The sequence below is a fragment of the Tursiops truncatus genome, chromosome 3 (genome assembly GCF_011762595.2).
Source record: "Tursiops truncatus isolate mTurTru1 chromosome 3, mTurTru1.mat.Y, whole genome shotgun sequence".
NCBI lineage: Eukaryota > Metazoa > Chordata > Mammalia > Artiodactyla > Delphinidae > Tursiops > Tursiops truncatus.
This window is the reverse complement of record NC_047036.1, coordinates 127,585,238-127,873,595: the sequence shown is the minus strand read 5'-3', so window position 1 is coordinate 127,873,595 and position 288,358 is coordinate 127,585,238. Positions and strand designations below refer to the sequence as shown.

At 40.5% G+C, this 288,358-nt stretch overlaps 1 long non-coding RNA gene across 1 annotated transcript; it reads right to left on the bottom strand.

Annotated features, from left to right (window-relative positions):
- Positions 1-175,124: 175,124 nt before the first annotated feature.
- Positions 175,125-273,135, bottom strand: LOC141278347 (uncharacterized). The gene is made up of 5 exons (XR_012330924.1): positions 272,167-273,135; positions 246,613-246,662; positions 205,508-205,612; positions 177,014-177,171; positions 175,125-175,243 (listed from the first exon to the last, which is right to left on the bottom strand). It is a non-coding gene; the product is annotated as an uncharacterized lncRNA (long non-coding RNA).
- Positions 273,136-288,358: the final 15,223 nt, after the last annotated feature.

Sequence of the window (288,358 nt, the reverse complement as noted above, 5' to 3'; positions counted from 1 at the left end):
TAATGCTGGGGTTCACACTCAGTGACAGTAAGCTTGAGATCAAGAATTGGATCCCATTTGGACCGGTTTGACTACTGTCTCCCTTGACTGGACACTGACTCCCAACCCTGACCTCCCACTCAGCCCTGAGCATGACCACAAACGGAGCCCTGCTCCCACTCAAAGAGTAAAACCTGACCTCACCTACAAACAGCCAGACTTTGTCCTGAAACTAGTCACAGACTGCCAGCTAAACTTAGGCACAGAATTAGCCTTAACCCCAACCAACACTGGGCTCTGATCCTGACCACAGAGTGAAGCAATTCATTAATTCTTTATTCAATAACTATTAAAGTGCCTAATATGTGTCAGGCTCTCTGCTGGGCAATAGGGCTATGGTAATAACAAAATATCCATGTCGCACAGATGAAAAGTCAATTAATTGCAATTTTATAGGTATTTACTGTGATGATATAACTCCAAACATAAATCGACTCTAGACCTTGGTCACAGATCAAGTCATAACCCTCAGGCACAGACAGAGCCAGAGCTGAGACTGAGTATCTACGCCACGAGAGAATTTGGAGGAATTAGAGGAAGAGCTTCTGAAAACCACTCCAGGCAATACTGGGATTAGGTGCCCAATAAAGACCTGACAAGCTGCAAAAGCAATCATTCGGTGTGTGGTTATGTGGAGAAAAGCCAATAAAGTTTCCCAATGATATTGAAACAGATAGAAACAAATGCACGTGAAGACACTCTCTAGTTTAGTAGCATCTGCCAGGAGTCGGTGATAAAGTCTGCTGTGTACACGTTAATTATTAGTGGAGCACAGAGAACAAGATGGAGGCAGAGGATGGAGAGAACATAGGATCTAGAGTAATGTGTGCAAAACTATCTAGGAAGGCAACGGGATTTGAAGGGTCAAGACGTACGGATAGAGAAAAGGGATTCCTTGTAGAGAAATCAGCACATCAAGCTTGGAATGCACACACTGTGTTTAAAAGGTGAGATGGACATCTTTGGAGGAGAGGAGCCTTCAGAGGAATGTAAGAGTGAGTGGAGCCACTTTATGGTCAGACTTGAATGCCAGGCAGAGGCCCCCAACAGCAAGGGAACACGCTTATATATTCAGTTCAGTGTGGAAAACATTTATTAAGGATCAATTGTGAGCTTTTTATTCATTTTTGCATACCCAGAACTTAGTTTTCTTTTAGCAATACTCAATTAACATGGAAGGAACAAGAACAAGAGGGAATAAAGGAAGAGAAAAAAGCAAGAGAAGAAGATGAGGTTTTCCGGACAATTCTTCATCAGTGAAGCCATGATAGTACCATCAAGAACTTGGAAAACTCTCTAGAAAAGGAGCTCAATGATTAAACCACCTTGAACTAGTCTCACAAACACCAATTCTCCAGCTTCCACACTGGGATAATCTGGAGCTGTCTTTTTGGCCTCAGGCCTCCCCACATTTTCAGAAATCCTAAAGCAGCAGTTGAGTCTACGAGGTTGAAAGATAGAGAAACTTGTGATGAGAGGCTGAGAGGTAAGATTTCCTCACCTCTGAACTGAATCCCCCAGGGTATAAAAAACAGGCAAAGGTCACTTTAAAAATTCCTTCACCAGATTTCTTTAACTCCAGAAACTTAAACCTGGGCATTTTACCCTCTGTCCTACCTGGCTCTGCCAGACAGCCAAGTTACAAGAAAAGGAAAGAAAAGGATAAAAAAGAGAAACTAATTCACTGCAATTGGGGTTAATCCCACTGAAAGCCTCAATCCACGTTAGCAGCTAATCCAGTTAGTACAGGCTTTCATGGCAAGCTCTGATAAATGCTTTAGCCTCTGCTGGAACACCAGGCCCCCGAACCGCTCAGCATTCATGAGGAGACCCATCAATAATGCAGCAGATCTGGCACATGTCCGGCTCATCAACACATTAACCCACACTGAGACCCCACTCAAGGTCAGAGCCTTCCCAGACACCACTAGCCCTTCTGCTAAATCTCCCCTACTCCAGTACTTCACAGTTTTAAATCACCCAACCCAATCTTGCATTTCTCATCAGTTGCCTTACGTGTGATTAAGCTGCTGTTCCCAACCAGATTATAAATCCTTGAGATTAGGAATTATGCTGTAGATTTCTACAGACAACCCCCAGAAATGCCTAGAACAGAGTTTAGAATAGAGTAGGAGCTCAAAAAGTATCTCCTTTATTGGTTTATTGATAATGTCACCCTCTTAGATACCAAGGCTCAATGCATATACCAATGACATGGAGTTTGACTACTGGTCTCCCTCTCTCTGCTAGGTTACCCTGATATGCTGTGTTGCTTTCTTGCGCCTCTTATAATTTCACCTTGTAACTGGGAATCCAAAGTTTTAATATACCACTCCTAGACAAAAAGTGCAGATCAAATATCAACGTAACATATCCAATCCATTTTAAAATATTTTTATTGTGGTAAAATGTATATAAACTAAAAATTACCATTTTAACCACCTTTAAGCATACAATTCAGTGATATTACACGCATTCACAATGTTGTGCAACCATTACCACTATCCATTTACAAAACTTTTTCATCATCCAGAAACTCTGTACCCATCAAACAATAACTCCCCCTTCTTCTCTCCCCCAGCCCTGGTAACCTCTAATCTGTTTTCTGTCTTTATGAATTTGCCTATTCTAAGTACTTCACAGGAATAGAATCTTACAGTATCTATCCTATTTCGCTTAGCATAATGTGTTTAATGTTTATAAGGCTGGAGGACAGAAAGCTCATGTTGTAGTATGTATCAGAATTTCATTCCTTTTATGGCTTAATATTCCACTGTAGGCACATTTTGTATATCCATTTATCTGTTGATGGAGACTTGGGTTGTTTCTACCTTTTGGCTATTGTGAATCATGTTGCTATGAACATTGGTGTACCAGTATCTGTTTTTAATCCTTTTGGGTATTTACCTAGAAGTGAAATTACTGGATCACATGGCAATTCTATGTAATTTTTTCAGGAACCACTAAACTGTTTTCCTGAGCAGCTGAACCATTTTACATTCTTCACCAGCAATGCAGGAGGGTTCCAATTTCTCCACACCCTCACCAACACTTGTGAGTTTCTAGTTTTTTGTTTTGTTTTGTTTCATAATAGCCATCCTAATGGGTATGATGTGCTCTCTCATCGTGGTTTTGGTTTTCATTTCCCTAATGATGTGGAGCATCTTTTCCTGTGTTTACGGACCGTTTATATATCTTCTTCAAAGAAATATCTATTCAAATCCTTTGCCCATTTTTTAATTGGGTTATTTTTTGTGGTTGAGCTGTAGTAGTCCTTTATATATTCTGGACATTAACCATTTATCAGATATATGATTTGAAAATATTTTCTCCCATTTTATAGGTCTTTCTAATCTATTTTTAATGCCCCTATCCATGCTATCATTATCCCCATTTGACAGATGAGGAAACTGAAATTCAAACTGATGACAGAATGAACCGAAAGGTTTTCCTATTAGCATTTATCCATAGAAGCTCTCTTATCAGAAAAGATTATATCAACTAATTCACACTAAAATGTTAAATGACTTACGTCTAACCAGGCTTTCTACACTATTAAAGGCTGTGCATTTATCCAGTGGAATTTCTTTCATGGTAGAAGTTTCAGGTGACAAAGTCAAGGATAGTTTAGGATTGGTTGGGACAAGCCAAATTATTCTAGGTAGGTAACTGTTTATTTTGCTCATAAGGAAGCACAATTCTTACAGAAGCCTCCTGACTACCAAATAGGTAAAGAAAAAAAGAGCCCTTCTTGACAAACTCAGCCAAATGACTACCCACCAGTGGGAAAGAACAAAACAAGGTAGGATGAATGAGCAGCTCTCTCAGATCTTATTCTAACTATGTGACCTTGGTCATTTCAGATGTTACTTGGAGACCAGTGTTTAGCTGTTATGGACTGAATTGTGTCTTCCTCCAAATTTATATGTTAAAAGTCTTAATCCCTAATGTGATGGTACTTGGAGATGGGGCCTTTGAAAGTAAATTAGGATTAGATGGGGTCATGAGGATGGGACCCTGGTCCAGTGGGATTGGTGTCCTTATAAAAGAAGGAGGGCCACCAGAGCTCTCCCTCGACATGCACGGATCAGGGAAAGGCCACATAAGGATGTAGCAAGAAGGCAATCATCTGCAAGCCAGGAAAAGAGATCTCATCAGAAATCAAATTGGCTAAAATATTGATCTTAAACTTCTAGTCTCCAGAACTGTGAGAAAATAAATTTCTGTAGGATAAACCAACCACTCCATGGTATTTTGTTATGGCAGCCCACACTGACTACATTAGCTAAACAATCTTCAAGGTCTTTTCCTTTCTTCCAGGACTTATTTTTCTGTTAGATGACTATATAATGGCATTCCAACTACGGGTCACCTAATGCTACTTCATCTGCCTAGTAAGCAGTTCTACCTCTGATAGAAGGATCAATGACTTAACACAGCCCAATGGGTGAAGTCAGGAAGACACCTGGTCTGCAAGCTGTGCACATGTTTTATCAACACTGACACAAGTAAAATACCTGGGTCATTGCAGTGACTTCCCTCTTTGGCTACTGTATAGACTGAAAAAACACAGGATGGGCCTACCACCAACATGTTGAGTTTTGCCCTGAGGTCACATGATTTTTTCATTCTTTACCTTGAATTACTATGACGCCGAGGACTTTAGATTTACAAGTAAAATTACAGGTTTTAAAGTCAGACCCTGGGGCTTCCCTGGTGGCGCAGTAGTTGAGAGTCCGCCTGCCGATGCAGGGGACACGGGTTCGTGCCGCTGGGCCCGTGAGCCATGGCCGCTGAGCCTGCGCATCGGGAGCCTGTGCTCCGCAACAGGAGAGGCCACAACAGTGAGAGGGCCGCGTACCGCAAAAAAAAAAAAAAAAAAAAAAAAAAAAAGTAATATCCTGTACCACTAGCAGGCTGGATAACTTCAAGAAAGTAAATTAATCTCTCTTAGCCTTATTTTGTTCATCAGGAAAACCCTGGTTACAATAACTGGAATATATTAATATAACAAAATATGTAATGTAATAATAGTAGAATATTATTCTATTATAAGAAAAAATATAATAACTCATAGAGTCAAAAGAAGTTCTAATTCCAATAATAACAGAGTAGCTTGTATTGCACTAACCCAGTTACAGATGATGATAACTAAATGAAATGTTTTAAGGTACTGAGAGTGATCAAAAGCAGGCAGAAATTGGAGTGTGCTCTATCCATGAAAGAAGAAAACAACATGGGACAAGATCCATATTCATTTAGCTTTTTTCCTGAGGGCATTCGCTGGTCTACACGGTCCAGACTGGTTAATAGTCAAGCAGAACACTGCAGTCTCATTGGCTAAAGGTGTCTGAAGATTTCAGTGACACCAGAATGGCTACAAATGATGGAGAAAATCCAGGAAAGCAAGAACTTATGTAAGAGGAAGCACCAAAACCTGAATATAAACACCTCTCAAATCTTTGGCCAGCTCCAGAATAGGACTTGTGAGGAGCTCAAGCAGAAATCAACAGTGGAAGGCAATATGCCTAAAGTGATATTTCAGCTTCTGCTCACTTCAGAGGAGACAGAACTTGCAGGTTTAACCATGCCATGTTAGAAATGCTTGATAAATGACTTGGCTTTCCATTAATGCTCCAGAAAACCTGTAACACAGGGTAAAGGTAATTTCTCAGGATTAAGGGATTCTCTCCAGGATTAGGAGCAAACCAGAAACATACATACCCTACAAATGTATAAAATCAAACCCTCACATCTGAAAAAGAATATATATATATATATATATATGTGTGTGTATATACATATATGTGTGTGTGTGTGTGTGTGTGTGTGTGTGTGTGTGTGTATGAACAGAATCACTGTGCTGTACACCTGAAACTAACACAACATTGTAAATCAACTATACTTCAATAAAAAAAATTTTTTTAATCGCTCACAAGTTTAACATGATTATTCAGTAACTTAACTGCCTGGTAAAACAAATTCTGATAAAGGAAAATATTTTAAATATAGAATATACAATGTATCATCCACAATATCCAACTTTATTATATGTGAGAAGAAAGAGGAAAATGTGACCCATAGTCAAGGGAAAAGGCAAGCAATAGAAATAGACCCCCAGCATATCCCTGGTGCAATTATCAGACCAGGACTTTAATGTAAATATTAGAAATACGTTACAAAACTTAAAGGGAAAAAATGGTGTTAATGAACAATGAGAGGGGATTCTCAAAAGAAAAATTTAAATTACAAAAAAGAACCAAGTGATAATTCTAGCACTGACAATATTAGATATGAAATATTCATTTAATGGAATTAACAGCAGAATGGAAACCAAAGGCAAAGGGGTTAATGAAGTTGAAAGGCGATCAATAGAAATTATCCAACTTTAAGAACAGAGAGAAAATGACTGGGAAAAATAAGAACAGAGTCTCAATGACCTGTGGGAAAACATCTAGCAGCCTAACATGTATAATTAGAGACTCATAAGGAGATAAAAGAAAAATGAAGAAAACATATTTGAAGAGATACTGGCTGAAAACTTCTCAAATACTATGAAAAAAGATCAAATCAGAGATCAAAAAAATTACTACAAGTCCCAAGCAGGATCAATATAAAGAAAACCACATGTCAGAATCAAACTGATAAAAGTGAAAGATAAAAAGAAAAATCTTAAAAGTAACCAGACACAAAAGGCACATTACATAAAGGAGATAAAAATATCATGATGGCTAATTTTTCATCAGAGGTTATTAGATACACCAGAAGCCAATGGAATGACATCTTTAAAGTTCTGAGGAAAGTAAAACTGTCAATCTATAAATCCATATCCAGTGAAAATATCCTTTAAAACTAAAGATAATTTTTTTTAAAATTTCAGATAAATAAATGTTTGGGGAATTAATTGTTAGTAGATCTGTGCATAGAAGTGGCAAAGGAAGTTTTTCAGGGTGAAGATAGATAACACTGAATGAAACCTTAGATTTCTAGAAATACAGAATCCCCAAAATGGTAAATACATGGATAAAAAATGAAATCTAGATGTTTATCTTCTAATTTATTTAAAAGATAATTGATGAATCATGGATTAAAATTTTAAACTATAATATAGAAAAAAATTCTTTGCAACTTGAGCTAGGAAAAGATTTCTTAGATACAACATGAAAAGCATGGTTTATACAAGAAAAAAAATATAAATTAGATTTCATTAAAATTCAAAACTTCTGCCCTGCAAAGGACACTGTTAAGAGAATGAAAAGACAAGCCACAGGCTAGAGGAAATATTTGCAAAACACATATCTGACAGAGGACTTGTATCCAGAATACATAAAGAGCCTTCAAACCTCAATAAAAGTGAATGAGCCATTTTTTTTTCAATTGGACAAATGATTTAAATAGGTGTTTTGACAAAGACATATGGATGGCAACTAAGCACATGAAAAGAGACTCAACATGATTAGCCATTAGAAAAAATGCAAATTAAAACTACAATACAATTCTACTACACATCTATTAGCATGACATTCCTACCCCCCCCCCCCATAAAAAGGAAAAAAGAAAAAGAGTACCCACAACAGAGAACAACTACAATTCTCAAAGGTTTCTGGTAGGAGTGCAAAATGGTACAACCATTTTGCAGCAGAATTTGTCCGTTTTTTATAAAGGCAAGCATACACTTATCATACACAGATACTTACTATAAGACTCCAGCAATTCACTTAGATATTTACCCCAGAGAAATGAAAATTTATGTAGACACAAAACCTCTACAAAAATCTTTATAGCAGCTCTTCATTCATAATAAGAAAAACTCCTGATAGATGCAACAATATGGATGACTCTCAAAGGTATTTTGCTAAGTGAGAAAACTGGTCTCAGAAATTAAATATGTTACTCCATTTATACGACGTTCTGGAAAAGGCAAAACTATAAGGAGAGAGAATACATCAGTGATTGCCAGGGCTGGAGTAAGAAGAAGGTTTGGCTGTAATAGGGCAGCACAAGGAAATTTTTTCAGGTGATGGAACTATTTGATATCCTGATAGTGAGGTAGTTACACAAATCTACACACAGTTAAAACTCACAGAGTTAGGGGCTTCCCTGGTGGCGCAGTGATTAAGAATCCGCCTGCCAGTGCAGAGGACACGGGTTCGTGCCCCGGTCCGGGAAGATCCCACATGCTGCGGAGCGGCTAGGCCCGTGAGCCACAACTACTGAGCTTGCGCGTCTGGAGCCTGTGCTCCGCAACGGAAGAGGCCGCGACAGTGAGAGGCCCGCGCACTGCGATGAAGAGTGGTCCCTGCTAATCGCAACTGGAGAAAGCCCGCGCACAGAAACGAAGACCCAACGCAGCCAAAAATAAATAAATTTATATATATAAAAAAAACTCAGAGTCATACACCAATAAAAAGTCAATTTTACTATATGTAAAGTTAAAACAATTTTTTTTAAAAAAGGAAAAACACACTTATATACCACTGCATACCTACTAGAATGGCTAAAATTAAAAATATCAACAACACCAAATATTGGCAAAGATGTGGACCAACCGGAACTCTCATGTGTTGCTGGGTAGGAATATAAAATGGTCCAACCACTTTGGAAAACTAGTTGGCAATTTCTCAAAAAGTTAAATATATCCCTACCTCATGACCCAGCAGAAAAGAAAACCCATATCAATCAAAAGACTTATACAAAAAAATGTTCAACTTTATTTGTAACACCCCCAAACTGGAAACAACTATCAACAGGTGAATAGTTTTAAAAAAAATACGGTTACATTCATACAATAGAATATACTACTTGGAAATAAGAAACAAGCTAGTAAAACCTACAATAATATGGATGAATCTCAAAAACATGCTGATTTAAGGAAGGCAGTCTCAAATTCTAACACACTGTACAATTTCACATATGTTTAGTCTTTGAATAGGCAAAACGAATATATGATATTAGAGAGCAAAGCAGAGATTTCCTCTGAGGGGAACGGAGATCGACTAGCGTGGGGCACACAGGAACTTACTGGGGTGATGCAAATATCCTCTCTCTGTATCTTGATTGGGATGATGGTTAACTGGAGATTCGATAGCTAGCTAGCTAGCTAGCTAGATAGACAGATAAAAACTTATCAAATTGTACACATAAGACTTGGGGATTTCACTATATGTACCTTTTATTTACATAAAAATACAAAATAATACGCGTAGAGCACCCAGCCCCAGTGCCTTGGACATTCAGTGAATGCTAACTACTTTGTTGGCGTTCTTTGTCTATCCCTGCCACATTCACAGCTGAGAAATGGGAACTTCTGAGGATGGCCACATGATCTCTTGACATTTGCATTCACATTCAGTGTCTAGCATAGCGCTGACACTCCAAATGATATTTGCTGAATGAAAGAATGGATTCGATTCAGGCAATTATAAGCGAAGGTTTTCCATCCAAACCTCCCACTCAGTGCATAAACACTCACCCCTCTTAGCCTTCTTGCATGAAGTCATCTAATCTGGGTTTTACTTTTACCATGGCAGGGCAAGCATCATTTCATAAAGCAAACTAGTATTTCATTGTTGTCCAGCTTATGTTGAGCAAAAAAAAAAAAAAAAAATCCCTTTCGCTAATATTGACCTGTAGGCCTACCAGGGACCTGGCCGTGCAATTATAGCCTCTCTTCCTTACGGCAGGGGTGCCGTTGGTCCCTGTGGACCAGGGAACAGGGCGAGGACTAGTGTGAGGTACGGTATGTGCCTCAGGTGCAACATTTAAGGAGGAGCCCAAAACTCAGTAATCAAGATAAATAATATTTTAACACAGTATTTTAAGAAATCACACAAGCAAACGACAGCGCACAGAACAAACCACAGCCCATCAGGGCAAACCTCGAAAAGCTTAACGAAGATTTTCTCTTAGGGCTAAACCAAAGGATTACATTTCAAGCTTCACCAAACCATAGCCTATTTTTTAAGGGATGTTTTTGTTTGTTCTTTAACAACCCAGAAGCTAAGGCCTCCTATGCAGGAATAACAAATGAATCCACCGCCCAGGGTGCCCTGAAGGCTGCTTTGCCATCAAGCAAACTTGTAGTCAGTCTCTGAGCAATAAAGCAGCCTCAAGAACGATAGTTTACTGTTTTTGGGAAAGTGACAAACAGACCTCCTGGAGCAAAGACGTACTTAACCGGCTGTGATCTTACCTGGCCATTTCAGGAGAAGCAAGGTGAAGAGAGGTTAATGTCAAGCTGCACTTGATGCTTCATTGCTCTCCCTGTCCTTTCATTATTCTCTTCTCTCATTTGTAAGCATCAAAAGCTCAGCTCTCCTCAGAGCTACCATTTCCTCAGTACCTGCCGAGTGCTGGGGATGGCGCCTGGTCCTTGTTATAGATATTTCTCAATCATCACAACGGCCTCACAAACGAAGTATTATTCGTTATTTCTCTCTCTCTGAGACTCAGAGATATGGAGTATCTAGCCCAAGGTTACACAGCTAACTTTGGTGGCAGGACTAGTTGTCGAATCTGCATTTCTCTGAGGTCTTTTCAACATGCCCCACACAATGGCCTTGGACCCAGTTCCTGCGGCAGTATTTCTCCAACTTCATCTAATCGTTGTCGCCTTGATTTTTGTCCTATCTGTGTACTATTACCATCATCTGCACTATGATGTGCATAAGATTTTTTAATAAATCAACTCATGTTTATGTAAATAAATTCTGAAAAGAACTTATTTTTAAAGAAGTGTTAGATCATCAGGTGAATTGAAAATGAATATGATTTGTCATGTGTGCAAATACACATAATGAAAACAAAACAGTGTTAATAAATTCTGGCCAGGCACTCTTGCCTACCACAAAGCACTCTTGCCTGGCTCACATGCTGTGAGCCTGAGGCCTGCACCCTCTCCTAAATAAGGGAAATTGGCAAGTGCTAGACAGGCGGTAACGTCAGATTCGAATCCAACAGAGACTTTCCCTTGAATGCAATCAGAAGAGTTTTAAGGGAATTAAAGAGAATTACCTTCTCAGAGTTTGCATCAATGTTACTTAATTTCAGGTCTCAAAGACACCAAAGTTCACTTTGAGTACCACCCATGGCTGCTGTGCCTCACACTCTCAAAAGTACTACAGAATTACTTAGAAGGTCATCTCAGTCACCACGATGAAAGGCCTTAGGGTGACAGGAAGTTGGAAGACCTATATTCTTGCCCAGTCTCTACCATAGGCCAGAAATGGGATCTGACGCAAATTATGTCAACTTTCTGAACCTCAGTTCCCCTACCCAAAAGGAAGAGAGCTATTCGTTCTTTTATTTTACAATCCTTTCCAGAACTAAAATTCTCTAACTTTAGTTTCATCTTCCCTGTTTATATTGTTTTCCCAAAATCCAGTTACTTAAATTTTATTTTTGTGAATTAAAGCTCTATTGTCCCTGTGTTTAACTGTGGTATAAGACAAATATAATATGTAACTTAACAATGGTAAGAGTTGAAAACCTTAATGGTTATCAGTCTGTCACATTGCTTTAGATTTTTACTTAGGTAGAAGGTCCATCAGTTTAAATTCACTATTTGATTCAAGTGTGACACCAAAAAACTATCCAGGGCCAGAAAGATGAATTCTAGAACTGGTTCTGTGCCTTACACGCTGTGGGTCCTTAGGCAAGTATCTTAACCTCTCTGACCCTGTGCCTGTGTTCATAAACCTGGTTAAACAATTCTTATCCTCTCCCATTTTATAGAGCTGTTGTGGGAACAAAGTGATCTCACTGATGAGAAAACACTTGGAAAAACCACCCAAGTTTCATGTGTCACAGGATGGTTCTTACTGTCAAATGAAATAAGAGATGTGAGGGCACTTTGATAGTCATATAAATTGTCAGTTGACCTTGTACACGTCAGTTAGTCTCTCCTGGCCTATTTTCTCATTTAAATGATAAGCCCACTTAGGCCCCTTTTACCACTGAAATGTGACGATTCAAGGATTGATTTATTGTCATGTATGATTACTGTTCCCTCACAACCTATCTGCCAGGATCACAGAAAAATAGATGATAAAGAAGGACCAGAGCCTAAAACAAAAGGAGCACAGGATTAGAGGCAAAAGTTCCAGGTTTACGCTTCAGCTTTGCCATATCCCAGGACTGTGGCCTTAGGCAAGTTCCTTCCCCTCATAGAGTCTCCACATCCTCATGAGTGAAAAGAAAAGTTGGGTTAAATTAATGTAAAGCAGTCCTTTGTTACTTATGCCTCTCTAGTGTCTATGCCTCCCTTTTCGGTAATGACTCCCCAGTATTCCTCTGGGGAGCCAGCCCTACCTAGTCCTCATCCAGGAGGTTCATGTGGCACTGACCTTATGCCCTGGAGCTCCATGATCCCTGGAACAAATGATCAAGGCCTGGCCAAGGCTGGTTCCATTTTCCTGGCCATGGTGATTGACTCAGGGATGAGCACTGACCCAAAATGGTCCAAGGAAACCATATCCCTGGCTCTGCTGGAACTATTAGGAAGGAGAAGCTTTCTCCTAACAGGATTACTGGCTATAGAGATGATACAGTCTTCCTGGTGGGCATCTGTCTCCCACGTGGGAAGAGGCTTCCTGAGAATAAAACCAACTCAGAGAAAAGCAAAGAGTGATGGAGATCCCTGATGACAACATCTGGGCTCCTGGATCCAGCCCTGTCTGAGGACATATACCCAGAGTTACCTAAACCCACAAACTGTCTTTTCAGCTAAAGCGAGCTCAAGCTGGGTTTCTGTCACATGCCACTGAAGCGTTCTGATGGATACAAAGAAGTTTTCAAATTTGCCATGTAGAGTCCCTAGGGGTGCCGTGATGGCCACTGAAGCAAGGCTAGGGCAGTCCAAACTAACTGGCAGGGATATTAGGCCCATGGGCCCCATTTAAACAGAGAACCTTCTCCTTTATTAGTTTTATGTACTGGGATGCATGTGGCATTTGCTTTGAGGACAGGCTCCAAGGATACTAGACCTCATGGTTTCCTTGAGATCTCTCTTCCTAGAACCCAAACTAAGAAACTCTGAGGGGCAGGCGTTCTTGATCTTAACCCCTCTGAGGGTAAGAGACAAAATTCAAAGGCCTAAAAATGGGGGGGGGGGGGTGCAGTGTCGACAACTGAGGAGCCTTTTCCATGTTAAAAAAAAAAAAAAAAAGCACAGCTCAACCCAGATGATGGCTGCCATGTGAGCCCAAGAGTGCCAAACATTTCAATTTTTTAAAAGAAGCCAGATCCCCGGATTTTTATGTGGAAACTTCTGATTTTGTTTTTGAGAAACTAACTTAATAAAATTTTAAATTGCCTTTAAGCCAAGCAAGATACATCTGCAAATTAAATTCAAAATATAAATGACTGTATCTCTTCCTTACTACAAGCAGGGACACTTTGCAGTGGGTTTCTGAGTTCCATGATATCATGTGACAAACTTAATGTGAATGTGTATATATGTGTTTTCCCGGGAAAAGGTCCAGAGTTTTTAATTAGATTCTTCTAAGGATTTCCATAACCCAGAAAAGGTGAAAAATATCTGATCAGGAGAAGATTATCCCAGAAATGTTACCAACTGCATGAGCATGTCTATGCATGTGAGTGTAAGCATGTGTGCGTGTGTATTTTGATGGGACATTGTCTCTCCAATCTTCTTTTCTTTCAGAGCTGAAAGGTCAATTCCTCCTCTCTTGTTTCCCTCACTCTCCCCCCATCGAGAGAGAACATTATATTACCATCGATATTTACTGTGCTCAGCCAGGAGAGAAAGCAGCCATTCACGGGCCATTAATCCAGCTTTAACCCTCGGCAGAATTGACTTCTGCCCACCCTGGGACAAGGCAGGTCATGGAGAAGCATACTTGTTCTTGTCTGAGGTAGGGGCAGGGCCGTTACAGGACTGGTACACAGCATCTGGCTTGAGGGAGTTGGTCCTATTTGCTCTTTTTCACCACGAGCAACTGATACCAGAAGAGACTCATTTGTTGGCTCACTCTTTTGCTCATTCATTCATTCATTTATCAAATGAGCACACTGAGGACCTCCTATAGACAGAATTGTGTTGCGGCCCAGGAATACAGAGATTCTGTCCCTACCCTAGAATTCATAGGTAAGTTTAGAATGGATGGACGGATGGATAAATGGAAGGGAGGGAGGGAGGGAGGGACGGAGGGAGGAAGGAAGGAAGGAAGGAAGGAAGGAAAGAAGGAAGGAAGGAAGGGGGAGGGAGGGCGGGAGGGAAAAAGAAAGAAGACAGACCTCTAGATACATGTTTTTTTCCTTTATCTTTACAGGGGGAATTGTCAGATTCAAATGAAATCATGCCTGAGATGTTTTTCATGCAAATAGTATAATAATAAGTTTCATACATGTGAAGAGATGCCTAATATGAGACCCTAACTAACTAAAATCAAAGCATCCTGCAGTTCATGAAGCATAGAGGAGAAATCTCTATTAGCACAGGTAACCCAGGGGCAAAGAAAAGACCTATACTTTACAGATGAATAAACCCAAACTCCATGTCAAGCTCTTCTTTTTGCTAAAAGGCTGAGGCTAGAGTAGGGCTGTTATCCAGTCTCCTGAAAGTCATTTTCATTAAATAATCATTGTGTCTCTTAAGGGGACTTGGGGGTGCTATTGTTACTTTGGGTGAGACCTTTTTTGATGTGTAGGGCAGGACTGTTCTGTATAATATAGGAGAAATGGCATCCCTGTCTACTAAATGTCAGCAGTGCTCCCCTGCAACTGGGACCAACCATATGACCACACCAATTCCAAATGTCCCCTGGGGGCAGGGGCAACACTGCCTTAGAATCCTATTAGAAACAGACTCACAGACTTAGAGAATGAACTTAGGGTTACTGGGGGGAAGGGCAGGGTGGTGGGGGAGGGATAGACTGGGAGTTTGGGATTGACATGTACACACTGTTATATTTAGAATAGATAACCAACAAGGACCTACTGTATAGCACAGGGAACTCTGCTCAGTGTTCTGTAATAACCTAAATGCAAAAAGAATTTGAAAAAGAATATATATATATATATATATATATATACACACACACACACACATATATATACACACACACACATATGTATAACCGAATCACTTTGCTGTACACCTGAAACTAACACAACATTGTTATTCAACTATATTCTAGTATAAAATAAAAATTAGAAAAAAAAGAACCCCTGTTAGAAAAAGGGTTATAAGAATGGCCTATGGTCATTTCAAGATTTTCATTACAAGGCCCCTACCCACAGGAACAACCTTATCCCAACACACCGTATTTCCCACCCTACCCTTACTCACTCTGCAAATACTCCCTGGTGAGCCCCATGTGCCAGACACTACTCTAAGAGCTGAAGACATAGCAGTGAACAAGACAGACAAGATCCCAGCCCTGTGGATATTATAATCGAGTCAGGAAAGGCAGCCTAAAATAAAGTGAACTAATAAATATATTCTTTCAGGTAGTGCCACGTACAAAGAGAAAAAATAAGAGAAGTAAAAGAGTGAGTTACCAGCTGAGGGAGGGGAGACAATTGTCACTGACGTGGGTGTCAGAGGAGGCCTCTCTAAGGAGGTGGCATCTGAGTCAGGGAAGCGGCCATGCAGAGAACTGAGGAAGAGAGTCCTAAGAGAGGGAAGCACTAACACAAAAGACCTGAAGCAAGAGCGGCGTGGTACGTCTGGGGACTGGCAGGAAGGACAGTGTGGCTACAACAGGGTAAACAAGGCAGAAGTAAAGGAGAGGAGGTCATAAATGTTGGCAGGGGCCCAATCATGGAGGGCCTCATGGTTTCCCAGGCACTAGCTCTTCCAATCTCCCTGGAATGCCCTTCCCAGTTTCTGTAATTTCCTCCAGAAAGCTTCCCTTGGTCTCCCTAGGTTACAACCAACTATAGCCTTCTTTCTTGCTTCTACTATACTTTATATATATTGTGCTTGATGGCTAAGGGAATTGGTTCTGGAGCCAAACCACCCACTGTCACTAGCTCTGTATCCTTGGGCAAGTTACCTGACTTCTCTAGGCTTTGGTTTCCTCCTCTCCAGAACTGGGGAAAATACTAGTGCCCTTGGGTACTACTGGGTTAGGATGAGGATTAGGTGAGTTAGTATGAGTGCTTAGAATAGGGCCTTACACATAGTAAGTGTTCTTATTTCATCTTCATAGCAACTCAGTGAGCTGGCAGAGAAAGAGTTGCTTGTCCCACTTCACGGATAGGAAAGTTGAGTCCCAGAGATGTGAATGACCCACTCTTCACAGTGAACGACTGAGCCCAGAGGGCTCTCACCGTACACTGACTGCATCTATGCCTGGATATCCTCACTGGCAACAAAATCAATAACGGGACTTCTTCTGTTTGTAAAGGGCTTTATGTTTATGAAATACTTTTAAATCAATATTTATGGGAGCTTCACCACATTCCACTGAGGTGGGCAAAGTTGGCTCTTTCCATTTTCCAGAAGAGGGGATCGGCATCCAGAAAGCTTACACCGCCCATATAGTTGGCATCAGTGCTACAACTAAAGCCCAGGCTTCCTGGCTCCCAGTCCAGGGCTCTCTCCATTCCAGCGCGATCCCCCAGGCCGAGGGACAAGCGACCCAGGCATGTGTTCCTAGGGCAGGGTCTCAATTTGTTTGGACTCCTCTTCCCTAACTGTTCGGGCCTGTTTCCTCAATACTCATAGTCCATATTCATTAAAACAGAGAAAAAGTATTCATTGTCTAACAAATATCTGGGTGATGTTCAAAAACGGTCGGAACTCTGCTCCTGTGCCAATTTCTATTCTAGGCACAGTCAGTGACTCACTGGTGACCTTGGACGAAAAATAGGTAACCTTTATTCCTCTGACGAGTTTCTGTTTCTCAGAACCCAGAGGCACAAGCAACACAGTTTCTGACAAGATCTCCCCATTGCCCGAAGTCTGAACAAGCCCTCCAGAGATCACCAATCCAGCCCTCTACCATTTGACAGATTTTGACAAACCAATTTCAGGCTGAAGCCACCAGCTGCAAGGATCACCTGAGACTGATAAGTACATTGAGTTAACATTTCAGTGGCTTTCCCAAGATCTCTTAGCCAATGAGGAGCTGGGGTGTGACCAGGACACACCTCGTGATTCTCAATGCAATGCTGATGGCAAACTCAGTGTCTTTGCTAGGTACGCCTAGAGGGAAGTATACAGAATCTTCTGGATCTTCCATATACCAAGGGATCACATGCCACAGAACCCTGTATTGGTCCAGTGGGAAAAAGGGTCAAATGGGCTTGACTTGTCCTCTTCTCAGTACGTGAAGAAACTACTCCAGAATGAAATACTGTAGGCAGGCACAACATTCAACCAACATTGACTGAGTGTCTATTGAATCAAGTATGGTGTTAGGTGACAGGCAAATGGCTTTGAACAAGTGAGTGCCTGCCCTCTTGGAGCTTACAGTCTAGTGGCATAGGCAGACATCAACCAGACAATCACACAAACGAGTAATGAAATATAATTGGGCTAGATGCTGTGAAGCACAGGAGTGAAGAGAGCCTATAACAGGGGACCTAAGTCTGGAGGATCAAGGATGGCTTCCTTGAGGAAGTAATGTTTAAGCTGAGCCCTGAAAGGTAAGATGGAAGGAAAGAGCTTTCTAGGCAGAGGGAGAAACACATCCAAGGACCCTGAAGCATGAAGAAGCATGGAACACCTGAGAAATTGAAAACAGATCATCTCTATGGATGGAGAAGCATGGAGGTGTAAGGAGGGGTGATTGACAGGCAGAGCACAGAGTTTGCAAGGCTCAGTAGGTAACAGTAAAAAAAAATTGGCCCTACTCTTGACTATGTCTTCCCATCAGGTTGCCCACCCCATGTGGAAACATCTGGAGGAAACAGGGCCTGAGCCCACCTCAAATGCACTCCATGGAGAGTGATTCAGAAGGCACTAGAACTCATGCGCTTGAGGAATATAGAAGAAGAAATTTCTAAGCGCCCCTTCGTTATCTTTCCTAAAGCCAGAGAAAACAAAGTATTCAGTGCAATGGCTTGACCTATTAAGAGCCTTCATTCACAACCAACTCGGCGATGCAAAGCCCAAATGCTCCACAATCCACAAAGCCAAAGAGACAAGTGGATCTTTGTTGGTCCTTTTTGCTATCATTTCCCGATCCCTAAGACACAGAGACACTTTACTTCTGTTTGACTTTGAATGATAATTACAGAAGATCAGATTAGGAAAGACTCTTAGAAGACTGATGATGATAATTTCACAGACCAGTGTTTTATAGATATACATATAGATATACACGTATATATACACATATATACATACACACTCACATATACATATATGCTTTCTCTTAGTGAGGGTCTGATCTAGTGTTCCCAGTAATTTATTTTGTTAAATAAGGACATTTTAAAAACAAAACCAAACATGTTCCATCTATGTGTCACTACCACTTAATTTAAAGGGAGGTGCATTCTGACCAAAAATTTTAGGAGAGAAAGGAGATAAACTTGAATTAAGGGTAGTCTTTCCTCAGAAAGAAGAAATGATAAATTTATACCAACAGTTTCACCACGGGCAGGCAGGCAGCCCAACACTGAAACCACTGCCCTAGAGCTCTACTGTCCAATACTGTAGTCACTGACTACTCGTGGCTGATGAGTACTTGACATGTGGTGAGTTGAAATTAAGACACGAGGTCTCAAAGATTCAGTAAGAAAACTGTAAAATATCTCATTAACATTCCTACAGTGATTGCATGTTGAAGCCATATTTTGGATATACGGGTGACACAAATTATTAAAAATTACTTTCACTTGTTGATTTATACTTTTTTTAATGTAGCCATTAGGAAATTTACAATTATCTATGGGGCGTATGGTGTATTTCTATCAGACAGTGCTGGCCTAGAGCAACTCTTCCATTATACAGGTGGAGAAATTCAAAGAGAGCGTCTTTGTGCAAAGTAAACAGCAAAACAACAACAACAATGCGGACAGTGGGATAGGGATATAGTTGAAAGGGCATCACGTGGAAATTAGGAGACCAGGGCTCTGGTTGTGCCCTGCCCCCCACATCTACTGCGTGAGCTGAGGGAAGTGGCTCTCCCTCTCTGGGCTTCAGTCTCTTCACCTCTAAGATGAGGGAAGTGGGTGGGGTAGAAGCTGAGGTCTCTGCCACTCTGACCCTCTCCCCCTTCCGCCTCTGGGCAGGCCATCATTCAGACTGCCCAGGATTGGAGGCTAATTTTCCAGCTTCACAAGAATCCCCAGAGAAGAAGCCCTGGAGAACCCTGTGGCTGACACATGTCAGAGTGTCACAATATGGATGATGTTCTCTGAGAACACAGAGGCCACCTGCCTCCAGAGCTGAATGTGCATACGTGTAATATGAGCTATCGCCGAGGCAAAGCTATCAGTCTTCTTCCTCAGCACCGAGCTCTCCTTTGACAGCAGAGGCTAAGGAGTTGAGGAAGAAGGAAGAAGGAAAATATTTAGTGAGCGTTTACTCTGTACCCAAGACTGAGCAAAGTTCTTTGTTATTGGTTGAATTATGCACCCATCAAAAAAGATATACTGAAGCCCTAACTCTCAGTACCTCAGAACGTGAGCTTATTTGGAAATAGGGTCTTCACAGAGATAATCCAGTTAAAAATGAGTAGTTAGAATGATCCATAATCCAGTATCACTGGTGTCCTTATAAAAGGGGGAATTCCGACACAGACACAGACACACACATGGAGGGAAGATGATGTAAAGACACCCAGGGAGAAGACAGCTTTGTGACTAGAGTAATGCGTCAACAAGCCAAGGGACATCAAAGATCGCTGGCAACACTGGGAGTTAGAAGAGGCAAGAAAGGATTCTCCCCTAGAGCCATCAGAAAGAGCATGGCTCTGCCGACACTTTGATTTTGGACTTCTAGCCTCCGGAATTGTGAGACAATAAATTTCCCTTGTTTCAAGTTACTCAGTTTGTGGTCCTTTGTTAAAACAACCCTAGGCAATTGATACATACTTTAAATCCATTACCACATTAAATCCTCCCAACAACCCTATGTGGTGGGTACTACTGTTACTGTGTACTTTGCTGGTAGGTAAAAGAGGGTAAGTAATTTGCCCAGATAATGGAGTTAGTGGGGGAAGGAAGCCACAATTGAACCTAGTCATCCTGACTTTTAGCTACTCTACTCTACCGTCTCCAGTAGATTGGAAAGAACATGGAATAAGAGGACCTAGACCAGCACTAGATCTTCACTGTGTGGTCCTGAGAAAGTCAAGTCACTTCTTGGGCTAAAAGAAATGATACCATGGGTTCTAACTAGGATCATCGTTATAAGACCTGACATGAATTAATGAAATAAAAATCTATAGATGTTGATGGATTAAATGTGGTAAGTGACAAGGAGGATGAAAAGTCAGACAGTTCTCTATTCTGACTAACCAGTAGATGATCACTGACCACCACAAAAACCACCACTGTCACCACTTCAGCCACTTCGGTCTCCTCTACCAACACCACGACCATGACTGCAGCTTCCACTCTTGCTACCAGTGCCTCAACCTTCTCATTACCCCCACATCATACATCACATTTACTGATGGCTTATTATGTGCCAGGTATAGTTGTTATCCCCATGTTACAGACAAAGAAACTGAGGCTCAGGGAGGCTGAAAAAAACAGGTCACACAGCTAATAAAGGGAGGACTTTGAAAAGAAGGAATTCAAAGTTTCTTGCTATTCCTTACATCAGCTCCCTCATTACTCCTCTCTAGGGTTGAGATCAAGGACAGGATATTCCATCCACAGAAAGGAGGAACGCTGATCTGCTCAATTCCAGGACTCTCTATGGTGCTCCAGTCTCAGGGAGCAAGCTTTCAAAAAGATATGATGCTGCAATTTAGACCAGTGGGCTCTTTCCCTTTCAATCTCATTCCATACAGCTAGAGTCTGGCTAAACCTCTTTTTCCCAAGAGCCTGGAGAAAGACACGTCTACTGGAGACTGCTCTTCTACGAGAAAGTCCCGCCATGGTTTTTTTTTTTCAGTCTCTGTCTCTAGAGCATCTAGGACCTAGTTTGTAAAAGCTTAGGGCAAGTGAGTTCAAATTTCTACACACCTGTATATAGCTTGTCGTATGAGATGAGGGATTCAGCTTGGGCACTGGGGTATAAATAGAATAGCTCTTTCAACCTACCTTGTTTCAAGGCCACTCAGATTCATCAAATGGAGACATGAATCCTCCATAAGGCAAACTTGATTCACTTTCAGTTCTATATCAGGCGTGGGGTCCAAAACCATAGCTAATAATCAGATTATTCCCGTTGTTTTGCGTTAAGTCTCCTCTGAGGACCTTGTGGGGACTAGTGGCTGACTGAAGACAGGTTTCTCCTTCTCCCACATAAGCAAGCATCATCATATTATTATCTTAGTCTCACTATAACCTCTAATAGTTGTATTATGCATGGACACAGGAAATGTAGTAAAACAAGCAATTCTGGTGATGGGTTATGATGGGAGTGGAGGCCAAGTTTAATTCTGAGATGCCAGTGGACATCTATTGGGCAACTGAATAAAGAGAAGCTCAAAAAGAATTCTAGGCTGGAAATATAGATTTGGTCATGAGTATATATAGATAGTGACTGATGTCATATAAGATGATGCAGTTTCTTAGGGACAACATATATCATGAGAAGGCAAAGAGCTATAAGAACATAATCCTGGGGAACAGCTTCCTACCTTTCTAAGACTCACTTTTCTTGTCCATAAAATGAGGATTAAAAATAGTTCCCCTCACATAAGGTGTCTGGGAGGATTGAATAAGCTAATACATGTAGACAATCTGTAGTGTCTGATTTATAAAATGGGCTAAATAAATGACAATGGTTAATTTTGTCATTATTCTACTGAGATGGCAGGGAATGAGCTAGGGGTAGAAGTTAACAAGAAGTGCAGATAGCCAGAGAAGTCACCATTTGATGACCTCTATTCTCCCTGTGAAGGAGATGGACAAGCTACCTTTCAACAGTGAAGGCAGGGTGGTAGGACTGGAGGCTTGGAGATAGTGATGATGATTGGTAAAAACTTATCTGTGCAATGAGGCCCTAGGGACAGGGAGAAGCGTGTGGGCAGCATGAGACAGGAATCTGCAATAGGGCCTGAATTTGCAGAACAAGAAAAATCACAATTGTGCCGTGGGATTTTTCTCCTACATCCCCCACAGCCCTAACGGGGTGAGCCAGGCGTATGGATTAGCACAGTTGATTAGTTAAATAACAAGAAGGTTTGGGAGTTGAGGGCACAGGTGGGTAAACAGACGTGGTGGGTTGTTTTGCAGTCCACATTTCTGGAATAGATTATAAATACCCAAGTACACTCTACCAATGTTTTGACTCGGAACCCTGGGGGTCACTTCTTCCATTCCCAACCTATACTTAGCACTTCCTGGTCTCCACATATGCTGATTCATTTCCTTATTTCTTCCACATCTCACTGTGAAGGCCCTGAAGGTAGAATAGCACCCACTTCACACTCTGCACATTGTCAGTGTGTTGTACTTCTAGTAACTCACATTGGGTCAGAACATGTGCTCTGGTGCCAGGCTGCCTATGTTCAAATCCCAGCTCCATCACTTACCATCTGTGGGACCTTGGCTGAATGATTTAAGATTGCTAAGCCTCAATTTCCTCATCTATAAAATGGGGAATCCTACTTACTTAATAGAGAAGTTTTAAGGTTTAGATAAAACGCCACGCAAAATGCTTAGCCCAGCATTTGGCCATAACAAAGATTTCAACAAATGTTAGTGGTTGAAATAAATATGACGATTTTAAAGCAGGGTGGAGCATGTTTGTTTGAGGTGTTGGATCCAATGAGTTCTAACCCAAAAGGGAATGTAGTAATGCAAAGTGAGTGGTGGAGTTGAGAGAGGACATAAAAAAAACATGAGGGCCACTACAAGCTGGAGGCAGGTCTCCCCACTGAGCACTGCCTGAGGAAAGGCTGCTGGCCAGGGCCTCTGAGCTCAGACATCTTCTCCAACATAACTGAGAAATATGTTCTTCATGCATTCCTAATTGGAGTAGAGTAGATGGTAGAGGCATTTGGTTAATGAAATATGTCCATTCGATTAAGCTGGGCCATTGGGGATTTAGAACTTCAATACAGTCTCATTGCTATCCTTCCTCTTTGGAGACCAGGGAAGTTTCAGAGATGGATTAAAGATTGGAGAGGGAACAGTGCTAGTGGAGGAGTCTAGAAACCCAGAGCTAATCTTCTGAGTTTCTGGCTTTATCTACATTTTCATCTGTGGCAAAGAATCATTGCATGGAGTGTCTTACGTGAGACCTGGGTGTGGGTGGAGCACAGAATCAATCAACCAACCTATTTGTGAGCCAAGCAAGATTACACGATTGGGGTCCTCCACACAGAGGCTACAAGCTTCCTCCTCTGTGCCCTGCTTATGTTAGTCCTTCTGGTTGAGATAACTTTCTCGCCTATTTCCATCTGTTCAAGACTCTGCGTGTGTGTGTGTGTGTGTGTGTGTGTGTGTGTGTGTGTACGTGCACATGAGCATAACCTCCACCATTGAAGACTTCCCTACTTTCCCATCAGAAAGAAAATACAAAAACCCTCAAGACACTTATCTGAAGCTCTTTAATGACACATTACTTTCTACTTTGAATTATTTCTGTTCATGTCTATACAAGACTTTCTTGAGAAATGCTGTTCTCCTTCCTCAAAGGTGAAGGTCACAGAGGGGGCTTGCCCTTAACAGCTTTGGCTAGTAAGCTCAACAGGTTCACAGAGAATGAAAAGACAAAGGATATAAGGGGAGAAAGCCCCAAATCCCCTCTCCTTGACTTTCTGTGCAACCTGTACCTCTACTTCCAACCAGGGAGGAGCAACAGTCCATCTGATTTGAATCAATTTCTTCCCTGGGCTTCTGGGATACCACACGCTCATCCTTTTCTTCCAGATGCACTTGCTGCTCTTTCTGAGTCTCCTTTGGTCAATCTTCCTTCTCTTCCATGTTTCTAAATGTTGCAGTACTCCAAGTCTCTGTTATCAGACCTCTTTTTATCTCTCCCTACTCTCACTCCTTATGTGATCTCTTCCAGTACCATGACTTTAAATACTATCTAATGTTCTGAGACACCCAAATCTATAATTCCAGTCCTGACTATTCCCTTGTAATCCAGGCTTAAATATCTAACAACCTACTCTACATTCACATGAAGAAGCTGCAGACAAATAATAAATGCTGGAGAGGGTGTAAAGAAAAGGGAACCGTCTTACACTGTTGGTGGGAATGTAAATGGGTACAACCACTATGGAAAACAGTATGGAGGTTCAAAAAACTAAAAATAGAATTACCATATGATCCAGCAATCCCACTCCTAGGCATATATTCAGAGAAAACGCTAATTAAAAAAGATACATGCACTGCAATGTTCATAGCAGCACTATTTACAATAGCCAAGACATAGAAACAACCTATATGTCCATCAACAGATGAATGGATAAAGAAGATGTGATATATATATATAATGGAATACTACTCAGCCATAAAAAAGAATGAAATCATGCCATTTGCAGCAACATGGATGGACCTAGAAATTATCATACTAAGCAAAGTAAGTCAGAAAGAGAAAGACAAATACCATATGATATCACTTATATGCAGAATCTAAAATATGATGCAAATGAATATATCTATGAAACAGAAACAGACTCACAGACATAGAGAACAGATTCACAGACATAGAGAACACACTTGTGGTTACCATGGGGGAGGAGGGGGTTGGGAAGGGAAGGATTGGGAGTTTGGGGTTAGCAGATGCAAACTATTATATATAGGATGGATAAACAACAAAGTCCTACTACATAGCACAGGGAACTATATTCAATATTCTGTGATAAACCATAATGGAAAAGAAAATGGAAAACAACATATATATGTATAACTGAGTCACTTAGCTATACAGCAGAAATTAAACACAACATTGTGTATCAACTATACTTTAATAAAAGTTTTTTACAAAGAAGTTGTAGACATCTCGAATATAACATGGCTAAAACAGAACTATGGATTTTGCTCCCCACCACATATAACTGTCCATCCATTTCTCAGGTCAATAATCTAGGAGTCATCCTTTGTTCTTCTCTTATCTTCATTCCCCTAAACCTATCCATTAGCAAGTTACATCAATTATACCTACAAAATGCATCCTGAACCCCACCATTTCTCATCATCTCCACTGCTAACAACCTGGCACAAATCACCATCATCTCTCGCCTTGGAAAATATCTCTCCACCCATGCCTCCCTAGACTTTATCCTTCACATGGCAGCATAAATTAGTTCACATATACCCCCCCCTCATTGGAATCTGTCTGAGCTTTCTATCACACTTAGAACAAAATTTTAAATCCCTTGAATGGCCATTTAAAGCCCTAAATGACCCAATGTGCCTCTCTCTGACATCAAGTCCCAACACTCTCCCAGCCATTTATTGTGGTTCAATCATGCTGGTCTTCATTTTATCACTTAAACATACTGAGCTCACCCTTATAGTAAAACTTTTGCACTTACTGCCCTTCTGCTTGACACACTCTTCTCCCAGCTCTTGGCACGACTGCCACCTTCTCAACATTTGGGTTCAACATCATCTTTCCATAGGAGAAGCCTTTCCTGACCACCTCTCCATATTATTTTCGGATCTTAGTTTCTTTGAAACACATAGTGGTACTTAAAGTATCTCACTTAATCATTTGCTTATAGGTTTAAATTTTGACTCACTGGAATGTAAACTCCTTGGGGACACAGTTTCTGACTATCTTGTTCACTGCTTTGTCCACAGTGCTGGCACAGAGTAGACAAACAAGACATATTTGTGGATTAGCTGCCTTGATTTAGATAATATGGCTAGAAAGGGGAAGAGCTTGGACTGTAATCCAATTACCTGGCCTCTTAATGTGTTTATCTCCTTAACTTCAATGACTTTTACCTTCACTCCTTCCTGGCTATGTCAAGGCTGTCCCCAGAACTGTTTCACTCACTACGTTCAATGCAAACACCCTTCACTATGTCTAGGTCCACCCATCCTTTTAGTTCTCAAGGACTCCCTCCATACCTGTTCTTCCTCCTTTGAAATGTCCAGCCCCCGGACCCTTCTGTCAGTCTCTTCCTATACTCTCTTCCATAGGTATCCAACTAAGCTTGTATGATTCATCACTTAAACCTTGATTTTCAATCAAGGTTCTAAATTATATTTGCTCATCTGAAGACTCAACCTTGAGTTAATCCAGCAGGTGGCCTCTGTTTCTTCTACATCAGGGCAGCTCTGTCTACTGGAAACATTTCTGGTTTAGCATCACTACAAATTCACTGTCTCAAGTGCTGCCTGGCAATTCCCCTATGCCTCCTATGTTTGCTCAGTGCTCTTTCCCATTTAACACAGAGAATGTTGCAAACGTTCTTTGCCCTCCCAAACCACCTACTCCATCACTCTTCCTGACTCTCAATCAAAGCAAACAACTGTATCACCTATGACAGACAAAGGAAGGCTTTGCATCCCATTCTCACTTGTACCCCTATGGATTAACCCTTCTCTCTTCTGTATTATCAACCCCTGCTTATCTCTTAAATCCATTCCAGCAGCATTTAGACATGTAAAAGTCTCTTCAACTTTATTTTAAAAGCAAAAATTCTATCCTCATATACCAGACAACATTTTGTTTCTCCCTTCTCCTTCATGATCCAAGCTTCCTGAAGGATTTTTCTACACTAGCTATCTCCATTCTTTTACCTTTCACTCTTCCATTCACTCTTCAGCACCTTGTAATATGGTCTTCTCCCCTGTTACTACATTCAAATCACTCTTGTCAAGGGCAACAATGACCTATGTCAGTAAATCCAAGGAGCAAGTTTTAGTCCATTTCTAAGATCAGTCCTTAATTCTCTGCAACACTGAACACTTGATCATCCTTTAAATGGCTTTTTTTTTTTAGATCTCCAACATTATAAACTCCTATTTTTCTCACCCTTATCCATCCGGCTATTTCTTCTAAATATCCCGCCAAGTCTCCTCTTCCTCTGCCCACATAGTGACTTTTTTATATCCATTATGGTTTTATCTTTGGTCTCTTCTCTTCGTGCTACATATTCTCTTTTCTTTCTAAGGAACCTCATTTAATAACTTGACTTAAATGATCACATATGAGCTGGTGACCATCAAAATCTCTGCCCCAGCTCGGACACTCTTCTCTCTTTTTCTCTATACCTACTTATCCTTTAAATATCCTACAAACACCTAAATTTTAAAATGCCCAACACCTAAACTAAAAAATGCCAATTTGGGACTTCCCTGGTGGCCCAGTGGGTAAAACTCCACACTGCCAATGCAGGGGGCCCAGGTTCAATCCGCAACTAAGAAGCCCGCATGCCGCAACTAAGAAGTCTGAATGCTGCAAATAAAAGATCCTGCATGCCGCAACTAAGACCCAGCATAGCCAAAATAAATAAGTATTTTTTTAAAAGTGCACTGACGCATACATATAAAAAATTATAAAATAAAAAAAAAATAAAGTGTCAGTTTACTACCTTTTCCTTTTTCCAGGTTTCATCTACACCCAACATTCATTCTCTTGGTGAATAGCACTGAGCTATGCAGTCACTCAAACACTAGAATCTCCCTCAACATCTTCACCTTCCTTACCTCCTCAATTTATCATGAAGTCCTTCTGATTGCACCTTATTATTAAATTCATCTACTTAGTTCAGATCCACTCACCACGTTTATAGAATCAGCTGCATTGCTGGTCTCCTTATCTCTAGGCTTTCTCCTCCTAAACAAGTGTCCTGACTATAGCAAGACAGATCTTCCAAAGCACACACTTATTCACAACATTTCCATGCCTTGAAACTTTTAACAACTCCATGTTACCTTTAGAATAAATTCCCAATTCCTCTTCATGATACAGAAAGTCATGATGCGTAATTCCTGCTTATCTCTCCAGCGCTCCCTGTCACTTCTTGTCATTCCCCCTCATAAGCTGAGCTCTAGAAAAACTAAACCACTCGACCTCTTACAGAATATAGACCATGCACACTCTCAATTACCTTCAGCCATTTGCTCACATTGTTTCTGTCATGTTTCCATCATTCAGTCCTATCTTCCTCCACTCATTCTCCAGGTATCCCTTATTCATTCTTTACGTCCCTGCTTAGATACCACTTTTTCTAGAGGTCCTTCTTGTCTCTTTGAATTTGGGTGTCTCTTAAGAGTTCCCATAGTACCTTGAATTTATCCCTACCTTGGCACTAATTATGCATGCTTTAATTTGCCTCCTTCCAAACAGCTTTACTGAGAATATAATTTACGTACCATAAATTGACCAATTTTCAGTGTACAATTTAATTAATATTAGTATATTTACAGAGTTGTAGAACAATCCCCACAACCTAATTTTAGAATGTTGCCATTACACTTCTTCCTAGCACATAAGCAGCTTGAGGGAGGTGTCATTTTTTGTTATCTTTACATGCTTAGGGCATAGAGTAGTACCTGTCACCAAATAAGCATTTGTTGAACAAATATAAAATAAATGAAAGGAAAAAAATGAATGCCAAAACAATGACATATTTCATTTCTCTTTATCAGATATGGCAACTTCATTTTGAAGCTCTCATTTTCATACACACTCTCTATCATCTGACATTTCAACAACTTCCCCACATGGCAGCCAATGATGAATTTACTCTGACAGAGAAAACAGAACTTTAAAATATCCAAGAGGCCAGGAAAGTCAGCACTGTTCATTTACAGGTGATTCAAGGCATGTCTAGAAACTCATATTTGCCCAAAATGAAGTTAGGTTTGCTCCCCAAACACTTAAGATTTCCTCCAGTAAAATGGGTTAATGTAAAACTCCTGCTTCTTGAGTTCTATTCTCTTTATTTTCTTCTGCCCTTCTAAAATCTTCAGGCTGAGAGTACAGTGATCTATGTTCTAGCCATAATTGTGTCAACAATTTACCAAGTGACTTGAGATAACTCATTTCGAATCTCTGCACATGAGTTTCCTTATAATATCCATCTTATCTCTCCTTACTCTGGTTTAGTGAAGATGAAGTAAGCTAGAAGGTAAAACAGCACTTTCAAAGGTGAAAAGCACCATGTAAATGCAATAGATTTGAACTAGCTACCATTCTCTCTGATTTACATCAATCACTTCATTTATTGAAAGACACCTTTGTGATGACTGGAACTATTACTACTAACCAAAACTCATGTTCAAAAATACAAAATTTTTCATGCATAAAGCTGATATACTCTGTTAAAGGAAGAGGGTTTCTGATCTGCCTCAGAGACTGCTCTCCATTCACAAACAATTCTAATGAATGTGATTATACTGTTTCCCAAACCACAGCAGATTAGAAATAGAAATGAAAAGGGCTAGAGGAGCAGGAATACCCTGGTGGCACAGTGGTTAAGAATCCGTCTGCCAATGCAAGGGACACGGGTTCGAGCTCTGGTCCAGGAAGATCCCACATGCCGCGGAGCAACTAAGCCCGTGCGCCACAACTACTGAGCCTGCATGCCACGACTAATGAAGCCTGCGCACCTAGAGCCCGTGCTCAGAAACAAGAGAAGCCACTGCAATGAGAAGTCCGTGCACCACAACGAAGAGTAGCTCCTGCTCACTGCAACTAGAGAAAGCCTGTGTGCAGCAAAGAAGACCCAATGAAGCCACAAAAAAAAAAAAAAAAAAAAACGGCTAGAGGAGCAAACACACTGAGGATAGGAAGGATGACAGCTGACTAAAACAGAACAAAATAGCAACATTATATAAGTAGACATAAGGACTCAAAAAAGTAAAGCCAGGGTCCATTCAGAGTACAGGCATATAGTCTGTCCTACCCAATGAATCCTACAGAGCAAAAGATCAGTGTTCACGAGAGGGCAGACAGCAGAAGGAAGAAGAACTACAATCCTGCAGCCTGTGGAACAAAAACCACATTCACAGAAAGATACACAAGATGAAAAGGCAGAGAGCTATGTACCAGATGAAGGAACAAGGTAAAATGCCAGAAAAACAACTACATGAAGTGGAGATAGGCAACCTTCCAGAAAAAGAATTCAGAATAATGATAGTGAAGATGATAGTGAAGATGATCCAGGACCTCAGAAAAAGAATGGAGACAAAGACTGAGAAGATGCAAGAAATGTTTAACAAAGACCTAGAAGAATTAAAGAACAAACAAACAGAGATGAACAATACAATAACTGAAATGAAAACTACACTAGAAGGAATCAATAGCAGAATAACTGAGGCAGAAGAATGGATAAGTGAGCCTGGAAGACAAAATGGTGGAATTCACTGTTGCGGAACAGAATAAAGAAAAAAGAATGAAAAGAAATGAAGACAGCCTAAGAGACCTCTGGGACAATATTAAATGCAACAACATTCGCATTATAGGGGTCCCAGAAGGAGAAGAGAGAGAGAAAGGACCAGAGGAAATATTTGAAGAGATTATAGTCGAAAACTTCCCTAACATGGGAAAGGAAATAGCCATCCAAGTCCAGGAAGCGCAGAGAGCTCCATACAGGATAAACCCAAGGAGAAACACACCAGACACATAGTAATCAAATTGGCAAAAATTAAAGATAAAGAAGAATTATTCAAAGCAGCAAGGGAAAAACAAAAATAACATACAAGGGAACTCCCATAAGGTTAACAGCTGATTTCTCAGCAGAAACTCTACAGGCCAGAAGGGAGTGGCATGATATATTTAAAGTGATGAAAGGGAAGAGCCTACAACCAAGATTACTCTATCCAGCAAGGATCTCATTCAGATTTGATGGAAAAATCAGAAGCTTTACAGACAAGCAAAAGCTAAGAGAATTCAGCACCACCAAACCAGCTCTACAACAAGTGCTAAAGGAACTTCTCTAGGAAGGAAACACAATAGAAGGAAAAGACCTACAACACTAAGCCCAAAACAATTAAGAAAATGGTAATAGGAACATACATATGGATAATTACCTTAATGTAAATGAATTAAATGCCCCAACCAAAAGACACAGACTGGATGAATGGATACAAAAACAAGACCCATATATATGCTGTCTACAAGAGACCCACTTCAGACTGAGGGACACATACAGACTGAAAGTGAGAGGATGGAGAAAGATATTCCATGCAAATGGAAGTCAAAATAAAGCTGGAGTAGCAATTCTCATATCAGACAAAATAGACTTTAAAATAAAGACTATTACAAGAGAAAAAGGAGGACACTACATAATGATCAAGGGATCAATCAAAGAAGAAGATATAACAATTGTAAATATTGATGCACCCAACATAGGAGCACCTCAATACATAAGGCAAATGCTAGCAGCCATAAAAGAGGAAATCGACAGTAACACAATAATAGTGGGGGACTTTAACGCCTCACTTCCACCAATGGACAGATCATCCAAAATGAAAATAAATAAGGAAACAGAAGCTTTAAATGACACACTAGACCACGTAGATTTAATTGATATTTATAGGACATTCCATCCAAAAACAGCAGATTACACTTTCTTCTCAAGTACACATGGAACATTCTCCAGGATAGATCACATCTTGGGTCACAAATCAAGCCTCAGTAAATTTAAGAAAATTGAAATCATATCAATCATCTTCTGATCACAACGCTATGAGATTAGAAACGAATTACAGGGAAAAAAAGTATGAAAAACAAACACATGGAGGCTAAACAATACACTACTAAATAACCAAGAGATCACTGAAGAAATCAAAGAGGAAATCAAAAACTACCTACAGACAAATGACAATGAAAACACGACGATCCAAAACCTATGGGATGCAGCAAAAGCAGTTCTAAGAGGGACATTTATAGCAATACAATCCTACCTCAAGAAACAAGAAACACCTCAAATAAAATATCTAACCTTACACCTAAAGGAACTAGAAAAAGAAGAACAAACAAAACCCAAAGTTAGCAGAAGGAAAGAAATCATAAAGATCAGAGCAGAAGTAAATGAAATAGAAACAAAGAAAACAATAGCAAAGATCAATAAAACTAAAAGCTGGTTCTTTGAGAAGATAAACAAAATTCATAAACCATTAGCCAGACTCATCAAGAAAAAGAGGGAAAGGACTCAAATCAATAAAATTAGAACCAAAAAAGGAGAAGTTACAAAAGACACCACAGAAATACAAAGCATCCTAAGAGACTACTACAAGCAACTCTATGCCAATAAAATGGACAACCTGGAAGAAATGGACAAATTCTTAGAAAGGTATAACCTTCCAACACTGAACCAGTATGAAATAGAAAATATGAACAGACAAATCTCAGCTAATGAAATTGAAACTGTGATTAAAAATCTTCCAACAAACAAAAGTCCAGGACCAGATGCCTTCATAGGTGAATTCTATCAAACATTTAGAGAAAAGCTAACACACATCATTCTGAAACTCTTACAAAAAATCACAGAGGAAGGAACACTCCCAAACTCATTCTATGAGGCCACCATCACCCTGATACCAAAACCAGACAGAGATACTATAAAAAAAGAAAATTACAGGCCAACATCACTGATGAATATAGATGCAAAAATCCTCAAAAATACTAGCAAACAGAATCCAACAACACATTAAAAGTATCATACACCATGATCAAGTGGGATTTATTCCAGGGATGCAAGGATTCTTTAATATACGCAAATCAATAAATGTGATACACCATATTAACAAACTGAAGGAGAAAAACCATATGACCATCTCAATAGATGCAGAAAAAGCTTTTGACAAAATTCAACACCCAGTTATGATAAAAAAAACTCTCCAGAAAGTGGGCATAGAGGGAACCTAACTCAACATAATAAAGGCCATATATGACAAACCCACAGCAAACATCATTCTCAATGGTGAAAAACTGAAACCATTTCCTCTAAGATCAGGAACAAGACAAGGATGTCCACTCTTGTCACTATTATTCAACATAGGTTTGGAAGTCCTAGCCACGGCAATCAGAAGGACAAAAAATAAAAGGAATACAAATTGGAAAAGAAGAAGTAAAACTGTCACTTTTGCAGATGACATGATACTATACATAGAGAATCCTAAAGATGCCACCAGAAAACTACTAGAGCTAATCAATGAATTTGGTAAAGTTGCAGGATACAAAAGTAATGCACAGAAATCTCTTGCATTCCTATACACTAATGATGAAAAATCTGAAAGAGAAATTAAGGAAACACTCCTATTTACCACTGCAACAAAAAGAATAAAATACCTAGGAATAAACCTACCTAGGGAGACAAAAGACTTGTATGCAGAAAACGATAAGACACTGATGAAAGAAATTAAAAATGATACAAATAGATGGAGAGATATACCATGTTCTTGGATTGGAAGAATCAATATTGTGAAAATGACTATACTACCCAAAGCAATCTACAGATTCAATGCAATCCCTATCAAATTACCAATGGCATTTTTTACAGAACTAGAATATAAATCTTAAAATTTGTATGGAGACACAAAAGACCCCAAATAGCCAAAGCAGTCTTGAGGGAAAAAAACGGAGATGGAGGAATCACACTCCCAGCTTCAGACTACACTATAAAGCTACAGTAATCAAGACAACATGGTACTGGCACAAAAACAGAAACATAGATCAATGGAACAGGATAGAAAGCCCACAGATAAACCCACACACCTATGCTCAACTAATCTATGACAAAGGAGGCAAGGATATACAATAGAGAAAAGACAGTCTCTTCAATAAGTGGTGCTGGGAAAACTGGATAGGTACATGTAAAAGAATGAAATTAGAATACTTCCTAACACCATACACAAAAATAAACTCAAAATGGATTAGAGACCTAAATGTTAGACCGGACACTATAAAACTCTTAGCGGAAAACATACGAAGAACATTCTTTGACATAAATCACAGCAAGATCTTTTTTGATCCACCTCCTAGAGTAATGGAAATAAAAACAAAAATAAACAAATGGGACCTAATGAAACTTAAAAGCTTTTGCACAGCAAAGGAAACCATAAACGAGATGAAAAGACAACCCTCAGAATGGGAGAAAATATTTGCAAACGAATCAACAAAGGATTAATCTCCAAAATATATAAACAGCTCACGTAGCTCAATATGAAAAAAAACAAACAACCCAATCCAAAACTGGGCAGAAGACCTAAATAGACATTTCTTCAATGAAGACATACAGGTGGCCAAGAAGCACATGAAAAACTGCTCAACATCACTAATTATTAGAGAAATGAAAATTAAAACTACAATGAGGTATCACTTCACACCAGTAAGAATGGGCATCATCAGAAGATCTACAAACAACAAATGCTGGAGGGGGTGTGGAGAAAAGGGAACCCTCCTGCACTATTGGTGGGAATGTAAATTGATACAGCCACTATGGAGAACAGTATGGAGGTTCCTTAAAAAACTAAAAATAGAATTACCATATGACCCAGCAATCCCATTACTGGGCATATACCCAGAGAAAACCATAATTCAAAAAGACACATGCACCCCAATGTTCTTTGCAGCACTATTTACAATAGCCAGGTCGTGGAAGCAACCTAAATGCCCATTGACAGATGAATGGATAAAGGTGTGGTACATATATACAATGGAATATTACTCAGCCATAACAAGGAATGAAATTGGGTCATTTTTTGAGACGTGGATGGATCTAGAGACTGTCATACAGAGTGAAGTAAGTCAGAAAGAGAAAAACAAATATCGTATATTAACGTATATATGTGGAACCTAGAAAAATGGTACAGATGAACCGGTTTGCAGGGCAGAAATAGAGACAAAGATGTAGAGGACAAACGTAGGGACACCAAGGGGGGAAAGCGGCAGGGGGTGGGGGGGGTGATGAATTGGGAGATTGGTATTGACATGTATACACTGACGTGTATAAAATGGATGACTAATAAGAACCTGCTGTATAAAAAAATAACATTCAAAAATTTAAAAAAAATAAAAGAAATGTAGGTAAAATTCAATTTGTATACTAAATTGTTAGGCTATGTCTTAGAATGAAAAGATAGAACAAATATAATTTTTTATTGTTGTGCCTGGAACTCTGAACACAAGAGTATAATGAAGAAAAAAAAAAAGATTTAGATTCAATTGCCAAGTTCTTCCTGGTCTCCAGAGCTAGCCTGGAGAAGGCAAGCCCAGAGTAGTACCCGCTCCTGGAGACAGTACTTGGTGAATGGTAGAATGCCTTCAAAACTGAGGCTTTTTATTTCCTCTCTAAAGCAAATTCTGAATGAAAGCGAGTCTTAACAAATATGAATGTGATCAAACAGTAAGAGAGATGTTGTGTTACTATGAAAGATGGTGCCAAACCATTTTATTTGAAAAAAGTAGTGATTTGATATTTTCATTCAAATCCAAATTGTTTCATTGGAAGAGGAGACATTATTGCTTAAATTTTCTTTTACAAACAATTTGTAGAATAAAGTCCTTGTCTGAAGAAATTAATATGGTTTATTTTTTCCTTTAAAAGTATAATTTATAGAGCATGTTGTGTAGTGTGCTCGAGTTATACCAAGTGCTTTTATACTGAACTTTAACTCATTAAAATACTTAAGTATATTTATCTGCCATGTGACTATTCCATTTCTTTCAAATATTAGAAGATGCCATATTATGCTCAACTAATTTAATTAATGTGGAGATAATTTTTCCTATAAAAAAGATCAGTGTTCACAATGATGATTCTGAGTCACCAGAAGACTTTAACACAAATTAACTCCTGCTCTTTCATTCTTAATATAGAAATGAAAACAAATTATGTTTGATCTCTAAAATATTAAATTAATGATTTTGGTAATAAAATGACATTGATTTTTCATGTTATACCCAAGACCATTCACTGAGGCTACTTTACTATATTTTCTGACCCTTTTGAGAATAGTTGAGAAACAAGTTTTTCCTAGGGAACACAGAATTACTTAGAGAAAGGACAACCCATAAAATTTACTGAGTATATGTCAGATGACCTAGGGACTCATTCCAGCATAGATAATTTATTATACAACTTCCTAGGACTTAATACAGTTTGTAATCATACATTTATGTCTGTGATTATCTGTTTTAGTCTCATTCTCACCACTAAACTGCAGGCTCCACATAAGCAAGGATAATATTTGTTTTGAACTCACTACTGTAGCTCCAAAGCCTAGTAGAATGCCTGGCATATAGAAATTACTCATTGCATGTGTGGTGTTATTGCATAAATTAATGCCATGGAAAGCACCCCACCCACCTTATGAGTAGCATTATACTGTAGAAAGAGTAGAAAGAGTAGAAAGAGTAGAAAGAGTAGAAAGAGTCACCTTCTTCATTTCTTCACTGTTCAGGGAAGATAACCCCAGAAAGTAGTAAATTTTTAAAAAGTTAGTACAATATTTCATTCTTGCAGATATGAGAACTGTGCTAAAGAGAAAGTCATGTACCATATGTTTTGCCCACTGAGAGATGGGCCGTGGATTCATTCTCATGTGCTTCTTACTATTCCATACTTGGAAAGAAATTGATGTGACACAGACCTGAAGATTTCAGGTAGGTTTTCTAAATTATCTGCGGGAAAGTTCTATTTATAGATGTTCAAACAGAGAGACAACATAATGCGTTACTTAGAAGGGAGAAAAAGTGAGATGGGCAAACAATTTCTTCCTAGAACTCTCTCTGACTCTGGGTATTTGGTCCACTAGCAAAATTGTTTACAAGACATTTTCTGTATTTGGTCCACTAGCAAAATTGTTTACAAGACATTTTCTAAGTCCCTGGAGATGGTTTTGGTTCAATTAAAACCTGATTATTTTGTCCCCAGGATCTGAAGTAAGCTATGAAATTAAGAGAATTGACTTTGTCAGGTTTCAAGTTTCCTCCCTTCTCAGACCCAAGAAATTAACTCCTCATTGTGCTGACAAATAACTGTGGCACCTGGCATCATTATTATAAATTTGTGCACCTCCATAACTGACCTTTCTAAGGAACCTGTGTTGTTCAACCTCATGGTCAGTAATGTTGACAATCTCTACCTAAGACAGTAACTATTACATAGTAGATACTCATTTGTTGAAGGAAGGACTATGAATGGACAGATGGATAATTATGTTAATATAAGTTATCAATATTCTTAGGATACAGATGTGCAATGTGTCAGCCACAGCAGCAGCCACTGTTTACATGTAACTAGCATTATGAAATTAATATACATTTATATGCCAAAAGAAACCCTCCACCCCATGTTTACTCAACATGGATTATAGACCTAAATGTTAAACTTAACACTATAAAACTTCTAAAAGGACACATATGAGAAAATCTCCGTGATAGTAGATAAAGCAAAGATTTCTTAAACACAACACCTAAAGCATGATCTATAAAAGAAAAATCAATGAGTTGGACATGATCAAACTCAAAACTTCTACCTTACAAAAGACACAGTTCAAAGAATGAAAAACCACAGCTGGGAGAAAATACTGGCAAAACACATATCTGACAAAAGACTTGTCTCCAAGATAGGTCAAGAATTCTCAAACTTGATGCTAAGTAAAGAAATCACCCAGTTTAAAAAAAATGAGCAAAAGATTTGAAAAAGTACTCTAGCAAAGATATACTGATGGCAAATAAACACATGAAAAGATGATCAACAACATCTGTCATGAGGGAAATTCAAATTCAAACTACAGTGAAATAACATGACACACCTATATAAATGCCTAAAAGTTAAAAGATTGGTCATACCAAGTCCTGGGGAGAAAGTGGAGAAATTGCAATCCTCATATTTTAGGATGTAAAATGTTAGTTACTTCGGAAAACAGTTTGAGTCTCCCCAAAACACACATTTATCCTAGGGCCCAGCAATCACACTCCTAGTTATTTACCCAAAAGAAATGACAACTTATATTTACCTAAAACCCTGTACACAAATGTTTATAGCAACTTTATTCGTAATTGCTCCATACACACTACAAGCACACAAATGTCCTTCAGCTAGTGGATAGAATCGAAAAACAAACTGTGGTATATCTGCACAATGGAATATTATGCAGCAATAAACAGAAAAGAAACAATGATACAGAGATAGAGCTAGAGATGGAGATATAACACAACGTGGATGAATCTCATGAATTATGCTAAGAGAAAGAAGGCAAAGACTACATAATATATGGTTCCAGTTAAATGACATTCTGAAAAAGACACAATTATAGGAACAGAATACAGATCCATTTTTGCCAGGTCTAGGAGTGGGTGCAGGGGTTGACTAGAAAGGGAGAAACTGGCAATTTCTTGGAGTGATGGAACTGTTTTGTATCTTGATTACAGTGGTGGTTACGAGACTGTATGACTTTGCCAAAACTCCAAGAACTATAAGCAAAATAAAAAAGGAAAAATTGTATTATATGTAGATTTCAAAAGTGAATATATATTGCATTCTGAGAAAAATCATAAAAACATGGGGCTAGAAATCTCCTAAAAATCTTCAAAAATAATAATTACTAACATTTGTTGAGTCTTTACCATGTGACAGGCACTGTGTTAAGGGTTTTTTGCACTTTATCTCATTCAATCCCCACCACAACCTTTTGAGGTAGGAACTATTGTTGATTCCCACATGCAGATAAAGAAGTTGTTAAGCATCTTTGCTCTGATCTCAATTCTCAGCCCAAGTAACATGTTTCCCAGATGCTGCATTCTGATCCATCATCCTACACAGCATTCCACTGATAATGGCAGGAAACAGGACAGGGACCCAGAGCCCAGTCTCAATCCTGTTTTGCTACCAACACACTGTGTGAGCACAAACAAGTACTTAACTTTCCTGTGCTTTCTTATTTCAAAGTCCAAGGCACTGGAAAAATGATTTCTCAGTTTCTACTTAATCCTAGTTTATAAATCTATGAATAGCTTTTGGTCACTTGCTGCCTGGAGAGACCGACATTTCTGATTTATTTGGGCTCTTTACATGCCCTCTTGCTGCCCGGTTGGGTCCTGGTATTTGAAATTGAACCATTAGCTCTTTATTCCTTAAGATTAAGCCATAGTAGCTGCAGAATAGTACAGTGCACATGGTGGAGCCCTTGGAGTCTGGGAGCAGGTGTAGGGATCGTTCAAGTTCCTCACAGTCTAGCAGATGACAGAGAGAAATGAACAACCAACAGTGAACTAGGGTTTTGTGTTGTATGTTAAGTCTTTTGCTGTGAAGCAGTGATATTTGTAGCAGTAGGCAAGAGAGTGAGCTCTGGAGACAGGGAGAGCTCGGTTTAAAGCCTCTCTTCATCCTCAATTTCCTCATCTATAAAATGGAACAATAACAAGATATATTGCTATGTAGGTCGCTATATGCCTAATATGCGTATAAAGTGCAGAAGAACCCTGTGTAATACAATGATTAATCTTGCTCGCAACTGTTATTATGTTATTAAGGAACTGAACAAGTTGGACATTCTTCTGCAATCAAAAAGGAAAGGAGGAAACAAATGCTCAGAAAGGGTAAATAAGTTGTTCAAGGCCAAATAGCTAGTAGGATTAAGAATACTCCACAGAGCAGTGTAGCACTCGAATGGGAGATCTGACTAAATGCTTTCTAATATCCATGAAATCCTGTATGTCTCTGACCTTGTAGAATGAGCTGTGTCCTTCATGTTTCTTTGAGACCCCTTTGCATCACCATCTATAACCAGAAGTTGGCAAGAACTATAAACCCCTACCCTCCTGTGCAATTGTGGGAGGGTTTCTCAACAAGATTAATCTCTCCATCTTTCCTTAGGGTACAGAGTGTTCCCACAGGAAATATGATTGCGCAGAAATGATGCTGTATTTGGCACTATCTTCATTCGTGCATTATCTTCTGTTCCTCACTGGAGCCATCTCTGGCACTCTCTGGAATTCCACTTATGTGACTTTTTCTTTTCATTTGCTTCCTCTCAAAGTAGTTATATAATCAACAATGCTTGAAGTCAATATATGACATACACCAGTGGTTCTCAAATCAGGGTTTATTTGTCCCCCAGGGGACATCTGGCAACATTTGGAAACATTTTTATCTTCTCAGTTGGAGAGAAGGGACTGCTAGCATCTAGTAAGTAGAGGCTAAGGATGCTGCTGAATATCCTACAATACACAGGACAGCCTCCAAGAAAGAACCACCTGGCCCCAAATGACAAAAGTACCAAGGTTGAGAAACCACTCTACAGTGATAAAAGCACTTACACATCCATCTGCCCATTTGATTCTTATCACACCCTTGAGATGAAAGCCAGGTCAATATCCACATTCATCCCAAAATATCTCCTTAATAATGAGGAGGATATAGACAGACAGGTACTGCCACTGTTGGGCTGAGAAAACAGACCCAGGGAAGTAAAGTGAATGGAGCAAGGCAACAAAATAAGGTAAGGCAAAGTCAAAGCTTGGAATTTCCAGTGCTGTCTGTCAGCATGTTTTTAAGGAATGTGATAAAAAAAAACCAAAACCTTTCCCTCCTCTAGCAGATAAGAGTAGCACAAAGCCAAACAACCTTAAAGTAGTAAATATATTTTCTTAAGTAATGATAGAATATTAGCTTGGGAAAGATCCTTAGAGATGATTTAATGTAATGCTATCATTTTACAGATAGGAAAAAAAATAGAGGCCAATATCACAAAGTAGATGCATTTGTAGATCAGAATATGCCAGACATTATTTCCTTTCTGTTCACCCATAAGGGCCTATTCTTTTTCTTAATTTTTATTTTATATTGGAGTATAGTTGATTAACAATGTTGTATTAGTTTCCAGTGTACAGCAAAGTGATTCAGTTATACATACATGTGTATCTATTATTTTTCAAATTCTTTTCCCATTAGGTTATTACAGAATATTGAGCAGAGTTCCCTGTGCTATAAAGTAGGTCCTTTTTTGGTTAACTATTTTAAATATAGCAGTGTGTTAACCACTGTGCTGGAGAAAACATTGGAAACTTCAGTGGTCAGCATGGGCACATTTATATGGGAAAGATACGGAGAAACAAACTCAGCATCACATGAGAACAGATGGGTTCTATACTGGGAGCTTAAGAAGGTTGGAAGGGACAAAGAAGGTCCATGAGAGAAAGTAGGTGAGGCAGAAATGAGGGCTCTAGAAGGTGAGGTGAGGACTAGAAGAAGTAGGCAAAGAGAAAAAAGAAAGGGAAATTATACATTTCCTATGTGTTTTGGAATTTCCATGCTTACTAAGTCTCTTGAGTAATGAGAAAAGAGAAGCTGCCACACAAACCAAACTTGAACTGTACTTTAAAAAATCTTTATCAGGGCTTCCCTGGTGGTGCAGTGGTTAAGAATCCACCTGCCAATGCAGGGGACACGGGTTTGAGCCCTGGTCCCGGAAGATCCCACATGCCACGGAGCAACTAAGCCCATGTGCCACAACTACTGAGCCTGTGCTCTAGAGCCTGCAAGCCACAACCACCAAGCTTATCCACCACAACTACTGAAGCCTGCACACCTACAGCCTGTGCTCCGCAGCAAGAGAAGCCACCACAATGAGAAGCCCATGCACCACAATGAAGAGTAGTCCCTGCTCACTGCAACTAGAGAAAGCCTGCACGCAGCAACAAAGACCCAAAGCAGCCAAAAATAAATAAATTTATTTTTTTAAACTTTTATCATTATTTTCTATCTTTATAGTTAGAAAATATAATTTAAATTTTAAAATTATTTTAAAATTATTTTAGAACAGTATGGTTTTGGCACAAAAACAGAAATATAGATCAATGGAACAGGATAGAAAGTCCAGAGATAAACCCACGCACCTATGGTCACCTAATCTATGACAAAGGAGGCAAGAATATACAATGGAGAAAAGACAGTCTCTTCAATAAATGGTGTTGGGAAAACTGGACAGCTGCATGTAAAAGAATGAAATTAGAACACTCGCTAACACCATACACAAAAATAAACTAAAAATGGATTAAAGACTTACATGTAAGGCCAGACACTATAAAACTCTTAGAGGACAACAGGGAGAACACTCTTTGACATAAATCTCAGCAAGATCTTTTTCAATCCACCTCCTAGAGTAATGAAAATAAAAACAAAAATAAACAAATGGGATCTAATTAAACTTAAAAGCTTTGCACAACAAAGGAAACCATAAACAAAACAAAAAGACAAACCTCAGAATGGGAGAAAATATTTGCAAACAAAGCAACTGACAAGGGATTAATCTCCAAAATATACTAACAAATCATGCAGCGTAATATAAAAAAAAATCAAAAAATGGGCAGAAGATCTAAATAGACATTTCTCCAAAGAAGACATACAAATTGCCAAAAAGCACATGAAAAGATGTTCAACATCACTAATTATGAGAGAAATGCAAATCAAAACTACAATGAGGTATCACCTCACACCAGTCAGAATGGCCATCATCAAAAAATCTACAAACAATAAACACTGGGGAGGGTGTGGAGAAAAGGGAACACTCCTACGCTGCTGGTGGGAATGTAAATTGGTACAGCCACTATGGAGAACAGTATGGAGGTTCCTTAAAAAACTAAAAATAGAACTACCATATGACCCAGCAATCCCACTCCTGGGCATATACCCAGAGAAAACCATAATTTGAAAAGATACATGAACCCCAATGTTCACTGCAGCACTATTTACAATAGCCAAGACATGGAAGCAACCTAAATGTCCATCAACAGAGGAATGGATAAAGAAGATGTGATGGATATATACAACAGAGTATTACCCAGCCAAATAAAAGAACAAAATAATGTCATTTGCAGCAACATGGATGGACCTACAGATTGTCATACTGAGTGAAGTAAGTCAGACAAAGATACCATATGATATCACTTATATATGGAATCTAAAAAAAAGGATACAAATGAACTTATCTACAGAACAGAAGTAGAGTCACAGATGTAGAAAACAAACTTACAGTTACCAAGGGATGGGGGGGAGGGATAAACTGGGATTGACATATACACACTACTATATATAAAATAGATAACTAGGGCTTCCCTGGTGGCACAGTGGTTGAGAGTCCACCTGCCGATGCAGGGGACACGGGTTCGTGCCCTGGTCCGGGAGGATCCCACATGCCGCAGAGCGGCTAGGCCCATAAGCCGTGGCCGCTGAGCCAGCATGTCCGGAGCCTGTGCTCCGCAACGAGAGAGGCCACGACAGTGAGAGGCCCACTGCATTTTTGTTAATGCAAAAAAAAAAAAAAAAAAAAAAATATATAACTAATAAGAACCTGCTGTATAGCACAGGGAACTCTACTTAATACTCTGTAATGGCCTATGTGGGAAAACAATCTAAAAAAAAGAGTGGATATATGTACATGTATTGGGTGGGCCAGAATGTTCATTTGTTTTTTCCCATAAGATGGCTCTACTAGCACTTAGTTGTCTTTAACTTCATTCGAAACAATTTTGTTAGATTATATGTGACAGCTGTCCTATCAGCATGCATTTAAAAAAATACTTATCAAAATTGGTGAATTTTTGTGTAGCCATTTTAATATTGAAGATGGAAGAAAAAAGCAACATTTTTGGCATATTATGCTTTATTATTTCAAGAACGGTAAAAACGCAACTGAAACACACAAAAAGATTTGTGCAGTGTACGGAGAAGGTGCTGTGACTGATCAAATGTGTCAGAAGTGGTTTGCGAAGTTTCATGCTGGAGATTTCTCGCTGGATGATGCTCCACAGTCGGGGAGACCAGTTGAAGTTGATAGCGATCAAACAGAAACAATAATTGAGAACAATTAATGTTATACTACATGGGAGATAGGCGACATACTCAAAATATCCAAATCAAACGCTGAAAATCATTTGCACCAGCTTGGTTGTGTGAATTGCTTTGATGTTTGGGTTCCACATAAGTTAAGCAAAAAGAACCTTCTTGACCATACTTCCACATGCGATTTTCTACTGAAACATAATGAGAACATTCCGTTTTTAAAACAAATTGTGAAGGGCGATGAAAAGTAGATCGTGTACAATAATGTGGAATGGAAGAGATTGTGGGGAAGCAAAATGAACCACTAGCAACCACACCAGAGGCCAGTCTTCATCCAAAGAACGTGATGTTGTGTATATGGTGGGACTGGAAGGGAGGCCTCTATTATGACCTTCTTCTGGAAAACCAAATGATTAATTCCAACAAGTACTGCTCCCAATTACACCAACTGAAGGCAGCACTCAATGAAAAGTGCCCAGAATTAGTCAACAGAAAACACAAACTCTTCCATCAGGATAACGCAAGACTGCAGGTTTCTTTGATGGCCAGGCAAAAACTGTACAGCTTGGCTGGGAAGTTCTGATTCATCCCGGATATTCACCAGACATTGCACCTTCATATTTCCATTTATTTCAGTCTTTACAAAATTCTCTCTCTAATGGACATAATTTCAAATTCTGGAAGACTGTAAAATGCACCTGGAACAGTTCTTTGCTCAAAAAGATAAAACATTTTGGGAAGGTGGAATTATGAAGTTGAGTGAAAAAAGGTAGAAGGTAGTGGAATAAAAGAGTGAATACACTGTCCAATAAAGGTCTTGATGAAAATGAAAACTGTGTCTTTTATTTTTACTTAAAAAACCGAAGGCACTTTTTGGCTCACCCAGTATAACTGATTCACTTTGCTGTACACCTGAACCTAACACAACACTGTAAATCAACTACACTCCAATAACCTACGCAAGCCACTGGAACAACCTCACCACCGGGGCAGAGAACAGAAGTAACAGAACTACAACCTGGCAGCCTAGGGAAAGGAGACCTCAAATACTGTAAATTAGACAAAATGGGAAGACAGAGAAATATCTTACAGGCAAAGGAGCAAGATAAAAACCCACAGGACCAAATAAATGAACAGGAAGTAGGCATACTACCTGAAAAAGAACTCAGAGTAATGATAATAAAGATGATCAAAAATCTTGGAAACAAAATAGAGAAAATAAAAGAAATATATAACAAGGACCTACAAGAACTAAAGAAAAAACAGTAATGAACAACACAATAGCTGAAATTAAAAATATTCTAGAAAGAATTAATAGCAGAATAACTGAGGCAGAAGAACGGATAAATGAGCTAGAGGAGAGAATGGTGGAAATAACTGACATAGAGCAGAATAAAGAAAAAAGAATGGAGGACAGTCTAAGAGATCTCTGAGACAACATTAAGCACAACATAGGCTTCCCAGAAGAAGAAGAAAAAAAGAAAGTGTCTGAGAAAATATTTGAAGTGATTATACTCAAAAACTTCCCCAAAATGGGAAAGGAAATAGTAAATCAAGTCCAGGAAGCGCAGAGAGTCCCATACAGGATAAACTCAAGGAGAAACACACCGAGACACATATTAATCAAACTAACAAATATTAAACACAAATAAAAAAATATGAAAGGCAGCAAGGGAAAAGCAACACGTAACACACAATGAAGATTACTCTACCCAGCAAGAATCTCATTCAGATTTGACAGAGAAATTAAAACCTTCACAGACAAGCAAAAGCTAAGAGAATTCAGCACCACCAAACCAGCTTACAACAAATGTTAAAACAAATTCTCTCAGCAGGAAATGCAAGAGAAGGAAAAGACTTACAAAAACCAACCCAAAACAATTAAGAAAATGAGAACAGGAATATACATATTGATAATTACCTTAAATGTAAATGGATTAAATGATTCAACCAAAAGACAAAGACTGGCTGATGGATACAAAAACAAGACCCATATATATGCTGTCTATAAGAGACCCACTTCAGACCTAGGGACACATACAAACTGAAAGTGAGGGGATGCAAAAAGATATTCCATACAAATGGGAATTAAAAGAAAACTGGAGTAGCAATACTGATGTCAGACAAAATAGACTTTAAAATAAAGACTATTACAAGAGACAAAGAAGGACACTATATAATGATCAAGGGATCAATCCAAGAAGAAGATACAACAACTGTAAATATCTATGTATCCAACATAAGAACACCTCAATACATAAGACAAATGCTAACAACCATAAAAGGGGAAATTGACAGTAACACAATCATAGTAGGCGACTTTAACACCACACTTACACTAATTGACAGATCATCCAAAATGAAAATAAATAACAAAACACAAGCTTTAAATGACACATTAGACCAGATGGACTTAATTGATATTTATAGGACATTCCATCCAAAAACAACAGAATACACTTTCAAGTGTTCATGGAACATTCTCCAGGATAGATCACATCTTGGGTCACAGATCAAGCCTTGGTAAATTTAAGAAAATTGAAATCATATCAAGCATCTTTTCTGACCACAATTATACGAGATTAGATATCAATTACAGAAGAAAACTGTAAAAAATAAAAACACAAGGAGGTTAAACAATACTCTATTAAATAACCAAGAGATCACTGAAGAAATCAAAGAGGAAATCAAAAAATACCTAGAAACAAATGACAATGAAAACATGACAACCCGAAACGTATGGGGTGGAGCAAAAACAGTTCTAATACAGAAGTTTATAGCAATAAAATCTTACCTCAAGAAACAAGAAAAATCTCAAAAAACCAACCTAACCTTACACCTAAAGCAATTAGAGAAAAAAGAACAACAATAACAAAAATAAAGCCAAACAGCAGAAAGAAAGAAATCACAAAGATCAGATCAGAAATAAATGAAAGACAAATGAAGGAAACAATAGCAAAGATTAAAAAAAAAAAAAAACTAAAAGCTGCTTCCTTGAGAAGATAAAAAAAAAATGATAAAACATTAGCCAGACTCATCAGGGAAAAAAGGGAGAAGACTCAAATCAACAGAGTTAGAAATGAAAAAGCAGAAGTAACAAGTGACACCGCAGAAATACAAAGGATCATGAGAGACTACTATGCCAATAAAATGGACAACCTGAAAGAAATGGACAAATTCTTAGAAAAATACAACCTTCCAAGACTAAACCAGGAAGAAGTAGAAAACATGAACAGACAAATCACAAGCACTGAAACTGAAACTGTGATTAAAAATCGTCCAAGAAACAAAAGCCCAGGGCCAGATGGCTTCACAGGCGAATTCTATCAAACATTTAGAGAAGAGCTAACACCTGTCCTTCTCAAACTCTTCCAAAATACAGCAGAGGGAGGAACACTCCCAAACTCATTCTACGAGGCCAACATCACCCTGATACCAAAACCAGACAAGGATGTCACACACATACACAAAAATTACAGGCCAATATCACTGATGAACATAGATGCAAAAATCCTCAACAAAATACTATCAAACAGAATCCAACAGCATATTAAAAGGATCATACACCATGACCAAGTGGGGTTTATCCCAGAAATACAAGGATTCTTCAATATATGCAATTCAATCAATGTGATACACCATATTAATAAATTGAAGGACAAAAACCATATGATCATCTCAATAGATGCAGAAAAAACTTTTTACAAAATTCAACACTCACTTATGATAAAAACTCTCCAGAAGGTGGGCATAGAGGGAACCTACCTCAACATAATAAAAGCCACGTATGACAAAACCACAGCCAACACCGTTCTCAATGGGAAAAACTGAAACCATCTCCTCTAAGATCAGGAACAAGACAAGGGTGCCCATTCTCACCACTGTTGTTCAACATAGTTTTGGCAGTTTTAGCCACAGCAATCAGAGAAGAAAAAGAAATAAAAGGAATCCAAATCAGAAAAGAAGTAAAACTGTCACTCTTTGCAGATGACCTGATATTATACATGAAAAATCCTAAAGATGCCACCAGAAACTACTAGAGCTAATCACTGAATTTGGTAAAGTAGAAGGATACTAAATTAATGCACAGAACTCCCTTGTATTCCTATACACTAACAATGATAAATCAGAAAGAGAAATTAAGGAAACATTCCCATTTACCACTGCAACAAAAAGAATAAAATACCTAGGAATAAACCTACCTAAGGAAGCAAAGGACCTGTATGCAGAAAACTATAAGACACTGATGAAAGAAATCAAAGATGATACAAACAAATGGAAAGATATACCATTTTCTCGAATTGGAAGAATCAACATTGTGAAAATGACTCTACTACCCAAAGCAATCTACAGATTTAATGCAATCCCTATCAAACTATCACTGGCATTTTTCACAGAACAAAAAATTTCACAATTTGTATGGAAACACAAAAGACCCTGAATAGCCAAAGCAATCTTGAGAACGAAAAATGGAGCTGGAGGAATCAGGCTCCCTGACTTCAGACTATACTACAAAGCTACAGTAATCAAGACAGTATGGTAATGGCACAAAAACATAAATATAGATCATGGAACAGGATAGAAAGCCCAGAGGTAAACCCACGCACATATGGTCACCTTATCTTTGACAAAGGAGGTAAGAATATACAATGGAGAAAAGACAGCCTCTTCAATAAGTGGTGGTGGGAAAACTAGATAGCTACATGTAAAAGAATGAAATTAGAACACTTCCTAACACCATACACAAAAATAAACTCAAAATGGATTAAAGACCTAAATGTAAGGCCTGACACTATAAAACTCTTAGAGGAAAATATAGGCAGAACACTCTAAGACATAATTCACAGCAAGATCTTTTTTGCCCCACCTCCTAGAGTAAGGGATATTAAAAATAAATAAATAAATGGGACCTAATGAAACTTAAAAGCTTTTGCACAGCAAAGGAAACCATAAACAAATCGAAAAGACAACCCTTACAATGGTTGAAAATATTTGCAAATGAAGCAACTGACAAAGTATTAATGTCCAAAATATACAAGTAGTGCATGTAGCTCAATACCAAAAAAACAAACAGCCCAATCCAAAAATGGGCAGAAGATGTAAATAGACATTTCTCCAAAGTAAACATACAGATTGAGAAAAAGCACATGAAAGGATGCTCAACATCACTAATCATTAGAGAAATGCAAATCAAAACTACAATGAGGTATCACCTCACAACGGTCAGAATGGCCATCATCAAAAAATCTACAAACAATAAATGCTGGAGAGGGTGTTGAGAAAAGGGAACCCTCCTGCACTATTGGTGGGAATCTAAACTGATACAGCCAGTATGGAGAAGAGTACAGGAAGGTTCCTTACAAAACTAAAAATAGAAATACCATATGACCCAGCAATCCCACTACTGGGCGTATACCCTGAGAAAACCATAATCCAAAAAGATACATGTACCACAATGTTCGTTGCAGCACTATTTACAATAGCCAGGACATGGAAGCAACCTAAATGTCCACTGACAGATGAATGGATAAAGGAGATGTGGCTTATATATACAATGGAATGCTACTAAGTCATTAGAAAGAACAAAATTGAGTTATTTGTAATGAGGTGGGGGGACCTATAGTCTGTCATACACAGTGAAGTAAGTCAGAAAGAGAAAAACAAATACCATATGCGAATGCACATATATGGAATCTAGGAAAATGGTACTGATGAACCTAGTGGCAGGGCAGGAATAAAGATGCAGACGTAGAGAATGGACTTGAGGACACAGAGAGGGGAAGGGGAAGATGGGACAAAGTGAGAGAGTAACACTGACATATATACACTACCAAATGTAAAATGGATAGCTGCATTTTACATGGGAAGCTGCTGCATAGTGGGAAGCTGCTGCATAGTACAGGGAGATCAGCTCAATGCTTTGTGATGACCTAGAGGGTTGGGATAGGGAGGTTGGGAGTGAGGCTCAAGAGGGAGGGCATATGGGGATATATGTATACATATAGCTAACTCACTTTGTTGTACAGCAGAAACTGGCACAACATTGTAAAGCAGTTATGCTCCAATGAAGATATTTAAAAATTTTTTAATATAAAATATACTCCAATAAAAATTTTAAAAAAAACAAACAAACAGACCAGTGGTTGCCAGGGGTTAGAGAAGAAAAGGGGATGAATAAGCAGAGTATGGAGGATTTTTAGGGCAATGAAACTATTTCGTATGATATTGTAATGGTGGGTACATGCCATGAAACATTTGTCCAAATCCATAGAATGTACAACACGAAGAATGAACCCTAGTATATATACCATGGGCTTTGAGTGATGATATGCCAATGAAGGGTCATCGATTAAAACAAATGTATATACTACTCTAGGGGGGGATATTGACAGTGCAGGGGTTGTGCTTGTATGGTCAGAGCATATATGGGAATTCTCTCTACTTTCTCCTCAGTTTTGCTGTGAACCTAAAACTGCTCTAAAATATAAAGCGTGTGCTTCCCTGGTGGCGCAGTGGTTGAGAGTCCGCCTGCCTATGCAGGGGACGCGCATTCATGCCCCGGTCCAGGAAGATCCCACATGCCACGGAGCGGTTAGGCCCGTGAGCCGTGGCCGCTGAGCCTGCGCGTCCGGAGCCTGTGCTCCGCAACGGAAGATGCCACAACAGTGAGAGGCCCGCATACCACAAAATAAATAAAATAAAATAAAATAAAATAAAATATAAAGAGTATTCAAAAACAATAAAAAATAAAATACATGTTATAGAAATATAATAATATAGAGCATGAGATTTTTTTCCTAGTTTCCCACTCGCCTGAAATAAATACTATTAGCCGCTTAAGCTATATTCTAAGTCTCTATTCTTGTCTATATTCTATACGATAAGCTATTAACTTTTTTTTTTAATAAAAATGGTATCGACACAAAAGGTCCAATGTCTTCATTTGGAAAGTATAATGGATATATCTTCACATTAGTACACACAGAGGTAGTACATTCTTCTTCCTAACTACACAGTAATCTACTGTTTGGACAGATCATAATTCATCATTGGTAAATATACATTTCACTTCTGGTGTGAGGGCTTCCTTACGGTAATTCCTACAAGGGGAGCTGCTATAGGACTTGATGGAATCATTCAGTAGGATATGTACATTTAAAATGTGATAGTCAAGGATAAAAAACAAGGTCATACTAAATAGCAAAGAGAACTAAATTCAATATTCTGTGACAAACGATAATAGAAAAGAATATGAAAAAGAATGTGTATGTGTATGCATATATATATACATACACAGTTTTTTATAATAATAAAACTGAGTGTTTTACATATGTGTGTGTATATATATATATATATATATATAAAACAGAGTCACTTTGCTGTACAAAGGAAATTAACAAAACATTGTAAATCAACTATACTTCAATAAAATTAAAAAATAAAATGTGACAGTCAAGGTGCCCCCAATAACTTCAATCAATGTTAAGTCTTCCCAAATGGGCTTTTTAAAAAATAAATTTATTTATTTATTTATTTTTGGCTGCATTGGGTCTTTGTTGCTGTGCACGGGCTTTCTCTAGTTGCAGCGAGTGGGGGCTACTCTTCATTGCGGTACACAGGCTTCTCACTGCAGTGGCTTCTCTTATTGCAAAGCACAAGCTCTAGGTGCGCGGGCTTCAGTAGTTGTGGCACTCAGGCTCAGTAGTTGTGACACATGGGCTTAGTTGCTCCACGGCATGTGGTATCTTCCTGGACCAGGGCTCGAACCCGTGTCCCCTGCATTGGGAGGTGGATTCTTAACCATTGTGCCACCAGGGAAGTCCCCGAAATGGGCATTTTAAATTAGTGGCCACCTTCTCCTTGAAGCAGACCCTGACACCTCTGGCTGGAAATCAGCCCTTGCCCTCAGAACATTTCTACCTTTTGTCAGCACAGTTCTCCGAGTCTTTTTTCTCTTCAGTGGCAGCTCCACATTTGAGTTAACTTACATTATTCTTCTGATGTCAGTACCTGGGACAGGAAGCTTGGGTGAGAGGAAAATAAATGTCAAGTGAAGATCCCAGGGTTTCATGAGCTGCTTCCAGCTCCTTCCTTTTTTCTGCTGATCTCTCCTGAACAAGTTCTGCCAAACATGTATCCTGGCCAGCTGTGCCAACCAGTGAAAAATGAATTAAGAAGGACAGCCAATGAAACGATCAAACAACCCACAGAACTGAGTAACTCAGATCTTCTGGAGAAGTTTCACTTCTACAGATATTCTAAATAAATCACGGGCCTTCTAGGGATGGTCCTTTGCACTCTGTCCTGAAAATTAAAGCAAAATGTCAATATTCTCTCTTTAGATGAAATCTCCAAACTGAAACTCCAGTAAAGAATCAGGCCTGGAATAAGAGGTTATCTGTCTCCAACTGCTTACCTAGAGCAAAGGGCCCTAGGCCGGTCTTCCTGAAAATCTCTTCCCTGGAATACCAAGCCCATAATATACTTTAGGGAATAAAAGATGGGTTCAAATAAGTCGGCAAACACCACGCACTGTATTCCCCTCTTAGGTATTCACAAAGCATATTCACAACCAAGAGTCTCTGAAGAGGCTTTCAAAACCCCCTGCTGCTAAGAAACCTGTATAACATATTAATACTGAAGTTACACACTTTGGGAAACATGTCCACGGCCAAGTTTTGCCTCCATCCTTTCTGACTCACCCTCTCGAGACTCTTTTCAAAAAGTGGGTGCTGTTTTGGAATCATATTAAGCCATTCTGTGGGTGTAAAGCGTAATACTGATATTAAGGACTGTTATTATAGCAGTAATGTCAATAACACAGATGTTAAATCAATACTCCAGAACTATTTATTTAGCAACTACTAAGGGTCCAGCAGTAGGAATATAACAGCAGGCAATGAGGTCCCTGTTCTCTGGTCTAATTCTTGGAATGGTACAATCTTCACACCTGCCATCCCCACTCCCACCCCCACCAAAACATCCTCTGTGGTATAGAGAGCCTAGAAGATGCTCTTTGCTGAGGAGAGAACAGAATTACTATTCTCCCTAACGAACAAAAAAGTCACCAGGAAGAGGGTTCTCCTGTGCTCTTTGAATTACGATTCGAGAGGAAGTCTAATGGAAAGATAAGGTTAGCTCTACTGATATTTCAATGTCAACAAGACAGAAGCTATGATCACTTTGCCAGAGTCTTCTAATCTGTGAAATGTTATGAACACACAAACCTTGGGAGCCAAGTTATTTAAGTTGTTCTACTGTTAAAACAACCAGAACTAAATGGAATGTTTCTGAAATTTGTCCTAGAGTCCTGATAAATGTGTGGAGGTTGAATCCATCATGTCTGCCTCTGCTGGAGTACAAAACTAAGAGCTGAGACAAACTCTTAATGGCTTGCGTACAAAAAGGAACAGGCTCAAATATTACCAGTGGGAGTGCAACGTTCATATATTAGTAGCACAAGCTCTTTATAGAGGAACTTGCAAATATTTATCAAATTTTAAATGTATATACCATTTGACCCAGCAGTTAATTCATTAACTCATTCAACAAATATGTACTGTGTATTGTTGGAGGTGCTAGAGATACGTTCTACAAACAAGTGAACATACCATATTTTAGGTGATGATAAAGGGCAAGCAGGAAAATAAATCAGGTTAAAGGGAATGGAGAGTGCCAAGGTGGGACATAGGTATTCAGTGAAGGCCTCTCTGATCAAGTGAAAACTGAAGGGAATGAGAGGTAAGCTATGTGGGTACCTTGGGAAAGAGTGTTCCAGGCACAGTGATGCTATATGATCTGAGGTCAGAGTGCACTTGACATTTTAAGGCACAGAAATGAGGTCAGTGTGGCCAGAGCAAAGTGAGATAACTCAGAGAGGCAGCAGGACCCAAAGCACGAAAAAGTCACAAATTAGATTATTCGAGGCCTCCAGGCCAGAGTAAGGACCTTGATTTTTCTCTAAGAGAGATGGGAAGCCACGTGGACATTCGTGGCAGAGCCATGCATAATGTAATGCTTTTAGACAATGACTGTGACCTCTTGTATGGAGAAGAGATTGTTGAGGAGCGATGCAGAAGGAGAGAGACAAGACAGGAGGCCACTGCAATAATCCAGGGAAGATAGGATGGTAGTCTGCACCAGGGTGGTAGCCATAGAGTGGGAAGAATTGATCATAGCTGGGAAAGGATTGGCTGCTAGTTTGTATGTGAGTGAGAGAAAGGCAACAAGGATGAATACAAGGTTTTTGGCCTGAGACACTGGAAGGCTGGAATTCCATTTACTAAAATGGAGAAAGCTCCAAAACAAAAAAAAGGAGACAGGTTTTGAGGGATGGATTCAGCATATTATGAGTTCAGTTTTAGACTTGTTGACTTGGAGAAGCAATTTAGACATCCACATAGAGATGGTCAGTGGGCAAATGAATACACAGATCTGGATTCAGGGCAGGGGTCAATCTGGTAATATATATTCGGGAGTTCTCACTATGTGGTATTTGAGGCCACAAAATTGCTCAAGATCTTCTAGAGAGTAGGTCTAGATAGGACAGAAAGGAAGGCCACATTCTAAGAATTTATTCTATCCATACATTCATGAATATGTGAAAAGTGACATATGTATAAGAACATTCATAGGAGCATTATTATGCAAAAGATTGAAAGCAATAAAAATCCACTGATAAAGAACTGGGGAAGTAATTATAGTTCAGCCTTACACTGGAGTATTCTTCAGTAGTCTTTTAAAAAATGAAGTCACCTGCTGCTAACGTCATACTTAAACCTGAAAAACTGAATGCTTTCTGCCTAAGATCAGGTACAAGGTATGGAGGTCTACTCTTACCACTCTTATTCAATATAGTATTGGAAGTTCTAGATACTGAAATAAGTCAAGAAAAAGAAATAAAAGCCATACAGAATAAAAAAAAAAGAAAAAGAAAAGAAATAAAATGATCCCTTTGTGCAGGTGACCTGCTTATCTAATGTAGAAAATACCAGGAAATCTATTAAAAATAAGTTCTGGTGACTTCCCTGGTGATCCAGTGGTTAAGACTCTGTGCTCCCAATGTAGGGGGCCCAGGTTCAATCCCTGGTCAGGGAACTAGATTCCGCATGCCACAACTAAAAGCCTGCATGTTGCAACTAAAAGATCCTACATGCCACAACTAAAGATCCCACATGCCACAACTAAAGATCCCACTCGGGGCACTGAAGATCCCGCATGTGGCAACTAAACCCTGGCACAGCTAAATAAATAAATAAATATTTTAAAAAATAAGTTCTGGAATTTTTCAGCAATGAGTGAGTTGATCAAGTTTGCAGAATGCAAATCAAAGCACAAAAAATAAACGCATTTCCATATACTAACAATGAACCTACGGAAACTGAAATTATAACATAGTACCACTGTTAATCATATCACAATGTATACATATGTTAAATCATCACCTTTTACATCTTTTAAAAAATCATGTTGTACAACCTAAATACATACAACGTTGATTTGTCAATCATATCTCAATAAAACTAGAAAAAACACAGTACAATTTATGACCACTCCAAAAAAAATGAAAGGTTTAGATAACAACATATACAGATTGTCTGCTGAAAATTACACAATGTTGATGAAATAAACCAAATAAGACCTAAGTGAATGAAGAGCATAGTAAATACTCAATGTAGTAAAGATGTCACTTCTTCCTAAATTGACCTACAGGTATAATGCAATTACTAACAAAAGTCCAGCAAGTATTTTATATGCATAGCCAAGTTTACTCTGAAATTCATGTGGAAAGCCACAGTCCCCAGGATAGCTAAAACAATCTTACATAGAAGAATAAAGTAGAAGAAATCAGTCTATTTGATTTCATGACTTATTATATGTTACAATAATCAAGACAGTGAGGTACTGGTGGAAGGGTAGACACAGATCCATGGAACAGAATAGAAGACACACAAATAGACTCATGCAAACATGTGCTATTGGTTTTTGATAAAGAAAGATGCAAAAGCAATTCACTAGAAGAAGGATAACCTCTTCAACAACTGGTGCTAGAGTAATTGGACACCAATAGGCAAAAAATAAATAAATAAACCTCAACTTCACATCTTATACAAAAATTAACTTAAAATGGGTTTTGGACTGCAGTGTAAAATTATAAAACTTTAAAAGAAAACATAGCAGAAAATCTTCAGAATCTAGGGCTAGACAGAGTTCTCAGACTTGACTCCAAAAGCATAATCTATAAAGGAAAATACTAATAAATTAGATCTCATCAAAATTAAAAACTCTTGCTCTGTAAAACTCCATGGAAAGAGAATCAAAAGACAAGCTACAAAAAGAAGAAAATATTCACAAGCCCCATATCCAACAAAGAACTGGTAACTAAAATATATTTTTAAACTCTCCAACCTCAACATTAAAAAAATAAAACATCCCAATTAGAAAACTGGCAAAAGACATAAACAGACATTTCAACAAAGAGGACATACAGATGATAAAGGCACAAGAAAAGATGTCCAATATCATCAACCATCAGAGTCATTATGATTTTAATTTGGAAAGCAAATTAAATCATAATGAGCTATCATTACACACCAGACAGAATTGCTAAAATAAAAATTGTGACATCACCACACACTCGTATGGATGCAGAGGAACGGGAAAACTCACACGTTGCTGGTAGGAATGTAAAGTGGTAGAGCCACTACGGAAAAATTTGGTAGTTTCTTTTAAAACTAAACACGCAATTACCATACAAACCAGCAACCACACACTTGGGCATTTATCGAGAAAATTGAAAACTTATTGTTTACGCAAAAAAACTTATATAAATACTCACAGCAGCTTTATTCATGATAATAAAAATCTAAAAACAGCCTGGATGTCCCTGAGCAGACGAATGATGAAACGAACTGTGATACATAAATGTATACTCAATAACAAAAAGGAACAAACTATGGATACTCAGAACTTGGACAAATCTCCAGGGAATTATGTTCAGTAAGAAAAAGCCAGTCTGAAAGGTAACACATTGCATGATTCATATAACATTCATATAACATTTTTTGAATGACAAAAATTTATTCACAGATTAGTGAATGACAGCAGTTAGGGACCAGGAAGACGTGGGAGGAAGGTGGGTGTGACTATAAGGGTGATGGAAATGTTCAGTGTCTTGACTGGCAGTGGATACACCAAACTACACATGTGATGAAACTGCATAGAACGAAATGCTCCAACATTCTCTCTTATATGTAAAGAAATATAAGTAAAACTGGAGAAATCTAAATAAGATCAGTAGATTGTATCAACACCAACATTTTAGGTGCGATATTGTACTAACAATTTTGCAAAATGCTGGCGTTAAGGGCAATTGTATAAATAGTACACAAGATCTGTGTTATTTCCTAAAACTGCATGAGAATCTACAATTCTCTCAACATTTTCAATAAAAAAGTAATTGTTTAAACAAACTACAAAAAAAAAGAGAGAGACTGCTTTATTTACACTGATAAGGAAGATATTAGATATTTATCTGATTTAATTTATCCATGATAGAGTAGCTAAAAACACAAGGTACGTAAGAGAAACCTGCCATTGTAAGGGAAAGGAGCAGACCAGCTTTGGGTAGGACAGTGGAGGGACCGGTAACAGCGATTGCCTCTGGGGAAGGAAACTAGGGGGGGAGGAAAACCAAGGAGCCGGAATGGGAGGGGAGACCCATTTTTGCATTTTACCTTTTGAATTTTGAGCCATGGGTATATAATATCCATACCCCTCAAAAAATAATTAATTAATTTTAAATAAAAATAAGTTGTTCCTGAATGAAAATTGGTAAGCCTGAACAATGAAATAATAACATAGAGAACCAATCAACCAATCAACCAACACACATTTTTTTAACTGTCCCCTAAGATAGATGCACAGATAGAGGCTATGAAAGATTTGGAGTAGTGTGTAGAAAGCATTACCAATATGAAGTCAGAGAGAAATGTTTACAAACAGGGAGAAATAATTAACATTATATGGCAGCTATGCTAAATTCCAACTGAGTAGTCTAACCAGTAAAGTCTTAGGAGAAATTATAATGGGGGAGATTTTGCAGAGTTGGGGTAGAAGAAACGTTCCCTACAATAGGTGAGATGACTTTGACCTTGAACTTCAGAAAGAATTTGAACAGGTAAAGAGGGGACCAGTTTAAAGATATTTAGGTGAACTAATAACAGAAGTGATACCTTATGTTTTCATAATGCTCTGGAGATTACCAAGTCCGTTGAAATTATTAGAGGGCTCTGAAATAGTTGTTAACATTTTGCACATGTGCTAACTGAAGACTCGAAAAATTAAATGAACTTCCCCATGTCCCAGATCTCATAAGCTAAAGAGAACAGAATAGAACAAGGAGTCCTGACTGCTAAAACTTCACTCATTCCACTCGATATGAAACAACAAAACTTCAGATGGACAGTATAGTAAGGATACATGGGGCTTCATGCTCAGTCCAGTTAAATGTGGCTCTACCACCAGAGTTGAAAATTTACACTCAGAAAATTGACAAATATTTTGTTTGGTTCTAGATGCACCAGATGAGTACTTTCCATAAATTTGCTTATTTTATCCTCACCATCACCTTGTGATTTAAACATCCTTAATCCTAATTTTGTGGAAAAGGAACTCTGGGAACATGGATATAAATAACATGACTCAGATCACAAAGCTATCACATGACAGAGTTACAGTGGAAACCCAGAGTGGTCTGCTTCTACATCCAATGCTCTTTCCACATCAGAGTGTCATATTTTGCTAAGGTTACCAATACATTGCCTTGCATATCCTAAATCCACCCTAATACACTATTTTCAAAAAAATAATAGTAAGTCTGACCTGGCATTTTAACAATGATTATACAACTAGTAATTATTAATATTTCACGTATCTATTTAACATTTTCTATTTATTCTCTTGATCTTTATAGATACTTTACAGATGAAAGAAATAATGCTAATATGTTCTTCTGCTTATTAATCAGAACCTGCTTTGTCCTTGCAGATATGTGAATAGGAGAGCTGGGAGTATCCTAAGATATAAATGATCAGGTCTTTTATAAATGAGGAAACAGAGACACAGAGAAGTAGAGGGGCCTCCTCAGGGTCCCACAGCTGATTAAAGATTTGGGACTGGCCCTCATGTCCCCTGGTTCTCAACGTTAGAAGAGGAATTATTGATAGCAAGATGCAATAGTAAATGAAAGCAAACCCTGAAATATAGACTCCATAGACTAGGCTGGTCAGAATGCCAAAAAAGGAAAGGATGGAGGAAGACGTGTTTAAACAGTAACCTCAATAACAATAGGGCTTTACAGATCACAAAAGACAAAAGAAATCTTCATTCACCATCTAAAACTGAATCAGATATCTCAAAGGGACACGTAAAAACACCATCTATGAAAACAAATTCCAAAAAATCAATTCCACTTTATGCATTTGGATCCTGGGAAACATATTACTCCACCGAGATGGTGACTTTGATTATGCCTTGGCTTTGAATAAGACTTTTAAAAGTGGCCATCAGCAAGACTGAGACATAAAATCATACGATCCGGGCTTCCCTGGTGGCGCAGTGGTTGAGAGTCCACCTGCCAATACAGGGGACACGGGTTTGTGTCCCGGTCCGGGAGGATCCCACGTGCCGCGGAGCGGCTGGGCCCGTGAGCCATGGACGCTGAGCCTGCGCGTCTGGAGCCTGTGCTCTGCAACGGGAGAGGCCACAACAGTGAGAGGCCTGCGCACCGCAAAAAAAGAAAAAATCATACGATCCTATAGCCAGCAGAAAATGCAAACTGCTCTTAACCTATTCCTTCATTTTGAAGAGAAAACCGTGACACAGAACAGAACATGGACTCAGAACAGAACAAGACATTCCCAAGTTGGTCATTTCTTATTGAGATCAGAAGTAGAAGTCAGATTAGCGAATGTTTGCTCAATAAGAGCACAGACGTTGGAGGCAAATAAACCTATGTTCCAATCCTGGCTCCACCACTACTATTTGCCTGACTGCAGCAGACACATTAGTTGGCTAGCATATATCTATTGCTAATCCCCATCTCTTTGCCCTGCCTCCTCTATAAAGCCAGAACTGATGGCTAGATGGTAGAGGAGTAAGATGCAGAGATCACCTTCCTCCCCACAAATACATCAAAACTACATCGACACGTGGAAAAACCCCTACAGAACACCTACTGAATGCTGGCAGAAGACCTCAGACCTCCCAAAAGGCAAGAAAATACCAACGTACCTGCGTAGGGCAAAAGAAAAAAGGAAAAACAGAGACAAAAGAATAGGGACAGGACCTGCACCTCTGGGAGGGAGCTGTGAAGGGGGAAAAGTTTACACACACTAGGAAGCCCTTTCGTGGGCGGAGACTGCGGAGGGTGGAGGAGGGAAGCTTCAGAGCCATGGAGGAGAGCATAGCAACAGGGCTGCAGAGGGAAAAATGGAGAGATTCCCACACAGAGGATCAATGCCAACCAGCACTCACCAGCCCAAGAAGCTTGTCTGCTCAGAGGTCAGATTCCAGGGAGAAGACTGGGGTTGGCTGCGTGAAGACAGCCTGAAGGGAGCTAGTGTGCCACAGCTAGGTGGCAGGGAGTCCAGGAAAAGCTCTGGAACTGCCTAAGAGGCAAAAGATCATTGTTTCGGGGTGGGCAAGGAGAGGGGATTCAGAGCACTGCCTAAACGAGCTCCAGAGACGGGAATGAGCCACAGCTATCAGTGCGGACAACAGAGACAGGCATGAAATGCTAATGCTGCTGCTGCAGGTACCAAGAAGCCTGTGTGCAAGCACAGGTCACTATCCACACCTCCCCTCCAGAGAGCCTGTGCAGCCCGCCACTGCCAGTGATCCAGGGACAACTTCCCCAGGAGAACACATGGGACGTCCCAGGCTGTTGCAACGTCACACTGGCCTCTGTGCCTCAGGCTCACCCCGCATTCTGTACCCCTCACTCTCCCTGGCCTGAGGGAGCCAGAGCCCCTGAATCAGCTGCTACTTTGACCCCATCCTGTCTGGGAAGGGAACAGACACCCTCAGGTGACCTACATGCAGAGGCGGGGCCAAATCCAAAGCTGAACCCCTGGAGCTGTGCGAACAAAGAAGAGAAAGGGAAATCTCTCCCAGCAGCCTCAGGAGCAGTGGATTAAATCTCCACAGTCAACTTGATGTACCCTGCATCTGTGGAATACCCGAATAGACAACGAATCATCCCAAATTGAGAAGGTGGTCTTTGGGAGCAACTGTAGACTTGGGGTTTGCTTTCTGCATCTAATTTGTTTCTGTTTTATGTTTATCTTAGTTTAGTATTAAGGGCTTATTATCATTGGTAGATTTGTTTATTGATTTGGTTGCTCTCATCCTTTTATATATATATTGGTTTTCCTTTTTCTCTTTTTGTGAGTGTGTATATGTATGATTCTTTGTGTGAGTCTGTCTGTATAGCTTTGCCTTTGCCATTTGCCCTAGGGTTCTGTCTGTCCAGTCTTTTTGGTTTTTTTTTTTTTTAGTATCGTTTTTAGCGCTTATTATCTTTGGCAGATTTGTTTTTCGGTTTCGTTGCTCTCTTCTTTCTTTTTCTTCTTTTTATTACTTTTTTATTCCTTTTATTTTTAACAATCTTTTTATTTTAATAAATTTATTTTATTTTTACTTTCTTTCTTTTTCTTCTCCCTTTGCTTCTGAGCCATGTGGCTGAGAGGGTCTTGGTGTTCCAGCCACGTGTCAACCCTGAGACTCTGGGGTGGGAGAGCCAAGTTCAGCATGTTGGTCCACCAGAGACCTCCCGGCCCCAAGTAACATCAAATGGTGAAAGCTCTCCCAGAGGTCTCCATCTCAACACAAAGACCCAGCCCACTCAACGACCAGCAAGCTACAGGGCTGGACACCCTATGGCAAACAACTAGCAAGACAGGAACACAAACCCACCCATTAGCAGAGAGGCTGCCTAAAATCATAATAAGGTCACAGACACCCCAAAACACACCACCGGACGCAGTCCTGCCCACCAGAAAGACAAGATCCAGCCTCATCCACCAGAACACAGGCACCAGTCCCCTCCACCAGGAAGGCTACACAAGGCAATGAACCAACCTCACTACTGGTGGCACACACAAAAAAACAACGAGAACTTCAAACCTACAGGCTATGAAAAGGAGACCCCAAGCACAGTAAGTTAAACAACGTGAGAAGACAGAGAAATATGCAGCAGTTGAAGGAGCAAGGTTAAAACCAACCAAACAAATGAAGAGGAAATAGGCAGTCTACCTGAAAAAGAATTCAGAGTAATGATAGTAAATGTGATCACTGAAGAACTCTGAGAAGAACTCAAAAAATACCCAGAAACAAATGACAATGAAAACATGATTACCCAAAACCTATGGGATGCAGCAAAAGCAGTTCTAAGAGGGAAGTTTATAGCAATACAATCCTATGTCAAGAAACAAGAAAAATCTCAAAGAAACAACCTAACTTTACATCTAGAGAAATTAGAGAAAGAACAACAACAGCAAAAAAAAAAAAACCCTCTAATTTAGCAGAAGGAAAGAAATCATAAAGATCAGATCAGAAATAAATGAAATAGAAACAAAGGAAACAATAGCAAAGATCAATAAAAGTAAAATATGCTTCCTTGAGAAGATAAACAAAATTGATAAACCATTAGCCAGACTCATCAAGAAAAGAAGGGAGAAGACTCAAAAGGAACAGAATTAGAAATGAAAATGGAGAAGTAACAACTGAAACTGCAGAAATAAAAAGGTTCATGAGAGATTACTACAAGCAACTATATGCCAATAAATTGGAGAACCTGGAATAAGTGGACAAATTATTAGAAAAGCACAACCTTCCATGACTGAACCAGGAAGAAATAGAATATACAAGCAGAAATTTCACAAGCATTGAAATTGATACTCTGATTTAAATTCTTACAAAAAACAAAAGCCCAGGACTAGATGGCTTCACAGGTGAATTCTATCAAACATTTAGAGAAGAGCTAACACCTATCCTTCTCAAACTCTTCCAAAATATAGCAGAGGGAGCAACACTCCCAAACTCATTCTACGAGCCACCATCACCCTGATACCAAAATCAGACAAAGATGCCACAAAAAAAGAAAATTACAGGCCAATATCACTGATGAACATAGATGTAAAAGTCCTCAACAAAATATTAGCAAACAGAATCCAACAGCACATTGAAAGGATCATACACCATGATCAAGTGGGGTTTATCCCAGGAATGCAAGGATTCTTCAATAAACCCAAATTAATCAATGTGATAAGCCATATTAACAAACTGAAGGATAAAAACCATGTAATAATCTCAAGAGATGCAGAAAAGCTTTCGACAAATTCAACACCCATTTATGATAAAAGCCCTCCAAAAAGTAGGCATGGGGGAACTGACCGCCACATAATAAAGGGCATATATGACAAACCCACAGCCAACATCATTCTCAATGGTGAAAAACTAAAACCATTTCCGCTAAGATCAGTAATAAGACAAGGTTGCCCTCTCTCACCACTGTTATTGACAAAGTTTTGGAAGTTTTTGTCACAATAATCAGAGAAGAAAAAGAAATAAAAGGAATCCAAATCAGAAAACAAGAAGTAAAACTGTCACTGTGTGCAGATGACATGATACTATACATAGAGAATCCGAAACATGCCACCAGAAAACTACTGGAGCTAATCAATGAATTTGGTAAAGTAGCAGGATACAAAATGAATTCACAGAAATCTCTTGCATTCCTATACACTAATGATGATAAATCTGAAAGAGAAATTGAGGAAACATTCCCATTTACCATTGCAACAAAAAGAAGAAAATACCTAGGAATAAACCTACCTAAAGAGATAAAAGACCTGTATGAAGAAAACTATAAGACACTGATAAAAGAAATCAAAGAGGATACAAACAGATGAAGAGATATACTATGTTCTTGAGTTGGAAGGATCAACTTTTTGAAAATGACTGTACTACCCAAAGCAATCTACGGATTCAGTGCAATCTCTACCAACTACCAATGGCATTTTTCACAGAACTAGAACAAAGAATTTCACAAGTTGTATGGAAACACAAAAGACCCTGAATAGCCAAAGCAATCTTGAGGAATTAAAATGGAGCTGGAGAAATCAGGCTCCCTGCTTTCAGACTATACTACAAAGCTACAGTAAGCAAGACAGTATGGTACTGGCACAAAAACAGAAATATAGATCAATGGAATAGGATAGAAAGCCCAGAGATAAATCCACCCACATATGGCCACCATAAATTTGGCAAAGGAGGCAAGAATATACAATGGAGAAAAGACAGCCTGTTCGATAAGTGGTGCTGGGAAAACTGGACAGCTACATGTAAAAGAATGAAATTAGAACATTCTCTAACACCATACACAAAAATAAACTCAAAATGGATTAAAGACCTAAATGTAAGGCCAGACACTATCAAACTCTTAGAGGAAAACATAGGCAGAACACTCTATGACATCAATCACAGCAAGATCCTTTTTGACCCACCTCCTAGAGAAATGGAAATAAAAACAAAAATAAACAAATGGGACCTAATGAAACTTAAAAGCTTTTGCACAGCAAACGAAACCATAAACAAGATGAAAAGACAACCCTCAGAAGGGGAGAAAATTCTAGGAAATGAAGCAACTGACCAAGGATTTATCTCCAAAATATATAAGCAGCTCATGCAGGTCAATATCAAAAAGCAAAGAACCCAATCCAGAAATGGGCAGAATACCTAAACAGACATTTCTCTAAAGTAGATATACAGATTGCCAACAAGCACTTGAAAGGACGCTCAACATCACTAATCATTAGAGAAATGCAAATCAAAACTACAATGAGGTATCACCTCACACCTGTCAGAATGGCCATCATCAAAAAATGTACAAACAATAAATGCTGGAGGGAGCGTGGAGAATAGGGAACCCTCTTGCACTGTTGGTGGGAGTGTAAATTGATACAGCCACTATGGAGAACAGTATGCAGGTTCTTCAAAAAACTAAAAATAGAACTACCACATGACCCAGCAATCCCACTACTGGGCAAATACCCTGAGAAAACCATAATTCAACTAGAGTCATGTACCACAATGTTCACTGCAGCTTTATTTACAATAGCCAAGACATGGAAGCAACATGGAAGCAACAGATGAATGGATAAAGAAGATGTGGCACATATATACAATGGAATATTACTCAGCCATAAAATGAAATGAAATTGAGTTATATGTAGTGAGGTGAATGGACCTAGAGACTGTCATACGGAGTGAAGTAAGTCAGAAAGAGAAAAACAAATACCGTATGCTAACATATATATGAATAACCTAGGGGCAGGACAGGAATAAAGATGTAGACATAGAGAATGGACTTGAGGACACAGGGAGGGGGAAGGGTAGGCTGGGATGAAGTGAGAGAGCAACATTGATATATATACACTACCCAGTGTAAAACAGAAAGCTAGTGGGAAGAAGCCACATACCACAGGGAGATCAGCTCGGTGCTTTGTGACCACGTAGAGGGGTGGGATAGGGAGGGTGGTAGGGAGAAGCAAGAGGGAGGGGATATGGGGATATATGTATATGTATAGGTGATTCACTTTGTTATAAAGTAGAAACTAACACAACATTGTAAAGCAATTATACTTCAATAAATATGTGGGAAAAAAAAGCCAGAGAAAGGCAAATACTCATTTTCCCAGCATCCCTTGCATATAGGGTTAGTCATGTGGCATAACTCTGGCCAACGAGACATAAGTAGAAATCAGGCAGGGGCCTCTGGGAAGACTTTTACTTTTCATATAAACAAATACACATGGCTAGTGCTACCCACATCTTCTTATTTCCTTGAACATAGATTTCCTGCCTGAAGCAATCACTTTGGGTTATAACCATCTTGTGGCCAGGAGCATTTAATTCACTACATATTAACTGAGCACCTACTATGTAATAGAAACTGTTCTAGGAGTTCGGCATATAGCAGTACTTAAAGGTTCCTTTGACTATAGAACAGACTTTCTAATCTTGAGAGGCAGGTAATAAACACAAAAGTATCATGAATTTTGAAGACTCAAGTTAAAAACACATGTGAAGGACCTGGCAGTTCTTGGCACAGAGTAGTGCTCAATAAATAGCAGCTGCTACCACTATCATTCTTTACTGACATTCAATAAATACTGCTTAAATTCTTAGGACCTCCCCATACCCATATATATATGAGTTATCAGAAATATGGGGATCTCAAGCCATCCCATAATGTCACAAGGAATCCTTGCACTCTGACCTGCCGTTTAACTTTTTCTTCTCAAGCTGGGAACATTCTCTTTTAGACCTGAGACTCCAAGGTTCACATGCCTTTAGCACTTTCCAGTGCTAGAACTTGTCCTGAATGATCAAACCAGAAAGGCTAACATCCCAGGAAAGGAAGAAGGAAGTTGGAAAGGAGTGGGGATTTGCTACAGGTGGCTGCCCTGTCTAACTAGAAACCTGACAGGCTTTGCTTGGAGCAATTAACCCATGTGAATGTATGTTAATGACTATTTCTCTCAGGAGATGGCCAGGAGACACCTAACTGGGACTGGACAATATAATCCAAAATGCCTTTTTTTTTAAACATCTTTATTGGAGTATAATTGCTTTACAATGGTGTTAGATTCTGCTGTATAACAAAGTGAAGCAGTTATACATATACATATGTCCCCATATCTCTTCCCTCTTGCATCTCCCTCCCTCCCACCCTCCCTATCCCACCCCTCTAGGTGGTCACAGAGCACGGAGCTGATCTCCCTGTGCTATGTAGCCACTTCCCACTAGCTATCTATTTTATGTTTGGTAGTGTATATATGTCCATGCCACTCTCTCACTTTGTCCCAGCTTACCCTTACCCCTCCCTGTATCCTCAAGTCCATTCTCTAGTAGGTCTGCGTCTGTATTCCCATCTTGCCCCTAGGCTCTACTGACCATTTTTTTTTCTTTTGTTTTTTTAGATTCCATATACATATATATATATATATATATGTTAGCATACAGTATTTGTTTTTCTTTTTCTGACTTACTTCACTCTGTATGACAGTCTCTAGGTCCATCCACCTCACTACAAATAACTCAGTTTCGTTCCTTTTGATGGTTGAGTAATATTCCATTGTATATATGTGTCACATCTTCTTTATCCATTCATCTGTTGATGGACACATAGGTTGTTTCCATGTCCTGGCTATTGTAAATAGAGCTGCTATGAACATTTTGGTACATGACTCTTTTTTTTTTTTTTTTTTACATGACTCTTTTTGAATTATGGTTTTCTCAGGGTATATATCCAGGAGTGGGATTGCTGGGTCATATGGTAGTTCTATTTTTAGTTTCTTAAGGAACCTCCATACTGTTCTCCATAGTGGCTGTATCAATTTACATTCCCACCAACAGTTTTCAGATATCATTTCAATTAAAAACTGATTTCTTGAGTTGGAATTGCAAGCCAATGTGTAAGTTAGGCTTTGAAATACCTTGGAAATACCATTGGGTAAATACAGGTTCTAGTGCTGGATCCAGCCATGATTTCTGTGGGATCCTAAGCAATCCTTCCCAGTTTTCCCATCAGTGCAGTGATGGGACTGGACTAGATCATGTCTAAGGGACCTTTCAGCTGACATCCTGTCATTCTACCCTTCTCAAATCATCTACTCTGGTGAGACTCCCTCCTCCCAGCAGCAGTGGAACAGGGGTGCCTCTCTCAGCAGATTTTCTAATGCCCAGCCACCAGGGGAAAAAAAAACTGCTGACGGATACTCTGGCTGCCTCCGTGTTGTTAAACACCTACTTACAGCTCTAATCAGCTGGTTCGCACGCCCAGGATATGGGGATTGATAGCTGACATTGACCTGGCAAGGAGACTATCTTGCAATCACCAGCCAAAGCGACTTAGGCGTATGGGCTGGGAATTTGGCAAGTGGCACTGCGAAGGGGAGAGACAGCAGGGAACATAAGAACGGGAGGTGGTTTTGCGTAGTGGTTAAGAACATTGGTTGCAGAGCCAGGAAGATCTACATTTCATTTCTTTCTCTACCATTTTCTACCTGTGTAAACGTGGACATGTTATTTCACATGTTTCTCAATAGCAGCTGACCCTACCCCCACTATCCCAGGGAGTAAACCTGGATGGGCCTATATGGCACTGTATTCTTTTCTTCTTGCCAGTGATTGCGTAAATGGGTATGGGACCCAATCCTGGCCATTGAGACCTGAGAAGATTTTTTTCTGGGTAACTTCTTGGAAATTTTCCTTGCTAAAAATAAATAAATAAGTAAGTAAATAAAAGAGACACCTGCAAGCCTCTTAGTCATTAAGGTTATAATGCTAATTTAGGCCACTCTGTGACCATGAAGAGAGACCCCGCTGACAGAATGAGTATAGCACAGCAAAAAATGGAAAGAACCCTGGTCTGTGACGATGTCACTGAGCCACCAAATTCTTCACAACCCTAGAGCTGCCCTATTCCCAGCCTGCTTGCTCTTGCTAGATGAGAAAATAAATCTCTGTTACTTACACTACTTTGAGTAGATTTTCTGTTCATTGTATCCAAGAGCCTTCTGTGAGTAGCAGTCATAATAATTGCTGTTATCATTGCTAAAATTCTACTGTCCAGAGTAGTATACAAAGCAAAAATTCAGAGTTAGAAGAACTAGGTTCATTCAACATGCTGCATCTCCATTTCCTAATTTACAGGTATTCCTCTGAAGATCATAAGGTTTTGAAAAGTCATAAGGATCTATACAAACTTAGAGGAATAATATTAACACCCACTCTGCCATTGGTAGTCTCTAATGTGTAAAGAAAAGCACAGTAGCTGAGAGTCAGCAGAACCAGCTCCTAATTGCACCTTGACACTAATTTCCTTGGTGACATTGGACAAGTCCCTTCCCTTCCCCGAACCTTAGTTTTTCTGCAGAATTAGAGTCTTGGGCTGGTTTAAATCTAAGGTCATTCTTGGAATTGATATTCTATAAATCAAAGTGATATAACCTTTTTTTTTCTTGTATAGCAGGAAAAAAAAATGTTGACGGGGTGACAACAAATTTAGTGGAAGAGCCACGCGAACCTCCTACGAGCACTGTGTGCTGTGCTTGGTGCTGCTGCGCTGCAGTTATCTACCACACAAGGACAGTACCTACCTGTGCGAGATCCCACTCCACTCTCAGAATTAAGATGCCTACTGCACCCTATCTTCACCTCTAGCTAACCTGTTGGACAATTCCTCTGGCATCTCAACCCACAACCCCCAAAGAAAACACTGCCTGAAAGTTTTTCCTCATGAAGTACAAGCTACTTAAAAAACAAGGCCACTAAAAGCCAGGATTCTCAAAATGAAATTATTTTGGCTTACTGCAGGAATCATTTAAGAAAACAGACTAAAACTCCCATCCAAATCAACCCAACAGCACTTCCAAAATACCCAGTCTAGATACAACACCAGACGGAACAGAAGTAGATTCTGTTTTACCCATTTTCCAAGTGGATAAAGCAACTTTGCCTTCTGACACTGCATGCAGACTGACAGAGAAACTTCCCATCTGTAATGGTATGTGGTCCTTTTTAAAAGCCCTTTTATGTGACACTCCCAACAGTACATAAGGAAAGAAGGCAAAGGAGGGGGCAATATGGCATAATAGTTGAGATCTATGCTTTTGAATAAATGATATCTGAAGCCAAAATCTAGCTCTGCTCAGTTCATTCTTTTTCTCTCTCTCTCAAAATGTGTGTACTATACACTTTCTATGTGCCAGGAACTGTTCTACACTTCAATATCACTCTCCAATATACACACATATCCTCCTTTCCCAATCACTCCCAGAACCTCAGATGTGTTCAGGTGGTGGTATAGGTCCCTCCCCAAGCCAAAAGAATGAAGTACATTCATCAATTTTAGTAACTGTACTTCCTCCAAGTCCTCTTTGATTGTTATAAGTCTCACAGTGAACATGTGTCCCAGGGGGTCTCAAAGACCATGCAAACATTTAATGTTTTGCTAAAAGCACTAATGGCTAAAGCTTATTATAGCAAAAGGACACACAATAGGATCAGCAAGGGGAAATAACACAAGATAGAATTTGGAGAAATCCACGCCCAGGCTTTGTGAGGCTATCTCCATCTGGTGAGGGGACACGTGACTGTGCTTGCTTTGCCAGCAATAAAAAAATGCAGTGACAAAGATGCCCATTCTCACCCCTTTTATTCAACAGACTACTGGAAGTCCTAGGTGGAGCAATTAGGCAAGAAAAAGAAATAAAAGCCATCCAAATTGAAAAGCAAAAAGTAAAACTGTCACTATTTGCAGGCATGATATTATATACAGAAAGCCCTAAAGACTCTACCAAAAAAAGTTACACCTAATAAATAAATTCAGTACAGTTGCAGAATACAAAACCAATATACAGAAATCTCTTGATTTCTATATACTACTAACAAACTATCAAAAAGTGAAATTAAGAAAACAATTCCATTTACAATTGCATCAAAAAGAATAAAATAACTAGGAATAATCTTACCAAGAGGTGAAAGAATTGTACACTGAAAACTATAAGACACTGGTGAAAGAGGTGGGGACCTTCAACATGGCGGAGGAGTAAGAAGTGGAGATCACCTTCCTCCCCACAAATACATCATAAATACATCTACACGTGGAACAATTCCTACAGAACACCTACTGAATGCTGGCAGAAGACCTCAGACTTCCCAAAAGGCAAGAAAATACCAACGTACCTGGGTAGGGAAAAAGAAAAAAGAAAACAAAGGGACAAAAGAATAGGGATGGGACCTGTACCTCTGGGAGGGAGCTGTGAAGGAGGAAAAGTTTCCACGCACTAGGAAGCCCTTTCACTGGCAGACACCAGGGGTGGGGGTGGGGGGCTTCTGAGCCACAGAGGAGAGCGCAGCAACAGGGGTGCAGAGGGCAAAGCAGAGAGATTCCCACACAGAGGACTGGTGCCGACCAGCACTCACCAGCCTGAGAGGCTTGCCTGCTCACCTGCCAGGGCGGGTGGAGGCTCGGGCTTCAGATGTCAGATCCCAGGGAGAGGACTGGGGTTGGCTGCATGAACACAGCCTGAAGGGGGATAATGCACCATAGATAGCCAGGAGAGAGTCCAGGAAAAAGTCTGGACCTGCCTAATAGTCAAGAGACCATTGTTTCAGGGTGCGCGAGGAGAGGGGATTCAGAGCGCCACCTAAACGTGCTTCAGAGATGGGCGTGAGACACGGCTATCAGCTCGGACCACAGACACGGGCAAGAAATGCTAACGCTGCTGCTGCAGCCACCAAAAATCCTCTGTGCAAGCACAGGTCACTATCCAAACCCCCCCCAGGAGCCAGTGCAGTACAACACAGCCAGGGTCCCATGATCCAGGGAAAACTTCCCCCTGAGAACACACGGCACGCCCCAGGCTATTGCAAAGTCACGCTGGCCTCTGCCACTGCAGGCTCACCCTGCATTGCATTATACCTACCGGAACCCTCCATCCCCCCAGCCCGAATGAGCAAGAGCCCCCTAATAAGCTGCTGCTTTAACACCCTCCTGTCTGAGTGGGGAAAAGATGCCTAAGTGTGACCTACATGCAGAGGTGGGGCCAAAACCAAAGCTGAACGCCAGAAGCTGTGTGAACAAAGAAGAGGAAGGGAAATCTATCCCAGCAGCCTCAGGAGCATCAGATTAAATCCCCACAATCAACTTGAAGTACACTGCATCTGTGGAATACCTGAACAGACAACAAATCATCCCAAAATTGGGGCAGTGGACTTCAGGACCAACTGCAGACTTTGGGTTTGCTAGCTGTGACTGATTTGTTTCTGATATTTATGTTTATCTGAGTTTAGTGTTTAGCACTTGTTATCATTGGTGGATTTGTTTATTGGGTTGGTTGCTCTCCTTTTTTAGTATCTTATTATTTGATTTTTTATTTTAATAATTTTTTATCTTTATTATTTTTTAATTTTATTTTATTTCTATTTTTCTCCCTTTTCTTCATTTTTTTATTATTTTTTTCAGGATTTTTTTTTTTTTTTTTTTTTTTTTTGCAGTACGCGGGCCTCTCACTGCTGTGGCCCCTCCCACTGCAGAGCACAGGCTCCAGACGCGCAGGCCCAGCAGCCATGGCCCACGGGCCCAGCCGCTCCACGGCATGTGGGATCCTCCCGGACCGGGGCACGAACCTGCGTCCCCTGCTTCTGCAGGTGGACCCCCAACCACTGCACCACCAGGGAAGCCTCATTTTTTTATTTTTTTAAACTTTTTTTTCCATAAATTTATTGATTTTATTTTTGGCTGCACTGGGTCTTCGTTGCTGCATGCAGGCTTTCTCTAGTTGTGGCAAGCAGGTGCTACTCTTCATTGCAGTGTGCAGGATTCTCATTGCAGTGGCTTCTCTCATTGTGGAGCATGGGCTCTAGGCACATGAGCTTCAGTACCTGTGGCACACAGGCTCAGTAGTTGTGGCACATGGACTTAGTTGCTCTGCGGCATGTGGGATCTTCCTGGACCAGGGCACAAACCCGTGTCCCCTGCATTGGCAGGTGAATTCTTAACCACTGCATCACTAGGGAAGTCCCTCCCTTTTCTTCTGAGCTATGTGGCTGACAGGGTCTGGTGCTCTGGCCTGGTGTCAGGCCTGAGCCTCTGAGGTGGGAGAGCTGAGTTCAGGACACTGGACCACCGGAGACTTCTAGACCCCACATAATATCAATCAGCTAGAGCTCTCCCAGAGATCTCCATCTCAACGATAACACCCAGCTCCATCCAACGGCCAGCAAGATCCAGTGCCGGATGCCTTATGCCAAACAACTAGCAAAACAGGAACACAACCCCACCCATTACCAGAGAGGCTGCCTAAAATCATACTACCTTCACAGACACCCCGAAACACAGCACTGGACGCATTCCTCCCCACAAGAAAGACAGGTACCAGCCCCCTCCGCCAGGAAGCCTACGCAAGCCAATGAACCAACATCACCCACTGGGGGAAGACACAAAAAACAATGGGAACCATGAACCTGCAGCCTGCAAAAAGGAGACCCCAAACACAGTAAGTTAAACAACATGAGAAGACAGAGAAATATGCAGCAGATGAAGGAGCAAGGTAAAAACCCAGCACACCAAACAAATGAAGAGGTAATAGGCAGCTTATGTGAAAATGAATTCAGAGTAATGATAGTAAAGATGATCCAAAATCTTGGAAATAAAATGGAGAAAATACAGGAAATGTTTAAACAGGACTTAGCAAAACTAAAGAGCAAACAAACAATGATGAACAACACAATAAATGAAATTAAGAATTCTCTAGAAGGAATCAAAGCAGAATAACTCAAGTACAAGCACAGACAAGCAACCTGGAAGATAAAATAGCTGGAAATATCTACCACAGAGCAGAATAAAGAAAGAAGAATGAAAAGAATTAAGGACAGTCTCAGAGACTTCTGGGATATTAACTGAACCAACATTCAAACCACAGGGGTCCCAGAAGAAAAGGAGAAAAACAAAGGTCTCAGAAAATATTTGAAGAGATTATAGATGAAAAATTCCCTAACATGGCAAAGGAAATAGTCAGTCAACTCCAGGAAGCGCAGAGAGGCCCATATAGGATAAATCCAAGGAGAAACACGTTAAGACACATATTAATCAAATTATCAAAAATTAAATAGAGAAAAAACATTAAAAGCAGCAAGGGAAAAGCAACAAATAACATACAACAGAACCCCCATATGGTTAAACAGCTGATCTTTCAGCAGAAACTCTGAAGGCCAGAAGGGAGAGGCAGTACATATTTAAAGTGATAAAAGGGGAAAACTTACAAGCAAAATAACTACCCAACAAGGATCTCATTCAGATTCGATGGAGAAATTAAAACCTTTACAGACAAAAAAACTTAAGAGAATTCAGCACCACCAAACCAGCTTTACAACACATGATAAAGAAACTTCTCTAGGCAGGAAACACAACAGAAGGAAACTAACAAACCCCAAACAATTAAGAAAATGGGAATAGGAACATACATATGGATAATTAAATTAAATGTAAATGGATTAAATGCTCCAACCAAAAGACATAGACTGGTTGAATGGATACAAAAACAAGACCCGTATATATGCTGCCTACAAGAGACCCACTTCAGACTGAGGGACACAGAAAGAATGAAAGTGAGAGGATGGAAAAAGATATTCCATGCAAATGGAAGTCAAAATAAACCTGGACTAGCAATTCTAATATCAGAAAAAATAGACTTTAAAATAAAGACTAATAAAAGAGACAAAGAAGGACACTACATAATGATCAAGGGATCAATCCAAGAAGAAGATATAATAATTATAAATATTTATGGACCCAACACAGGAGCACCTCAGTACAGAAGGCAAATGCTAACAGCCATAAAAGGGGAAATCGACAGTAACACAACCACAGTAGGCAACTTAACACCTCACTTACACCAATGGATAGACCATCAAAAATAAAAATAAATAAGGAAACACAAGTTTTAAATGATACATTAAACAAGAAGGACTTAGTTAATATTTATAGGATGTTCCATCCAAACACAACAGAATACACTTTCTTATCAAGTTCTCATGGAACATTCTCCAGGATAGACCATATCTTGAGTCACAAATCAAATCTTGGTAAATTTAAGAAAATTGTAACTATATCAAGAGTCTTTTCTGACCAAAACATAATGAGAGTAGATATCAATTACAGGAAAAAATCCTAAAAATTACAAACACAGGGAGGCTAAACACTATGCTACTATTTAACCAAGAGATACTGAAGAAATCAAAAAGGAAATCAAAAATACCTAGAAACAAATGACAATGAAAACATGATGACCCAAAACCTATTGGATGCAGCAAAAGCAGTTCTAAGAGAGAAACTTATAGCAATACAATCCTACCTTAAAAAACAAGAAACAACTCAAATAAACAATCTAACCTTACACCTAAAGCAATTAGAGAAAGAAAAACAAGAAAAAACCAAAGTTAGCAGAAGGAAAGACATCATAAAGATCAGAACACAAATAAATGAAAAAAATTAAGGAAACAATAGCAAAGATCAATAAAACTAAAAGATGCTTCTTTGAGAAGATAAACAAAATTGATAAACCATTAGCCAGACTCATCAAGAAACAAAGGGTGAAGACTCAAATCAACAGAATTAGAAATGAAAAAGAAGCAGTAACAACTGACACTGCAGAAATACAAAGGATCATGAGAGATTACTACAAGCAACTCTATACCGATAAAATGGACAACCTGGAAGAAATGGACAACTTCTTAGAAAAGCACAACCATCTGAGACTAAACCAGGAAGAAACAGAAAATAAAAAGAGACCAATAACAAGCACTGAAATTGAAACTATGATTAAATATCTTCCAACAAATAAAAGCGCAGCACCAGATGGCTTCACTGGCAAATTCTATCAAACACTGAAAGAAGAGTTAAACCTGTCCTTCTCAAACACTTCCAAAATAGAGCAGAGGGAGGAACACTCCCAAGTTCATTCTATGAGGCCACCATCACCCTGATACCAAAACCCGACATATATGTCACAAAAAAAGAACACAACAGGCCAATATCACTGATGAACATAGATGCAAAAATCCTCAATGAAATAGTAGCAAACAGAACCCAACAGGACATTAAGAGAATCATACACCATGTTCAAGGGGGTTTTATCCAAGGAATGCAAGGATTCTTCAATATACGCAAATCAATCAATGTGATACACCATATTAACAAATTGAAGAATAAAAACCATTTGATAATCTCAATAGATGCAGAAAAAGCTTTTGACAAAATTCAACACCAATTTATGATAAAAACCCTGCAGAAATTAGGTACAGAGGGAACCTACGTCAACATAATAAAGGCCATATATGACAAACACACAGCCAACATCATTCTCAATGGTGAAAAACCAAAACCATTTCCGCTAAGATCAGGAACAAGACAAGGGTGTGCACACTCACCACTATTATTCAACATAGTTTTGGAAGTTTGGGCCACAACAATCAAAGAAGAAAAAGAAATAAAAGGAATCCAAATTGGAAAACAAGAAGTAAAACTGTTACTGTTTGCAGATGACATGATACTATACATAGAGACTCCTAAGGATACTACCAGAAAACTACTAGAGCTAATCAATGAATTTCATACAGTAGCAGGATACAAAATTAATGCAGAGAAATCTCTTGCATTGCTATACACTAAAGATGAAAAATCTGAAAGAGAAATTAAGGAAACACTCCCATTTACCATTGCAACAAAAAGAATAAAATACCTAGGAATAAACCTACCTAAGGAAGCAAAAGACCTGTATGCAGAAAACTATAAGACACTGATGAAAGAAATTAAAGATGATACAAATACATGGACAGATATTCCTTTTTCCTGGATTGGAAGGATCAACACTGTAAAAGTGAATATACTACCCAAAGCAATCTACAGATTCAATCCAATCCCTATCAAACTACCAATGGCATTTTTCACAGAACTAGAACAAAAAATTTCACAATATGTATAGAAACACAACAGACTCCAAATAGCCAAAGCAATCTTGAGAAAGAAAAATGGAGCTGAAGGAATCAGGCTCCCTGTGTTCAGACTATACTACAAAGCTACAGTAATCAAGACAGTATGGCAATGGCACAAAAAGAGAAATATAGATCAATGGAACAGGACAGAAAGCCCAGAGCTAAACCCACGCACATATGGTCACCTTATCTTTGATAAAAGAGGCAAGAATATACAATGGGGGAAAGACAGCCTCTTCAATAAGTGGTGCTGGGGAAAATGGACAGCTACATGTAAAAGAATGAAGTTAGAACACTACCTAAAACAATACCCAGAAATAAACTCAAAATGGATTAAACACCTAAATGTAAGGCCAGACACCATAAAACTCTTAGAGGAAAACATAGGCAGAATGCTCTATGACATAAATCAAAGCAAGATCCTTTTTGACCCACCTCCTAGAGAAATGGAAATAAAAACAAAAATAAACAAGTGGGACCTAATGAAACTTAAGTTTTTGCACAGCAAAGGAAACCATAAACAAGACCAAAAGACAACCCTCAGAATGGGAGAAAATACTTGCAAATGAAGCAACTGACAAAGGATTAATCTCCAAAATATACAAGCACCTCATGCAGCTCAATATAAAAAAAACAAACAACCCAATCCAAAAATGGGCTGAAGACCTATATAGACATTTCTCCAAAGAAGATATACAGATTGCCAACAAACACATAAAAGGATGCTCAAAATCACTAATTATTAGAGAAATGAAAATCAAATTACAATGAGGTATCACCTCACACCAGTCAGATTGGCCATCATCAAAAAATCTACAAACAATAAATGCTGGAGAGGGTGTGGAGAAAAGGGATTCCTCTTGAACTGTTGGTGGGAATGTAAATTGATACAGCCACTATAGAGAACAGTATGGAGTTTCCTTAAAAACCTAAAAATAGAACTACCATATGACCCAGCAATCCCACTACTGGGCATATACCCTGAGAAAACCATAATTCAAAAAGAGTCATGTACCACAATATTCATTGTAGCCCTATTTACAATAGCAGGACATGGAAGCAACCTAAGTGTTCATCGATAGAAGAATGGATAAAGAAGATGTGGCACATATATACAATGGAATATTACTCAGCCATAAAAAGAAACGAAATTGAGTTATTTGTAGTGAGGTGGATGGACCTAGAGTCTGTCATACAGAGTGAAGTAAGTCAGAAAGAGGAAAACAAATACCGTATGCTAACACATATATATGGAATCTAAGAAAAAAAAAAGTCATGAAGAACCTGGGGGTAAGACGGGAATAAAGACACAGACCTACTAGAGAATGGACCTGAGGATATGGGGAGGGGAAAGGTTAAGCTGGGACAAAGTGAAAGAGTGGCATGGACATATATACACTACCAAATGTAAAACAGATAGCTAGTGGGAAGCAGCCGCATAGCACAGGGAGATCAGCTCGGTGGTTTGTAACCACCTAGAGGAGTGGAATAGGGCGGGTGGGAGGGAGGGAGACGCAAGAGGGAAGAGATATGGGAACATATGTATATGTATAACTGATTGACTTTGTTATAAATCAGAACCTAACATACCATTGTAAAACAATTATACTCCAATAAACATGTGAAAGAAAAAAAAGAAGATGTGGCACATATATACAATGGAATATTACTCAGCCATAAAAAGAAATGAAATTGAGTTATTCGTAGTGAGGTGGATGGACCTAGAGACTGTCATACAGAGTGAAGTAGTCAGAAAGAGAAAAACAAATACTGTATGCTAACACATATATATTGAATCTAAAAAAAAAATACTTGTTCCGATGAACCTAGGGACAGGACAGGAATAAAGACGCAGACGTAGAGAATGGACTTGAAGACTCAGGGAGGGGGAAGTGTAAGCTGGGACGAAGTGAGAGTAGCACTGACATATATATACTACCACCTGTAAAATAGCTAGTGGGAAGCATCTGCATAGCACAGGGAGATTAGTTCAGGGCTTTGTGACCACCTAGAAGGGTGGTATAGAGAGGGTGGGAGGGAGATGCAAGAGGGAGGGTATATGGGGATATATGTATACATGTAGCTGATTCACTGTTATACAGCAGAAATTAACACAGCATTGTAAAGCAATTATACTCCAATAAAGGTGTTAAAAAAAAGTCAAAGGATGGAAGTTGTGTAAAATTTTGAATAAGCATATATTGAGCACAATGTGGGTGAGTATAAACATCTATTGTATTTGAAACTTAAAAAAAAAAACATGAGGAAAGAAATTGCATAAGACACACACACACAAAGGAAAGATATTCCGTGTTCATGGATTGGAAGTATCATTAAAATATTAAAAATTGTTAAAATATTCATACTACCAAAAGCAATCTACAAATTCAATGCAATTCCTATCAAAATTCCAGTGGCATATTCTACAGAAAGAGAACAAAACCCTAAAATTTGTGTGGAACCACAAAACATTCCAAATACCCAAAGCAATTTTGAGAAAAAAGAACAAAGCTGGAGGCCTCATGCTCCCTGATTTCAAACTATATTACAAGGCTATAGTAATAAAAACAAAAATATGACATTGGAACAAAAACAGACACATAGATCAGTGGAACAGAATAGAGAACCTAGAAATCAACATTTATATCATTTATATATATATATATATAATTTATATATTACATATAAATACTTATATATAATATATAAAGTCTATATTATATAATAAAACAATATATTATGTATAAATTTATGACAAGGAGTCAAGAATGTACAATGAGGAAAGAAAAGTCTCTTCAATAAATGCTGTTGGCAAAACTGGGCAGCCACATGCAAAGAAAGAAACTGGACTACACTCTTACACTATACCAACCAATTAACTGAAATTGGATTAAACACTTGAATGTAAAACCTGAAACCTAAAACTCCTTGAAGAGAACACAGGTTTGTAAGATCCTTAAAATAAGTCTTGGTGATGATATTTTTGGATTTGACGCAAAGGCAACAAAACCAAAAATAAACCAGTGAGACTATATCTAACTCTAAAGCTTCTGCACAGCAAAGGAAACCATCAACAAAATGAAACGGTAACTCACTGAATGGGTGAAAATATTTGCAGATCATATACAGGCACACCTCAGTGATATTGTATGTTCAGTTCCAGACTAGCACAATAAAGCAAATATTGCAATAAAGCTAGTCACAGGAATTTTTGGTTTTCTAGTGCATATAAAAGTAATGTTTACACTATACTCTAGTCCAGTAAGTGTACAGAAGTATTAGGCTTTAAAAAATAACATATGTACCTTATTTTAAAAATACTGTATTGCTAAGAAATGCTGACCATCCTATGAGCCTTCAGCAAGTCAAAAGTGTAACATCAGAGATCATTAATCAGAGAGCACCATGACAAAATAATAATAATAATAGAAAAGTTTAAAATACTGCAAGAATTACCAAAATATGATACAGACACACAAAGTGAGAATAATTGCACTGATAGACCTGCTGGATACCGGGTTGCCACAAACCTTCAATTTGTAAATTGTAAAAAAAAAAAAAAAAAAAAAAGAAAGCCACAACCAATATCTGTGCGTGTGATACAGCAAAGCACAATAAAACAAGGTATGCCTACATCCAATAACAAGTTAATAACCAAAGTATATAAAGAACTCATACAAATCAATAGCAAAAAACAAACCAAAAATCCAATTTAAAAATGGTAAGAGGATCTAGACATTTTTCCAGAGAAGACATACAGATGGCAAATACGTACTGAAAAGATGTTCTATATCACTAAACATGAGGGAAATGCAAATCAAAACCACAATGAAATATCATCTCACACCTGTTAGAATGGCTGTTTTCAAAAAGTCAAGAAATAACAACCATTGGCAAGAATGTGGAGAAAAGGGAACACCTGTACACTGTTGGTGGGAATATAAATTGGTGCAGCCTCTATGGAAGACAGTATGGAGGTTCCTCAAAAAATTAAAAATAGAACTACCATATGATACAGCAATTCTACTCCTGGGTATTTATTCAAAGGAAATGAAAACACTTAACTCAAAAAGATAATCTGCATCCCTATGTTCATTGCAGCGTGATTTAAAATGGCCAGGACGTGAAAACAACCCAAATATCTACCAGTGGATGAATGGCTAAAGAAAATGTGGCATATACATACAACAGAATGCTATTCAGCCATTAAAAAAGAAAATAACTTGCTATTTGTGACAACATGGATGGACCTTGAGGGCATTATGCTAAGTGAAATTAAGTCAAGCAGAGGAAGACAAATACTGTAGGATCTCACCTACACGTGGAATTTTTTAGAAAACCAATCTCATAGATACAGAGAATAGATTGGTGGTTGCCAGAGGTGGACAAAATGGGTGAAGAAGATCAAAACGTAGAAACTTATTTATTTATAAAATAAATAAGTCATGGGGATGTAATGTATGGCATGATGACTATACTTAATAATACTGTATTGCATATTTGCAAGTTACTAAGAGAGTAGATCTCACTAGACCAGGCTTATTGTATTGATCATTTTGCAATATATACAAACATCGAATTATTTTGTTGTATACCTGAAATTAATATAATATTTTATGTCCATTATATCAGTTAAAAAAAAACAAAAATACTGCAGTAACACATGCAATGTTTTTGCCTAGGGAAGCCCATTTAAACTTGGCATTGAAGGTTTTTACTGGGGGTTGGTCATATCAACACACTCTGCTCAGCATATAACAAAATTCCAGACCCTCAAAAGAAAAGCAGGTGTTCAACATAAATTACATTGTTTGTACAAACAGTTGAAGAGCCATAAACCACTCTTATCTGTCAGGGAATTTTTCAAATACCAAGTCCTCAGATGCCAGCCAAAGGCCAACCTTGCAAGCAGGCTCTTCTTTTTTTTTTTTTAAACTGTACTTTTATTTTTTTTTTTAATTTATTTTATTTATTTAGTTTTGGCTGTGTTGGGTCTTCATTGCTGTGCACAGGCTTTCTCTAGTAGTGGCAAGCGGGGGCTACTCTTCGTTGTGGTGCACGGGCTTCTCATTAAGGTGGCTTCACTTGTTGTGGAGTATGGGTTCTAGGCACGTGGGCTTCAGTAGCTGTGGCACACGGGCTCAGTAGTTGTGGCTCATGGGCTCTAGAGCACAGGCTCAGTAGTTGTGGCACATGGGCTTAGTTGCTCTGTGGCATGTGGGATCTTCCCAGACCAGGGCTCAAACCCGTGTCCCCTGAATTGGCAAGTGGATTCTTAACCACTGCATTACCAGGGAAGCCAAGCAGGCTCTTCTAAAACAGGGGTCCCCAACCCCAGGGCCATGGACTGGTACCAGCCGTACAGCAGGAGGTGAGTGGCAGGTGAGCAAGTGAAGCTTCATCTGCCGCTCCCCATTGCTCCCCATCACTCACACTCACATTACTGCCTGAACCATCCTGCCCACCACCCCATCCATGGAAAAATTGTCTTCCAGGAAACTGGTCCCTGGTACCAAAAAGGTTGGGGACCACTGTTCTAAAAGTAGCAGCCTCTGTCCTGCTATGTTAACTCTTCTCTGCATAACGCGTGCCTCAATTCTGATCAATGAGACATAAAAAGAAGTCTGCTGGAGACTTTCTTTCTGGGAAAATAAGAGATGTGCATGAGGAAAAAAAGCCTTTTTTTCCCTATCGTTTTACTTCCTGCTTATTGGGATGCTGAATAAAGATAAAGTACCCAGAGCTGAGGCATCAGTCTTGCAACAGCAAGGGGACAAACATGAGGATGAAAATACAACATGCTGAGTATGGTCAAAAAGAGGGAGGGAAAGTGCCTGGATCCTTGAATGTACCACTGAGCAATTGAACTAATACCAATAGCCACCTACCTGCACATTTTATGTTTTGTGAGGAAAACAAGCCCCTGCAGGCTTAAGCCACAGCTATTAAAATCCTGTTACTTGCAGCCAAATTCACTTCTAAATGATACAACAATCAAGCAAGAACAGCCACGGTTTTTTGGGTTTTTTTAAGGAAGCTTCCAGTCTGGTGGGAGAGACATTTAACAAAATAATTACACTAATAGATGTATAGTTGTAAACTGAGACAAGTACTCTGAAGGAAAGGAATTTATTTACATTAGAATATATGAAAAGGAAACTGACCTAGGCTGGTTACAAAGTGAGAAGGAAGTACCTATGGAAAATTTTGTTAAAGTTACTTATTTCCATACAATAAATTGGCCCCAAATGTAACAGCTTAAAACAATCACTGTATTTTGGTCATTATTTTGTGAGTTAGAGATTTTGGAAAGGCTTAGCTAGGAATTCTCTCCTGGATCTCTAATGAGGTTTCAGTCAGATATCAACTGGCGCTGCAGTTATCTGAATGCTTGGCTAAGCTGGGTGTTTAAGACGGGTTACTCGCAAGGCTAGCAGGTGATGCTGGCTGTCAGTTGGCTGCCAATTAAAGCACCTATACGTGGCCTCTACAGCACTGCGTCTAAGGGAAGTTGGAGTTCTTGTGAGATGACTCAGGGCTTCAAGCACAACTATTCCAAGCAAAGTGGAAACTGCCTTTCCATGACCTAGCCTCGGCAGGTACACAGCATCACTTTCATATGGTGAAAGTGATGGTGAAAGCATCACTTTCACCATACTCTTGGTCAAAGCAAAACTGCCCAGATCCAAGAGCAATGATACAGACCCCTCCTCTCAATTGGATAGGATGTCAAGCAAAGTAACGGGCTATTTTTAGATCCTCCATAGACCTCCTTAGGAGATGAGAGTTGAACTAATATCTGGAGAAGGAATAGGTAGTATTAAGCAAACAGAAGGGGAAAGCAGACATGACATCTACAGCAAATAGCCTGTTGCAAAAAAGGCCCAGTGGTAGAAGGAAGTACAACATATTGGAGAAAAAAGAGACTAGAGCACAGAAAGTGAGGTGTGGGGGATGGGATGTGGAGAGCAGTGTTTTGAAGGGAATTCATGCAGGACTTTGTAGACTGCGGTAAGGATCTCCATCTTTATTCTAAAAGTCACTACCTGTGTGACCTTGAATAAGTCACTAAAAACCAGTGTCACTCTATCTGTTAAATGGGGGTAGACGTTGGTCATACCTACCTTATAAAACTGTCAAAAGGTTTAGTGAGATAATACCTTCACAGTAGGTGAAGTGTTCAATAAATAGCAGTTGTGGCTATTATTATGGTTATTTTTATCGTATTTCTATTATATTACTAAATAGGGCATTCACTTTGCAGATGGGAAACTAAGACCCAGAGAGTTTATGTGGCTCAGAACAGTCAAAAAACAAGTCTTTGAGCAGGGGCTGAAACCCAAGTCTCTCGGTCCCATGTTAAGTGCTCTTCCTTCCTCCTCACCCTTGGCCAGGGCAGCATAGAGGCAAAGGTGCATCCACACATTGACACCTTCTGTATATCTAGATGACATCTGCTTGAAGTGTTACCGAAATGCACGTGTGTGTGTCCAACACACAGTGAAGCCAAACAATACCGAAAAGTCAGAGTTTAAGTGTCCTCCTCCTCTTAGCCAGGACCTGGACCTCAGAGGCTGAAAGCTGTGCCTTGGGAACTTGCTCTTTCTTGTCAGAACAGAGAATAACATTTGTTTGGTGGAAATTTATAGGAACATCATTACCTAACCATGACCTGACCTCAAGAACAAAGGATCTGACACCAAGAAGTCTGCAACAACTAATCACGCCCCTCCCTCACCTCTCCTATAAAAGGGCTTTGCTGAAAGCTTTCGGAGAATTTGGGGTTTTTAAGACATGAGCCACCCATCTCCTCGCATGGCCCTGCGATAAGCCTTTCTCCGTTCCAAACTCCTACGTTTTGGTATTGTTAGGCCTCATTGTGCGTCGGGCACACGGACTTGCATTTCAGTAACAGAAGCAGGCATGGATTTTAGGAATTCCATTAATAAACTGAGACCCATCTCTGCTGCTGAGGAACCAGGAAGCCTCATCTACATGTAATTGATGCAGGAAGTAATGTAACAGAGGACAGGTGCATTGACTTTGCCACCAGAGAGAATCCCAGCTCAACATCTTCTGGCTCTGTAACCTCAAGCAAGTCACTAAACCCCACTGAGCTTCAGCTATCTCATCACTAGAGGAGGAGTAATACCCACCTCACTGGGTTATTTTGAGAATGAAAGAGAAAATGAATGTGAAACATTTGAAGTCTCAATAGTACCTGAAAAATGTCTCTTCCCACTCAGAAGTCTAACCCTCAAAACACTGAAACAACACTGATTCTTCCCACAAGATCTTATCATCACTGACAATAATACAAAGGAGGATCAGACATTGACTGGTCTCTGTGTGGGTCTATAAATCTACTGAGTAGGTTCCAGACTCAGAATCTTTCCTCTGCCCAGAACCTCTCACCTCAGATTCTTACACAGATTGTTCTTCAGTTCATTCAGGTTTCTACTCAAATAAGGAAGGGCTGAGGAAAGCCTTCATTATCTAGGATCTCATAGTAGACGGGATCTGATAACATAGAGATCAGGGCAGAGGGCATGTCACATCAAAAGAACAGCATGAATTAAAGCATAAATGCAGGAAAAGTGGGAGTCCTATTCAGGACCATGGTAGACAGTTCAGAGACTATGGTAAGAGGAAATATGGGAAGGTACAATGGGTATGGACACTAACACTGGTGAGCCCTGGAATGTCATTCTAAACATTAAGAAGTATTAATACAGTAGGACCCAAGACCCTGACCCATTAATCCAACAAACCATCAGTTGTGTGTACTTGTGCTCTCTCTTACACACACACACACACACACACACACACACACACACACACACACTCACTCACAAAGGACCACCTGCCCAATTGTTCTCTTATAAGCCTGGGGGACCACTTGCCAGCCAGGAGTTAAGGTTTATAAGCCCATCACTGATGGAAATTAGAGCTGGCAGACAAGTTATGAGAACATAATTTAGGGGACCATGGGGTGAGATGCCCATTGGTTGACTCAGAGAAAAGGAGTAAGAGGAGAAGAAAGGGGAAGGAGAGGAGGGAGGAAGGGAGAGAGGGAAGATGGGGGAAACGGGGAAGGGGAGAGGAGGAGAGAGGAGGAATAAACTGAAAGAAACTCTAAAACTCCCACTTTCCCTGCAGTTAGAAGAATGGCTGCCAAAATCATTCTTCCTAAGTCACCCTTGTGGGTAGATTGAGTAGAGAAAGGCTTGTGAGCTAATACTCAGGGACTCATCCCTTGCAGCCTACAAATATCTCCCCATCTGGTTCTGTCTCAGCACCTAAAATTCCTCCAGTTAGGGATGCAGGCGTCTTCAGGAGTCCAGTGTTAAAGTGCAGATAGCTCTAGGAGGAACCCAACATTAAGCTATTATCAACTATTAGCATTTCTATAGGGATTAGACTCAACAGAACCAGAGGTTTTCAGGGCAGGAAGGGATTTTTAGAGGTTAGTTTATGAGATAATTTACTAACACCCGGACCATGAGAACCATATCCTCAGGGGAGAAAAGTTCAGCCCATGCTCTGGCTCTGCCTCATCTGCCTCCTTCATCTCCTCCTCCTCCTCCCTAAGGCAAACTCATTCATTCATTCAACAGCCATTTATTAAGTACTGCTTTAGACACTGGCGATACAGGGTGACCAACGTAGACAAGGCCTTGACATTCCAGCGGAAAAGCTAGACAGTTATAAAGAAACTCTCTAACCTTTGATGCCTCACCCTTAGTCCTTGTGTTCACATCCCTGTGGTACGCGCTAAACCCTAACCCACACTGCTATCTCCCTTTCTGGAGAGCTGCTGCATTATGCAAAGTGTCCAACAGTTTAGTTTTCAACGATGCTCCAATTTTTCGTTCTGCTTTCTCACCCAGACTGTAAGCTCCTGGAGGGCAGAGATGTCATCATGTCTAATTGTATCCCTCACTAAGCCAAGCCTATGACAAAGCACACGATGGGAATTCAAAGACTTGACAATCCCTACAGATCACACGCATTTTTTCTCACCACTAACCTCCTGGCATTTAGTAGGTACTCTAAAGACACTTTTTCAATAAAAAAATACTAGTTGATTGATATGCAGAGAAGACATTCCAGGTCAGGTGTCTTGGGGAAATGAGCAGGGCACACAGATGAACAGCACTTGTACACGACATAGTTTACGGTGGTACCAGGACAAGGAAGAGTAGATACTAAAAGGGAACAGGCGGGTAGAAACAAACCCTGACCTTATAATTTTTTAATGCTTATTTCCCAGGTATGAGGTGGGCTAAAAATGTCTTCTAACTTGGCACTCAGTGATTGAGGACTGATTTTTCAATTGATCTGACTTATTGCAATTGATCTGACTGATTTACTGCAACTTTTAACATATACTGCAAATCTACTGAACGCTAGGCACTCCACTAGACTCTTGAGAGGATAGAATCCTGATAAGAATTAAATTCAGATTCTGCATTTGAGCAGATTCTGTAAGACCACTGATTCAGAATTGATTCTGAATTTCAGATTCTGAAAGTCTCTTCCCTGGGTGTCCAGAAAGCAGGCAGCAGATGAATATCTATCATTATGAATAGCAGTGACCTTCAGACTGGAAATATCCAGTGCCATGGAGTAAGACAGAAGTGCTCTTAGTGAAGTGGTCAGATGGGGCTTCCTAACTTTATTAGTGCCCTGGACCTGCCTGGTCAGTTCAATCACACCTTCATGAGCTCATTTATTCTACCACTAGATCTGAAATACCCTTTACCTGACAGGTTCTGGAAGTAGACAGCATGAATTCCATTCCTGGCTCCTCTTCTACTTACTGGTGACGTGAAGTTGGGCAACTTACTGAATAACAGTGCCTCAGTTTTCTCATATATAAGTTGGGGATAATAATAGTGCCAGCATTTCTCCTAGAATAATGGAAACAAAAGCAAACATAAACAAATGGGACCTAATTAAACTTAAAAACTTTTGCACAGCAAAGAAAACCATAAACAAAGTGAAAAGACAATCTGCAGAATGGGAGAAAATATTTGCAAATGATGTGACCAACAATGGATTCATTTCCAAAATATACAAACAGCATGTACAATTCAACAACAACAAAAAAGAAAACAACCCAATTGAAAAATGGCCAGAAGACTTAAATATCTATTTCTCCAAAGAAGACATACAGATGGCCAACAGGCACATGAAAAGATGCTCAACATCACCAATTATTTGAGAAATGCAAATCAAAACTACAATGAGGCATCACCTCACACCAGTCAGAAGGGCCATCATCAAAAAGTCTACAAATAATAAATGCTGCAGAGGGTGTGGAGAAAAGGGAACACTCCTACACTGTTGGTGTGAATGTAAATTGGTACTGCCACTGTGGAGAAAAGTATGGAGGTTCCTTAAAAAACATAAAACAGAGTTACCCTGTGATCTAGCAATCCTACTCCTGGACATATATCCAGAGAAAACTCTAATTCAAAAAGATACATGCAACCCAATATTCATAGTGGCACTATTTACAATAGCTAAGACATGGAAACAATCTAAGCGTCCATCAACAGATGAATGGATAAAAAAGATGCGGTACATATATACGATGGAATATTATTCAGGCATAAAAAAGAATGAAATAATGCCATTTGCAGCAACATGGATGGACCTAGAGATTATCATACCAAGTCAAGTAAGTCAAATAGAGAAAGACAAATACCATATGATATCACTTATATGTGGAATCTAAAAAAAATGATAACAAATGAACTTACTTACAGAACAGAAACAGACTCACAGACTTTGAAAACAAACTTATGGTTACCAAAGGGGAAAGGAGGGGAGAGGCAAACTAGGAATTTGGGATTCACAGATACACACTACTACAGATAAAACAGGTAAACAACAAGAACCTGCTGTATAGCACAGGGAACCATATTCGATATCTTGTAACAACCTATAATGGAAAAGAATCTGAAAAAGAATATATATTTATATATGTATGCATAACTGAATCACTTTGCTGTAACCTGAAACACTGTAAATCAACAATACCTCAATAAAAAAATAATAGTACCAACATCTGAGGATTATTCTGAAAGATAAATAAGTTGGTATATGAAAAACACTTAATTTCTGGCACATAGTATATATCTAACAACTCTTTGCTCCATCTATATTATGTGCTGGAATAGATACCTACCTTCCCAGAATTCACTGTCTAATGAAGGAGAAAAGCAATTACAATGCAGTGAGAGAAGTGCTGGGTGGGGTAAAGTAGATGGTGAAATGAGAAGGCAGAGGAGGGGCCCTGAACCAGGAGGTCAGGGAGAATTTCTAGAAGAATGTGAAGACTGAAGTGAGACATAAAGGAGCAACCCATCAAAGAGCTGGGGAAATAAAGTTCTAGGTGGAGTTTATTTAAAATCTCAGACATCAGAGAGTGTGACCTATGTGGGGAAACTGAAATTTCAGTGCAGCGAAGACACTGAAAGAAGAGACAATAACAATAAAAACCTAGTAAAGCAGAAAGAAAAGTGGTAACTGCATTAGTAAAACCAAGAAAGCAGAATTCTAATGTGGTTGTGCAGGGGAAAAAAATAAAAGCAACACAGTTTACACTGAAGAAATTCCAAAAAGCTCCAGGATTGGTGGTACCAGCTCCACTGGACGGGAGGCAAAGGCAAGGCTGAATAGAGGAGCATGGGTTATAAGTACATTTAAAGTAGCTGAAATTGAAACAATATTTGTAAGTACTGAAGCTGGGTGTTAGGAAGATGGGAGTTCATTACACTCCTCACTTTGGTTTATGTTTGAAATTTTCCATTACAAAAGGTTAAAAAAACATTAGCTCCCAGATGTCCTCCTTCAATCTGCATAGCTGGGAAAGTGCCTTTAACTGACCCTGACATAAAATTGGAAATTTATTCTGAAGAATGAATAAAACCAAGATCTCTGAATATGTAAGCATCAGGAAGAATTGAGAAAGAGGGTATTATACTCAAAGCAAGGGTACTAAGTGACTAGTTAAACCTGAATTCTGAGACTTCTAGTTTTTTCTCCAGTTGGACTACCAAAACCATGGCAGCCGTATTCTCCAGGCAAGACACTGGAAGGAGCTTATGTGAGGAATCTAACCAGCTCAAGAATAAAAGACTCGAAGACGCCAACACCAGAACTTCTTCCATGAAGTAGCCCAAACTGATAGCCTAAAAATGCAAGAGTGCACACATACACAAAGATTCCAAATAGTTTCTTGGTTCCCATTCCTAAATATGAACAGATAGCCAAAGATGACAAGGTATCTGAAGAAAGCCTTTAAAATGAATGACAGACAACGAGACAGCAAACAGATAAGGGGAAAAGCAACTTGGTGAAACAGAGACTATTCAGGAAGATGAAAACCTTAAAAAACAACAACAACAAAAAAGCTGCAATTAATAGCCTCAGAGACAGAAGGAGGGAGACTGCATTCATAAAGTAAAAATGCAATGCTGTTTAAGGCGTAATTAGAAAACATGAAAGAACTCTTAGAAATTAAAAATATGATAGGAGAAATGAAAAGCTAAAAAAAGGACTGAAAGATAAAGCTGAAGACATCTCCCAAATGGAAAAGCAAAAAAAAAAAAAAAAAAAAAGGAAATAAAAAACAAAATGCAATAAAAACAGAGAATCCCTCTACAAGATGCAACGTCTATATGAGAAGAGTTCTGAGAAAAGAGGAAATAGTGGAGAGAAAATAATCAAAGAAATAAATTCAGATGAATTTCCCATAACCAAAATAACCTGAGTTTCTAGATTAAAAGACTCACTAAAGACCCTCAGGGATAAAAATATGGCTAAGCCAAAGCACAATAAAGAAAATTTAAGAATGTTGGGAATAAACAAAAGATCTAAAGATTTCAGAGAGGAAAAGAAAAAACAGATTACATATTAAGAATGAATAAGCAGATAGGCTTCAGGTTTATCAACAGCACCCTAGAAGCTAGAGGAAAGTGGAATAAATGCCTTCAAATCATAAGGGAAAATAATTTCCAATCCAGAATTCTATACCCAACCGAAACGTCAATTAAATAGAGAGAGACAAATGAGAGACATTTTCAGACATGCAAATTACTTTAATTTTTATCCTGTGCACGTTTTAGAAGAAAAGTACTGAATGAAGTGCTTCACCAAGATGAGGAAGTAAAGTGAGAAAGAGGCAGACCCAGGATTCAAAATGAGAAAGAGGAGAAGGAATAACTCAGGATGAAAAGAGAGACCCCAGAATGAGAGCAGACTCAGAGACCATTAAGTCCAGATTAAAGCAAGTCAGAAGTTTCTAAGAGTGATGTCTCCAAAAATACTGAATTGAAAAGAATAAATAATATGTATAATCAGTGTAATGAGAGGAGATTGTGATAAGCATGGGGGGGAGGGGGGAGGCTACTTGGGGATACATTTTGGAAAATTACATTTTAAAAAACCAAAGTGACATGTGGAACAACTCCTACAGAACACCTACTGAAGTCTGGCAGAAGACCTCAGACTTCCCAAAAGGCAAGGAAATCCCCACGTACCTGAGTAGGGCAAAAGAAAAACGAAAAAACAGAGACAAAAGGCAAGGGAGGGACTTGCACCTCTGGGAGGGAACTGTGAAGGAGGAAAAGTTTCCACACACTAGGAAGTCCCTTCACTGGTGGAGACAACAGGGTGGGCAGGGGCGGGGGGAATCTTCAGAGCCATGGAGGAGAGCACAGCAAAGGGGTGCAGAGGGCAAAGTGCAGACACTCCTGCACAAAGGATCAGTGCCGACCAGCACTCACCAGCCTGAGAGGCTTGTCTGCTCACCCACCAGGGCGGGTGGGGACTGGGAGCTGAGGTTTGGGCTTCTGAGGTCGGATCCCAGGGAGAGGACTGGGGTTGGCTGCGTGAACACAGCCTGAAGGGGGACTATGCACCACAGCTGGCCAGAAGGGAGCGAGAGACAAAGTCTAGACCTGCCTAAGAGTCAAGAGACCATTGTTTTGGAATGTGCAAGGAGAGGGGATTCAGAGCACCATCTAAATGAGCTTCAGAGATGGGCGTCAGCTACGGCTATCAGCTCTGACTCCAGAGACGGGCATGAAATGCTAATGCTGCTGCTGCAGCCACCAAGAATCCTCTGTGCAAGCACAGGTCACTATCCACACACACCCCCAAGGAACCACTGCAGCACCACACTGCCAGGGTCCCGAGATCCAGGAACAACTTCCCCTGGAGAACACACGGCACATCCCAGGATGTTTCAACGTCACTCTGGCCTCTCCTGCCGCAGGCCCGCACCTCATTCCAATTATACCTACCAGACCCCTCCCTCCACCTGGCATCAATGAGCAAAGAGCCCCCTAATCAGCCTCTGCATTAACCTCCTCCTGTCTGAGTGGGGAAAAGATGCCTGAGGGTGACCTACATGCAGAGGCGGGGCCAAAACCAAAGCTGAACCCCAGGAGCCATGTGAACAAAGAAGAGAAAGGGAAATCTCTCCCAGCAAGCTCAGGAGCAGTGGATTAAATCCCCACAATGAACATGATGTACCCTGCATCTGTGAAATACCTGAATAACCAAAAATTCGTTCCAAAACTGAGGCGGTGGACTTTGGTAGCAACTGTAGACTTCAGATTTGCTCTCTGCGACTGATTCATTTCTGATTCTTATGTTTATCTTAGTATAGTTTTTAGAGCTTGTTAACATTTTGGTGGATTTGTTTATGGTTTGGTTGCTCTGTTCTTTTTTAATTTTTATTATTACTCTTTTATTTTAATAATTTCTTTTATTATTTTATACTTATTTATTTTTATTTCTCTTTTCCTCCCTTTTCTTCTGAGCCATGTGGCTGACAGGGCCTTAGTGCTCCGGCTTGGTGTCAGGCCTGAGTTTCTGAGGTGGGAGAGCCAAGTTCAGAACACTGGAACACCAGACACCTTCCAGCCACACGTAGTATCAATCGGCGAGAGCTCTCCCAGAGATCTCCATCTCAACGCTAAGACCCAGCTCCACCCAACAGCCAGCAAGTTCCAGGGCTGGACGTCCTATGCCAAACAACTAACAAGGCAGGAACACAACCCGACCCATTAGCAGACAGGCTGCCTAAAATCACACTAACTTCACAGACACCCCAAATCAAACCATCAGACGTGGCCCTGCCCATGATAAACACAAGATCCAGCCCCACCCACCAGAACACAGGCACCAGAAACTTCCACCAAGAAGACTACACAACCTCAGCCACTGGGGGCAGATATCAAAAACAACGGGAACTACGAACCTCCCGACTATGAAAAGGAGACCCAAACACAGTAAGTTAAACAAAATGAGAAGACAGAGACATAGGCAGCAGATGAAGGAGTAAAGTAAAAACTCAAAAGACCAAACAAATTAAGAGGAAATAGGCAGTCTCCCTGAAAAAGAATTCAAAGTAATGAGAGTAAAGATGATCCAAACTCTTGGAAATAGAATGGAGAAAATACAAGAAACGTTTAACAAGGATATAGAAGATCTAAAGAGCAAACAAACAATGATGAACAACACAATAAATGAAATTAAAAATTCTCTAGAAGGAATCAATAGCAGAATAACTGAGAATGAAGAACAGATAAGTGACCTGGAAGATAAAATAGTGGAAATAACTATGACAGAGCAGAATAAAGAAAAAAGAATGAAAAGAATTAAGGCAGTATCAGAAACCTCTGGGGCAACATTAAATGCATCAACATTCTAATTATATGGGTGCTAGAAGAAGAAGGGAAAAAGGGTCTGAGAAAATATTTGAAGAGATTATAGTTGAAAACTTCCCTAACATGGGAAAGGAAACATTCAATCAAGTCCAGGAAGCACAGAGTGTTCCATACAGGATAAATCCAAGGAGAAACACACCAAGACACATATTAATCAAACTATCAAAAATTAATTACAAAGAAAAAATATTAAAAGCAGCAAGGGAAAAGGAACAAATAACATACAAGGGAAACCCCATAAGGTTAACAGCAGATCTTTCAGCAGAAACTCTGCAAGACAGAAGGGAGTGGCAGGACATATTTAAAGTGATGAAAGGGGAAAACCTACAACCAAGATTACTCTACCTGGCAAGGATCTCATTCAGATTCGATGGAGAAATCAAAAGCTTTACAGACAAGCAAAAGCTAAGAGAATTCACCACCACCAAACCAGCTCTACAACGAATGCTAAAGGAACTTCTCTAGCTGGGAAACACAAGAGAAGCAAAGGACCTACAAAAACAAACCCAAAATAATTAAGAAAATGGTAATAGGAACATACATATTGATAATTACATTAAAGGTGAATGGATTAAATGGTCCAACCAAAAGACACAGGCTCGCTGAATAGATACAAAAACAAGACCCATGTATATGCTGTCTACAAGAGACCCACTTCAGACCTAAGGACACATATAGAATGAAAGTGAGGGGATGGAAAAAGATATTCCATGCAAACGGAAATCAAAAGAAAGCTGGAGCAGCAATTCTCATATCAGACAAAATTGACTTTAAAATAAAGACTATTACAAGAGACAAAGAAGGACACTACATAATGATCAAGGGATCAATCCAAGAAGAAGATATAACAATTGTAAATATTTATGCACCCAACATAGGAGCACCTTAATACACAAGGCAAAAACTAACAGCCATAAAAGGGAAAACTGACAGCAACACAATCATAGTAGGGGACTTTAACACCCCACTTTCACCAATGGACAGATAATACAAACAGAAAATAAATAAGGAAAAACAAGCTTTAATGACACATTAAAAAGAGGGACTTAACTGATATCTATAGAACATTCCATCCAAAAACAACAGAATACGCTTTCTTCTCAAGTGCCCATGGAACATTCCCCAGGATAGATCACATCTTGGGTCACAAATCAAGCCTTAGTAAATTTAACAAAATTGAAATCACATCAAGCATCTTTTCCGACCACAACGCTGTGAGACTAGATATCAATAACAGGAAAAAACTGTAAAAAAATACAAACACATGGAGGCTAAACAATATGCTACTAAATTACCAAGAGTTCACTGAAGAAATTAAAGAGAAAATCAGAAAATACCTATAAACAAATGACAATGAAAACATGATGACCCAGAAGCTATGGGTTGCAGCAAACACAGTTCGAAGAGGGAAGTTTATAGCAACACAATCCTACCTCAAGAAACAAGAAAAATTTCATATAAACATCCTAACCTTACACCTAAAGCAATTAGAGAAAGAAGAACAAAAAAAAACCCCAAAGGTAGCAGAAGGAAAGAAATCATAAAGATCAGATCAGAAATAAATGAAAAGAAATGAAGGAAAGAACAGCGAAGATCAATAAAACTAAAAGCTGTTTCTTTGACAGGATAAACAAAATTGGTAAACCATTAGCCAGACTCATCAAGAAAAAAAGGGAGAAGAAATCAACAGAATTAGAAAAGAAATAACAACTGATACTTCAGAAATACAAAGGATCATGAGAGATTACTACAAGCAGCTATATGCCAATAAAAGAGGCAACCTGGAAGAAATGAACAAATTCTTAGAAAAGCACAAGCTTCCAAGACTGAACCAGGAAGAAATAGAAAATATAAACAGAACAATCACACGCACCGAAATTGAAACCGTGATTTAAAATCTTCCAACACACAAAAGCCCAGGACCAAACATCTTCACAGGCGACTTCTATCAAACATTAGAGAAGAGCTAAGTTTGTCTTTCTCAAACTCTTCCCAAATATAGCAGAGGCAGGAACACTCCCAAACTCATTCTACGAGGCCACCATCACCCTGATACCAAAATCAGACAAAAATGTCACAAAAAAAGAAAACTACAAGCCAATATCACTGATGAACATGGATGCAAAAATCTCAATAAAATACTAGCAAACAGAATCCAGCAGCACATTAAAAGGATCATACACCATGATGAAGTAGGGTTATTCCCAGGAATGCAAGGGTTCTTCAATATATGCAAATCAATCAATGTGAGACACCATATTAACAAACAGAAGGAGAAAAAACATATGATCAACTCAATAGATGCAGAAAAAGCTTTTGACAAAATTCAACACCAATTTATGATAAAAACTCTCCTGAAAGCAGGCACAGAGGGAAACTACCTCAACATAATAATGGCCATAAATGACAAACCCACAGCCAACCTCATTCTAAATGGTGAAAAATGAAACTATTTCCTCTAAAATCAGGAACAAGAGAAGGTTGCCCACTCTCACTGCTATTATTCAACATAGTTTTGGAAGTTATAGCCACTGCAATCAGAGAGGAAAAGAAATAAAAGGAATCCAAATCAGAAAAGAAGTAAAACTGTCACTGTTTGCAGATGACATGATACTATACATAGAGAATCCTAAAGATGCTTCCAGAAAACTACTAAAGCTAATCAATGAATTTGGTAAAGTACAAGGATACAAAATTAATGCACAGAAATCTCTTGCGTTCCTATACACTAACGATGATAAATCTGAAAGAGAAATTAAGCAAATACTCCCATTTACCACTACAACAAAAAGAATAAAATACCTAGGAATAAACCTACCTAAGGAGACAAAAACCTGTATGCAGAAAACTATAAGACACTGATGAAAGAAATTAAGGATGTTACAAACATGTGGAGAGATATATCATGTTGTTGGATTGGAAGAATCAACATTGTGAAAATGACTATACTACGCAAAGCAATCTACAGATTCAATGCACTCCCTATCAAACTACCAATGGCATTTTTCACAGAACTAGATTTAAAAATTTCACAATTTGTATGGAAACACAAAAGACCCTGAATAGCCAAAGCAAGTTGAGAAAGAAAAATGGAGTTGGAGGTATCAAGCTCCCTGACTTCAGACTATACTACAAAGATACAGTAATCAAGACAGTATGGTAATGGCACAAAAACTGAAATATACATCAATGGAACAGGGTAGAAAGCCCAGAGATAAACCCACGCACATATGTTCACCTTATCTTTGATAAAGGAAGCAAGAATATATAATGGAGAAGTGACAGCCTCTTCAATTAGTGGTGCTGGGAAAACTGGACAGCTACATGTAAAACAATGAAATTTGAACACTTCCTAACACCATACACAAAAATAAACTCAAAATGGATTCAAGACCTAAATGTAAGGCCAGACACTACAAAACTCTTAGAGGAAAACACAGGCAGAACCCTCTATGACATAAATCACAGAAAGGTCCTTTTCGACCCAACTCCTGGATAAATGGCAATAAAAACAAAATAAACAAACGGGATCTAATGAAACTTAAAATCTTTGGCACGGTACAGGAAACCATAAACAAGACAAAAAAAAAAAAAAAAAAAAAACACAGTAAAGGAAACCATATTACCCTGAATGGGAGAAAATATTTGCAAATGAAGCAAATGACAAAGGACTAATCTCCAAAATATACAAGCAGCTCATGCAGCTCAATATCAAAAAACGAAAAACCCAATCCAAAAATGGGCAGAAGACCTAAATAGAGATTTCTCCAAAGAAGATATACAGATTGCCAACAAACACATGAAAGGATGCTCAACATCACTAATCATTAGAGAAATGCAAATCAAAATCACAATGAGGTATCACCTCACACCAGTCAGAATGGCCATAGTCAAACAAATCTACAAACAATAAATGCTGGAGAGGGTGTGGAGAAAAGGGAACCCTCTTGCACTGTTGATAGGGATGTAAACTGATACAGCCACTATGAAGAACAGTATGGAGGTTCCTTACAAAATTAAGCATAGAACTACCATATGACCCAGTAATCCCACTACTGGTATATACCCTGAGAAAACCATAATTCAGAAAGAGTCATGTACCAAAATGTTCACTGCAGCCCTATTTACAATAGCCAGGACATGGCACAACCTAAGTGTTCACTGACAGATGAATGGATAAAGAAGATATGGCTCATATATACAATGGAATATTACTCAGCCATAAAAAGAAACGAAATTGAGTTATTTGTAGTGAGGCGGATGGACCCAGACTCTGTCATACAGAGTGAAGTAAGTCAGAAAGAGAAAAACAAATACCATATGCTAACTCATATATATGGAATCTAAAAAAAAGAAAATGGTCTAATGAACCTAGGGGCAGGACAGGGATAAAGACGCAGACATAGAGAATGGACTTGAGGACATGGGGAGGGAGAAGGGTAAGCTGGAACAAAGTGTAGAGTGGCATGGACATATATTCACTACCTAAATTAAAATAGATAGCTAGTGGGAAGCAGCTGCATAGCACAGGGAGATCAGCTCGGTGCTTTGTGATCACCTAGATGGGTAGGAAAGGAAGGGTGGGAGGGAGATGCAAGAGGGAGGAGATACGGGGATATATATATATATACATATAGCTGATTCACTCTGTTATACAGCAGAAACTAACACATCTTTGTAAAGCAATTATACCCCAATAAAGATGTTTAAAATAATAAAATAAAATGAGCCCTGTCAAGTAAAAAAAAATCTAAACAAATTAAACAGAGACAATCATTAGCTCTACAGAAAGCAGAAAGTTAGAGAGGAAAGAAAAAGTAATTGTCATAACGTAGCTCAGCAGTGAAGAGTGCTTATGGAATATAAACGTGGAATATTCATGCAACTAACAATGCAGTAAGTACACAAAAGGGTAGAAGAATGGAAAATGTACTTGTGTGCATGGGGGAGGTGCTTCTTGGTGAAAGGTAACTTTTTATCTTCCATGGTGGGTTATAAAGTGATATGTCTAAACTGAAAAATCACAAAGAGGCCCTATATGATGTTCCTTAGAGATAAACATTTTTTAAGTTAAAAGTATTTACAATTATTAGGAAGGTAGTGTGTTTTTCATGATAACCTTGTCAGAAATATTTGACTTGAAAGTTTGATTAAAAAATAAAAACTATATTAAAACTAAAAGTAAGCAGAAAAACCATATTCTGGTCCATTAGCAGGTCACAAACAGCACTTCGATAATGAGAACTGATATAGTCTGATCCCTAATTTTGCTTTACAGATAATCTACCTGAGACCCATAGGAGTGAAGACACTTGCCCAGGATCACCCAGGGGGTTAGTGGCATAGACAGAAGGAAGTATCAGATCTTTGAACAGTTTCCAATGTTAGAGAGTTTTTGTTTATAGCACCCTGCCAATAAGCCATGTCTGCCCAAGGAGTCCTGCAACATCTGGGCCTCAGTTATTTCAGACTGAGTTCTGTAGGGACAAGCGCCATGGAAGGAGACTTGAACACTGCTTCTAGAAGCTTACAGTCAGAAGACGAGGACCCATGTGTGTCAGACCCTTGTGGAATAATTAAGTGCCCCAGGAACTCACTCTTAACTGTTACCCCTGCCACACTGGCACCGCTCTCTCCCTTCTGCCCTCACATTTTGGCTACTGCAGCCTCAGCTGAGAAGTTGACACAGGGGGACTTGCCTTTTTTTCTTACATTGTTGGATAAATTTAAAAAAAAATAAATCTTTATTATTATACAGATTGACAATTATGTTTTCACTAGCATCATACAGAATAAAGAAAACAAACCAAACATAAATAGGCATATATAATAGCTCAGAAGGTAACAACAACAAAAAATTCAAGTGGAGGGGAAATTTAGAGGCATTAGGATTCTACCTACCTATTTTAAAATAGGTTTTATAGGGTTGGCCAAAAAAAATGACCAATAAAGGGAAAGCTGTTACGAAATAGGCACTCACATCCCTGTTGGTTGGAATGTTAATCAAGGCAAATTTTGGAAGACAATACAGCAATAGCTGTCAATAATTAACATTCACTTACCTTTTGACTCAGCAGTTTCTTTGCTAAGAATTTACCAAAATGTGTGCCAAGATATATGCACAATGAAATTCATTGCAGCATTCTTTATAAAGCAACAATAAAAGAACAAAAAATAAACTACTGAAGTATCTATCAATAGCAAAGGGGTCAAATCATTAATTGTTGTATATCCCTACAATGTAATAATAAGCATCCTTTAAAAAGAACGAGTTAGATCTATCTTGCTGACATGGAAAGATTTCCAAGACATACTGTTTAGTTAAAAAGGCAAGGTTCAGCACATTTCCATTTGTTTCATACACACACACACACACACACACACACACACACACACACAAACTGTTTTCCATAAAAAGTGTTATCATCTTTAAAGAGACGAATCAGAGCCCCAGAGGAGAGGTGAGGAAGAGTTTTGCTTGGTCTTATACCTTTTAGAAAGTTTAAATTCCAATCATATGCAAGTATACCATTTTTTTTAACAATGAACTTTAAAGATAGATAATTCATGAAAAGCAACAAGTAAACTCTCATTCAGAGAAGGGAAATTATTTTCCTAACTTCTCTCCAATGGTAACAGGAGTCTGAGAACTAAAATTTAAGGCTTTGCCTGATGCACTGCTTTCCATAGCTTCCCCTCCCAGTCCCCTAATCTGTAAAAGGAGAACATTTCTTCCCCCTCTTCTTTAGAAGATGTCAGAAAAAGATGCCTGGATCCTGAAAGTTGTGTCATAGCTACTTGTTCGATAAATGAATGAATGAATGGGAATTAAGATAATGCATGTGAAAAATAAAGGATTACTGCTTTGAAAGGGTTAATGCCCTCTCCCCAGCTGGGACTTGATTGTCTGACCCCTGACTTCCCCTTTGGAAAGAAGGTGACTGGCCCAGTGACTACTCTGCCTGGCATGATGGATGAGAGGAACACGCAGGAAGTAGCCACCAAAGGCTTGGCATTGTCTCCTGTTGGCTTTCTGATCACATCGCGGCTGGCTGTCAAGTCCATGGCCCAGCGATTTATGGCATCCCTGGGCAAGAGCAGCCTGTGCAAGGCTGCTGCTGTGGCAGCTCAGGGACAGGAGCCAAGCTCTCATTCTCCTTGAAGATGTAACTATTCCTCCTAGGGCCAGGAGCTCTCCCTACATCAGAACAGAAAGAATGCACCCTGGTACCTCCCCTGCTCCCATGGGTTTCTTACCAGGATTGTACAGCTGCCAAAACAGTGTTTCCGTGGACAACCCAGGCTGATGCAAGGCAGACATCTTTGCCAGACCCTGCTTCCCAAATCACTGACAGCCATAAAAAGGCATTTACTGTCTCTATCTTCATCTCAGACTTATGCCTGATGACTGCCACATCTCAGGAAGAGTCGAGCAGAGAGCTCCCTATAATTCGTTTAACCAACTCTAAGCAGAATGCTACATTTGCAGCAACATGGATGCAACTAGAGATTATCATACTAGGTGAAGTAATTCAGAAAGAGAAAGACCAATACCATATGATATCACTTATATGTGGACTCTAAACTATGGCACAAATGAACCTATCTACACTGTAAATCAACTATACTTCAATTTTAAAGAAACATACAAAAGAGAGGAGGAAAAAAAGAATGCTGCAGGCAGCAAGGGTGGTCAGGATGGAATCCTGGTTAAGAGCGTGAGCTCTGGACTCCAAAAGACCTGTGTCCAAACCCTGGCTCTGCTGCTGTCAGCAGTGTGACCTTGGGCACATTATTTAACCTCTCTGTGCTTCAATATCCTCAGCTATAAAATGATAATCCTAATAATGATACCCAGCCCATAGGTCTGTTATGACAAAATGAGATAAGTCATTTGAACAGGACTTTGTCAACTATATTTAGGCAGGCTGTTCAGCAAAGAATGGACCCTGCTTACAGTAAAGGGAGAAGAATTCACATCCAGTTGGAGGAATCATAAAAGGATTCTTGAAAGAATGAGTCAGTAGGATGTGGATGGTCAGAGATGAAGGAAGGGCATTCCAGATATAAGAAACACTCAAAAAGAATGCACAGGGGAAGGAAAACAGGAAACATCCTTAGGGAAGTTGTGTGGTTCAGCAAGGCTGGAATGTAGGACAGTATAGGGAAGATGAGACTGATGAGAGATGAAACTGAAAAGGGAAATTGGCTGTGAGGACTCTGAATGCCAGGCTAAGGAAGTCAGCTGGGAGCCATGGAAGCTGTGTGAGCTGCGGCAAGGCAGAAGCAGAGCTGCACCTTAAAGGAGGCATTTGCCAATGTGTATATTGGCACAGATAAGAGAAGGTGCTACAGAGGCTTCTATGAAAGGCAAGTTTATTCAGTGGAAGCGCCTCTAAAATGCCCCCAGATAATCCCTCAAGTCTCTCTTATTGTAAATGGGGCACCTCAGGCTACAGTTCTGTCTCCCCTTCCCAAAGTAACACGTACTACGAACAGATTTGTACATGGAGAGTGCTATACTGAGGACCCTAGTCACCAATTCCAAGGGCCATTCAAGTCTCTTCTCCCAGGGCTCTGTTTCCCCACCTAGTCAATAGCAAGTGTGAAATAGATGAATGTTGATTAGCCTTACATGATTTTTTGCTACATCCATATATCCCACTTAGTATTATTTGTTTAACCTTTTTCTTCAGTCAACCCACTAGTTTTTTGTTTATGCTAAGATATATTTGAAAAGAAGGAATCTTTCTACCACTGCCATGAAGAGAAAATGTCTATTTCCTCCTCCAAATAAAAGTTAACCACCATAAAAGTTAAATAAAAATGCAAAAAAACCAAAACCTTATGAAAATCTAGCTAGAGCCTCTTGCTCTCTCTTTATCTGGAAAAGAGATTGGCACTTATCAATGAGGTGACATATAGTAGGAGATTGAGACATTCTCCCCCTTAGCTAATGCAATGATTAAAGGAGGATTAAGGGGCAAATTCCTTCCTCACAGCGGATTAACTTTTTCTTTTTAACATCTTTATTGGAGTATAATTGCTTTACAATGGTGTGTTAGTTTCTGCTTTATAACAAAGTGAATCAGTTATACATATACATATGTTCCCATATCTCTTCCCTCTTGCGTCTCCCTCCCTCCCACCCTCCCTATCCCACCCCTCTAGGTGGTCACAAAGCACCAAGCGGATCTCCCTGTGCTATGCGGCTGCTTCCCACTAGCCATCTGTTTTACGTTTGGTAGTGTATATATGTCCACGCCACTCTCTTTGTCACAGCTTACCCTTCCCTCTCCCCACGTCTTCAAGTCCATTCTCTACATCTGCGTCTTTATTCCTGTCCTGCCCCTAGGTTCTTCATGACCTTTTTTTTTTTTCTTAGATTCCATATATATGTGTTAGCATATGGTATTTGTTTTTCTCTTTCTGACTTACTTCACTCTGTATGACAGACTCTAGGTCCATCCACCTCACTACAAATAACTCAATTTCGTTTCTTTTGGAGGTTCCTTAAAAAACTACAAATAGAACTACCATACGACCCAGCAATCCCACTACTGGTCATATACCCTGAGTAAACCATAATTCAAAAAGAGTCATGTACCAATATGTTCATTGCAGCTCTATTTACAATAGCCAGGAGATGGAAACAACCTAAGTGTCCATCAACAGATGAATGGATAAAGAAGATATGGCACATATATACAATGGAATATTACTCACCCATAAAGAGAAATGGATTCACTTTTTATTCAACAGGGTCCCACCTAAAATCTTTCTTGTAAACCAGACTTACACATTCTCACAATCTGACAAGTAGTGAACTCAATGATCTCTAATAATCCTTCCATTTCGTTTTTCTTTTTTTGACAATATTCTTTGAGCACTTTCAGATACATATCAGGTGCTTTCCTAAGCTTGGGAGATCAACAAAATGAGTAAGAACTGTCTGTGCATTCTCATCCCAGGTCAGCTGGGAACTTGTTTGGCATCACTGGACAGCTTCCTCACCCAGCTACACTCAGACCTCACTTTCTCTACCTCTGAAACATTGAGGTTGAACCACACGATTGCTGTGGTTCTATATCTAGCTTTTTATAACTCGGTAAAGCCAAGGTGGGAGACCTGGGGATTAGGACAGGGGTTAATGCAGAAACTACGGCAGGGATGAATCCAGATAATGACACCGGCAAGTTGATCAAGTCTAAGGTAGGTGCTAAGGTTGGCTGGCTTAAAATTGGGGGCGTTGGGTACAACCACTTTAGAAAACTGTCAGTATTTGCTAAATCCAAGCACACACATATACAATGAACCAACAATTCCATTCCTCAGGGAAACTGAGTGCTTATGTCCATCAGAAGACTGTACAAGAATGTCCATAGCAACTTTTTCATAACCGCCCAAAGCTGGAAACAATCTGTGGCACAAAAATGGATAAATAAAACGTGGTAGATGGACCCGATACAAGACTACACAGCAGTGGGAAAGAATGCCCTGCTGCCACACTTTACAACATGGATAATTATGTTGAGCAAAAGAGGCTAGATATAAAAGAATACATACTATATGATTCTGTTGTACTTGTATGTTGTTAAAGAACCGACAAAGTAAATTTATCATAATAGAGGTCAGAATAGTAGTTACCTAGAGCAGAGACTTTTTTTTGTTTTTCTTTTTTAACGTCTTTACTGGAGTATAATTGCTTTACAATGGCGTGTTAGTTTCTGTTTTATAACAAAGTGAATCAGTTATACATATACATATGTTCCCATATCTCTTCCCTCTTGCGTCTCCCTCCCTCCCACCCTCCCTATCCCACCCCTCTAGGTGGTCACAAAGCACCAAGCGGATCTCCCTGTGCTATGCGGCTGCTTCCCACTAGCCATCTGTTTTACGTTTGGTAGTGTATATATGTCCACGCCACTCTCTTTGTCACAGCTTACCCTTCCCTCTCCCCACGTCTTCAAGTCCATTCTCTACATCTGCGTCTTTATTCCTGTCCTGCCCCTAGGTTCTTCATGACCTTTTTTTTTTTTCTTAGATTCCATATATATGTGTTAGCATATGGTATTTGTTTTTCTCTTTCTGACTTACTTCACTCTGTATGACAGACTCTAGGTCCATCCACCTCACTACAAATAACTCAATTTCGTTTCTTTTGGAGGTTCCTTAAAAAACTACAAATAGAACTACCATACGACCCAGCAATCCCACTACTGGTCATATACCCTGAGTAAACCATAATTCAAAAAGAGTCATGTACCAATATGTTCATTGCAGCTCTATTTACAATAGCCAGGAGATGGAAACAACCTAAGTGTCCATCAACAGATGAATGGATAAAGAAGATATGGCACATATATACAATGGAATATTACTCACCCATAAAGAGAAATGGATTCACTTTTTATTCAACAGGGTCCCACCTAAAATCTTTCTTGTAAACCAGACTTACACATTCTCACAATCTGACAAGTAGTGAACTCAATGATCTCTAATAATCCTTCCATTTCGTTTTTCTTTTTTTGACAATATTCTTTGAGCACTTTCAGATACATATCAGGTGCTTTCCTAAGCTTGGGAGATCAACAAAATGAGTAAGAACTGTCTGTGCATTCTCATCCCAGGTCAGCTGGGAACTTGTTTGGCATCACTGGACAGCTTCCTCACCCAGCTACACTCAGACCTCACTTTCTCTACCTCTGAAACATTGAGGTTGAACCACACGATTGCTGTGGTTCTATATCTAGCTTTTTATAACTCGGTAAAGCCAAGGTGGGAGACCTGGGGATTAGGACAGGGGTTAATGCAGAAACTACGGCAGGGATGAATCCAGATAATGACACCGGCAAGTTGATCAAGTCTAAGGTAGGTGCTAAGGTTGGCTGGCTTAAAATTGGGGGCGTTGGGTACAACCACTTTAGAAAACTGTCAGTATTTGCTAAATCCAAGCACACACATATACAATGAACCAACAATTCCATTCCTCAGGGAAACTGAGTGCTTATGTCCATCAGAAGACTGTACAAGAATGTCCATAGCAACTTTTTCATAACCGCCCAAAGCTGGAAACAATCTGTGGCACAAAAATGGATAAATAAAACGTGGTAGATGGACCCGATACAAGACTACACAGCAGTGGGAAAGAATGCCCTGCTGCCACACTTTACAACATGGATAATTATGTTGAGCAAAAGAGGCTAGATATAAAAGAATACATACTATATGATTCTGTTGTACTTGTATGTTGTTAAAGAACCGACAAAGTAAATTTATCATAATAGAGGTCAGAATAGTAGTTACCTAGAGCAGAGACTTTTTTTTGTTTTTCTTTTTTAACGTCTTTACTGGAGTATAATTGCTTTACAATGGCGTGTTAGTTTCTGTTTTATAACAAAGTGAATCAGTTATACATATACATATGTTCCCATATCTCTTCCCTCTTGCGTCTCCCTCCCTCCCACCCTCCCTATCCCACCCCTCTAGGTGGTCACAAAGCACCAAGCGGATCTCCCTGTGCTATGCGGCTGCTTCCCACTAGCCATCTGTTTTACGTTTGGTAGTGTATATATGTCCACGCCACTCTCTTTGTCACAGCTTACCCTTCCCTCTCCCCACGTCTTCAAGTCCATTCTCTACATCTGCGTCTTTATTCCTGTCCTGCCCCTAGGTTCTTCATGACCTTTTTTTTTTTTCTTAGATTCCATATATATGTGTTAGCATATGGTATTTGTTTTTCTCTTTCTGACTTACTTCACTCTGTATGACAGACTCTAGGTCCATCCACCTCACTACAAATAACTCAATTTCATTTCTTTTGGAGGTTCCTTAAAAAACTACAAATAGAACTACCATACGACCCAGCAATCCCACTACTGGTCATATACCCTGAGTAAACCATAATTCAAAAAGAGTCATGTACCAATATGTTCATTGCAGCTCTATTTACAATAGCCAGGAGATGGAAACAACCTAAGTGTCCATCAACAGATGAATGGATAAAGAAGATATGGCACATATATACAATGGAATATTACTCACCCATAAAGAGAAATGGATTCACTTTTTATTCAACAGGGTCCCACCTAAAATCTTTCTTGTAAACCAGACTTACACATTCTCACAATCTGACAAGTAGTGAACTCAATGATCTCTAATAATCCTTCCATTTCGTTTTTCTTTTTTTGACAATATTCTTTGAGCACTTTCAGATACATATCAGGTGCTTTCCTAAGCTTGGGAGATCAACAAAATGAGTAAGAACTGTCTGTGCATTCTCATCCCAGGTCAGCTGGGAACTTGTTTGGCATCACTGGACAGCTTCCTCACCCAGCTACACTCAGACCTCACTTTCTCTACCTCTGAAACATTGAGGTTGAACCACACGATTGCTGTGGTTCTATATCTAGCTTTTTATAACTCGGTAAAGCCAAGGTGGGAGACCTGGGGATTAGGACAGGGGTTAATGCAGAAACTACGGCAGGGATGAATCCAGATAATGACACCGGCAAGTTGATCAAGTCTAAGGTAGGTGCTAAGGTTGGCTGGCTTAAAATTGGGGGCGTTGGGTACAACCACTTTAGAAAACTGTCAGTATTTGCTAAATCCAAGCACACACATATACAATGAACCAACAATTCCATTCCTCAGGGAAACTGAGTGCTTATGTCCATCAGAAGACTGTACAAGAATGTCCATAGCAACTTTTTCATAACCGCCCAAAGCTGGAAACAATCTGTGGCACAAAAATGGATAAATAAAACGTGGTAGATGGACCCGATACAAGACTACACAGCAGTGGGAAAGAATGCCCTGCTGCCACACTTTACAACATGGATAATTATGTTGAGCAAAAGAGGCTAGATATAAAAGAATACATACTATATGATTCTGTTGTACTTGTATGTTGTTAAAGAACCGACAAAGTAAATTTATCATAATAGAGGTCAGAATAGTAGTTACCTAGAGCAGAGACTTTTTTTTGTTTTTCTTTTTTAACGTCTTTACTGGAGTATAATTGCTTTACAATGGCGTGTTAGTTTCTGTTTTATAACAAAGTGAATCAGCTATACATATACATACATCCTCATATCTCCTCCCTCTTGCGTCTCCCTCCCACCCCTCTAGGTGGTCACAAAGCACAGAGCTGATCTCCCCAGAAGAGAGGTTTATATTAATTGGAAAGGGGCATGAGGGAAGCTTCTGGGCTGCTATAAATGTGCTATACCTTGATCTGGATGGTGGTCACACAGATGTATACATATGTAAAAATCCATCAAGCTCTAAACCTACAATTTACACATTTTAATATGTGTACGTTGTATCTCAACAAAAAGCAAATAAAAAATAATCAAGGAAACCAAAGGTTGATGAAGATATTGGGCTTACCCGAAGATAGAAGCAAAAGGAAAGATTACTCCAGATGAAGAGTGTTGCTCTGATTTTACCCCACTATTGAAAGCCACTTTATGTACTGCTGCAGACACAATCTTAGAAGGACCATATCTTCAGGTAGATCAAGTGATATGATGGGGTCTTCATAGATATCATGTGTTGGAAAGTAAAATAATAGAAAAGGGTTCCAATGGAGAGTAAGACCCTCAAAGGGGTGGGTGGTGGGGAGGAGACATCACAGACCAACGAAAAAAAATGTACTATATTTTTGGAACTAGCTATGTCCTCAAACCTCCACCAAACATACCACTCAAGTTCTAAACATAAACCCAGGACAAAGGGGATGTGTGGTGGAGTGGGAAATGTACAGGATCAAGTGTTTGGAGATATTAATCCAAATTCTGATCCACCATTAAGTTAGAGTATGACCTTGGACATCTTATAAAACCCTCCTTAGCCTTAATTTCCTCACCTGTAAAGAATGGTAACTCGATTACACTGCTGGACTTTAACTTTGGGGGATCATGAAGCATTTTGAGACTCTGATGAAAACCACAGATCCCCTCCCCAGAAAAATGCCCATATACACCAAGTTTTGCATATGATTTCAAGAGGCTTGTAGAATCCTTGAGGCCCACACATGGGCTGCAAATTAAGAGTCCCTAGATTACAGGCTTTTAAAAATTCATTCTAAGGATTATTTTTCTACATTTTCTTTTTTTTTTTTTTCACTGCTGCTACTACTGAGTCTCTTCTTTTGTTCTCTCCCCACTTCCGACTTCAAGAGCTGACAAGACTACTAGCTTCGAGCTGCCACTTCCAGTGGGGACCAAAGGGGTTATGATGGACACACACAGCTGGTCCCAGCCAAGCATTCCCCCTGCCCACCAGTCTCATCCAAGGCTTATGGGATATGTGCTCGCTGGAGAGGCAGAAAATCAGTTCATAGCTGGGTAGCTGGAAATCACGTCCTCCATTTGTAACTTTTCAGTAGTAATTAAAACAAGCAGGAAGCGGGGAAGAAACAGTCTTTTTTTTTTTTTCCCTTTCCACCTGCCTATCCTTTCCCTACCACGTGGCTGGGAGAGGGGCCCAGAAGCCTGAGAGTCAGGACTTTTACTAGTGAAACTAATTGCTTTGGGGCTACATTATGTCAAAAAGCAGACCACAGATCTGAACCCTAAGCAATATCCAACTCCATAACCGTTAGGTCTCCCTTGTCAGATTCAGGCTACTAGATATCCACAGACACAGTCTGGGAGTGGGGTGGAGAAGGAGAGTTACAGAGCAGGGATGCAAGAGGGGAAAGGCTGGGAGAGAGTAGTGGGTATGATTTCTCATCTCAGAGAATTAGCCAAACCATTGAAACAGGTTTGGAAGACAGTCGGATGGAATGCCTGTCCTCATTTGTGCAAGGGTTTCCCTAAAGACCCAAACAGGTCTTTCTCACATCTACATATCTGCTCCAAGTCACTACCCATTATAATCCAATTCTGTTGACAAACTGCTGGATTTTTGGCTTCATATGCAAGGAATGGTAACTTAAAAAAAAAGACATCCCCAAATCCAAACCAGTAATTAACAGTGAGAATTTCAGGTAGTGTGGACGGCAAGAGTGGGGATGGAAGGGAGAATTAGGTTGTAGTAGTCTTTTCTTGCCATTACATCTCTACCCATCCCACCCCCGCCCACAGAAATCTACTTCGCAATTAGAGGACCATAAATCTGAGGTCAGACCTTCCCTTCACTAGCTGTGAGATCTTAGACAAGTTAGTTTTCTTTTATAAGCTTCAAGTTCCTTGTCTCTAAAATCGATGTAACATCAACTGCTCCTAAGGGCCACTGGAAAGAGTAAAAGAGAGTACACACATAGAGACCTGCCCAGGGGATGCTCAGGACAGGTGAGTTTCTCCTCTGCCCTTGCCTGATCATCCCTGTTTCCTGATGGGCTGGGCTCAGACAGCCCGCTCTTTTGAGCACCCAGAGAAGAACAGAATACGGTCATGGAAAACACAGCCAGAACAGTAGTTGTTGGTGGGGGATCACCCCTGACAAGACACCAGAACAGGAGACACTAGGCTGGGCTGCAAACTCTAAGGACAGGCAGACCCTTTCATTACGTGTGTTCATGTCTCACATACCAATTAAATCATATATTTCTGGCACAGAATACATTGCGATTTCATCCCTGAGGCTGACTGAAACATCCATTCATTCAGCATCTTACCATATTATATCTAAACTGTGTTGCAGAGACTCTGGTGCCAGACCATTGGGTGTGAATTCTCAGTCCACCTCCTTCCAGCTGAGTGACCCATAACAAGCAACATAACTTCACTGAGCCTCAATCTTTGACCTGTAAAATGAAGTAAAAGTAAAAAGGGTTGAGTTCTAGTTGAGGTCATAGATATGAAATGCTCAAAAACACAGCAAAAGATAAGTAATCTATAAATATCAATATTAGTTATAATTATTATTATTGCTGTTAGAGCTGGGATCTCCACTCCAAGAACCTTCAGTGTAACAAGGGAGACAGACAAGAAAAAACTGCTTACAAAAAGTGTAAATGATGCAAAGGAAACACCCAAATATAGAGTACAGTGGAGTACCCACAGAAGGGATCCTTAATCCAGACCTAGGAGTAAGGAACGGCGTTCAGGGCCAAGTAATATCTGAGCTTAGAAAACCTGAAGGGTTAGTAAGAAAGAGTACAAAGGCCTGGAGACAGGAAGAAGGACACAGACATCTTGAGGAACTGACATTCTGAATGGAACAGAGAGTGTGAGCAGAGAAGTCCAGGAGCATGAGGATGGAGAGGACATCAGGAAGCAGACTGCAGCTCCTAACACCATGCCTTGATTTTGTTCATGCTACCAATGGATCTGCCCATTTTATGGATGAGGCAAAATGAAGCTAGAGAGGGTCACAGCTTGCTGAACCAGAACAGAGCACAGGACTATGGAGTCTCAATAGAGTTCCCATCCTATTACACCACCAGCTTTTTGAAAATGAGCATTTTGGAAAGGCGAAGGTCTAGGTCCCTTGAGTAGTGCTAATCATCTCACCCTCACCAGGCTGAGCAGCACAGAGCTGTGGGCTGCAATCACCTCCCTCCCACCTCTGATGCGTCACATTCTCTGAACTGAGACAGTGGGACTGAAATACTCAAGGAAATCAGTCTTCCACTTGAAATGTCAGGACAAGACATTAAGATGTGACAGATGAGGGAAAAGAGAAGCCACACCAAGGAACTATCACTGGGGTCCTCGTTCATTTGGTGTTGCAGGAGTCTCTGCTTCCATAGGGAAGACAACAGATACAAACAAAACAAAATAAAACAAAGCCAAAAAACCAACTTTGGGGAGTGATTTGATAGCAAGTGGTGACCCTCTGAAAGCATTAGATGGAAAAAACGTGAAAGTGGCCTTTGAAATGGTGCAATTTTGCTGAGCTAAGGGAAAATAAAAGACTGGAAAGAAAAGAAATAAGACTTGCATTGGTTTCCAAGACTCTGCAAGCAATGGCCATCTTCTGGAACATTATGCTGAAGCAAAGGCAAATCAGAGAAGGAAGACCCTGAGGGTGATTTCACTTTGAAATGAGGGAGAAAGAGAAATGGTAAAATTTTTAAATCTGTGGTGAAACATGCAAATAGAATCAACATCCTTTGTTCCTTGATGTGGACGCTCATGTACCTCGAGGGAAGGCAATGGATAAAGGATCTTCAATGACATTACAGATTTCAAAACTAGAAGGTTGTTCTTTCGAAAAATATGGAGAGACTCCTTTCAAAGTCCTTTATGTGAATGGAACAGACACTCAAGAGTACCCAGGCTATTGTGGGAATCAGAAGTATGGGTAGGTCAGGGACTGGGATTTTTTCAGAGAAGAGTGTGTTATGTTGTAGATAAAAGAAGGGCATACTTCAGAGACAGCTCAGAGATGGTACATCAAATAATGTATTTCAAGAGGAAAATCTAAAGTCTACCTTTTTTGACATGAAAGGGAAGTCATAGTCTCTGCTATGTGCTTTGCCATTTCATCTCACATTGCCTGGGGTTCTCCAATAACCTTACATAATCTTCACTAGTAAACACTGGCTGAGGATTTCCATTATGTGAAAACTAACACTACCTGACACTAGGTGGGATTCAATGAAGTATAGGGCAGAGATCAACCCAAGAGAAGTTCCAACCTAGTTTGGAGGAAAAAACACAGGTGGGAAAAGTAAATGACGGACAGGAGCAAACATGAAGTGTCATTAACAAGAAGAAGAATAATAACTGTAAAGGCAACAAGTGCTACAGAAGTTCAGAGGTCAAACATTTCTGCTGGTATTATCACCCCAGCAAGGCCGTATGCTTTACACAGAGAAGAGTCACATTTTCTGCTTCTCTGTATACTGCACATACGAAGACCACCAGGCTGAGGGAAGAAAGCAGCTCACTACAGAGCTCTTGTCTTTAAACAAAAGGAGTAACGGCAAGTGCAGTCCAAGCCTAGAGTCATGGATCTGCAGACTGCTTCTTGGAAGTGAAACGGCAATTATGGCTCATGTTGATATGCTATTTATCCTGTAGACAGAACAGTACCGTGGTTAAAATGCGGGAGCTACCACTGAACTGCCTAAATTTGAAACTTGGTTGTTTTTTTTTAACACATTAATGTGCTACCTCGGATTACTTTCAAAAGCTTTCTATGCCTCAGTTTTCTCACTGTGAAAGGGGAATAATAACAGTATCCACTAATGGAAACCATCCACCAAGGTGGCTCCCTAATAGCTGTGCTATGGACTGAATGTTTGTGTCTCCCTACAATTTGTATGTTGAGGCTTAATCCCCAATGTGACAGTATTAGGATATAAGCCTTCAACAGGTGATAAGGTCATGAGGGTGGAGCCCTCATGAATGAGATTGATGTCCTTATAAAAGAGACCCCAGAGAGCTCCCTAGCCCTTCTGCCATGTGAGGGACACAGCGAGAAGACAGCTTTTCTTTTTTTTTTAACATCTTTACTGGAGTATAATTGCTTTAGAGTGTTGTGCTAGTTTCTGGTAAACAACAAAGGGAATCAGCTACATGTATACATATATCCCCATATCCCCTCTCTCTTGCGTGTCCCCCCAACCTTCCTTATCCCACCCCTCTAGGTGGTCACAAAGCACCGAGCTGACCTCCCTGTGCTATGCAGCTGCTTCCCACTAGCTATCTATTTTACATTTGGCAGTGTACATATGTCAATGCTACTCTCCCACTTTGTCCCATATTACCCTTCCCCCTCCCCTGTCCTCAAGTCCATCCTCTACGTCTGTGTCTTCATTGCTGTCCTGCCCCTAGGTTCATCAGAAACTTTCTTTTGTAGATTCCATATATATGTGTTAGCATATGGTATTTGTTTTTCTCTTTCTTACTGCACTCTGTATGACAGACTCTAAGTCCATCCATCTCACTACAAATAACTCAATTTCATTTCTTTTTATGTCTCAGTATATTCCATTGCATATAAGTGCAACATCTTCTTTATCCATTCACCTGTCGATGGACACTTAGGTTGCTTCCATGTCCTGGCTATTGTGAAAGGGCTGCGATGAACACTGTGGTACATGTCTCTTTTTGAATTATGGGTTTCTCAGGGTTAAGCGCAGTAGTGGGATTGCTGGGTCATATGGTAGTCCTATTTGTAGTTTTGTAAGAAACCTCTATACTGTTCTCCATAGTGGCTGTATCAATTTACATTCCCACCAACAGTGCAAGAGGGTTCCCTTTTCTCCACACCCTCTTCAGCATTTATTGTTTGTAGATTTTTTTGATGATGGCCATTCTGACCGGTGTGAAGTGATACCTCATTGTAGTTTTGATTTGCATTTCTCTAATGATTAGTGTGTTGAGCATCCTTTCTTTTGTTTGTTAGCAATATGTATATCTCCTTTGGAGAAATGTCTATTTAGGTCTTCTGCCCATTACTCGATTGGGTTCTTTGTTATTTTGATACTGAGCTGCACGAGCTGCGTGTATATTTTGGAGATTAATCCTTTGGCAGTTGCTTCGTTTGCAAATATTTTCTCCCATTCTGAGGGTTGTCTTTTTGTCTTGTTTCTGGTTTCCTTTGCTGTGCCGAAGATTTTAACTTTCATTAGATTCCATTTGTTTATTTTGTTTTTATTTCTATTTCTCTAGGAGGTGGGTCAAAAGGATCTTGCTGTGATTTATGTCATAGAGGGTTCTGCCTATGTTTTCCTCTAAGAGTTTTGTAGTGTCTGGCCTTACATTTAGGTCTTGAATCCACTCTGAGTTTATTTTTGTATATGGTGTTAGGAAGTGTTCAAATTTCATTCTTTTACATGTAGCTGTCCAGTTTCTCCAGCACCACTAATTGAAGAGGCTGTCTTTTCTCCGTTGTATATTCTTGCCTCCGTTATCAAAGATAAGGTGAACATATGTGCGTGGGTTGATCTCCGGGCTTTCTACCCTGTTCCATTGAAACACTGAATATGTTTTTGTGCCATTACCATACTGTTTTGATTACTGTAGCTGTGTAGTATAGTCTGGGGTCAGGGAGACTGATTCCTCCAGCTCCGTTTTTCTTTCTCAAAATTGCTTTGGCTATTCAGAGTCTTTTGTGTTTCCATACACATTGTGAAATTTTTTGTTCTAGTTCTGTGAAACATGCCATTGGTAGTTTGATAGGGATTGCATTGAATCTGTAGATTGCTTTGGGTAGTAGAGTCGTTTTCACAATATTGATTCTTCCTATCCAAGAACATGGTGTATCTCTCCATCTGTTTGTATCATCCTGAATTTCTTTCATCAGTGTCTTACAGTGTTCTGCATACAGGTCTTTTGTCTCCTTAAGTAGGTTTATCCCTAGCTATTTTATTCTTCTTGTTGCAACGGTAAATAGGAGTGTTTCCTTAATTTCTCTTTCAGATTTTTTATCATTAGTGTATAGGAATAGAAGAAATTTCTGTGCATTAATTTTGTATCCTGCTACTTTACCAAATTCATTGATTAGCTCTAGTAGTTTTCTGGAAGCATCTTTAGGATTCTCTATGTATAGTATCATGTCATCTGCAAACAGTGACAGTTTTACTTCTTGTTTTCTGATTTGGATTCCTTTTATTTCTTTTTCTTCTCTGATTACTGTGGCTAAAACTCCCAAAACTTTGTGGAATAACAGTGGTGAGAGAGGGCAACCTTGTCTTGTTCCTGATCTTAGAGGAAAAGGTTTCAGTTTTTCACCACTGAGAACGATGTTGGCTGTGGGTTTGTCATATATGGCTTTTATTATGTTGAGGTAGGTTCCCTCTATGCCTACTTTCTAGACAGTTTTTATCATAAATTGGTGTTAAATTTTGTTAAAAGCTTTTCCTGCATCTATTGAGATTATCATATGGTTTTCAGCCTTCAGTTTGTTAATATGGTGTATCACATTAATTGATGCTTATACTGAAGAATCCTTAAATTCCTGGGATAAACCCCACTTGATCATGGTGTATGATCCTTTTAATATGCTGTTGGATTCTGTTTCCTAGTATTTTGTTGAGATTTTTGCATCTATGTTCATCAGTGATATTAGCCTTTCTTTGTGACCTCTTTGTCTGGTTTTGGTATCAGGGTAATGGTGGCCTTGTAGAATGAGTTTGGGAGTGTTCCTCCTTCTGCTATATTTTGGAAGAGTTTGAGAAGGATAGGTGTTAGCTCTTCTTAATGTTTGATAGATTCCCTGTGAAGCCATCTGGTGCTGGGCTTTGTTTGTTGCAAGATTTTTATCACAGTTTCAATTACAGTGTTTGTGATTGGTCTCTTTATATTTTCTATTTCTTCCTGGTTCAGTCTCAGAAGGTTGTGCTTTTCTAAGAATTTGTCCATTTATTCCAGGTTGTCCATTAAATTGGCACATATTGCTTGGAGTCATCTCTCATGATTCTTTGTATTCCTTCAGTGTCAGTTGTTATTTCTCCTTTTTCTTTCCTAATTATGTCCATTTTGGTCTACTCCCTTTGTTTCTTGATGAGTCTGGCTAATGGTTTATTTGTCTTCTCAAGGAGGTAGCTTTTAGTTTTATTGATCTTTGCTATTCTTTCCTTCATTTCTTTTTCATTTATTTCTGATCTGATCTTTTTGATTTCTCTCCTTCTGATAACTTTGGGGTTTTTTTGTTCTTTTTGTTTGTTTGTATGTTTCTTTGTTTGGTTCTTCTTTCTCTAATTGCTTTAGGTATAAGGTTAGGTAGCTTATTTGAGATTTTTCTTGTTTCCTGAGGTAGGATTGTATTGCTATAAACTTCCCTGTTAGAACTGCTTTTGCTGCATCCCATAGGTTTTGGGTCATCATGTTTTCATTGTCAATTGTTTCTATGTATTTTTTGATTTCCTCTTTGATTTCTTCTGTGATCTCTTGGTTATTTAGTAGTGTACTGTTTGGCCTCCATGTGTTTGTATTTTTTACAGATTTTTGCCTGTATTTGATATCTAGTCTCATAGCGTTTTGGTCGGAAATGATGCTTATACAATTTCAATTTTCTTAAATTTACCAAGGCTTGATTTGTGACCCAAGATATCATCTGTCCTGGAGAATGTTCCATGAGCACTTGAGAAGAAAGTGTATTCTGTTATTTTTGGATGGAATGTCCTATAAATAGCAATTAAGTCCATCTTGTTTAATGTATCATTTAAAGCTTGTGTTTCCTTATTTATTTTCATTTTGGATGATCTGTCCATTGGTGAAAGTGGGGTGTTAAAGTCACCTATTATTGTGCTACTGTCGATTTCCCCTTTTATAGCTGTTAGCATTTGCCTTATGTATTGAGGTGCTCCTATGTTGGGTCCATCAATATTTACAATTGTTATATCTTCTTCTTGGATTGATCCCTTGATCATTATGTAGTGTCCTTCTTTGTCTCTTCTAATAGTCTTTATTTTAAAGTCAATTTTGTCTGATGTGAGAATTGCTACTCCAGCTTTCTTTTGATTTCCATTTGCATGGAATAGCTTTTTCCATCCCCTCACTTTCAGTCTGTATGTGTCCCTAGGTCTGAAGTGGGTCTCTTATAGACAGCACATATATGGGTCTTGATTTTATAACCATTCAGCCAGTCTGTGTCTTTGGTTGAGCATTTAATCCATTTACATTTAAGGTAATTATTGATATGTATGTTCCTATTACCATTATCTTAATTGTTTTGGGTTTGTTATTGTAGATCTTTTCCCGTCTTGTATTTCCTGCCTAGAGAAGTTCCTATAGCATTTGTTGTAAAGCTGGTTTGGTGGTGCTGAATTCTCTTAGCTTTTGCTTGTCTGTAAAGGTTTTAATTTCTCCATCAAATCTGAATGAGATCCTTGCTGAATGGAATAATCTTGGTTTTAGGTTTTCCCCTTTTATCACTTTAAATATGTCCTGCCACTTGTTTCTGGCTTGTAGTTTCTTTGAGAGATTAGCTGTTAACCTTATGAGGTTTCCCTTCTATGTTATTTGTTGCTTTTCCCTTGCTGCTTTTAATATTTTTCTTTGTATTTAATTTTTGGTAGTTTGATTAATATGTGTCTTGGTGTTTTTCTTCTTGGATTTGTCCTGTATGGGACTCTCTGTGCTTCCTAGATTTGATTGACTACTTCCTTTCCCATGTTGGGGAAGTTTTCAACTATAATCTCTTCAAATTTTTTCTCAGACACTTTTATTTTCTCTTCTTCTTCTGAGACCCCTATAATGAGAATGTTGGTACATTTAATGTTGTCCCAGAGGTCTCTGAGACTGTCCTCAATTCTTTTCATTCTTTTTTCTTTATTCTGCTCTGCAGTAGTTATTTCCACTATTTTATCTTCAAGGTCACTTATCTGTTCTTCTGCTTCAGTTATTCTACAGTTGATTCCTTCTAGAGAATTTTTAATTTCATTTATTGTGTTGTTCATCATTGTTTGTTTGCTCTTTAGTTCTTCTAGGTTCTTGTTAAATGTTTCTTGTATTTTCTCCATTCTATTTCCATGATTTTGGATCATCTTTACTATCATTACTCTGAATTCTTTTTCAGGTAGACTGTCTATTTCCTCTTCATTTGTTTGGTCTGGTAGGTTTTTACCTTGCTGCTTCAACTGCTGCATATTTCTCTGTCTTCTCATGTTGTTTAACTTACTGTGCTTGGGGTTTCCTTTTAACAGCCTGCAGATTCGTAGTTCTCTTTTTTTTTTGTCTGCCCCCAGTGGTGAGGTTGGTTCATTCGCTTGTGTAGGCTTCCTGGTGGAGGGGACTGGTGCCTGTGTTCTGGTGGGTGGGGCTGCATCTTGTCTTTCTGGTGAGCAGGGCCGCAGCCAGTGATATATTTTGGGGTGTCTGTGACCTTTTTATGATTTTAGGCAGCCTCTCTGCTAATGGGTGTGGTTGTGTTCCTGTCTTGCTAGTTGTTTGGCATGGGGCATCCAGCACTGGAGCTTGCTGGCTGTTGGGTGGAGCTAGGTCTTAGCATTGAGACAGAGATCTCTGGGAGAGCTCTCACCAATTGATATTATGTGGCGCCAGTAGGTGTCTGGTGGTCCAGTGTCCTGAACTCAGCTCACCCACCTCTGGCCTGACATCAGGCTGGAGAAGCTAGATCCTCTCAGCCACACGGCTCAGAAAAAAAAAGGAAGAAAAAAAGATTTTAAATAATAATAAATAAATTAAAAATAATAATTTTTAAATTAAAAAATTTTAAGAATAATAATAACAAAAAAAGAAGAGAACAACAAAACCAATAAAGAAATCCACCAATGATACCAGTGCTAAAAAATAAAATAAGATATACATAAAAATCAGAAACAAATCAGTTGCAGACAGCAAATCACAAGTCAAAATTTGCTCCCAAAGTCCACCGCCTCAATTTGGGATGATTTGTTGCCTATTCAGGTATTCCACAGATGCAGGGTACATCAAGTTGATTGCGGGGATTTAATCCGCTGCTGCTGAGGCTGCTGGGAGAGATTTCCCTTTCTCTTCTTTGTTTGCATAGCTCCTGGGGTTCAGCTTTGGTTTTGTCTTTTTTTTTAATTAACTTTTATTGGAGTATCATTGCTTTACAATGTTGTGTTAGTTTCTACTGTACAGCAACATGAATCAGCTATACATATACATATATCTCCTCTTTTTTGGATTTCCTTCCCTTTTAGGTCACCACTGTGCATTAAGTAGAGTTCCCTGTGCTATACAGTATGTTCTCATTAGTTATCTATTTTATACATAGTATCAATAGTGTATATGTGTCATTCCCAATCTCCCAATTCATCCCACCCCCACCTTTTCCCCTTCATATCCATACATATGTTCTCTACATCTGTGTCTCTATTTCTGCCTTGCAAATAAGATCATCTATACAATTTTTCTAGATTCCAAATATATGCATTAATAAATGATATTTGTTTTTCTCTTTCTGACTTACTGCACTCTGTATGACAGATTCTAGGTCCATCCACATCTCTACAAGTGACCCAATTTCATTCCTTTTTATGGCCGAGTAATATTCCATCATATATATGTACCACACCTTCTTCATCCATTCTTATGTCGATGGACACTTAGGTTGCTTCCATGTCCTGGCTATTGCAAAGAGTGCTGCAATAAACATTGGGGTGCATGTGTCTTTTTGGGTTATGGTTTTCTCTGGGTGCCCAGTAGTGGGATTGCCTGGTCATATGGTAGTTCTATTTTTAGTTGTTTAAGGAACCTCCATACTGTTCTCCATAATAGCTGTATCAATTTACATTCCCACCAACAGTGCAGGAGGGTTCCCTTTTCTCCACACCCTCTCCAGCATTTATTGTTTGTAGATTTTTTGATGATGGACATTCTGATTGGTGTGAGGTGATACTTCATTGTAGTTTTGATTTGCATTTCTCTAATAATTAGTTATGTTGAGCATCTTTTCTGGTGTTTGTTGGCCATCTGTATAAGACAGCTGTCTTTGAACCAGGAAGTGGGCCCTTACCAGACACTGAATCTGCTGGTATCTTGATCTTGGAATTCCCAGCCCCCAGAACTATAAGAAATAAATGTCTGTTGTTTTAAGCACCAGGATTACAGTGTTTTTCATTATAGCAGCCCAAACAGAGTAAGACAACCTGACTCCTAGCATTCACACCCTTGTAGAGTCACCTTACACATTGTACCAGTGTTGGTCTGTGTGACCACTAACATACAGCAGACGTGGTGGGATTCACTTCAGAGACTTGGGTATAAAAGACCATGGCCCCCATTTTGGACATTCCCTCTCACCTCCTCTCTCTCAGAGCTTTTGATCTGGAAGAAGCCAACTGCCATTTTGTGAGCAGCCATACAGAAAGGCCCAGTTGGTGAGAAACTACAGCCTCCTGTCAACAGCCAGTGAAGACTGAGACCTGCTGCCAAAAACCACCTGAGCATCTTGGAAGTAGATTCCCGAGCCCCAGTTGAGCCTAAAGACGATGACTATAGCCCCAGTCAACAGCTTGCCCACAACCCTGTGAGAGACCCTCAGTCAGGACCACCCAGCAAAGCCCTCCTGATTTCCTGAACTTCAGAAACTATAAGAGGGAATAAAATCTAAGTTTGGGGGTAATTTGTTACACAGTAATAAATAATACACCCATCTCATTAGGTAGTGGTGAAAAATAAAGGAGATGATAGATCTGAAGCATTTAGTGCCTGGCACTTAACAGTCAGTAAGTAGTTGCTAACATTATGGGCAAGACACCATGCAAAGTATTTCATTTGCACGATGTCACTTACTTCTTACAACCCAACAAGTTCAGTACAGGACAGCCAAATTTTAGACAAATTTGAAATACTGTGATAAAAAGATAAAATCCCACTTTATGCACAGAATGCAATATAATGTTAATTTTCATTCCTCCCATGTTGGACAAATATCGCATAATTTTAAAGTTTATGAACTGAAAGATTTTTAAATGATGCTTATACTCTTTCTTAAAGCTTCAAATGACAGTGGTACCAGTTTAGCTTGAAGACAGTCTTCCAGTTTTCTGAGCACCCAATTCCAATGTGTGTTTTGGTGGTGTTTCCCCCACCACCACCAGCAGAGTGTCTGAGAATACAATCCAATTCTGACACTCTCTACCCAGAGATAGAATCAGATTCCACAGGTTAAGAGTTCAGTCCTACAAGACGGCCCACTGCCTTCAGACTCCAGCCGCAAGCCCAGGCTCTTACCTGCATTTCTGACCTACTGGCTACAAACTGGATGTTCCAACAACTCCCTCCAACTCATGGCAATCTCAAGTTCAGGTTGTTACCTGTATTTCTCACTGGCTGTGAATCAGGGGTTCCCAAGACCCCTCCTCAGGCTCAATTAATTTGCTACAGCGGCTTACAGAACTCCAAGAAACATTTGACTTGCCAGAGTACCAGTTTATTATAAAAGGATATAACTCAGGAACAGTCAGATGGAAGAGACACATAGGGCAAGGTATGGGGAAGGATGTGAGCTTCCATGCCCTCTCCAGCACACCACTCTCCCAGAACCTCCATGTGTTCAGCAATCCTGAAGCCCCTCCTTTTGGGTTTTTATGGAGCCTTCATTACATAGGCATGATTGATTAAATCATTGGCCATTGGTGACTGATTCAACCTCCAGACGCTCTTCCCTCCACAGAGGTTGGGGGGCTGGAACTGAAAGCTCCAACCCTCTAATCACACGGTTGGCTCCACAAGCAACCAGCCTCCAACCTTAGGTAGTGTCCAAAAGTCACCTCATTCACTTAACAAATGACACCCCTGTCTGGCTTTCCTCCAAATTCCAAAGGTTTTTGGAACTTGGTGTCAGAAATGGGGATGAAGACCACATGCATATTTCTTATTATAAATCACAATATCACAGACAGAAATACCACTCCCTTCTTTTGTCAGTCCTATGAGAAAATTGATTTTGAAATACGTGAGTTTTGAAGCATACAAGTTCTTCTGGAATGCATCCCTCAGATAAAATTATCATTATCTTCCACATTTTGCAGTTAAGGAAACTGAAGCCTATAAGAAATGTGGGTAACTTGTCCAGAGTCACAGTGCTAAGTGGCAGGAGGTGGCATTTGACCCCAGGCAGCTTGACTTCAGAGCCATGCTCTGAACCACTACACTGCTTTAGAGAAAAGAAAGGCCAGCTTTATAACATCCTCTGAGCTGCCTCGGGGTGAGCCTAAGGTTAACATTTTTCAGCTATTGATCAGAAAAAGCCATTTCACTTCCTCTATTATTGGTGCATTTTAATTACTGTCAAAATTAATCAGCAACCTCAACATTATCCTCTTTTGGACTTCAGCCACAATACAAATACTTGTATGTATACAGTGTATGCTGATGGTGTTTAATTCAAATTTATACACCAGTAATCTTTTCTTTACTTCTTAATTACACTGTGCTTCCATTTACAGTTATCTAATCAAATACAATCTATATTCAGAAACACATGACCAGAGAAATGAGTAGTGGCACTGATGTCACTGTGAGGCGTTTGCTGCAGCTTTCAAGCGAACCCAATCTTCCCAATCTGTTTGAAGCAACTTTTCCTGTTAGGTCAAAAGGAGTTTTTCCTTCAACAAATGGGTTACCTTTTGGACATGAATCACGTGACTCATGGAAAGGAGAAAGCAAGCCAGCCTGTGACCCATGCTTCAGAGGGTCACCTCACTTCATCTTCACAACAAACCTTCAAGGTAAGTAGTTTGTCATGTAGGCATTTATGTGCGCGCACACACACACACACACACACACACACACACACACACACACACACATTTATTAAGTGGTAGAGTAAAATTCAGAAGCTGCTCAATCCGACTCCAAATTCTATCAGTGAACATTTGACTCCAAATCTCCTCCCAGTACATTTGACTCCTGGAAGCACTGCCTGGCTTGGTTGGGCTACAGCACCAGTGGATATGGTGATCTTAAGAGTGGAGAATGGAGTATATTCCCTGTCAGAGGTGGGAGACATTCTCCATCCCAGATGAGAACATTGATCCAGAATCAATAGATGGGCTAGAACAGAGCTTGCCAGATTTAATGAACACAATAATCACCTGCAACCTTGCTAACAAGCAGATTCTGATTCAGTAGGTCTAGGGTGGGGTCTGAGATTCCTAATTTCTAACCACCCATCAACTGATGTTTACGCTGCTGGTCTGTAGCCCACACTTTTTTTTTTGTAATACATCTTTATTGGAGTGTAATTACTTCACAATGCTGTGTTAGTTTCTGGTGTACAACAAAGTGAATCAGCCATATGCATACATATATCCCCATATCTCCTCCCTCTTGAGCCTCCCTCCCACCCTACCTATCCCACCCCTCCAGCCCACACTTTGAGTAACAAAGTTTTAAGAGACAGTATCAAGAATACAATACCAATGGCATTCAGAATTAAGTACTGGTAAAGGAAGGTTTTAAAAAATGTTCAATTATAAGAGATTGGTTTGAGATGGAGGAGCAGAAGGATGTGCTCTCACTTCCTCTTGTGAGAGCATCAGAATCACAAATAACTGCTTAACAATTTTCGACAGGAAGACCCTGGAACTCACCAAAAAAGATACCCTACATCCAAAGACAAAGGAGAAGCCACAATGAGATGGTAGGAGGGGTGCAATCACAATAAAATCAAATCCCATAACTGCTGGGTGGGTGACTCACAAACTGGAGAACACTTATACCACAGAGGTCCACCCACCGGAGTGAAGGTACTGAGCCCCACATCAGGTTTCCCAACATGGGGGTCTGGCAATGGGAGGAGGAATTCCTAAAGAATCAGACTTTGAAGGCTAGCGAGATTTAATTGTAGGCCTTCGACAGGACTGGGGGAAAGAGAGACTCCACTCTTGGAGGGCAGACACGAAGTAGTGTGTGCATCGGGACCCAGGGGAAGGAGCAGTGACCCCATGGGAGACTGAACCAGACCTACCTGCTAGTGTTGGAGGGTTTCCTGCAGAGGCGGGGGGTGGCTGTGTCTCACCATGAGGACAGGGACGCTGGCGGCAGAAGTTCTGGGAAGTACTCCTTGGCAAGAGCTCTCCCAGAGTCTGCCATTAGCTCCACCAAAGAGCCGGAGTAGGTTCCACTGTTGGGTCGCCTCACGCCAAACAACCAACAGGAAGGGAACCCAGCCCCACCCACCAGCAGACAAGCAGATTAAAGTTTTACTGAGCTCTGCCCACCAGAGCAACAGCCAGCTCTACCCACCACCAGTCCCTCCCATCAGGAAACTTGCACAGGCCTCTTAGATAGCCTCATCCACCAGAGGGCAGAATACAATCCTGCAGCCTGTGCAAAAAAACCCCACATTCACAGAAAGATAGATAAGATGAAAAGGCAGAGGGCTATGTACCAGATGAAGGAACAAGATAAAACCCCAGAAAAACAACTAAATGAAGTGGAGATAGGCAACCCTCCAGAAAAAGAATTCAGAATAATGATAGTGAATATGATCCAGGACCTCGGAAAAACAATGGAGGCAAAGATCAAGAAGATGCAAGAAATGCTTAACAAACACCTAGAAGAATTAAAGAACAAACAAACAGAGATGAACAATATTATAACTGAAATGAAAAATACACTAGAAGGAATCAATAGCAGAATAACTGAGGCAGAAGAATGCATAAGTGACCTGGAAGACAGAATGGTGGAATTCACTGCCACAGAACAGAATAAAGAAAAAAGAATGAAAAGAAATAAAGACAGCCTAAGAGACTTCTGGGACAACATTAAACACAGCAACGTTCTAATTATAGGGGTCCCAGAAGGAGAAGAGAGAGAGAAAGGACCCAAGTAAAGATTTGAAGAGATTATAGTCGAAAACTTCCCTAACATGGGAAAGGAAATAGCCACCCACGTCCAGGAAGCACAGAGAGTCCCAAGCAGGATAAACCCAAGGCGAAACACAGCAAGATACATAGTAATCAAATGGACAAAAATTAAAGACAAAGAAAAATTATTGAAAGCAACAAGAGAAAAATGACAAATAACATACAAGGGAATACCCATAAGGTTAACAGCTGATTTCTCAGCAGAAACTGTACAAGCCAGAAGGGATTGGCATGATATATTTAAAGTGATGAAAGGGAAGAACCTACAACCAAGATTACTCTACCCAGTAAGGATCTCATTCAGATTTGATGGAGAAATGAAACCTTTACAGAGAAGCAAAAGCTAAGAGAATTCAGCACCACAAAACCAGCTCTACAACAAATGCTAAAGGAACTTCTCTAAGTCGGAAACACAAGAGAAGAAAAGGACCTACCAAAACAAACCCAAAACAAGTGAGAAAATGATAACAGGAACATAGATATCGATAATTACCTTAAATGTGAATGGATTACATGTGCCAACCAAAAAACACAGACAGGCTGAACAGGTACAAAAACAAGACCCATATATATGCTGTCTACAAGAGACCAACTTCAGAACTACGGAGACATATAGACTGAAAGTGAGGGGATGGAAAAAGATATTCCATGCAAATGGAAATCAAAAGAAAGCTGGAGTAGCAATACTCATATCAGATAAAATAAACTTTAAAATAAAGAATGTTACAAGAGACAAGGAAGGACACGACATAATGATCAAGGGATCAATCCAAGAAGAAGATATAGCAATTATAAATATATATGCTCCCAACACAGGAACACCTCAATACATAAGGTAACTGCTAACAGCTATAAAAGAGGAAATCAACAGTAACACAATAATAGTGGGGGACTTTAACACCTCACTTACACCAATGGACAGATCATCCAAACAGAAAAATAAGTAAACACAAGCTTTTAATGACACAATAGACCAGATAGATTTCACTGATATTTATAGGACATTCCATCCAAAACCAGCAGATTACACTTCTCAAGTGGACACAGAACATTCTCGAGGATAGATCACATCTTAGGTCACAAATCAAGACTCAGTAACTTTAAGAAAATTGAAATCATATCAAGCATCTTTTCTGACCAGAACGTTATGAGATTAGAAATCAATTACAGGGGAAAAAACGTAAAAAACACAAACACATGGAGGCTAAACAATACGTTACTAAATAACCAAGAGATCACTGAAGAAATCAAAGAGGAAATCAAAAAATACCTAGAGACAAATGACAATGAGAACATGACGATCCAAAACCTATGGGATGCAGCAAAAGCAGTTCTAACAGGGACGTTTATAGCAATACAATCCTACCTCAAGAAACAAGAAAAATCGCAATAAACAATCTAACCTTACACCTAAAGGAACTAGAGAAAGAAGAACAAACAAAACCCAAAGTTAGTAGAAGGAAAGAAATCATAATGATCAGAGCAGAAGTAAATGAAATAGAAACAAAGAAAACAATAGCAAAGATCAATAAAACTAAAAGCTGCTTCTTTGAGAAGATAAATAAAATTGATAAACCATTAGCCAGACTCCTCAAGAAAAAAAGGGAGAAGACTCAAATGAACAGAATTAGAAATGAAAAAGGAGAAGTAACAACTAACACTGCAGAAATACAAAGGATCATGAGAGATTACTACAAGCAGCTATATGCCAATAAAATGGACAACCTGGAAGAAATGGACAAATTCTTAGAAAAGTATAACCTTCCAAGACTGAACCAGGAAGATATAGAAAATATGAACAGATCAATCACAAGTAATGAACTGAAACTGTGATTAAAAATCTTCCAACAAACAAAAGTCCAGGACCAGATGGCTTCACAGGTGAATTCTATCAAACATTTAGAGAAGAGCTAACACCCATCCTTCTCAAACTCTTCCAAAATATAGCAGAGGGAGGAACACTCCCAAACTCATTCTGTGAGTCCACCATCACCCTGATACCAAAACCAGACAAAGATACTACAAAGAAAAGAAAATTACAGACCAATATCCCTGATGAATATAGATGCAAAAATCCTCAACAGAATACTAGGAAACAAAATCCAAAAACAAATGAAAAGGATCATATACCATGATCAAGTGGGATTTATCCCAAGGATCCAAGGGTTCCTCAATATATGCAAATCAATCAATGTGATACACCATCTTAACAAATTGAAGAAGAAATACCATATGATCATCTCAATAGAGGCAGAAAAAGCTTTTGACAAAATTCAACACCCATTTATGATAAAAACTCTCTAGAAAATGGGCATAGAGCAAACCTACCTCAACATTATGAAGGCCATATATGGCAAACCCACAGTGAACATCATTCTCAATGGTGACAAACTGAAAGCATTTCCTCTAAGATCAGGAACAAGACAAGGATGTCCACTCTCACCACTATTATTCAACATAGTTTTTGAAGTCCTAGCCACGGCAATCAGAGAAAAAGAAAAGGAATACAAATTGGAAAAGAAGAAGTAAAACTGTCACTGTTTGCAATGACATGATGCTATACATAGAGAATCCTAAAGATGCTACCAGAAAACTACTAGAGTTAATCAATGAATTTGGTAAAGTTGCAGGATACAAAATTAATGCACAGAAATCTCTTGCATTACTATACACTAATGATGAAAAATCTGAAAGATAAATTAAGGAAACACTCCCATTTACCACTGCAGCAAAAAGAATAAAATACCTAGGAATAAACCTACCTAGGGAGACAAAAGACCTGTATGCAGAAAACTATGACACTGATGAAAGAAATTAAAGATGATATAAACAGATGGAGAGATATACCATGTTCTTGGATTGGAAGAATCAATATTGTGAAAATGACTATACTACCCACAGTAATCTACAGATTCAATGCAATCACTATCAAATTACCAATGGCATTTGTTACATAACTAGAACAAAAAATCCTAAAATTTGTATGGAGACACAAAAGACCCCTGTTCTCTCTATGGAGAACAGTATGGAGGTTCCTTAAACAACTACAAATAGAACTGCCATATGACCCAGCAATCCCACTACTGGACATATACCCAGAAAAAAACATAATTCAAAAAGACACATGCACCCCAATGTTCATTGCAGCACTATTTACAGTAGCCAGGTCATGGAAGTAACCTAAATGCCCATAGACAGATTAATGGATAAAGAAGATGTGGTATGTATATACAGTGGAATATTACTCAGCCATAAAAAGGAAGGAAATTGGGTCATTTGTTGAGACATGGATGGATCTAGAGACTGTCATACCGAATGAAGTAAGTCAGAAAGAGAAAGACAAATATCGTATATTAATACATATACGTGGAACCTAGAAAAATGGTACAGATGAACCAGTTTGCAGGGCAGAAATAGAGACACAGATGTAGAGAACAAACGTATGGACATCAAGGTGGCAAAGTGGCGGGGTGGGGAGGGGTTGATGGTGTGATAAACTGGGAGATTAGGATTGACATATATACGCTAATATGTATAAAATGGATAACTAATAAGAACCTGTGTACAAAAAAATAAAATTCAAAAACAGTGTTCCATTATATATGTAAAAAATGGTGATCGTGATGAAAGTAACATTTATTCAAAGCTTACCATGTATCATGCCCTGTTCTAAGTGATTAATGTGTAATAAATTAATGTGTAATAAATCACTTAATCCTCACAACAGTTTTTTTGAGATGAATACTACTATCATCCCATTTGACAGAAGAAAAAATTAAGGTGTACGTTAATTTGAGTCTGAAAGGTGCACGTTATTTGAGTCTGAAAAAATATATATATAAAGAATAGATATGTGTGTAACTGAATCACTTTGCTATACACCTGAAAATAATACAACATTGTGAATCAACTATAACAAAAAATAAGAGAGGGGGAAAATGGCGGAAGAGTAAGAGGCGGAGATCACCTTCCTCCCCACAGATACATCAGAAATACATCTACATGAGGAACAACTCCTACAGAACACCCACTGAACACTGGCAGAAGACCTCAGACCTCCCAAAAGGCAAGAAACTCCCCACGTACCTGGGTAGGGCAAAAGAAAAAAGAATAAACTGAGACGAAAGAATAGGGACGGGACCTGCACCTCTGGGAGGGAGCTGTGAAGAAGGAAAAGTTTCCACACACTAGGAAGCCCCTTCGCGGGCGGGGACTGCGGGTGGGGCAGTGGGGGAGCTTCGGAGCCGCAGAGGAGAGCACAGCCACAGGGGTGCGGAGGGCAAAGCGGGGAGATTCCCGCACAGAGGATGGGTGCCGACCAGCACTCACCAGCCCGAGAGGCTTGTCTGCTCACCCGCCGGGGAGGGCAGGGGCTGGGAGCTGAGGCTCAGACTTTGGTCGGATCGCAGGGAGAGGACGGGCTGCGCGAACACAGCCTGAGGGGTTAGTGCACCACAGCTAGCCGGGAGGGAGTCCGGGACAAGGTCTGAAGCTGCCGAAGAGGCAAGAGACTTTTTCTTGCCTCTTTGTTTCCTGGTGCGCGAGGAGACGGGATTAAGAGTGCTGCTTAAAGGAGCTCCAGAGGCGGGCGCGATCCGCGGCTATCAGCACGGACCCCAGAGACGGGCATGAGACGCTAAGGCCGCTGCTGCCACCACCAAGAAGCCTGTGTGCAAGCACAGGTCACTATCTACACCTCCCTTCTGGGGAGCCTGTGCAGCCCGCCACTGCCAGGGTCCCAGGATCCAGGGACGACTTCCCTGGGAGAAAGCTCTGTGGGCCTCAGGCTGGTGCAACGTCACGCTGGCCTCTGCCGCCGCAGGCTCGTCCCGCACTCCATGCCCCTCCCTTCCCCCCAGCCAGAGGGAGCCAGAGCCCCCGAATCAGCTGCTCCTTTAGCCCCGTCCTGTCTGAGCGAAGAACAGACGCCCTCCAGCGACCTACACGCAGAGGCGGGGCCAAATCCAAAGCTGAACCCCGTGAGCAGCGTGAACAAAGAACACAAAGGGAAATTTCTCCCAGCAACCACAGAAGCAACGGATTAAATCTCCACAATCAACTTGATGTACCCTACATCGGTGGAATACCTGAATAGACAATGAATCATCCCAAATTGAGGAGGCAGACTTTGAGAGCAAGATTTATTATTTTTTCCCCTTTTCCTCTTTTTGTGAGTGTGTATGTGTATGCTTCTGTGTGAGATTTTGTCTATATAGCTTTGCTTTCACCTTTGTCCTAGGATTCTGTCCGTCCATTTTTTGTTTGCCTGTTTCTTTTTTTACTTAAAAAAATTTTTTTCTTAATAATCATTTTTTATTTTAATAATTTTATTTTATCTTTATTTTATTTTATCCTCTGTGTTTCTTTCCTTCTACTTCTTCTCCCTTTTATTCTGAGCAGTGTGTATGAAAGGATCTTGGTGCTGCAGCCAGGAGTCAGTGCTGTGCCTCTGAGGTGGCCAACTTCAGGACACTGGTCCACAAGAGACCTCCCAGCTCCACATAATATCAAATGGCGAAAATCTCCCAGAGATCTCCATCTCAACACCAACACCCAGCTTCACTCAACGACCAGCAAGCTACAGTGCTGGACACCCTATGCCAAACAACTAGCACGACAGGAACACAAACCCACCCATTAGCAGAGAGGCTGCCTAAAATCATACTAGGCCACAGACACACCACCAAACGTGGACCTGCCCACCAGAAAGACAAGATCCAGCTTCATCTACCAGAACACAGGCACTAGTCCCCTCCACCAGGAGGCCTACACAACCCACTGAACCAACCTTAGCCACTGGAGGCAGACACCAAAAACAACGGGAACTACGAACCTGCAGGCTGCAAAAAGGAGACCCCAAACACAGTAAGATAAGCAAAATGAGAAGACAGAAAAACACACAGCAGACAAAGGAGCAAGATAAAAACCCACCAGACCTAACAAATGAAGAGGAAATAGGCAGTCTACCTGAAAAAGAATTCAGAATAATGATAGTAAAGATGATCCAAAATCTTGGAAATAGAATAGAGAAAATGCAAGAAACATTTAACAAGGATCTAGAAAACTAAAGAGGAAACAAGCAACAATGAACATCACGATAAATGAAATTAAAAATACTCTAGATGGGATCAATAGCGGAATAACAGAGGCAGAAGAACGGATAAGTGACAGGGAAGATAAAATAGTGGAAATAACTACTGTAGAGCTGAATAAAGAAAAAAGAATGAAAAGAACTGAGGACAGTCTCAGAGACCTCTGAGATAACATTAAACTCACCAACATTCAAATTATAGGGGTCCCAGAAGAAGAGAAAAAGAAAGGGACTGAGAAAATATTTGAAGAGATTATAGTTGAAAACTTCCCTAATATGGGAAAGGAAATAGTCAATCAAGTCCAGGAAGCACAGAGAGTCCCATACAGGATAAATCCAAGGAGAAACACACCAAGACACATATTAATCAAACTGTCAAAAATTAAATACAAAGAAAACATATTAAAAGCAGCAAGGGAAACACAACAAATAACACACAAGGGAATCCCCATAAGGTTAACAGCTGATCTTTCAGCAGAAACTCTGCAAGTCAGAACGGAGTGGCAGGACATATTTAAAGTGATGAAGGAGAAAACCTACAACCAATATTACTCTACCCAGCAAGGATCTCATTCAGATTTGATGGAGAAATTAAAAACTTTACAGACAAGCAAAAGCTGAGAGAGTTCAGCACCACCAAACCAGCTTTACAACAAATGCTAAAGGAACTTCCCTAGGCAAGAAACACAAGAGAAGGAAAAGACCTACAATAACAAACCCAAAACAATTAAGAAAATGGGAATAGGAACATACATATCGATAATTACCTTAAATGTAAATGGATTAAATGCTCCCACCAAAAGACACAGACTGGCTGAATGGATACAAAACAAGACCCATATATACACTGTCTACAAGAGACCCACTTCAGACTTAGGGACACATACAGACTGAAAGTGAGGGGATGGAAAAAGATATTCCATGCAAATGGAAACCAAAAGAAAGCTGGAGTAGCAATTCTCATATCAGACAAAATAGACTTTAAAATAAAGACTATTAGAAGATACAAAGAAGGACACTACATAATGATCAAGGGATCGATCCAAGAAGAAGTTATAACAATTGTAAATATTGCTGCACCCAACATAGGAGTACCTCAATACATAAGGCAAATACTAACAGCCATAAAAGGGGAAATCGACAGTAACACATTCATAGTAGGGACTTTAACACCCCACTTTCACCAATGGACAAATCATCCAAAATGAAAATAAATAAAGAAACACAAGCTTTAAATGATACATTAAACAAGATGGACTTAATTGATATTTATAGGACATTCCATCCAAAAACAACAGAATACACATTTTTCTCAAGTGCTCATGGAACATTCTCCAGGATAGATCATATCGTGGGTCACAAAAGCCTTGATAAATTTAAGAAAATTGAAATTGTTTCAAGTATCTTTTCCAACCACAACGCTATGAAACAAGATATCAATTACAGGAAAAGATCTGTAAAAAATACAAACACATGGAGGCTAAATAATACACTACTTAATAACGAAGTGATCACTGAAGAAATCAAAGAGGAAATCGAAAATACCTAGAAACAAATGACAATGGAGACACAAGAACCCAAAACCTATGGGATGCAGCAAAAGCAGTTCTACAAGGGAAGTTTATAGCAATACAATCCTACCTTAAGAAACATGAAACATCTCGAATAAACAACCTAACCTTGCACCTAAAGCAATTAGAGAAAGAAGAACAAAAAAACCCAAAGTTAGCAGAAGGAAAGAAATCATAAAAATCAGATCAGAAATAAATGAAAAAGAAATAAAGGAAACGATAGCAAAGATCAATAAAATTAAAAGCTGGTTCTTTGAGAAGATAAAAAAATTGATAAACCATTAGCCAGACTCATCAAGAAATAAACGGAGAAGATTCAAATCAATAGAATTAGAAATGAAAAAGGAGAAGTAACAACTGACACTGCAGAAATACAAAAGATGATGAGAGATTACTACAAGCAACTCTATGCCAGTAAAATGGACAACCTGGAAGAAATGGACAAAGATTTGGACATTTTAAAATGGACAAATGGACAATGGACTGCCGAGACTGAACCAGGAATAAATAGAAAATATGAACAGACCAATCACAAGCACTGAAGTTGAAACTGTGATTAAAAATCTTACAACACACAAAAGCCCAGGACCAGTTGGCTTCACAGGCGAATTCTATCAAACATTTAGAGAAGAGCTAACACCTATCCTTCTCAAACTCTTCCAAAATATAGCAAAGGGAGGAACACTCCCAAACTCATTCTATGAGGCCACCATCACCCTGATACCAAAACCAGACAAGGATGTCACAAAGAAAGAAAACTACATGCCAATATCACTGATGAACCTAGGTGCAAAAATCCTCCACAAAATACTAGCAAACAGAATCCAACAGCACATTAAAAGGATCAGACACCATGATCAAGTGGGGTTTATTCCAGGAATACAAGGATTCTTCAATATATGCAAATCAATCAACGTGATACACCATATTAACAAATTGAAGGAGAAAAACCATATTATCATCTCCATAGATGCAGAGAAAGCTTTCGACAAAATTCTACACCCATTTATGATAAAAACCCTGCAGAAAGTAGGCATAGAGGGAACTTTCCTCAACATAATAAAGGCCATATATGACAAACACATAGCCAATATTGTCCTCAGTGGTGAAAAACTGAAACCATTTCCACTAAGATCAGGAACAAGACAAGGTTGCCCACTCTTACCACTCTTATTCAACATAGTTTTGGAAGTTTTAGCCGCAGCAATCAGAGAATAAAAGGAAATAAAAGGAATCCAAATCAGAAAAAAAGAAGTAAAGCTGGCACTGTTTGCAGATGACATGATACTATACATAGAGAATCCTAAAGATGCTTCCATAAAACTACTAGAGCTAATCAATGAATTTGGTAAAGTAGCAGGATACAAAATTAATGCACAGAAATCTCTGGCATTCCTATACACTAATGATGAAAAATCTGAGAGTGAAATTAAGAAAATACTCCCATTTGCCACTGCAACAAAAAGAATAAAATATCTAGGAATAAACCTACCTAAGGAGATAAAAGACCTGTATAAAGAGAAGGAGGGAGGCAGTCCCAACCAGAGAGCCTTGTGGAAGCAGGGAAACCCAGTCCTCTCTCTCCTCATGCCTTCTAATCACTCAGTTCTACTTGTAACCCAATATGGTGCAAGTCAGCAAAAGCAGCCCAGGTGAAGTAGCCCAGAAAGTGTCAATCTCCCGAGGCAGGAGCAAGCCAGAAAACACTGGAAATGGATACAGAGAGGAGGGGCAAACAGAAAGCAACCAGCACAGGTGGTAAGGAATCTGGGAACACTTCTATTCTATGTAGGACAGTTTAGGCAAATGTGGATATTTATAAACCAGGAGTGACCACCTGCTAGGAACAAATTTACCACAGTACAACTTGAAGGGTTGATGTATCCAGCAGAGAGGAGACAGTGCACCAGTGGACAAAGCAATAAAGAGTGGGTCAGACGGGTATGCAGGCTTGAACCTGCTATAATAAAGGCACTTTTAACCAACGTGGAAAGGACTGCTTTATAGAGCTCTGAGTCTGCCATCACCAGACATCTTTCAGCTTAGCGTAGAAGGTGCTTGATGGGGGTTTATAACAAAGATCCCAGCAGAAAAATGGTCCAGGTGACTGCTATCGTGTCTTCCAACCTAAGATCCTATAAATGTGCGATGTTAGGACAAACCAGGCCAGGTGATCTCACAGGAGATCGCTGAGTCCAACTGTGCCGGAAGCACAGCCTCAGGACTCTGGGAATGAAGCTCAGCCAGGTGTGACGTCACCTCTCCATGATTCCGGGAGTGATGTTACTCCACTGCCACAACCAGCGCGACAGCCGGAGCTTCCTTTCTCATAACGATGATACCCCCTGAACTCTCCGGAGGGTTCTCGCTCCTCCTGGTGGGTATATTGCTAAGAGCATCACACTTGATGATTTGTGTATTCAGAGGATCTCACGCTAAAAGCATGGGAAACCAGCATCCATTTGGGGTGAAAAATGAATCCCTCTAAAATTCACATACCACTGTTACTTCATGGGACAAGTGGTTGGCCCTGTCTTTGCAAGTGTATGTGACTCTTAAGGTTCAAAACAGGGGATTTCGTGTCAGATAGACCTGAGTTCAAATATTGGCTCCACTCTTCACAAATGTGTTGCCACAGACAAATTACTGGCTTCTTTGAACCTCTATCTCCTCTTCTACAAATATGGGGATATTGATACCAACAGCTCAAAATAATTAAGTGATAGAAGGTAACTAAGACACACTAAATACTCACTGAACAACAGCTATTATTATTATTAACATCATCATCATAAGAGTGAATAGAATGGCATGGGTCCAAGAGAAGAGATCAAACAGTGGAGAGGAAAGTAATAAATCAGGAGGTGAGACCTATTTTCAAATCCCACCAATGCTCTCCAGCTCCTTGCTTGTTCAAATAGCAATCTCTCTGACACTCACTATTTCCTCTCCAGGTAAAAAGATATAGTAACCTTTGCCCTACTTAGTAATCTCATGAGAAAATAAAAAGATGCTAAGGAGATCACCTGTTCAACGTGTCACAAACTCCTATGTTGACAAGATCCAGGCAGCAAACCTTAATGAGACAAGTGGGCGGGTGGAAACAGTCTACTGGGAGTGAAGGGCCCTGGAAAACACATTCCTCACCTAAAGGTGGGAAGTGGCTACTCAACTCCATCTACCTAGTGCCAGCTGCTCCAATATCTAGTTTCCTATAAAATTTCTGAAGTTTTAAGTCTTGATAACTAAGTCAAAACTGTAAAACCTCTATCAGCCAAAGAAAGCCCTTCTGTGGGAACAAATTTGGGCTCTCTAACAAAACATGATTCATTCTCTCTCTCTCTCTCAACACATGAGAGAGCAGGGGCACAGAAAGGTCTAGCAATTTGCCCAAAGTCACTCCACCAGTTAATATTGCTAAGGATGACATGACATCATGGATTTCTTTCCCTTCTCAGGAGCCCTTGGTTACCCACCACCTGGCCACTCCAAGGTGGCTCTTACTGTTGTTTTTAGTCATATGTGCATGTGTTTTTTCTCCAAGCAAGCTCTTGGAGAGCCATTTCCCACATCTTGCTCTGCCTAGCTTTGATCGTGCATCTCTGCCTGCACTGATCACACTCCATGTGAGAACTGCAGGCTTGATTATAGCATGCCCAGTGAATGATGAGCACAGAGTGACAGCACATCTGTGTCCTGAGGCAGGGCTTGAAAAGGCTCAGCTAAGAGTGATGACCTTCTACTGATGCTCCTTTTCTAAAAAGCAAAATAAATTAGATGCCATTAGAATGCCTTACAAGTTATAAATTAGTCTTATTTGGGGGAGAAAGACTTTTAGGTAGGTATAATAAGTTTTGTTAAGCACTGCTAGATGCTGGGTGTGGACCAAAGACTTGACATGATTTACTCAATCCTTACAACAATCCTATGAGGTAGAAATAATTGCTATTCCCATTTTGAAGATCAGGAAACTGAGGCACGGGGAGGTTAAACTAAATTGTTCAAGGTCACATTGCTAGAGAGAGACAGAGCCAGGATGTGAATGAGTCAGTTTGACCCCAGAGCCTATGGCCTTTACCTATGCAATGTGTAGCCTCCCTTGGATGATCTAATTTAATCTTCACAGTGACCTTATGAGAAAGTCCTGTTGTCTCCATTTTGTAGATGGCTAAACTGAGTCTAAGGGAGGGTAAGTGTCTTACTCAGGGTAACACAGCTAGCAGGTGGTAGGTATAAGATGGCTGCCATTTCACTTGAAACCTTTGTGGGAAAGGAACCACATTTCTCTAAGTTGTCTTCTTAGTCCTTAATATTTTCTCACCTGCCCTTTCTCGGAGACTGGCTCCAAAAGCATGCCCATGTCTCCAGGCAAGGCAATGAGTGCCTTGTCAGGGAGAAGAGGAATAGCAGTGGCCTTCTGCTCACTGTACCACTAGAACATAAGCTTTACATGGTAGGAACCCTGTCTGTTTTCCCCCTCTTCTATGCCTAAAACCTGGCACAGATCATGATAAATATTTGCTGAATGAATGAATGAATGGGTTGAATGCACAGCAGAACCGTTTGAAATCTGCAGTTATGTTCCAAATACATTCCAAAGATGCAAAAGAGAATGAACCTTTTAAGCTTAAAAAAAAAAAATTATTAGCAGAAAGCCAGAAGGTCAAAAGCAAAGTTTGGTTGAATAAATCTTTTGAATTGTAACAACGCAATCATTAAAAAGGAAGGACAAGAAAGCAATCTGTTAGGAACTGGCAGTCTAATCACTCAGGTACCCAAATAAAGAAATGTCAGAAGGAGAAAAAAAAAAGAAAGAAATATGGCAGGAGCAGCTCTGCAGGGCCTCTGGAGAGGGGAGCAGGGGGCGACAGAGACTCAGGGAAGCCTCCCTCTGAAGCTCCATCTCTGCATCAGTGCCTCTGCCATCCCTCTTCCCCTCCAGCCCCCTTCCTCCAAGTCTACTCCTGTCCCATAACATTGGTTTACAAGTATACAGAACCAGGAGAGAAAGAGCCCTTGCCCCTGCTGCCCAGAGACACCATGGGACCAACCAGGATCCCTCACTTAAGTTATAATGTCTGAAGGCTCCCTTGCTTTCTTTTCAACATGTTCTCATTGATCCTTGCAAGGCACCTGTGAACAGGCTGCCTAGGCACGATGACCCCTCATTGGACAGACTCAAGCAGAGAAAGAGTAAATCAAGCCCAGTGGTCTGCACAGTCCCAATGTTCATCCAAGAAGTCTGACTCAAGTTCCAGGGCTCCTCCTTTCCTTAGGCTGCCTCCTAAGACCTGGGATCTCCTGAAGGGTGTGGTGGACACAACAGAGTGCCTTTATTTTAAGGAAGCAGATTCTCCTTATCCTCCATCCATTCTCAAAACGGGCACCATTCTTATACCATAGCAACTGGTCAAGGAGTAGCTGCCTCATCCAAGCTTGGCAACTCTAAAGCCCCATCTTATTGACCACAGGGATTGGATCAAGAGGCGGACATATGATCCAAGACAAGCCAACCCAAATCCTTCTCTGCAATTTTCTAGACCTAATTTGAGAGATAAGTATAATAGACAGGGTGGTAAATGTCCCGAATCCATTCAACCCCAGATAATTTTTCTAAGCCAGTGATGGTAATCTCATCCTTCTTATCAGTAATTGAGTTAATATCTGCCATGTGACCCAATTCTGGCCAATGAGAGGAAGTGTGTTAAGTATATGTCTAGGAAGTCACAGATTGTGGTTGGGTCTGCATGTGACGCTGGGAACTCATCCAACCACCCTACCAATGGTTTAAAGATGAAGCCAACGCTGAACCCTCATACACTGTTGGTGAGAATACAAATTGGTGTAGCCGCTGTGGAAAATAGTATGGAGGTTTCTCAGAAATCTAAAAACAGAACTACCACATGACCCAGCAATTCTACTCTTCGGTATGTATCTGAAAAAACAAGAACACTAATTCAAAAAGATACATGCATCCCAATGTTCATAGCAGCATTATTTACAACTGCCAAGATACAGAAGCAATCTAAGTGTCCATAAAACAGATGAGTGAATAAAGAAGATGTGGCATATCTATACACACACACACACACAATGTAATATTAACCATTAAAAAATGAAATTTTGCCATTTGCAACAACATGGATTGACTTGGAGGACATTATGCTAAGTGAACTAAGTCAGAGAAAGACAAATACTATATGATATCACTTATATATGGAATCTAAAAAATACAACAAACTACTGACTATAACAAAGAAGAAGCAGACTCACAGATATAGAGAACAAACTAGTGGTTACCATTGGGGAGAGGGAAGGGGAGAGGGGTAAAATAGGGGTAGGGGAGTAAGAGATACAAACGATTAGGCATAAAATAAGCTACAAGGATATAGTGTACAACACAGGGAATGTAGCCAATATTTTATAATAACTAGAAATGGAATATAACCTTTAAAAATTGTGAACCACTATACTATACACCTGTAACTTGTACAACACTGTAGAGCAACTATATTTCAATTTTTTAAAAAAGATGAAGCCAACACAGAGAATAAAAGTGGGAAATGGAAAGACCCAGGGTCCATGAGCACTCACCATAGCACTGACCATATGCTGACTAGACTTCCAATTATGTGATATAATAAATTCCCTTTTTATTTGAATTATTTTGGGCCTGAGTTTTCTGTTACTTGCAGCCCAAAGCCCTCTTTGTGATACATGCCTCTTTCCTTTTGGCCACGGAAATGCTACAAACTGACTTTGGAGCTGCTGGCAGTCATCACGGCACAGCTGTGATCACAGCCCCTGATCATGGCAAACAGTGGATCTAAAGCAGGAATGAGTAAGCCTATAAAAAGCAGAAATAAGAGGCAGAAAGGAGAAGGGATCTGAGAGCGCTCAGGTTCCTAGTTGCTGTAACCTTGCTCTGTGGCTTGAGGGAACTTGGGTCTTTCCAACTCCATGTCCCAAACAAGTTCCATGTGAGCCCTCAGCCAGGGATAGAGCCAGCACTATGGTGGAAAGCACCCTGGTTAAGTGCTGGGAAAGTAATTTCAAGTCCATCTTCTGCCATTGACAAGCTGGGGGACTCTGGACTCTTCAATGGATTTCTTGAACTGTCTTTAAAATGAGGAGGCTGGGACGTTATCTGTCATGACTCAAAAGTACATCCCAGAGATTTCATGGCTATGAATTTATCCTCCAAATAAACTCAAAAAACACTGAAAGATACAACACAAAGATATCCATTGCAGGGCTTTCCTGGTGGCGCAGTGGTTGAGAGTGCACCTGCCGATGCAGGGGTCGCAGGTTCGTGCCCCGGTCCGGGAGGATACCACATGCCGCGGAGCGGCTGGGCCCGTGAGCCATGGCCGCTGAGCCTGCACGACCGGAGCCTGTGCTCCGCAACGGGAGAGGCCACAACAATGAGAGGCCCGCGTGCCACAAAAAAAAAAAAAAAAGGATATCCATTGCAGCCTTGTTGATAGTAACAACCTAACTGGCCACCCAAGGGACTTTGTAAATGAGCTACAGCCATAGACCAAATCTGGCCACAGCCTGTTTTTGTATGGCTTGTGAGCTAAGAATGGTCTTATGTTTTGTTTTTGTTTTGCGGTACGCGGGCCTCTCACTGCTGTGGCCTCTCCCGTTGCAGAGCACAGGCTCCGGACGCGCAGGCTCTGCGGCCATGGCTCACGGGCCCAGCCGCTCCGCGGCATGTGGGATCTTCCCGGACCGGGGCACGAACCCGCGTCCCCTGAATCGGCAGGCAGACTCTCAACCACTGCGCCACCAGGGAAGCCCTGGTCTTATGTTTTTAAAGCATTGTTAAAAGAATCCGGAGGAGCAGGAGATGGTACGGAGACCCTATGACCCACAAAGTCTAAAATATTGGCTCTTTACAGAATGTTTCTTGACCCGTGAGCTATTGTATAATTGCCCTGTGAAAAAGCAGCCGTTGAAAATGAAAAAAAAAAAGAGAGAGATCCATACGCACTCACATGAAAAGAGATCTACTACATATTGTTAAATAAAAATGCAGATATCAGCACAGCATGAGTCATCTGATTATATTTGTGTCAAAATATAGAAGGCAAGTTATTTATGATGTATATGCAAATAAAATTTCTGGAAGGGTACACAAGAAACGTAACAGTGCTTGCCTCTAGGGAAATGAGACGAGATGGAGGTGATGAGAGACAGAAAGCCTTTTACATTGTACTTTACATTCTGCTTGACCCTTTCATTTTACCATGAGCACGTGTTATGGTGCTAAGCGTAAAAATGAGCCAGTTGGACAATATGATCTCTTGGGGCACCTGCAGCTCTGAATCTGTCTAGAATAATAAGTTCTAATGTTGAGTTACCATTTTTTGCCAGTGTGACCACTACAATGCAGGGCACATCTACACTTTGTTTTCATTTTCACAACAAGCTCCTGAGGTTATGAGCTTCCTCGCCAGATGAGGAGACTCTGGCTTGGGCTACAGCTGAATATTCCAGGCCTCTGGCTCCACTATGCAGCTTCCAGAGGTGACACCATTCAGTCTACCTGAGCCTGAGAGGCACAATGAGGCTGACGGTGTAAGCAAGTAGAAGCAGCAAAAGATACAGCGTATGATGTAAAGGAGGCCAGATATGTAATATGGCTGAATATTTCTTTCCTGGACCCACTGCAGGCTTTTATGGAGCAGATGGCAAGGATGGGAGGTCAATTTTTTCATAGGGGAGTTGGGAAAAAAGTCAATCTTTTCTACCGCCCCTCAAATCATATCATGCAAAGGGAGCCTACTCTGCTCACAGGGAAGGCTGTGTGACCTTGGGTAAATCACAGTCCCTCTCTGAACCTCAGTGCTTTCACTTTTAAAACGAAGAGGTTGGCCCTAATCGGGGCTCACAAACTCATGTTGACAGGGCCGGGCCAGTCACGTTAATGGGTCAAGGGACCAGGTGGGGACATTGGGGAACTCAAGAATTCTTGCCCTATTTAGAGCAGGGCAGAGTCTATCCATCACTTACAGATTGCTGCCAAGGGTAAATGCAGACCAGTGTCACCAAATGGCCTGGTTTTCAAGAGAAGCCAGAATCCCTATTTTTATATCAAAAAATTCAATTTTAAAATCTTGCCATCTCATTCCAGTATTGAAAAAAATCCACTCCGGTGGAAGCCAAAACCACCACCAAGTAGCCTGCAGGACTGCCAGTTTGCCACCTCTAACCAAGAGGGTCACCAGGGACACATACCACTGAGTCCCTGATGGAGGTGACAGGGACTGCATCACCCAAAGACCAAACTCCCCAGAGCTTTCATTTGCAGCCATCCATCAGAATCCTCCCTCTTTCCTTTCTCTCAGCCACGTCTCTGCTCACCCCCAGCAAATAAGAATTGGCAAAATACGGTAAATAAAGTACCAAGCAAGTGAAGGAGAGAGGCGTGGACTCTAGTCATCTGAAATCAGCAACAGGAGGTGAGGTGAGAAGGTAGAAGCAAACTTTGCTAAAATGCCCGGCTGCCCCCTTCCTGGGGACGAGTCCTAAAGCAGTTGCAGGAAGGGGGCTCTCCTCTCTCTGTCTGCAAGCAGCGTCTTGCCCCCTTTCCTTCCCCTCTGCCAGCATCCTCAGCATCTCTGCACCCACATCAGAGATTTCCATGCCCCTCAATCTAGAACTGACAAGCCCGTTACCGGCCGACCGTGACATCCCAGCTCGTTCTGCATTCTGACGTGGCTGCCAGCGACACCAGCCTCCTCGGCGACAACCTCAAGGTGATTGAAATACTAAATACCCCACGGTGGCAGGTGTGCTCCTGTGCGTGTGCACGTGCACACGTGGTGGGGGCAGCCATCATTCGGGCTCGTGACAGCCCTCACATCAGAGGAGCAGGAAAAACAAGTAATTCAAGAGAAATGGAAAACTGCCCTACTCCAGAATCAGCCACGTCTCCCCACCACTGCAGGAGAGAGCAAAGCTCCCAGTACTGGAGGCCACCAACATTTTAGTATCAACCTGCTTTTCCAGTCTCATCCTCAACAACACCGTTCCTTCAAGGAACCTCAGTCACTCAGATATTTTCCCAAAACTCTGCCAAGAATATCCCTCCATTTGGAGGAAGGCAGGTTTTCATGGTGCTTGTAAAAAAACAAGTTAGGCAATTCCTTGGTACCTGAAATAGTAGTTCTCTTATAAAACCACTGATAATCTCTTCCAACCAATACTACCATGCAGTCTTAGCAAAAGTAATGATAAATATCATTTATTGAGTACCTGCTATGTGCCAAGCACTGTACTGAGTGCTTTGCCTGCTTTATATTATTCGACCCTTACAACCACTCTGTTAGATGAGAACACTGAGGCACAAAGAGGTCAAGTACCCCACCCGATGTCACACAGCTAACACAAGGGAAAGCAAGGATTCGAACCCAGGACCTCTGTCGCAGGAGCCTACGCCCTCACCTCTAGGATATGCTGCCCTCCTCTGAGGTTCTGTGCAAGTGGAAATCTCCAACACCCCCTACACCTTGAGGTCCAGAGTAGGAGACAGCATATCAAGGAAAAGGGGATGAGATGGGAGTCAGGCAGTCTTGTCACTGATGCACTGGGTCACTTTGGACAGGTCACCTCTCCAAGCCTCTTTTTGCCTCTTCTCTAAAATTGGTGTTTAAATCAGATGACCCAGCTTGATGCAGTTTGGGATGCCACATACAAGTCGTTTCACCCAAATGTATTTCAAAGGAGCCGAAAGAGAAAAAGGACTGCGTGGTGGAATGTCTTGGTGAACATAATGGAAACAGGGTAGCAATCAGAGAGAGGTGCATAAACAAAGACATAGAATGACCTAAAAATCTATTTCTTTGGGACAGCTTGGTGGGCTCTACTGTGACTGATTAGACCCTGAGAATTCTACTCCAAAGGTTCAGCTCCAGACAGCAAGGCTCCTGGCCCCTGGGTGAGCGCCCAGGTAGGCATCACTGTAGATTCTCCAGTGTCCAGCAGAGGGCATCCACGTCCACATACTTAGCTGCTTGGAGGGACTGTTAACTTGGCAATCGCTTCCAACCCTGCCAGGACCTTGTCTGTCTTGCTTTGTTTTCCCTGCTCAGTTTGTCAGTGGGAACTGGAATAACCAAGGCATGGGATAGGCAACTGAGGAACTTCCGTTTGTTCCTCTATGCCTCTGGATTTCCAACCAACTCTTTTAAAAGACAAAGAGGCCGTTCAGCAGCCCCATTCCTCTCTGCCATTTCTCCTTGTTCCTGGGTCTCTCCAAGCCGGTCAGGGAGATAAGAGAATGTGCCCAGCCCGCAATTGTGCTGCGCCTTCTCTGCCTACTCTCAGGGATCTCTGATTTAGCTGAGAAGGGTTTCACTTTATCAAATCACAGCCCTCCTTAGCAATGGCTCAAGAGACCATCACCGCCCACCGGGTGCTAAAATACGCTATCATTAGGCTCAACATGTGAGTTAGTTAATTAAATGTCATGCTTTTGATGGCATTAATTAGACCTGCTGCCGACTCCTCAGAAAACAAAACCAAACAAAACTGAAAACACCACTCCTCACCCAGAGAGACTCAATGGAGCCAAAGTGAGACCTTCCTAAAGCCCTCCCTCCTCCCAGGACAAAATTAGTCCAAATGGATCTCTGAACAGTTCAGTGAGTTTCATGATGTCATATTTCCTTTGAGGGATGATATTGCTAATGTCCCTGGTATTTGAGAGCATTTAATGTTTTTATTAATAATGACATAATTGTTCCTTACATGAATATACTATTTTAGAGGTTATAACCTACTTTCACATTCATCGTCTCCTTTGTGTTTCAAAATAACCTGCAGGGGTGGGTGGGGGTGAGGAAAGAGGCTCAGTTGCTGGAGGTCACTCAGAGGGCTGGACAGGGTGCTGGGCCTCAAACCCAGACCTTTCCATGGACCCACATCTTCCCATTCATAACACACTTTTGCATATGTTTTCTCATGTGTGAAACATCTAACAAAAACCCGGGCAGGAAGAAAGAGGAATAATTATCAGCATTTCTTGACAAGTGATGAAACAGAGGCCCCAAGAAGTCAAATGAGTTTGCTGAGGGACCTAAGCTAGTTAGGCTTTAGTTACTAATAGTAATAAGTGACAAAATGAGGACCAGAATCACAAAGTCTCAGGGTTCTAGTCCAGATGCTTAAGAAACTGTCTAAGAGAACACCAGGACAGACCATGCTCTTCCAATAAAATTAGAAACAATAATCTGAGCGTCCACCAATTATTTAACCCCACCATATGCCAAGCATCCTGATACAGCATGTCTAAGTGCTCACAAAACTTTAAAACTAGGTATGGCTATCTAATCTATTCAACTAAACAAACAAAACCTTAGAGAGTTGATCCTACAGCTAGAAGAATAGAGAGGCTGGCATCTGGGACCAGGGTTTCCTGAATCTAAAGCCCACTGTCCATCCACTTTACCATAATTCCTTCAACAAGGCTATCATAGTATAAGGATGTATTGAATGTGCACTGTGGGTTCAGCATTATGACACATGTATGGAGAGAAGAGAGGTACTTTGGACACAATTCCAAGCACAAGAGGTTTGCTGTACACTACAGAAAGATAAGCTAAACAGACGGGAAAAGAAAGAGTGCAGAGAGCAGTACAGTACACACAGAGCTAAGGAAGAATCCTTGAGGGTAGTGGGTATCTCCTCAGGCTTTAAGCTCAAACATCAGAAGTGTTAAGGGCTCCTGGATGGCTTTGATTTTTCATATTACCTATCTTGTACAGTTGATGTATGCAACATGCATAATTAATATACATTAATTCATTGGCATGTATTCAGCAGAGAAAGAAAGAGAACTGAAATACTTGAGCAGTGTCCTTGCCATTCTGCTTAGCAAGAACGTGCCCCTGCATGAGCGTGGGATGGGAGACATTAACCTGCTGGTCCCCCAAGCAGCATCTGTCCCTGCATCCCTCTCTGAGCATGGGCATTTAGCAAGATGACTGTGGTTGTTTTGCTTAAAGACACAGTATTATTTTGGTATTAACTGGTTTCTAAACACAAGGCAACCATTTTGCTTGAGGCTCAACCAAAGAAATACACATCTGTTCCAATGCTCAAGGACAAGCTGGCTGTGTCAGACACAGGAAGAGATGGAATTATTTTGAACTTTATAGACAATTTAAAGTATTTCCTAGGGCAATTTTTATTACACAGAGTTTTCCACTTCCATGTTGACTTTTAAACTTAACCACGCATATGGTGTGACTCCACTGTAAATTGCATGCATGTACTTGCCACTACATTACCCACTGGAATAGCTGAATCTACTGGCATTGCTTCCCAAATAGCAGCCATGTGTTATCAGGTGGCCAGAGATCCAGAAATGCAGGAATTACAATGCTGACCAAGAGTAACAATGGACACACGGTCAGGTGGTCCTCTCCAGGCACTACCAGGAAAACAGCAAAGTGTGAGGCAGGCCCAAGATTAGACAGAAGAAGGCAGCAAGGTCCAAGGTACAAACACAGGCAGCAGCATCGAGTAGAAAGATTACTGAACGAATGACTGAAGGCCTATCCCTTATCATCGATGACCTTGAGCAAGTTACTTCATGTCTCTGAGCCTTAGTTTCCTCAGTTATAATTGAAAAGAATGTACAAGTTCTCCCTGAAAGATCAACTTCCAAATCCTGATGCCGGGAGTCAAAAAGGATACAGAGGCAAACCTCTGGGAGTCTGGACTACTAAGAGTTTTGCAAAGCAGAGCCAGGGTCCAGATGTTCAAGAGTCACAGTAAATGGGCTTGTTATAGGGTTACCATTTAATGCGGGGCACTTTTGAGAGTATAAGCAAGAAGAATAATACTTAAGCAAGCACAACGTGCATAAGCCAGGACCATCTCAGCAAACCAGTTCACACAGCCTCAAGCTTGGAGAAGACAGAAGTCTCAGAACCCTGGAGAGCGCCTTGCCCCCTGCAGCTCCCCCTCAGCCTGGGTCTGTCCTGTCAGCACAGCCCCACTTAGCTGACTCCTCACGTCTTTCCTTGGCTTGTGTCCACTTGGGGCCAGGCTGGAAGTTTTCAGAGGAGCCTAAGTCCTTAGCAGATACATTTAGTTTAAACGAGAGGGACAGCCAGATTCAGCAAGCTGGAGGCTAAATCACCCAGAAGTGTAGCAAAATACAGAAGAAAAAATATACTCAACTGCGACCCAGGAAATCTGAGTCTCCAGATACGTCTTTGAATTTCTGTATAATTTCGGGAAAGTCAGTTAGCTTCTCTGAGACTCAATTTTATCTCCTATAAAATCAAGGAGAAATCTTGGTTCCCTTTGGCATTTTGAGCTCTAATATCATAGCATTTTATGGTTCTTATACACATGGGCATGCACCTTGGTATTCTGATGTTTCTGTGAGATTTTAGATTTTAAGCTTTTCCTTCGCAGTATAAACCATCTAACATCTCTAACCATGTCCGTTTCATTAGCTCTTGACATGGTGAGTGTCCAGCCAAAGCCATCCATTAGGAATGATGATGACACACAGTGGGCAATCACAGAAGAGTTGCCAACGCTCTAATATCTCATATGAATACTGCAGCGTTTTTTTACTCTGCTTAGATGATCAAGGGTAAGATCACTTTAGCATTACTCATCAGTCCTCATAATATCACTGAGCGCCTGGATCTAGCCATGCCTGAGGCCAAAAATCCCCAGATTTTCCAGTTACATGAATCAGTCACCTCCTCTTTTTAATTTACTGGGTTGAAAAGTTCCCTGTCTCCGTTAATCTTACTGCATTCCATTTCTATCACTTGTAACTGAAAAAGGCCTGAGACTGTGCCATCTATCTAGAAAGTGAGATTGCTGCATACAGCACATAGTACAAAGCTTTAGATATAGATGTCTCTATAGGTTTTTTTCTTTCTCCTATAGGTCAGGAGTCAGAAGGGGAAAATTGTAGAGTCAAGATCATGCCAATGTCAAGAATCTGCTAGACTAGGTTGCAGAACTATTTGTTGAAATGCCCTTTTGGCCAGTCGTGCTGAGCATTTTTAGCAGTCTGCAGTTTGCTCCTGAGACATTTAGCTGCCTATAGATAAGTTTGCGCCTCTTGTGATATCATAGTATTAATGAAATAGACGAATACTCCAATGAGATATGTTGATAGGTTCTACATGATATATGCCTGAGGAGAGGTGACAGCCATTTATTGAAGACCTACTGTGTGCCAGGAATGTCCTGTGCACTGATACCCATTCTCACAATAATCCTGGGTAGGGATATAATCATCTCCATTTCAGTAATATTAACGTTAAAGGTTAGAGAGGCTAAATACCTTTTTCCAAAATGTCACTGGTCAGTAAGTGGTAGAGCCTGTGTTCAAAGCTTAGTCTCTCGGGTTCAGGTCCAGAGTTCCTTCCCCCGTGCTAAGACAGCTTTCCCTCCATAGAATGCAGGGGGCTCACTGAAGACTAACAGCACTAAAGGAAATGGGAATAAAAACAGCCCAGACCTGAAGGTGGGTGGGCCAGGGGCTGTGGGAAAGAATCTACCTCCAAAGGGGCAGAGCTTGTGGCGAGGGCAGGCATGAAGAAGGCTGTGTTCACATCATGATAACCCAGCAAATGCTTTCCTGGAGAGCCATCATCGTCCTTCTTCATTCTTCTTCCTCCATGTAACCCTCAAGATCAGGCTGAAGGTGACACAGCTAGTAAATAGCAGAGGCAGGGTTAGAACCCAGGCCTGACTTGTTCCAGGAGCCCAGGCTCTTTCACAAGCACCTCGGAGGTTTCCCAAGTGACATCACTCCCACGTCACATTCCGGACTTTGCTAGACCCTTATACCACCTGCATTGTTATTTACTTAGTATTTTAATTCAAAACGACAACATTTCCATTTAAAGTCATTTTAAAAGGAAGCTTAACATCACTAAATGAATGGAAAAACTATATTGCTTGCCATCAATAGAAACTTCAAAATAAATACAAGAAGAACAAGACAAAGTTATTAAATTTAAGAGACACTGGTGCTTGATGATGTTTCTGAGCCTAAGGCTTGATTTTTCTTTAATTAAAAAAAAAGGTAGGAAGGAATTATTGAGGGTCTTAAAAATATATTAGCACAAACATGAATCTTTCTCCCTGACATGATCAGATGGATTAAAGGAGAATTGAAAAGAAAGCAACTCTCACAACACATTTCTACATGACTGAAGGCCCAGTTGATGTGCCACTTAAAACCATGGTGGAAGTACCAGCAGGGACACACTGCCTTGATGTACATCTGGCTCACACAAGCCTGCCACATCCCCATCTCTGTGCCTTTGCTGACGCTGTCCAGCCCCACCCTCCTTCCCTTTCTCCTAGCAAGTCTCACTTCTCTTTCATGGAGCCTTCCAGAAATGTCTAACCCTAAAGGGCTATTTTGACTCTGGACCACACATCTACAAAGTGCACAATTTATTGTTCTGTGTGGTAACGTGACCACCTCCCGTGCAGACTTCTTCTCGCTTTGATAAGCTTGATATCCAAAGAGGCAAGGTGACTGTCCCAATCAATCCATTGCCCTATCTGCAAAGTAACTGCAAAACAGCTAACATCCATTCCAGCTCTGGCAGGGGCTGCGTACATTTTAGTACCAGAAAATACCTTAATGATCATCTGATCTGTCCTCTTATTTTGTAGGTGACAAAGCTCAGACTCGGGTTTTAAAGTGACTTGTTCAAGGTGAAAGCCCCAGATGATGATGGCAGAGGTGGGGTGTGAACTCAGAGTCTCTTGGTTGGTAGAGATCTTTCTTTTTCCTATATTTTTCTATATGGTAAGAAGATAAGAGCATTTAATAAACACAACTCCCATTTTAAACACTCAAGAACAAACAGGCATGACCCTGGTTCAGTTGCTGAAAATTTCCAGTGGATACAGAATCTTCCAAAAAACAAATTCCAGGAAACATCTTCATCTTGCAAACCAGGCTTTCCTGATTTTGCAGTCATTTGTAAATGAGGACTGATGGGGTAGAAGGGGCCAGCCAAAGGGAATAGGGAAGAGTGATTCTGCCAGTGGTGACATTGTAGAAATAATAAATGTCTCCTTAGGAAAGGTTTTTTTAAAGCTGTTATTATTAAACCTCTCAAACATAACCGTGTGAAGAGCGCCTGCCAAATCGCACCTACCTCTGCTGCTCAGATGATTGGGATAAGCTTTAGATAAATACCTCCGGATCTATGGTGCTGATCCAACAGGAGCTGGAACTTCCAACACTTTGCCCAGCTCTAAGTAATTATTTATTTATTGGAAATATTTATTGTTTATCTACCTTCAAATTTTAATGACAGACATTCCACTGCTCCCATTGTGATTCAGGGCACAGACAAAATCTCCCCCAGACTCTCCCTAGTAAACGTAATACAGCACAGAGTAGTGCTGAAATTTTTATAAGTCTGCAAAGTCAGTTCTTCATGCTTACCCTGTCACCCCTTTACAGCTTTTTGTACAGAGACCAAGAAATGCTCCATAATTTGTTCTTTAAAAAATGCTCTCCTATCTGGGTTACAGGTTCTATGAATTACCTCTGTTCTAAGATCTGTGTCTTTGTCTTTTCTCTTCTGGGAATGCAGTCCATTTCTCTTAGCAAGAGGCATACCCAGCCACAGCACACACCCTCTGGATTCCTGGAGTATTTCTGTAGTGTTCCTCTATCCAAGATGGCCCAAATCAATGTCACCTTCTCTTTTCAAGGTTACCTTGAAGACTATGGCCTTGGGATGGGAATGGAGAAGATATGAGAGTCAAGAGACCTCTCTGGGACTCAGTTTCCTTATTAGTAAAGATGGAGGTTGGGCTAGACAAACCCCAAGATTTCTTGCCATTCTAACAGTCTGTGGATGGGCTTATGGCAAACATCCAGTGACTGTTACCATCAGAGAACCAGCTCGCTGTTTAATCAACTGTAAAAGATCGTCAGGAGCGTTACGCTTCGGAAGAATTATCTGTTCACCTCTTCACTGGGGACACCCAACAGTGAAGGACTGACCACAAGTCAGGTAGTCTTCATCTCCCAGGGAAGACACAACCCAAGGAAAGACCATACATCTCTCTTCCTGAAGAACAACATGACGAAATCAGCCTCCTTCCCCTGCTCGTAAAGGGCCTGGGACGTCAGCAGATTTGCCCCGGGGCAGTTTTTTTCAGCTGCCTTATCCTGCTCCCCAATAGGCAAGTAAGGCAGAGTCAAGGATGTGACTTTTCCAAGAGTCTGGCTACCAGCGATGGGCTGGGCTGAAGCAGCCACCTCTGGAGCTGGGTTGCAGGGATCTTTGGAAAGCCACTCCTCCTGTAACATTTGTCCATACCTAATGTCCACACCATTGGTTTTCGTTTGTTAATTTATAGGTAGAACCAAAATAAATAATCAAAACTAAATGATGGTTTTGCTATGAAGCAAAATTCTTGATTAGATTTTAGTGTCTGATCTAACATCTCCCCCTCTAATACATAATTGTCAACTCCTTAAGGCACAGAATGCCAACATCAGGCTGCCCACAAAGTGAAACATTCCTAGCACAACACCCTTGGCTTAAAATCAGAAGACTGAGATCCTGGTCCAAGCGTTTTCTCCCTTACTTGCCACGTGGCCTTGAACAAACCTCCTCACCTGTCTGGACTCCGTATACGGAGTCATCTATGAACTCGATATAACTCAACGAACCTTTTTTGAGTGTCTACTTAAAAGGCACTAATAAGCAAGACAAAGTTATGCAAAGAACAGGACAATGTGATCTTGCCCTCAACTCAAGATAAGACAAATACCAGTGATTGTAACACAGAATCTACTGAGAAAAGTGTCATGAGAAAATTATAGTTTTAGTCAGGGTAGAAAATGAGAGGGCATTTTGAGGAAGTTAGCATTTAAGCATGGATGAAAAAGAGAGAGAATTGTGAGGGCAGGCCTGAAGAGTAAAATGAATATTTCAGACAAAAGAAATATGAACAAAGATATGAAGCAGAAAATGGCAGACTGAGATTGCCATGGGTGGTTGGCTTGGTTAGAGGTTGGAGCACTAAAAGAGGAGGAAGGGTGAAACTTGAGGACCAGAGACAGACACTGAAGCATGACTTTAGATAGCATTTATTTTGTCTAAGGGGTTTATAATTCATTCTGGCAATGGGGAGCCATTAGCTACTGTGGAGTGAGGGAGTGGTGCGATCAAAGCTGTGCTTTAGGGACTCTTGTCTGGCAACCGTGGAGAATATGAATGAAGAGTGGAGAGAGATCAGAGGCAAGAAAGTAGTAAGGAGGTACTGGATTCCCTCTCCCAGGTGCTGTAACAAGGCGCTGACTGAAGGCAGCTCATAGCTCCTGTGGTTATAAGAAAGAAAGAAAATAGATGTGAGAGCATTTTACATTCTTTGTTTGGATAAGAAATATGTCATCAAGAACTGGGAGGAGAATGAGATCGTGTAAAATAATAGTTGAGGCTCTGCCACAACTTCATAGATGCTGGCAGAAGACAGGAGACTCTTGGGTCAGAGACATAGGACTTTGTTACTCAAAGTGCAGTAGACAGCATGAGCTTCATGTTTGCCTCAGTTCCCCCTACCCCTCAAGTCTTATGGGGCAATAGAGAGATGGACCCAGGTGAATGCAGCCAACACAATGTGTTTATGATACAGCTGAGGAACCCAAAACTTAGGAAACCTCCAAATTTCGTAAGGGGGTATTAGCAAACCTGCTCAATCTTTGACCCAGAGTGAGACATTATCTTCATTTTCCTGGTCAGGAAAGAAATCTTTTCTCTGCCCTCAATGGAGATGCTATCTCTGTTTTTCAAGGCTGTCTGTTATACAAACATCCTTGAAAAGGTAGTCCTGAACAAAGCTGTGGATGTCTCTCACTTAAAAGACAGGCAGAAATGCAAGAAACACATGGAGAATTATATCCTAACAGTCTTCCCCGGTGGAAATGAATGTTTCATATCTCTGCATTTGACTGGAGAGCTTCCACAGGAAAATAACCAGGTAGGTAGACTTTAGCAGGGCCACATAAGTGCCAAATAAAAAGATGCTGTGTCTCCTGTGGTTAACTGTAAACTAGCAAGAAACAAACAAAATCAGCGCTACAGGCTTGTCCATGATGTTGTCAATCTGCAAGAACAGACACTTTACTACCTTTTAATACTGATCTTTTAAAGAACTCTTTCCTCTGTTGATGAAGATTAAAAGAGGGTGTACAAGTGACCTGCCCCAGGGAACCATCCAGTGGGCAGGCTCTCTATCTCAATGCTTCAAACTCAGCTTGATTGCTATTACTGTGCATATTTTTATCCTCCCATATGGGCAGAGCGCTGAAGAAGATGGTTTTGCACTGCTATGTAAACATCATATCTGCTTCCCAGGATGACCGAGAAGAAACTCATAACAGCATTAGCATTTTCACTTACTGAGCACATTTTACCTGAATCACCCAATTAATGCTTTGCCTAGGATGTATATTCATTTATACTCCATGACACCCCTGAGAAGTAAGGTAAGTATTATTAAATTCATCCAGCAGTTCAACCATGGGTAGTGTGAACAATGTTAGGTCAAATAAAAAGGGTTCAGATCCGCCTGCCAATGCAGAGGACATGGGTTCAAGCCCTGGTCCGGGAAGATCCCACATGCTGCAGAGCAACTAAGTCCGTGTGCCACAACTACTGAGCCTGCGCTCTAGAGCCTGCGAGACACAACTACTGAGCCCATGTCCTGCAACTACTGAAGCCAGTGTGCCTACAGCCCGTGCTTCGCAGCAAGAGAAGCCACTGCAATGAGAAGCCCACACACCTCAATAAAGAGTAACCCCCGCTCGCTGCAACCAGAGAAAGCCTGCGCGCAGCAATGAAGACCCAATGCAGCCAAAATAAATAAATAAAAAGGGTTCAGAACGACACCAGCAAAAGTTGGGAGTACAAATGCCAGGCTCCCCTCTCGGGTGTTACCCAGTCTCATTCTCCTAAAGAGGAAAATTCCAACAACTAAGAACTACAAGACCATACCCTCTACTGCATCTATTTTACCCATGTCCAAGCCTTAAAGATCAAACTTACTATCCCTATTTGTTTTCCATACATCTCTCTGACTACCTTCATTTAAGTCAATCTGACCTACTCTTGAAATTGCACAAGTGGAGTTGATGCAATTTGTCGGGGTTCATTCCCATTGCCCACCCTGTATTTCCACATCATGTCCATATCTTAAGGCCAATGTCATCTCCTCTCTGGAGTCTTCCCAGGATCCCTTCTCTAGCCTTTGATCTATATCTCTTTTATGATTTAGGCATATATACTGACAATGAAAAGTAGAAAGTGATGTGTATCAGCTCCTTCCAAGACTGAAATTTGTTTTGTTTTGTTTTGTCTTTTTTATTGGAGTATCATTGCTTTACAATGGTATGTTAGTTTCAGCTTCACAACAAAATGAATCAGTTCTTTATATACATATGTTCCCATATCTCTTCCCGCTTGCGTCTCCCTCCCTCCCACCCTCCCTATCCCACCCCTCCAGGCGGTCACAAAGCACCAAGCTGATCTCCCTGTGCTATGTGGCTGCTTCCCACTAGCTATCTACCTTACGTTTGGTAGTGTACATATGTCCATGCCTCTCTCTCATTTTGTCACAGCTTACCCTTCCTCCTCCCCATATCCTCAAGTCCATTCTCTAGTAGGTCTGTGTCTTTATTCCTGTCTTACCCCTAGGTTCTTCATGACATTTTTTTTTTCTTAAATTCCATATATATGTGTTAGCATACGGTATTTGTCTCTCTCTTTCTGACTTACTTCACTCTGTATGACAGACTCTAGGTCTATCCACCTCATTACAAATAGCTCAATTTCGTTTCTTTTTATGGCTAAGTAATATTCCATTGTATATATGTGCCACATCTTCTTTATCCATTCATCCGATGATGGACACTTAGGTTGTTTCCATCTCCGGGCTATTGCAAATAGAGCTGCAATGAACATTTTGGTACATGACTCTTTTTGAATTATGGTTTTCTCAGGGTATATGCCCAGTAGTGGGATTGCTGGGTCATATGGTAGTTCTATTTGTAGTTTTTTCAGGAACCTCCATACTGTTCTCCACAGTGGCTGTATCAATTTACATTCCCACCAACAGTGCAAGAGGGTTTCCTTTTCTCCACACCCTCTCCAGCATTTATTGTTTGTAGATTTTTTGATGATGGCCATTCTGACTGGTGTGAGATGATATCTCATTGTAGTTTTGATTTGCATCTCTAATGATTAGTGATGTTGAGCATTCTTTCATGTGTTTGTTGGCAGTCTGTATATCTTCTTTGGAGAAATGTCTATTTAGGTCTTCTGCCCATTTTTGGATTGGGTTGTTTGTTTTTTTGTTATTAAGCTGCCTGAGCTGCTTATAAATTTTGGAGATTAATCCTTTGCAAGACTGAAATTTTTTGAAGGTACAGTTCATGTCCATTCATTCTCCATATCCCTCATGTACCCAGATCAGTGTCTGATTCTATACAGTTTCTTGATAAAGATTAATAGAATGAATGAACTTTTTCCTCCACTGTGGTTTCTGGAGAATAACAGCATGTCATATGCTATTTTTTTTGCCAAGATACTTAACCTGTCTATTCTTTAATTCTAGAACACAAAAGTCATAGACGTGGCTTTGAACAATACCAAGGTGTAGAAAATTTGAAGAGAATGTGAACAGTGTTCACAAGTCCTTTACCCTATACAGAATATTTAGATAACCTTCTAACCTTCAAGTGATGAAAAATTAATGACAATTTCTTACACTTATATAGCCCTTTTCATGTTATTTATTTTATGTGACCTTCCTCAGAAGGTACTCTGTATTATCCCCAACTTTAGAGATGAGGAAAGTGAGATTAAATGAAGCTAAGTGAGTTACACAACCATATATCACTGCTTGGTGGCAGGCTGGAATGGGATCCTAGGTATCTGATTTTAAGTCTAAAACTCCCCTCTTTGCCATTAGTTAAAACAAATAATTCACCATTCTGCTTTTGAAAATTATATTTAAGACTTACTGCTCATTTTTTTAAGATTTTTTTTGATGTGGACCATTTTTAAAGTCTTTATTGAATTTGTTACAATACTGCTTCTGTTTTATGTTTTGTTTTTTGGCCATGAGGCATGTGGGATACTAGCTCCCAGACCAGGGATCAAACCCACACCCCCTGCAGTGGAAGGTGATGTCTTAACCACTGAACTGCCAGGAAAGTTCCCTTACTGCTCATTAAATAAGCATTTATTTAGTGGCTTCTTTGTGGTTGAACACCAGGCATGGAAGAAGAAATTAAGTAAGCATTGTCTCTGTTTCTAATACGTTTACAGTCCGACTGGGGAGACCAATAAGTAAGTCAGCAGCTACAGTGTATTGTGCGCTGTGATCATAGTGTGTATGTGAGTGGAGTATAAACTTAGAGGAGAAGGATCTCAACTAGTTATGGGAGCAGCAGCCTGAAGTAGCAAGAAGAACAGGCAGGTAGAGAGTGACATCAACAGAATGGTGGAGTGGGAAGCCCTCCTCCCCCTATTACCACAAACATACCAACTCAGCAACAATTCATGGATAAATCCTTTTGTGAGAAATCAGAAACTAACTGAAAGGCTTCTGCACCCTGGGAGAATGTGAAGCCAGGCTCACCAAGCCGAGTAGAAACAATTCAGAACTTTCTCTTGCTGAAGACCCTGCCCCCAGCACAGTGACATACAATCAAGAAGAGACCCCTGAGCTCCCTGCTTTACTGAGGAGAGGGAAGTGATTGGTTTATGTGTCCAGAACCCCAAATTTTGCAAGGAAGCTTCCCCAGAGGACTGGCTTGTGGCTTAGCAGTTTTAGAGCTCTAACAGGCACAGTTTAGCTGCCTGGGGGAGAACAAAGGATGTAGTTTGGGCTGGTAGATGCCATTTATTCCCTTCTCTCACCTCACCCCCACTCAGCACAGAGTGGATGAAAAATCCCAGCTCTCATCTTCCTCCTGGGGAGGGTAAGAGTTGATCTATACATCAGCACCCCAACTCCTTCAAGACTGCCCAAGAACTAGCAAATGTCTTACCAGTCCTGGAGCTCTGATGGGTCTAACACAGTTTAGTCTTCTACGGGAGAAAAGAGGCAGAGGATTGGGCTAGTAGATGCCATAGTCCCCCCCTACCCCCAACTGAGCACATAAAAACCACAGCTATCTGCTTCTTCCTGGGGAGGGAAAGAATTTCTAGAGATTCTGAGAACCTCTAGCTGGGCTGATCGGTGGGGCTCTTCTACTGTAACTAGACAGTGAAGAAGCATGTGAGAGGTGCCCACATTGTTTAATGTACATACACCAACACAGAGAGTCAAAGAAAATGAATAATCAGGCAAAGATGTTTCAAACAAAGGAACAAGATAAATCTCCAGAAAGTGATTCTAGAGAGACCTTCAAGATGGCGGAGGAGTGAGACGTGGAGATCACCTTCCTCCCCATAAATACATCAAAAATACATCTACATGTAGAACAACTCCTACAGAGCACCTATTGAATGCTGGCAGAAGACCTCAGACTTCCCAAACGGCAAGAAAAACCCCATGTACCTGTGTAGGGCAAAAGAAAAAACAATAAACAGAGATAAAAGAATAGGGATGGGAGCTGCACCTCTGGGAGGGAGCTGTTAAGGAGGAAAACTTTCCACGCACTAGGAAGTCCCTTCACTGGCAGGGACGCAGGGTGGGTTGGGGGGAAGCTTCAGAGCCACAAAGGAGAGCAAAGCAACAGGGGTGCAGAGGGCAAAGCGGGGAGCTTCCCGCACAGAGGATCAGTGCTGACCAGCACTCACCAGCCCGAGAGGCTTGTCTGCTCACCCGCTGGGGCGGGCGGGGCTGGGAGCTGAGGCTCGGGCTTCGGAGGTCAGACACAGGAGAGAACTGCCGTTGGCTGTGTAAAGAAGCCTGAGGGGGGCTAGTGCGCCACAGCTAGCCAGGAGGGAGTCAGGGAAAATGTCTGGACCTGCCAAAGAGGCAAGAGACCTTTGTTTCGGGGTGCACAAGGAGAGGGGATTCCTTCCCAGTGTGCCCACAGAAGGCAGAGCACCACCTAAGCGAGCTCCAGAGACAGGTGTGAGCTGCAGCTATCAGCTCGGACCCCAGAGACGGGTATGAACAGCTAAGGCTGCTACCGCTGCCACCAAGAAGCCTGTGTGCGAGCACAGGTCACTATCCACACCCCCCCAGGAGCCAGTGCAGCACACCACTGCCAGGGTCCCGTGATCCAGGGACAACTTCCCCAGGAGAACACGTGGAACGTCTCAGGCTGTTGCAACGTCACACTGGCCTCTGTGCCTCAGGCTCCCCCCACATTCCAATCATGACTACTGTACCACTCCTTCTCCCTGGCCTGAATGAGCAAGAGAGCCTTAATCAGCTGCTGCTTTAACCCCCTCCTATCTGAGCAGGGAACAGACTCCTGAGGGCAACCTACACACAGAGGCAGGGCCGAAACGAAAGCTGAAGCCCTGGAGCTGTGTGAACAAAGAAGAGAAAGGGAAATTTCTCCGTGCGACCTCAGGAGCAGCGGGTTAAATCCCCACCATCAACCTGATAAACCCTGCATCTGAAGAATACATGAATAGACAATGAATGTTCCCAAACTTGAGGCAGTGGACGTTCGGAGCAACTGTAGACTTGGGGTTCGCTTTCTGCACCTAATTTGTTTCTGGTTCTATGTTTATCAGAAAACAGAAAACATAATCAGAAACATAAACTATGTTTATCACAGTTTAGTATTTAATGCTTATTATCATTGGTGGATTTGTTTCTTGTTTGGTTGCTCTCTTCCTTTTTTATATATATATTTTTTTCTCCTTTTTCTCTTTTGTGAGCATGTATGTGTATGCTTCTTTGTGTGATTTTGCCTGTATAGGTTTGCTTTTACTCTTTTTCCTAGGGTTCTGTCTGTTCGTTTTTACGGTTTTTTGTTTGTTTGTTTGCTTCTGTTGGTTTTGTTTGTATGTTTTTACTTTCTTCCTTTTCTTCTGAGCTGTGTGGTTAGCAGGGTCTTGGTGCTCCAGCCAGGTATCAGGCTTAAGCCTCTGAGGTGGGACAGCTGAGTCCAGGACATTGGACCACCAGAAACCTCCCAGCCCCACGTAATATCAATCAGCGAGAGCTCTCCCAGAGATCATCATCTCAACACTAAGACCCAGCTCAACCCAATGGCCAGCAAGCTCCAGTGCTGGATGCCCCAGGCCAAACAACTAGCAAGACAGGAACACAACCCCACGTATTAGCAGAGAGGCTGCCTAAAGTATTACTAAGTTCACAAACACTCCAGAACACACCACTAGAGGCGGCCTAGCCCACCAGTAGGACAAAATCCAGCCTCATCCACCAGAACACAGGCATCAGTCCCCTCCACCAGTAAGCCTACAAAAGCCACTGAGCCAAACTCACCCAATGGGAGCAGACACCAAAAATAATGGCAAATATAAACCTGCAGCCTGTGAAAAGGAGACCCCAAACACAGTAAGATAAACAAAATGAGAAAACAGAGAAATATGTAGCAGATGAAAGAGCAGGGTAAAAACCCAACAGACCAAACAAATGAAGAGGAAAAACGCAGTTTACTTGAAAGAGAAATCAGAGTACTGATAGTAAAGGTGATCCAAAATTGTGGAAATAGAATGGAGGAAATACAAGAAATGCTTGACAACGACCTAGAAGAACTAAAGAGCAAAAAAAAATGATGAACAACACAATAAATGAAATTAAAAATTCTCTAGAAGGAATCAATTGTGGAATAACTGAAGCAGAAGAACGGAGAAGTGACCTGGAAGATAAAACAGTGGAAAAAACTACCACAGAGCAGAAAAAAGAATGAAAAATATAGAGGACAGTCTCAGAGACCTCTGGGACAACATTAAATGCACCAACACTCAAATTATAGGGGTCCCAGAAGAAGAGAAAAAAAAAAGTTCTGAGAAAAAATTTGAAGAGATTATACTTCAAAACTTCCCTAACATGGGAAAGTAAATAGTCAAGTCCAGGAAGTGCAAAGAGTCCAGTACAGGATAAATCCAAGGAGAAACACAGCAAGACACATATTAATCAAACTATCAAAAATTAAGTACAAAGAAAAACTACTAAAAGCAGCAAGGGAAAAGCAACAAATAATACACAAGTGAAACCCCAAAAGGTTAACAGCTGATCTTTCAGCACAAATTATGCAAGCCAGAAGGGAGTGGCAAGACATATTTAAAGTGATGAAAGGGAAAAACCTACAAGATTACTCTACCCAGGAACGATCTCATTCAGATTCGACAGAGAAATTAAAATTTTACAGACAGGCAAAAGTTAAGAGAATTCAGCAACACCAAACCAGCTTTACAACAAGTGCTAAAGGAACTTCTCTAGACAGGAAACACAAGACAAGTAAAAGACCTACAATACCAAACCCAAAACAATTAAGAAAATGGAAATAGGAACATACATATCGATAATTACCTTAAACGTAAATGGATTAAATGCTCCAAACAAAAGACATAGACTGGCTGAATGGATACAAACACAAGACCCGTATATACTGTCTACAAGACCTAGGGACACTTACAGATGAAAGCGAGGGGTTGGAAAAAGATATTCCATGCAAATGGAAGTCAAAAGGAAGCTAGAGTAGCAATACTCATATCAGAAAAAATAGAGTTTCAAATAAAGACTATTCCAAGAAACAAAGAAGGACACTACATAACAATCAAGGGATCAATCCAAAAAGAAGATAAAACAATTATAAATATTTATGAACCCCACATAGGAGCACCTCAACACATAAGGCAAATGTTAACAGCCATAAAAGGGGATATCAACAGTAACACAATAACAGTTGGGGATTTTAACACCACACTTTCACCAATGGGCAGATTAACCAAAATGAAAAAAAATAAGTAACACAATCTTTAAATGACACATTAAACAAGATGGACTTAATGGATATCTATAGAAAATGCCATCCAAAAACAACAGAATACACTTTTTTCTCAAGTGCTCATGGAACATTCACCAGGAGAGACCATATCATGGGTCACAAATCAAGCCTTGGTAAATTGAAGAAAACTGAAATCTTACCAACTCTGTTTTCTGACCACAACGCTATGAGACGAGATATCAATCACAGGAAAAAAACTGTAAAAATACAAACACATGGAGGCTAAACAATACGCTACTAAATAACCAAGAGGTCACTGAAGAAATCAAAGGGGAAATCAAAAAAATACCTAGACACAAATTGCAGTGAAAACATGACGACCCAAAACCTATGGGATGCAGCAAAAGCAGTTCTACGAGGGAAGTTTATAGCAATACATTCCTACCTAAAGAAACAAGAAACATCTCAAATAAACAAGCTACACTTACACCTAAAGCAATTAGAGAAAGGAGAACAAAGAAACCCCAAAGTTAGCAGAAGCAAAGAAATCATAAAGATCAGAGCAGAAATAAAAGAAACGAAGGAAGCATTAGCAAAGATCAATAAAACTAAAAGCTGTTTCTTTGAGAAGATAAACAAAATTGATAAACCATTAGCCAGATTCATCAAGAAAAAAAGGGAGAAGACTCAAATCAACAGAATTAGAAATGAAAAAAGAGAAGTAACAACTGACACTGCAGAGATACAAAGGATCATGAGAGATTACTACAAGCAACTCTATGCCAATAAAATGGACAGCCTGGAAGAAATGGATAAATTCTTAGAAAAGCACAACCTTCCGAGACTGAACCAGGAATAAATAGAAAATATAAACAGACCAATCAAAAGCACTGAAATTGAAACTGTGATTAACATTCTTCCAACAAACAAAAGCCAGGACCAGATGTCTTCACAGGCAAATTCTATCAACCATTTAGAGAAGAGCTAACACCTATCCTTCTCAAACTCTTCCAAAATATAGCAGAGGGTGGAACACTGCAAAACTCATTCTACGTGACAACCATCACCCTGATGCCAATACCAGAGAAAGATGTCACAAAGGAAGAAAACTACAGGCCAATATCACTGATGAACATAGATGCAAAAATCCTCAACAAAATACTAGCAAACAGAATCCAACAACACATTAAAAGGATCATACACCATGATCAAGTGGGGTTTATCCCAGGAATGCAAGGAGTCTTCAATATATGCAAATCAATCAATGTTATAAACCATATTAACAAACTGAAGGAGAAAAACCATTTGATCATCACAATAGATGCAGAAAAAGCTTTCGACAAGATTCAACACCCATTTATGATAAAAACCCTGCAGAAAGTAGGCATAGAGGGAATTTACCTCAACATAATAAAGGCCATATATGACAAACCCACAGCCAACATCGTTCTCAATAGTGAAAAACTGAAACCATTTTCTCTAAGATCAGGAACAAAACAAGGCTGTCCATTCACCACTATTATTCAACATAGTTTTGGAAGTTTGGGCCACAGCAATCAAAGATGAAAAAGAAATAAAAGGAATTCAAAACAGAAAAGAAGTAAAGCTGTCACTGTTTGTAGATGACATGATACTATACTTAGAGAATCCTAAAGAAGTTACCAGAAAACTACTAGAGCTAATCAATGAATTTGGTAAAGTAGCATGATACAAAATTAATGCACAGAAATCACTTGCATTCCTATACACTAATGATGAAAAATCTGAAAGAGAAATTAAGTAAACACTCTCATTTACCATTGCAACAAAAAGAATAAAATACCTAGGAATAAACCTACCTAAGGAGACAAAAGACCTGTATGCAGAAAACTATAAGACACTGATGAAAGAAATTAAGGATGATACAAACAGATGGAGAGATATACCATGCTGTTGGATTGGAAGAATCAACATTGTGAAAATGACTCTACTACCCAAAGCAATCTACAGATTCAATGCAATCCCTATCAAACTACCAATGGCATTTTTCACAGAACTAGATCAAAAATTTTCACAATTTGTATGGAAACACAAAAGACCCCGAATAGCCAAAGCAATCTTGAGAAAGAAAAATGGAACTGGAGGAATCAGGCTCCCAGACTTCAGACTATACTACAAAACTACAGTAATCAAGACAGTATGGCACTGGCACAGAAACAGAAATATAGATCAATGGAACAGGATGCAAAGCCCAGAGATAAATGCACACACATATGGTCACCTTATTTTTTATAATGGAGTCAAGAATATACAATGGAGAAAAGACAGCCTCTTCAATAAGTGGTATTGGGAAAACCAGACAGCTACATGTAAAAGAATGAAATTTGAGAACTCCCTAACACCATACACAAAAATAAACTCAAAATGGATTGAAGACCTAAATGTAAGGCCAGGTACTATAAAACTCTTAGAGGAAAACATAGGCAGAGCACTCTATGACATAAATCACAGCAAGATCCTTTTTGACCCACCTCCTAGAGAAATGGAAATAAAAATAAACAAATGGGACCTAATGAAACTTAAAAGCTTTTGCACAGCAAAGGACACCATAAACAAGACGAAAAGACAACCCTCAGAATGAGAAAATATTTGCAAATGAAGCAACTGACAAAGGATTAGTTTCCAAAATATACAAGCAGCTCATGCAGCTCAATATCAAAAAAACAAACAACTCAATCCAGAAATAGGCAGAAGACCTAAATACACATTTCTCCAAACAAGATATACAGATTGCCAACAAATGCATGAAAGGATGCTCAACATCACCATTCATTAGATAAATGCAAATAAAAACTACAATGAGGTATCACCTCACACCAGTCAGAATAGCCATTATCAAAATATCTACAAAAATAAATGCTGGAGAGGGTGTGGAGAAAAGGAAACCCTCTTGTACTTGGTGGGAATGTAAATTGATACAGCCACTATGGAGAACAGTAAGGAGGTTCCTTAAAAAACTAAAAATAGAACTACCATATGACCCAACAATCCCAATACTGGGCATATACCCTGAGAAAACCATAATTCAAAAAGAGTCATGTACCACAATATTCATTGCAACTCTATTTACAATAGCCTGGACATGGAAGCAATCTAAGTGTCCAACAGACAGATGAATGGATAAAGAAGATGTGGCACATGTATACAATGGAATATTACTCAGCCATAAAAAGAAACGAAATTGAGTTATTTGTAGTGAGGTGGATGGACCTAGAGTGTGTCATACAGAGTGAAGTAAGTCAGAAAGAGAAAAACAAATACCATATGCTAACACATATATATGGAATCAAAAAAAAAGTGTTTATGAAGAACCTAGGGCAAGACAGAAATAAAGACACAGACGTAGAGAATGGACTTGAGGACATGGGGAGGGGGAAGGGTAAGCCTGGACGAAGTGAGAGAGTGGCATGGACATATATACACTACCAAATGTAAAATAGGTAGCTAGTGGGAAGCAGCCGCATAGCACAGGGAGGTCAGCTCGGTGCTTTGCGACCACCTAGAGGGGTGGAATAGGGAGGGTGGGAGGGAGACACAAGAGGGAGGAGATACGGGGATATATGTATATGTATAGCTGATTCACTTTGTTATAAAGCAGAAACTAACACACCATTGTAAAGCAATTATACTCCAATAAAGATTAAAAAAACAAAACTTAGCCTCAAGCAGTCTTAAAATGAAGCTGATGTTCTAGGTCAAGGACTAAATGCAGTGAGAAGTATTTCTCTTATCTCTGCTATTGGTCTGAGGATATCTGTCCTTGAATTCATATATTCAGTACACTGTGACTTAAATGGAGAAATTTAGTATTCAATCAACCAATATGTTGATTCAGTCAACTCATTATCTATCTACCACATGCCAAGCCCCATGCTAGGAACATGCACCCATATATCAAACAGACATGGAACTGCTACTGTGAACCTTTCAGTCTAATGTGAAGAAAGTCCACCTTACTGATGACAGGTCATCAATGAAGGGGTCATTAAGACAAAGAGAGGGTTTCCACTGGAATGTTGACATCAATAAGAAAAAGCATACATCGACTGGGACTGTGAGCTGAAATTGATGGTCTAAAATTCCCTTACCCTATTTTTGACGATATTAGATGGCTTGCTGGCCATGAGGGGTTTCTTCATTCTTCCCATCCTTGTATCAAACTTAAGGAAGAAGTCTAAGCCATGAGTTTGAATGATGTCCCCTTATATACTTATCATGAGAATAGTATGTAAGAAACTAAGAAACATAGACTCCCACATTTAGAAAAGACAGAGTTTAACTCCCTTTTGGTGCTTGATCTCCCATATAACATTCTCACCAAGTAGTCATCCAGCCTCTGATTAAATACTTCCTGTAAGGGGGAACTCACTACCCCAAGGACTACTTACTTTATCTTAAAAATCACTTCTTTGGGCTTCCCTGGTAGTGCAGTGGTTGAGAGTCCACCTGCCAGTTTATTTGTAGTGAGGTGGATGGACCTCACTACAAATATCAACAGCCGGGTTCATGCCCCGGTCCAGGAAGATCCCACGTGCCGCAGAGCGGCTGGGCCCCGTGAGCCATGGCCGCTGAGTCTGCGTGTCCAGAGCCTGTGCTCCACAACGGGAGAGACCACAACAGTGAGAGGCCCGCGTACCGCAAAAAAAAAAAAAAAAATCACTTCTTTGTGTTTGAATGGAATTCTGTCTTTCTGTGGCTTCTGCCCAATTACTCTCTCATCTTAAAGGACATAGAAGCTTTAGCTGTACATGACAAGCTAACAGGATCTGCAAGCAGGTGGTGTCATTTAGTAAAATCAGCAGCCCAGTTCTTAATCCTGGTTTCCAGAAGAGGCCGAGAGTATGCAGTCCCACTGCAACCACTGGGGGAGAAAGGAACACGCCATGTGTGTAATATGCTGAAAATCAGTCACTTACAAAGGGAAGTCTGGAATTAGAGACAGTCTAAGAGAAAAGAATGAGTGGTTCTCATCAGTCTGACAAGAGGACAGATGATCTGTCTTCAGCCCGGGTCTCTTGATCTCTGTTTCTCTCTTCTTTCCTATTTTTAGTTCCTCACTCAATCAACCGTTATGTACTGATTGTCTGCCTCTTCGTGCCAAGTACTGTGGTAAGTGCTCAGGACGAGGTCCATCACCTCACTCTCCTGACCCATGCAGATAGAGTAATCTCGACATTCAGGTCTGGAAGAGGAGGAAGTAAAAGTTCCCTTTAGATCTCAGACTCCTGCTGGGTACTCTAGCTCAGTTTGCCAATAATGTTCTCAATCAGGGCAAAATGATACCTGCTTTGTACTTACCACAGTCCCCTGTAACCATAACACCCTTGGGAGCCTTGAGGAATGAAGGATATGGTTCAGAACACAATGTAGACATTCCTGTGTCTCCTAAGCAAATTCCATGGCAGAATATTCCAAATCTATGTTCTTTCTTTCTTTTTCTTTTTTTAATTTATTTATTTATTTTTGGCTGCATTGGGTCTTCATTGCTGCATGTGGGCTTTCTCTAGTTGTGGCGAGCGGGGGGCTACCCTTTGTTGCGGTGCGCAGGCTTCTCATTGCTGTGGCTGGTCTTGTTGTGGAGCACAGGCTCTAGGCGTGCAGGCTTCAGTAGTTGTGGCACATGGGCTCAGTAGCTGTGGCTCGTGGGATCTAGAGCGCAGGCTCAGTAGTTGTGACACAAGGGCTTAGTTGCTCCTTGGCATGTGGGATCTTTCCAGACCAGGGCTTGAACCCATGTCCCCTGCACTGGCAGGTGGATTCTTAACCACTGTGCCACCAGGGAGGCCCCTATGTTCTTTCTTAACCAAAAGCCTTATTACTAGAAGGTAAAGTAATTCTGAGCCTTTATTATTGGAAGGTAGAATAATTCTGAGTCCACTGCAATATCTCACACTCCAGTTTTTCCTCAGCCCAGCCTCTCACAAGTTTCTATCTCGAGGGCAAACAAACACAGAAAGAATTCTCACTAAAAGCTCCATGAGCCATTGAGAGGCAAAGCAATACACATACTAACAGAAACCTAAAGAAAAAGAGATGCATTCTTCCCCACTTTGCCCCTGAGTCCCATACAAGGACAGCCCTCTGTACCCTAGTACATTCACTACGCTGGCAGACGAATCTCCTAACAAAGCAGAATCTACTATCAGAAGTGAGAACTGATTCCTACAGTGGTCCCGGGGTCTGATGGGGCATGATGAGAGCAGTGACACCACAGAGCTCCCATGGAGGCCATGGGGATCTGAGGAAGTATCAGGGCTTGACAGGGGTGCCTGCCTCTGGGCACTGGGGGAAGCAACTACCCCTGACCAGTGAATACAGCAGAGCATCAGCTATGAACATCACAGAGGGCATCTGAAAGGGGGAGATGGCAGATGCCAGGTAGTAGCTGACCAGATTTGTTAGCACATATGGGACTCTCCCTGGGGACCCTCTGAAATAGCTTGAAGGACCTTGCTGGGAGCTGAAGGCACTGCATTAGCAGGTGCAGATGAAAGGCACTGCAATATGGGCTGTTACCAATAGCGCTTCATTCTGAAGAGCGAGTGAAGGAGTTTGGGGAAACCAAGATGACAAATTCAGCAGAATCACAGAATATGAGGGAGGGACAGGAACACAGAGACAACGGAGTATGAAATCTTTATTGTTTAGATGGGCAAACTAAAACCCAGAAACGGGCAAGGACAGAAGTATGGTCACACAGCTGAGGATATAGCAGAAGGAGGACCAGGCTCTTGTCTAGCACATGGCCCTCCCCTGTCCCTGTGCAGGTCCCACATCTCTGATTAGACTAACCTGTACTGCTCTTGGTGATGAGAATGCTGGGCCTGGTATTTGTAGATGCAGACTATATATGTGTGGATTAATGACTCAGCGAAGCTGACTTCATTTCTGTGTCCGCATTTTTAGCAGCTCTTTGGAGGAAAGGGAGGGGGGGAGACCAATGGTCAGGGAGAGGCTGAGGTGTGCCAGGCATGCTGAAACTGAGCCTTCTTCATGTCCCATCAGGGTCCACTCCCCTGTCCTCCACGCAAGGGGGTTCTAGAAGTACAGGAGGACGTGGGTCACAGGGTTACAAGTGCACATGTGTGTCGTGCGTGTCACGTTTCTGCTGGTTTCTACACTTCAACTGATGTCTGTATGTTTCTGATAAACCAGGGTAGAAGGGAGGGAGAATTTGTGCAGAGGGACAAGATCTGTAGACAGAATGTCTGGGAGGCTGGTCATAAAAAGCAAGCGGTAATGCTTTCCACAAACAGCCACGAGCAACCCTGAGCCGACACAATCACAAAGCACCAGCGCCTGCCACAACCAGCTTGACACGACTCGCCCACACGGCCCGCCTCCTGCATCCCTCTTCACGGGCTCCCCACAGACTGATGCCTGGTTCCAAGCCAGAACCTGACTATCTTCCTCCTCCTTACCACCACCAAGGGTAGAAAGCACCTCCTGAGACGGGAGGGAAAGAGTGAAACTGCACTGGCCTGTCACCTCTACCAGGTTTCCAGGACAATACCCTGGAGATGGTGACATCTGAATTCCCTACCATCAATCTCCCAGAGCTGCGTCCTTCCCCCCCACTCCCAGGGCCTCCTCCATTATATGCCCTCACCCAGGTCAGGGCCTCTGCTTCTCCAGGTCTGCTCCCCAGCAGGCCTGCACTCCTTCACTCTCCTCCAAAGGGAGCCACGGCAGCTGAAAACGACTCACAATACCAGGTTTTATTTAACATCTATCATAGGCCAGGCACGCCTTGCTAAGGGCTTGAACTGTACTGCCTTCTTCAACTCTCACAAAAAAAATCCATGACATAGATGCTGTTAAGGTGCTTGCTTTGCAAATCAGAAAAACAAGGCTTATTGTCACACAAAAAGAGTGTGATCCAAAAGCAAAGCCATTGGCCAGAGCCCATGCACCTTGTTATAGGTTTGCAGTTTAACCAGGACCACCGAATTTTGAATTAGCAGCAATATACTTCCCAAAAGTGCTTTTCTAGCCCCTCGAAATCATCTGCTTGAAGTATCTCAGTCCCTTGAATTAAGTAAGGTGCTCAGCCAGGATCCATTTCCTTCCACAGAAACAATTCTCCCACCTTCATGGGAGTCTTTTGGCAACACCTGGGGTTTTTCTTGTATGTTCTCCCACTCAGTCCTCAAGTCGGTCCTGTGATGGACATGAGTCGGGGATTAGTCTACTCTTACAGATGAGGAAAGGGGGGCTCAGCAGGGTGAAGGTGAACAGGGTCAGAGAGCTTATGAGCAACTCAGACAGGGCTAGAAGATTCTTTACCAGCATTTGTCTCCAACACATCCAGGTTACATCCAAGTACCTCACCTAGGAACAAGAAAAGATTTCCCACAAGCCAGTCACTCCTTAAATGGATTTCAACCAGGAATTGCTTGACAACAGCTCACAAAAGCCTTTCTTTTTTCCCCAAGTCCTGGCAAATCAATCGGGACACCAATGGAGTGAAGTGTTTCTGTTCTATGTGCCCCAGCCTCCACCCAGGGAGGTAGAGCAGGCACAGAAGCAAGGGCAGCTCTTCTCACAGGAGGGAGACACAAGAGGGAAGAGATATGGGAACATATGTATATGTATAACTGATTCACTTTGTTATAAAGCAGAAACTAACACACCATTGTAAAGCAATTATACTCCAATAAAGATGTTAAAAAAAAAAGAGCAATTTACAAGATGCCCTTAGAGGGAGAAAAGAACCACAGTGCCTTCATTAAAAAGGAGATGTAAACAGCTGTCTAGCCTTTTGAAAACACTCCCCGTTGGGAACAGAGATGGCAAAGAGAAAATGCAGCAAAAGGAAAGAACATTTAAATGAACAGGAGGCAGCTGTTCTAGGACAGGATGCTAAGATGTCAGTTAAGAGTTTCAGATCCCTTAGTGGCTTCCTTATGCCTAAAAGATAAAGTCCAGGTGCTACCACTGGTTTCAAGACTCTCCCTTTCTCAATCATAAGCTGCCTTTCCAGCTTTCTTTCCCACTACTCTCCTGCATGTCCTCTAGCCTCCAATCAAAATGAGCACCTATTCCCTGTACATACTCTAAGCCAAGGGGTTCATATTCAGATGCCTAAAAGATCCAGCCAGAAAAGTGGTAGATTAGAACCAGCTGCGAGTAAGTAAAGCAATATGCCAGGCATATTTTTAATGACCACTGACCTTTAGAAAAACAGTAGAGTGATGAGGCCTGAGGCAAACTGGAACATTTCTGCCTTAATGGGGGCATAAATTTCCCAGCTCCAGCCAATCAAGGCCCAGCTTATACCTAACTTTACACCTCAAGGAATAAAAACAAAGAACAAACTAAGCCAAGAGTTAGCAGAAGGAAGGAAATTACAAAGATAAAGAGAGGAAATAAATGAAAGACAGACCAAACAAAACACTAGAAAAGATCAATGAAACTAAGAGCTGGTTTTTTTTTTCAAAAATAAACTAGATAAACCTTTATAGCTACCAAGAAAGATGACTCAAATAAATAAAATTAGAAATATTTGATACAATACAAAGGATCATAAGAGAATACTAAGAACAATTATATGCCAACAAATTGGACAACCAAGAAGATATAGATAAATTCCTATAAACATACAACTTACCAAGACTGAATCATGAAGAAATACAAAATCTGAATAGATGAATTACCAGTAAGGAGATTGGATCAGTAATCAAAAATCTCCCAACAAAAGCCTAGAACCAGATGGTTTCACTGGTAAAGTCAATCAAATATTTAAAGAATAATTACCAATCCTTCTCAAACTCTTCCAAAAAACACAAAAAATGGGAATACTTCCAAACACATTTTTTGAGTCCAGCATTACCATGATACCAAAACCAAACAAGAAAAGGAAATTACAGGCCAATATCCCCAATGAACATGTATGCAAAAATCCTCATGAAAATACTAGGAAACTGAATTCAATAGTACATTAAAAGGATCATGCAACATGATCAGGTGAGATTTATTCCAGGGATGCAAGGATGGTTCAACATTCACAAATCAATAAATGTGATACACCACTTCAACAAAATAAAAGTTAAAATTATTTGATGATCTTCATAGATGCAGAAAAAGCACTTGACAAAACTCAACATCCTTTCATAATAAAAATTCTACATCCTTTCATAATAAAAACTCTGAACAAATTGGGTATAGAGTGAATGTGCCTCAACATAATAAAGGCCATATATGACAAGTGCACAGCTAACATCATACTCACAGAGAAAAGCTGAAAGCTCTTCTTCTAAGATCAGGAACCAGGATGCCCACTCTAACCACTTTTACTCAACAGAGTACTAGAAGTTGTAGCCAGAGCAACCAGGCAAGAAAAAGAAATAAAAGGCAACCAAATTGGAGAGGAAGAAATAAAAATTGTCTCTATTTGTAGATAACATGATATTATAAATAAAAGACCCTAAAGATTCCACCAAAAAAATTGTTATAACTAATAAACAATTTCAGTAAAGTTTTCAGGATACAAAATCAATATATAAAATTCAGTTGTATTTCTACATACTAACAACAAACCATCAAAAACAGAAATTTAGAAAACAAAATCCCACTTACAATAGCATCAAAAAGAATAATTTTTTTTTAAAAAAAGAATAAAATTTTTAGGAATAAATTTAAACAAGGAGGTAAAAGGTCTGACATTGATGAAAGAAAGTGAAGACATAAATAAATGAAAAGATATTTCATACTCATTGATTAGAATTGACACTGTTTAAATGTGCACACTACTCAAAGCAATCAATAGATTCAATGTAATCCCTATCAAAATTCCAAGGGCATTTTTCACAGAAAGAGAAAAAACAATCCTAAAATATGTATGTAACTACAAGAGACCCTGTATAGTCAAAGAAATCTTGAGAAAGGACGAAGTTAGAGGCATCACAATTCCTGATTTCAAACTGTATTAAATAAAGCTGTAGTAATCAAAACAGTATGGTGTTGGCATAAAAACAGACATATAGATCAATGGAACAAAATAGCCACCCCAGAAATAAACCCATACATATATGGTCAATTAATTTTGACAAAGGAGCCAAGAACATACAATGGGGAAAGGATAGTCTCTTCAATAAATGGTTTTGGGAAAACTGGATAACCTCATGTAAAGAGAAAAAAAGAAGAATGAAAGAAAGAAATTGGACCCTTAACTTATACCATACACAAAAATCACCTCAAAATGGTTTAAAGACTTGAATGTAAGACCTGAAACCATGAAACTCCTAGAAGAAAACAGAGGGGGTAAGCACCTTGACAGTGGTACTGGCGACAATTTTTTGGATGTGACCCCCCAAACTCAAAGTCAACAAAAGCAAATATAAACTAATGAAACTACAACAAACTAAAAAGCTTCTGCACAGCAAAAGACAATCAACAAAATGAAAAGGCAGCCTACAGATTAGGAGGAAATATTTGTAAATCATATATGTGATAACGGATTAATATCCAAAATATAAAAGAACTCAAACAACTCAATAGCAAATAATCTGATTTTAAAATGGGCAGGGGAAATGAATAGACATTTTTACAAAGAAGGCACACAGACGGACAATAGGTACATGGAAAGGTGCTCAATGTCACTAATCATCAGGAAAGTGTAAATCAAAACCACAATGATGCATCACCTCACACCTGTTAGAATGGCTGTCATAAAAGTCAAAAGATAAGTAAGTGTTGGGGAGGATGTAGAGAAAAGGGGACCCTGTGCACTGTTGGTGAATGTAAATTGGTACAGCCAGTATGGAAAACAGTATGGAAGTTCCTCAAAAAGTTAAAAATAGAATTACCATGTGATCCAGCAATCCTACTTCTGGATATATATCCAAAGGAAATGAAAACAGAATCTTGAAGAGATATCTGCATTCCCACGTTCAGTGCAGCATTATTCGCAATAGCCAAGATATAGAAACAACCTAAGTATCCATCAAGAGATGAATGAGTAAAGAATATATGGTGTATATATACAGCCTTGAGAAAAGAGGACATTCTGCCATTTTCAACAACACAGATGGACCTTGAGGATATTATACTAAATGAAATAAGTCAGAGAAAAACAAATACTGTATGATTTCACTTATATGTGGAATCTTAAAAAAGCCAAACTTATAGGAACAGAGACTAGAATGGTGGTTACCAAGGCTGGGAATGCGTGAAAAGGGAGATGTTGGTCAAAGAGTACAAACTATCAGTTATAACATAAATAAGTTCTGGGGACCAAATATACAACATAGTGATTAGTATAGTTAATAACACTCTATTATATACTTGAAAGTTGCTAAGAAAGTTGGCCTTAAATATTCTCACCACAAAAAAAGAAGTGGCAATCATGTGAGGCAATACAGGTGTTAACTAATGCTATTGTGGTAATCATTTGCAATGTATAAATATATCAAATCAACACATTGCACACCTTAAAATTACACCATGTTATATGTCAATTATATTTCAATAAATCTGGAAAAACCAATCACAGCCCAGCTTGAAGGCAGGCTCAGGATTACCAGAGCTTCTGAATAAAGAGAATTGAGGACTGAGGATATGAAATATCCTCATAATCAAATATAAGTAATAATTTTTTAAACATGCTACAGACTAAACAACATATTTCTTTGGGCCAAATTTAGCCTGACAGAGACTAGTTCTAAGCCTTTGATCTAATGTCTTTATTCCTTTACTGCTTTACTCTTACTGAATAAAATAGTCTCCCCTTCTCCACTGCCTATTAAAAGCCTATCCATTCATAACCTGAGAACGCAGTACAATGCCAAGAAAAATGTCTCATGGTTGCATTTTTTAAAAATAATATGAGTAGGGCTTCCCTGGTGGCGCAGTGGTTGAGAGTCCACCTGCCGGTGCAGGGGACGCGCGTTCGTGCCCCGGTCCGGGAAGATCCCACATGTCACGGAGCGGCTGGGCCCGTGAGCCATGGCCGCTGAGCCTGCGCGTCCAGAGCCTGTGCTCCGCAACGGGAGAGGCCACAGCAGTGACAGGCCCGCGTACCGCAAAAATAATAATAATAATAATAATATGAGTAAAGTGGTATAAAACTTCGAAAAACAAGTCCAGTGAGCATGATAGGTCTAATAATCTCTCTCAGGCTATTATCATGAGAGATAAAACAGTCATTGGGGAGGAAGTGAGGCCAGCAGCCTTGTATAATGCAAACGGGCATCAGGGTTCCATGTCAGAAGGCTCTGTCATTTACTAGTTACTAGGGTAACTAGTCTGTTACCCTAAATAGATTACTTCATTCTCTGAGACCTGTTTTCCTCATCTGAAAAATGAGGACTAATAGTGTCTACCTGCCTACCTCCAAAGTTGCTGCTAGAATCAAATCAAATTGAAAGTATATTAACATGCTCTCAAAATTAGAAGATGATACAAAAATGTAAGGAATTATTACTAACATAATATTCTGCAGTTAATAAAAATGTAAATAACAAAAATAAAGTGCCTTTTTAAAGTGCATGCCTACTCACCATTTCCAGAACTTAGAGAAAAAAATAATTTTTTTAAAAGGGCATTCCCTTTGGGCCCAGGAATATTACTGCTAAAAAATTAGCCTGAAGAAATAAATCATGTGTGATTGCATTGTTTAGCTACAACTGTGTTTGTTGTAGTGTTTGTACACATGACAAACAAACAAACCAAAAAACCAACCAGGAAACAGCTTAGATGTTCATCTATAGAAGCTTGGCTAAATACACCATAGGATCTCCAAGGGTCAAATACCATGTAACCATTAAAAAGTCTAAGACCATGTGTTACAAATTTTAAAATATATTTTCCTGCTGCCTCAACACCCCCACAAACAGGCTGGGAGTACAGTGGCCAGGCCACCAAGTGCGCCAGTATGAGAAAGCTGACCCCTGCCACTGGTCACTTTCTGTCCTCTCCTGACTGTGACCTAGTAGCGTTCAAACACACCCATGAAATCCCCTCATGCCTTTTGCTTTGATTCTCCATCCTGATCCCCAATAAAGATGCTTGCTCATGGCTCCTTGCTCTTTCTTGAGTCCTCACCTGTTTGGTGGAGCCCCATCCCCTGGTGTTTCCCCCATGCATTACCCTCACCCTCATGGCGTGCAGTGACTCTCCAGGACTTGTGAATATGATAAACTTTGTTTTTCTGCACCTCTCTGTGTCCCCTCTTGTGGCCACACCTGACTGACCACCTTGTAAAAGAATAGAAAACAGAACATTCAGTGGAATGAAAAATTATTTTTAAATGTGTTTTAAAGTAAAAAGAAAAAACTGGCTCTAGACTAGCACAATCCCATTTGTATAACTGTGTGCATATATATTGCACAATAAAATGTTTTAAAATTATACAACCCAATGGTAACTCAGCTGGTGAAATCACGGGAGAATTTTGATTTTTTTTCCTTTTGTTTACTGACTTATTTCTAAATTTTCTAAAGATATCAAGTATAACTTTTGCAGTACAAAGGAAAATATCCAAACTGGTAACTACCCCATATTCAAAAGAATAATATTCTGCTCATCCTCCAAACAACATTTCAGGAAACATCTTCTCCCGAAGACTTTCAGAATTCCGCCAGGTGGAGGGCACACCTCTGTCACTGAACCTCCATTTTACTTAGGATTTCTCCTAGGAAACGTTATTAGAATTATTTGTAGACTTGTCTTATCCCTCCATTTAATCACCTTGGGGATGTGAACCATGCCTAAGACAGACCCTTGTATATAATAGACCATAAGTTTTATAGAACTGATTAATTAAAAGTGAAGTTAAATAACTCTTTTCTAAAACTACTCTAGAAAGGACACACTCTGTCTTTGACTAAGTAGATCAACATTATCACCCTCACCACGCTAATAACCAGCATTTACCATGCACTTACTGTATGCCAGACACGTATTTGCTTTCAATAAAACAACATGATATGAAACTACCATTATTACACCCAATTTTAGTTGAAGAAACTCAGTCTCAGAGTGGTAACGTAACTCGCTAAGGGGGCAGAGCTTAATAAACGGTGGATCTGGGGTTTGAACCCATGTCTGTCTGGCTTTGAGATCCTAAGTCTTATACCCACCATATTATCCTGCCTTGAACGTGATGGGGAACCTAAAGTGGTCATCCATGTGGTCAGGTTATGAGTTAATAAAAAGTTAAGTGCTGAATTTTCCTTTATCACTCTCCATGAAATACCTGTAATAAGACCACAAAATGTCTTAAGCCGCCATTGAAGGACAGACATCCATTATTGCTATTCCTACAAAAAGGAAATCATTTACTTAAATGTAGTGTGGTGCAGTGTCAAGTATACTGGCCTAGAAGTCACTAAACCAGGTTTCAAGTCCTGCCTCATCTGCCAACTCACTAGGGGAGTTTGGCCACCACTTCAACTCCATCCGTGAAGGGAAAGGTTGGATGCAGTGGCTCCTAGGGTCTTTCTCTGTGGGGACAGCCTCCTAATCGTCTCAGCTTCACTGTGCCCTCTCCAACCTATTCTTCTTCCGGCAGCCAAACCAGGTCATGTCACTTTCCTGCTTCAAATCCCTCTGCAGATGCCTTCATAGTTTGAATAAAGACAAAGTGCTTAAAATGGCCTCTGCCCCTGTCTCCAAACTTTTGTCCCCTCACTCACTCCAAGGAAGCCACATCACCTCTTTCCAGTCCCTCAGATACAGGTCAGCTTTTGTCCCCATTGTTCATTCTTCCTGGAAGCACACACTCCCTCACACACACACCACCAAACCCAAATTGTATACCAGATGAACTCCTACTCATCTGTAAAACCTCTAGATAAAAATCCCTTCCTCGGGGAGGCCTTCCCAGTTCTTCCAATCTGAAAAATTCTCTTTTAGGACCCTATATTTCTCTCCATAGTACATCATAGTTTACAATTATTGAGTTCCCTGTATGATCGTTTGCTTAAAGACTGTCCCCTGCTCACATACTCCCTGGAGGCCTGCTTTGTCGACCATATGACCAGCATGTCTCTGCCTGACTTATAGTAGGCGCTTAATGCCCAGTAAGCAGTTAATTAACCAATTAACACCTAAACACTGGTATGATCATTGTGAGTTCCCAGAGCATATAGCTGGGAACAGGCCAGAGAGAAGAAATGGAATATAGGACTGGTCTAGGGGACAAAGAAGAGGCGCTGCAAGTAGAGTGTCTTGGTTTAAGTACTGAGGAAAAAAACAAGAGCAAGACACAATCCCAGAAAGGTCCATGAGGTGCATTTGCAAAGCTGGACCAGTGCCCTTTACAGAGCACCTTGGGTTGGGCGTGTGTGTGTGTGTGTGTGTGTGTGTGTGTGTGTGTGTGTGTGAGTGTGTGTGTGTGTGTGTGTGTGTGTGTGTGTGTGTGTGTGTGTGTTGGGAGTGGAGGGTGGACACAGCTCTGCTCTGGCAAAGCAGAGTCCTTCCACCTGCTTCTGGCACTGTACCCGCCTCAGATTGGCATCTGCACCGCTGGAATGCAGTCAGCGTGGGCAAGCTGTGCCTCACCACTGCATTTCAGCCCCACGGTGCTGCACCGTGGTCTGCTGTGCTGAGTCCCCGCAGGGCAAAGGCATCTCAATCCAACTGTCTCTCTGCCACATCAGTTTTCACCCTGAGATGGGACCCACCCAACAATAGCCACTTGCTCTCGCTGTCACTCGAAGCCTCCTGGTAGTAACAACACTATTTCAATGTAGCCAGTGGTGCTCGGGAAGCACTGATCCATCCTCTGACCGCCTATCCCATAACCCCAGGGACAGGGCAGCCGAAAGGGAGAGACCGTGATCTCCGTCCTTTACCCTGACAACAGGAGGCCAACATAAAGTGAGGTCAATGGGGAATATCTGCTTGAAATACTATTTTTACTTGAGAAGTTATTTCATTTATTTTTTCATGCAATTTTCATTGTCACTGATCAAAGTTCTGTATGAATATGCCAACTATGAATGGATATCTACATATTACTTACCAATTATTTGTCTACATTGAACCGTAGTTTGAATTTAATCATTTCTAAAGCACTGTTGGATTCCTTCCCCTTTGAGCTTCACGGCAATCCTGTAAGGCCAGTGGTATATCGTATTAATTTCCTGGGGCTGCTGTAACAAATGACCACAAACTTCGTGCCTGAGAAACAAAAGAAGTGTATTTTCTCACAGTTCTGGAGGCCATCAGTCTGAAACCCCTCAGGGCCATGCTCCCTCTGGGGGCTCTAGGAACACGTTTTCTCCTTGACTCTTTCAGCTTCGGGTGGCTGCTGGCATTCCTGAGCTGCTAGGTGCAGGGCTCCAATCTCTACCTCTATCTTCAGCTCACTGCCTTCTCTGTGTGTTCAAACTCCCTCGGCCTTTCTTTTATAAGGACACTTGTGATTGCATTCAGCATCCCTTGGATAATCCAGCATAATCTCCTCTTCTAAAGATCCTTAATTACATCCGCAAAGACCCTTTTTCCAAATAAGGTAACATTCATAGATTCCAAGGACTGGATGAGGATGTCTTCTAGGGGGACATTTTTCAGCCTACCACAGACACGGATGATAACTGTCATTTCACAGATAAGCAAACTGAGGTGAGAAGACTGATCCATAGTCACATAGCTAGTAACAGAGACTACATGGAAACCAAACCTGAACACTAAACTCAGGACACTTCAAGTCTATCATGTGGAGAGGAAAAAACCTTTGTCCAGCTCTCAAAGACAACTCAGTCTCTGTGGGGAGTTCTGGAATGTTCCAGATAAACTCCAAGTCAAGTATTTGCCCAAGGCTTCTTAACCAGTTGGTGACTGAGCCACTAAGGGAGCCAGGCCGTGGAAGCAGACTAGATGGAGAAGCTTCCTGTTGTGTGGCCTCCTGGTTCGAGCACTCCACAAGGGTGATCCCTGCCACTGCCCTGCCCTCCAGCTGGCTTTCCTGATCCATTCAAAGAGAGTAGGACCAATCAATGAAGACCTTCTGGAAGCAACAAAACTGCAGGCCATATAAAACAAATGTACGATTACCAAAGCAGAGGGTAGGGGGGAGGGAATAAATTAGGAGTTTGAGATTAAAATATACACACTACTATATATAAAATAGATAACCAACAAGGACCTACGGTATAGCACAGGGAACTATACTCAGTATCTTTTAATAACCTATAATGGAAAGGATGCTCAGCATCACTAATCATTAGAGAAATGGAAATCAAAACTACAATGAGGCATCAGCTCGCACTGGTCAGAAAGGCCATCATCAAAAAATCTACAAACAATAAATGCTGGAGAGGGTGTGGAGAAAAGGGAACCCTCTTGCACTGTTGGTGGGAATGTAAATTGATACAGCCACTATGGAGAATAGTATGGAGGTTCCTTAAAAAACTAAAAATAGAACTACCACACGACCCAGCAATCCCACTACTGGGCATATACCCTGAGAAAACCATAATTCAAAAAGAGTCATGTACCACAATGTTCACTGCAGCACTATTTACAATAGCCAGGACATGGAAGCAACTGAAGTGTCCATCGACAGATGAATGGATAAAGAAGATGTGGCACATATATACAATGGAATATTACTCAGCCATAAAAAGAAATGAAATTGAGTTATTTGTAGCGAGGTGGATGGACCTAGAGTCTGTCCTACACAGTGAAGTAAGTCAGAAAGAGAAAAACAAATACCATATGCTAACACATATGAAATATAAAAAAAAAAAAAAAGGTTCTGATGAACCTAGGCACAGGACAGGAGTAAAGACTCAGATGTAGAGAATGGACTTGAGGACATGGGGAGGGGGAAGGGTAAGCTGGGACGAAGTGAGAGAGTGACGTGGACATATATACACTACCAAATATAAAATAGATAGCTAGTGGGAAGCAGCCGCATAGCACAGGGAGATCAGCTCGGTGCTTTGTGACCACCTAGAGGGGTGGGAGAGGGAGGGTGGGAGGGAGGGAGATGCAAGAGGGAAGAGATATGGGGACATATGTATATGTATAACCGATTCGCTTTGTTATAAAGCAGAAAATAACACACCATTGTAAAGCAATTATACTCCAATAAAGATGTTTAAAAATAAATAAATAAATAACATATAATGGAAGAGAATGTTTAAAAAAGTATATATTTATACATATATATGTATAACTGAGTCACTTTACTGTACACCTGCAACTAACACAACATTGTAGACACAGATATCTATGAAGCAGCAGGGAGACGAGGATGGTACATGTTTGAGGCAGGCAGAAACAGGATCAGCCTGACTGGACTAGAAGGCTTCTACTGAAGGTTCTGCAGGGGAAAATGTGCTTTTCAACAGAAAATGAGGCATTGTCCATAGCACCCCCTTCTGCCTTATCTGATCTGACCCTGGGAATTTTTTTTTCATTGTAGATAACTGATAACAATGCCAAATAATTCTTGCCTATAGCCATGCAAATGAAGTCTCTCTAGCCGGGGAACAAGCCTCCCCACCCTGTGGGGGAAAAAACCTAGTTTTGTCTCCATTTGCAAATTCATTTCAAATACTTCTGATTTCTAAATGCTCCTGTTCTTTGGATTCTCCTCTGAACTGGTTGTAATATCACAGCTATTTCCTCATTAAAGGAGTTAAATAAAATCTTTAACACGAGTTTATCTTTATACCTGTACAAGAATCATGATTTTATCTTTTATTTTTAATTTTCTTTTAATAGTTCATAGGAGAGAGTCCCAGAAACTACCTCTAAGCTCATCTAGCTCAATGTGTTTTATTGAAAAGGAAACTAAGGCTCAGAGAGGGCATAGGACTTGTCTGAGGACCCAGGGATGGGGATAGCAGAGCCTGGGCTAGTGCATGGCACCAGATTCATAGTCCCACAGACCTGGATTCCTCTCCCAGCTAGCCTCTAATAAGTGTGTGACTCAGGCGAGTCATTTATCTCATAGAACCTCAGTTTCCCCATCCAAGTACCTACTTCCCATCACCCGCCCACACTGGGTTGCCTTGAAGGCAAACGAGATCATGCATGTAAAGCAAGAAGAAAGAATCTCAATGAGAAGTGCTCAAGGTGATCCAGTGAAGTGACTGAATTTTACATTTGTCTTATAGTAAATCATCATGTCATTATTTCATCATCTCTGTCTCCCTCCCCAGTAGAAGGACAAATTTATTGATGATAAGGATGATTACCTTCTCTTGGATAAACCCGATCTATATGACTGGGCACTGAGCTAAGTGCTTTACATGTATCATCTCATTTAATCTTCACAAAACCTAAGAGGATAGGTAATATTATCTGGCTTCCATAGCAAAGATTGCTAGTTACCTGTTCAATATCCATTACCCCTTTCTTCCTTACTAAGTCAACTCCAGTTTTATTCAGAGCTGCAAAGGACCCAGACAAAATTTCTATCTCTCAACATCTCTTGCACATAGGGATGGTCACATAGCCAAGTTCTGGCCATGAGACATAAGAAGTTGGTGAGCAGGGTTTCTGAGAAACATTCTTTAAAAGAGAACTGACCTCTTTCCCTTCCATGTTTCCTCTATATTCCCACAAAAAAAACTTGGATGTGGTAGTTGGAGCTGAAGCAGCCATGTTGTGACCATGCATTAAGAATGAAGTAACCATGTACTGAGGAAGGCAAAGAAGAAAGGGAGAAGGATCCTGAGTCACCTTTAGATTGTGTAACTGCCATTACAAGTCTTGGTCTGCCTATTCGCTGACCTCTTTAAGTGAGAAAATTAACACCCTAATTTGTTGCTGTCAACGTTTGCAGGATTTTCTTTCTACCAGCTGAATGTAATTTCTAACTACACACCCCATTTTCCAGTTGAGAAAATTTCACCCCAGAGAACTAAAAAGACTGCCCAAGGTCACACATTTAGTAAATATACGACCTGAGAGTGTTACCAGGCATTCTTAACCATGTGGCTTCACTGCCTCCTTAGTGGCACACAAGGCTATCTTGGATATTTTGAGCCCAACACACTTCCACTCACTGAGTGATTGATTTGGCTATTGTGAAGCTGCCCAAAGTTCATCATCCTTCCCTTTTCTCATACCCTTCCATCTAAAGCATTTGGTGACGGTGAGCATTAAAGAGAATATTATCAGGAACTGGACTGGGAGATAGTACCTCAATTTCTCCATATGTGCAAGGAACAGCTCAGACTCCGTGATCTCTAGAGCCTGAATGTCATTGTAGAATATCAGCTCTGACACTCTGCAGTGTTAATGTCAAACGAGAGTACAGTTTTGTAAGTCACCAGGCGGGGGAGTTGCTCCAAAGTCCCTGAGTCCTCCCCTGGCTTACCCAATGCATGAGTCTCCTCTACAGCATCCCATGACTGATTGCCCACTCTTTACTTATATTCTTCCAATTCTTTTAATCAATTTTTAATCCCAGCATGTAGTACCTGTTAAGTCACTCAGTATGTTTATCAAATGAACAAACAAACAAACAACTGAACGATCCAATATAATACATCCAAGTTTATTCAGGGATAGCTCTGAGCAAAAGGAAGTTCTATATCATACAACTTTTAAACTCACATTTAAAATAATTATATCAGTAACAGCAATTACCACTTGTCAAGTGATCATCAGATGCCAAGCACTGTACTAATGTCTTCACGTGCATTCTCTCATGGAGCTGAAATCTGCCTGCCTATGGTTTTAACCCGCTAGTCCTAATTCTACCCTAACAGCTGCCATCTGAGATCTTGCTATGTGCCTGGCACTAAGCTACACACTTTACATATCTTCTCTCATTTAATATCTTCAACAAACCTATGAGGTAGATGTCATCATCTCTACTGACTAATGAAGAAAGAACAGGGAGGTTAAATAACTAGCACAAGAAGACCATAAATCAAAGTGTATGGATTAAAAGCCAGGATGGTTAATACAAAAGTTCATGTGCTTAATCACAGTGCAGTGCCTCATCCCAATGACTAAGAGACCTTAGCGCTCCTCTCTTGTGGAGGACTCCAACTAAGGATTTCAACTAAGGTATACAAGAAGCCTCTGCTTTAAGACAGCCCAGATAGCAAAGTGAGAAAGGCAGTGAGAGCGGTTCACTCTGCAACCCTCCCCAGGCCTGGAGGTACGGTCTAAAGGTTCCACTGGCTCTTGCCTAGAGCGGCCCCACCTTCAGGACTCACCACCGTAGAGGAGACAATGGCAGAGAAGCCTGTCTGAAGCTAAACAAGCGAATCCCGCCACACTATGATGCATGTAAACCTAACAAGTCCTACAGTCCCACCAAGGGCCAGAGACATGAGCCTGGCTCTCCCCACGCCTGGAAGCACTGAAGCCAACACACGTTAGTGCCTACTGTTACATCAGACCAGCAGATTGCAAACTTTTTGGTTCCAGGACTCCTTTACACTCTCTGAAACCACTGAAGATCCGAAAGAGTTTTGGTTTATGTAGGTTATATCTATCAATATTTACTGAGTTAGAGATTCAAATTGATAACTAAAAAAAAATGTTTATTGTAATACAACCTAACAATAAATCTATTAACAAAAATAATGTATTTTTACAAAAAGTAACTGTGTTTCCCAAAGCGCGCACACACAAAAATACTGGGAAGCACAGGATTGTTTTACTTTTTTGCAAATCTCTTCAATGTTTGGCTTGGTAGAAGACAGCTGGATTCTTATTTCTGCTTCTGTATTCAGTCTGTTGCAATATCATAAGTCATACTGCCTCTGGAAAACTCAACTGTACTCCCATGAGGGAATGAGACTGAAAAAGGTAAATAATGAAAATAGTTTTGCTTCCCACATCAAAGTGTCCCCAGACTATATTTTGAGAATTTCTGCCCTAAACCAATAACATAACACATAGCTGTGTACTTTCCTGCTGTGCCCTGGCCTTCTCTCTGAGCTCCTAGTCAGGCCCATCTTTTTTTTTTTTTTATTGAAGTACAGTTGATTTATAATGTTGTACTAATTTGTACTGTACAGCAAAGTGATTCATATTTATTTATAGATATTTATAGATATATATACATTCTTTTTCATATTCTTTTCCATTACGGTTTATCACAGAATACTGAATACAGTTCCTCATGTTATACAGTAGGATCTTGTTGTTTATCCATTCTATATACCAATATAATAGTTTGCATCCAAATTCCCAATTCATCCCTCCACCACCCACCTCCCCCTTGGCAACCACAAGTCTGTTCTCTATGAGTCACTTTCTGTTTCGTAGATAAATTCATTTGTGCCATATTTTAGACTCCACATATAAGTGATATATGGTATTTGTCTTTCTCTTTCTGACTTATTTCACTTACTGTGATAATATCTAGGTCCATCCGTGTTGCTGCAAATGGCATTATTTCATTCCTTTTTATGGCTGAGTAGTATTCCATTGTGTGTGTGTGTATGTATATGTGTGTATCTATATATATACACCACATCTTCTTTATCCATTCCTCTGTAGATGGACATGTGGGTTGTTTCCATGTCTTGACTATTGTGAATAGTGCAGCTATGAACATAGGGGTGCATGTATCTTTTCGAACTAGAGTTTTCTCTGGATATATGTGGCCTGGCCCATCCTAACTGGTGCCTTCTTACGACACAGTCTCTGATTCTGCATCTCCCTACCCACATGCTGGGAAAATTCTCTTCCTTCTTTGAATCCTAAAAGTCCTCTGTTTCTTCCTCTTGTGTGTTACACACCACTTTTTAATTTGGGGGGAGGTGGGGAGTCATCTGTGGCCACACTTCATCCCTCTGCTCTAGCAACAAGTCTAAAACAGGAACCGTGTATCACTCAAGTCCCTTCTCTCACTTAGACACAACACATGGCAGGGTATCCACAGGAAACACTTATTTGATTAATTTTATGACAAGTACAGCATGTAAAACTGAGAGGAGAGTAATAAAGCATGAACTTATAGTTGGATACACCTGGGTTCAATTCTGCACTCTGCCACCTCCTACCTGTATGACTTGGAACAAGTTTCTTAACCACTGAGCCTGTTTCTACAACTGAAAAATGGGACTCAATAACAGACATTTTAATGTGAGAACTTAGGAATTTAGCACAATGTTGGGCACAGTAAATTCACAGTTACTACTGTTAATATTACTGGCTATTATCTCTCTATAGCCAAGCCATCCCTGAGTCCACAGTGACACGTGACACAGGTGCAACTTGAGGGTGAGAGATGGTGTGAAACTCACTGCCAGGGGATTCTACCCTGGACCATTTAGGGCTCAGACTCAAGAACCCTTCTTGGGCTTCCCTGGTGGCGCAGTGGTTGAGAGTCCGCCTGCCAATGCAGGGGACGTGGGTTCGTGCCCCAGTCCGGGAAGATCCCACATGCCGCGGAGCGGCTGGGCCCGTGAGCCATGGCCGCTGAGCCTGCGCGTCCGGAGCCTGTGCTCCGCAACGGGAGAGGCCACAACAGTGAGAGGCCCGCGTATTGCAAAAAAAAAAAAACAAAAAAAAACAAACAAGAACCCTGCTTAAGTACAGACACTTCCTCATATCTCCTTTCATGTCTTCCCTAATAGTCCCCTCCCCAAGACTCTCTGTCAGTACTTCTCACCTCCTGCTTAACTCCTTACAGGGCACCTGTCATTCTACCTGCAAAGCCTCTCATATCCATCGATGTGTCCCCTCCTTCACTGTCCCACCCATTCTGAACTACCATACCTTCTCACAGCACTACTACAACAACTCTTGATTTGTTTGTCTCCTTCCTCTAGACCCTTTTAATCCATTCTTCACTTGGCAGCCAGAATAACTCTTATCAATGGTCTTTATCAATTCACTGCTCAAAACTCTTTAATAATTTCTCATTGCTGGCCATCATCAAAAAGTCTATAAACAACCAATGCTGGAAAGGGTGTGGAGAAAAAGGAACCTTCCTACACTGTTGGTGGGAATGTAAATTGGTGCAGCCACTATGGGAAACAGTATGGAGGTTCCTTAAAGAACTAAAAATAGAACTACCATATGTTCCAGCAATATCACTCCTGGAGAAATATATAGGGGTACATGTATATATATATATACTCCTGGAGAAAACTCTAATTCAAAAAAGATACATACACCCCTATGTTCATAGCAGCACTATTTACAATAGCCAAGACATGGAAGCAACTTAAATGTCCATCAACAGATGAATAGATAAAGAAGATGTGGTACATATATACAATGGAATACTACTCAGCCATAAAAAAGAATGAAATAATGCCATTTGCAGCAACAAGGATGGACCTAGAGATTACCATTCTAACTGAAGTAAGACAGACAGAGAAAGACAAATATCATATGATACCACTTATATGTGGAATCTTAAAAAATGATACAAATGAACTTACTTACAAAACAGGAGTAGACCTGCAGACACAGAAAACAAACTTATGGTTACCAAAGGGAAAGGTGAGGGAGGGATCAATGAAGAGTTTGGGATTAACATATATACACTATTATATATAAAATAGATAACCAACAAGGACCTACAGTATAGCACAGGGAACTATACTCAATATTTTGTAATAACCTATAAGGGAAAAGAATTTGAAAAAGAATACATATGTGCGTGTGTGTGTGTTTGTGTGTGTGTGTGTGTGTATATATATATATATATATCTGAATCACTTTGCTGTACACCAGAGACTAACACAACATTGTAAATCAACTATACTTCAATAAAAAAAAAAAATCCCATTGCCCATAGATTAAACTCCTAACTCCTTACCATGCCCTACAAAGTCCTTCATGACCTGGACCCTCCTCAACTCTCCACCCTTTTTCACAGCATTCTCCCCACCCTGCTTTTGTTCACCATGCTTCAGACATACTGGCCTTCTTGCTACTCCTAGAATCTGCCAAGCTCTCCCCCACCTCCAGGCCTTTGTGTTGGTTGCTTCCCTGTCGGGAATGCTCTCCTGATAACTCCTTATATGGCTGGCTCATTCTCATCCTTCAACTTTCAGTGCAAATGTGTATCTTCAAAAGGGGCTCATTGACCACCCTGTTCAACATGGCCTCACTGGTAACCCTCTCACTCATTGGTCTATTTCTTTCATGTGACTTCTATTGAGTTATAATTATTTATTTGTGGAGTTTTTGTGTGTCTTCCTTATTAGAATATAACCTCCATGAGGCATAAATTTTGTAGGTTTTCTTCATCGTTGTGTAACAACACTACATATGGCACTCAGCACCTGTAGGTACTCAATAAACATGAAATATATACTAAATAAATGAATTATTGGTCCAAGCTTTGGTAAATGGTATAAGACAAGTTTCCAAACCTTATCTACTATAGTATCATGAAAGGAAAGTGACACTGACTCCACCAAAGCCTGAGGGTAAAATGTGCAATCTCATTGTCAGGGGATTCCACTGGGAATTTCTACAGCTCACATTCAAGAATCTTTTTCAAGTGCAAACTAGTTCCTGATACCCTCCTCCAGTCTTTCCCAGCTGATTCTCTGCCGGTAGCTACCACTAACTCCTCCATCCACCCTCTGTTTAATTCCTTGCTGGTCCCCCAGCTTTTCCTACTAGAAAAAACATAAACAAAAACCCAAAAGCCTTTCTCCATAAGGATGACTTCTAATTGCTATGTGGACACAGGAATTAACAAAACTTGTAAGAATTCCAGAATCATAAAACATTTATGATCATGGTCCTTGGTTCATAACTTCTGACTCCCTCTTGAGAGGGAGCTTCATGGGGTTTCTGTCTGCTGTAAGAATTGGACTCACCAAACTTCTTTCCAAAACAACCTCACATCTGCCTGACAAGATCATCCTTGTCTCAAATTGACTCCTTGTATTTCAAAGGCTTTTTGTACAGTGGAGTCCCCAGCTCTCTGGGTTCTGCCATTCTCTCTTCCACTGCCTGCCGCTCGTGGCTGGTAGGCAAGGATGACTCTTACAGCCAGTAGGGAGGCGACCACTGATGTATCAGCAACCAGCTAACATATCAAAATAACCATCCGCTGTGCCCTTTTGGGCCTGAATGCCAGTGTGTGCCCTCTCCCAGGCACTACGCAAACCCTTGCCAGTGAATTGACTGAATTGTGGAGAGCTATGCTCAGGTGGTCTTTATGGTTATAATACTTTCAAAGCTAGTAAGTATGCTTGAGATTACAGTACAGCGGGTAATGCTGTATGCACGCACACTGGGAGAAACAGCTTCTAGCCGTTTAAAATGTTTAGTACATCCTAAAGAAATCCCATTCCGCCTCCTCTTGCCATGCAAGTGCCAGGGCACTGGAAGGTGGGAGAGAATTATCTACCCATGTCCACTAGCAGTACCCCATCTTGAACTTCTTTATTGTCATTGTTTGGCCGTGAGCTATTTGGCAAGCTGTTTTGAAAGGCCCCAGTTTGTTAAATTCAAGAAACTCATGTGAGAAGCAGCGAGAAAAACAATCAAAACAGCAATAAAACACAGGCTTACCCTGGCACATTACAGAAATGTTCCCTCTCCTTTTCCACCTCTCTCCCCAAGACGTTACCCCCTGCCTCGAGCAAGTGGGAGATCTGGACTTCGTTGATGGAACCTGGTAGGCTGTGTCAACAGGGCCCCTGCTAGTATTGCTCAGGGACTGTCTGGGCCAGGCCAAGAGAGCTGAACCAGATGCTTACGGAGCAGAAAGACGGTGATCTGCCCACACATGGGAACAGGCAGCACATGAAGACTTAGGGTTTTTCAGGGTCCTTCTATATTCATTGTATTAACTAATTCTTATAGGAGCCCTGCAAGGATATCTCTCCTTAAAAGAGCAGGAAGCCAACTCAGAAAGGTTCAGTCATTTGCCCAAGATCACAGAGCAAACAGATATAAAGCACTAGTTCTCAAGCCTAAGGATGCTGACTTCCTATGCAAGCCTTTCTCATTAATAATAATCATCCCTGTTTGCAACATATATGACAGCCAAAGGTTAATATACCTTGTTAGACACCTGCCCAATATCCATACCTAAATTTCATGTTACAAACCGAATCTCAGTTCTGTTCAGGGCAACAAGAAGCCCAATCATGGATGATAAGTAATTGATCTGAGCCAGTGGTTCTCAAAACTGAGCATATCAGAATTACCCAGAGAGTTTGTTAAAATACAAATCACTTATTGGACATACCCTTTGCAAATATTTTCTCCCATTCAGTGGGTTTTCTTTTCATCTTGTTAATGGTTTCCTTTGCTGTGCAAAAGCTTTTTAAGTTTAATTGGGTCCAATTCATTTATTTTTTAGTTTGTTTCCTTTATCTGAGGAGACAAATCCCAAAAAACTATTGCTATGATTTAAGTCAAAGAGTGTTCTGCCTACATTCTCTCCTAGGAGTTTTATGGTTTCCAGTTTTACATTTAGGTCTTTAATCCATTTTGAGTTTATTTTTGTATATGGTGTGAGAAAATGTTCTAACAAGGGGTTAATATCCAAAATATATAATCAGCTCATACAACTCAATATCAAAAAAACAAAGCGCCCAATTTAAAAATGGGCAGAAGACCTAATAGACATTTTTCCAAAGAAGATATACTGTTGGCTAACATGAACATGAAAAAATGTTCAATATTGCTAACCATCAAAACCACAATAAGATATCATCTCATACCTTTAAGAAGACGTGGCACATACATACAGTGGAATATTACTCAACCATAAAAAGAAACGAAACAGAGTTATTTGTAGTGAGGTGGATGGACCTAGAGTCTGTCATACAGAGTGAAGTCAGAAAGAGAAAAACAAATACCACACGCTAACGCATATATATGGAATCCAAAGAAAAACAAAAAAAATGGTACTGATGAACTTAGTTGCAGGGCAGGAATAAAGAGGTAGACATAGAAAATGGACTTGAGGACATGGGGTGGGAGGGCAAAACTGGGGCGAAGTGAGAATAACATCGACATATATACGCCAGCGAATGTAAAATAGTTAGCTGGTTGGAAGCAACAGCATAACACAGGGAGATCAGCTCGGTGCTTTGCGATGACCTAGAAGGGTGGGATGGGGGGAGGTGAGGGAGGTTCAAGAGGGAGGAGATATGAGGACATATGTATACATATAGCTGATTCACTTTGGTGTACAACAGAAACTAACACAGTATTGTGAAGCAATTATACGCCAATAAAGATCTATTAAAAAATAATAATAATAAAAGAATGGCTATAAAGAGACCACAAATAACAAATGCTGGAGACGGTGTGGAGAAAAGGAAACCCTCCTACATTGTTGGTGGGAATGTAAATTGGTGCAACCACTACAGAAAACAGTATGGAGGTTCCTCAAAAACCTAAAAATAGGACTACCATATGATCCAGCAATCCTACTCCAGGGTATATATCTGAAGAAAACGAAAACGCTAATTCAAAGATATGTGTATCCTAATGTTCTTTACAGCACTATTTAAAATAGCCAAGATGCGGAAGCAATCTAAATGTCCATCAATAGATGAATGGATAAAGAAGATGTGGTAGAAATACACACATACACGCACAATGGAATATTAGTCACAAAAGAGAGTGAAATTTTGCCATTTGCAACAATATAAGTACATCTAGAGGGTCTACTAACCTATGCTTAGTGCAATAAGTCAGACACAGAAAGACAAATACTCTTATGTTATCACTTATATGTGGAATCCAAAAAAATCAAACATATGACTGAATATAACAAAACAGAAACAGTCTCACAGATATAGAGAACAAAGTACTGATTATTAGTGGGGAGGGGGATGGAGGAGGGGCAATACAGGGGTACGGGATTAAGAGATACAAACCACTATATAAAATCAATAAGCAACAAGGATATATTGTATATCACAGGGAAATATAGCCAATATTTTATAATAACTTTATTTTATTTTATTTTTTTTGCGGTACGCGGGTCTCTCACTGTTGCGGCCTCTCCCGTTGCGGAGCAGAGGCTCCGGACGCGCAGGCTCAGCGGCCATGGCTCACGAGCCCAGCCGCTCCGCGGCACGTGGGATCTTCCCGAACCGGGGCACAAACCCGCGTCCCCTGCATCGGCAGGCGGACTCTCAACCACTGCGCCACCAGGAAGCCCTATAATAACTTTAAATGGATTATAATCCATAAAAATATTGAATCACTATGCAGTACACCTGAAACTAATATAGTACTGTAAATCAACTATACTTCAATAACACACACAAACGTCACTGTCCCTACTCCAAGCGGTTTGGATTCAGTAGGCCTGGGGTGAGGCCTAAGAATTAGCATGTGTAGCAAGCTCCCAGGTGATGGTGATGCTATTGGTCCAAAGACCTCTCTTGGAGAATCACTTGGCCAAAACTAATCATGACAGTCCTGGTCTACAGCTCCCTTGCAGCCAGGTATGGTCATGGATATCAGCAGTTCTGCCAGTAAGATATTAGGAGACAGCTGCCGGGGACTTCCAGGAACATTTTGCTTTCTTAATAAAAAGGAAAAGTATGGTTAGTGCCACCCTAGCCCTTTTTCTGCTTTGGACAGAGAGGTGATGCCTGGGACTGCAGCACACATCCTATGTCCATGAGGCAACAAGACAGCACTGTGGGGTTGCAGGGGGTAGGGGATGCAAAGAAGAAAAGTCTAGGTCACTCGTGACATGTCTGAACCCTGGACCAGCTACCTCTGAACTTCTTCCTCTTTTAGGAATCTAATCAACCAAATATCTTTATTGCTTAAACATCATTAGATTAAGCATCAGGTAGATGCTATTGTTATTTATAACTAAAAGCGATTGTAACGTAACCTATACAAAAAGTTTCTGCAAAACATTTTTCTTTTAATCAAACAATGGAAATTGGTGCCTCCCACTCCGCAAAGGGGACCTTTACATTCATCAGTACATTCAGGCAGGCCCAGAGTAAGCATGATGTTGACTTAAAACAAGTTTCTGTTTTCTGGTGGGGATGCCTTATTTTAAAAGTTTGGAGTCCATTGCCATAAATAACCAATGCTTTGAAAAACACTATGCTAGGTATTTAAAACATGTTTCTTAAATTAATATTGAGTGAAAGATGTGGACCAGATGTGAGGAAAACTGCCTAGAGATGTCAGCTTAGTTTCAAACTTGTCATTATAGACCCACCATGCCTGATATACAGTAATTGCCGCCAAAGACTAGATTCACTAAGCAAAACAAAACTTGAACTTCTGTACACATTTGTTGCTAGATTAGAGACATGACCTACCACTAAGTACTCCAAAATGTGTCCCAAAGGACAGAGGTTCCATAAAATGCTCCACCACCAAAAATAAGTTTGGGAAATGACGCATATTCTATCTCCCTCCAGTAGAAGTACAAAACACATGTTGATATTAAAGTCCTTGAAATAGTCCTACAGTAGAAAAATCTATTTAATGCAGCCTTTCCCAAACACACTTGGCCCACATTTTCCACCATTATATCCACTACTCTTTCAAAACATTTTGAGGAATGCTGACTTAGTAAAACAGTAGTCAAAAATTATTACTCTACCCAGACTTCCCTGGCGGTTCAGTGGTTAAGACTCCACGCTTCATTAAGATGCTGCATGCCTCACGGCACAGACCAAAGAAAAAGACAAGACTCTGCCTGCGGCATGAGTAACATGGTAGAAAAGCTATTAAATACTGCAGTTGATCTGCTGGGCTTCAAACCCCAGCTCTGTCACATAAAGCCGTTGATTCTAAGATGTATTTTTTCACATTTACCATTTCCTAAAGTCATTTCTTAGTTTAACTGGCAGGATTTTTTTTCTTAGTGTAAATAAAATAATGGTGAATCTTACAATTAATGCCACCATTAATTACTTACCAAATTGGTAAAGCATTGTATATGACTTTGTACTAGTCACTTAACCAGGGTGTGCCTCAGTTTCCTCATTGGTAAAACTGGGATATTAAATGCTTCATAGAGTAGATGTGAAGATAAACTACTTCCTGGCACAATGTAAGTGCTCAGTACATGCTAATTATCCTGATAACTATTTCAGGAACACTGAAAAGGCTTCCTATTCCCCAAATCCCTTCCTCATCTATCAATTCTTTAACAACGAATATTTTCCCCAAAAGATGTGAATCTGAAAATGCAAATCCCTCAGGGAGAAAGAACCACAGGCTGGTAGTCATGCTCAAGAATAAAGACTAAGAAAAGATGCTCTTCTGCAGACAGATTTTGACAGAGAGAAGAGGAAGTGGTCCCAAGGCACAAAAGGCAGGGAAAGAAACTGGGCCACATCTAGTGGGGGAAGCAGAGCAGTGAGGCTGGAGGCATGTTCTGTATGGTTTTTCTCAAGGTTAAATCAAGGCTTGTTTCCCCGGAGAGCCTCATATTACTCTTTGCTTAGAAACTGAGCATCCCCAGGAGGCTTCAGCCCATAAGAGAGCATCAGGTGCTCATCAACAGCCTCTTGAAACTAGACACAGGGGAGGCATCAGAAGGGAGATGGACTCAGAGACAGAAGACGGAGGAGGCCAGAGGCCAGCTTTTGTCTCTTCATTCTGCTGAGTATTTAGGCTAAGACGACCAGAGGCAGGGAATCACCTGAACAGTGCAGGGCCACTGAAAATTCTTAAAACTCAAAAACTACTCTTGAAAACCCAAAACCAAACTTTGAGGAAACCTCCTCTCTCTCTCCTTTGACAAATGTCTAATTATACGCCAATATCTTCTTCATCAGCAGCATCCTTCTCTTTAAATAAATGGGGGGCTTCCCTGGTGGCGCAGTGGTTGGGAGTCCGCCTGCCAATGCAGGGGACATGGGTTCGTGCCCCAGTCCGGGAGGATCCCACATGCCGCGGAGCGGCTGGGCCCGTGAGCCATGGCCGCTGAGCCTGCGCGTCCGGAGCCTGTGCTTCGCAACGGGAGAGGCCGCAACAGTGAGAGGCCCGCGTAGGGCAAAAAAAAAAAAAAAAAAAAAAAAAAAAAATGGGGCCATCCTTCTGATGGAGCCTCCTTTCCTTTTCCTAGGGAATCTTCAAAAATATAACCAAGGAGGGGTAGCGAAGAAATATTTAATGGATCAAGCACAAGTCTCAGAGACAGAAGAGCTCTAAGACAGTCTCAGCCATTTGCTGGCTATGTGACCTTGGACAAGTCACTTAATCTCACTGAGGCTCACCTGCAAGGTAAAAACAATGCCCTTCACCTTGCCTACTGCATGAAGGTGCCATAAACATCAAGTTAAATAATACAGGTGAAAGCACTCAACAAAAAGTAAGTAACTAAAGGAGGCAAGACAAGTTATTGAAGATTAAAGTTTAATGTTTCCTTTGTCCTAATAATCCCATATTTTGGGACTCTATCCTATAAAAATATAAGCATCTGTATGAAAGGAGTTATGTATGAGGATGTTTATTACAGATCAGCTGGTACAGGAAGGGAGAGAGGAAAGGAAAAGGAGAACGAATTTGAAAATTATTTGAATGCTCTTCAACAGGGGACTGGCCAAATAATTTTATGGTGTATCCATATGATGAAATACTATGAAGCTATTATTTATTTTTATGATTCTATTCATAAAGTGTTTACACTTTTTTTCCTTTGAGTAGCCTCATGTGGCTTACTCATTTTGATAGTCATCAATGGTGCTTAAATGAAGCTATTATTATTCGAGTGAGATTTATATCCTGACCTAGAGCATTTTCTGATATGCCTTTTAAGTCAAAAGAGCAAATAATATATAGAGTTTGGGTTCTATTATTTTATTTTAAAAAAGAAAAAGGGGAAGAAATTTGTATACTTGTAGCAGGATTTTTAAAATGTGTGGAAAAATACAGACCGAACTATTAGCATTGGTTATCTGGAAAGGATGGGATTAAAGAGGAAGGTTATTAATGTTACCCTCATGCACCTCTGAATTGTTTAATATGATAAAAATAAATATGCACTACTTTTATAATGTGAAAAATCCAGTAATGCTAAGGGAAGGGAGGGAGGGAGGAAGGGAGTAGACAGAGGGAGGGAGAAAAGGGGAGAAGAAAGGGGAAAAGAAAAAAAAGATAAAGAAAGATCTGTGATCTTTGACCAAAGTAGATGGAAGCCTTATATGTCTACACAGCTTCCAGGATCATGCCTGGTTCTGTATGGATACTAGGAATTTTAGGCATGGCATTGACCTAATAGATCATGACTCTGAATTACCTGTTCCCTCCTCCTTCAGAGTCTGCCAGGTTCCCAGGGGTCCAGAGAGAAGACTCTCTTTGTTGTTACAATTCAGGATGAACTTTTACTTTCCAAATTGAATGTCTATGGCATCTCCCTTGAATAACAAATGTAAAACTCATTTGCCTACCATATTTACCTTTCTCTCTCTGATATGTGAGCTTCTCATGCCCCTAGAGCTCTTTGGAGTTTTCCCCTAGAGGAATAGACACAGGGAGGATCCTGTATTCTGCATCCTTGGCCAGCATGACACCAGAGATGTGCATACACACATTGCTTCCTGGATCCCACCCTGTCCTCAGCTCAGCTCTCAGATTCCATGCCAGCAAAGTATACAAGTATCTTAGTAGGTGCCACAAGCAGCTCTTGAGTTTTTATCAGCTGGAGATCTACGATGCATCAGCACAAAGCTTCAAAGGTCCTTCGAGGTAGAATGATGCAGTAGAAAACACTCAAGACTCAAACACTTTTTAAAATGATAAAACACTGTGCTGGTGAAAGTGCAGAGAGAAGGGCACACTCACATCCTATTGGTTTGAGGATAAACAGCTACCCTATCTCTGAAAAGCAGCTTGGTAATACAGCTGAAGGATCTTAAAAATGTTTCTATATTTTAAAGAAATTTGCTTTCCTAAGGAAATAATCAAGAAATAGCAAAAATGTTTATGTATGTATCTCAAATGGTTGTTGTGGCAATTAATAAGTTAATTTATGTAAAGTGCTTAGAATAGTTCCAGGTACCTAGAAAGCCCTGTATAATTATTAGCTAATAATAATAACTGTTATCCTTTCCCTCTTTAAATTTCCCTTGCTTTTTAACCTTCTAAGATACCTTTGTATTATATTTATAACCAAGAAAAAATATTTTAAAATATAGATGTCAATCTTAAGGAAATAACCTAAAATTTTTAAATGCTTTATGCCCAACCATGTTCATATTATCATTTATAATCATGACAAGCTAGAAATAACTTCCATGTTCAAAAACAAGGGATTGATTAAGTAAATGACAATGCCTCCTTATGAGGCACCACTTGGCAGAAATTAAAAATGATAATCCTGAGGAATTTTAATAACTTTTGGAAATGCTAATGTTCTTAAATTAGGAAGGGAAAAAGGACACAAGATCATATACATATACTTTCAACTGTGGTCCAAAAAAAATGAGGGATGGGGGAGTGAGGAGGGGCCTAGAAGAAATTCTTACAAAATGTTAGCTAATACCTTCTTCCTACACCTAAATCCCAACTCCTTAATGGGGTTCAATAAATTCCAAGGTATATAAACTTTCAGGGAATAAGCAGATGACAGTTTCTTAAAACAGGGGGCCCAGAATAGCCCTCTGCCCACAGAACTCATGGAACATTAAAGCAGGAAGAGGCCTTGGAGGGGACGGTGGTACATGGCATGGGGGAAGGTGCAAGAGTTGTGGAGTAAGGCCAACCAGCCTTCAAATCCTACCTGCACTCTACACCCTCTGGTGGCCGGGCAGGTGATTTAACCTCTCTCAAGCTCTATTTCTTCCTCAGTAAATTGGCAGTAAGCAGAGTGCCTACACTATACATAAATAAAGCCATGAATGATGGATAAAGCTACAAACTATACGTAACATGAATAAAGCTACAAACTATACCTAACATGTTCTCAGCACCTATGAACTGGAGAGGCAGTGATGGTGGCCTTTCCAAGAGCCTCTGTCTCACCATGAGTAAATTGTGGCCTTAAGAGGTAAAGTGACTTGTCCAAGTCACTCACCAAAACTCAATCAAAACAGACCCCAAGGGGCTTCCCTGGCGGCGCAGTGGTTGAGAGTCCGCCTGCCGATGCAGGGGACACGGGTTCGTGCCCCGGTCCGGGAAGATCCCACATGCCGCGGAGCGGCTGGGCCCGTGAGCCATGGCCGCTGGGCCTGCGCGTCCAGAGCCTGTGCTCCGCAACGGGAGAGGCCACAACAGTGAGACACCCGCATACCGCAAAAAAAAAAAAAAAAAACAGACCCCAAGCCTCCCATTTCCTGTTCTCTGGGCAAGAACTTCCTCCCTTGAGTCCCTTTTTTCTTGCTTTGCCCCCTCCGGCTCCATTTTCCCTTTTGGAAACAGCTGAAATTATCACTTTGATATTTAAAAACGCAAGTTACTAATATGTGCCCAAAGTAATAAATGTTTTAGAGCTTCAATTAAATTAAATGCAGGAAAGCTGGATCCCTTTTCTATATCTAATGACTCACACAGACCCATTGCCCCACTACCCATTAATTCTAACAAGGTCAGCTCATTACCAGAGTCTCCTCATTACTGCGTAATGAACCTGGGCAGGGTATGCCGTGAGCAGACCCACAGACAGACCAGAAGTCTGAGCCTCTGGAGTTTCTGTGCCATCCTCTCGCCCATTGAAACTCAGGCCTCAGAGCTGAGGGCAGTTCATACACACAAAGGCCAGAGGTGCCAGGGAAATGTATCTGAGACTTACACGTCTAGCCTAGACATCAGGTAGCCCCAGCTCCCATTTCTCCTGATGCTACAGCACAGCAATCTTCCACAGTGTGTTTCCCATCTGTTGTTTCTTTCTCCCAAGCTAGAATCTCTACTTCTTCTTTTTTTTTCTTTTTTTAAGCCACACCACGCGGCACATGGGATCTTAGTTCCCCGACCAGGGATCAAACCCGTGCCCCCAGCAGTGGAAGCACAGAGCCCTAACAACTGGTCCGCCAGGGAAGTCCCTAGAATCTCTACATCTTAAGGGATTACTCCTTAATACTTATTGACCATCTACCCTGTGTCAAGCACAGTGCCAGACACCATTATTATCACCATCTTGCAGATGAGGAAAATGAATCCCAACCTCAGAGTGGTTAAGTAGTTTGCCCAAGGACACACAGTTAATAAGTAGCAGGGATGGAATTTGAGCCCTGATTCCAAACCCCATAGTCTTAACTGCCAAGTTTTTCCTCTCTCTTCTGAGAGGCATTCCAAATGGATTGGAGACAGGGACCACCCATCTTATTCCCTGTTGCATCTCCAGTGTACCCCATACGGCTGATGTGAGGATTCAATGAGATAATGGAAGAAAAGCGCCTTGACAAAGTGTAGAGATTATTGGTACTAATACATAAGCAAATATGATTATAGTGCTGGGCACTCAGTAGATGATCATTAACTATTTAGAATGAGAGAACTTTATATCTTAACTTCAGAAAACACCTGTCACAACTGTCTCATTTTTAAGGAGAGGAAAAATAATTTGTTTAAGATGATGAAAGTAATTAAAAGCAGAAGAGGGGTTGAGTTCAAGTCTGTTCTCCCTTCTCCTCCCCAGTGGCTTTAAAAGCCAGTTCCCTGTGGTGCTGGAGCTTTGCAGAGTTTGGGGGGAACCCCTACAGAATGAGGAAGATGATAAGTACTGACTATAGTCCCCCACAATGTCACTCCTCCAACCCGGGTGCCTCTGCTTTTATGCATCTTTAAACTGGGCTTCTGTACAGGAGTTCACGCAACAAAGGGCTCTAGTGGTTTAAAGAAAAATGTTCAAAAATTGGACTTTATATTTCACTGTTGGATCATGCAGAACTACATAGAGAAATATGAGAGATTTTACACACCCCTCTCAAAACTGACAGATCAAGTAAACGAAAAATAAACAAAGATATAGAAGATATTCTTGATGCAATGAATAACCTAGGCCTAGTAAAATATATGAAACTTGGCACCCATCAAATGAGGAACATGAACGCTTTCTAGCACTTACTGTAACTTTTACAAAAATAAGGGACACAAAGGAAGGTCCCAAATATCCCAAAGAATCAACATCATGTGGAATCTGTTCTCTGATCACAGCAGAATAAAATTAACAATTTTAATGACAGGTTAAAAATTCAATGTATCTACAAACTAAAACAAAAATATTGCTGCTGAATAATCCGTGGGTTAAAGACAAATCCAAGAATGAAATTATAAAACACTTCTACTCAAAAAACAAGGAAATCGGGCTTCCCTGGTGGTGCAGAGGTTGAGAGTCCGTCTGCCGATGCAGGGGACACGGGTTCATGCCCCGGTCCGGGAAGATCCCACATGACGTGGAGCAGCTAGGCCAGTGAGCCATGGCCGCTGAGCCTGCGCGTCCGGAGCCTGTGCTCCGCAACGGGAGAGGCCACAACAGTGAGAGGCCCGCGTACCACAAAAACAAAAACAAACAAAAACAAAAACAAGGAAATCAATGCATATCAAAACTTGTAGAAAATGGCAAAGCAGTACTAAAAGAAAAATTCTAGTCTTAAATATAATTAACAGAAACAATAAAAAAATCAAAGGAGCAAGCTAAGTGTTCAACTCAACAAAATAAAAGAGTATAAGATACACCAAAAGATACAGTGAATTACAGAAAAATGGAGAAGAGTGTGGAGATTCCTTAAAAAACTAAAAATAGAACTACCATATGACCCAGCAATCCTGCTGCTGGGCATATACCCTGAGAAAACCATAATTCAAAAAGACACATGCACCCTAGTGTTCATTGTAGCACTACTTACAATAGCCAGGACATAGAACAACCTAAATGTTCATTGACAGATGAATGGATAAAGAAGATGTAGTACATATATACAATGGAATATTACTCAGCCATAAAAAGGAATGAAATTGGGTCACCTGTAGAGATGTGGATGGACCTAGAATGTGTCAGAGTGAAGTAAGTCAGAAAGAGAAAAACAAGTATCATATATTAACGCATATATGTGGAATCTAGAAAAATGTTACAGATGAACCTATTTGCAGGGCAGGAACAGAGATGCAGATGTAGAGAATGGACATGCAGACACGGAGGAGGGCAGAGGGGATGTGATGAATTGAGAGATTGGGATTGACATATATACACTACCCTGTGTAAAACAGATAGCCAGTGGGAACCTGCTGTATAGCGCAGGGAGCTCTGGGGTGACCTAGATGGGTGGGATGGGGGGAATAGGAGGGAGGTGATATATGTATACATATAGCTGATTCACTTCGTAGTACAGCAGAAACTAACACAATATTGTGAAGTAACTATACCCCAATTAAAAAAAATTTTAATGTAAAAAAAGAAAAATATAGAAACGAATATAAAAATAAAAAATAATAACAAAAATGAAAAAAATCAAAAATGGGGCTTGAAAAATAGTAATAATGTGGGCAAACTCTGGAATGACTGATTTAAAAGTGTAAAAGATACCATGCAGTTTTAAAACCACAGATATTAAATATAAATTTTTTTCTTTTTAAATTATAAACCATATGTGAATAAAACAAGAAAATCTAAATGAAATATGTAAATTTCTTAAACTATATATAATTAACAAAATTGGTGCAAAAATAAGTATAAAACTTAAGTAATCTAATTAGTCATTAAAGAAATTAAGAAGATAATAAAAGTCCTTCCTTCTCTCCAAAAAAAGGCACCAGGATTAGATGATTTGATAGAAGACTTCTAACAAACTTTCGAGGAAGACATAACAATCCCTCTTTTATGCAAATTGTTTTTTAAAAAGAAAGAGAGAGAGAAAGAGAGAGATTTTCAATCTATTTTTATGAGGCTTATAAAACTTTACCAAAAGCTAGGAAAGAAAATTATAAGTAAAGAAAAATTATATGACTATTCATTTAATCATATATATGAAAATTTTGAGTAAAATGTTAGCTTTTAATTTTTTGGAAAAAGTCTCTCATGACCAACCAGGATTTATTCAAGAAAAGCAAATATGGTTAAACATAAGAAAAAAATCATCCATATCATTTTCTACAATCATGCACAAAAGGAGAAAAAGTCACATTCTCATCTCAATAGTTATAGAAAAGGCATTTTATAAATTTCAATACTTATTTATGAAAAACTCTCAGAAAACTAGGAGTTGAAAGAACTTTCCTTAAGTCGATAAAAGCTATATTCCATAGACCTACATCAAATATTCAATTTAATGAAAACCCTTTAGATATATTCTTCTAAAATCTTCAAATCTTCTTTAAATCAAGAATAAGCTAAGGTTTCAACTATCACCAGTACCATTCAAAATAATACTGGAAACCTTGCCCAATTCAATAAGACAAGAGAGATAGGGGTTTCCCTGGTGGCACAGTGGTTAAGAATCTGCCTGCCAATGAAAGGGACAAAGGTTCGAGCCCTGGTCGGGGAAGATCCCACATGCTGCTGGGCAACTAAGCCCGTGTACCACAACTACTAAGCCTGCACTCTAGAGCCCGTGAGCCACAACTACTGAGCCTACGTGCCACAACTATTGAAGCCCACGTGCCTAGAGCCCGTGCTCCGCAACAAGAGAAGCCACCGCAATGAGAAGCCCACACACCGCAATGAAGAGTAGCCCCCGCTCGCTGCAGCTAGAGAAAGCCACACACAGCAACGAAGAACCAAAAGCAGCCAAAAATAAAATAAATAAATGTATATTAAAAAAGAGAGATAAAAGCATAATATTAGAAGGAAAGAGACAAAACTGTCATTATTAGCAGATGATATAATTATCTGTATTTTAAAAACCGACATAATCAAGAAACAAACTAGAAGAACTAATAACAGAATTTGGTAAAATTGCCAGATTTAAGATAAATTTATAAAATGCAATAAATAGCATGTGTCTACACCAGCAATAACCAATAGAAAACAGAAATTTATTTACAACAGGAACAAAAATGATAAAATAGTTAAGAGCAATAAAGGAAGAATGTATACCACTATTATTTCAAAATATATTTAATGGCATAAAAGAAGAATTGAAGAAAGAGAGGGTTATGTTCATGGATGCAATTACTTCACATTTGTAATGATGTTAATTTTCCCCTTATTTATCTATTAACTCTGTGTAATTCTAATTTAAATTTCAGGAGAATTTTCTAAGAAATGTGACAAATCATATCCTTCAAATGAATCCTCCTCCCTTTATAAAAACAAGCAAGTTGGTTTCTGTTTCCTATAGCTAAGGGTAAAATAACTCTAACATGAATTACATTACTAGAATTTAAGAAAGGAGACCTAGAGGCCAGGACAATGACTATGATACTCTTGTAAGACTTCTGGCAATTTTCATCGTGTCCATATCTGTCATTGTTGTGACACCCCCATTCTCTATAGCCTCAGGTTCTCAATCTGCAAAGCAATCTCTGGCAATGTTTTACAATGTCTGTTTCAAAACACCAACCGGGGTTAGTGTTTGGAAATCAGAACCCTGCCCTGCCCAGATCTCCTGTGGTGAATATCTGCTGCATTCAGTCTTCCTGACTTCTGTATTTCTTCTTCATGGACACTTTCCTTCCCCACCCCCCAAGTGATGCTGGTGATGCTAATCACTCAAGTGATCTTGCTTTCTCTACTACTCAGATGGCCAACTTGTGTACCCCTTCTCTTTGGACACCTCTTGTGAGCATGTGACCCAAGCAAGGCTAATCAGAGTCCATTCAGGAGTTGACATGAAACTGAAAGAGAAGCTCTGGGACTCTTTCCACTGGGATCAATGTTTGTGATCAATATCTTGTATCAATGATACAAGCCTAGAGTTCCTAGATCTATTTTTACCACCATGTGGAGAAAGCCTCCCTACAGATGAAGCCAATATATACATAAGAAGAACTTTAAAAAAGAGAGAGGGAGCTTTACTGACATAGTTTAACTGCTAAGTCCAGCCATGCCTGAAGCCAACACACCCCTTTGATTTCCCAAGTAGGAAAGCCATTAACAGTTGTTTAGTTTCTACTTAAGTTGGTTTGAGTTAGCTTTCTATTACTTGTAACAGAATGAGCCCTAATTAGTCTGCATATTATAACAGAAGCTCTAAGCAAGTGTTTCAGTTTTATAAGCTCCCTGGGAGAGTCTGTTACACACTCAAGTTTAAGAATTAATCTATGGCTTCTTCAGGATCTAAATGACAGGAAGTAGAGCAGAATACTGGGTTTAAGCAAAATGAACATACAACCCATGATCTAGCCCCTGCCTGCCCCTCTAACTTAGATTCATGCCATTTTCTACCTCTCCCACAGGGGGCTTCTTTTAGTTCCTCCAACAGGACATTGCTTACCTCAGGACACTTGCATGTGCTTATCCCCTCATTCTTCAACACAGCTTGCTGGTTCTCCATTTTTAGGTCCCAGATTAACTCTCAGAGAGTCCTTTCCTAACCGCCTCATGGAAAGGAGGTCACCTCTCTCACTATCCATTATCTTTTTCACCTTGGTTTTCATTCACAGCTTTTACCAAGTTTATAACTACTTATTAGTCAACCTGTTTTTGTCTGCTTCCCCTATTAGAATGTAAGCACCAAGAGAGTGAGCACCGAGTGTCTTGATCACCATTATCTTCCCCATGCCTGGCACACAGCCTGATGCCTAGCAGGGTTTCCAGTAAATATATTTGAGTAAACGAATGAATCACCACTTACCCATCAGCCCTCCTCGGGAACAGCAAGGAAGGGAAGCCAGCATTCACTCATCACCTCCCTCAGCTGAGTCAAGCAACAAAGAGAAAAGAAAAGGGGGTAGGAGAAGAAATGGGCAACATGCTTCCACGGGAATCTGCAGATCTGTATGATGTGCCGACCCTGTACCTGCTTCTGAGAGGAACACAGAATCATCAGGTAACCCACGGCAAGACGTGGTCCCTGTCTTCAAAAAGCTTCTCATCCGGCTAGAGAAACCTTTAAAATAAGGAGCTACTAGGGCAGAGGGAGAAACGCACAAGAACAGCAACTCCAAAATTACACTTCATCTTTGCAGACACTATTAACATCTCACGGCAAAATAATTTGTGAACCTAACAGAGAACACAGAGAGGGGAAGAACAGATGCATCTCGACCATACGAAGGGGGAAAAGCTGCAATTAAACACACATCCCTTATTCAACAGCCCGCAGGCTCTACGGCTAGGCTCGGGGCTGGTGCCGCGTTTCTTTCTTCCTCGGTAACTTAGTCTCATTTTCCCCTTCTGGCGCCTTATTTCAGTAATGGGTTTGTTATTATAGCTCCGAAGTCAGAGCGACACATGAGAATAGGGGAAATGAGAGGAAGAAAAAGAGCTGAACGTGAGCAGAAGGCTCTTGCCTGAGAGCTCTTGCTACATTAAGATACAGAGGGAGGACGGTGTCCTCTCACTCATATTTGCCTTTCTCCTTCTGTGGCGCTCTCTGAAATGAGCTGCAGGGTAACAGAAGAGGCTGTCTTTGGGAGTGTGTCTGTTCAGATCCCTGAAAGAATTAAATTACGTTCAAGAAGCACATACTTAGGTCCCTATTAGGTGAAGGAAAGGAGGAGGGACCTTATAGGTAGTAAATGTCGCTTCCCTGCCAGGCTCTACTCTGGGTGCTGAGAAAACACTGGTAAAGAAGAAAGCCGATGCCCCTCACCCCATGGTACTTATACACTAGTGAGGAGAGAGACAGATAAACAAATAAGACAGATAAGACAGAAAAAAACCAAAAATACAAGATCACAGGATAGATGCAGGCGAATCTGAAATTCCATCCTGCCTAGAAGATGTTTCACCTGGGAAAGTGAGCTTACAGGAAACACTGAGTCCGCAGATCAGTAAACAGGAGTCTGGAGGGTGACAGGAACCTAAGAATGGATGAGTCGGAGCTCCCTGAGGACAGAGGGGATCCTCACCTCAACCAGCTGACACACCAGCCACAGGGACTTGAAGGGCTGTGACTTCTAACAAAAAACCACTGCTCCCTCCCCAGCTTTGTGTAGCTGTCTTCACGCACTGAAACTCTTACGTCTTTTAATTATATTAAAGAAACGTGCGTCCTTTGCCCAGGTGTGTTAGTATCTCTTATCAGTCACAGTCACCCTTGAGACAACCATACAAAGGTAATTTCAGAGAGTGACAGAAGTCTAAGGAGGAAACGAAACCGAGGAATGTGACACTGAGGGCCTGGGAAGGGGAAAACAACATTCACTTGGGTGTTGGAGCAAGGCCTCCCTGAGAAGGGCATGAAAGGAGGCCGCCAGGGCCAAGACCAGATGGAGGGCACAGCAAAGGCAAGCACCTGGGGGTGGAAGCAAGACTGAGCATTCGAGGGGCAGAGTGAAGGTCATGTGGCTAAAGTGGTGCTTCAGGTGTGATGCCCCCAGACCAGCAACATCAGCATCCCGTGGGAACTTCTGAGAAGGGAACATTCTTGGGTCTCACGCAAGAGTCAGAAACTCCGGGAGTGCAGCCCAGCCATGTGTGTTTAACAAGCCTTCCAGGTGATTCTGAGGCACATGCAGCGTGAGAGCCACGAGGCTGGAGGATGGTAAGAGAAGAGTGGACTTGGAGGAAGCGCTGAGCCAAAGCCTCCTTTAGAAGTGAATTCCCAAATCAGGACAGTAAGCCATCCGGTTCATCTGAGATTTTCATCATCGGATCCTCAGCATCTACCATGTTGCCTACTACAGAGTAAATGCTTCATACCTGTTTATTGAACAAATAAATTAATATAAATATTGAGCCTCTACTTTGGTCGGATACTAGTTACTGGGCAAAGTTAGGTAAGATCAACAGTAGCTTATGATCTACAAGTGGAAAGAGACAAATGCAAAGGAAGAAATGAGACCACTAGAATCAGATGCACTGATATTGACAAGAAATGAGAGGCGAAGATATCTTGAAGCAAGGAGGGTCAGAAAAACGAAAAAGCAGACAGAAGAGCTCAGTAAGCACAAAGGCGGCAGCATTTAGTTTTGGGGCAAACGGTGTAGTTCATTAACCCCCTAGGGAATGACTATATTAATGGCATGGGACAACTATCATTCACTTGTTGTCTCCAAGTAAACCAGAAATGGTATATTGACTCAATCGATTAAAACACACACACACACACACACACACACATAAGAGTCTCTACTTATACAGAAAAATCCTCAGCTTTAAGGAAAATTCCACTACCCAAAATGCTTCATTTCCTGAGTCATTTTAGATAGCCAAGATTTTTACGTATTGTTATTATTTCTATTACCAAAGCGCTCTCACAGCCCATAGTAGGGGATATCGGTGCTAACCAGGTCCACCTGGAAGCTGTCCAGAGGCCCCCTCTGAGAGCCTCCTGAGCCAATGCGAGCAGGGAAGCCCAAGCCAGCTAAGCCCCTCTAGCTGTCAGGACGTCCAGTAGGGCATGAGTCATTCTGAGACCAGAGGCCAGCCTCTCTACTGAACCTCTCCATAACAGAGTGGATTTTAATAGACTCTTCCTCACCTCCTTCCTTCCTCCCCTTCTGGCAGTTGGCAAATTCCTGGGATGAAAGCACCTCCCAGGTTTCTTTCATTCACCTCTGTCTCCAGATCAGAGAGAGCCTGGCCCACATAAGAGAACATGGGAGCCATCAAGAGAAGCCTCACCTTCCTCTGGCCACTTCCCAGGGAAAAAGTCCTTGACTGTCTAATCCAAATCCTTCCTGCTGCATGAAGCTCTTTTTCTCCGACTGAATTTGGAAGATCCCTCAGCTAAGGAGAAAAAAAAAAAAGAAGTACTTCATTATGGATGTAGCTGTTCACAATTGATTTTCCTTCTTCATCTACATTTCCATACCTTGAATATTTGTCTTACTATTTTTTTTCTATCACTATTCTCCTGTCAACAGTCTATGTTTCATTAAGGACTCACTTCCTATATTAGTGAAAATACCAATGAAATAGCCCTGGAAGTTATTGTCGGTGCGTCTAGCGTGTGCGCGCGCATGCACACACACCACACACACACGCACACACACAAAGAAGATATTAATAAACAGACCTAGACTCCAAATCATCAAAGGTATCTACACATGAACTGGGCTGTCTAGAGAGTCTGGGCTGTCTACAGCATTCCCTGTAATCAGGAGGTAAGGTTACTTCTGGTCAGTAGTTCAAGGAACAGTTGAAATATTGGATTAGATGTCCCCAGAAGTCCTTCCTTGCTGAACTGCTGTGACATTCCGTGATGCAGTGAGCCTCCAAGCTTGAACATGAATTTGAGCAGGAGCTAAGAGGAGAACGGGGAGGGAGTAGCACAGGTTTGCTGGGTTTATCTGGTGCCAAAAGATATGCTAGGCGTATTCGGAGAGCCCGGCATTGGCAGTGCAGTGGCATCTGTGATGGCATCATCATCACCACTGCAAACATTCCACCAGCACCTACACTGTGAGTTATTTCAGTCCACCTTACAACAGACCTATCAGACGTGACAGTTATTAGGCCCATGTCACTACGAAGAAGAATGAGGAATGGAGAAGTTGGACTCTCCATCATCACAAAGCTGGTAATAGATCCAAGACTCAAACCCAGGCTGTCTGGCTACATCACGCTGCCTCCCAAAAGGGTTGTAATGACCCCTTGCAATTTAAGCATTTTTAGCATTTTATATGCTAAAAAAAAATGAACAAGACCTGTTTTTATCCTTACAGAAGTCTCCCGAGGCCAGGAAGTTATCCCTAAATGATACGTTGGAGACAGAAGGTAAAGGAGGAGGATGACTTGTCCACGGTCACCTAGCAATCAGAGGCAGAGCCTCTTGGTACTCTGCCCACATGTCCTCTTCCTGTCCCCACACTGCCTGGCTCTCCTGCAGCTCCTAGCCTAGTTACCTAGGCAGCAAAGTAGCACTTGGTTAATCCCCTGCCTGCAAATTGGCCACTCAGCCATGCACCCTGAGGTCTCAGATACATTCTACTCACAGCCACCAACTCCCTAGGGAAATAAAGGGCCAGAGAGAGAAGGGAATTAAGAAAGAAAGATGATGCTCAGGGTGCAAAACTAACAGACATCTCTGATGCACCCTTTCCTTCAATTTCCTATGCCTACCAGTCCTCAAACCCTAGAGACAATAGTAATAGATTCCCATTTTGCTGATGAGGTTGAGTGGTCTCCTCGCTGTCCTGCCTCCCCTATCACACCTATCCTTTTCTCTCCTGACTATTAGGATAACCTCCTTAGCGGCATCTTTTCTTCCCCTCCTCTTGCTGCTCCAATTCTGTCCGCATGGGATGCAGGGCTATGCCTCCTGGATCACTTCTGATCATGGCCCCCTCCTCCTCAAAGACTTCCAATAGCTCCCAGCTACTTACAAAGACAAATCCCCACCTGCTCTTCAGTCCCTCCATGATTTGGCCACAAACCACATTTTCAGCCTTATCTTTACTACTTATATATGAGCTCCAGTCACAGTAGTACTCCAGAAAAAGAACCCAAGAAAGTTCTATGTACACACTTCTCATGATGACTTCTCTGCTGGAACCCTTTGCCTATTTAAGGCTGTACTCAGATGCCACCCATCATGGAAATTTCTCCCCCTCCCCTCTTGGTCTCAATCTCTATGCTACCCCCATCACCCACTAGTATTGTATTCTGTATCCTAAATATGTTTGACAATGTCTGCCCCATGGTCTCCGGCAAAAGTCAACCTGCTCTTACCATACGATCAAGCAATTGCACTCCTTGGTATTGACCCAAAGGAGTTGAAAAGTGATGTCCACACAAAAATCTTCACACCCATGTTTATAGCAGCTTTATTTATAATTGCCAAAAGTTGGAAGCAACCAAGATGTCCCTCAGTAGGTGATGAATAAATAAACTGTGGAACGGCCAGACAGTGGAATATTATTCAATGCTAAAAAGAAATGAGCTACCAAGCCGTGAAAATACATGGAGGAACCTAAGTAAAAGAAGCCAATATTAAAAGGCTACGTACCGTATGAGGTCGACTACGTGACACTGTGGAAAAGGTAAAACTATGGAGACAGCAAAAAGATCAGCGGTTGGCAGGGGTTAGTGGGGAGGGATGAACAGGCAGAGCACAGAGGATTTTTAGGGCCGTGAAGCTACTCTTCGTGAAATTTATAATGGTGGATATATGGCATTACACATTTGTCCAAAACTGCAGACTGTACAACACCAAGCGTGAACCCCATTGTAAACTATGGACTTTGGGTGATGCTGACGTGTCCGTGCAGGTTCATCAGTTGTAAAAAAAAGTACGCCTCTGGTGGATGATGGTGATAGTGAGGGAGGCTGTGCACGTGTGGGGAAGGGGGGATATGGGAACTCTCTGTACCTCCCCTCAATTTTGCTGTGAATCTAACTCCTCTAAAAAATAAAGTCTATTTTTTTAAATGTCTGCTCGTGCATGGTAAGCCCCTTAAGAGAATGAGGCATGCCTTCTGCTCCTGTATACCCTTCATGGCCTAGCCCTCCCACCATCACAGCAGGTGCTGATAAATGTTTGTTGAGTTGAATTAAATTGAGAGGTCATCTGGGGGGAAAGAGCTAGAACTTTACCATGATTTGGACTCTGAGACGACAGGGAAGTTGAAGGACCAGTGACCTCTCTCTTCAGAACTCAATTATCTGCATAAGAACAAACATCTCTGATATCTAGCTATTAATTTGCTCACAATCATCTCGGCCTCCAAAGTTCACAAATGTCCCTTTCAATTTCTCAGCCACATCTTTCATAGGAAATGAGATTCTCCCCTCATTCACCGCATCACAGTAACCCTTGTACCATCTCCCTTCCCCACCCTACCCCCCAAATCTCCTCCCACATTCTTATTCTTTTCTGTTTGCCACAATGAACCCCCTGGGCATCAAAATGCCGGTCATCACAGCTTTCTTGGGGCCTGTTAGGGGACCCATCATTTCCCGCTCAGCTTCCTAAATCAATAGCTGAGGACCACAGGTCTTATTGGCAGCCTGAGTCAAAGGAATCTATTCTAATTAATCCTCCACACGAAAATGATGGCCTTCAGCCATCTTGCAGGCAGAAGCCAACAAACCTGGAGTGAAAGGAAAATAAAATGCAGGCCTGGCTTCCTATGAAATCAATACAACCTGACTCTGAGCTCTGTTCTGGGTCACACAGAAGGGGCAGCAAGTGTGGCCGAGAGCACTGGAGAGGTCCCTGACCATGAATCTGACAGCTGGGGTGCAGGAGCTAAGGACCCCCATTGTACCACAGACCCCAGAGGATGAAGGCCCTTTGATACACATTCATTCATGATTAACAGTGATTTACAAAATTCAAATGCTTCCATGTGCTTGATATGACAGTATCTTGAATACGCAGGAAATGGGCAAATCTGAGAGTGAATGAGACAAGAGAAGAGAAAATTCACATCGTTATTGAGGTTATTCTGCAACAAGGCAGTTGGACAGTCCAATGTTCAGTGACCAGCACATCACACAATTTCAGGGATGGCTCAGCCAGTCCCTGATGGGGAGTGATGTGGGCCACCTAGCAGGTCATGGCCAAGGAAGGCTTGGGAGGGTGGCAGTGCCCACAGTCAGGGAGAAGCGATGCTCTTCTTCCAGATGACCCACTGCAAAGTAGAAAGACTGTGACATGAGTTGGAGCCCACGCCTGGCTTTAAGTCCACTTCTTTCTACCTGCATGACTTTAAGCAAGTTACTCAGCTTCTCTGAGTTTACTTCCTCATCTGGAAAATGGAATAAACAGTAACAGTACTTAGTTAACCAGCTTGTTGTGAAACTGTCTTCATGGTGGGATGGTGTGTGAAATACCAAATTATGTGATTTTTCCCCTTCATCCTTCTAAGTCCAAGATCCTCCCTTACCCACTGAGTGGGTTGGAACAATTAGGTCAAGACTATCCCAAGAATGAGAAGTTTCACAAAAGAACTCAAGGACAAAGAGAGCAAAATTTCTCACTTTGGACTTTGTTTCAAGTATAATACAGGAAAGGCTAGGAAAAAAGTCAACACACACACACACACGCACGCACACCCATTCTTCCACTCTACCACTATGCTTATAGAATTTTCCACCCTTAGGGGGAAGAGAACAGTTGAAGGAAAAATGAGAAATCTTAGACACTAATAATAGGCCCTGTGCCCCATCATGGCCATCCTCATCCCACTTTCCAATTTCTTCTGGGGTTCTGGGAGTATGGCAACCCATCCTACCAAACCCTATGCCATTCTGCGAGTAGAGAAACAAGAGGGCCCCATAGGGTCAAGGACAGAGAGGACCAAGTGATGGCCCAGTGCAGTGCCACCAGCCAAGCAACACTGGTGCTGGGGACCAAAGCCCAGGTCAGGACAAGTGTCCCTCTCTGAGCCACCTCTCAGCCTCAACTCCAAGGGAAAGGAAGGAGAGGGGGAGAATCCTGAGGTTTCCTGAGTTTACCCCCATGAGACCCAAATAACTAAAATGACTGAGTTCTGCTGGAAGTGAAAAGAATATATAATCTGCCTTCCGATGGAATGGAGCTCTAGAAGGAAAGTAGATTCAGTTTTGGGAAAATAAAGTTATGTTTTGATAACCTGAGTCCATGACATATATACCTATATATTTACAGACATACATATATATTAAAAGTAATAATAATAATAACTGACATAATGTAACAACTACATTTATTGAGTGCTTCCGTGTGCCGGGACTGTTCTCACGGTTTTATAGAGATTACATCTTTTATCTCTCACAATAATAGGCATATGGGTTCAATATTATTGTCCTCTTTGGATGGGTAAACTAAGCACAGAGAGGTTAGATAACTTGATACCTAGCCCAAGGTTACAACACAGGAGTGGAGGATCCAGAACTTAAACTCAGGCCATCTGATGGCAGAGCCCATGTTCCTGATCACTTTTGCTCTCTTGCCTCTACCTTGAGCATTCAACACCTTACAGCACGTTTACTTGTAACTTATTGAGTGCTGACTATGACTTGGGCACTATGCTAAAAACTTTACTCTGATATTTATACTCTTTATAATAATCCCAGGAGAGACATGTTGTTATTTTCACCTTTCTAAAGTTGAGGAAACTGGGACTCTGAACCTGACTCTATCTGGCTCCAAATGTGTGCTCTCGACGCTTTCCTATACAACCTCCGTGGAAACACAGATACAGGGCTTGGTTCACTGCCAGCGTTAGAGCAAGGGCTTCACATGTGTAGCTGCCAATATTTGGGTCATGATGGTGAGGATGAGATATGGGTTCCTAACAGCCCCAAGTCCAAAAGTGGGGACCAGAGGAAAGGGCTCTGTAAGAATTGGGGTCCAATCTCACCAAGGAAAGGCCTGGAAAATACTAGATGGGTATCCAATCATGCATAGATTCCCAAGGAAAGACTCAGGTCCTGGCAGATGGGGTGAGTCCTGGGTGAAGAGGGAATATTGGATTCAGAGGCCACACAAGGGTCTACTGCCAACGAGATCTGACTCAAGGAATCGTGGGCCCAAAGTTTCTGGCTACAGTGCAACCCCGCCAATTCAGGATGGTGGTTATTCTGAGTCTGAAAGCAGAAGCCATCACTGAGCTTCACTCTACAGACAGGGAATTTAAGGTTCAGAGAATATGAGTCATGAACACAGTCACACAGCTGATAAGTGGCAGAACCAAGGACGCAGACTTGGTGTGCTCTGTCTCCAAATTCTGTGCTTTTCCTCACCACTGCATTTATCCCAAGCAAGGTAAATGCCACTTGGGGTTTGACTCCCAGGAAAGAAGGGGGAACAAAGATACACTTTGCCAATCTCCTGTTGTTCAAAAGGCCCAGTCCTATAATCAGCAAATATTTTCAATTGTCTAGGCTTGCCCGCCCCTCTCCCAGTCCAGAGCAAACTGACATCAGACCGCAGACCTCTCCCCGGCAAGGGATTAGTTAAAGAAATAAAGTCCCATTTCACAAGCTGCTAAATCCTATTTGAACAGCCTTGCCAGGGATTTCCTGGGCTTAATCACCTGCTAGCGCTGGACAGTGGGGAAGTTGCTGGGCTATGACTTTGTTTTTCCCTGTCCTTCTCCCTTAGTGCGATTCCACTCCTAGGTACACCCCCCAGGGTTTACACAAGAATGCTCACTGCAGTAGGGCTCATAGTGGCAAAAAAAAAACAAAGCAAAAAGTAAAATTTGTCAATAGGAGATAGAGAAAAAAAACAGTATATACCACAGTTAAAACAAATGTACTAGAACTATGTATACCAACGTGAATAAATCTCAAAAATACATTCAGTGAAAAAAGCAAACGGCAAAAGAATATGCACGGTATGAATATTTCTATACAGTTCTAAAACATAGAAGGTAATGCCAGACACTTTACAGAGACTCGAACATGTAGAAAATTCATAAAGTCGTGCTTGAAAATGACAGTCACTCTATTTAAGATGGTGGTAAACTTCAGAGAAGAGAAAGGGGAAATAAAATTAAGAAGAGGTTCCTTCTCTATATTGGGAGGGGGAAGGGTAAACTGTGACAAAGTGAGAGAGTGAAATGGACATATATACACTACCAAACGTAAACTAGATAGCTAGTGGGAAGCAGCCGCATAGCACAGGGAGATCAGCTCCATGCTTTGTATCCACCTAGAGGGGTGGGATAGGGAGGGTGGGAGGCAGATGCAAGAGGGAAGAGATATGGGAACATATGTATATGTATAACTGATTCACTTTGTTATACAGCAGAAACTAACACACCATTGTAAAGTAATTATGCTCCAATAAAGATGTTAAAAAAAATCATAATGGAAAAGAATATGAAAAAGAATATATATATATAGGTGTTACTTTGCTGTACAGCAGAAATTAAATACAACATTGTAAATCAACTATACTTCAATTAAAAAAATTTTAAAAAGAACAGGTTCCTGGAGTAGTTTAAATCTATTTGTAACTTTTTACTCCTTTTTTTAAAAAATCTGAAGAAGGCAAAATATTAAAATCTGTTCAAGTTGGATTATAGGTACATAAGTGTTCATAATACATGATCATATTTACATTTGAAATCTATCATTACAAAAAAGTTTTTTAAAAGAATAATTGAACCTTTAAGTATTATAGTATGAAGTTGGACTCTAGTCTGAAAGCAATGAAAGTTTCTATGCTGATAAAGATGTGATCAGACAGCCTGGTGGAGGAAAGGAGATAATCCTAGCATGGAGTTATGAAGGCCTGGTCTAGTGCAATAGCACAGTGAGGACAGAAAGAGCCAAGGAGTCAGAACCCAAATCTCCCAGTAGTGCTGGAAGGTGAAAGCATTACCTAGACTAGTCCTTCTCATCCCCTGTCCCTGCCTCTGAGAAATCCACCCTCCTCCTCACACCATTCCAACCATTCACTCCCACTGAGAGCTGCCAATCATGGTTTGCTTCCCAAGGGTGGGCATGGGAGTCAAGCTGGCCAAGTAATGGTACCCCACCACCAAGGCCTATCATGATTGGTCCAAGAATGGACAATGACCCAAAGCTCAGCCAATCCTTTTCCTGGAATGCCTTCTTCATTGGGAACCAAAAGAAGATGGTAGAGCTTGAAAGAGATGGGTGGGTGTAGAGCTCTTTGTGGCCACGATCCCTGACCAAGAGAAAAGCTAGTCAGGACTTGGAGAGAATGAAGCCATGCTGCAGGGAGCAGCAGTGATAAGAGATTTCGAAGCCGTAGTGAGCTCCTGGCTCCAGGTGCCGCATTCTATAGCCCTGCCCTATGTGTGTGTGAGCAGCGGTGGCTTCCACAGTATCCTTCTGGATCAGTTCTGCTGGGTGACTTTGGACATTGATCCTGGCTGCACAGCCTCCTGGTCTTCTGGTGCTCTGAACACTCTGAGCTACCCCAAAACCATTTAATAACTCCCTTCAGTGTCTAAACGAGCAAGGGTTGGTTTCTGTTGTTTGCAACCAAGAACCCTGATGCCGACATGTAGTGTAACCACTGTTCTCCCAGGAGACGCCAGGAAGAGAACATCTCAAAATGGTGCCACACGTAAGGACTAAACCAACTGGGGCTTGGAATAATCAGGATCTCACTGTTTCCATGCTGGACTTTTATTCCCGGAGAGCAAGCCGCCCCTTCCAAGAAATGATCTTAACACAGTCGACCCTTCACAGAACATCTAGCATCCTGTCGCCATTCAAGCAGGCAAAATGTTAACATTCACAAAAGCCATTCATGCCCATTATGTCATTTCATCCTCTGAGTAATCCCAGGCAGAGACTATGAGTCTCATTTAATTGAGGAGGAAGCTGAATTTTGGAGAAATGACACACCCGATTCACACAGCAACTTAGCAACTGTGCCTGGAACAGAATTAGGCTCCTTAACGCCAGCCTGACACACCAAAAAGGAAATAAAACTAAAGAGCTAGGAAACAACATTAACTAACACTTCCACGGTGCTAGCTATATGCCAGATAATATCCTCAGTGCTTTTCACACACTTAATCCTTCTTGCAATCCTGTGAGGTTACTACTAGCGTGGCCCCCATTTTACAGATGAGGGAACAGAGGCACAGAGAGGTTAAGGTACTTGTCTGAGGTCACACAGCAGGTAAGTGGCAGAGCTAGGGTTCAAACCAGGAGTCTGGTTCCAGAGTCCAGGCTCTTAATCACTACATGAAATAGGATGGGAGGAGTGGTCTTTCTGGGGTCCAGGTACCTTAGCCTCTACTCCTTAAAGTGAAGGGAAGGTCTAGAAGGCCTGGCTGTGAAGGCACCCACACCATCCCACAGCTTAGGCTGATCTAAATGCAGGTACCTCACCCTAAAAACCTGGAAGGGAGGTGCACTAACAGAGCAGGTGCTGAATTGCAGAAAAGTTAAATATGGAACGGGAGCATGGGAGGCTGCAATAAGAGCGAGGAGGGTAAAAACCAACTTCAAAACAGAGCCCCAGACAATGATTTGAAGAGAAAAACCAATATATGTGCTATCACATAATAATTATAGCAACGCCTTCCATCTACCTCACCCTTTCCTTTCAAGGAGGCCAAAGAAGTTCACAATTGTTATTACAATTCTTCATTCTTGAGGCCTGGGACCAGCTGAGGATGGCTGAGGGCTTTCTTGTTATACGCAGGGCAAAGGGAAGCACTGAGAGGTCAATGCAGAAATCACAGAGCAGCGAAGTAGCTATCAAAGCCAACCGTCTGGGCTCGAGAGCAGATAGGCAAAAGCCAATACATTGAAAATCAATTCAGCAAAGGACTGATTCACACAAAGCTGTCAGACAAAGACTGAAGCTTACACTAAGAGAATTAGCCACTGCCATTTTACCTCCAGGGTGTGGGCACAAGGAGCAGATAGATATAGGGGGACAAGCAGGAACCAAGACATGCGCAGAGGACAGGGCGCAGGACTGGGGAATAAGTGACAAGTGAAAGAGTCAGTGAAGTGCTCACCAGAGCAAGTCTACCCATTCACAGAAAAAGCCCCAAGATACAATATCCTCAGCTCGACAATGAATTCTCCATCTGGTAAATCGATCGTTCAACGAAATGATTTTCATCCAACTGGTCTGGGGGTCTTGCGGGGGACCCTCCTGCAGTACAGTGAGCAGCCAAGAATTGTGTCTCTAACCAACCCTTCTCTCTCCCCTCTACCTTCACCTTAGACAATAGGTACCCAGTCCCCTCCCCCCACCAAACTAGCTGTCTGGAAGTGACCTGATCGTTGCCATCACCTCTTTCTAATGTTTTTTCCTCTTTTTATTCATTTTACACCCAGGCAGATGGGGTTATCCATTCCTCCCCAAACTATCTCTACAACCTCCCTCTAAACCTTTGCTTAAGTTGTTCCTTGGACTGGAATGACCCCTCCTATCCTCTTGGATAACTGATCCATTTCAGTGTGCAAACTACAAGTCACTAGGGAATTAGACTGTGGTGATGGCTGTACAACTTTGTAAATATCCTAATAATTGTTGAATTGTTCATTAAAAATGGGTGAGTTTTACAATATGTAAATTATAGCTCAATAAAGCTTTTTTTAAGTCACCCAAGGGACATGTATTAGAAATGCATTTTTCCATTTCCTACCCCTAGAAATTCTGATTCAGTAAAAGTATAAGAAAAAATATGCTTTTTTATAAATAATCAGGCCATGGGATTCCAACATCTGGGGAACTCACTCTCGGAAACACTGATCTGCATGGAGATTCAGATCAAATGGCCCCTCCTCCCTGAAGCCCTGCCAGCCATAAGTAAGCACTCCCTTCTCTAAACCTCATGGTAACTCTCTAAATAAACTTAGTCTGCCTTGTAGTACAGGTTTCTGTAGACAGATATCTATCTTCTACTAACATCTGGAAAATCAGGAACGTGTCTTCCCTTGACATCCTTTGTTTATGTGTATCTTGGTTCATTCCACAGATTACAGGTCAGACTATGCATGTTGTTATGAACTATGAGAACAGTGGGTAAGGATGCTTAGAGGGATCAACAGTTGGTTTGATGGAGGATGAGTGAAAGGATGATAGATAGATGGACAGATGAATTGGATGGATGACTGAGTAATGGGAGATGAAGTACCATGAATGATGGTTAGAGAAATGAATGGGTGGCTAAACAAATGCATAAAAGAAAAAAAGGATGGAGTCATTTACTCTAAAATGTGAATGTGAGTCCCACTGTTTCCTCTGCAAGACTAATGGGGTCAGGGGAATACAATTCCATTGCACACACCTAAGCATAGGGGGGTATCACTGATTACACGAGAGAGCACTGGACTGGCGATCCGATGACCTGGTCAAGGGCCTACTTTCTCCACTATCTCCAAGTGTGCCCTCATGCAAGTCATTTTCATTCTCTGAGTTTCAATTGTCTCACCAATAAACGGGCATGCTTCCCCCTATTCTGCTGCCCCACCACGTAATTTTGAAGATCACACTGGCTAATGAAGGTGAAAGCTATATGATAGCACTGTCTTATGAGAATTTCTAAGGGACACAGGGAAATAAAAAAATTTTTAAACATATTCAGATGATATTTGATATTTCTACAGGTGGCCAAAAGAAACAGCTTCACACAAACCAAATTTTGTTGCACAGTTAGAGCTCCTCATACCTTGCTTCTGAAATGGAAGTAAGACCCACATTCCACTTGGGTGTAAATTTTTAAAATAAAATAGGTTTGAGTCAGAAAGAATTGGTTTCAATCCAGGCCCCAAAATTTATTAGCTATGTAACTTTGAACAAATTAATTTTTTTTTTTTTTTTGGCCATGCCACGTGGCTTGTGGGATCTTAGTTCCCCAACCAGGGATTGAACCTGGGCCCTCAGGAGTGGGAGTGCACAGTCCTAACCACTGGATTGCCAGGGAATTTCCTAATTATTTTTTCCTAGCCTATAAAGTGGGCATAATAACATCTACCTCACTGAATTGAGAAAATTAGGTAAGCGATATTTATAAAGCGTCTAACACTACGCCTTACACAAAGCCCAAAAGCACCACAGAAAGTGTTCTGTGTTTGCTCTCTTGTCTCCTTCAATGGAAACGGAAGTCTTAATGAGCATGTCGTCAAGGAATAGGTAGAAGCAGCCCCCAGTTTTGCCACTTCACATTTCTCCCTGATCTGCATCTTCAACCCTGTTTAGAGAGACTTTCAGCTCTCTCCACCTTTCTTGAACCAGCTTTCTCATTCCAAGATTCTACTTGTATCCAAAACAGACAAAAGCAACAAATGCATGGATTGCTCATTTATCAAACACTTGTTACACATCAAATTCACCAAATACCTATGATGGAGCATCTATTCTCGTGTGTCCAGAGTGGTGCTGGGATCCAGGCTAGGGTCATTTTAGCACATGGGACTTTGACGCATAGCAATTCCTTTAAGACTAGATCTTATGGAAGGCATCTTACCTAGAAAGCAAAGAATCACCAACTCTACACACACAGCTGGCTTACCCTTTGGCTAAGGATTCACAGAAACAAGCCATGAAACTAGATTATGTAAGCCTCTTCCACGGAAGAAGAAAAATATTGATTTTAATGCTTTATTCAAATATATAACAGAAAGCACTGGACTGGCAGTCTGGAATCCTGGGTTCTCATCTTGGACCAATTGTTAATAGCCATGTGACTTGCAGCAAGTCCCTTCTCCTCTCTGGACCTCAGGTTTCTCATCTACAAAATAGGAAGAGACTCCTTAACGCTCTGGATAGCATTAAGTCTTGAAGTGGGTAGATTAGTGCCTCTCCACAAAAAATTCATGTTCACTTGGAACCTGTGAGTGTGACCTTATTTGGAAATGGGATTTTTGTAGATATAATCAAGTTAAGATCATCTTGATAGTCAATCGAGATGAGAGTGGGCCCTAATCCAGTGGCTGGTATCCTTATAAAAAGAGGCAGACAGAGCTTCCCTGGTGGCGCAGTGGTTGAGAGTCCGGCCTGCCGATGCAGGGGACACGGGTTCGTGCCCCGGTCCAGGAAGATCCCACATGCCGCAGAGCGGCTGGGCCCGTGAGCCATGGCCGCTGAGCCTGTGCATCCGGAGCCTGTGCTCCACAACGGGAGAGGCCACAACAGTGAGAGGCCCGCATACAGCAAAAAAAAAAAAAGAGGCAGACACACAGGGAAGAAGCCATGTGAAGAGAGAGACACAGATCAGATGATTCATCTGCAAGCCAAAGAACACCAAGGATGGCCAGAAACCAAAAGAAACAGGAAGAGGCAAGGAAGGATTCTTCGCTATAGGGCTGTCAGAGAGAACATAGCTCTACTGACACCTTGGTGCTGAACTTCCAGTCTCCAGAACTGTGAAAAGAAAAACTTTTATTGTTTTAAGCCAGCTGGTTTGTGGTGCTTTGTAATGGCAGCCTTAGGAAGCCAATACACATCTCCTCAAACTGCATGCTAACTCCAACTTATTGGCAGTATCTTCTTGGAGGGGTGTGTTGAGGGGGCTTCTGAGGCTGTATAGGATACAGGGATTAACTCCTGATGTCTTTCCTACAGAGAGAAGGGTGTAGTGACCTTGGTTTTGCCATCTTCCAGCTAGATAATCATTATGATACCTTTATGCTCAGATAACATACGATTCTATAACCCTAAATCCGTACACCCTACCAGGTGTAAAAGCACTGTGAAAGGGGGAAATGTGGGGAGAGAACCATGTCTTCCCCCAAACCATGGCCTCCAAATCCCCCTGGATAGCACCAGCCCCCCTCTGCTCCAGAGACAGCCTGGAGTCTGTCACCCTCTTAGCTTTGCCTTCACCGGGTCTGATCTAAGATCAAACTGTCAAAGACCTGAATGGGTTTCCCAACTGGCACTACCTGAGCATTATGACTGGAAGTGACCCTGATTTACAGCAGTGTAATGGTTGAGAAAGAAAAAACCCTGAGTGGAGTGGAAGCCACAGAAGTGCTGAGGCTTCCCTGAGAAGGGTTCAGAGAAGCCAGTCTCCTGGAGCGTTTTGTTTTTTGAAACTATGACAACATTGGTTTACTTTTGGTTTTTTATTTTATTTTATTTTTTTATTTTTTTTTGGCTGCATTGGGTCTTCATTGCTGTGCGCGGGTTTTCTCTAGTTGTGGCGAGCGGGGGCTACTCTTCATTGCAGTGCGCGGGCGTCTCATCGCAGTGGCTTCTCTTGTTGTGGAGCACAGGCTCTAGGCGCACGGGCTTCAGTATTTGTGGCATGTGGGCTCCGTAGTTGTGGTTCGTGGGCTCTAGAGCACAGGCTCAGTAGTTGTGGCGCACAGACTTAGTTGCTCCACGGCACGCGGGATCTTCCTGGACCAGGGCTTGAACCCGTGTCCCCTGCATTGGCAGGCGGATTCTTAACCACTGCGCCACCAGGGAAGTCCCTCCCGGAACCTTTTATAGGCATGCAGATCAGACCAGCGAAGCTCACTCAGGTACACACACCATTCTTGCCTCTCCTCTGCCCTACTGCTCCTGACACCATGGTTAGAACTCGCTAGACAGCACCTGGGATGCAAAGATAAGGGTCTCAGTGATGGTGCTTTGCAGTCAAGGTTTGAGTAGAGTGTCTCCTTCACCCAAAGCAACTCAGTCTTTGGAACCTGGTCTTCCTCGAGCACAGCCCAGTCTGCTGAGTGTTCCACTCACCCACATGCCCTAGGAAGCTGGAAGTTCGTTAATACCCAGAAGTAAACTCAAAATGGTTTAAAGACCTAAGTGTAAACCAGACACCATAAAACTCTTAGAAGAAAACATAGGCAGAATGCTCTATGACATAAATCACAGCAAGATCCTTTTTGACCCACCTCCTAGAGAAATGGAAATAAAAACAAAAATAAACAAATGGGACCTAATGAAACCTCAAAGCTTTTGCACAGCAAAGGAAACCATAAACAAGACCAAAAGACAACCCTCAGAATAGGAGAAAATATTTGCAAATGAAGCAACTGACAAAGGATTAATCTCCAAAATTTATAAGCAGCTCATGCAGCTCAATAACAAACAACCCAATCCAAAAATGGGCAGAAGACCTAAAGAGACATTTCTCCAAAGAAGATATACAGACTGCCAACAAACACATGAAAGAATGCTCAACATCATTAACCATTAGAGAAATGCAAATCAAAACTACAATGAGATATCATCTCACACCAGTCAGAATGGCCATCATCAAAAAATCTAGAAACAATAAATGCTGGAGAGGGTGTGGAGAAAAGGGAACACTCTTGCACTGTTGGTGGGAATGTAAATTGATACAGCCACTGTGGAGAACAGTATGGAGGTTCCTTAAAAAACTACAAATAGAACTACCATATAACCCAGCAATTCCACTACTGGGCATATACCCTGAGAAAACCATAATTCAAAAAGAGTCATGCACCAAAATGTTCATTGCAGCTCTATTTACAATAGCCCGGAGATGGAAACAACCTAAGTGTTCATCATCGGATGAATGGATAAAGGAGATGTAGCATATATATACAATGGAATATTACTCAGCCATAAAAAGAAACAAAATTGAGCTATTTGTAATGAGGTGGATAGACCTAGAGTCTGTCCTACAGAGTGAAGTAAGTCAGAAAGAGAAAGACAAATACCGTATGCTAACACATATATATGGAATTTAAGAAAAAAAATGTCATGAAGAACCTAGGGGTGAAACAGGAATAAAGACACAGACCTACTAGAGAATGGACTTGAGGATATGGGGAGGGGGAAGGGTAAGCTGTGACAAAGCGAGAGAGAGGCATGGACATATATACACTACCAAACGTAAGGTAGATAGCTAGTGGGAAGCAGCCGCATAGCACAGGGAGATCAGCTCAGTGCTTTGTGACCACCTGGAGGGGTGGGATAGGGAGGGTGGGAGGGAGGGAGACGCAAGAGGGAAGAGATATGGGAACATATGTATACGTATAACTGATTCACTTTGTTATAAAGCAGAAACTAACACACCATTGTAAAGCAATTATACTCCAATAAAGATGTAAAAAAAAAAAAGAAAAGAAATGAAGCTGCAGGGTTGTGGAGAGCTCGTGAGCACTGTCAAGGGTCACCCCCTCCCTGGTGCCTGTCTCTGGCCCAGCACACAGCCAGAAGGGCCCAAGGGAGGCAGCTCACGCACAGCTGGCAGCCGCCTGCTCACGCAAGTTCTCTCAGCCCCCGGGGTCAGGTGGGGAACTAGGGCCTTTCTTCCTGGGGAACTTAGGTCCCTCTGCACTCCCAGCAATGATACTTCCTGCCACCAAAGCACCAAACTCTCTCCAAACAAAGCCCTCTTCCCTGTTCTCTTTTGTCTACCTTGACAAAAAGCCCTGCCAACAAATTTGCCTTGGCTTCAAGTCCTGCTCAGTCCCACAACCATCCTCACAGCCAGTCTCCTGAGCCCCTGGGGCAGCGCCCTCACTGCCTCCCAGCCTCCTCCTGTGCCGCTCTCCACTCCAAGCTCCCGTGGCAGCCAGAGCTATCTTTGCAAAACTTAGCTCTGATTTTGTCACACGCCTAGTCAAAATCGTTCAGTGGCTTTCGGATAAAGACCACAATGCCACCGTGAACAAGGATGGCTCCCCCATACCATCCCATTGAAAAACCTGAATAATATAAAAATGAATTGCTTGAAAAGTGAATAAACAGACATTTAAAATACAAGATTTAACAGACATAAAATCACTAGCAGATTGCAAGGAAAGCTCACTCTCCATTCTGTGCCTGTCTTGTCACAGATCTGTAAATAAGAGTTTGGCTGCAGTGCTGGTGCACAGACCACGCTGAGTAGCACTGGGCACCTAGACTCAGCCACATCTACCCTCCCTCCTCCCCTGACCCCTGACCCCTCCAGCCTCATCCCACAGGAGTCAGCTCCTCTCTCCCTTTACGGCTGTCGTACTCACCGACCTCTGGTACCTGCTACCCGCTTTCTGATGCCTCATGGCTTGTTAACACACTATTCCCTCCAGCTGGAACGCTCCCTTTTCCTCATGCCCCATCCATTTAGTTTCAACTCATCACATTTATGTCTTCAGGAAAGCCTGCTCTGACCACCACCCCCTATGCGCGCGCGCACCTACACACACACACACACACACACACACACACACACACACACACACACACACACACACACACACACACACACACACACACACACACACACACACACACACACACACACACACACACACACACCCCCACTCCATCTCCCCCAACCCAGTCTGGGTAAGTCCCTATCACTTGCTCTCACAGATCCCATTCCTTCACACGGTTCCCTCGGTTTCTATTTATTCATCCAGTAGAATGATCATTTGCTTAAGATCTGCCTTGCTCTCTACTCCACAAGCACCAAGAGGAGGGGCCGTCCCTCTTGGCTCTCCCCACACTCCCGGCACGTAGCACAGGGCTTGGGCCCCTCAGAAGAGTCAACAACAGTTTGGAGAATGTAAACATGACATGACTGCATAGCCTCTGAATCGTCAGCACCCTTCTTTTCCTCCAAACGGTGCAGCTCCTTCAACTTGAAGTGGCCCACGTTCATGCCAAGGTTTCATTTCTACGAACATCTTCCTTTGGTTCTTCGTGTGTGTTTGGCGCCCCCCTGCATCCCACTGAGTTCACGTACCCTGAGCCTCCTCCCTGCCCATCAGTTATCACTTCTGTACGCTGCTCTATTTACCGTGTTCGCATTCTTGAAAACAACATTCACATTACTATTAATTCTGCATTCCAAGCAGCAAATCACTTAGATACATGTTTTGCCAGATGAGGTTCTGGCCACATCTCCCAATCACACATGCCTTCTCAGACAGGCACTTGTAGAGGGCACAACTGCACGCAATGTGATGAATCCTTAATGGCAGTGTTCCAAGCAGCAAAAGCAGTGGAGAGCCCTCTGGTGGAGAGGGCTATCCAAGGTAGCTTCTCTGTTTGCTTTGAGTCCTAATACAGAGGCAAAGACCTATACCTCAAGAGACACTGCTTCTAGGGACTTCCCTGGTGGCACAGTGGTTAAGAATCTGTCTGCCAACGCAGGGGACATGGGTTAGATCCCTGGTCTGGGAAGATCCCACATGCTGTGGAGCAACTAAGCCCGTGCACCACAACTACTGAGCCTGCATTCTAGAGCCCACGAGCCACAGCTACTGAGCCCGCGTGCCACAACTACTGAAGCCCGCGCCCCTAGAGCCCATGCTCCACAACAAGAGAAGCCACCGCAATGAGAATCCCATGCACCACAACAAAGAGTAGCCCCAGCTTGCCACAACTAAAGAGAGCCTGGGCACAGCAAAAAAGACCCAATGCAGCCAAAAATAAATAAATAAAATGAATTAATTTTTTAAAAAAATGAGACACTGCTTCTAAGAGCTTATCTTGCTTCACCTGAAACAGCCATAGCTACAGGAATAAGAACCCAAACCAAGAGAACCACAACCTGGACGCAACTAGTAATTTGCTATGAGTCTCGGCTAAGGTCACTTCCCCTCTCTGGGCCTTGTTTTCCCATCCATAAGATGAGATTGGTCTAACGGTCTCTAAACCCCTAATTAAGACGTTTCACAAATCTGCAGAATACTATGATTTTCACATACTAGAGCTCAGCGTCATCGCTAATCATTTTATTGATTTACTCAGTAGATATTCATTGAGCCTCTACTCAGATATATTTAGGGCTGGGGTTTGACAGATGAAGACTGACACGATGCCTGTCCTTCTGGGCTAGGAGAGGAAGCAGATGCTAAGTAAATAATTAATTATTGCAATTAAGGCTATAAAGGAAGAGAGGGATTTCATGAGAGCCAATGGTGGGAGGTTCCATTAGACTGTAGAGGATGAGGGACAGCTGTCAGAGGAGATGATCTTGAGCTGAGAAACAGTTTTTACATGTGTGTGAAGCCAAAGAGTTACCAAACCATCTCATTTAGCCACATGATTCCTGAAAGGTGAGAAGGGCAAGTATCAAAGAACTCTGTTCCTTGGCCTCCAGGGTCTGCTTTGCCCCACGCCCCAGACCAGCCCCTGCCACACCACACCTCCCCCAGGGCAGCAAAACCTTCCTTCACTGCTTCTGTCATGGGTTCCATTTTCACATCTTCATCTGCATCTTCCTCCCTCTCCCCGAAGGAAGCCCTGTGAGGGGAGGGAACATGTCTGTTTTGCATACCACAGTGCTTCCAGCCTGACCACAGTGCCTGGTGCGTATCAGGTGTTCAGAGCTCGGCTGGATGAGTGAATGAATCCCCACGTCACAGATGAGGAACCTGAAGTCCAGCGATGGGGAATGTTTGCCCCAGCTCCTAAGTTAGCATATAACAAAGATGGGTCTCAAATCCAGGCTAAGGTTGGGAAGGGAGGTGTATTCCAAGCATCCCAGTCCGCCCTCCCTCAATCAGAACAGAGTCCTTTTACCTGTTGTATAGTTTGACTCACTAACCAAGAGTTCATTATAAAGAAAGGATTATGCTCTTCAGTAAGACTTCAATACTGCAGCCCTACCCGCAAGCTGGTTCTCACGCAGAATCCATCACCCCCTACCCTACGGATATCCAAGTCAGGGGATACGGGTGCTGCCCCAAAAGGAAGATTCAGGCCTATCCGCTCTGCTCAGAGTTAGCTCTCATCCGTGGCTGACCAGGAGACCCAGGGACATGAGCGGGGGGCCTGAGCTGGAGACAGCAGAATAGCTTGTGTGTTTTGCCTAATGAAGAAGCCAGCACTGGTAACATCCACCTGGTGGCTCCGGACCTGGGAATGAAGCTACAAAGTCAACAGGAGCTGCTTCCCCCAGGCACCAGAGGGATCCTTCGAGAAGGGAATAGTGGCTAAGAACAGATGTCAGTCTTGGTTCTCAGCACAACCAGTGAACCAGCCTTTCCTGGACACCTTCTATGATCCCAGATATTGCGGCAGAGGGGGGGACAGATATGAGGAGATGCCAGGAAGCAAAAGCCTGCTGCCAGGCCTGGGAGAAACCTGGAAGGGACCCAGGCACAGGGCACCAGGCAGAGTGTCAGTTTTCACAACCAAACTCTAGAGCAGGTGGGGGACTAGGTGCTGAGTCACACCACTTTGGGCCGTGGGCTGCCCTTCCACCCAAACCTGAGAGTGAGCTTAGCCCTGAGGAGGGGGGTGGAGCAGAGATCAAAGGGGATTTTTCAGGGTTGAGGGTAGGGCCGTCTTAATTACTGATGTATCCCTCATACCTGGTACAATACTTGGCTAATATTTATAGAATGACTGAAAGGAAAAGAGAGGAAGAAATGGGTACTGGCCACCAACTCACAAGTCAAACATTATAATAACCTGGGCCATCATTAACTGAGCATTTGGTAAGGGCCAGCACTGGGCTAAGCACTTCATACCCAGAATAATCCTGAGAGGAACGCACTGTAATCCTCATCTGACAGCTGAGCAAATATGACACAAAGTGAATAATTTGCATATAAATAATGGAGCTGGGAGGTGACTTCAGCTCTGTGTGACTGGAGCATCTGAGCTCTTAACTACCCTGTTTTTCAGCCAACTCACCTAACAAGTTGCTCTAAAGGAATGGAGAACTTCTGGGTAGAGAGAGGGAAGAAAGGGTATTTTTCCTAGGGGGAAGAAAAACACAGAACTAGGTATAAAAGATTAAACAGTACCATTTCTCCCAAAGAAACCTTCCCTGATTCTCCTTCCTAAATGAGGGTCTCTTCTAACACACTTTTAGCACCTCTTCCTTCTTTGCAGCACTTGTTACTATTCTGATGAAACAAGCAATGGTGAATGGAGTTATTTAAATGTCTGTCTCTTCATATGGAACCGTGAAGAAAGGCAAGGTGCCATGACTGGTATCTCACTACTGCTTTACCCCAACGTGTGATACAGTGCCTAGCACATAGTAGGAGCTCAGTAAGCATTTTTTTTTAAATATGTGAGTTAAGTAATAACAGGCAATGGGGGAAAAAAACATCCTCATGGCACGTGACAAGGAGAAATAGGAGAGAAGACAATGGAATCATATTCAGAAGTCCCTGAAGACCAAGGAGAAGAGCTCTGTGGTGCTGTTGCAGGTCACAGGGTGCCACTGTAGGTTCTTGAGCTTATCTGCATAAGAAATATTAATCCGCTTAAGGTAGGAAATAGATCAGCTGAGAGAGAACCTGATGCTTGAGCCCCAACATTATCAACATTCAAACCAGGACCAGTGCTTGAGGTGACGAGGACCTTGTGAGGGTGGCAGTAAGAATGCAGCAGAAGAGAGAAATCAGAGAAGCAAATGGATGCAGCTTCTACCCAGAACATTGCTCATGGAAAGTGAGTAAGCAGTTAGGGACATAAATCTGGGTCAGTAGAGAGGACAAGAGAAGATATGACTTTGCCCTGGCTCTATGAATTCTACTTCCTCCCTTTACAGAAGAGCAGATTTTACCGAAACTCAGTTGATGACAAACAAAGGTAGAAAATATATTCCATTATCATTCCATTTGTTCCTAAGTCCTATACGTGACCAGCCAGAAGTAAAAAGAACGTTTCCTAAGGTCTTCAGAAGGCTCTGAGTCATTTCCCAATGAACCATTTACATCTTTAAACCTCCAGTTCTAGATCACTGACTTTGGAGCAGAACTGCTCCCAGGGCAAGGCCTCAGCCCACCCTATCCCTTCTTCTCTTGGTTGGAATTCGAGAGGGAGCAGTAAGACTTCATGTTAGACTCTTAAGATGCTTGCTTTTCATACAGAAGACCTGCTTTCAAATACCAGCTGTGACACTTACTAGCAGTGAAGCACTGGGCATATTAGCTAATGATATACAAACTGCTGCTTAGAGGTCCATGAACCAGAACAATGGTTCTGGATTCATGGTTCAGAAACAGAAGTCCTCCTTGGGGATTCTCATTCATGGGACAAATAGTCATTGACTACCCATGCCAGACACCACACTGGGTACTGGAAAACGGTGATGAGCAAGATTGGTGAAGACTCTAATCTAGTCTGGGCAGACTGATAGGAAACAAAAATCATGCAATCAAAAGGAAAATTGCAACTCTGCTAAGTGCTACGAAAGAGAGATTCAGGATAACAAAGAAGCCTAGAAAAGGGGGGGTTTGAACTAGTTACAAGGGTCTGAGAACTAAATTAGGAATGGATACAGTTTAGGTGAAAATAGGATAGAAATATACTCCAGGAAGGACAACCATGGCAAAGCACTTGTTTTAGAAACACAGTAAGTGGGAAGCATGGCCAGGCAGCAGATCAGTCTAAGCAGAGAAAACACAACGATAACATGATGGAAAATGAACCCAAAAGATAGCCAGAGTACAGATCATGACAGACCTTAGAGGCCAGGTCTTTGAGCATGTTTTACCCTAAAATCAATGTGAAACCACAAAAGAGGTGTTTGGGGTATGGTGGGATGGGGGAGGACATGGGATCGTTGCTGTCCCAAAAATCACTCTGGCTGGCCTGGAAGAGGCTAGAGTGGATGCAGGGCAACCAACTGGGAGGCTTTTGTAGGGGTCCAGGTGAGAGATGATGGTACATTCAACCAGGATGGTACCGGGCACAGCAAGAAATAGATTCAGGGCTTCCCTGGTGGCGCAGTGGTTAAGAATCTGCCTGCCAATGCAGGGGACACGGGTTCGAGCCCTGGTCTGGGAAGATCTCACATGCTGCGGAGCAACTAAGCCCATGAGCCACAACTACTGAGCCTGCACGTCTGGAGCCTGTGCTCCGCAAAGGGAGAGGCCCACGCACCGCGATGAAGAGTGGCCCCTGCTCACCGCAACTGGAGAAAGCCCTCGCACAGAAACGAGGACCCAACACAGCCAAAAATAAATATTAATTAATTAATTAATTTTTAAAAAAATGGTCCACATCAAAAAAATCTTTAAAAAAAATTTAAAAAAAAAGAAATAGATTCAATGTTTATGGAGGACGCAGAACAGACAGGACTTTCTGATGCTTGGATTGGGAAGGGTGTTTCAAGGACAGCCTGGGGCTTCTGGCCTGCAAAACCAGCCAAAGAGGCCACTCACCAAGAAAGGAAAACCTAAAGAAGATCAGGTTTGGGAGCAGATTACGAGTTCTGTTTTAGACACATATTGAATTTGCAGTGGATTTGAAGCATTGAGGAAGAAACATTAATCAGGTAGCTGTATATGCATATCTGGGGCTCAAAATATACATTTAGACATTATTAGTGTAAAGTGAGTAATTGAATCTGAGAGCAATGACAAGATCACATGAGAAGTGAGATGTAAGGGCCTATGATTGGGCTTGCAGAACTTAACATTTCCCTGTTCAGCTCTCATGCTTCAAGGGCTCTCCTTTTTAAAATATTAAAATAAAATACTAAAGGCAGTGATGATGGTCAGCTAAACTTATTCAGACTTACTATTTCCCGGGGAACTTTACATAAATCAGATAATTTAACTTACTCTTCCCTATAACATAGAAAGTATGCCCAAGCATTCTTGTTTTCACTTTGCAGATGGGGAAATTGAGGCTTAGAAAATATTTACTTTGCCCAATGTCACATAGCTGGTACATGGCTGGTTTCAAGCCTAGATATATCTGATTTCAAAAATACTCCTCATGATTTGTCCTCACTTTACCCACCACAGCTGTGACACAGAGGTACAATTAGTACTAAACCTGATGAATACAAGGCGGTGAGTTTAGCCAGTGGAAGGACCCTTGAGGGTAACAGTAAAAGATGCCAACTAAACTCCTACAGCTAATGGTCCAGCCCACATGCTCAGCCTCTGGTGAATGTCAGTGTCTCTGAGATGCCCTGTTTTCTCCCCAACATTAGTCCCTAGGCCAATATGAAGAATGGATGCAATGACTTCACCCCCATGCTGACAACTTACACCAAACCCCATGAGGGCCCCTTGTGATGTGGCAGAACAAATTTTGATCCAAAAAGATTAAACATTTACTTCTCTTTGGCACTGAACAAGTTACTTAATTCCTCCCTGACACCATTCCATAACAGGAACAGCAATATGCTTACACCCTGGGTTATTCTGAGGATTAAATGATAAGATATTTGACAAAGTACCCTGAAAACTGACGATGATGAAGAAATCAAACTTGTATGTGGGAAATCTTGCCTTTCTAATGGGTGACTTTTGGCCTCTAAGATCTGTTTCAAGCACCAAACCAGATTAGTGAAGAGAAAATGACTGGGAACAATAGGTAATGAACGGGATCTATGATAGAGGTGTTTTTTTTTTTAAATTGACATTAACTGACCTTAAAAAGAGGGATGAGAAGAAGGTGATCTCATAAATTATTTCTCCTGCCAGAAAAAAAAAAAATAATAGGGTGATGAATGTGAACCAGGCGTAGCGTTTTCAAAAAGACAAGAAGTGCGTCCTGGTGGCCCCAGGCATCCCTCATTGTCATTCTCACTCTCATTGCTATCCCTGTGCCTGGTGTTGACAATCATTCCAGGAGTTGTCAGAAGAGTAATATTGGTAGCTAACATTTAATCATTAGTTACCATGTGCCAACCACATGGGCTAAGTGTTTTACCTGTATTATTTCACTGAGTCCTTGTGGAGTGAGAGGTATTGAGCCAAGGAAGAATCTATTGAATTGAAGGAGAGGAAGGTATCAGAATTAGTCAGTGAATTCAGGGGATCATGTACAAGTCACCAAGACTATGTGACAAAATAAAGGGGTGTTCTGGCAGAAACGGTAGAATGTCTACATTTAGGGACTCCGAAGAGAGACGGACAGTGTGGGCACTGGACCAAGTAGAGCTATCTTCCAATAAATCCACACTACACATACTTTACTCTGAACCACCACTGATCTTGAATGAGTTATACAGTATTTCAAACTCTCACCCAATGTTACCTGGAAGAAGAATAATAATAACGGCAGCGACAACAACCCCAGCTCACATACACACTGAGTGCTTAGAATCTCCCAGGCAGTGTGCTGAGTGCTTTTATCCATTAGCTTCATTTCACCCTCTCAACAGCCTAATGAGGTAGGCTTGTATGAATCTGTTCATTTTAAATGTAAAGAAACTGAGGCTCAGCAAAGTTTAGTAATTTGGTCAAGCTCACACAAGGTATAAATGTTACAGCCTGGATTCATATGCAAGGCTATTTGGGTCTAGCATTCAAGATTTTAATAAGGACACCTATTCACATTCCTCATCCAGCAAAGCAAGTCCTCATTCAGCAGCAGATGCTCCATCATGAGCCCTACGTGTGGGACGCTTCATAAGAAGACATTTTCAGAAGTTCAGATGTAAATGAGTTCTGGGTGCCCAAGGAGTCAAGAAGGGATGGAGTCTGTCACTGAACCAAGAGGGCTGTCCATGATCTTAACGTTCTTTGGGCTCAAAGTGTCTCACAAGTGATTTATGTCACTCACCCATCATCTTCCAAAGAACCTTGGTTCTCAGAGGGATTTTTAAACTGAAGAATTAGAAAACCTAGTGAAATCCGGGCCAAGATTATTTCCCATGGTAAACAAAACACACTCTCTATAGGAAAAAAGAGAAAAGATACACGATACGTGCAAATTCACCAAGGGAAGCAATAAGAAACTCCATACGCTATTCACAGGAATAAAACCGCAAAGCCTGGATTCACAATCTTTCTCTAGATTCAGTGCTTTCAGCCTCAGTTTTCTTATCTAAATAGAGACCAGTTTGGACTGAAAGATTTCTAAGTTGTCTTCCAGCTCTGACAGTCCATGATACTTTCTAAGGAAGCTGACAAGCATTTGGAAGATTTAAGAAATGCTGTCTTTGGGCTTCCCTGGTGGCGCAGTGGTTGAGAGTCCGCCTGCCGATGCAGTGGACACGGGTTCGTGCCCCGGTCCGGGAAGATCCCACATGCCGCGGAGTGGCTGGGCCCGTGAGCCATGGCCGCTGAGCCTGCGTGTCCGGAGCCTGTGCTCCGCAACGGGAGAGGCCACGACAGTGAGAGGCCCGCGTACCGAAAAAAAAAAAAAAAGAAAGAAAGAAATGCTGTCTTTGGAGGAGAGCTGAGTAAAATTGCCTCACTGCCATTCACCATGGCATTCTCCCACACACCAAAAAATGCTGAGCTACCCAACTCTTGATTCCAAAGGTTCCTGTACCGGGCTTGATGTCCAAAGTATCCCCCTACCTTTCCTGCAGGTTTGGAACCATGGGTAACATGAAAATAACATGCTTCTGCCTTCTGTGAGTTGTAAGACTGTATGCTTCCCCCTTCTGACCACGTCCAAGGATATCAGTAGGTGGATGGACACATGAGGGTTGGGCAGGTGAGATGCTTACTTGGATTTCATGGGGACTCTTACTGTTCTGTCGTTTTTGCCTTTCCAGCGTGGATGACATCTTCCAGCAACAGGAGCCCAGTTTCTCTTTGGGAATCATCCACTTTCTGTCCAAACAGTTCAGATGAGGGTGACCCCACTCACAAGCCAGACCTTGGCCCATCTACATACTATGCCTTCTGCCCACTGAGATTGTTTCAGGGACAAACATGTAATCCAAGCCAGGTCAAAGAGTACATACACCCAGACTGTGTTCTAACTATTGGGAACCAGGTGCTTACTTCCTGTTGGAGCTGCTAAGATACAAACCTGGAAGTAGGGGTTGACAGCTTTTCTACTCCTTTAGGAAACTTGCCCGAGAAAGACGCCAACACAAAAGAAGGAAGATCCTGCCCTCAGAGAAAAGCAGATGACTGATAACAGTACATGAACACCTAGATCGCACCAGACCTGAAGTTCCGCTCCACCCCCTTGTCTTCTCATTATGTTGGCCATCAAATTTTCTTTTTGCTTTGATGAGCTCAAGTGCATTCCTTTCATGTGTAATCCAAAAAGTTGAATAATACATATGTTAGTCAGAAAACAAGTCTTTATTAATTTCTATTAACTAGGTATTGTAGGTATAAGCAGAAGCAATATATGTTATAGTCATTTTCCTTGAGTAACTGATGCTATTGGTATTTTGAGGTTTCTTCAGGTAGTGCCATTTTATGATTATTAGTAAAGGGAGTGATCCAGTCCACTCCACAGATAATCACACCATTCCCGGTCTTTCCTTCACTGCCACCTGGGCTTATCTCACCTAGGCCTTCAGTCTCTGCCCAGGGTCTCATGCCATGCCCAGCCAATCCTCAGGCTCAGAGAAGATAAGAATCTTTCCCCAAAGCATACAACTAATAAACTGCCCATGTCAGACGTCAGGGAGACAGTCTTAATTCTCTTCCCCTTGCTCCCACTTCTTAATTTATCTTGAACCTTTCCATCTCTCCATTTCCAGTTGACCATCTTAGGCCAGGCCACCATCGTCTCTTACCCGGACCACTGTGACAGCCTCCCTCATTTCAATTCTACTCCCCTTAAATTGTCTCATAGAATGAACTTCCTAAAATGCAATCATTACTCCCTTAAACTTGCCTTGGTTTCCCAACTATACTTAGAATAAAGTCCAAACTCCTTTGCTCGCCCTAAAGACCCCAGATGATGCGACCTGCTTCTTTTACACGCTCACATCCCATCACTCTCCCCACCACCACCTCTGCTCTTCAGACTCCATGTCCCCTGATTCTCCTCCAGTTTTTCAAACATACCAAGCCATTTCCAACCTCAGAGCCTCTGCATGTGCTCTAGTGCTCTCACTCCAGTCCTCAGCTGGCTGGTTTCTTCTTTTCCTTTGAGACTCAAGTGTCATTTCCTCAAGAAAGCTGTGACCCTCACCACCATCATCACCAATTTAGTCTTATTCCCACAACCTTGGCCTTTTATTTCACTGTCCCTATCACAGTTTCAAGTTACCATGTTTATTCATTTACTTTTTTATAGTAGTCAACCCAACTAAAATATAAGCTCCATGAAAGCTGAGACTTGATCTGTTTTATATATTCTCAGCATCTAGTAAGATGCCAGGCTTATGGAAGATGTTCAGTAAATATGTGTTGGATGAATGGATGGATAACAGTGGAGATGCTGGGATTCTCACTCAGGTCTGTCTACGTTTCAGAAGAATAAATATCACCTGTGAGAAGATTCCCCAACTTAAGAGTCAGCAGTTCTTTTCTTAGTTGTGCTATATGAGAAACATCACCTCACTTGTTTCACTGCGTAAAATGGGACTACTGTGCTGTACTATGAAGCTGAATTAGAAAATTGGTGTCCCACAACTGAAACATCCAGAGAGAAAATAAAAAGCTCCATGACATTTACCAGGCATTATAACTGATTACATGTAGATGTAGGGAACCCCCGGCCAGTTGCAATCCTCAACAAACTTTGACTGAAATGCAAACAAAATGGACTTTCTAACCTTTAGTTTTTAATTTAAAAAACTGAAGAAAGGTGATGAATGTTAAGGCAATCACAGAAGAAGATATATTACCTTCCATTGTTTTCTGCTCAGATCTATAGCTATTTCAGAAAGAGAGACTTGGTTACAAGGTAAATTTCATTTGTCCTGGATAAAGAACAATGCGACATTTTTGACAATGTACTGTAAAATGTGCCACATTTTTTAAACAAAGTGAGATGTCATAAAATTGAAATATAAAATTTCAGGGAAAGGCTATGGTTAGAAAAGAGTTCATAGTTCTTTTTGGACTACCCATAATAATCAGGAAAACTATCTCCATACCCTTGAATGCTCATATAAGGTAAATAATGACAAGTGTAAGTAAATAACTATTTTGTGGCTTATTTAACATCTTTCCCACACTGGACTATAAGCTCCGTGAAGGCAGGGACTGTGTCTACCTATGACTCCAGGAGCCGGAAGAGACACGACCAGTCTCAAGCAGAGATACAAAGTCTAGGAGAGAACAGCAACTCATACCCCTATCCTCTACCACAGCAATTAAAAGATGGAGTCTAAAGCCAGACAACCTGGGTTCATATTCCATGATCGCTATTTACCAACTCTATGACCTTGAGAACAACTTTAATTTCTTCATCAGTAAAGCAGGGATAAACAGAGGTGGCTTCATCATACTTATGTCATGACGATCCCATGCCTAGCATATAATAAGTACTCAGTAAGTGTTTGCAGGCACCATCATTGCCACCCTCATCAGATCATAGCTTCCTCCTCTTCCTCCCTCTCACCGCCAATCCTGAAACTTCCTCTACTTCATTCTCAGTTGCACAAGAGCTGCGGCAGCCAGAGCATTCATGCCTCTGACGTAAATCAAAGGCAGATGATCTCCTTTCACTGGCTCCTCTCCGTAACTCAGCACAGCTCCCTGAACAGAGACTAATTTACATTCCAAATGTGTTCCCCGGTCTCCCTCTACCTGGTGAAAGATGACTTCTCAAACCAGAGTTTGGAGCAGAAAAGAACTTTGAGAGACGTCCCGGTCCGGCCCCCTTAATTTACAGTTAGGAAAACTGAGGCCCAAAGAGGAAATGAGAATTTCCCAGTTAGGAACTGAGAATTGCCACTTGCAGGCAGAGATCAGACTAACACCCAGAAATTCTAACTCCCAATCCCAACCCAGTGTAATTATTACTCAGTGGTGTAACAAGGGCCAGAAAGTGGGAGCAATCGGTCCCAGGTGTGGGCAGTAAGGACGTGCACTGTCTGGAGAGAATTTAAAACAATAATTCTTAAAGTGACCAGAAATCAGTTCACTTTTTATCATTGTCATGTGCTTCAAACTCTGAACAATGCCAGTGATAAAATACACATCTCCCCCCCCAAAAAATTTGGTTTGTCTAAGTTATAAACAATGCTGAGGTCATTGTCAAATTTTGATAATATGTAAGTAATTTGAAACACATGGGCTCAGCTCTCCACACTAATTTCAAGAGTAAGTCTGTAACAATTTGAAATCACTTGAGCTTGCTTCAGCCACAGACTGTCTCTAACCCCTATTGTACTATATTCCTGTGTTTAAGCAGTAGATTTGAAATAAACAATGAATGAAAAGAAGGAAAAACAAAACTTCAGATCGTTCAGTTTTTTCATCCTATGTAACTGCTTGAAGTTTTTATTGGAGTTTAAAATTTAAAACAGTGAAAAATGCAAAGTGCAATATTTTTGTTTGGTAACTGAAAAGTATAGTTGAGGTGTGAAATATTTTACCGAGTTTGAGTAATACCATTAAAAATAAAATTCTTCTGTTTTGTGTGTCAGTTGTTTTAAAACGAAAGATTGAGCCAAGAAAGCAATGATTATTCCTGATCATTACATAGTTACTACTGAAACTAATTCTGTTGTCTAACGGTGAAGGAGGTTTTAAGTGATCTTCTCCAAAGGTCAAATGTGCTCAGGACACCACGGTTATTTTTTTTAACATGGTGAAGGTTGGGGACACCCTCTTATCCACTCGTGATATTCATTCCACTTGGAGCAGCCTTCATTGTAAAAGCCCTTTCCTCACTCCTTTTTCCCCATCCCAATGCCCACCTCCAGCAGGAGGAGTGGTTTATCTGAATAGCAATTTGTGGGAAAGGTATAGGAATCTCTAACTTTCCTCTCTCCCTTTTTGAGAGCCAGGTGACCTGCAGGGAGCTCATCCCCATCCTCTGGACAGTGAATCATACCGGAGTGGGTTCCCCTAAGATGTGGGAGAGTGCTGGCCAGGATGGGGGAGTGAGGCTCTGCAATTCTGCACACAAGCCACATCCTCCAGTGTCAGCTCTCCAGTTACAAAGGTGATGTTTTGGCTTCCCGTTGATTGACTCCTTTGTCTTATTTCATTACTGATGCAGAACAAGCAGGGAAAAGGACCACTACTTATTGGACCCCCTTGGATATACCTCAACAATCATGATGATGATAATGACGCTAACAATAGCAATATTTTTAAGCTACCCTGTTTTGAATATTTGCTGTGTCAAGTACTGTGATGAATTTAAACCAACTGTCTTACTGAATCTTCCTGACACACCTATGAGGCAGGTTTTGTTGTTATCTCTACATCACACATGAGAAAGCTGAGGTGTAGCGAATAATAAACATGCCCATTATCACAGAAGTAGCAAATGATGGCAGAGGACGTGAACCTGGGTCGACGATTCAGGACCCAAACACTTACCCACTATGCTACTTTGCTTAATGGTGGGAGAAAATCCATTTATGGACCCTATTTATTAGATTTAAACTCAGAACTAATGCACTCTTCTCAGGATTACTTGGGCCTCCAGCTCTCGAGGATGGAAAGATGTATCCTGTTCTCTCACCTCTGCTCTGCTGATTTGCTCTCCCTCACCTCTCCCCAGGTGACAAGTCCAGGAGATTTAATTTGGAGATGGGCTTTACATGTGAACACGTAGCACAGCAGCCTAGTCGTGCCCAGCTCTGTGCCCCACCTTGGCCAGTCATCTCATCTTGAAGTCCTGCCTTCCAACTTGGCTGGGCGCCTCCCTGCCGGAGGACTGCCAGCTACACTGTCTTCAGGCTGAGAGGGGCAGGAAAGCTCGCACTGATACAAGGTGACAAACTCAGCTCTTGCCAAGCCTTCCTGGCAGTGCCAGCTACCACTTCTGTGGTGCAATTTCAGGGGCACTGGAATATCCCGATTGGTACCCAAAACATACCTCTCCTCCCACCCCCAACCGCGCCTATCATGGGGCCTGAACCTCCACCATTACATAAATGTATCCCTTTGACTTAAAGCATCATCTCCCATTAAAAAGCAAAACATTCATGAAAAGTAACACACTCAGCCTAAGTTTCTTCGTGTAGAGTGGGGGGTATGCAAAACACCCACTTCAAAGAGTTGATGGAAGAACAAAAAGAGATAATATGTGTAGTAGACTTATCAGACTGCCTAGTGTAAAACACACACTCAATAAACATTAGCAGTTACCACATCACCATCACCTCCACTAAATCTGGATGAGTTCATCTGTATGATTTCTTTGTTCAGAGGTTTAGTAATGGAACCTAGGACTGATCCCAAGAGGCAGCCGGTATACCTGGGAATCAGGAAACTTGAATTCTGGCCCTGACTTGGCGGTTAACTCCCTGTGTTCCGGAAATACCACTGACACTTTCTGGGCTTTTTTGTCTTCATTATTCTCATCATCATTATAAAAATACCTGTTACTTTTACAGCATATTTTGATTCACAAGCTTATTGGTATTCTCTATCTCATTTAAGCTTTCCAGTGAATCTAGAGTTAGGCAGGGGCAAATGTGGGATTTGAGGCTCCAGGTGTGTATGTGACTTCCCCAAGGTCATGGAGCTAGCTAGCACAACCACTGTGACTTCCAGAAGACATCGCCCAGTCTCTGGTCCAAGAGTGGTTTGCCAGTATTAAAGTTAGAGAATGTCAGAGACAAAAGAGCCTTCTGATGTATAGTTCAGTGATGGCTAGTACCTAGCCCACAGGACCCAATTCCCCATCCCACACCTATGGCAGAAGTCACTAATTGATCATGACAAGTCCATTAATACTTCTCAACATGGTGCTCCAAGAAAATTTTAACTCAAAGCTATGCGTGAAACAAACACATTGTTTTCACCAATCTATAGACCAGAAGTTGGCAAGCTACAGCCTGTACGTACGTGGCCAACTTGTGAGTCCCTACCCTCTCCTAGTCTGTGCTTCTCAAACTTTAACATGCCTAGGAATCACCTTGGCATCTTTTTAAAATGTACATTCTCAGTCAGTAGGTCCCGACTGGGGCCCAAGATGCCGCACTTCTACCAAGCTCCCAGCTGTTGCCACTGCTCAGTCCAGGGACCACACTTTGGGGAACAAGTTCCTAGGTGACGTGATGGAGATGCCTCCCCTCTGAATGTGCGAGCCTCAGACCACAGCCCGCCTCTCAAGAACAAAGATCCTGTCCCAAGGCTGCCATCAATGCTACCAAATAGTGCGTTTCCTGGAACATGCACGTGCCAGAGAGGAGAACAGAAGAGGGCACACAGTGTGACATTGTTCTGCCAGTCCTCCAGCAGTATCCCCTGACACACACACACCTATTCATGTACACACTCAGCGTTTCTGAGGGCTCTTGGAGCATTTGTGTGCTGCAGCGGATAGCACACTACCCTGAGAAGCCCAAGACCTGAGTTCTAGCCTTGCCTCTGTAACTTTCACTCTGTGATCTTGGTCACACCACTCCAGGTTGTCTCCATCCTCTTAAAGGACCCTACTGAGAAGTGAGCACAGCCCAAACACCAACTCACTACCTGGCCCCGAGATTAGCTTTCTTCCCTGGGTGGTTTGGGTACACAAAGTTAGAAGGTGTGGCCTTGGGCACTTACTGATTCCCCACCAGGTTTATGCTGGGAAGTGACAGATAAGCAGTAAGATGCCCAGGATGTCAGTGCTCAAAGGACCTCAGCACCCAGCCACCCCAACCTCTTCATGGAACATCTTATTCCTCCTTGTTTGTTTGTTCATCTTGTTTAAAACAAACAGAGAAACCCAAACACCTTTGCCCTGAAGCTTCAAGCAGTGCTTAGCAATTAAAAGATACTTAGAAACTGCAACAGATCCTACAAACCGTAGCAGCATTGTAATGACCCTGAAGTAAAATCTGGTTTAGGAAAAAACAGAAACTGTTTCCCCTTCTAACCTGACAGCATCCTCACCCTGATGGCACTGTCCTTGCTCTGAAGGGAGATGAATTAAGGTTGGAGCAGGCAGAGCTGGCTGGAAGTCAGGAGACATGGGCTCCCATCCAGCTCTGGCAGCCTCGGGCAAGTCACTTTCTAAACCTAATTGTCAGTTTTCTCATCCGTCAAATGGGGATAATAATAATAGCAAACATGAACTGAGTACTTAGTATATGCCAGGCACTATTACCTGTATTATGTTATTTAATCCTCACCAAACCCCCCAAGCTATATGTATTATTATACCTACTTTACAGTGAGAAAACCAAAAGTTAGAGAGATTTAATACCGAGGCAAGGCCCCCATAACAATTTGGTCCTCTCGACTCCAAACTTTTGCTCAGAACTCCTGCACTGGATCAACTCTTCTGGCCCCGTACCCCTCACATTTCTATGAGGTTCAGATAAGAAGACAGATGTGAAATATCACTTCGCATTCCTAAGTGTTGCATGTATATTGCTGTGGTTGTTAAACTAAAGCAGTGACTGCCAAGTGGATAAATCTCTGGCACCAGAATAGGTGGGAAAGTGCAGTGAGAAATCGGGGTTCTTCTCAGGACGTCTTGGCCATAACCCATTTTTGATTCCACTTCTCTGTAAGCCGACTGTGATACCCATCTCATTTCTTCCAGCGACTCCATCACTCAAGACTACTCCACGTGTCTAATTAACCCCCTCGCTTTAGAAATTCCCTGGGGTCACTCAGGACTCATCTCCCTCCACATTTTCACCTTCAGTTTCGGTTCTTCTTCTCACAGGTGAATAGTGAGAAGTGAAGGGGAGGGGGAGTTTCCCCTTGCAAAGCAAGCTGCCTTTTAACTCAATTCTCCTGTCACCCATTCTCTCATTATAGTTATGGATTTGGGCAGCCTCTTGCCATGCTTACACAATCTTCTGATTAAATTCTGCCAGCCAGCCAGCTCCAGTTTCAGAAAGTGAATGAATAAATAAACTGCTGCACTAAACCAAAGAGGAGACACAAGCCTTGGGTACAGGGAGAGTTCTCTGAATTCTGAGACATTCAGGACCACATTAAAAGAAGTATAGAGGTCTGAATAAGGGAGGAGAGAGGAATGGCTTTATTCTAGTTAGACTGCATATCAGAAATAAACACTGATAAAGGTAGACTGTGCCTAGGACTTAGAAGTGGAGCAGACAATTAAGTGTGGCGCACAGGGCAAGTCCCTTTCCTTCTCTGAGACTCTCTTTCCTTAGCCATTTCAAACAGCTCTATTTCCTTCTATTTCAAGTGGCATAATCACATTAACTAGCAGTCGTTAAGCACTTACTACGTGCCAGGCACTTTGCCAAGTACTTTAACAGTTACCAAGTCACTCACAGATTCGTTGAAAGAACTGAAGATGTTTAGCCCAAGGAAAGGCATCTGGGGAAGGAAAAGTAAACTGAATTTAAATATTTGTTATAATTTGAAGGCAATACAAAGTTTATTGTGTGTTCCTGTGGGCTTCTGAGTTGAAAGAACACAGTGTTTCCCGTCAGATTTCAGGGAAGGCACTGACTCCACCAATGCCCCACTCTTTGATGTTGGAAGATTTACTAAGCTTCTCAGTCTCAGTTTCCTGGGCTGCAAAATGGGGATAATGCCACCTACTTCATACATTACAGGGAGGGATAAATAATGTACGTAAATGGTATTAAGTACATAACACACACTAAGGGCTCAATAAATGTTTGTTCCCCTTTATCACAGAGAATTAGAAATAAAGGAAAATTACTTTGTACCATGGCCTTGACCTAAGAGAGACCCGGGTAGCCCAGGGATATCATGCCATTACTTGAGTGCAACATTCACCTGGCTAGAATCATCGCATACCCACATGCATCTATGCCGAGATAAATTTTGGATATGCTTCAAACTTAATTATCAGAATTCTCTAACCTAGCAGGGTGGGAAGAAAATCCATTCATTCTACCAAAGTAAATGATAGAATCTTCTTGTCCCTTATGGCCTGATGTTTCTTGAATTAGGAATAAGCAGACGAATTTATAGCCCGTAAGTCCCTGAAGGCAGAGATCACGTCCATTTCATTCACCCCAGGAATACCAGCACTGGGCAGAGTGCATAGTGCATTCCAGGTGTTCCATAGATAAGTCCTTCGATGACTGATTGACAGCACCATCTCTCTGTTACTTGCTTTACTTTTTACTTGGATGTACTTTCTCCCCACCCCTCTAGCCTCTCCCCCAAGCACTCTCCCAGAGTAGGGGATGACATATTCATCCCATTTCCCTTATTTTATACATGCTAACGCTTCCAAATTTATATCTCCAGCCTGGATCTCACCCATGAGCTCTAGATTCATATAGGTGTTGAATCCAAATAAATAAATAAAGGGACTTTGAATATGCCTCCAAAAGAACTCTTAATCCACCCTCAAATAAATAAATCATGAATAAAAGCCAGCCCTCCCTTCAATCTTCCTCATCTTGGATAATGGTACCACTGTCTCTCCAATTGTTCAGGTAAAAAAAGCCTGAGAGTTGTCCTTGCTTCTACATCATCAATCTACAATCAGTTCATCAGCAAATCCTACCAGCTCTTCCAAAACGTATCCCAAACCTGTCCATTTCTTGACAGCTTCCCCTGAAGCATCGTAGAATAAGCTACCATCATCATCGCGCTCCTTCACTACTTCAGTAGCCACTAAGGGATATCCCAGCTTCCTCCCACTCCCCCCTACAGTCCACTTGTCATACAACAACCAAACAATCTTTGTAAAATATATCACTTCACTCCCCTGCTCAAAATCCTCTCATTCATCCAACAGTGAGCATTCATGGTGTCCTGTCTGAGCTGTTAGGAATATACAGTAATAGTGAACAAACTGAACAGACATGCCCGCCCTTGGGAGCTCACATCCTAGTTAGGGAGGTAGAAAATATACAAATAATGGGGAGGGCTGGGGGTGCAATTTTCATATGGACGGCTGGGAACAGCCTCAAGGGGAAGGTAGCATCTGAGCAAAGAACTGGGCAAGTGACAGAGTAAGCCATGTGGACATGTGGAGAAAGCTTTCCAGATGGAGGCAACAGGGCTGGAAGCAGGAGCAGGCCTGGCATGTTCCAGAAGCAGGAAGGAGAAGCCTGAATGGCTGGAGCAGAGTGAGCAGGAAGGGAGCAGTGGGAGGGGAGCTCAGGAAGGGGAACGGGAGGCCCAGTCATATAGGACCATGTAGGCCATGCTGAAGACTTTGACCTTTCCCCTGAGTGAGGTGGGGAGACCTTGGGGGATACTGATTAAGAGTAATATGACCTAACTTACATTTTTCAAGTACACTCTGGTTGCTATGTTGAGAATACAGTGAAGAAGGGTAAAGCAGGAAGATCAAGTAAGAAGTTAGTGCAAGAGATGGATGAAGGGGCTTGAACTAAGGGGAAGCAATGTGTGTAGTGCTGAGGAGTCAGATCCTAGATAGAATTTGAAGGCAGAACCATCAGAGCTTGCTAACAGAGTGCACGTCTGGGGATTGAGACACCAAGGATATCCAAGAAACTGGACAAGTGGATTCACCCCTCCCAGACACAGGGAACGTGGTGGGTGAAGCAGACTACGGGACAGTAGGAGATGATCAGGAATTCAGACTTGCATGTTAAGTTTAAGTTTCCTTTTAGACATTGAAGTGGAGGCACTGAGTAGTCAATTGTATATACAAGTCTATAAAGCAGGAGACACGTCTGCTCTGCAGGTATAAAATCAGAAATAAAAAGATAATATGGGGGCTCCCCTGGTGGGGCAGTGGTTGAGAGTCCACCTGCCGATGCAGGGGACATGGGTTCGTGCCCCGATCCGGGAAGATCCCACATGCGGCGGAGCAGCTGGGACCGTGAGCCATGGCCGCTGAGCCTGCGCGTCCAGAGCCTGTGCTCCGCAACGGAAGAGGCCACAACAGTGAGAGGCCCGCGTAGGGCAAAAAAAAAAAAAACAGATAATATGGATGGTACTTAAAGTTAGGGAACTGGATGAGATCTCCTGGGGAAAGAGCCAGGATAGGAAAAGGAGAGAGAGGTCCACAGACTGGGCTCTGGGATACACCGTAGTTAAAAGATGTAAAAGAAAAGGAGAAATCAATCAGATATAACATGGGTCACTTACCACGGCACTAGAAAAAAATGGAAACACCTTGTCCAGAGGCCTTAGGTGATCTAACCCAGTCTTTCTCTCCGACTTTATCCCCTGCCTTCCCCCTACTCACTATGCCACACTGGACATCATTTTGTCCCTAAAACAAGTGGAACTTATTCTTCCTTCAAAGCTTTGGACTTGGGACTTCCCTGGTGGTACAGTGGTTAAAAATCTGTCTGCCAATACAGGGGACAGGGGTTTGAGCCCTGGTCCAGGAAGATCCCACATGCCACGGAGCAACTAAGCCCATGCACCACAACTACTGAACCTGTGCTCTGAAGCCCGCGATCCACAACTACTGAGCCCACATGCTGCAACTACTGAAGGCCACGCACCTAGAGCCCATGCTCTGCAACAAGAGAAGCCACCACAATGAGAAGCCTGCGCACCACAACGAAGAGTAGCCCCCGCTCAACACAACTAGAGAAAGCTTGCATGCAGCAATGAAGACCCAACACAGACAAAAATAAATTAATTAATTTAAAAAAAAAAAAAGCTTTTGACTTGTCTGGGAACATCTTCTTCCAGACTCTCTGGCTGACTTCTTCTTGTCACTTAATTCTTACAACTTTTATGTTGCTTCCATGAAGAGGCATTCCCTCTCGTACTACCTATTCAGTCCACATAATCTTTTATCTTGGTTTGCTTTTCTTTCTTTCTCTCCTTCTTTCTTTCCTTCTCTCCTTCTTTGTCTCTTTCTCTCTCCCTTCTTTCCTTCCTCTCTCCCTGCTTGCACTCCCTCCTCCTCCTTCCCTTTCTCTCTATCCATCCATCCATCGATCCATCTCTCTCTATCTACCAATCTATGATCTATCTATATTTTTATTCTGTAGCATTTATCACTACCTTAAATGTTCTTATTTCTTTACATTTCTACTGTCTATTCCACCCCTCCACCCAACTCTGGCCAAGTAAACTCCATGAGGGTAAAGACTGGGTTCCCCCGCCCACCACAGATGTATTTTTGTCATCCAGACTGACACACACCATCCAGTAAGGACTCAACACATATTTATGGGGTGAATATTAACCAAGATCCAGAAAGGCACAGTAAGCTTCCCAATCTCACCCTGGGAGTTAGTGACATAAAAAAGGCTAGAGCACAGATTTCTGAACCCTAAACCAAAGGCTGGTTGTTTTCTGTCCCAGCTATTGTAGGGAGAGGAAAGGACAGGCTGAAAAAAACCATCCACACTCATTTTTTAAATGTAACCTTCCTTGTACCCTGCATCTGTGCAATACCTGAATAGAAAACGAATCATCCTAAAATTGAGGCGGTGGACTTTGGGAGCAACTGTAGACTTGGAGTTTGCTGTATGACTGACTACTTTCTGATTTATATGGTTACCCTTGTTCAGTTTTTAGTGCTTGTTATATTTGTTTATTGGTTTGGTTGTTCTATTCCTTTTTTTCTTTTTCCTATTTTTTTATTTTAATAATATTTTTTTAATTTTTTATTTCAATAACTTTATTTTATTTTCCTTTCTTTCTTTTTTTTCTCCCTTTTCTTCTGAGCCATGTGGCTGACAGGGTCTTGATGCTCCAGTCAGGCGTCAGGCCTGAGCCTCTGAAATAGGAGAGCCGAGTTCAGGACATTGAACCACCAGAGACCTCCTGGACCCACGTAATATCAATGAGTGGGAGCTCTCCCAGAGATCTTTATCTCAACGCTAAGACCCAGCTCCACTCAATGACCAGCAAGCTCCAGTGCTTGACACTCCATGCCAAACAACTAGCAAGACGGGAACACAACCCCACCCATTAGCAGAGAGGCTGCCTAAAATCATACAAAGTTCACAGACACCCCAAAACACACAACTGGACACGGTCTTGCCCACCAGAAAGACAAGATCCAGCCTCATCCACTAGAACACAGGCACCAGTCCCCTCCATAAGGAAGCCTACACAACCCACTGAACAAACATTACCCACCAGGGGCAGACACCAAAAACAATGGGAACTATGAAACTGCAGCCTGCAAAAAGGAGACCCCAACACATAACTTAAGCAAAATGAGAAGACACAGAAATATGCAGCAGATGAAGGAACAAGGTAAAAACCCAACACTTCAAACAAATGAAGAGGAAATAGGCAGTCCACCTGAAAAAGAATTCACAGTAATGATAGTAAAGATAATCCAAACTTGGAAATAGAATGCAGAAAATACAAGAACTGTTTAACAAGAAACTAGAAGAACGAAAGAGCAAACAATCATGAACAACATAATAAATGAAATTAAAAATTAACTAGAAGAAATCAATAGCAAAATAACTGAGGGAGAAGAACGGATAAGCGACCTGGAAGATAAAATAGTGGAAATAACTACCACAGAGCAGAATAAAGAAAAAAGAATGAAAGGAACTGCGGACAGTCTCAGACACCTCTGAGACAATATTAAACGCACTAACATTCGAATTATAGGGTTTCCAGAAGAAGAAGAGAAAAAGAAAGGGACTGAGAAAACATTTGAAGAGATTATAGTTGAAAAATTCCCTAATATGGGAAAGGAAATAGTTAATCAAGTCCAGGAAGCAGAGAGAGTCCCATACAGGATAAGTCCAAGGAGAAACACGCCAAGACACATATTAATCAAACTATCAAAAATTAAATACAAAGAAAAAATATTAAAAGCAGCAAGCGAAAAGCAACAAATAACATACAAGGGAATCCCCATAAGGTTAAGAGCTGATCTTTCAGCAGAAACTCTGCAAGACAGAAGGGAGTGGCAGGACATATTTAAAGTGATGAAAGGGAAAAACCTACAACCACCATTACTCTACCCAGCAAGGATCTCATTCAGATTCAATGGAGAAATTAAAATCTTTACAGACTAGCCAAAGCTAAGAGAATTCAGCAAAACCAACCCAGCTTTACAACAAATGCCAAAGGAACTTCCCTAGGCAAGAAACACAAGAGAAGGAAAAGACCTATAATAACGAACACAAAACAATTTAGAAAATGGTGATAGGAACATACATATCGATGATTACCTTAAATGTAAATGGACTAAATGCTCCCACCAAAAGACACAGATTGGCTGAATGGATACAAAAACAAGACCCTTATATATGCTGTCTACAAGAGACCCACTTCAGACCTACAGACACACACAGACTGAAAGTAAGGGGATGGAAAAAGATATTCCATGAAAATGGAAACCAAAAGAAAGCTGGAGTAGCAATTCTCATATCAGACAAAACAGACTTTAAAATAAGGACTATTAGAAGAGACAAAGAAGGACACTACATAATGATCAAGGGATCGATCCAAGAAGAAGATATACCAATTGTAAATATTTATGCACCCAACATAGGAGCACCTCAATACATAAGGCAAATACTAACAGTCATAAAAGGGGAAATCGACAGTAACACATTCATAGTAGGGGACTTTAACACCCCACTTTCACCCATGGAAAAATCATCCAAAATGAAACTAAATAAGAAAACACAAGCTTTAAATGATACATTAAATAACATGGACTTAATTGATATTTATAGGACACTCCATCCAAAAACAACAGAATACACATTTTTCTCAAGTGCTCATGGAACATTCTCCAGGATAGATCATATCTTGGGTCACAAAACAACCCTTGGTAAATTTAAGAAAATTGAAATTGTATCAAGTACCTTTTCCGACCATAACGCCATGAGACTAGATATCAATTACAGGAAAAGATCTGTAAAAAATAAAAACACATGGAGGTTAAACAATACACTACTTAATAATGAAGTGATCACTGAAGAAATCAAAGAGGAAATAAAAAAATACCTAGAAACAAATGACAATGGAGACACAATGACCCAAAACGTATGGGATGCAGCAAAAGTAGTTCTAAGGGGGAAATTTACAGCAATACAAGAGCACCTTAAGAAGCAGGAAACATCTCAATTGAACAACCTAACCTTGCACCTAAAGTAATTAGAGAAAGAACAAAAAAACCCCAAAGGTAGCAGAAGGAAAGAAATCATAAAAATCAGATCAGAAATAAATGAAAAAGAAATGAAGGAAACAATAGCAAAGATCAATAAAACTAAAAGCTGGTTCTTTGAGAAGATAAACAAAATAGATAAACCACTAGCCAGACTCATCAAGAAAAAAAGGGAGAAGACTCAAATCAATAGAATTAGAAATGAAAAAGGAGAAGTAACAACTGACACTGCAGAAATAAAAAAGATCATGAGAGATTACTACAAGCAACTCTATGCCAGTAAAGTGGACCACCTGGAAGAAATGGACAAATTCTTAGAAATGCACAACGTACCAAGACTGAATCAGGAATACAAAATATGAACAGACCAATCACAAGCACTGAAATTGAAACTGTGATTAAAAATCTTCCAACAAACAAAAGCCCAGGACCACATGGCTTCACAGGCAAATTCTATCAAACATTTAGAGAAGAGCTAACACCAATCCTTCTCAAACTCTTCCAAAATATAGCAGAGGGAGGAACACTCCCAAATTCCTTCTACGAGGCCACCAGACAAGGATGTCACAAAGAAAGAAAACTACAGGCCAATATCACTGATGAACATAGATGCAAAAATCCTCAACAAAATACTAGCAAACAGAATCCAACAGCTCATTAAAAGGATCATACACCATGATCAAGTGGGGTTTATTCCAGGAATGAAAGGATTCTTCAATATACGCAAATCAATCAACGTGATACACCATATTAACAAATTGAAGGAGAAAAACCATATGATCATCTCAGTAGATGCAGAGAAAGCTTTTGACAAAATTCAACACCCATTTATGATAAAAACCCTGCAGAAAGTAGGCATAGAGGGAACTTTCCTCAACATAATAAAGGCCATATATGACAAGCCCACAGCCAACATCATCCTCAATGGTGAAAAACTGAAAGCATTTCCACTAAGATCAGGAATGAGACAAGGTTGCCCACTCTCACCACTCTTATTCAACATAGTTTTGGAAGTTTCAGCCACAGCAATCAGAGAAGAAAAGGAAATAAAAGGAATCCAAATCGGAAAAGAAGAAGTAAAGCTGTCACTGTTTGCAGATGACATGATACTATACATAGAGAATCCTAAAGATGCTACCAGAAAACTACTAGAGCTAATCAATGAATTTGGTAAAGTAGCAGGATACAAAATTAATGCACAGAAATCTCTTGCATTCCTATATACTAATGATGAAATTTCTGAAAGTGAAATCAAGAAAACACTCCCATTTACCATTGCAACAAAAAGAATAAAATATCTAGGAATAAATCTACCTAAGGAGACAAAAGACCTGTATGCAGAAAATTATAAGACACTGATGAAAGAAATTAAAGAGAATACAAATAGATGGAGAGACATACCATATTCTTGGATTGGAAGAATCAATATTGTGAAAACGACTCTACTACCCACAGCAATCTATAGATTCAATGCAATCCCTGTCAAACTACCACTGGCATTTTTCACAGAACTGGAACAAAAAAATTCACAATTTGTATGGAAACACAAAAGACCCCGAATAGCCAAAGCAATCTTGAGAACGAAAAACGGAGCTGGAGGAATCAGGCTCCCTGACTTCAGACTATACTACAAACCTACAGTAATCAAGACACTATGGTACTGGCACAAAAACAGAAACACAGATCAATGGAACAGGATAGAAAGCCCAGAGATAAACCCACACACATATGGACACCTTATCTTTGATAAAGGTGGCAATAATGTACAGTGGAGAAAGGACAGCCTCTTCAATAAGTGGGGCTAGGAAAACTGGACAGATACATGTAAAAGTATGAGATTAGATCACTCCCTAACACCATACACAAAAATAAGCTCAATATGGATTAAAGACCTAAATGTAAGGTCAGACACTATCAAACTCTTAGAGGAAAACATAGGCAGAACACTCTATGACATAAATCTCAGCAAGATCCTTTCTGACCCAACTCCTAGAGTAATGGAAATAAAAACAAAAATAAACAAATGGGACCTAATGAAACTTCAAAGCTTTTGCACAGCAAAGGAAACCATAAACAAGACCAAAAGACAACCCTCAGAATGGGAGAAAATATTTGCAAATGAAGCAACGGACAAAGGATTAATCTCCAAAATTTACAAGCAGCTCATGCAGCTCAATAACAAAAAAACAAACAACCCAATCCAAAAATGGGCAGAAGACCTAAATAGACATTTCTCCAAAGAAGATATACAGACTGCCAACAAACACATGAAAGAATGCTCAACATCATTAATCATTAGAGAAATGCAAATCAAAACTACAATGAGATCATCTCACACCAGTCAGAATGGCCATCATCAAAAAATCTAGAAACAATAAATGCTGGAGAGGGTGTGGAGAAAAGGGAACACTCGTGCACTGCTGGTGGGAATGTGAATTGCTTCAGCCACTATGGAGAACAGTATGGAGGTTCCTTAAAAAACTACAAATAGAACTACCATATGACCCAGCAATCCCACTGCTGGGCATATACCCTGAGAAAACCATAATTCAAAAAGAGTCATGTACCAAAATGTTCATTGCAGCTCTATTCACAATAGCCCGGAAATGGAAACAACCTAAGTGTCCATCATCAGATGAATGGATAAAGAAGAAGTGGCACATAAATACAATGGAATATTACTCAGCCATAAAAAGAAACGAAATTGAGCTATTTGTAATGAGGTGGATAGACCTAGAGTCTGTCATACAGAGTGAAGTAAGTCAGAAAGAAAAAGACAAATACTGTATGCTAACACATATATATGGAATTTAAGAAGAAAAAAAAATGTCATGAAGAACCTAGGGGTAAGACAGAAATAAAGACACAGACCTACTGGAGAATGGACTTGAGGATATGAGGAGGGGGAAGGGTGAGCTGTGACAGGGCGAGAGAGAGTCATGGACATATACACACTAACAAATGTAAGGTAGATAACTACTGGGAAGCAGCCGCATGGCACAGGGATATCGGCTCGGTGCTGTGTGACCGCCTGGAGGGGTGGGATAGGGAGGGTGGGAGGGAGGAAGACGCAAGAGGGAAGAGATACGGGAACATATGTATATGTGTAACAGATTCACTTTGTTATAAAGCAGAAACTGACACACCATTGTAACGCAATTACACCCCAATAAAGATGTTGAAAAAAAAAAACAAGATGCATCTATATGCTGTCTACAAGAGACCCACTTCAGACCTAAGGACACATACAGACTGAAAGTGAGGGGATGGAAAAAGATATTCCATGCAAATGGAAATCAAAAGAAAGCTGGAGTAGCAATACTCATATCAGATAAAACAGACCTTTAAATAAAGAATGTTACAAGAGACAAGGAAGGACACTACATAATGATCAGGGGATCAATCCAAGAAGAAGATATAACAATTATAAATATATATGCACCCAAAATAGGAGAACCTCAATACATAAGGCAACTGCTAACAGCTATAAAAGAGAAATCGAAAGTAACACAAGAATAGTGGGGGACTTTAACACCTCACTTACACCAATGGTCAGATCATCCAGAATGAAAATAAATAAGAAAACAGAAGCTTTTAATGACACAATAGACTGCATAGAGTTAATTGATATTTATAGGACATTCCATCCAAAAACAGCAGATTACACTTTCTTCTCAAGTGCACATGGAACATTCTCCAGGATAGATCACATCTTGTGTACAAATCAAGCCTCAGTAAACTTAAGAAAATTGAAATCATATCAAGCATCTTTTCTGACCACAACGCTATGAGATTAGAAATGAATTACAGGGAAAAAAATGTAAAAAATACAAACGTGGATGCTAAACAATACGTTACTAAATAACCAAGAGATCGATGAAGAAATCAACGACGAAATCAAAAAATACCTAGAGACAAATGGCAATGAAAACACGACGATCCAAAACCTACGGGATGTAGCAAAAGCAGTTCTAAGAGGGAAGTTTATAGCTATACAAGCCTTCCTCAAGAAACAAGAAAAATCTCAAATAAACAATCTAACCTTACACCTAAAGGAATTACAGAAAAAAAACAAACAAAACCCAAAGTTAGCAGGAGGAAAGAAATCATAAAGATTTCATCAGAGCAGAAATAAATGAAATAAAAACAAAGAAAACAATAGCAAAGATCAATAAAACTAAAAGCTGGTTCCTTGAGAAGATAAACAAAATTGATAAACCATTAGCCAGACTCATCAAGAAAAAGAAAGAGAGGACTCAAAACAATAAACTTAGAAATGAAAAAGGAGACATTACAGTGGACACCACAGAAATACAAAGCATCCTAAGAGACTACTATAAGCAACTATATGCCAATAAAATGGACAACCTGGAAGAAATGGACAAATTCTTAGAAAGATATAACTTTCCAAGACTGAACCAGGAAGAAATAGAAAATATAAACAGACCAAGCACAGGCAATAAAATTGAAACTGTGATTAAAAATCTTCCAACAAACAAAAGTCTAGGACCAGATGGCTTCACAGGTGAATTCTATCAAACATTTAGAGAAGAGCTAACACCCATCCTTCTGAAACCCTTCCAAAAAATTGCAGAGAAAGGAACACTCCCAAACTCATTCTATGAGGCAACCATCACCCTGATACCAAAACCAGACAAAGATACTACAAAAAAAGAAAAGTACAGACCAATATCACTGATGAATATAGATGCAAAAGTCTTCAATAAAATACTAGCAAACAAAATGCAGCAAAACATTAAAAGGATCACACACCATGACCAAGCGGGATTTATCCCAGAGATGCAAGGATTCAATATATGCAAATCAATCAATGTGATACACCATATAAACAAACTGAAGAATAAAAACCATATGATCATCTCAACAGATGCAGAAAAAGCTTTTGACAAAATTCAACACCAATTTGTGATAAAAACTCTCCAGAAAGTGGGCATAGATGGAACCTACCTCAACATAATACAGGTCATACACGACAAACCCACAGCAAACATCATTCTCAATGGTGAAAAACTGAAATCATTTCCTCTAAGATCAGGAACAAGACAAGGATGTCCACTCTCACCACTATTATTCAACATAGCTTTGGAAGTCCTAGCCACAGCAATCAAAGAAGAAAAAGACATAAAAGGAATACAAATTGTAAAAGAAGAAGTAAAACTGTCACTGTTTGCAGATGACATGATACTCTGCATTGAGAATCCTAAACATGCCACCAGAAAACTACTAGAGCTAATCAATGAATTTGGTAAAGTTGAAAGATACAAAATTAATGCACAGAAATCTCTTGCGTTCCTATACACTAATGATGAAAAATCTGAAAGAGAAATCAAGGAAACACTCCCATTCACCATTGCAACAAAAAGAATAAAATTTCTAGGAATAAACCTACCTAGGGAGACAAAAGACCTGTATGCAGAAAACTATAAGGCACTGATGAAATTAAAGATGATAGAAGAATTAATTAGAAAAATCAATATTGTGAAAATGACTATACTACCCAAAGCAATCTACAGATTCAATGCAATCCCTATCAAATTACCAATGGCATTTTTTACGGAACTAGAACAAATAATTTTTAAATTTGTATGGAAACACAAAAGACGCAGAATAGCCAAAGCAGTCTTGAGGGAAAACAATAGAGCTGTAAGAATCAGACTCCCTGACTTCAGACTATACTATAAAGCTACAGTAATCAAGACAATATGGTACTGGCACAAAAACAGAAACATACATCAATGGAACAAGATAGAAAGCCCAGAGATAAACCCACGCACCTATGGTCAACTAATCTATGACAAAGGAGGCAAGGATGTACAATGGAGAAAAGACAGCCTCTTCAATAAGTGGTGCTGGGAAAACTGGACAGCTACATGTAAAAGAATGAAATTAGAACATTCCCTAACACCATACACAAAAATAAACTCAAAATGGATTAAAAACCTAAATGTAAGGCCAGACACTATTCTTAGAGGAAAACATAGGCAGAACACTCTATGACATAAATCACAGCAAGATCCTTTTTGACCCACCTCCTAGAGAAATGGAAATAAAAACAAAAATAAACAAATGGGACCTAATGAAACTTCAAAGCTTTTGCACAGCAAAGGAAACCATAAACAAGATGCAAAAGACAATCCTCAGAATGGGAGAAAATATTTGCAAATGAAGCAACTGACAAAGGATTAATGTCCAAAATTTATAAGCAGCTCATGCAGCTCAATATCATAAAAACAAACAACCCAATCCAAAAATGGGCAGAAGACCTAAATAGACATTTCTCCAAAGAAGACATACAGATAGCCAAGAAGCACACGAAAAGCTGCTCAACATCACTAATTATTAGAGAAATGCAAATCAAAACTACAATGAGGTATCACCTCACACCAGTCAGAATAGGCATCAGCAGAAAATCTACAAACAACAAATGCTGGAGAGGGTGTGGAGAAAAGGGAACCCTCTTGCACTGTTGGTGGGAACGAAAATTGATACAGCCACTATGGAGAACAGTATGGAGGTGCCTTAAAAATCTAAAAATAGAATTACCATATGATCCAGCAATCCCACTACTGGGTATATACCCAGAGAAAACCATAATTCAAAAAGACACATGCACCCCAATGTTCACTGCAGCACTATTTACAACAGCCCCGTCATGGAAGCAACCTAAATGCCCATCAACAGACGAATGGATAAAGAAGATGTGTTACATACATACAATGGAATATTACTCAAACATATAAAGGAACGAAATTGGGTCATTTGTTCAGACGTGGATGGATCTAGAGACTGTCATACAGAGTGAAGTAAGTCAGAAAGAGAAAAACAAATATCATATATTAACTCATATATGTGGAGCCTAGAAAAATGGTACAGATGAACTGGTTTGCAGGGCAGAAATTGAGACACAGATGTAGAGAACAAACGTATGGACACCAAGGGGGGAAAGCAGCGGGGGTGGGAGTGGTGGTGGTGGTGTGATGAACTGGGCGATTGCAATTGACAAGTATACAGTGATGTGTATAAAATTGATGACTAATAAGAACCTGCTGTATAAAATATATATATATATATATATATATATATATATATATTATTCAAGTCATCCAATAATGGAATGACCCAGTTGATTGTATGACTGATTTCACCAATAACAGAGTGATGTGAGAAACAAACAAACAAACAAAAGAGACAATTATTAAGGAGCTCATTTTAACTGAATTAAAACTTACAGAAAATATCTATGACATTACAATGATTCACTTCTAGTTCTGAAAATGTGCAACATAGAAATAAAAATGCATTTAAGTTTAATATATATATACATAGGATATCTGATTAATAATTTTTGCAATAATTACATGTTGCAATTCTAGTATTCTCGGGATATTGGTCAAATATATATTTTAAAATAAAAGATCACAAAAGAAAATGAGTAAAAGAAACTATATAAAATGTCAAAAAAAAAAGAAAATTGAAATTGTGTCAAGTATCTTTTCCAACCACAACACTATGAGACTAGATATCAATTACAGGAAAAATACTGTAAAAAATACAAACACATGGAGGCTAAACAATATGCTACTAAATAACCAAGAGATCACTGAAGAAATCAAAGAGGAAATCAAAAACTACCTACAAACAAATGGCAATGAAAACACGATGGCCCAACACCTATGGGATGCAACAAAGCAGTTCTAAGAGGGAAGTATATAGCAATACAATTCTATGTCAAGAAACAAGAAAAATCTCAAATAAACAACCTAAACTTACACCTAAAGCAATTAGAGAAAGAAGAACAGCAACAACAACAACAAAAAAACAGAGTTAGCAAAGGAAAGATTATAAAGATCAGATAAGAAATAAATGAACAATACATGCTGGAGAGGGTGTGGAGAAAAGGGAACACTCTTGCACTGCTGGTGGGAATGTGAATTGGTACAGCCACTATGGAGAACAGTATGGAGGTTCCTTAAAAAACTAAACATAGAACTACCATATGACCCAGCAATCCCACTACTGGGCATAAACCCTGAGAAAACCATAATTCAAAAAGAGTCATGTACCAAAATGTTCATTGCAGCTCTATTTACAATAGCCCGGAGATGGAAACAACCTAAGTGTCCATCATCGGATGAATGGATAAAGAAGATGTGGCACATATATATAATGGAATATTACTCAGCCATAAAAAGAAACGAAATTGAGCTATTTGTAATGAGGTGGACAGACCTAGAGTCTATCATACAGAGTGAAATAAGTCAGAAAGAGAAAGACAAATACCATATGTTAACACATTTATATGGAATTTAAGAAAAAAAATGTCATGAAGAACCTAGGGGTAACACAGGAATAAAGACACAGACCTACTAGAGAACGGACTTGAGGATATAGGGAGGGGGAAGGATGAGCCGTGACAAAGCAAGAGAGAGGCATGGACATATATACACTACCAAACATAAGGTAGATAGCTAGTGGGAAGCAGCCACATAGCACAGGGAGATCAGCTCAGTGCTTTGTGACTGCCTGGAGGGGTGGGATAGGGAGGGTGGGGGGGAGGGAGACGCAAGAGGAAAGTGATATGGGAACATATGTATATATATAACTGATTCACTTTGTTATAAAGCAGAAAGTAACACACCATTGTAAAGCAATTATACCCCAATAAAGATTAAAAAAAAAAAAAAGAAATGAAAAAGACATGGAGGAAACAATAGCAAAGATCAATAAAACTAAACCTGGTTCTTTGAGAATATAAACAAAATTAATAAACCATTAACTAGACTCATCAAGAAAAAAAGGGAGAAGACTCAAATCAATAGAATCAGAAATGAAGAAGGAGAAGTATCAACCAACACTGCAGAAATACAGGGATCATGAGAGATTACTACAAGCAACTATATGCCAATAAAATGGACAACCTGAAAAAAAAAAAAGGACAACCTGGAAGAAATGGACAAATTCTTAGAAAAGCACAACCTTCCGAGGCTGAACCAGGAAGACAAAGAAAATGTAAACAGATGAATCACAAGCACTGAAATTGAGACGGTGATTAAAAATCTTCCAGCAAACAAAAGCCCAGGACCACATAGCTTCAGAGCCGAATTCTAGCAAACATTTACAGAAGAGCTAACACCTATCCTTCTCAAACTCTTCCAAAATACAGCAGAGGGAGGAACACTCCCAAACTCATTGAATGAGGCCACCATCACCATGATACAAAACCAGACAAATATGTCACACACAAAAAAAAACTACAGGCCAATATCACTGATGAACATCAATGCAAAAATCCTCAACAAAATACTAGCAAAGAGAATCCAATAGCATATTAAAAGGATCATACACCATGATTAAGTGGGGTTAATCCCAGGAATGCAAGGATTCTTCAATATACGCAAACAAATCAATGTGATACACCATATTAACAAATTGAAGGAGAAAAACCATATGATCATCTCAATAGATGCAGAAAAAGCTTTTGACAAGATTCAACACCCATTTATGATAAAAACTCCCCAGAAAGTTTGCATACAGGGAACTTACCTCAACATAATAAAGGTCATATATGGCAAACCCACAGCCAACATTGTCCCCAATGGTGAAAAACTGAAACCATTTCCACTAAGATCAGGAACAAGACAAGGTTGCCCACTCTCACCATTATTATTCAACGTAGTTTTGGAAGTTTTAGCCACAGCAATCAGAGACAAAAAGAAACAAAAGGAATCCAAATCAGAAAAGAAGAAGTAAAACTGTCACTGTTTGCAGATGACATGATACTATAAATAGAGAATTCTAAAGATGCTACCAGAAAACTACTAGAGCTAATCAATGAATTTGGTAAAGTAGCAGGATACTAAATGAATGCACAGAAATCTCTTGCATTCCTATAGACTAATGATGAAAAATCTAAAAGAGAAATTAAGGACACACTCCCATTTACCACTGCAACAAAAAGAATAAAATACCTAGGAATAAACCTTCTGAAGGAGACAAAAGACCTGCCTGCAGAAAACTATAAGATGCTGATGAAAGAAATTAAGGATGATATAAACAGATGGAGAGATACACCATGTTGTTGGAGTGGAAGAATCAAATTGTGAAAATGACTCTACTACCCAAAGCAATCTACAGATTTAATGCAATCCCTATCAAACTACCAATGGCATGTTTCACAGAACTAGAGCAAAAAATTTCACAATTTGTATGGAAGCACAAAAGACCCTGAATAGCCAAAGCAATCTTGAGAAAAAAAAACGGAGCTGAAGGAATCAAGCTCTGGACTTCAGACTACACTACAAAGCTACAGTAACCAAGACAGTATGGTACTGGCACAAAAACAGAAATACAGATCAATGGAACAGGATAGAAATCCCAGAGATAAACCCATGCACATACGGTCACTTTATCTTTGATAATGGAGGCGAGAATATACAATGGAGAAAAGACAGCCTCTTCAATAAGTGGTGCTGGGAAAACTAGACAGCTACATGTAAAAGAATGAAATTGGAACACTCCCTAACACCATACACAGAAATAAACTCAAAATAGATTAAAGACCTAAATGTAAGGCCAGACACTCTAAAACTCTTAGAGGAAAACATAGGCAGAACACTCTATGACATAAACCACAGCAACATCCTTTTGACTCACCTCCTAGAGAAATGGAAATAAAAACAAAAATAAACAAATGGAACCTAATGAAATTCAAAAGCACAGCAAAGCAAAACATAAACAAGACGAAAAGACAACCCTCAGAATGGGAGAAAATATTTGCAAATGAAGCAACTGACAAAGGATTAATCTCCAAAACATACAAGCAGCTCATGCAGCTCAACATCAAGAAAACAAACAACCCAAACCAAAAATGGCCGGAGGGCCTAAATAGACATTTCTCCAAAGATATACAGATTCCCAACCAACACATGAAAGGATGCTCAACATCACTAATCATTAGAAAAATGCAAATCAAAACCACAACGAGGTATCACTTCACACTCGTCAGAATGGCCATCATCAAAAAATCTACAAACCATAAATGCTGGAGAGGGTGTGGAGAAAAGGGAACCCTCTTGCACCATTGGTGGAAATGTAAATTGATACAGCCACTATAGAGAACAGTATGGAGGTTTCTTAGAAAACTAAAAATAGAACTACCATATGACCCAGCAATTCCACTACTGGGCATATACCCTGAGAAAAGCATAATTCAAAAAGAGTCATGTACCACAATGTTCATTGTGGCACTATTTACAATAGGCAGGACATGGAAGCAACCCAAGTGTCCACTGACAGATGAATGGATAAAGAAGATGTGGCACATATATACAATGGAATATTACTCAGCCATAAAAAGAAACGAAACTGAGTTATTTGTAGTGAGATGGATGGACCTAGAGTTTGTCATACATAGTGAAATAAGTTAGAAGGAGAAAAACAAATACCATATGCTAACACATATATATGGAATCTAAAAAAAAAAAAAAAAAAAAAAAACAAGGTTCTGAAAAACCTAGGGGCAGGACAGGAATAATGACGCAAATGTAGAGAATGGACATGAGGACAAAGTGAAGGGGAAGGGAAAGCTGTGATAACGTGACACAGTGGCATTGACATATATACACTACCAAATGTAAAATAGATAGTGGGAAGCAGCCGCATAGCACAGGGAGATCACCTCAGTGCTTTGTGACCACCTAGAGGGGTGGGATAGGGAGGGTGGGAGGGAGATGCAAGATGGAGGAGATATGGGGATATCTGTATATGTATAGCTCATTCGCTTTGTTATACAGCAGCAACTAACACAACAATGTAAAAGAATTATACTGCAATAAACATGTTAAAAACAATAAAATATAACCTTCTTTTCCCTGGTTACTCTCTATTAATTCCATAAACTTGTAAATTTAAGCATATAAAATCATTCACTAGCACTAGAAGGGAGTTTTTAGAAGATAAATCCTAGTGTATTGAAGCTTAGATCAGAGAGGGACTATAGCAATTTTTATCCAAACTTTTCGTTTCCCCTATAATCTCATGATCTTTAAAGGTATTTGGTCAGTGGCCAAGAAAAAGAACAAAACTAATCTACATCTCTACCAGTTGCCTGGTGTCTTTCAGATGTCCCCTAGAGAAAAGATTGAACCAACTATTCTAGAAGCTGATGATCCAACAGGGAACAAAACAGATAAGGTTCGTGCTCTGAAATGCTTATATTCTGGTCAGAGAGACAAACAGTAAATAAGCAAAGGAATAAATGGACAAAATAATGTCAGGTGATGTTAGGTGATGTGAAGACAATAACATAGGACAACATGATACAGAGTATGCAGCTGGTTGAGACAGCAGCAGACTTCTGGGAGAATTTTAGATGCCTCGTTCCCACTCTGGTTTCTGACTTAGTATCAAATCTAGACAGATGTTTTACGGTTCTCCCCGTGGAATAGTGTTCAGGGTCTCCTCATGGGAAATTCCTGTGACCCTGGTACCCAACCTGATTCATTTCGTAGATGAGAAACAAAGCTTGAGTTACAGCTCCTACTTGTGACCCAGCATGCCCCCAACTCCATTTCACACCAAATCCCATTGCTCAGGGTGTAATACATTATGAGGGCTGAGTTCACGTTTCACCTTGTTACGTTGCCCATTGATCTATTTACTTATTCTTTACACACCTAACTGAACCTGAGGTTAGTCTGCCAAATGTCTTGGGCAGCACACTTGGCTGTGACCCAGACCAGCAAGGAAAACAGGAGGAAGCACTGATGTCTCTGCTGTGTTGAAAAGACTCGCACGTGCTCCCGCCCCTCTACCTGCCTTGCCCAGAAAAGAAGGGTTGAGTGTATTGGGACAGAGCAGGATATGCTCCAGGGAGAATAAACAGAAATAATAGTGTTTCACCCATGAACATCGCAGGCAACCCTGATCCAGAGTTCTTCACACCTTCGTTAGACAAATCTTTTGCAGAGACTATATTTATAAACATGGATTTGGACATCATACAAATTTGGGTTTGAAACCCAGCACTGCCACTTATCAGCCGTGTGACCTTAGGCCATTCAATTAATTTTTTAAGCCTCAATTTGTCACCTATGCAATAGGAATAATACATATACCTGTCAACTCTATTGTGAGAATGGAATAAAATAACATATCTAAACCACTTAGAGTGTCAGGACACATGTGTCACTCAAGAGCTTAGACTTTTGAAGCTAGAAGGAAATATACACATCATTTACACCCATGTCCTCACTAAACAGGTAGGGAACCTGAGACCCAGAGGAGGGAAGGGATTAGCCAGTGGGAGAGTCATTGTTGGGCTGTACCCTGCAGGCCTACAAGGCCTGTGCTTGCCCAGCTTTAAGACCGAAGAAAGAGCCTGGAGTTAGCAACAGAGACATCAATGGTTTAATGGATAGGGAGCTTACATGTCTGAAGCAAGGTCCTAGAGCAACACCCCACCATGTGTGGCAGACAGCAAACAGGACATGGTGGCAGTCTTTGCTGGGGGTGGGGGGCGCCATTTATAGGGGGAATTGATGCCAGTTTGGCTCATCGGTTACCAGGGAAACTAGCAGAGGGGCACACCCCTCACTGCCCCTTTGATAAGAACAATCACTAGCTGGGGCCTGGGGCAAGTATGTAGGAAGGTCAGTCATGTGCGTAGGGCAGAGGTACAGCAGGCACTGGTCGGGCAGGGGGCGTACAGAGAGCAAGAGAACAGCCATCTTGAGTGGCCTGACCATATAATCAGAAAGAGAACCACCAGCTCCTGGATCCTACATGTCACATTGCCTTCCTAGGGCTTATCCACAAAGAGAGAGAGGGTCCAGTCTTGCAGGTCCTGGCTCTAGCAGCACAGATTGGACAAAGCAATCAGAGTCTGCAAAGTCAAGTTCTCTCTGTTCCATCAACTTGCTAGGTAACTTGAGTCAGGAAATGATGCTGCTCTATACCCAGGTCCTCTACTTCCTGTAGAAATGGCAAGGGACCATGGTGAAACTTGCCCCAAGACTATGAGGTCTAGTTGTACATGCTCTGTAAATTCAATTCAACCACACCAATCTCTGCTGCAAGATCACTCTGACTCCTCGTCATCCAAGCATTCATGTACTTGCAGGCTCAGGGCCAATGACACAGTGAGTTGAATTCCCTCTATGGAAGGAAGTTTATAAAACATCCAACACTACCAGAATTTACCTATGAATTTCTGAGACACTGAATGCCAACTTTCTCTGGCTGCTGTGTCCTTCTCAGCCTTCACATTGGCCCTCTGATTCAACTTCTAACTTTTGGTAGTTGTATATATACCTCTTCTATCCCTGTTCCCCAGGCAGAACATTCTCCAGAGAATCAGAACCCTAGAGAAAGATGCCTAAGAGATAGTGAATCACAAGGATAGATGATGATGATGATGGTGCTGGTGGTGGTGGTGACAGTAGCTAATACCTAGTGATATGTCTTCTGGGCCAGCACAGCACTCAGCACTAAGCACCACCTCATTTAATCCTCACCACAAGTCTAATGATAGAGGCATTGCTAAAACTCCCATTTTGCAGGTGACGAACTTGAGACCCAGAGTAGTTAAAGTAGCTCACCCAAGGTCATTAAGTGGTAAGGCTAGGATCCAAACCCATTATGCCTAAATCCAGACCCCAGTCTCTTAACTGCCACTCTACATTTCTGGAAGAGCCTCAGAGAACCTAGTTAGACCAACATCCTCATCTTACAGAAATCAAAACTGAGACCCAGAAAAAGGAAGATCACTCATTCACCCACCAAACTTAACTGAGCACCACTGTATGCCAAGTACTACATAAGTGCCAGGGAAACATCAGTAAGGGAAAGGCCGTCCCTGCCCTCAAAGAGTCTAGAGACTGACCTAGTTCACCTAACTGGTTAATGGCAAAGTCAAGACATAACTCCAGTTTCCAGTACTCTTGTACCTTGCTAGGCAAGGGTATCAGTCAGGCTTCTCCAGAGAAACGAATCAATGGGGCCTGTGTGTGTGCATAAAAAGATTTATTTTAAGGATCTGGCTCACACAATCACTGAGACTAGTAGGTCCTACATACGTAGGGCAGGCCAGCAGGCTGGAAACTCAAGAGGAGTTGAGTTGCAGTCTTGAGACAGAGTTTCACCCTCTGTGTTTTTGCTCTGGAAATGTGTTTTGGTTTTTGTTTTTTTGCGGTACACGGGCCTCTCACTGCTGTGGCCTCTCCCGTTGCGGAGCATAGGCTCTGGACGCGCAAGCTTCAGCGGCCATGGCTCACGGGCCCAGCCACTCCACGGCATGTGGGATCTTCCCGGACCGGGGCATGAACCTGTGTCCCCTGCATCGGCAGGCGGACTCTCAACCACTGTGCCACCAGGGAAGCCTTGGAAATGTGTTTTTGCTCTAAAGGCCTTCCACTTATTGGGTGAAGCCCATCCACATGACCAAAGGTAACCTCCTTTCCTTAAAGTCAACTGATAGTAGATGTTAACAACATCTATAAAATACCTTCAAATATACCTTCAAATACCTAGATTAGTATTTGACTAAATAGCTGAATATTTAGCCTAGCCAAGTTGTCACAGCAAGTCAGTCCATCATCTTCTCATAATTAATTACAGCTATCTCCAGACTACCCCCAAAATACCTCCTCCCTCTGCGGCCTTCCTCAGTTACAAAATGAGAACATTATTCCTCAGATTCCTTTTAATAAATGTAAACCTGACTTACTTCTCTCCTTCCAATCTGATGGAGGTAACCATTCTGATATATGTATATAGAATGAGTGATCTGTCCTTTTCTGGCACTCAGTTCCTTGTACAAACCTATTAATGGCACATCAATGATTTAAAACTTGATTAATAAAAAAATATGAAGTCAGACAAGGAGTAATATAATTTATATTATTGTCCTGGCTTGACTATATTTTACTGCCACATAACCCTTCTTATCCTTGGTTTCCTCCTCTTAAGAACAGGGAGAAGATTTGGAATATTAGGACCTTTCCAATTCCAAATGTCAATCATTCTACACCCCACGAGATAGATAAAAAGAAGCACAAGCTCTGCCAGTGGGCAGGCAGCAAAGATAAACCTACCCAATCTCATAACTCTGCCAGAGGCCAGCTTAACTTCTTCAATGGAGGGGCAGATTACCTAGGTTGAACAATACTTATCAAGGCTGGGTTGGTTGGCTGGTTGGTTGGTTAGAACTTAAATGCACAGAATGAGATTAATCAGAATTCCTGGTCTCATCATTGGCCCTAACATGGTCTGCTTCTATGTATTTGGTTATTTTTTCAAGCTTTACTGAAGAATGATTGACAAATGTAACTGTATATATAGTTTAAATAAAAAGAAGAAGATTTTATATACATAGTCATTGGATTATGAAATAATTACCTCAATCAAGATAATACATCCATCACACTGTATAGTTAACTCTGTGTGTATGTGTGTGATCCTCTCAGCAAATTTCAAGTGTACAATCATATCATTAACTATAGTCACCAGGCTGTACATTAGATCCTCAGATTTTATTTTGCTTATCACTGAAATTTTGTACCCTTGGACCTACATCTTCCCATTTTCCCCTCTCCCCAGCCCCCTGGCAACCACCATTCTACTCTCTATTTTTATGAAATCGGCTTTTTTTCCCCCAGATTCCCCATATAAGTGATACAATGCAGTATTTATCTTTCTCTGTCAGACTTATTTCACTTAGGATAATGTCTTCCAGGTTCATCCATGTTGTTGCAAATGGCAGGATTTCCTTCCTTTTTATAACTGAATAATATTCCACTGTATACACATACCATGTATTTTTATCCATTTATCTATCAACAGACACTTAAGTTGTTTCCATATCTTGGCTATCGTGAATAACGCTGCAGTGAACATGAGTACAGATATGTCTTTGATATACTGCTTTTGTTTCCTTTGGATACATACACAGAAGTGGAAATTCTAGATCATATGGTAGTTCTATTTTTAATTTTTTTAGGGACCTCCATACTGTTTTTCATAGTAGCTGCACCAACTTACATTCCCCCCACCAGTGTAGAAGTGTTCCCTTTTCTCCACATTCTCACCAACACCTACTGTCTCTTATCTTTTTCATAATAGCCATTCTAATGGGTATGAAGTGGTTCACTGTGGTTTTGATTTTCCATTTCCCTAATGGTTAGTGATTTGAGTGCCTTTTCATATACCTACTGGCCACTTGTATGTCTTCTTCAGAAAAATGTTTATTCAGGTGAAGATATTTGTAAACCATATATCTGATAAGGGGTTAATATCCAAAATAAATAAGGAATTCACAAACCCCATAGCAAAAAAAAAACCCACAAATAATCCAATTTAAAAAATGACCAAAGGACATGTATTTGGTTATTTGTTTTATATATATATATATATATATATATATATATAGTTTTGTTTTTGTTTTTGTTTTTGTTTTGCGGTACGCGGGCCTCTCACTGTTGTGGCCTCTCCCGTTGTGGAGCACAGGCTCCGGACGCGCAGGCTCAGCGGCCATGGCTCATGGGGCCCAGCCGCTCCGCGGCATGAGGGATCTTCCCGGACCGGGGCACGAACCCGTGTCCCCTGCATCGGCAGGTGGACTCTCAACCACTGCACCACCAGGGAAGCCCATGTAATATATTTTTAATGTATTTATTATCTCCAACCCATCACTCAAAATAAAAATACACATTTTATATAACTTACATCTAATCACATGAACCCCATCTCATCTTGCTTCTCTTCTCCTATCTGAGATAAGCATCACCCTAAATCTTGCGTTCATAAGCTGCTTGCTTTCTTTTTTACACAGTTTTTTAATATCTACATGAATTCCTTAAAACTATTTTATTATAGTTACTTTTATTTTATAAAATGATTATCAAGTTGCATGAAAATCTGAGTACTTGCTTTTCAAATCCTTTATATTAAGTTGCTAAGATTCATCCACGCTGTTTCATGTCCCTGGACTTCACTGCTTTGACTATTGTATAAGGTTCAACTCTGTGAATATAACACCATTTATTCATACACACTCCCTCAAATGGCCATTTGGTCCGTTTCCAGCTTCTTGCCACTATGAACAGTGCTGCTGTGAACACTGTTTTACATATCTTTCTGTTCTCCTTCTACAGAAGTGTCCTGGCTATTGTCAGCCCTTTACTGTTTCATATAAATTTTAGAATTATCTTAATCAAGTTTTGTGAGGGGAAAAAAAAAACTTGCTGTAATTTTCATTGGAAATCCATTGAAGCTGTAGAACAAGTTTAGGAGAATTGACTCTATGATATTAAGAATTCCTATCCATGAATGTGGTATATCTCTCCTAAATAAATATCTCATTTATTAAGGTATTCTTTAATAAGTTTTACATTTTCTATTTATAAGCCTTTCACATATTTTGTTAGATTTGCTTCTAAGCCCTGGATATTGTCTAATACAATTATAAATGGTTTCTTCTCTTTACCTATCAGTTTTTGTATCTTGCAATTTCTTTTATTCCAAATTCATGCAAAGTATAATGACATCTTTAATACAAAGCTCCCTTCATCTACAATCAGCAGTGGAAGAGTTTTAATTTTTAGTATCAGGTGAAAGGATTTGGAACTGAGACTGTCTCAGAAGGTGGATTTCATCTTTTATGATTTTTGTTCTAATCTCGGCTCTGCCATTACTGGCTCTGTGGCTAAGCCTTTTCCTTCTCTGGGCTTAATATTACCCATGGTAGGTTGTCTTAAAATGGCTACCATTAATATCTTCCCTCCGTATACACAAGTTATTTCCCCATTGAAAGACAGAATTTATTCCCTCACCCCCTTGTATTTGGACTGTTCTATTATTTCTTTGACAAATAAAAATGGTGAAATTGATATTGTGTAATTTCCAAAGACAGGTCACTAGAAACCTTGCAGCTTCTGTCTGGGTCTCTTGAAATGTTCACTCTGGGGGTCCAGTCAGCATGCCAGATGAGACCAACATGTTGTAAGGAAGACCAGTCTAGTCATATGGAGGGGCCAGGTTAAAAGAGAGCTACCTAATCAACCCTTAGCTCCTTTAGCCATCCCAGCTCAAGCCAGAGATATAAAAATGAAAAAGTCTCCCAATGACTCCAGCTACAGATGCCATCTGAATGCAACTTTATGAGAGACCTCAACAAAGAAATACTCAGCTGACCCTAGTCAACATACAAAACATGAGAAATAATAATAAATTATTCTTGAAGCCACTAAAAATTGGATCGCTTATGTATCAATCAGAAACAACAAGCAATATGTAATGGAAACTAATGTTTTTCAGACTGTGTTTCATAGAACAGTAGAATTCAAAAACAAAGAAACAAACAAAACAACACTGCTGGGGAACAGATTGGCCTGTCAGGCTCTATGCTTTCCTCATCACCCACTTCAGCCAGGGAAGCTCCTTTCTTATCTCTTGCAGTCCTACAAAGAATTTCTTTTGAAAAGAGGAGAAGGATAAGGAAGGGGGTTCTGTTGCTATTAGTCTGATAAACACCAGATCAGGTGATGCCTAAGTTTCCTTCTGTCATTATCTTTCTATGATAATATCACTAGATATCATCCAGAGTAAAGGCAATAAAGACAATGTCAAATCAGAAATAATAATGAGAATTAGGAATGTTTGACCTAAAGGGAAAAACAACACAACTCAGATAACTCTAACAAGGACTGGAGTTGTCTAGTACTGAAGAGATGTATGCTGTGAGGAGGTATCTCCTATCCATCCACCCCACCTCATTCTTTGCTTACTATCTTCCTACACTGAACATGCTTTTGGTCTAGATTACATTTCTCACACTTAACTCAAGACCCACTTTCTGTGTGTGTGATCTTCATCATCCAGTATGAACTTTAATTTGGGAGGAATCCCTCACTTTCTTGGTAACTATGTACGCTTACCATATCTTTTCGGTCTGCACTCCTCCTGCTCAATTATCTTTGTAAAGAGAGGTCTCATGTTTTAATTCTGGGATCTCTGGCTGCCATTTGATTCTGAAAGAGTACAATAGAAAAAACAGATTTTTCATTCCTACCAACTTAAGCCTTCTCTAAACAGAGCATAGAGCACAGCTCCCCATCCTCAGGCCAGCGTGTATTCATACTCCCAGAGAATCCACTGGATTTCTGGATGCTGAGTCCATGCTGCCCATCTGGAGTCTCTCCATTTGCAATCTGTATGACAGTAACAGTGCTTTTCCTGCTACATTTTCATCATAGAAACTCCATCCAAACACCCTAGAGAAAGGCTCAAAGATGTTCAGGAAAATGTACAATAATTCTTGGCTGATTAATTTAATATCCTTTGGGGGCTTCCCTGGTGGCGCAGTGGTTGAGCGTCTGCCTGCCAATGCAGGGAACACGGGTTCGTGCCCCGGTCCGGGAGGATCCCACATGCCGCAGAGCGGCTGCGCCCATGAGCCATGGCCGCTGAGCCTGCGCGTCCGGAGCCTGTGCTCTGCAACAGGAGAGGCCACAGCAGTGAGAGGCCTGCATACCGCAAAAAAAAAAAAAAAAATTTAATATCCTTTGGAGACATTCTATACAGCACTAGGCTGCTGGAAGCCATAACCTCCACTTTTATTCTGGAAGCTATAACCTCCACTTTTAAATTTTGCCAGTACTGTTATTTACTCAATATTTCCTTTAAATTAGACTGCTTTTCCATATAAATGAATTTGGAGTTGATTTTCCCTAATACACTCCAAAGTATATGCACAATCATTAAAGTGATATTCAACTGTAGACTAACTAAAATCACCACATTTCTCAAAACACTGGACTAGATGACCCTTTCAACTCTATGGTCAAATAGTCTTCAAAATGTATTAGCTTATTCAAAACTGCATTCATTCCAGAGGTCCGAGTCCATTTTCCCCATTTATTTCAAGGTCTTCCTCATGTCCTTTTCTTCTTCCCTAAAACTTTCTCTTGCTCTCTATACTGACAAATCCCCAATGGTAAAATATTCAGTTCCCTTTAGAATAAAAAAATTATAACCTTTATTGAACACTAACTATATAGTAGGCCTTATACAGAGTGCTTTACATGAAGCCTAGATATTAATTTTTTTAAAAGCAAAATATAAGGGAACACTTATATTAGCCCAGCCTTGTGGGTTTCTTTAGTTCCCATGCCTGGTTCCTTTTCGCTCTTGGTCACATAATAACAAAGAATGATGTTTCATTACTTAATACTCTAAATGAGATGGCTGTGAAGACCCTTATTTTGGAAAAATGTCAACCCTATCTTGCCAAAAGCGAGCTACATGGCAGCCTTATAATAAAAAAAGGGAAAAGTTCCCAGCTTAGCTTTTCCAGAATGAAATTAACTATGAGAATTCAACTCTTTCTAAGTCTCTGGGCACTCATGCTTTTCCCCCTGAGAGTTAGTTATAAATGATTTTGCACTTTCTGCACTGAGTAATGTGGACAAAAATTTACAGCCTGGAAAAGGGGTAGAACATTGAAATATGGCTTAAACTTCCTACTCCAGGGACTCTCTCAGGGCTACCTGGGCTGGCTCCTTCTGCTCCAACAATCATTAATATTCCCTGAGCCCATCATTTCTTACTTAGCCTTGACCACTCACTTGAGCTTCTCATTGTTATTTTTTACATGCCTGTACCACCGAGAGGCTTTTAAAGTTGCCCACGAAAGCATCTTCTCAGCCAAATGGGTCTGAAATCCTACCTGCCTCTGTCTCTGAAGCACTGCCCTCTCACAACCTAGCTAATAAGACATTCGTTTTGAGTTTGTTAATTCAACAGACATCTATCAGCTCCTACTGTGTGCTATACACTGTATGAGATTGTGTGGGGGATACATCAGTGAATAAAATACTCTAACTTCAGTAAGCTAAAACGTATAGAACCAAACAGTTAAAAAAGATGATAGGCTAAGCTCCCTCCCCAGCTTCCAATCACTGAAATGTTAGTATCATGAAGACAGAAATTATGTTTTACATATTATATTCCAAGCACCTAAAATTGTGCCCAGCCCATGACAGCAATTAATAAAATATATTTTAAATGAATAGAAAGATGATGTGAAAACTCAGTGAAAAGAGAAGTTATTTTTGCGAGGGATATCAGAGAAGGTTTCTTGAAAGGAAAAGCAATTGAAGTAGACCTTGAAGAAGAGACAGAAAAAATTTGTGAAATGTCTTTTTACTTATAAAAGTAATATACATGGCAAAGGAAATCATCAACAAAATGAAAAGGCAACCTACTGAATGAGAGAAAATATTTGTAAATGATATATCTGATAAAGAGTTAATATCCAAAATATATGAAGAACTCATACAACTCAACAGCAAAAAATAAAATAAAAATAACCTGATTTAAAAATGGGAAGAAGATCTGAAAAACGTTTTTCCAAAGAAGACATGCAGATAGCCAACAGATACATAAAAATATGCTCAGTGTCACTAATCATTTGGGAAATGCACATCAAAACCACAATGAGATATAACCTCACATCTGCTAGAATGTCTACTATCAAAAAGACAAGAAATAACAAGCGTTGGTGAGGATGTGGAAAAAGAGAACCCTTATGTACTGCTGGTGGGAATATAAATTACTGCAGCCACTAATTGGAAAACAGTGTGAAGGTGCCTCAAAAAATTGAAAAAATTATAAATATCACTTCTGGGTATTTATCAAAGAAACCAAAAACACTAACTCAAAAAGATATTTGCATCCCCATGTTCTTTGTAAGCATTACTTATAATAGTCAAGATGTGGAAAATATCTGAGCGTCTATCGATGGATAAAGAAAATGTGGTACGTACACACACACACACACACACACACACAAAATGAAATATTATTCAGCCATAAAAAAAGGAAGAAAATCTTGCCGTTTGCAACACGGATGGACCTTCAGGACATAACGTTAAGTGAAACATGTCAGACAGAAAAAGACAAATACTATAGGACCTTATTAATATATGGAATCTAAAAAGGAAAAAGAAGCAAGATTATAGATAAAGAGAAAACACCGGTGGTTGCCAGAGGCAATGAGTTAGAGTATGAATGAAATGGGTAAACGGCATCAAAAGGTACAAACTCTCAGTTATAAAATAAATAAGTCATGGGGATGTAATTTACAGCATGGTGACTATAGTTAATAATACTGTATTGAATATTTGACACTTGCTAAGAGAGTAGTTCTTGAAAGTCCTAAGCAAAAGAAAAAAAGTTTTTGTAGCTATATATGGTGACATGTTAACTAAATTTACTGTAGTGATCATTTTAAAATATATACAAATATTGAATTATTATGTTGTAAACCTGAAACTAATATAATGTTATATATCAATTATACTTCAATTTAAAATTAATTCATTAAAGTAATACAAGCTTATCTTGAAACACCTGAACACATACAAATTTTTTTTAATGTTTAAATTATTCATAAATAAAACAGCCAAGAAGTCTAAGTGGATATGGCAGAAAAAGTATTCCTCTAATACTTAGTAAGTACCCCAAAATTGTAAAAATCAATAAAAATGTAAAAGGTACCAGTAGCATCCAGACCTGTGAGGTGGCAGGAAGGGGAAAAAGTTCTATAAACTCCCTGCCATCCTGTGAAAGAGTTTTTCTTATTTTCCTCCTTCTGATTTAAAGAATATGGAGGGGACTGATGTAAATGATTGATGGAAAGTGAGGTTGAAAACTGAGTTAACTACCTTTTTCAGAAGAAAAGATTCAAGTTACCATGAGAAAATTGAGAAACAATTCCAGTCCCAAGAGTACATTCTTCTATCTGGCCATCATTTAAAAGTCTACAAATAAATTCTGGAGAGGGTGTGGAGAAAAGAGGACCCTTGTACACTGTTGGTGGGAATGTAAATTGATGTGGACACTGTGGAAAATAGTGTGGAGGGTCCTCAAAAAACTGAAAATACACTTACCATATGATCCAGCAATCCCACTCCTGGGCATACACCCAGACAAAACTATAATTCGAAAAGATACATGCAAACCTATCTTCACAGCAGCACTGTTTATAATAGCCAAGACAAGGAAACAACCTAAGTGTCCATCAAAAGATGAATGGATAAAGAAGACATGGCACATATATACAATGGAATATTACTCAGCCATAAAAGGAAACGAAATTGAGTTATTTGTAGTGAGGTGGATGTACCTAGAGTTTGTCATACAGAGTGAAATAAGTCAGAAAGAGAAAAACAAATACCGTATGCTAACACATATATATATGGATTCTAAGGAAAAAAAAAATGGTCATGAAGAACCTAGGGGCAGGACGGGAATTAAGATGCAGACCTACTACAGAATGGACTTGAGGACATGAGGAGGGGGAAGGGTAAGCTGGGACAAAGTGAGAGAGTGGCCTGGACATATATACACTACCAAATGTAAAATAGATAGCTCGTGGGAAGAACCTGCATAGCACAGGGAGATCAGCTCGGTGCTTTGTGACCACCTAGAGTGGTGGGATAGGGAGTGTGGGAAGGAGATGCAGAAGGGAGGAGATACGGGGATATATGTATAGCTGATTCACTTAGTTATATAGCAGCAACTAACACAACAATGTAAAGCAATTAAACTCCAATAGAGATGTTTAATAAAAAAATACTGGACCCACCACTCTTCAAAAAGGACAAACAGATTATAAGGAGTCATGGAAAATTCATTCATGTTATAACAAGCAACTAGAAGACTAACTAGAACTTCTCCCATTAAGTATAAGCAACATTTTTTAAAATAACAAAAGAGTATGGCAAGTGTACAAATATGCTATAGTAAAATATTAAAAGAATGGACGGGGAGCTTCCGGGAAGATGGCGGAAGAGTAAGACACGGAGATCACCTTCCTCCCCACAGATACACCAGAAATACATCTATACGTGGAACAACTCCTACAGAACACCTACTGAAGACTGGCGGAAGACAGACCTCCCAAAAGGCAAGAAACGCCCCACATACCTGGGTAGGGCAAAAAAAAAAAGAATAAACAGAGACAAAAGGATAGGGACGGGACCGGCACCAGAGGGAGGGAGCTGTGAAGGAGGAAATGTTTCCACACACTAGGAAGCCTCTTCGCGGGCAGAGACTGCGGGTGGCGGAGGGGGGAAAGCTTCGGAGACTGCGGGGGAAAGCACAACAACAGGGGTATGGAGGGCAAAGCGGGGAGAGATTCCCGCACACAGGATGGGTGCCGACCAGTACTCACCAGCCCGAGAGGCTTGTCTGCTCATTCTCCGGCGGCGGGCGGAGCTGGGAGTTGAGGCTCGGCTTCGGTTGGAGCGGCGGAAGAGGACAGGGGTTGGTGCGCCACGGCTAGCCGAGAGGGAGTCCGGGGCGTGGTCTGGACCTACCGAAGAGGCAGGAGACTTTTTCTTCTCTTTGTTTCCTGGTGCACGAGGGGAGGGGATTAAGAGCACTGCTTAAAGGTGCTCGGGAGACTGGCGCGAGCCGCGGCTGGAGGCGCAGACCCCAGCTACGGGCATGGAACGTTGAGGCTGCTGCTGCCGCCACAGGGAGGTCTGTGTGCGAGCACAGATCACTGTCCGCGCCCCGCTTCCGGGGAGCCTGTGCAGCCCGACACTGGCGGGGTCCCGGGATCCAGGGATCCAGGGACAACTCCCCCGGGAGAACGCACGGCGCGCCTCAGGCTGGTGCAACGTCATGGTGGCCTCTGCCACTGCAGGCTCACCCCGCACTCCGTGCCACTCCCTCCCCCCCGGCCTGAGTGAGCCAGAGCCCCCAAATCAGCGGCTCCTTTAACCCCGTCCTGTCTGAGCGAAGAACAGACGCCCTCCAGCGACCTACACGCAGAGGCGGGGCCAAATCCAAAGCTGAGCCCCTGGGAGCTGTGAGAACAAAGAAGAGAAAGGGAAATCTCTCCCAGCAGCGTCAGAAGCAGTGGATTAAAGCTCCACAATCAACTTGATGTACCCTGCATCTGTGGAATATATGAATAGACAACAAATTGAGGAAGTGGACTTTGAGAGCAAGATTTATGATTTTTTCCTCTTTTTGTGAGTGTGTATGTGTATGCTTCTGTCTGAGATTTTGTCTGTATAGCTTTGCTTCCACCATTTGTACTACGGTTCTATCTGTCCGTTTTTTTTGTTTTTTTTCTTAATAATATTTTTTTTTATTTTAATAACTTTATTATATTTTATCTTATTTTATTTTACTTTATCTTTTTTCTTTTTTCCTTCCTTCCCTTCTTCCTTCCTCCCTCCCTCCCTCCTCTTTCTTTCTTTCTTTCTACTTATACTAATTCTTTCTTTCTACTTTTTCTCCCTTTTATTCTCAGCCGTGTAGATGAACGGCTCTTGGTGCTGCAGCCAGGAGTCAGTGCTGTGCCTCTGACGTGGGAGAGCCAACTTCAGGACACTGGTCCACAGGAGACCTCCCAGCTCCACATAATATCAAATGGCGAAAACCTACCAGAGATCTCCATCTCAACACCAGCACCCAGCTTCACTCAACGACCAGCAAGCTACAGTGCTGGACATCCTATGCCAAACAACTAGCAAGACAGGAACACAACCACACCCATTAGCAGAGAGGCTGCCTAAAATCATAATAAGTCCACAGACACCCCAATACACACCACCAAACATGGACCTGCCCAACAGAAAGACAAGATCCAGCCTCATCCACCAGAACACAGGCACTAGTCCCCTCCACCAGGAAGCCTACACAACCCACTGAACCAACCTTAGCCACTGGGGATAGACATAAAAAACAACGGGAACTACGAACCGGCAGCCTGCAAAAAGGAGACCCCAAACACAGTAAGATAAGCAAAATGAGAAGACAGAAAAACACACAGCAGACAAAGGAGCAAGATAAAAATGCACCAGACCTAACAAATGAAGAGGAAATAGGCAGTCTACCTGAAAAAGAATTCAGAATAATCATAGGAAAGATGATCCAAAATCTTGGAAACAGAATAGACAAAATGCAAGAAACATTTAACAAGGACCTAGAAGAACTAAAGATGAAAAAACAATGATGAACAACACAATAAATGAAATTTAAAATTCTCTAGATGGGATCAATAGCAGAATAACTGAGGCAGAAGAACAGATAAGTGACCTGGAGGATAAAATAGTGGAAATAACTACTGCAGAGCAGAATAAAGAAAAAAGAATGAAAGAACTGAGGACAGTCTCAGAGACCTCTGGGACAACATTAAACGCAGCAACATTTGAATTACAGGGGTTCCAGAAGAAGAAGAGAAAAAGAAAGGGACTGAGAAAATATTTGAAGAGATTATAGTTCAAAACTTCCCTAATATGGGAAAGGAAATATTTAATCAAGTCCAGGAAGCACAGAGAGTCCCATAGAGGAGAAATCCAAGGAGAAATACACCAAGACACATATTCATCAAACTGTCAAAAATTAAATACAAAGAAAACATATTAAAAGCAGCAAAGGAAAAACAACAAATAACACACAACGGAATCCCCACAAGGTTAACAGCTGATCTTTCAGCAGAAACTCTGCAAGCCAGAAGGGACTGGTAGGACATATTTAAAGTGATGAAGGAGAAAAACCTGCAACCAAGATTACTCTACCCAGCAAGGCTCTCATTCAGATTTGATGGAGAAATTAAAAACTTTACAGACAAGCCAAAGCTGAGAGAGTTCAGTACCACCAAACCAGCTTTACAACAACTGCTGAAGGAACTTCTCTAGGCAAGAAACAAAAGTCAAGGAAAAGCCCTACAATAACGAATCCAAAACAATTAAGAAAATGGGAATAGGAACATACAAATCGATAATTACCTTAAATGTAAATGGATTAAATGCTCCCACCAAAAGACACAGATTAGCTGAATGGATACAAAAACAAGACCCATATATTTGCTGTCTACAACAGACCCACTTCAGACCTAGAGACACATACAGACTGAAAGAAAGGGGATGGAAAAAGATATTTCATGCAAATGGAAAACAAAAGAAAGCTGGAGTAGCAATTCTCATATCAGACAAAATAGACTTTAAAATAAAGAATATTAGAAGAGACAAAGAAGGACACTACATAATAATCAAGGGATTGATCCAAGAAGAAGATATAACAATTGTAAATATTTATGCACCCAACATAGGAGCACCTCAATACATAAGGCAAATACTAACAGCCATAAAAGGGGAAATCGACAGTAACACATTCATAGTAGGGGAATTTAACACTCCACTTTCACCAATAGAGAGATCATCCAAAATGAAAATAAATAAGGAAACACAAGCTTTAAATGATACATTAAACAAGATGGACTTAATTGATATTTATAGGATATTCCATCCAAAAACAACAGAATACACATTTTTCTCAAGTACTCATTGAACATTCTCCAGGATAGATCATATCTTGGGTCACAAATCAAGCCATGATAAATTTAAGAAAATTGAAATTGTATCAAGTATCTTTTGTGACCACAACGCTATGAGACTAGATATCAATTACAGGAAAAGATCTGTGAAAAATAAAAACACATGGAGGCTAAACAATACACTACTTAATAACGAAGTGATCACTGAAGAAATCAAAGAGGAAATAAAAAAATACCTAGAAACGCATGACAATGGAGACACGATGACCCAAAATCTATGGCATGCAGCAAAAGCAGTTCTGAGAGGGAACTTTATAGCAAAACAATCCTACCTTAAGAAACAAGAAACATCTCAAATGAACAACCTAACCTTGCACCTAAAGCAATTAGAGAAAGAAGAATAATAACACCCCGAGGTTAGAAGAAGGAAAGAAATCATAAAAAATCAGATCAGAAAGAAATGAAAAAGAAATGAAGGAAACGATAGCAAAGATCAATAAAACTAAAAGCTGGCTCTTTGAGAAGATAAACAAAATTGATAAACCATTTGCCAGACTCATCAAGAAAAAAAGGGAGAAGACTCAAATCAATAGAATTAGAAATGAAAAAGGAGAAGTAACAACTGACCTGCAGAAATACAAAAGATCATGAGAGAATACTACAAGCAACTCTATGTCAATAAAATGGACAACCTGGAGGAAATGGACAAATTCTTAGAAGAGTACAACCTACCAAGAATGAATCAGGAAGAAATAGAAAATATGAACAGACCAATCACAAGCACTGAAATTGAAACTGTGATTAAAAATCTTCCAACAAACAAAAGCCCAGGACCAGATGGCTTCACAGGTGAATTCTATCAAACATTTAGAGAAGAGCTAACACCTATCCTTCTCAAACTCTTCCAAAATACAGCAGAGGGCGGAACACCCCCAAACTCATTCTACGTGACCACCATCACCCTGATGCCAATACCAGAGAAAGATGTCACAAAGGAAGAAAACTACATGCCAGTATCACTGATGAACATAGATGCAAAAATCCTCAACAAAATACTAGCAAACAGAATCCAACAGCACATTAAAAGGATCAGACACCATGATCAAGTGGGGTTTATTCCAGGAATTCAAGGATTCTTTAATATACGCAAATAAATCAATGTGATAAACCATATTAACAAACTGAAGGAGAAAAACCATATGATCATCTCAATCGATGCAGAGAAAGCTTTTGACAAAATTCAACACCCATTTATGATAAAAACCCTGCAGAAAGTAGGCATAGAGGGAACTTTCCTCAACATAATAAAGGCCATATATGAAAAACCCACAGCCAACATCGTCCTCAATGGTGAAAAACTGAAACCATTTCCACTAAGATCAGGAACAAGACAAGGTTGCCCACTCTCACCACTCTTATTCAACATACTTTTGGAAGTTTTAGCCACAGCAATCAGAGAATGAAAGGAAATAAAAGGAATCCAAATAGGAAAAGAAGAAGTAAAGCTGTCACTCTTTGCAGATGACATGATACTCTACATAGAGAATCCTAAAGATGCTACCAGAAAACTACTAGAACTTATCAATGAACTTGGTAAAGTAGCAGGATACAAAATTAATGCACAGAAATCTCTGGCATTCCTATACACTAATGATGAAAAATCTGAAAATGAAATCAAGAAAACACTCCCATTTACCACTGCAACAAAAAGAATAAAATATCTAGGAATAAACCTACCTAAGGAGACAAAAGACCTGTATGCAGAAAATTATAAGACACTGATGAAAGAAATTCAAGATGATACAGATAGATGGAGAGATATACCATGTTCTTGGATGGGAAGAATCAACAATGTGAAAATGACTCTACTACCCAAAGCAATCTACAGATTCAACTATCAAACTACCACTGGCATTTTTCACAGAACTAGAACAAAAAATTTCACAATTTGTATGGAAACACAAAAGACCCCGAATAGCCAAAGCAATCTTGAGAACGAAAAACGGAGCTGGAGGAATCAGGCTCCCTGACTTCAGACTATACTATAAAGCTACAGTAATCAAGACAGTATGATACTGGCACAAAAACAGAAAGATAGACCATTGGAACAGGATAGAAAGCCCAGAGATAAACCCATGCACATATGGTCACCTTATCTTTGATAAAGTAGGCAGGAATGTACAATGGAGAAAGGACAGCCTCTTCAATAAGTGGTGCTGGGAAAACTGGACAGGTACATGTAAAAGTATGAGATTACATCACTCCCTAACACCATACACAAAAATAAGCTCAAAATGGATTAAAGACCTAAATGTAAGGCCAGACACTATCAAACCCTTAGAGGAAAACATAGGCAGAACACTCTATGACATAAATCACAGCAAGGTCCTTTTTGACCCACCTCCTAGAGGAATGGAGATAAACACAAAAATAAACAAATGGGACCTAATGACACTTCAAAGCTTTTGCACAGCAAAGGAAACCATAAATAGGACCAATAGACAACCCTCAGAATGGGAGAAAATATTTGCAAATGAAGCAATTGACAAAGGATTAATGTCCAAAATTTATAAGCAGCTCATGCAGCTCAATAACAAAAAAACAAACAACCCAATCCAAAAATGGGCAGAAGACCTAAATAGACATTTCTCCAAAGAAGATATACAGAGTGCCAACGAACACATAAAAGAATGCTCAACATCATTAATCACTAGAGAAATGCAAATCAAAACTACAATGAGATACCATCTCACACCAGTCAGAATGGTCATCATCAAAAAATCTAGAAACAATAAATGCTGGAGAGGGTGTGGAAAAAAGGGAACACTCTTGCACTGTTGGTGGGAATGTAAATTGATACAGCCACTGTGGAGAACAGTATGGAGGTTCCTTTAAAAACTACAAATAGAACTACCATATGACCCAGCAATCGCACTATGGGGCATATACCCTGAGAAAACCACAATTCAAAAAGAGTCATGTACCAAAATGTTCATTGCAGCTCTATTTACAATAGCCTGGAGATGGAAACAACCTAAGTGTCCATCATCAGATGAATGGATAAAGAAGATGTGGCACATATATACAATGGAATATTACTCAGCCATAAAAAGAAACGAAATTGAGCTATTTGTAATGAGGTGGATAGACCTAGAGTCTGTCATACAGAGTGAAGTAAGTCAGAAAGAGAAAGACAAATACCATATGTTAACACATTTATATGGAATTTAAGGAAAAAAATGTCATGAAGAACCTAGGGGTAACAGAGGAATAAAGACACAGACCTACTAGAGACCGGACTTGAGGATATGGGGAGGGGGAAGGGTAAGCTGTGACAAAGCGAGAGAGAGGCATGGACATATATACACTACAAAACATAAGGTAGATAGCTAGTGGGAAGCAGCCGCATAGCACAGGGAGATCAGCTCGGTGCTTTGTGACCGCCTGGAGGGGTGGGATAGGGAGGGTGGGAGGGAGGGAGACGCAAGAGGGAAGAGATATGGGAACATATGTATATGTATAACTGATTCACTTGTTATAAAGCAGAAAGTAACACACCATTGTAAAGCAATTATACTCCAATAAAGTTGTAAAAAAAAAAAAAAAGAATCGATGGTGGTATCAAAAGACAGTTGAAGAGCCCCATGTGGAATAAAACATGCTCTATGAAACAGATAAATTGCCCACAAGTGCTTCATGTGATTTAAAATTTTAATAAGACTTGAAACAAGAACTCAGATGCCAAATAATGAAAAAACAGAATGAGACTGAATGGCTGTTTATATAGCTATGGAAACAAATTAAAAGCCAAGAAGCCATTATTAAAAAACTGTTAAGTAAATTAGAAACAAAAGAAAGCAGATAAACACAGCTATAAAGTGAATTACTGAAACAAAGGCTTAATGTAACCACAATGAATGAAAAAAGAATAAAATCAAAACAATTACAAGATAATCAACATGGAGGACAAAGGTGATCTAACTTGGGGCTAACCAGCATCCCTGAAAAGATATTCAACCTTTGATAATACCATAAAATCAAAAAATATTCCTTAAATGATGAAGTAAGTCTGTATACTGAAAAAACACACAATAGTAAAACAAAAATTGTTGCATACGTATCAAAACCCAGGTGTTAATGTATATGTGTATATGCATATATATATATTATGTAAAATATATAATTACATAAAATTACATATAATGTTATATAATACATGTAATGTACTTTCTACTTTTTTTCTTCTATGAGGCAAAAAAAAAAAAAAAGCTCATTTAACAGTTCTCCCCACCAACATCCATTGCCAGAAGCTAATAAATGGGTATATACAAAGTTCTAAAAAAAAAAAAATCAGGACCAAAGAATACTATATCCTACCAACTCACCCCTCAAGTATAAAGGCAATTGTTTTTAACATGGAAGAATTCAGGGAGTACAAAACCTGCACGTCCTTCTTAAAAAAAAATTAATGTAAGTTTAAATCCAGCCACCAGTGACATGAGTAGCGGCCCAATAAGACTAATGAACCATCCAAAGTCAGAAGATACTTCAGCAAGGTCTACAAAGTTCTGAGAGAGCTGAATTTAATACACACTTGTTGACTGACTGACTGTCTTCACACAGGTTAAGAATAAATAAGCAACCTTAGACATTATCATCTGACTTTCCTTTGCAGCTGGCAAGATATTTGACTTGTCCCTCAGGAACACGTCTCCATTCTGCTACCAAAATTTCATTTCCCAAAATACACAAAATGTCCTACAGAATTGGTTCCCATGTAAGGCCTATTCTTTTCCACTCCCATGATATGACTTATCTAATTCATCTCTCCCCAAATGGCTCTTATCTACATTTCCAAACCCTTCCTGCAGATTACCATTATAACCAATTCAATACTATATTTCAAGGGCTTTAAATATCTTCATATATTTTGATCCAATAAATTCTCTTCCAGATAGGTGTCAAAAAAATCATCTCAGATATAGGCAAATATGTATGCTTACTATAGTATTTATAACTACATTTGCAAAATTTTACAAGCAATATAAATATCCCTAAAGAAATTATTAAATTATGATATATAAAAGTAATGTTAATATTTTGAAAATTGGCTGTGATATCAGAACATGAATATAATAGAATAATATCTGAAACAATGAGGGTACAACAAATGTGGGTATATAAATACATATGATAAGGTTCAAAATGCATAAAAATATATGTTTATGAATGTAAAAGATAATGGAAGGAAACACACTCTGATTTTCCCTGGGTTGTGGTTTTAAAAAATAATTTTATTTTTAGTAATTATTATGATGAAAAATTCAAGGTGTATAGTCAAAACAAATTAGAGAAAAAATAGCTACCTAAACTCCACTATTACTATATATTATCATTAACATTAGATGAACATAATTTCAGATATTTCTATATGTATATGACTTTCTGTGTGTGTGTGTATACATAATACACATAGAACATAACTTAATAAAAATGATTATAATATAGACCTATGTTTAAAATGAAGTGTAGTAAGTATAATTATACTAGAATTATACCACCTGTCATTTAACCAGGGCTTCTCTATAGGCAATTCGCTTCTTTTGATTCATCATTTCATGGACTAGATTTTTTTTTTCCCAACCAGTACTTACAAATCTTGTTTCCTTTCATTCTTACATACTTAAGGTAATGAGATTGTCTGATGTATACCCAAATGACAACTTGACTGAATATTTATTGGCTTTAATTGAGTTGCATCACTGTGAGTTAAAGTCTAAGACTTGTTCTCCGCTCCCTAAAACTTTTGTCCACATCTAAACCTTTTCACATATGAATTTCAGAATTTATCAAGTGAGAACTTAATTCTCTGGATTTTTCCTTTAAGGCTTGGGAAGTGTCTTTGTGTTGGGGCCGGGGATGGGATTGTATTTTAGGTTCTGGGAATACAGTAGTAACCAAGATAGACAAGGTCACTTCTCTCAAAGAGTATGCATGATGAATTAGAAAATGAAAAGGACAATAATAAAAAGCAAAGCATAGATTGGCAAGGCCTATGATGGGGGTGATACATGGCTATGTTGTGAAGCAGGAATTCAGAGACCTCGCTTGTAGGAAAAACTTACTGTTCATCCAAGAGAAACACTTAACTTTCTCTGGGCCTTGATTTATCTCTAAATTGAACATATTAAACTAGGTTATATCTGAGATCATTTCACTATCCCCCAAATTTCCTCCCATAATGTATTCACGTGACTATCTTCTGCCCATACTGGTTTAGTCCTGCCTCTTTCTACAGGAAGGCTTGGCAAACCACTTAAGCTCACTGATGTTCTCCACTCAGTGGAATGAATGATGTCAGTTCTGCTTATTATACACTTATCATATACTTTGTCTTCTCAACCAGATATAAGTTCCCAAAAGAAGAGACCAGGTCTTAAGCTTTATATTCCCATAGCACTGAACATGTTGCCCAGCACTTCCAGTGAGGTACAACTTAAATTCACAGAGACACTGCCTGAGTAGAATTATAGACCAGCAAGGAACATTGCTATATTAGTCCCTGGTGAGAAAATAGCTTCTATTCCTGCCTTTTTTATAAACTATTGTGTTAATACCACTCTGTGATATACAACGTGGGGCATCACAACTTCTGACAAATGTTTATATTGCAAATATTTGAAACATGATATTCTATAAATACCAAATATACGTAGACGTTTTAAAGGTCCGTATCTCAACCCTAGTCCCAGTTTTTAGTGGACCTCTAAAGAGCATGGTGCAAACTCAAATGCCTAGGCAGTGTACATGGATGAGGTAACCGAGTTTTACTGCAGTAGCATCTTAACTCATAATTTATCACACAAATTAAATATTTGCTCTTTCTTTCCACTAATAATCTATGTTCTCCCATTTTTCTCAAAAATTAGCTCCTCTCAATCCATCATTCACTGTCCCACTGTGATAAAGAAATACATATAATATATTCTTTTTAACCCTACTACAAAAAAAGCACATGCAAAATGATAAATGTCACTGCCACTCAACCTCAATGTTGGCAAGACCAAACTGAAGACTGAGGTCCCAACTAACCCACTCAAAAGAGGCAGCTGCTCCTTACTGCTAATGAAATGTTTCCAGTTTTATTTGTTTTGTTTTGTTCCTGCAAGGGAGGCCAGAAGTCTGCATTTTTGTGTAGCATCTCCCAATTTAAAAATATTAACAACCAATTTAAATATTTTAAAATACTATACAAACAAAACAAAAATGTCTATGAATATGTGGCTCACAGACTTAAAGTCTAAAATTTCTTTTCTAAAATTTCTTCAACTCTGACATGTAATGAATTTCTTTACTCAAGGTAGAGGTAGAGGGTAAGCTCTATGCAGAGTTATTCTGCTATTAGTGGTGCTGAAATTTCTGTTCTTACACTGCACTGTGCAGATGACCCTATCTGATCCTTCACTGAAGAAATGTGCTGTATGCATAGAACATAACAGTGAGATTTCAAAATGGTCTGTGTGGCAAAAAGAATAAAATAACTAGGAATAAACCTACCTAAGGAGGCAAAATACCTGTACGCAGAAAACTGTAAGACACTGATGAAAGAAATCAAAGACGATAAAAACAGATGGAAAGATATACCATGTTCTTGGATTGGAAGAATCAACATTGTGTAAATGACTATACTACCCAGAGCAATCTAAGATTCAGTGCAATCCCTATCAAATTACCAATGGCATTTTTTACAGAACTATAACAAAAAAATTTACAATTTGTATGTAAACACAAAAGACCCTGGGTAGCAAAAGCAATCTTGAGAAATAAAATCGGAGCTGGAGGAATCAGGCTCCCTGACTTCAGACTATACTATAAAGCTACAGTAATCAAGACAGTATGGTACTGGCACAAAAACAGAAAGATAGATCAATGGAACAGGATAGAAACCGCACAGATAAACCCACACACATATGGTCACCTTATCTCTGACAAAGGAGGCAAGAATACAAAATGGAGAAAAGGCCACTTCAATAAGTGGTGCTGGGAAGACTGGACAGCTACATGTAAAAGAATGAAATTAGAACACTCCCTAATACCATACACAAAAATAACCTCAAAATGGATTAAAGACCTAAATGTAAGGCCAGACACTATAAAACTCTTAGAGGAAAACATAGGCAGAACACTCTATGACATAAATCACAGCAAGATCTTTTTTGACCCACCTCCTAGAGGAATGGAAATAAAAATAAAAATAAACAAATGGGACCTAGTGAAACTTAAAAGCTTTTGCAGAGTAAAGGAAACCATAAACAAGACGAAAAGACAACCCTCAGAATGGGAGAAAATATTTGCAAATGAAGAAACAAACAAAAGATACAAGCAGCTCATGCAGCTCAATATCAAAAAAACAAAAAACCCAATCCAAAAATGAGCAGAAGACATAAATAGACATTTCTCCAAAGAAGACATACAGATTGCCAACAAACATGAGAAGATGCTCAACATCACTAATCATTAGAGAAATGCAAATCAAAACCACAATGAGGTATCATCTCACAATGGTCAGAATGGCCATCATCAAAAAATCTACAAACAATAAATGCTGGAGAGGGTTGGAAAAAAGGGAACCCTCCTGCACTATTGGTGGGAATGTAAACTAATGCAGTCACTATGGGGAACAGTATGGAGGTTTCTTAAAAAACTAAAAATAGGGCTTCCCTGGTGGCACAGTAGTTGAGAATCTGCCTGCCAGTGCAGGGGAAACGGGTTCGATCCCTGGTCCAGGAAAATGCTGCATGCCGTGGAGCAGCTAGGCCCATGAACCACAACCACTGAGCCTGTGCTCTGGAGTCCATGAACCACAACTACTGAGCCCACATGCAACAACTACTGAAGCCCATGCGCCTAGAGCCTGTGCCCCGCAACAAGAGAAGCCACCACAATGAGAAGCCCACGAACCCCAACGAAGATTGGCCCCGACTTGCCACAACCAGAGAAAAGCCCGTGTGCAGCAATGAAGACACAATACAGCCAGAAACAATAAACAAATAAAAATAATAAAATAAATAAATTTTTTAAAAAATTAAAATAGAACTACCATATGACCCTGCAATCCCACTACTGGGCATATACCCTGAGAAAACCATAATTCAAAAAGAGACGTGTACCACAGTATTCAGTGCAGCACTATTTATAACTTACGGGACATGGAAGCAACCTAAATGTCCACTGACAGATGAATGGATAAAGAAGATGTGGCACATATATATACAATGGAATATTACTCAGCCATAAAAAGAAATGAAATTGAGTTATTTGTAGTGAGGTGGATGGACCTAGAGTCTGTCATACAGAGCGAAGTAAGTCAGAAAGAGAAAAACAAATACCATATGCTAACACATATATATGGAATCTAAGAAAACAAAATGTTTCTGAAGAACCTAGGGGCAGGGCAAGAATAAAGATGCAGACATAGAGAATAGACTTGAGGACACTGGGAGTGGGAAGGGTAAGCTGTGATGAAGAGAGTGGCATGGACATATATACACTACCAAATGTAAAACAGATAGGTAGTGGGAAGCAGCCGCATAGCACAGCGAGATCAGCTCAGTGCTTTGTGACCACCTAGAGGGGTGGGATGGGGGGTTGGGGGAAAACACAAGAGGGAGGAGATATGGGGATATATGTATATGTATAGCTGATTCACTTTGTTTTACAGCAGAAACTAACACAACATTGTAAAGCGATTATATTCCAATAAAGATGTTAAAAATAAATAAATAAAATTGATTACATACCAAAAAAAAAAGATGTGGCACATATATACAATGGAGTATTACTCAGCCATAAAAAGGAACGAAACTGAGTTATTTGTAATGAGGTGGAAGGACTTAGAGTCTGTCATACAGAGTGAAGTAAGTCAGAAAGAGAAAAACAAATACCGTATGCTAATTCTTATATATGGAATCTAAAAAAACGGTACTGATGAACCTAGTGGCAGGGCAGGAATAAAGACACACAAGTAGAGAACGGACTTGAGGACACGGTGGGGAAGGGTAAGCTGGGACAAAGTGAGAGAGTGGCATGGACATATATACACTACCAAATGTAAAACGGATGGCTAATGGGAAGCTGCTGCATAGCACAGGGAGATCAGCTCAATGCTTTGTGACAACCTAGAGGGGTGGGATAGGGAGGGTGGGAAGGAGGCTCAAGAGGGAGGGTATATGGGGATATATGTATACATGTAGCTGATTCACTTTGCTGTACAACAGAAACAAACACAACAATGTAAAGCAATTATACTCCAATAAAGATATAAAAAATAAAATAAATTTAAAAAAATGGTCTGTGTGGGTTGCACCCTTCTCAGCAGATTGTGACTGTGAACTTTATTATGCAAATAGAATGCACTTAGACTTCTATTTTTTTTTTCTTTTTTTTTGCAGTACGCGGGCCTCTCACTGTTGTGGCCTCTCCCGTTGCGGAGCACAGGCTCCGGACGCGCAGGCTCAGCGGCCATGGCTCACGGGCCCAGCCGCTCCGCGGCATGTGGGATCTTCCCAGACCGGGGAACGAACCCGTGTTCCCTGCATCAGCAGGTGGACTCTCAACACTGCGCCACCAGGGAAGCCCTAGACTTCTAATTTTTAATAGCAACATATACCCTAGTGGTCTCAGAGTTCACAGAGACATGTGAATAGAGCCATTTCTCACTAGTCAGATTGGAAAACCTCATAATTTATGGAGCATTGAGTCGATAATTCAGAGGAGTCTTGCCTCAGTACAGTGAATAAAAATCCCTAGAATAAAAGTTACTCTGGTCTCATTAAACAAACCTTAAAAGCAAGACCTGAAAGAATCAAACTGTTTGTAAGTAACTTAACTGTCTTCCAAAATAAAGCTCAAGGATATTTATAGGAATACAAAATATTCAGCACATAACAAAGTAAAACTTACAGCATCTGTCATCCAATCAAAAATTACCGGGCAGGCAAATGAGCAGGAAAACATGACCCATAACAAGCAGAAAAACCAACCAATCAAAACCAATCCAATAATGACATGGATGTTAGAATCAACAGACCAGAGTGTTGAAATATTATAACTATACTCCATATGAGCATAAAGCTAGAGGAAAAATTAAGGATGTTAATTGGTGATGTGAAAGGAAATTTTTAAAGACTAAAATCAAACTTCTAGAAGGGAAAATTATAATATCAGAGATGAAAAAGACACCGAATGGGATTAGTGACAGATTAGGTGTTATAGAAGAAAATATTGGTAAACTAGTATATCAATAGCAACTATCCAAAATGAAACAGAGAAAAAAGATTCAAAAACAGAAAAAACCTGAAGTGGCCTAACATCCATGTACTGAGGGGTTCCTAAAAGGGGGGTGGGGGGAAGACAAAATAATTTTGAAAAAATCACCAATATGTATCTATATTTTATGAAAACTGTAAACCCATCATATTAGTCTACAAGGCTGCTATAAGAAAGTACCATAAACTGAGTGGCTTAAACAACAGAAATGTATTTTCTTCCAGTTCTGAAGGCCAGAGTCTGAAATCAAGAGGTTGGTAGGGTTAGTTCCTTCAGAGGACTGCAAGGAAGAATGTGTTCCATACCTCTCCCCGGTGTTTGCTGGCAATCTTTGGCATTTCTTGGCTTATAGAGACATCACCCCAATCTCTGCCTTCACCTTCACATGATATTTTCCCTATGTGTGTCTGTGCCCAAATTTCCCTTGTTTATAAGGACACTAGTCATATTATATTAGGACCCACACAAACAACATCATCTTAACTCATTATATCTGCAATAACCTTACTTCCAAATAAGGGCATATTCTGAGGAAGTGGGGGTTAGAACTTCTACATATGAATTTTAGAGGTACACAATTTAACCCATGACACCCACAGACTTCCATAGAAGCTCAACAAAACCCTAGTATAAAAATATATATATTACTAAAACGACACTGAGGCATATCAGAATCAAATTGTTCAAAACAATGATTTAAAAAAATCTTAAAAGCAGCCAAAGAAAAAAAGAAATATTATGTACACTGAAACAGAAATAGGGATGACAGCAGATTTCTCAAAAGAAGCAAGGCTATGGTGGATCAACAAGTTTAAAGTAATGGGGAAAAAATGATCAATCTAGAATTTTATGCCCACCAAATTTTTAATCTTTTAAAAATTAAGATGAAATGAAGACTTTCAGACATACAAAACCTGAAAAAAATTTACCATCAATAGGTCTGCCTTACAAGACACGTTAAAAGAAGTCCTTCAGAGAGAAGGAAAATGAGAGCCAATAGAAATATGGATCTACACAATACAACAAAAGCACTGGAAATGGTGATAATGTGGGTAAAGATATGAGATGTTTTTCTTATCGTCTAAGTCTCTTTAAAAGACAACTGACTTTCAAACAAAAATAATCATGGAGCTTATAACAAGAAAAAGTAAAATATCTGACAACATTAGTACGAAGTCTGGGAGGAGAGAAATGGAAGTATACTATTTTAAGGTTCTTATACCATACGTGAAGTAACAATTTCGCTTAAAGTAGACTTTGGTAAGTTAAAGATGTATACGATCATCCCCAAAGCAACCTCAAAAATGGGTTAAAAGTAAAAGGATGGATAAAGATACATCATGCTAATAGCAAAAGGAACTTGAAGTAGTTGTATTAAACTCATATAAAATATATACTAGAGCAAAGAATATTAACAGGGATAAAGAAAATCACTTCAAAATGATAAAAGGGTAGATTCATTAAGAGAACATAACAATTCTAAATGTTTATGTGCTTAGTAACGAGCTTCCAAATGCATGAAGCAAAAACTGATAGAACTGCAAGTAGAAATAGATAAACATACAATTATAGTTAGAGATTTTGGTACCCTTTTAAAAATTAATAATGCAAATTCTATATACTCTTTCAGAAAACTGAAAAAGAGGGAATACTTTCATTCCATTTTATAAGGCCAGTATTACTCTAATACCAAAACCAGACAGAGATAACAAGAAGGGAAACTACCAATATCCCTCATGAACAT